The sequence below is a fragment of the Carettochelys insculpta genome, chromosome 2 (assembly GCF_033958435.1).
Source record: "Carettochelys insculpta isolate YL-2023 chromosome 2, ASM3395843v1, whole genome shotgun sequence".
NCBI classification, from domain to species: domain Eukaryota; kingdom Metazoa; phylum Chordata; order Testudines; family Carettochelyidae; genus Carettochelys; species Carettochelys insculpta.
Genome location: NC_134138.1, coordinates 119,792,412 through 120,080,769, shown reverse-complemented (window position 1 = coordinate 120,080,769; position 288,358 = coordinate 119,792,412). Strand labels below are relative to the sequence as shown.

Sequence of the window (288,358 nt, the reverse complement as noted above, 5' to 3'; positions counted from 1 at the left end):
GGGTACTCCAGATGTTATGTAGGAGCAACAGAAGTTCCTTACAGCCTTCCTTACTAATTTATACCACCTTACACCTGATGCACCCTATGTCATGAAAATCATATTTTATTACTTGGTGCTTCATCCAGTAAACTAAGATGCACAATTCACAAACTGGTCTCTGTACTTACCCATAAATAGCACGGCTAGCAAATATGAGAGACAGGAAGGGAGTTGTACATGATATAATAGTGAATGGGCAGTTGTGGGGGTCGTGCTTGCATAACACACCAAGAAACTTCTTCTCAGTGGTTTACATTTGTGTGAAACTCCCTTCCCTCCCACACATGCACCACTCAGTCAGGGGTCTTTCCCGCACTCAGCCACATCACATGGGTGGCCCCCAAACCAACTCAATAAAAGGATGTGCCTGCCATTTGATGCTGGCAATGCTGCCAGTTGCATGGGAAAGGAAGTCTGGACTTTGCTGCTGCCATGGGGAAGTCTCCCCTGGCAGTTAAGATACTGGGGGTTTGTTGCCACTGTGGGGAAATCTCCCCCAGCAGGTAAGATATAGGGGGTTTGTTGCCACCATGGGGACGTCTCTTCCAGTGGTTAAGATTCTGGGGGCTTTGCTGCTGCTGTGGAGAAGAAACAGATCAACTGGTCATCCACTGACCCCCTTGGCCCATACCTGGGTTTGCTGCTGCTGGGGAAAAGTCTCCCCTGGCGGCTAAGAGGCTACTGCTGATGCTGGGGGAAGACACTTCAACTGGTCATCCAGTGCCCGCCCCCCCACCTTGACCCATACTTGGGCTTGCTTCTGCTGCTGGGGAAAAGTCTGCCCCAGTGGCTAAGGGGCTTGCTGTCGCCAGGGGGACATCACTTCAACTAGTCATGCAGTGACCACCACTCCCCACCTTGGCCCATACCTGCGCTTGATGCTGCTGGGGGAAAACCAAATATTATGTTTTTCCTGCACAGTCCAGGACCCTGCCTTAAGACGCTCCCCAACAACAATATAGTGTACATGAAACCAAAAATCCTTCCTAAATTCTTCTCAAGGGAAGAAACATCCCCAGCATGCTATGGGGATGAGGGAACTGTGGGATAGCTTCCCACAATGCACTGCTGCAACAGTTGATGTTAGCCAATGTGTGTGTGGCAGCCATGACTCAACTTTGTGGGGAGCTCCATGTGAAGTGAGGATGGTCAAAATCGAACTTATAAATCCCAGAATTAGAAAATCGATACAAATAAATTTGAATTTATCTCAAAGTGCGGACATAGCCTAAGTGCTGGTGTGCACAGCACTATGACAGCAGGAGAGTTCTTCCTGCTGATTCAGCTCCTGCTGCTCCCTGCACTGCTGTGAGCTCTCTCGCGTTGCCTGGTTTCAGTGCATCTCACAATGCAGCAGAGCAGTTAAAAATAGCAGTGAAGATGGGGTGGCGGGATCCCAGTGTGGGCTGCACAAGCCAGCCTGGAACACTGGGTGGGTATGTGCTGTTGTCCCTGTTGTCTCTTCACTGCTATTTTTAGCCATGTTAATTGGATTAAAGTTAGCATGGTGGATAGGCCCATCTGAAACTGCAGTTATGGATCCCATTGCAGTGTAGACAAACCCTCATCAGCAGTCTGCGTCCTGGGGGGCTGAACTGTGACAGGCTCTTGCAAGAGTTACGCACTAAGATTGTGAATGAGTAGGATCCTGTAAGGACCCTTCCTAGAAGCTTCTTCTCCGCACCCTATCAGTCTGCCCTGGACAGGTTAAGTAACTTTGTTGCAGTCACATGGATAGTTGTGGACAGAGTGGGAATAGAACCCAGCTGTCCTGGCTTCTAGTTCCATGCTTTGGAAACCAGACCTAATTGATTTTTTTCACCTTAAATCAGCAAAGCACCATCTAAGGAGTGCTGAACAGAGTGGGTATGTTTTTAATGGTCACATCCATAAACTGCAAAAAATCCAGTCCATAAAACAATTATGCTATGTTTCGCCCCTATCCCCAAACACCTGAACAAAACCAGAACTCTGCTGAAAGCAATATAACAGAAAACAATAGGTTTATTACCCAAGAGAAAACGCAGATGCATGCAAAAATCCTTCGTCATATACATTGCATAATGCAATTTGGAACATGGAAATTGTATTTTATTTTTATTACAATTTTTGTGAATGATTGCATTCTAATGGAAAATATGATTATTTTGGATGTAAGTAAAAGTGGAAGATTTCCATTAATCCATACAATTCCCTTTTCTATTATTCATATAATAATGATAGAAGGAAAGGTTGTATGGTGTTCTAATATCCATGTTTTCAAATATATATAATGCTGGGATCATGCATTCACTAAATTATTTTCTGGTTACAGGCCATCTATATTCTCTGGTGGCCTTGTTCATTTGATAATTGATTAAGAAATCAGAAATTGGCACCAATTGTTTGGTGTTGCTATGAATTCTTGAGCTCCCATAGACAAGGGACCTGGAGCTGGAATACAGGCGTGTGTGTGTGATATCTCTGCTTTCACTTAGGTAATAAATTGATGTCTATGGAGTTATGCCAGCAGAGAATTGAGCTCTCTGGTTTTTGGATGTTGCGTAGGCCTCCCCCACTAGCCCCTTGCAACTGCTTTGATATAAATTACTAATATGGCATTATATTTTGCATTAAAATATAGCGTGTGGAGGGTGTGTGAGGGTGGGTGGGTTTTGTGGCATGGTATTTTTAGCTAGAAAACAACAAACCTCTTACTGCTGCAAACCCTTGCCTAGGTTTGGTAGTTGTGAATTAGGATGTGTGTTTGCACTTATAAATGATGGAACTAGTGCAGGTGATTTGAATGATCTGTTGCTCAGGCCTATTGTAATGCTGCCATGGGTGCACTCTGCCTATTAGGAGCATAAGGCTACAGATCCTCAGAGGGATTTTAGTGAAAACTGGGTATCTGAGTACCTTTGAGGATGTGGACCAACAGCAAAACCCTGTAGCTGCTTTCTGTGAGAGCCCTTCCCCCTTCACACGCTCTGTTGGAAAGATCTATAAGCACAGGAGCTAGTTATCAGCTACCAGACTTCTTGTGGACTTCTTGTTACTGGTAAACAATTTAGCTTGAGACCTCCAACATCACTAGTGCAGGCATATAACATTTGGTGTCCCAGGTAACTAGCATTTTAGATAGTAAGCTCTTTGACGCAGAGATGATCATTTGTCCTAAGTATGTACAAAGGCACACTGACTTGATTGAGACCTCTAGGTACCCCTGCAGTGTAAATGTTAATTAATAATATTCATCCTGCAATTAACCCAAGGCTTAGTGTAAAGCCCTGCCAATATTAGGGTTAGTAAGTGCCTCCAAAGCAAGTGGATGTCTAACAAGAACCACTATGTTTTGGAGAATCACAAAGCACCCATTTGGATTTCATTAAAAATGCTTAAGCTTTGTTAAAGAAAATGTTTTCAAGGAGTTATAGCAATAAAAACAGCAAACGATCTTGTTTCAGGAAACCGCTCTCTGTTGAGAAAATTAATTAAAGACAGGTGCAAGCTAGCTGCAACAGTGTGTACCATCTTCTCCCTCTTCCCAAGCGCTTCTAGCCAATAGGAACACAATAGATTCTCGGTGGTCTAATTAATCCATGTACAATAGACTCAGTGATAATTACTTTGGACTAAAAGCGTGCATCAGAAAAGAACTGCACAAACACAAGTATCAAGCCCCAAAACTTGCACTTTTGTTGTGTAAAACAAGAATGATTCTTCTTGGGAATGGCTGTTCTTCATTTATTCCCAAAATCTTTGTCGGAAACACAGAAAGGTACTTTGGCCAAGAGAACAAATTTCATTCCTTTAACAACCCTTACCCTAGTCTAAACTGCTGGGTGTTGGGGCGTGTTGTTTGTTCATTTTTGCAGGAAAGAGGAGGACTGTTTTGGAACATCTGAAATCACATTATAGAGGCATCAGATAAACTTTTGGAGTATGTATTCATTACTAGTACCAATAAAATATTATGTGAATTTGTAATTGCTAATTACATCAACATAAATTTAATTTATAGTGACACTCATGGTTCTCATGGTGTGCTGCCCCCAAACCTTACAACTGATGCTTTGAGACATCATGTAAACCCAGCCATTAGCAATCAAGTAAATGCTCCCATTAGGCATTACTGATACTGTCTATAGAACTTTTTAATTGACTTCTTTCAATTTATGACAGATAATGCAGGCTGTGATCTCAAATCCAGGGTTCTTTTCTATATTTCCTGTCTGCTAAGTATCTGGATGCAGTGGTGTTGTAGCCTCTCTTGGTCCCAGGATGATATTCTGTATAATTTTGAAAGCTTGTCTTGCTCACCAACAGCAGTTGGTCCTAGAAAAAATATGACCTCATCCCACATTATCTCTTACATACTTGGAAGCTAGTCATGTTATGTTGTATGCCATAACAAGAAGTGTTTGAAATTGATAAGATTGAAATGGTGCACTTCAGGATAAAGAACAGTTTATACAAATGTGTAAAATAATGATGTAGGGAAGGTAGAATGGCAGCTTCTCTTCTTCCTGTTTCACAATACAATGGTCAATGAAATTGAAAAGTGGCAAATTAAAAAGGGACAAAAGGAAAGAATTTTGTCAAGATGTGTAATTAGGCAGTGAAAATTATTGCTACAGGAGCTTGCTAAAAGTCAAGGATTTAGCAAGATTCAACAAGGGATTGGCTGTTTGTATGGATGAGAACAATACCCAGAATATTTATAGTTAATGTGAACAGATATTTTGGAAGGATATAAATCCTTATTCTAAAGCATTAAACTAATCTCCAAGTGTTCCAGTTGACCCTGTTGTGTGGGGACCTTGAACGTTTCTTTATTTGGTGCTGGCCATCGTCAGAGATAGGGTCCTGCAAAAGAGAGAGCAGGGGTTTGGTTCAGTAAGGTAGTTCTTAGGTATCTGTGCTTGAAATAAGACTGATGTTACTAATCTAAAAATGGATCTCTTTCCTATTATTTCAGTCATTGGATCACTGAATTAACGAAATTAAGAAATATATTGTGTGGGCTATATATTGCCCTTAGATATCAATAGGAGTTGCATGGGGAGGTCAGGAGTAAGATATGGCAGCATAGGAGTAGGCAAATTAAGATTACAATAAACGAAGGACTTGGGAAAAAAAATGGGAAATAGAGACAGTCCTGGGATAGGACTCTGTGGAACACTGATCTGCAAATGTGGAGACTGGAATAATTGTAGAAGTGAAGACAGTCAAGAGATATTGATCTTCGGCGCATGAGCTTTCTCCTGAGCCAAACCACTGTGATAGAGTTCTGGAAGGTTTGACTTTGTGAATTTGTGCATGCATTCACGTACACATACACCATAGCTCCTTGAGTTCCCTTCAGTTAATTTACCTGTTAAAATACAAATTGCCATATTCACTCTAGAACTTTAAAATGTTACCTAATATGTTTTCTTTTATAAATTTATCCTAGTTGAAGCATTACATATAGTTGCTTGTACGAATCTCTAACTTTGCCAACAGACTTAAGTTTGTGAAGGTTTTAGAAATTAGGTGGAATGTTTCTAAAATATTCTGTAAATGTGGTCTTACTGCACAAGACATTAAAGTTATTATCATGATGTGTCCATAGGGGAAGTATGTAAAGTCTGCATGTAAGTGAACAGAAATCAGATACTCTTTTCAGGGATGTTGTAAGGAGATGCTTATCAAAATAACATGTAAATACAGTAAACTCTTTCATATCCAGCGTGCTATCATCCACTGCTGGCATTTTAATGGTATGTAAATTTTAGTTACATTTTCCATAAACACTAGGGTGACCATCTGTCCCATTTTCAGCAGGACAGCCCCATATTTTGGGCACTGTTCTGGCATCCCGATTTATTTTGCAAAGGGAGATAATTGCCCCATATTTCGCAGTGTTTCACTGGCTTCATCCACCTGGGGGAGCTGGGAGCCAGACTGTGGGGTGGCTCAGCTGCTGCCTGGCTTCCCCCCAGTGGGGGCTGGAGCTGAGCCGGGGCTGTGGGGATGAGGGCTGGAGATGCAGGAGTCAGAGGCGGGGGGCGAACCCGGGCTTCAGTGGGGTAGGATCTGGGGCCTGGGCGGCAGGGATTGGAGCAGGGGCTGGGGCAGTGGGGCTTGGAGTGAGAGCCAGGCTTGGAGCCGGAGCTGTGGGGAGTTGAGCAGGGCCACAGAGGTAGGAGCAGGAGCTGGGTCTAGGGAGGGCTGGAGCCGGAGCTGCTGGAGGTTTGAGCCAGGGCAGGGTGAACCGTGGCTGCAGTGGAGTTGGAGCCAGAGCCACCCGGCTTCCCGCAGCAGGGCCAGCTGGGGCAGCTGGGCACTGGACCTGTGCAGCAGTGGCACAGGCTACCACCCATAGCTCGGGAAGCCAGGAGATTTTTGGTGGGGTGGCAGCCCTGTTCCCAGCGCCCCAGATAGGGTGACCGTGCATCCCATTTTGCCGGGATGGAGTTTATTCCCCATGTCCCATATTTGGCCAAGGGATATATGGTCACCCTCATAAGCACAGACTAGTGAAAGTAAATACAAATAAATGCGGTAAATACAATGTAAGTTTACACTGTACAATACTAGTGTTATTGGTAAATAACTCTACATCCATTTTTGCTGGTTTCTTAATAACTAATCTTGTTTTTATTTAGTGTTATGCATTACTAGGTATACCTCACTATTTTGTTTCAGGAAGAAGGGTTCTTTCGAGATACGGGTTATTTTCGGAAGAGCCCCGTCTACACTGCTTTTTTTCTTTTGAAAGAATCTCTTCCGAAAAAAGATTATGCAAATGAAACATAAGATATGTAAATCAGTGTCTCATTGCATTTTTGATTTCCCTCATTTGCACTCCTATTTTTAAAGAGGAATGCAAGTGTAGACACAGCCTATTATCCAGAATATTTGACTATCCAGCAACCTCCCAGTCCTGGGGCTGCCAGATACAAAAGAGTTTACTGTATGAAAGATTAGTGCTTAAGAAGCCCTCTACAGATTTTCATGTGTCGTGATTCATTGGTAAGATTTATTTAATTGACTAATAAGTAGTTACTCTGGTAGCAAGCTCTCCTGATCCATGTAGAATGGACTATTGTATGCAGATAAAGGCATCCACTTTTCACCAGGTTTCTTTTTCTTGAACGCAGAGTAGCCTTGTGTTCTGAATGCTGTGTAATTGTTATTAGAAATTACAATTTTTTTCAGAAAGGTTTCTCCGTTTTGCCTCCCTGATTAGCTTGCAGCTGAATCTGATAGAATTTAGCAGAGTAAAGGTTTGGGCAATGCGCCTGTGATTAAAAAGTGCAGTTCTGAAGTATTTCTGAGGTAACTTTCTATTAAGCTACACAGATTGTGCTCCTTCAGTTTATCACAATGAGGTGTGTTCTTCAAGCCTTCAAGCAGTCTCATCGAAAGACACCCCTCTCCAATTTATTGACATCTTTCTTGAATTGTGAACACCAGACTAGACAATGTGTTCCAGCAGTGGTTGCAACAGTAATCAAGTATAGAAGTAAAATACAGTAAACCGTTGATTTTACTGAACCCAATTTAGCATTATTCCCAAAGTCCACTGGGGCTCTGTAAAATTATTGCGCCCACCCCCACCCCAAAAAAGTTAAGACTTACCACTGGTGCAGCCTGGAGGAGCCACCACCAACTCCGCCGGAGCCACCATACATACGTGGTGGTGGGTCCTCCAGGGCCTGCAGTGGTCCCTCCAGCTGCGTGCGGTAAGGCAGCTCTAGTGCCTCCAGCCGTGTGTGGCAAGACAGCTTCAGCCACACAGATGGGCAGCTCTATCCAGGCACAGCAAGGCACCTCCAGCTTTGCGGTGAGGTCCAGCAGTTCCTCCCTCAGCCAATCGGTGGTGGCTCTGGTGAGTGGCAGGGTTTTATTTTGGGTGGGGACTGGGGCAGGGGCTGGAGCTGGGGGAGCCTGGCAGTGGTGAGTGGGCAGTAAACACTCACATGTAACGGATTTTCGGAAATAGCAGATAAACTTCCCCCCCAGTGGTCTGTTATAGCGAGGGTTTACTGTCGTCATTCTTCCAGGCCCTCTGAAAGATAGAGACCCAAGCCACTTCCAACTTTTGAGGCCCCTAGTCATAATAAAACTTAAAAAAATGACAACATATGAAAACAAAATGCACAGAAAAGTGAGACATAATTTGAATATTTTTATTTAGCAAATGTTTTTCTAGCCTTTTTCTGTGCAAATGTGTGAATTATTGAGGGATGTGCATAAAAACAAGCTGTGAAACTTGTCAAAAAACCATCAAGTGTCTAAATTTGAAGCCCCCTTTGAGTTTGAGGCCAAGGCCAAATGGCCCTCCTAGTTCTCTTCTCCCCGCCTCCCGCTCTTATTGGCTCTGCTCTTTTGTACTCAAAATTCCATTCTTTACATATTCCAAGATTGCAGTCTCAAACAGCTTAATAGGTAAGGAATGCATTGGTGTCACTGTTTTGTGTAATGCACTGCTTAAGTAAATAGAAAGGGTTCTGAGGAAGGAATACTTTGTCTCTATACACAATTTTTATCTCTATAGTTCATTCTGTTTCATAGAGTTTTAATAAAAATACTTAACATTTTATATTGTTTTCTAGCTTCATAGTTATTTCCAAATTGTAGAATCATAAAAATGTACATATGGAAGGGACCTTGAGAGAATAATCCAGTCCAGCCATCTACACTAATGCAGGACTCACATTTGCATAAACTGTCTCTGACAGTTGTTTAATGTGTTCTTAAAAACCTCCATTGATGGGTATTTCACAATCTCCCTTGGAAGCTTATTTTAGTCTTTATCTTTATAGGTAAAATTTTTCTAATATCTAAATCTCCCTTGTTGCAGATTAAGTCCATTACTCTTGTCCTACCTTCAGTGGACACAGAGAACCATCACCATCTTCCCTGCAGCATCCTTTATGATATTTGAAGACTGTTATCAGGTTCCCTCCTCAGTCTTTTTTTTTCCTCAGGACTCAACATGCCAAGTGCTTTTAACTATTCTTCATAGATCAGGTTTTCCTCAATCTTTATCATTTTTGTTGCTCTCATTTGGACTTTCTTCACTTTGTCCTCATCTTTCTAAAAGTTTTGAGCACAGAACTAAGTGTAGTACTGCAGGGCCTGGGACAACCCCCCATCAGTGCCTCAGGTGTTGGGCCCAGAGCAACCCCCTTCAGTGCCCCAGGTACTGTCCTTCCCCTGCTCCACCCCTGCTTCACCCCCCTTACTCCTCCCGTCCATAGGACAGCTGGGGTGGCGTGTGCGGGGCCCAGGGTGGCCGTCTCATCTCATCCTATGGACAGGATGGCTCTGCTGCTGCTGGGCCTCAACAATGCCAAGTAAAGTGGGACAATTTATAATTAATTAATCTTCATAACAATTGACTGTTTAGTCTATGTCCTAAGTACATTTAACATCAATATGGCTCTTTTCATTGAAAATCCCAGTAAAACAAGCACAGGTAGTGTTTAACCTGGATGTTCCTAAGCAAGGTTGACCTTAGACAACCTTGTTTGTTTTTGTTTTGCAGTGAAGATGTAGCTTTAGTTATCTAGGCTAGTACCTTAAAACCACTTGTCAGACAGACAGCTGGGGACGTAGAACTGAAATTGGTGCATTTGCACTTGGGGGAAAAAAGAGTTCTTTGCCGCGTTAGTTAACACATTGTAACTAACATGGAAAAATGTGCGTGTGGACAACACAGTTTGTAGCTTTCATGTGAGGTAGCAGGTTGAGATAAATACAAGGGAAAGCCTTCAATCTACATGTGAAAACTACAGCTTCCTTGTGAACAGTAATTTAACCATATTAGTGTGTTTGCTGACACATGATAAAGAGCTACCTTTCCTCCAGGGTTCACAAGTCCTCTGTGTCAGAGAGAGAACTAGAAATGCGTTTATGAGATCTTGGTTCTTTGCTGAAACTTCTGTAGACCCTGGGATGCTCTTCTAGGGAAGACAAAATCTCCAGTTTAACCACGGCCATTAACCTTTTTGCTTTGTTTTCTGTGAGGTATTGTTCACCTGGCTGATATAATTTTTTTTTTTTTAAGATTTGTATTTGTTTAAATGTTTATACTATTGGCTGCAAGTGTGCTTGTACCTATTTATTTTCCTACTTATGGTGAGAGCCTGACGTGCTGCAGGCACAGAATTTGCCACAAAATTCAACATTTGTAACAAAATTATGCTCTTGAAGCCAAGCTTTCATGGCAGAGAGGGAAGCTGTGCGGTGGGGGCAGTGAATGGAGGAGTTTTCTATTATATATTTCTAGCTCTTAAGATTGTAAATAAAATCCTTGAAAAGTCAAACTAAGTGTGAACAGGCAGTATTATGTTCCCAAGCCTTCAGACAGCCTGATACTATAGCTCTGAAAGGCATAAAGTGCTTCATTCACCTCAATGGATTGTTAAATCTAAAAACGTAGAAATAACATGTAAATGTCAATTGTGTTATCTATTCCATTTGCAGAATACTTCAGCTACTGTGTTTGTTCCATACTCCCAAATGGCTTCCCGTGTCATCCGGGGTGATAAAACCCCAACTACTGGTACTTGGTTGTCAAAATTCTCCATCTTTCCCCTGGCAGTTTCTAAAGCAGTAATGCACTGTCACTACCAATATCTGTAGCTTATTGATAATCTGTGGCATATTCTATGTAATATCAGAAAAATTAGCAGAGGCCACTGAAATGCTTTGTATTTAATTTAATCTATATTTGTTACAAGGAAGTTGTAGTATTCATATGTAGATTGAAGGCTTTCCCTTGTGTTCCTCTCAACCTGCTACGTCACATGAAAGCTACAAACTGCATTGTCCACACTCATGTTTTACCATGTTAGTTACAATGTGTTAACTAACATGGTACAGAACTCTTCTTTCCCCAAGTGCAGAAACACCATTTTCAGTTCTATGTCCCCAGCTGTCTGTCTGACTCAAGTGGTTTTAAGGTACCTAGCCTAGAGATAACCAAGGCTTTTAATACACCTTCAGCTACCATGGAATCATCTGTGTACCACAGAATCCACAGTATTTAGATTCATCTTAGCATGTGTATGTGGGCCCTGCTTATGTTTTCCTGGTCGGTACATCTTCCATGATCTGACTCCCCTGCATGGTTCCACTGAAAGCTTGTACTGTATAATTTATTGGATTGTTTTTTTTTTAAATGGGCCTCTACTTAAGGAATATATTTAAGGCTCAGTTTCTACTTGGGAATTGTTTGAGGTGGCCTTGTTAGGTTTGTTTTTAAACTCTTTGGTATCTTTATGTAAATATCCAGCCTAATTTAAATTCCCAGATAGTCACTTTCTTAACTGTCAACATTTTAAAATCAGTTGAGGTACTTGAAGTTACTGTGGTGACAGATTCCATTGCTAAGGAGACATTGATCTTGTGATAGCTTCAATGAGCGGGTTCCTCTCCAGAGAGGCTTAGAGGTTCCTGTAAGATGAGCACATCTTTCAATGTAATGTTTTTAATTTTTAATTTCTGATGTAAGACAGCTTTCCTTCTTGGGATATAGCTCAGTTATGTCAGTAAAGGAGAAGGGAAGGGAGGGAGGGGAGAGAAATCTTGATTCTGAAGCTCTTCGTTGTGATGGATGAGGAAGGCTTGACAAGTATGCTAATACCCACGGATCCTATTTCACTGTTGACCTTTTATCTGAACAGCTTCAGAATGACATTACCATCACTCACTTTAGCAGTGATAGAATATGAGCTTGAATCCTGGTTCATTCATGAGATAACAAGATATTTCTGAAAGTAAATCACAGATGAATATAGACTGCCCCATAACATCTGTTCTTGCAGTTGCACTAGATGACAGGACAGTGCAATTGAGCCATATTGGACCTGATTCTGCAAGTTGTCAAACACTTCCTGTGAAACAGAGTGTGATCGCCACTCGCACTCACGTCAGTGAACACTGAGAATATGCAAAGATCATTGTGTGAGGTGCTCAACATTTCGCAAAATCAGACCCATCGTGGATAATCTACTTTGAATACTGACTTGGAGATTCTGTATCATAGCAGAACTGCACTTTGATATGTTATCAGAGGAAAAACACTGGTGAGTCATTATTTACATCACTTCATTCTTGACTTCACTCTCTAAGGCAATTCCAGACAGATCTTTTGAACTCTGTCACATAGAACCTTCTAGAACTTAAAGGTATAATAGTCACACTCAGTGAACATCATTTTTAAAGCCCTATGTGACACTACAAGCAGAATTTTTGTGTCAGAAAAATTCTGCAGCATGTAAGAAGTTCTCACCTGTTCTTTTTTTCACATGGAGGAGCAATTTTCTTTCATTTTTATTTTTCCCCCCAGATTAAATGTACCTTTACAAACTTGAAATGAAGCCATGTTAGCAGTGATTGATTTGGAAGATGGCTTGGCCGTTGGTTTATGTGAACATCTTATTGCATTTTTAACAAAATCAGAAAAAGGACAAATTGTAAGTATGGGGAATTGCTTTACATAACTCAGTGACATTATCTGAAATCCATTAGCTGAAATCCAATAATGCTAAAATTATTCTCAGCACTTCCACACACAAGAAGTAGTCTCTGACATCAATGAGTTTACAGTCTAAGGCCTTGATTCACAAAATCCTTCTCAATGGATTTAAGTGCATGTTTCATTGTTTTCCTGAGATGGATTTATATGCATGTGTCAGAGTTTTCCTGAATTAAGGCCTATAGTGATAATATGCAAGTAAAACTAAGGAAGGGGATGCAACAGAAAGCACTGTCAATATGCAATGAGTTTGACCTCTTGTTTTGTTACCTGCATGAGTCTTTTCTGGATTTTTATGGTGTTGATGGAAAAACTAGACTTGCACGTGCCAAATGGCCTCTCTTACTGGGAAAGAAAACTGGTAAAGCGTCAGGAGAAGATATGAGACCATTGATTCCAGCAGAAACAGCTCTGGCATATCCACTGGAGCCAATTGCCCCTTAATAAAATAGAGAAAGATGGCTGAACTTCACCTTCAAAAGATCTTCCTCATCAACACCATCCTCTGAGCCTTATGGTGCTTTTTATTAGAAAAGAAAAAAATGTAAGTCTTAAGTCTCATGTTTTGGGGCCTTTCTTTGGACCCAACTCAATAGAAACAGGAAAAAGCCAACTGTAAGGTTGAAGGGAGGGTGGATGGTTTTGGTATTTTATCCTTTCCTTTCATAGGTCCACCCTAAATTCCTTATGGGTCAGCACAACAGTATAAAACCACTGAGAGCTGGTGGTCGATATGCTTCAGCTAAGAGTTACCTTTTTATTAAAAATAAAATTGAAAGAGAAATCAACATGAGTTTGCTCATTAGGAGTGTTAGTTTTTGCAACAGCTCTAACCCCCCAGAATATTTCAATAAAAGGAAGGTAACCCGAACCTCAGTACAGACACCATTAGCTGTTTCCTATTCTTGTGTACTGGTTGCAGATAAAAGATCCTCAGTCTTAAATGTGCACCTCATTTCTCAAAGGATCTGCACTTTGCCCTAGCTGTGTATTTCTTGCCCCATGTCATAGGTCACCTGGTGGGTGGAATCTTTAGCCTCTTGCTTCCTGATTTTTAGAAAAAGAAGGAAACCTGGATTCTTGTCTCAGTTGCTAACAATGTGTAGGCTGTACTTTAGGGTATGCCGATACTTAGGAATAAATTTGAATTTATTAAAGTCAGCTTTTAGCACTACATTTTATAAAATCAAAGTTGAGTGTCCAAAACTGCTCACAAAGTCAATTTAGTAACAGAGAGGAAGCCGTGCTAGTCTATACTCTATCAAAACAAAAAGCAATCAAGTAGCACTTTAAAGACTAGCAAAATAGTTTATTAGGTGAGCTTTCATGGGACAGACCCACTTCTTCAGACCATAGCCAGACCACTATAGGGGCTCGTCTGCATATTTGGCTTAATCTAATTCTTGACCTCCCCGCCCGACTCTCTGATTTGCTCACCTTGATTATCTTTTTCTGATTTGTCCTCCTTGCTTACTGTTTTTGGTTCTCTGTGCCTTAAATATTGAGTCTGTTCTTGTCTGGCTATTGTCTGAAGAAGTGGGTCTGTCCCACGAAAGCTCACCTAATAAACAATTTTGCTAGTCTTTAAAGTGCTGCTTGACTGCTTTTTGTTTTGAAAGTCAATTTAGTGTGTCCCCATTAGATTGCCTGAGTTTGACTGTGGCAGCAGTGCATTGTGGGTGCCTAACCCTCAGTTCCTGTAGACCTGTTGCATTTTGGGATTCTGTGCCAATGTGTTGTGGGGAAAAAAGTCACCGCAAATGGTTCTGGGTTTCTGATGCATCCCGGAATGCATTTCTCTGACTTCCCGCTTCCCACTGAAAAGCAATGGGACAAGGGAATTTTCACGTGCTGTTGTGTAGACTGATGGTTTATAAAATTGACATTAGACCCTTAAATTCTACTTAATGTCCCAGTGTAGACCAGCCTTAAGGTTCAGTTCCCAGAGAGGCTGTGTGCTTGGGTGCTGGGAAAATGTCTCATACTGCCACTCAGTCATCTTGTCTCAATGCTAAATGAACCCAGTTGTTTCTTTCCTCATAGATCATTTTCTAACTCTTCTGTTACTTTTATTGCTCTCCCCTGAACTCTCTGATTTGTCCACATTTTCCTAAAGTGTGACATCCAGAATTAGACAAACCACTCCAGATGAGGCCTCACCAGTGCTGTGTCAAGTGGGACAGTTAACCTCCTGTATTTTACCTGCAACCTTCCTGTTAACACAGCTCAGAACATCAGCCTTTTTTGTATAACTGCATCACACTGTTAACCACATTCAATCTGTTATCCACTATAACATTTCTGATCCTTGTCATCCATATTACCACCTAGCCTGTTCCCATTTTGTAGTACTTTGCAAGTATCATTATGGAATTTCTTCTTGATGGATTCAGCTGTTTATCCAATATCTCAAAGATGTTCAGAATGCTTACATCCACTCCCAGCTAAGTGTCATCCACAACTTTTATACACATTCCCTCCACTCCATTATCTAACTCATTAGTGAAACTATTGACTGGTACCAGACCCAGGACTGACCTCTGTGGGACCCCGGTAGATTTTTATCTCCCAGTTTGACATTTACTTTTCATTGGTAACTACTTTTTAGTATAATCTTTCAACCGGTTGTGCACTGACCTTATAATAATTTCATCTAGATCACATTTTTCTAGTTTGCTTATTTGAATTTCATGGGGCATTGTGTCAATAGTGCTATTAAAATCAAGATATATCCTGTCAACTGTTTCTCCCCACCCACTAGGCCAGTAACCCTGTCAAAGAAGAAAATGAGAATGGTTTACAGCATTTGTTGCTGAAAAAATCCATGCTAGCTCTCCTTGTAAGTCTCTTATTGTCTAAGTGCTTATTAAGTGATTATTTAATAATTTATTCTAATGTCTTTCCAAGTACTGATGTTAGGCTTACTGGTCTATAATTCCCAGGCTCAAAGTACCCAGCTGCTGAAGCCATGTGCATTTTTGCACTGCATGTCCCTTAGAGTGGCAGGGGAAGGGGTGGAGCAGCTCCATGCCCAGGCAGCTCTCATTGGGTAGTTTCCAGCCAATGGCAGCTACAAGATCATGCTGGGGGTGGAGAGCCTGCCAAAGTGTCCCCAGTGGGCCTTTTCTAAGTTGGTGGCCAGGAGGATTGTGGCTCGCTGGATTAGAAGCTTTGGCAGGTTGGATCTGGCTCACAGGCTATCTTTTGCCCACTCCTTTCTGATACCTCAGCTATCCTCTATGGATTCTTCCAAATAATTGTTATTGGCTCCATGACTGCTTTAACTAATTCATTAAGTTACATTGCGTAAATGTCATGAGGCCCTGATGATGTGAATGCATCTGACTTACCTAACTATTAATTAACCTAGACTTTTCCTGATTTTGCGTTGGCCCTCGTTAATCTTAAGCGTTTTGAATGTCTGGTCACCAGTAACCTTTTTAGTGAAGACTGATGTGTAGGCCTGGTACCTGATAGCCTCTCCCCATGTATTAAACCAGCCTGGAGTGAAATTCAGGGAGTTCACCTCTAAAACTGAAATAAACAAAAAGAATGTTTTGCTGCTGATAAAGCACCTCCACCTCAAGAATGTCCCTAACAAGAATTATAATCACTGAGGTTGCAAAGTAGAGACACCCAGGTTTTGAGAAATTTAAGGGAGAATACCGAGAGACTCAACAAATGGTTAGATAAGCTCTGACGAGTGAATTTATGCTGACCATCTACACAGAGGTAACAAATATGTTACAATGCGAGCATTAAAGATCAAATGTAAAAAGCTTGTGCAAGAAGGAGGACACATAGGCTCCTGTGTGTAATTGGTTAACATTTTTGTTATTGAGCGTGTGGGATAAAGTGATAGGTTCAGTAAATTTGAAAGTAGTAGTCTGTTCTACCTATACATCTCTGGACTGCAGTTCAACAGCAAGGTGTTAAAATTCATCTCCCTCTGATTTTATGCCTTGCTGATTATGTCCCTACATACTATTTATATTCTTTCGTATGCCTTAGGAATTTGTCCATGTTTCTACTTGGTGGAGGCTTTGTTTTTGATTTTGAGGTGATTAGAGTGCTCCTGATGTAGCCGTATTGGTTTCTTACTATTATTTCTGTCTTTCCTTTGCATCAGGATAGTTGGCACTTATGCCTGTAATATTGTCTTCTTGAGAATCTTCCAGCTCTCCTGAACTCCTTTATTTCTAAGATTTTTTATTCCCCATGGTACCTACCCAACAAGTTCTTGGAGTTTGCTGAAGTTTGCTTTTTATGTCTATTCTCCTTATTTTTCTGCTTTCAGTTCTTCCTCTTCTTTAGAATTATGAAATCCATCATTTTGTGTTCACATTAATTAATCCAAATTGCTTTCCACCATCAGATTTCCTACCAATTCCTCTCTGTTGGTCAGAATAAATTCTAAAGTGACTGCTCCCTGTTACTTCTTTCATTTTCTGAGACAAGCTGTCCCCCGTACATTCCAATAATTTATTGAAAATTTTGTATTTTGTTCTATTACCTTTCCAACAGGTGTCTGGGGAGTTAAAATCCCCTACTGCTACTAGGTCTCAAGTTTTAGGCATTTTTGTTCTTTGTACTAGAAATGCCTGATCCACATCCTCTTCAGATTTGGTGATTTATAATAAGCTTCTACCATGACTTTACCCTTATTTTGATCTATTTGTCTTTACCCACAGACTTTCAATTGATTTGCCTCTCACTTCATTCTGGACCTGAGAACAAAGTGTATAGTTTCTTGATGTATAACACACCACCTCCTTTTTTTTAAATCTTGCCTGCCCTTCCACAACAAACAATACCTCTGTTTACTAGTATTGCTGATGTGAGACTTGCCACACCGAATGTATGTGATGCCAATTAAATTATAATTTAGGAGAACAAACCTATTCCTCTGCTGTAGATTCTTCTTTTTCTGAATTTTTAAATAAGGCCATTTTACATAAAATAAAAGTATCAAACAAGAGGTTAAACAAGCTCTACTCAAGACACCTTCATCTGTTTCTTTTTCTTTTTTTCAGAATCTCTGCAACTACAACAGCTCTGACTATGGTCAAGAGGAGTTGTGGACAGGCTTGATTTAAACCCTTGTACTCTGAGTGGAGCACAGGTCATCTACTCCACTTCACTCTGTCTTGGGACAAAACTTCTAGCTGACTCCAGCAGTACCCCAGTTGTTGTCCTTCAGTCTTAGTATACCTTCTCCATGTTGTTCGAGGTCTCCCTCTTTTGCGTTTTCCTTGCGTGTTCCATGTGAGAGCTTGACGGACTATGCTCGATGATGGTTTTCTGAGAGTGTGCCCTAGCCAACCCCACTTTCTTCTCTTGATTTGAACATCCTCATTCCTTCCCATCACTCACTGCTTTTTCATCTCCACCCCCCCCCCCGCCCCCAGCAACTAGGGTCAGAGGAGAGTTACCTGCGGAGCTGGTGCTGGAAGCTGTAAATGCCCAACATGAGTCGCAGGTGGCCCCGGTTGAGTAGGAGCTGGAGCCTCCTTGCTTGAGTGACCAGACATTGAGTGTCCAGTCAGTAGATCTGACTGGAGATTGTCAGGTCTCCTTTTTGCACAGACTTTCCAGTCGAAAACCAGGCACGTGGCCATGCTTAACACCTCTGACCATCAGGCCCAGAGTCTCAAGTTGGTCACCCAGAACTAATGGCCATTGGATGATTTTGACTTTCCTGTAGTACTTTCAGCTGGTCTCCTAGAAAACCCCAAGATATGAGAAGATGATAGGCCACATTATATCCCTGGGTAGATGAATAGAGCCCTGCAAATCTGTGGGTATCCACTCTATGGATGTCCACCATTCATTTTTGTGGATAATAAAAGATTAGAGCACTCCTGGCAAGGAGTTGTGGCTGGTGCTCCCAGCCAAGTGCTCCTACCACTGGAGCTTGTCCCACTCTGCCACACTCTCCAGCATTTACTGGGAAGCAGGGCATTCCTGGTAAAGATCATGGCCAGGGCATGGGAGCTTGTCCCAGTCTGGCTCGCCAAGAGCACCTACCACAGAATTTGTCCTGCTTTGCCCTGCTCCCCATAGCTTACCAGAGAGCAGAGCAGGGATACGTCAGGCAAGGAGCATGGCTGGGGAGTGGGACAAGCACCCATGCCCTGGCCACACTCCTCACCAGGGGAGCCACGAACCTGCTCCCCCGTAGAAGGGAGGGAGAGGGTTGCAGATTGTATACATGTGGTTTCCAGCAGCTCTGGATTGGATGTGGTTCCACATTTTCATATTCATGCAGGGTTCTAAAGATGAACATAACGTTTAAATCCAGCCAATCCAAATGTTGCCCCTACTCATCTCGAGCAGGGCTGCACTTGTAAACGTTCACTATCTTCCGTTTAAAGATTAATCACTGGCATGGGTGAGTGGATAGAGCACTGCTCTGGCAGCCAGTGACCCGCATCACTGGTTTACTGGATGACCTTGGGCAAGTCAACACTGTCGCCACTGTTTCTTCTCCCACTCTTTCTGTCTTGTCTCTTTGGATTGTAAGTTCTTTCTGTCACTATGACTTTATAGAGTGCTTAGCACAGACAACCTTGTGGTATTGCTAATAACCGCAGTAACAGAAACGTGAGCGGAAGGGGCAAGAGGAAACAAGCGTTGACTCTCTAACCAGCACCTATTGCTATTTCCCTCTTCTTGTCATGAATAAAATCATAAGGGCTAACAAGTAATGCTGCAGAACATGTTTTTGTCAAGCACTTATTTTTCATTTCATTTATAACTTTTCCATATGAGGCAGTGCAGTCTGTCAGAAACCCAGTGAAACACAGAAAAGAGGAAGAAAAACATTTTGTTAGAGAACTTTTACCTGTCCAGCCCTGCCCGACCCACCCCCCCAGCTCACCCACACAAAACCAGCAGAGAGAGACCCTATTTATTTCATTATTTTTTGAAAGGAGGGGTTGCTAGAGTAAATTTGGGTTTCCCTAGAGAAGTAGTTAACTTTATTTCAGTCGCTGCGGGCAGTCTGTGAATAACAGAATATTGCAATTCTGGTACATTTCTAATTAGTAAGATCAACTGCCACTGCATTTTTTTTCAAACAAATTTAAATATGTCAAAGATGCAATTATCTTGAGAATGATCTAGCTTTATGCTATTCATCGTTCGTCCTGCTCACTGAGAACATAAAACTGTCATCTTAAATGCCCTTTGAAGTCTATTTTAAGTACTTGATTGAAAACTTGAAACAAAAATGCTGTGTTCTGCTGCTGTTAAAGTGGCGAGAGTTCCTGTTTTCCGGTTTTGTTTTATTTTGTTTCTCTCTCTCTCTCTGATTTGTGAAGGATAATGAATCCTGCATTTCAGTTTATTTCCAAATACAATCTAACATCACCAGGCTCTGCTGTGCTCTGTCTGCCATGCTCTGCCGCTGACTATGCTAGAGATTAGGGGCGAAATTCTACCACCACTAAAGTGAATATCAAAACCCCAGCTGACTACAGAAAGGTCAGGATTTTACCAGTGGAGTCCAATGCAGTGAGATGCTAAATACCCTCAACTCCCATTGACTTCCAGACTTCACACAATCAGGCCTTATTTTATTGCGAAGAGAGGCTTTAGGTTTATGGGAAATACGTATGAAGCTGATAAATACAAAACTGTTTATCGGATTTACTGGTTAGGTTTTATTCTGCAGCATCTGTGTGGTCTGGTCATTGAGAAGGTGTCAACACTTAATCCCAGCTCTCATTATTATAACAATTATTGCATATCAGAGCCTCACAAATTTACAGTACAGAACTCGCTGTAGTTTGGAAGTCTCCAAAAAGAGAAGGGAAGAGAAGAAAAAGCCCGCAGTTTGGACTTCCACTTGTTACATCAAGTTGGTCAAAATTTTCCAGGGCAGGTTTTACGGCTAGAATAGTTCCCTTGGGATGGTAGAACATGATTCCTGGCCTGGAGTACATGCACATGCTTTGTATGTGTGAAGTGACTGAGCTGGCCAGAATTGGTTAATGAATACAAGCAACACCACCCTTTTTTGGGGGGGAAGGAGATTACAAATATCCTGTTTTCAGAAGAAGAGCTGGTCCTACATATGAGATTAGCCATTTTATAGGTAAATTGAGATAAGCTGGTTTTTTTATTTCTTTCCCATTTTAAGATGTGCCTGTGCCAAAGTGCACATAAAACTTCCGTGAAACGTACATGCCCCCAAATTAGATTGGTATCCATAAGAACATGACTGAAGGGATAAGCATTAAGACATAGCAAAAAGCAGGGGTTTCTCTTATGCAAAGGCCATGGGTATAACCGGCCTCTGCTGACTTAGGCTAGAGCCTTCACGCATGTTCTGCCCAGAAGCCTTGCCTGCCCTCTCCCTCTGCCTGGAAGCTGGCAGGGGCTCATTTCAGGCCAGAGGCCTGGAGCTTGGGGCCCATCAGGCAGGTGGCTCAGGCCAGCCGGAACTTCAGCAGTCAGGCTGGCTGTTGCTCCTAGGATGGGCTGACTGGCAGTGTTCTGGACAGTTTGATCCGGGCTCTTCCAGCCACAGAAGAAGGGGGAGCTCTTGGATGAAAGGGGCGTGGCTAGGAAGGGTTAGCCTACCTGAAGGGGAGGAGTAAATGGGTACCCTGGGTTCCTACGCTGTGCTCAGCACACCACGCAACCTCAAGAGCCCTGCCTGAGGTAGCTTAAGGTTTACATTTTATTTCTCTGTTGACCAGTAAATCGTTTTCAGTAAAATAACATCTTTCCAGAAGCTGACAGATCCTGACTGGCGTGCAGCAAGCTCTCGGGAGAGGTGTTTTAGCTGCCTCAATTCATTATTTGAACCCTAGAAGTCTAGAGGTGTAAAATGAGTGGTGCATTCAAGCTGATGATAAATGTAGTCTGGCTGGGGTGGTAATATGGGAATTTCTAGCTTAGTCCTGTCTAGACCATGGTGTGTTATGGTGTAAAAATCACAAAGGAGGGACTATATAGTAATACACAGCATGTAAGTGCTGTCCTTGGGGAACTGCAGACACATTTAGAGTCCGAGCCTTGTGTCCGGCCCCTTACAAAAACTGTTGTAAATAATATCAGAGCTGTCTTTCATCAGGCTCTAGGAAGCATATAAACTGAACGCCATTTTTGTTGTTTGTAGCCATACACTAAGCTCAGAACTGTCAAATCTAATTATTCTCTTTCAGGCCTGAAAATTTTAAGGATTAATTAAGCAAAGAGCAAAAGCTTGTCTGCAAGAGGGAATGTGTTTCTCTTAGGGATTGCGTTGTCATGTTCTTGGAGTTTCCTTCAGTTTTATTTTACAGACTATCAAATTATGGAAATTATATGTACAATTAACGTATAATAGAATATATGCTACTAAAGTGTCTAGATAGATCTCAGAAGCATAAGTAGGAGTAGTGAGATAAATATACAGTGCTTTTTTTCTGGCAAAAAAGGGTGCCAGAATGCAAGTCTGATGATTCCTCATAGGGGTTAGGGTGTTCAGTTTTAATGCCTTGGTCCCCGTGCTGCTGCAGCACTGGTTGTGAAAATTTTCATGGTATTCTAATGGAAAAAAGGTGCCGTAACTCCATTCTCCATTTTCTGCAAAAAAAAAAAAAAAAAAAAGCCCTGTAAATATAATATACACACACTGTATGGCTGTGTCTACACTAAGACAAAACTTCAAAATGGCCGTATCGAAGAATACTAACGAAGCGCTGAATTGAATATTCAGGGCCTCATTAGCATTAGGACGCTTCTGGCTGCGGCGCTTCGAAAGTGCTGCTTTTGAACGTGCATGGCTTGGGGTGGCTACATGGGGGTCCTTTTCAAAAGGGCCCTGCACATTTCAAAATCTCCTTGTTCCCCTCAGCTGATCGGAATAAGGGGATTTCGAAATGTGTGGGGTCCTTTCGAAAAGGACCCCCGTGTAGCCGCCCCAAGTTGCACGTGTTCAAAAGCAGCACTTTTGAAGCGCCACAGCTAGAAGCGTCCTAATGCTAATGAGGCCCTGAATATTCAATTCAGCGTTTTGTTAGTATTCTTCGATATGGCCATTAGCATGGCCATTTTGAAGTTTGGTCTTAGTGTAGACACAACCCGTGTGTTACTCAAGCTAAATAGAAATGTGGATTTTTTACGTAAACTTTATATAGCAACAGTAGAATATAAGAGATTTAAAGGTCTAAGGTTCTGGCAGCATTTGTCTCCAGAAGTCTGGATTTGAACGCCCCCCACCCTTCATTGTCCTGTACTCATTTGTATTGATTTGAAATGTTGTCTGTTCACATTCCATATTTCAAAGAAACGCTGTATTAATATTGATATTTTGTCATAAGAATTATGCACGGAATGGATCTGCAGTTTTCAAAAATGTTTTACATAGACTGTGTCTACACTAGCTCCCCGCTTTGAAGGGAGCGTGGTAAGTAGGGTGTCGGGAGATTAAGTGGTGCGGTACATACGCAGCACTTCATTAAGCTAATTCTTCGTCACGGCAACTTCTAAGCAGCAGACTTTGAAGTGCCGGTGGGTTAGCCGCAGCTACACACACGCCAGCACTTCAAAGTTTGCTGCTTCAAAGTTGCCACAGGGGAGAATTACCGTAATGAAGTGCTATATATGCACCACGCCACTTAATCTCCCGACACCGTACTTACCATGCTCCCTTTGAAGCTGGGAGCTAGCTCAGACACAGCCGTAGAGTGATACAGATACAGTAAACTCTCATTTTGATGGACCTCAATTTAACGGACATTGGAAATAATGGATACTGTCTGCTAGTGCCCCCCGCCCCCACCCCCAAATAAATGCCGTTGACTCACCAGGGCCACCAGACCTGCTGCCAGTGGGGCTGGAAGAGCCGCTGCCACTGCTGGGGCTGGGGGAGCTGCTGAGGTCACCACGGCAGCGGGGGCTGACAGGCCAGAGAAGCAGAGTTGCAGGGGGGCAGGGGGCGTGGACAGGGGCAGTGGAGCAACATGGGGGCTCTCCTCCCCCAGCTCTGTGTGCTCAGAGCATGTTGACGCCCGGCTGCCACTGCCTGCAGTGGTGCTGAGCAGCAGCCACGGCATCAGAGGCTGCTGCCCGCTGGCAGGCTGGGGATGGTAGCCGTGAACTGCCTTTGTGTGGGCAGCCTGGAGCTGGGGGCCAGAGGAGCCACAGCATTGAGCACACTGAGAGCTGTGGGAGGTGGAAGGAGCCAGGCCAGCAAGTAGCTCCTCTCCCATTAACTGGGAGAGGGAGATGGAGTTGTGTTGGAGCGGGGGGAAGAAGGGAAGGCGGGGGCAGAAGACAGGAGCAACTGATGGGCTGGGAAGGTCAGTACATCATCATACAGTATAACCATGCGGCTATACACAGACTTTTGGCATTAACAGACCCCTTCCCCACATTAGTCCGGTAAATAGAGGGTTTTATGTATTAGGTGCAAGTTGATATGTAATACATTCAGACACATAAAGACTCTTCAGGAATAAGAATTGTTTTAAGTGGGACACGTTCATTATTTTCAAAGACTTGCTTCAATTTTTTTTTAGAAGAATCTGTCTTTCCTGCACTTTCACACTGTCTCATAACCGTGAGTCATAACCCTTGCACAGTGGTACGGGATCATGTTTCTTTACAGTTAAAGGTTTGCCGAGTGAAATGTGACCCTCTTTAGCTCTATTTTCTGTCTAATTAATTTCCAATTATAATAACATGGCTACTGCATCAACTTTCTACATCAGCACGCCTCTCAGTGAAGCAATGCTTTTAAGCCAAGATGTGAATCCAACAGAAAAAAAATATTGAAAACTTATCTTATAATTTTAATAATATACCTTAAAATCATGTAAAACTAGAAGAGAGACTAGATGGGTAATGTAATATCTTTTATTGGAGCAACCTCTGTTGGCGAAAGAGACAAGCTTTAAAATTCCACAGAGCTTTTGTTTAGGTCGGGGAAACATAACCAGAGTGTCACAGCTACATACAAGGTGGAACAGATTGGTAAGCATAAGTAGTTAACACATGCTGCAAGAAACCCAGGTGAAAAGGAGGGTTATTAACATCTCTGCAGTCACAGGACAAAGGAGAATGAGGGCTGGACTACGCTAGGAACTTATTCATCACTGGGCTGTCTCTTCAGCAGAGGGTAGAGCAGTGTAGAGCACCACGTGGGCCATTTTGTTGAAGTGGTCTACCGCAGTCAGATTTTATTATGGAGCTCCTAGAGTCCAATGGATGATCTTGACTGTGGTAGACCACTTCAACAAAATGGCCCACTTGGTGCTCTACACTGGTTAAATAGTGGCCTGGGACAATGTTTAGAGCAGGGATGGGGAACCTTTTTCTGGCTGGAGGCCACACAAGTGTGAAGCAAAAAAGAAAAAAAACAAAAACAAACAATAGCGCCCCCTCACTGGTCCTTGATTGTAGTGGGGGCAGGGCTCTGGCCAGGAGGGAAGGTGCAGTAGCAGGCTGGGGATGGGTGATTTGGGCAGGAGCAGAGTGCGGGTGGGGGGCCAGGAGGGAAAGGAGCATAGGAGAAGGGTGGTGGTCTGGGTGGGAGGGGGTGCAGGGGGGCTTGGGGTGCAGGGTCTGGAAGGGAGAGGTCAGGGTGGGGATGAGAGATCTGGGCTGGCAGGAGCAGAGTCAGGGTGGCAGGAAGGGTGCACTAAGTGGGTGGGATGGGTCGGGCTCAGGGGAGCGCAGGAGCAGTCAAGGGGCACTGGGTCTGGGTGGTGGGGGTGCACTTTCTTGCTTACCTCTATGCACATGGCTCTGCTCCCCTCCCCTGCCCGGCTCCCAGGCACTCTCCTCCGCTGCTCCGATTGGCTGGAATTAGTGGTATAAAGCCTCCAAGAAGTTCTGCTGAAGACACTGCTGCCCACCCTCTCCCTTCCCCCAGCTGGGGGAAAACCAGTGACCAGCAGCAGAACCTGGAACTGCTTCCTGCCCACCGGCAGACCCACAGTCTTGATCTGGCCCTGACTTGCCTGACCCACCCCATGAGGCTCAGGACTCCAAACCCTCCACCCTGCTACAGGCTGGATGCTATGGAGGGGAGCCCTGAGCCACAGGGTCCTGATCCAGACAAGTCACGATCTGGATCCAGATCCCGGGCTGGGAGTTTCCCACCCGTATACTAAGACAGCCCTTCAGATTCTTAAAGTTTGGGTCAAGTTCTGTAGCTATCTTTAGAAAGCTCACATTGGTACCTTCTTTGAACTTTGCTGTATCTGCAGGGAAAGTGTTTTTAAAACAACATATGTTGGGTCATCATTTAAGACTGCTATAACAATACAAATATCAGAGAATGTAGATAAAACACAAAGCAGGATATATAAAATTCTCCCTCAAGGAGGAAAAATGGTCACAAATTTGATTAACATACTTTTTTTTTTTTTAATGAGTATTATCAGCAAGGACGCCTGTCCTCTGGAATGACGGCCAAAACATGCCATGCGAATGCCTGCTCTCATTTTCAGGTGACATGGTAAATAAGAAGCAGGCAGCATTATCTCCTGTAAACGTAAGCAAATTTGTTGGGCTTAGCAATTGGCTGAATAAGAAGTAGGAGTGAGTGAGCTAGAAGGCTCTAAAGTTTCACATTGGTTTGTTTCCGGGTCCAGTTATGCACAAAAATGCACATTTATAAGTTGCATTTTCACACTTAAGAGAATGCACTATAGTACTTGTATGAGGGCAATTGAAAAATCATATTTATTTTGTGCATCATTTTTACAGTGCAAATATTTGTTATAAAAATAAGATAAAGCTAGCACTGTACACTTTTTTATTCCATGTTATGACTGAAGTCAGTACATTTGACAATGTAGGAAACCACAAAGAATATTTAATATATGCCAATTGGTATTCTATTGTTTAACAGTGTGATTAAAACTGCAGTTCATCATGATCAATTTTTAGAGTTAATTGCATTCCTAATTGATACTGGCAGCCCTATTCTGAATTATTTTTGAATTAATATTTGAAATTTACATGTATTTGAACATCCCATTCAGGTCTTTGCTCATTGAATACATTTGTTTGAAAGAGGAACACTGACATGTTTGTTCCGTAAACCAAAGCATGTACCAAGAATTCTACAGGCTGTGCTAACGTACCTTTTCACCTTAAGTTATATTGGGCCCTACTATGACTCAGTGTGAAGCCTCTGAACTGACATCTCATAAAGCTCAGCAGTCTGCCCTAGACACAAGAAATAGCTATAAGGAAGAGTTTCCAACTTTGGATATATTCCAGTACTTGTTCAAGGCCCAATCCTGCAAATATTCAGGCCCCAATTCAGCAAATCACTTGAGCCCATGCTTGAGTCCCATTGAAATAAATAGGATTTAAACATGTGCTTTGCTGAGCTGGGATGGACTTAAGCAGGTGCTAAGTTCCATAAGAGCGGACATATTGGTCAGACCAAAGTTCCAGTTACCCCAGTATCCTGTCTTCTCACAGTGGCCAATGCCAGGTGCTTCAGAGGTAATGAACAAAACAGGTAATTATCAAGTGATCCATCCATCTTTGCCCCATCCTGGCTAATAGCCACTGATGGCTCTATCCTCCATGAATGTATCTAGTACTTTACTGAGTCATTATGATATCCCCCCAGGAGCTCCAATCAGAGATCAGGATTTCATTGTTCTAGGCGCCATGCAAACACAGATAAACGGAAGATGGTCTCTGCCCCAACCTGTTTATAAACCAAAACAATACAGATGGCTATAGACAGACATAGAGGAGCGTACAAGGAAACTATGAGTCAATATTGGTCAGAATGACAGGCAATGATACCAATGCATTGGCATAGTTATAGATAGCAATAGAACACATGGAAGACACACTGGTACAAGGAAACAGGGCCCTTAAACACGTATGTAGGTTGTAAAATTAAATGTTTAGTTGTTTTAGTTTTGACCGATATTGGTGTTCTTATAAGCATTTTTTCACATTTTTCTGGTATTTGAATTTTCACTGCTCTGGAAAGTTAAGGAATTGAAGCATTTTCTTTTTTCTTTTCATCAGCTGAAATTTTCACAGATGTGGGCAATTATTACTTGGGTGTTCAGACAATAACTAACATCAGTAGGAGTTGAGATTCAAAAAGTGAAAGCTTTATAACCATTAACACACAAATTGTGAACATGACATGCCAAAACATACACAGTGAGTATCCTTAAATCAAACTAACGTCTCAAGCTGCATTTTTCTTACTTTGCTGAACTGTAGAGTAACCATATCTCCCTGTCCCAAATATGGGCCAGGGATATATGGCGGGGTGGGGAGAAGAGGCTCCTTCAAGCCCTGGGGAGCCAGGAAGCAGACAGCACCTGCTGGCACTCCTTGGGAGCCCTGGGGAAGCCGGCTGGAGATCCCAGGGAAGCGGCTGCCAGCGGCGCACCCCCGCCCCCGCCCGGAGCCCTGGGGAAGCTGCAGCTGCCCACACTCCCCCTGCTTCCCCAAGGCTGGGGGGGGTGAGGGGGGCAAATACAGGATAACGAGTCCCTTTTAAAAAGATAAGTTGGGATGCCTTTTTGGCATCCCAGATATGGGACCATCCTGCCCAATATGGGACGGATGGTCACCTTACTGATCTGTAAATTTGTCTTATTGTTGATGAAAATATTTTGTTGGTTTCTTTATAAAGCAAAAATGATGTTTACTGATAAATATCTAATCCTGTCAAGCCCACACAGAAGTAACTTTATTTTTATTAACATCAATAGCACTGTTCATATAAGTAAGGTTACACATGAGCTTGCAAGATCAGGCCCTCTGTTATAAACAATTCAATAAGTATCTGTGTTTTCCAGTGATCTGTTTCATGTTAACATGTTTCACTAGCACATATTAGCACATTATCTTTCTACATCAGAAATGCTAATTTTTTTCTCATCTTAATTTAAAAATTATGGAAAGAGACGTTACTATAAATAGACTGACTGTGCATACGATGGGTGTTATTCAGTCCAAATTACATTGACATTCATCAGCCACACAGGAGCCTGGTCTTACAGTTTGACACTACGGTTGAATTAATTTTTGTATTCCACTGGGAACTGTATGTTATTTATATTTGACCATTCGCTGCTCTAAAGCCTCCGAGGCAAATTCTATCATCAATTCCATCTGTGCAAGCCAATTGAAGTCAGTCTTCATATATTGCATAACCGAACCATCTTGTAAGTGATAGCAATGTTTCCAGCTCTTACCAGAGTTGATGGGACTAAAAGTTACTGCTTCTAGAGACAGACAGGTGTGTATGGGTGAATCTCAGCTTTGATTTTAAAACAGTAATTTTCTACCTCTTTTGGTTGCAGACAAGAGTTTGAAAAGATGACCCACCAGCACCTTAAGAAAAAGGAGGCAAAGGGAAAGAACCCAAAGTGTATTATTATTATTTTTTTTAATCTCATAGGAGACAGAGAAAATATTAAATAGATGGGTTCCAAAACTTTGCTTTGATGCACACACACACGTTGTACAAACTGTACCCTTTATCGCTTTTACTACAGTTTGAACTGACGGTGGAATGTGGGAAGATTTCTTGCTCTCTCTGCAGGGGTCACAGCAGCATAATATATATTGTCTTCTGCCTAATGTTATGTGGCCTGTAAAAGCCAAAGAGGCCCTCTCCCTATTGAAAAAGTACTTGGCATATTTGGAGCACATGCTGACACCAGTTGCTTTTCAAAAGCGCCGTAAATTCCAGTTCATTCTTCTCTCCTTATTTCCATTCAGAGACGCAGCAAGGGGCATCTAGCAGACCATGAAATAAAGCTACACGTGCTATAATCCTTTCAGGGTGAGGCTCCTGCTTGCTCTCTAGGTCTGGCTATACAAGTGTGACCAACTACAAGAGCACCTTCTTTGGATTAGATAAGGCTATGGAAAATACTTGGAAGATCTGGAGGGGTTTTTTGTTTTGTTTTTTTAATGAGCTGAATGTAAATAGTATTATTGACCATAACTGTTTTAGTGCCTGGAGTTCAGCTCCACTCTGTAATCTCTTTTGCTTCTCCCCCTTTCTCCCTTGTTAAACAAAGTTAACTCTTTCCAAGCTCAGAAAGGCTGGCAACTGTGCTAAGTGAAACACAAGGGAAGGATCGGAAATCTTCCTAAATCACCCTTAATATTTACATGAGTTAACAGCAGTTGTATGCTCTATGACTGAGGGCAGACTGTGGTTTGCATTTGGCACACCAGGGACTAGAAAGTGCTCATAGACCAATTTGATCTCTGTGTTTTGGCACTAAATGAGATTGCAAGACTGAATCATGCCAGTGGGACCTTTCTTACCCTGAATGTGGATATTTAAGATAGGGGAGAACAGGAATGGTAAGAGAGAAGACTAGTCCTGTGGTAATTATTTTGATTTGATGGGATTCTCTACGAAATAAAAAAGCCGGAGAAACACAATGCTTCTGGAGGTACAGAAGCACTGTTAACTAGATCAGCAGCCTTTCCAAGCCCAAGTGCCAAAATTTGACCTTCTGACCTCTTTGTGCAGTCTGAGTGCTGGTGATGCTTTCTAAAGTCACTAAAGCTAAGTCTCCATGGCACTGTAAACTCAAAATAAGATACACTATCTGAGTTTATTTCAAATAAGCTATGTTGAAATAATGCACTATGCACTATTTAAAAGCACCCCTTACTCCTCCTATATTGAAGAGTACAGGGATGCCAAAATAGCACACTTATTTTGAAAAATATTTAAATAATGGGTGAGTTTCAAAGACGCAACGTTGCTATTTTGGGATACTGAGGTATCCTAAAATAGCTCTGCCATGTAGATATAGCCTACTAGTCCTACTTACAACAGCTTCATTAACAAATAAATGAAGATGCAGCACATTACCATTTATGTATTACTTGGTAGCATTAGCTGGTCTTTTGTTAATCTACAAGCAGCATGGCTTTGAGCAAGCTTTTGGCTGCATGAGGGAGGTGAGATGGGGCTGAGCTCTTGCCTCATGTGCCCATGATAATCAGCTCACCTGCCACTCTTGGCATCCATGCTGGAGGGTTCGTGACCCCTGGCTGGATCCTTAGCTGGTTTAAATCAAAAGAGCTCCTCTGACTTCATTTTTTTACTTCAGCGTAGCTCTGTTGATTTTATGGGTCCCCGGTCATTTGGTGTTGGGAGAAGTGCACAGATTATTTTGTGCACAACCTTTGATTTTCCAGCTCCTCTTTCTGGAAAGCTTTCCCAGGCCAGTTGTTGCAATTGAACCATTTTGTCTTTCAGAACTCTCAAGTTATGGATAAACTCAGATCTGGATCCAAACATTCTGGATTGATCCCATCTCTACTATCTATCTTTGCAAATGTCTCCAATTTTAGCTTTCAGATGTGGTCAGGTATAAACTATAGCTCTTATTTCATGAAGTTATATCACTTGTAGTTATTCAGTGACTATCTAGGACTGGTTTCCATATGGGTTTTATACCTTCGTAACAGTGTCTGTTTAGAAATTTACCGGAATTGATTAATAAATACACATAGATGTATTGGAATAAGCTATATATCTATAAATCCCTTTATGTCAGCATATCTGCATCCACACTAGGGGCTGTACAGCTTTAACTAGTTTCTAAAGTGATATGGTTATCGAAATCCAAATCTTCATGTAGATGATCTGAAGACTGGGCTTTCTTATTGTTCCACTGGCTTGTGCAAATTTTATGCCCACTATTTTCCAAGTGAAAGAATACTTTATCTCAATATTTCAGAATTTCATGATAGAGGTGTAGTAAGACGTTCAAAGAGTCTTACTCTATGAAAACCAGCTCGTCAACCCTTATCATCCATCTACAAGATTTGCTGTTTGTTTTCCATTTTTGGGTTACAAATGTAACCCAAGTATGAAGCTATCTGGGGGCCTTATGAATCTGGGCAACAATCTCAGGGCAGACTGTTACAAACCAAGACACAACCCTGAAATCAGTGGTGAGTTTTGTATTTATATTTTGCCAACCAAATACCAACTCTTCAAGAACTGTAACAACTGTAATATGGAGTCACAGACGTTCCTGTCGAGCATTCTGTTGTGTACGTCTGTCCGGGCAAGTCTGTCTTTGTGATAAGTGGTCCTTTATACCAAAAATCACAGCACTATCCAGTTACTCTCAGTCAAAGGACTCCCAAGGAACCAGTCACCCCAGGACAATTGTACCTCAGATCTTAAACCAAAGACAACACTTGCAGCTAAACCTACAGAAAACTAACTAAAGATTTATTAACTAAGAAAACAAGATGTTTTTATACAAGGGTAATTCAAGTAAACACACACACACACACACACACACACACACACACACACACAAAGAGGATTTACACTCTTAGGCTTTGTCTCCACTATGTGACTTCTAGTTACGTGGCTGTATCAACATGGCTGCGTTGCTAAAACGCTGGAAGTATGAATGCTGTGGACTGGCACTTTTGCTGACAAAATACTTACTTCCCTTACCAGCTAGGTTCACATTTTCAACAGGAGAGCACTCTGTCAACAATGAGCCATTCACACGGCCACTTGCCCCTGCAAAATTTTGTCTATTGCTGGACTACGATTCTTCAGAACTCCAGTATATAGAGGGAGAAAAGCCAATTGAGCATCTTTGGGTTAAGCTTAGAAGCAGAAGCAACAGAGGTGCTGTTGTGGTTGGTGTCTGCTATGGACCTGCATATCAGTTAAATGAGGTAAACAAGGATTTCTTCAGACAACTAAGAGAAGCTTCGAAATCACAGGCCCTGGTTCTCATGGGAGACTTTAATCACCTGGACATTTGTTGGGAGACCAATACAGCAGCACACAGATAATCCAGGAAGTTTTGGAGAATGTTGGGGATAACTTCTTGGTACAAGTGCTGAAGGAACCGACCAGGGGCCATGTGTAGCTTGACCTATCAGGAGAACTATAGTAGGAGAAACAGAAGTGGGTGGCAACCTGGACTGTAGTGATCATGAGGTGGCTGATTTCAGGATGCTGAGAGAAGGAAGAAAGGTGATCAGTGAAATATAGACTCTTGATTTCAGAAAAGCAGACTTTGACTCCCTCAGAGAACTGATGGGCAGGATCACCTGGGAAGCTCACAGGAAGGAGAAAGGAGTTCAGGAGAACTGGCAGTATTTTAAAAGAAAAAAAAATCTTATGGAAGGCACAGGAACAAACCATTCCAATGTGCAGTAAGAAAAGCAAATATGGTAGAGAACCAGCTTGGCTTACCAGGGAAATCCTTGACAAGCTTAAACTCAAAAAGGTTGTGCATCAGAAGTGGAAAATTGGACAGATGACTGAGGAGGAGTATAAATATATGGCTGGAGAATGCAGGGGAGTGATTAGGAAAGTGAAAGCACAGTTGGAACTGCAGCTGGCAAGGAATGCGAAGGGTAACAAGAAGGGTTTCTACAGGCATGTTAACAACAAGAGGGTGATCAGGGAGGATGTGGGGCCATTACTGGATGAGGGAGGTAAACTGATGATAGATACCGTGGGAAAAGCTGAAGTACTCCCATGCTTTTTTTTGCTGCTGTCTTCACAGACAACGTCAGTTCCCAGACTACTGCACTAGGCAATGCAGTATGGGAAGCAGGTGGGCAGCCCTCAGTGGGGAAAGAATAGGTCAAGAGCTATTTAGAAAAGCTAGACATACACAAATCCATTGGGCCAGACTTAATGCATTAAAGGGTACTGAGGGAATTGGCAGATGACGTTGCTGAGCCTTTGGCCATTATCTTTGAAGACTCTTGGAGATCGGGAGAGATGTAGGCAGATGTAGTGCCCCTCTTTTAAAAAAGGAAAGAAGACAATCCGGGGAACTATAGATCAGTCAGCCATACCTCAGTTCCCAGAAAAATCATGGCAGGTATCCTCAAGGAATCCATTTTGAAGCACTTGGAAGAGGGGAAGATGATCAATAGTAGTCAATATGGGTTCACCAAAGGCAAGTCATGCCTTATTAGCTTCTATGGTGAAGTAACTAGCTCAGTGGGTGGGGGAAGGCAATGGATATGATACACCTTGACTTTAGCAAAGCTTTTGTTACAATCTCCCACGATATTCTTGCCCATAAGTTAAGGATTGGATAAATGGACTGTAAGGTGGATAGAAAGCTTGCTAGACAGTCAGACCCAATGATAGTGATCAATAGCTCATTGTCTGATTTGTAGTCAGTTTCAAGTGCAGTGCCCTAAAGTTTGGTTCTAGGGCCAGTGTTGTTCAACATCTTTATTAATGACCAGGATGAGGGGATGGATTGCACCCTTAGCAAATTTGCAGATGACGCTAAGCTAGGTGGAGAGGTAGATATGTTGGAGGGTAGGAATAGGATCCAGAGTGACCTAGATAAATTGGAGGATTGTGCCAAAAGTAATCAGGTAAGGCTCAACAAAGACAAGTGCAGAGTCATGAACTTGGGATGGAAGAATCCCAAGCATTGTTACAGGCTGTGGGCTGTCTGGCTAAGTGGCCGTGCAGCAGGAAAGGACCTGGGGATTACAATGGATGAGAGGCTGGATATGCCCTAATGGCATGTTGGAGTGCATTAGGAGGAGCATTTCCAGCAGATCTAGAGAAGTTATTATTCCCCTCAATATGGCATTAGTGAAGTCACATCTAGAGTAAAGCGTCCAGTTCTGTCCACCCCCGCCCAGTATAGAAAGGATGTGGATGCACTGGAGAGGGTCCAGCAAAGGGCAACAAAAATGATTAGGGGGCTGGAGCACATGACCTATGAGGAGAGGCTGACGGATTTGGGGTTATTTAGTTTGCAGCAGAGAAGACTGAGGGGTGACTTGACAGCAGCCTTCAACTTCCTGAAAGAGGGGGCGAGAGAGCTCTGTTCTCAGTAGTGACAGATGGTGAATCAAAGAGCAATGGTCTCAAGTTACAGAAAGAGAGGAGTACATTGCATATTAGCAATAAAAACTATTTCACCAGGAGAGTGGTGAAGCTCTGGAATGCATTGACCAGAGAGGTGGTATAATCTTCATCCCTGCAGGTTTTTAAGTGCCAGCTTGGCAAAGCCCTGGCTGCGATGATTTAGTTAGGGTTGATCCTGCTTTAGGCAGGGGGCTGGACTCAATGACCTCCTGAGGTCTCCTCCCACCCTAGGATTCTGTGATTCTATGAGAGAGGCTTTTTAAGCACCAGTGAATGACAAAAGTTTTGGAGTTCAATTGGAAGTATAGACAAAGCCTTAGATTACAAAAATAATAAATGCTGCTGTAATATACAAACACCATGGCCATGCCTACACTAGCCCAAACCTTCGAAATGGCCATGCAAATGGCCATTTCGAAGCTTACTAATGAAGCACTGAAATACATATTCAGCACCTCATTAGCATGTGGGCGGCCGTGGCACTTTGAAATTGCCGCGGCTCGCCACCATGTGGCTCGTCCAGACAGGGGTCCTTTTCGAAAAGACCCTGTCAACTTCCAAATCCCCTTATTCCTATCCGCTGATAGGAATAAGGGGATTTCGAAGTTGCCAGAGTCTTTTCGAAAAGGACCCCCATCTGGATGAGCTGCAGCAATTTCAAAGTGCCGTGGCTGCCCGCATGCTAATGAGGTGCTGAATATGTATTTCAGCGCTTCATTAGTAAACTTCAAAATGGCCATGGAAATGTAGACATGGCCAGTGTAGACATGGCCATGGTGTTTGTATATTACAGCAGCATTTATTATTTTTAAATTATTTATTATTTATTATTATTTATTATTTATTTTATATTTATTATTATTTCAGTGCTTCATTAGTAAGCTTCGAAATGGCCATTTGCATGGCCATTTCAAAGTTTTGGGCTAGTGTAGATGTAGCCTATATGTTTTTAGGGCTAACCCAAAGTAGGCAGCTTGGGGGATTCCCTTGCTTGTGGTTAGAACTCTAGCTGTCTCCAAAATGCAAGCAGAATAGCAATGGCAATTTCTTTTTTGGTAGGGATTTTGATTTCTGACTCTCAGGCCGTGTCTACACGTGCCCCAAACTTCGAAATGGCCATGCAAATGGCCATTTCGAAGTTTACTAATGAAGCGCTGAAATGCATATTCAGCGCTTCATTAGCATGCGGGCGGCAGCCGCGCTTCAAAATTGACGCTCCTTGCCGCCGCGCGTCGCGTCCAGATGGGGCTCCTTTTCGAAAGGATGCCGCCTATTTTGAAGTCCCCTTATTCGGGGACTTCGAAGTAGGTGGTGTCCTTTCGAAAAGGAGCCCCGTCTGGACGCGCCGCGCGGCGGCAAGGAGCGTCAATTTTGAAGCGCGGCTGCCGCCCGCATGCTAATGAAGCGCTGAATATGCATTTCAGCGCTTCATTAGTAAACTTCGAAATGGCCATTTGCATGGCCATTTCGAAGTTTGGGGCACGTGTAGACGTAGCCTCAGGCTATGTCTACACTTGCATTCCTCTTTCAAAAGAGGAATGCAAATGAGGGAAATCTTCCTATTTTGTTTCAGGAAGAAGGGTTCTTTTGAAGATGGGCCTTATTTTCAAAAGAGCCCAATTTACATGGCTTTCTTTCTTTAGAAAGAATCTCTTCTGAAAAGAGATTATGCAAATGAAGTGCAAGATATGTAAATCAGTGCCTCATTTGCATTTTTGATGTCCCTTATTTGCATTCCTCCTTCGAAAGAGGAATGTAAGTGTAGACATAGCCTCAGAGTTCGAAGTATGAGGAGACAAGCTTCTATGGATGTCTCATCTCATATGTGTGGGAAAAACAAGCAACCAAGATTTTTGTCCACTGTTATTTCCTAATGTCTCCTCTGGCATCTGTGGGTGTTATTTTCCTTCAGAGGATAGGATATCTCTTATGGTAAACTAGTATAGGTTGAACCACTCTAGTGTAGCACCCTCAGGCCCTGACTGGTGTCAGACAAGAGAATTTGCCAGAGCACAGGTGGTCAGTATTGTCTAGCAGCATTACCAACACTTCCACTCCTTACTGGGCTCTTAACAGTCATCTGGCTAACTAAAATCATGCTGAATTGCATATGTTGCTGGATGAGAGAGTGCCAGATTAGAGGGGTTCAACCTGTACGTTATTATTTTTTAAATAAGAACTCTAGCAATCATTGAAGGAAAGAATAGTGGGCATAAGAAATAGCTGTGGGTCCTTGGAAGATTTCCCCACTTCTGGTAGATTCTTCTTCACTTCCTACAAATTCTTTGCATTGAAAAGCTAGTCCTCATTGTATGGCTGTATCCACCACGAAAAATCATTTTGAGATTTTACCTTTGCAAACAATCCTATAATAGGATTTGGGATTTTTAAAGATATACTTTGACTTGAGAATTTTATTTTACATACAGTCAAGTTTATCTTATATATAGTTGTACTTAATATGAAGTTGTACTTATCTAGTCGTTTTATGAATAATGATAGTATTAATATCCATCAGAGTAATAAGTGCCCTGAACAGCACTTAATCCAAATTTATGGCTGAGACTGAGAGGATTTCAGATGCCAGGGTGTATTTTGTTCAAGCTTGCTCCAGACAGGCTGCTTTCTCAGAGATACCATCAAAAATAGGAGAGGTCAGTAGTGGGGCAGCTGTCAACTGCTATCCAGTATTGAGTCAGCACACCTGGACACCAGGCTTTCTGTCACTGATGGGAGTGTGGGGGGAGGGAGGGAAGGGGTAACCCACAAGGACACAGCATGGGCTAAAGAAGACAAAACTCAGAATGAAATGGATGAATTTATGAATTTTGCTTGAAACACTGCCCACTGCCACTTGAAAGATCCATGTACTTATCAGGCTAATCAGTGTTTCCAGCTGGGGAACCAAAGCGAGGCATCATGGTCCTGGGAGTGCAGTAACAAAGTACAACTACTAGATCTAAGAGGTAGGAATCTCTCACACTGATCTCTGCACTACATCTTCTGTCCTGTTAACTGGTCAGAAGCAGCATTGTGTGGCTCCAAAGATTCATGTGCTGTCTTACTTGGCCACAGGAGTATTCATCCCCATTATTAGGGTGTAGCAGAAGTACTGTTTGAACCTCTGTAGTCTGGCGCACTCTCGTCCATTAACATCCGTAGTCCAGCGTGATTTTAGTCAGCCAGGTGACAAATTATCATAGGCATGGCCAAGATTCCATAAAAGTTTGTTTACAGCCACCAGTTCTGGCTCTCAGTGTTTTGTGCTGTTATTTAGCTGTAATTCATCCTTAAATGTCTTCTATGATTCCAGTAAGCAGTAGAAGTATTGGTAATGTGCTAGACAATATTGACCTCGCATGGTCTGGCCAGTTTTCTCATTCAGCACCTATCAGGTCCCAAGGATGCTGGACTAGAAAGGTTCAACCTGTAGTACTGTATTATTTATTGTTTTAAGCCCTTTGAAGTTGTATCAGGTGCTTCACAGACAAATAAAACAAACCTGCTCCTTTTTTGTAAAAACTTTTGATCTAAATGTCTCTCTCTCTCAGTGGTCACTCGAAAACAAATAGAATGTCTTCATGTCACCCACCTATTTGTGAGTCTGTTCATGGCTGATCAGCCCAATTCTGCAGCTGCAAATTTTATCACAGAAGGGGCAGGTGTTGGTAGCTTTTGCAGGGGCATGGACCAGTTTTTGTCATTCTTTTCTTCTTCTCCTCTTCTCCTCATTTGCATCGCAGTGGGACCTCTCAAATTGTGGCACCCCCTCGTGGATTATGGCTCTCCACTGGGAATGGTCCTGGGCAAGGTTCTCCCAAGTGTTGACAGTGGTATTGCACTTTTTCATGTGAGCCTTCAGCACATCCCTATATCACTTCCTCTGGCCCCCAAAACTCCTCTGTCCTTCCTTCAACTTGGAGAACAGGCCCTGTTTTGGAAGGTGTTAATCAGACATCTGAACCACATGACCAGTCCAACAAAGTTGCTGGTGAATGATCATGGCTTCAATGCTGATCATGATCAACTCTTCCAGGACATTAGTGTTTGTGTGCTTATCCTCCCAAGAGATATTTAGGATTCTCCTGAGGCAGCAGTGATGATATTGTTCAAGTGACTTCAAATGCTGCTTGTATGTTGTCCAGGTTTCACCTACACATTGGTGTTTGAACCATTGCATGGTATACAAGGAGATTTGTCTTAGCACAGATGTCCCAGTTTTCAAAAACCCCTTGTTTCAGGAGGGCCAAAGGAGAGCTTATGCAGCTTAGACAATGCTGGATTTCTGTGTCAATGTCGCACATTTTCCAGCAGTTCCCCATTGACTTCAATAGATGGTACATGAGATTGTTCTGTCAGCGAGGTGGAGTTGTTCATGGAGCTCCGGCCTTGGTGGAGCATTTGACCTTGTTCAACGTGAGGCTGAGATTCTTGCATGCTTTGGTGAAAGCACTTAAGATGGTCTGAAAGGCTGAGGGACAAAGACCTGCAACCACGTGTTGGAGCTCCATGCTCAAGGTCATGGCGGTCTTGCTTTTATCCTTCAATCTCCTGAGATTAAAAGCTTGACATTCATTCTATAGACAATCTTCACACCATCTGGAGGTTTGCCATCAATGAGGTGAAGGGTCATGGCGATGAAAATACAGAACAGTGATGGGGCAATGACACATACTTGTTTGACTCCCATTTTGACCAAGGTTGGTGGCAGTCATGTTGTCATGAAGCAGCCTTGAGATGGTAATGTATTTTTTAAGGCAGCTGGGGTAGGGAGCAGGATGTTTGAGAGGATGTTTCCATAGGGTGCTACGATTGATTGAGCTGAACGCTTTGGTCAGGTTGATGAAACTCATGTCTGGCTTGGTTTTGTTTGCGACATTATTCTTGTGGTTGCCAAGTGGTAAAGATCACGTCCGCTGTTCTTGGCATGTTGAGAAGCCACACCAGGATTCTGGGGGAATTTTTACTGAGAGTGGCAGGAGTCAGTTTGCAAGGATTCAAGATAAGATTTTCCCTGCCATTGCTAGGAGGGAGATTCCACAATAGTTTCCACAGTCCAACTTGTTGCCCCTCTTGAAGAGATTAACGATGAGTGTGCCTCTGAACTCTCACAGCATCTGCTCCCTATCCCAGCTCTTGAGAATCAGGAGGTGGAGTTGTTCATGGAGCTCTGGCCTTCCTTCGTTAAAGACTTCAGCAGGGATTTCAGCTCATCTAGTTACTTTATTGTACTTCATCGCTTTGATGGCAGTTTGGACCTCATTCAAGGTAGGAGGTGTGGTGAGATTGTCCCTCGGCAGCTGCTGAGGGATTTGGTCAAAGGATTCTCGGACCACAGTGGAGGGGCAGCTCAAGAGCTCATTATAGTGCTCCCTCCAGTGGGGAGCAACGGCTCCGTGGTCTTTCGAGATCTGGGTACCATCCTTTGATCTCAGGGAATTGATTCCATGGTTTCTTGGTCCATAAACAGCTTTGGTGGCATTGAAGCAACCTCTTGTATCATTGATGTCTGCGAGATGCTGGTGTTCTAAATGTAAAACAGGAAACATCAGCTGACAGAAACTAATAATGAGGTAGACAAAGGGAAAGAAGTCGCAGCGGTTACAGTTACTTAGGTATGCCCTGTGCGTGTTTTGCAGTTACCATGGTATGAATTAAAGACAATAAATTGCAGCTCTTTAAGGCTGATAGCACCTCCTGAGGAGAAGAAAGTATTAAAATGTAAACTTTTGGAGCTTTCCTGTTAGTAGTGGCCTGTGGTGCAAAATGGAAGATGTAAGTTTGATGTGGAGTGTACTGCTCATGTTTCTAGGTGGGAATACAGCACCTTGTATAACTCAATAGCATCTCCTCTGGCCTATTAAGGAGGGTAGTTTTGTTTTCAGACAGAAATTTCTTTAGTTTCAGCAATATGATAATGTAACTGCAGTATTTGGGGTAATTGCTCTAGTAGTATTTTAAAATCAAGCTGTTACAGTATTGGGGTCTCTGAGGCTTGTTAATCTTAAAGGAAAAATTAAAATAAACTACATATTAATGCAAGTCAGTCTTAAAAATAAAGCCACTCCAGTATTTTGTAGTGGTGTGGGGCTCAAACCCTGCAGCTGTACCCTAGAGAATGTTATAAGGAACAAGTCTGAAGTCAGTGACTTCCAATACTCAAGCAACAAAGGATACGGCTACATACACTACAAAATAAATTCAAATTTAAGGCAGTTAGCTCATTAGCTCGATATTACAACATGAGAGTCTTCACTGGAAATGCCATTAAGCTCAATTTAGGACCACTAATATTGATATATCATCATTGGAACTGACTGGGTGTAGCGTCAAGTTCAAATTTAAAACTTTGAATGAGGCCAGTGTGGAAGCACCACGTCTTAAAACTGAAGTTATTAGCCTCCAGAGGTGTCCTGTATATAACCCACAATGTCCCTCAGTGCTCCGTTCTGGCTGCTCATCTCCAGGTGCACAGGAATTCGGTGACAGGAAGACTGTGAATTTCAGTTTGGGACCTGGAAGCCCATGGTAACATGGTAGTAGTAATATGCCCATAGGGTATCATGGTGTTCCTGTAAAATAGGCATTGTAAGAAATATTTAGAAAAGATCATCATCCTTTTCTCTCAGCGATTTATAAATTAGACTATGACACCACTATAAGATAACTTCAGCTTGTGCCAAGCATTCTAAAGCCTTTTCCACCCACGTGACTATGTTATCAACACATCTTTGGGAGGTGAAAACTCTTCACACAGTTTGTCTTTCTCCAGCTTACTGTTACTGTAGTCTTACTGGGGGAACTCTTTATACTGAAGTGACATTTAGAAAGATTTAAAAACTTATTAATAGCTATTTATAAACACATTGTAGACCTAAGTAGTGTTTGTTATAGATTATTAAAAAAGCACACCAATCAAAGACATCTTAGATGGCTGTAAGCCATGGTCATAAGCAATTTTTGGACCAATTGGACTGTAATTGATATAAAAATAATTGATGAATGAAAAACAAACTCTTTGTAAAGGGTGATCAATATTTGTGATGCTATATTAAACTGGTTTTACCAATGATACTCAGACCAGATTAGCCAGCTCAATAGGAAAGAAGCACATCGAAAGAGGAAAAATGCAACCTATTTCCTCAATTAATTCTCATTATGATGTTAGGATTATTCCGTCTTATAGTCATGCTTTTCATGGCTGGTAAAACAAGTTGTGAGACAGGCCATTTGCGTCTCAGACTGGTTAAAATTACACATCACCCTCATACAGAAGAGCAGGGCCCAAGCTCATGAAGTCATCTCCTTCTGTCAACAATTTATTGTCTTTTCACTGACCTTCATTTTTTGGGAAAGACCACTGAGAAGGCTGTGGCGAAGCAATTTAGACATCATCCTGACTCTTTAAATCCGACTCTTTGAAACTATTGAATATGGTTTTTTTCTAACTTGTCAGAGGACTCTGGCCTGGGTGGCCAGGATAATATCAGCCATCACAAGAATCGCAGAGTATGCTGATGAGTCATTTAAGCTCATTTATTATAAAGTATGTCCCATGAAAAGTACAGTTCAGCCTTTCTTCCTATTCAACATGTAGTACATGTGAGCCTTCTGGTGCCAGACTGAAATAAATTGTTTTATGGTACCATTTATATGCAAACACATAGAGCCCTGCGGGGATAGAAATGTCTAGATCAGGGATGTCCAATAGGATTTCAAAGACTGCCACACTTATGGTTCTCATCCTTCCATATTCACCACAGCCCCTCCCCCAAAAAATAAATGCCCTCAACCACCCCAGAGCCAGGCTCCCTCAGATCCCCCCATTCTAAATGAATGCTGGTGACTCACCAGAGCCACCAAGGCCAGGGCTGAAGCTGCCACTGGGGCCGTCTCGGAGCCACCGCTGCCGCCAGAGCCGCTGGGGCCACCACATGCTTCTCCCACCAAGCAGTGGGGCACGTAAGCAGAGCAGGCAGATGGTACTCCCTGCGTGTGGCTCTTGGAGGAGCTGCATTTGAGGGCTGCGTAAATCTCCAGAGCCAGAATCGCCAACTGCAGTGTCCTGTTTGCCACATGGCGAGTGGTGAATGTATTGAACACTGCAGGCCTAGATATTCAAGAACATACATTGGGATCTGAAGGGCTGTACTCCCAAGAGACCCTCTGGCCAATGGAGAGGAGTGTGGTCCTGTTGCACCTGCATGCCAGTGCTCTGTGCAAGCATCTCCACCCAGCAGCATGGGTGTATGGCCCACAACCGTCCTGCCAGCCAGCCTGTATGACCCCCGCTCCCCACCCCCCCGCCCCAAAATGCCATGGCTTGGCTTGGTGCTGCTGGGTTGGTACAGCTTCTCTGCTGGGAGGAGCTGCCAGTGGGGGGCAGTGACTCCATTGGCCACAGTGGCTCTTGGGAGTAGAGCTCTGTGGATCCTGATGTCTAGCCCCAGACAGCTGTATCCAGATATCTGCTCTCCTTTCTGTCCTAACTTCTATTGTATCACTTTCTCTAAGGTTTCTCTCCAGGCCCTGCATTCTTGCTTTTCAGCCTCTGAGGACTGCAGCATCTCTTGAAACATGCCCTTCTTGGTTCCTTCCTTGTGTGGCAGAGGCACTCCACTGGTGTATAGGAGGTTACCCTGAAGGCCACATCTGTGCAAAACAATAAAATGAAACATGATTGCTAGTGCATGCAAAGAATCAAATCATTATGTAAAATTCACCTTCTTAAAAATGTGAACCAGTTTCTCACTGTCCCTTGGCAAGGACACAGCTCCATAAGCCCCCTAAGTATGGCAAGTTTATCTCTGGCAGGAGATGGGGTGTGTGTGCTCAGGAGGGGAAAAAAAAGGTCTTGGTGGTGTTTAAAGGGAATCGCTATAGGTGAGTAGGGATAATATTGTAAATTCTGCCATCATTTTCCTCAGGGGTTGGGGTGTAATTGCTGCCAATATCTTACCCTTAAGGGAAAGCAAGGATGCCGTGCTGCTCACTTGTGTGCCACTTTGGCTCCTGCATAAGCAAATGCTGATCGGAGCAGGAACGTTTCCAACAATGGGGAAAGGAACAAAGGAGCTCAGCCAAGGAACCTTCTGCAGAAGATGGATGAGTTCCTCCAGGAAAGTTTCCAAGAGATCTCTCTTGAGGATTCCCATGAAAGCTGGAATTGCAAAGCAACTCTCATTGTGGTGCCAGCAGATCTGATAACTCGGGGGTTCTCTCAGCTGGGACCCATTTTTTGCAGGCAGCTGCCATGGTCATGTGGGAAGGTGTAATGTGAACTCTCCACACTGAGTAAACAGGAAGTGGAATTTCAAAAATTCCCAGGCCTTTAAAGGGGGTGATGGGAGAAGGAGCTGAATCCTGTGCATATGGGTACAGGGCAGGAGTCTGAACTGCTGACCAGAGCAGTCAGGATGCTCATTGTGGGACACATCCTGGAAGCCATTCACAGCGACACAACCTAGCACAGTATCTACACTGACACTTTGTCAGCATTGCTTTCCCACAAAAGTGCTGTACTTCTCGACAAGGTAGTTTTATTTTGTTGGCGAGGAAGGAAAATTTTGTCAGCAGAAGGAAGTGTACCCCTTCACTGTTTTGTCAGCGAATGCTGACTTATACTGACACAATTCCGTAGACAAGGCCTAAGTGATACCAGTACTGTTAATTACCAATTATATACAACTAGAAGCTGTGATGTGTATTTAAAAGCTGTTTCGACAAAAAAAAGGTAATCGATATTTTTATTTATATCAGAATACTTTGCACATATGTAGTGCCTTTCATTTATAAATCTCAGGGGCCGTGTCTACACTAGCCCCAAACTTCGAAATGGCCATGCAAATGGCCATTTCGAAGTTTACTAATGAAGCGCTGAAATACATATTCAGAGCCTCATTAGCATGTAGGCGTCCGCGGCACTTCAAAATTGATGCGGCTTGCCACAGCGCGGCTTGTCCAGACAGGGCTCCTTTTCAAAAGGACCCTACCTACTTCAAAGTCCCCTTATTCCCATCTGCTCATAGGAATAAGGGGACTTCGAAGTAGGTGGGGTCCTTTCGAAAAGGAGCCCCGTCTCAACGAGCTGCGCGGCGGCGAGCCACGTCAATTTCAAAGTGCCACAGCCTCCCACATGCTAACGAGGCGCTGAATATGTATTTCAGTGCTTCATTAGTAAACTTCGAAATGGCCATTTGCATGGCCATTTCGAAGTTTGGGGCTAGTGTAGACATAGCCAGCAGTTTGCAAAGGTATGTCATTATCCCTATTAAATAAAGGGGGAAATGGAGGCATTTCAATGGCTTGTCCAGGGTTATACTGTAGGTCAGTGGGTAGAGGTTGGAATATAATCCAGATGTTCTGACTGCTAGATCCATATCCTATCCACTTGACTGTACTTTCTCTCTAAATACTACTTCAACTGCTTGTGAGAAGCAGTGCATTTTATTTCCAACTCTACTAATGGCTTGTCCAAAAAATTTAAAACTTGGCTTTTCACAAAATAGCATTTACCTTACTGAAAATAGGGTAGTAGGCGCTTTTACTGTTTCCAAGCTGTAATAAAGAAGATTACAAGTTAAATGGAATGTTTAGAAATGCACCCACCAGCTATAATTGGTCAGTGGGCAGTGCTTAATTCACCAGAAATGGGAAAGCCAAACCACTCAAATCATGCATATGTAGCAAAGTGCAGCACATGGCCAGAGAAAAGGTATTCTCTCTCTCTTTCTCTTTCTCTCTCTCTCTCTCTCTCTCACTCTCTGAGGTATTCAGAAGAATTAGTGACTGTTTGGGGTTACCTGGAATCATCAACTCTCTCAGCTGGTCATTACTCCTTGGAAATGTCTTGGGCTTGATTTATTACAATATGAATACTTGATATAAGCTTTGCCACAAAGCATCTTTTACCCTTTTCCACATTTCCAAGCTGGAGTTTCAATACCTCTGGCAGTATTGAAAGCAGCATGAAATGGCTGCATTGTTGGCCTGGTTTACATCAGGGGTAGCCAATTATTTTTGTCAAAGTGCAGACTTCAGAACGTAAAACTAAAAAAGTAACAGTAATGATGAGTAAAGAAAAAGATTTCAGGGGTCATTCAAAAATGTCTGGTGGTCCAGATTTGGCTCGCAATCCACCTATTGACTACCCCAGGTTTACATCAGAGGTTATACATTAAGGTGCAGGGTTTATGTCCATGTGTGATGATGACATTTACGTGATTGGAAATGTTTCAGAGATGACGTGAGAGAGTTTGGGTTAGGCTTGGGGACTGTTGGTTTTGAGTGTCCTGTTTTGTTTTGTTTTTTGTAATCAACTTTATTATTATTTAAGACATTTTTCTCCACTTTCCAGGGAAGAACAACATACAACCAACTGGCCAGGCTACATGTCTTAAACATTACAAGCAGGTACAATTTGCTATGTAACACCATGACCCTTTCACATTTTTGCACGAAAAGAGACACAAATTTGTGTAGACCTGTGTGCAATGTATCTTAACTCTTGTCAATATTTTTATATGTACAACCAGCGTACAGGGTTGGAACTCAAGGTGGGGTGATGACACTTCTTTTTGCTTATGCCATATGTTGATAGTGAGCTGCTTTTGGAGGTACCTGAGGCATGAAAGGTTTGCTCTTATTTTGGGCACTGACAAGAAAAGAGTTAGAAATTTTATTAAAACTAATGTTAAATTAGCAGGTTAAGGAAGTAGGGTCTTTGCATCTAGGTATAATGCTTAAATGATCCAAAAGTGAAAATGATGTTTTAAAGTCATGCAATATATATAATACATAATTAGCAGTAACCCAAATTTAGATTAATAAATTTAACAATGCAGTCTGGATATTAGCATCCAAATATTTAGGTATGTCACTCATGAAAACTTAGGCAGGGAGTTGGTTGTAGAAAGCAACAAGTGTGGATTGTCCCTCAGTAATTGCACATGTAGGATTGATTGTCCCTCAGTAAGTACAGTTAATCAGAGAGGTATTTCAGTTACTATCCCAGTTTTGTGACTTGATTACTTGAGCTTGAGAGGCAATTCCCACCACCCAGTAAGCAGCCCAAAACAGAGTACTTCCAAAGGACACAAGTTCACTGTGTTAATTTAGAATGTTTCTAACATCAATTGACAGCATTATGAGGCAAAGTGCCTGCAGCCAGCAACTGCATATTTCAAATCCCTGTTTCATTATCTGACTTTCCTGTCTGGTTGCTTTAATCATCGACTCGTAACTTTGAGGGATCACCTTGTTACCATCAGCCACCCAGTCCTGCAGTGCACTGCTAACATCCAGCTTCTATGGGACCTGAATTTGGTAATGGCTCTGTTGTGTTTTAGCAAGCAGTAGACTGGCAGGACTGGCAGAGTGGCTAATAAATCCACATGGTTGTATGTAAGTAAGGAGTGAGTTTTCTCTCTCTCTTGGGTACTCATATGTCCCCAACTGCTGTATTATCAAAGACCTGAACTTACAAAAGGAATTGCGTATTGTTATAGGCTGTGTCTACACTATGAGATAAGTTCGAATTTAAGGCAGTTAGCTCAATATTACCACATAGCTTCATTTTAAATACCATTGGCTCTATTTTTGGGAGCACTAAGGTCGAGATTGTAGTATCATCAATACCTGATGGGTATAGCGTCAAGCTCAAATTCAAAAGTTCGATTAAAGGCCATTGTGGAAGCGCCACATCGTAAAATTAAATTTATTAGCTTCCAGAGGTGTCCTGTAGATAACCCACAGTGCCCCTCAGTGCTCTGCTCTAGCTGCTGCTCTCCAGGTGCATTGGAATTAGGTAACAGGAAGACCATGAATTTCAAAGCAGGAGCAGCGAGCCTGTGGCTGTGGGCTCATGTTTATATTAGAGCCTGAGAAATGTCTCTTTCTTTGCTATTAGGGCCATGAGCACATCTACCCATTACAAATAGCCCCTGCAGGGAGTTCGTGGTTCAGTCTCTACACTTGGTATTTTTTTCTGCACGGCCAGGTGCCAGCTGCTGCCCCGCTGCACCACGTGGCAGCAAGAGGCTGTTGTGGGGGGTTGTGCTTGCATAAGATGCCAAGAAATTTCTTCTCAGTGGTTTGCATTTGTGTGCAAACTCCGCTTCATTCCCCACAGAGGCCATGAAGTCGTCTTTGCTGAGCTCAGCCATATCATGTGGGTAACCCCGACCCAATAAAATGACATGCCTGCTGTTAGGTGCTGACCATGCTGCCAGGCAGCCCTGTGTCCTGGCTTGTGTGCAGTTAGGGCTCCAAGGGCAGAAAAGAATTTCAGGGGCTTGCAACCACCTGGGGAAAGTCTCCTCCGGCTGCTAAGATAGTTGTGGGGAGAACAATTCAACTGCCCTCCCGCACTGAACCCTGCCATGGCCTTACCCTGGGACCACTGGGGCTTGCTGATACTGAGGAGAAGTCTCCCTCAGAAGCTAAGGTAACTGGGGGCTTACAGCCACCTGGAGGCAGCCCCCCACTGAATACCCCCATGCCTCTAGCAACTAGCCCCCCACCAACAATATTTTCAGGGTCTTTGTGATACTGGGGTAAGTCTCCCCCAGCAGAAAACAATGTTGGGTGCTAGCTGCTGCCGGGGGGCGGGATGTGTGTGGAAATTGTCCCCATAGCTGTTAAGATACTTGGGGGCTTTCTGCCTCCCAGGGGGAAGCTCCCCTGTGAACCCTCACCACATCTCTACCACGTACTATCCCTCCACACAAAGAATCCCTGTGTTTGCAATGTCTGTGTAGCAAAGAGGGAAGCCAAAGATCTTTCCTACACTTTCTAGCCTCTTCTAACTTTGAGAATCTTTTCCCTGTGTTATTTGCAGGGATCGGATGCAATCATGGGAGGGGGACCAGTTGAGAACACAGCTGTTGCACAGAAGCCTTATAATGCACTGGAAAGCCAAAGACACTCCCCTCAGCAGATCTCTTATTTTGAAAAACTTATCTATCTTCTCTTGCTTCAAGCTTTTTGGGGTACCTGTATTATTTTCAGGGATCAGATGCAATCATGAGAGGGGGTACACTCAGTGGATGTCCGGCTGAGAATTCAGTTACAGAACAAAGAGATTTCTGTAAACTTTTTTTACCATCCCTGTGGACGCCCTACTTTTCCTTCTTTCTGATGGGAAAAATAGATGTTTGCTTAGCATGAGAGGGGAATGAAGAAAATGTGATGTGGGAAGGTGATGTGAAACACCAGCGAGCATACCCAGAATGCTATGGGGCTGAGGGAACTGTGGGATAGGTTCCCACAGTGCACTACTGCAATGGTCAATCTTTGCCAATCGAGTGTGGCAGCAATAAGTCAACTTTGTGAGGAGCGCGTGAGGATGTGAGGATGGTCAAAATGAAGCTTATAAATTCCAGAATTACAAAGTCAGTTTGAATTTGTCGCATAGTGTGTATGCAGCCATACTGAGTGTCATGGCACCTAACTTTTAGGCACCTAGAAAATTACTGTAATTCACCAAGGCTAAGTTTGGTACTTTGGCTCCCTATTCCATGAATTGGAGAAAGAGGTGCTTTTGACTCTGATTCACAAAAGCCAGGATATGACCCAGGGAGCCATCTTAACTGGGTACAGATCAGGCTACATCCCACAGCTCAGTAGTTAGAGCAACCTCTATTGAGAGATACAGTTTATTGCCAAAGGCTTAAAAAAATCATGAATCAGGTTCACTGAAAATCATGAGTTTGGCTTTCAAATCATGAAATTCTATAAAAACAATAGATTGGATGGTCTTTTGTCTTCTGCTTTTTGATCCTTTAGCATTCACTGGGGTCACATTTTGAAGCTTTCTCTGCAACCATGAGGGCTAGAAACCTACTTTTTCTGTGTGAATGAAGGCTGGAATTATCACATATCTACTTCACTCCAGAAGTGGTGGCTTTAAGGAAAACAATAATTATCATTGAGACTCATGACAAAATCATGAGAATTGGCAACATTGCTGAAATCCCTTCTTGCTCTCAGGTGGAGGGGCACTTGAACCTGGGGCCTTCCCCCTGGGATAAAAGTCACAAGAGAAAGCATCAGCATTTTCTTCTTTCCTACACTGGTGGTTTTGTGTGAGCTCCCTTAAGGGGCCCTGTGAAAGAGTCATTTCCCTGGAGCCAGCAGACTTGCCTGTCTGAGGAACCTGCCTGCTGCACCTCAGAAAGGTGGAACTTAGTTAGCTGATGCATTAAAAAAGAGGGCAGCCAGAAATGAAGAAGGAGGGAAAAGGGTTCCAACTCCTCCAAGAAGCTGAAGGCCTCAGGTTGTCCTGGTGGACTGTTACCAGTGGGAGAAACTGCTCTAGAAAACCAAATGGCCAAGATGGGAGACTGTTTGGATACCAGTTATAGCTCAGGCTCTGGGTTACAAGCCTGGAAATCTCAATACTGAAGTTCCTTTTGAAGAGAGAGAGAGAGAGATTTGGGTGAGGCACTTTGCACAGACTTCCAAGTAGGGATGCGTAAGACTTTGATAATGTTGTTTAATGACTCAGCTAAAAGGAAACACCACAGTTGAAAGTGACTTAGTCCAGGGAATTAGCTGACTCAACAGAATAGAACTTGGTCGGAGAAGAGCATTATAAAATTAAAATAGATATAATCCTTTATAGGCCAAATCCAGTATGTGTCCTCAGAGGCCACCTACTGGACTGAGCCTTTGTATGTGATTTAGGAAGCCAAACTTCTGTGCTCCCCCAATTTGTCAGTGGTTCTGGGGCTTGGATAAGCTCTGAGGGCCTTTCAATCACCACAGGAGAAGGAATCTCTTCCAGTGAACCCTAAGACATGTCTGTTGTTTCTCAGGTGTCTGCTGGTTGAGAGAAGCTGTGTCTTGTTTGTTCAAATGGGGATTTCACCTGTGTAACAACTCAACTTTACAGCTACATTGCAGAATAGCCAAGCTGAAATGCTGTACCCCAGAAGCCAAACACTAGCACCTGTGCCCCGTACAGAAGCGGTTAGAAATGAATAGGCCAAGACCACAGCAGTCACAAGAGCTTTTCCAACTCTGAACATGCTAAATTACACTCTGCTGACCACTGAAACATTTTCCCTTTTTCACCCAACTTACACAGTGATTTTGCAATATTAAAAAAATCTTCAGTAATAGCAGCAGAGGCCTAGAAAATGCTGCACAGTTTTGGAATGTCTGGGTTGTTGGCTAGCTCTGTGCAGCCTCAATTTTCTTTTTGTTATTAGAAATTCCCCCTTTTAGTTTTTCTTAGGCCATGTCTACATTACCCTGAAGATCAATCTGCTCAGGGTTGATTGTCCAGAGTTTGATCCTGTGTGCCTGGTAGGGATGCATGAAAGTGACCTATTGGGTTGGCAGTTGACCTCTCTACTACTCACTATCATGAGAAGTAAGGAAGGTTGACAGGAGAAACTCTCCTGTTGACCTTCCTCAGTGAGGACAGCCAGGTAGGCTGATTGCAGATAAGTTGATTCTAGCTATTCAATTGCTGTAGCTAGAATTGTATATTTGCAATCCACTTACCTGCCTAGTGTAGCCCAAACCTTAGTACTAGATCCACCATTTCATGTTTTGTAATCCTGGCTCCCTTTTTGAGTATTTGCTGCTTGTCAGAACACTCAGCAAATGAACAATGATCAGTTCTTATTTCAGATCCAGAATTTTAGTAACTAAGGTTTGTGATGAAATCATCTTTCATAATTTCACATTAATTGCCACAATAATGGGAAACATTAGTTGGAAGGGTGAAGAAAGGGAGTGCAAAGGGCAAGGTGGATAAAAATAGCAGCCCAATTGAAGTATGTGGACTCTGTTAGTGACTGATGGAAGATGATCTAAGGCTAAGACTTCACTGTGTTCCGAAACAGAAACTGTGCGGCCAAGCACTGCGCTCGAAATAGCAGTCATACAAGGGTTACTGGGAAGCTCGAAATAAGAACTTAGTTGAATTCTGGCGTGGTGTAGCCTGCACCAAGTTCGAAATAAGATGTCTCAAAATTAGCTAAGCAATTTACACCGTTGCTCTAGCCTTATGGGTTTTTTTTCTTTTTTGCACCAGAGCTAAACAGTGTGCAACAATATAAAGGAATAATAATTATCAGCTTTAGTTTCACTGTAGAAGTTTCATACAAGGAGAAAAATGAATTGGCAATTGCACATTACATCTTGCTTTTCTGGGTGGGAAAAGTCAGGGTTCCATCACAAGAATTAGAGCAGCTGGGTTGGCAAAACCCCATCACAGTAAAAAGCCTTTTTATTTGCAAGGGGTGAAACTCACTCCAACACAGAGGGGCCATTTTAAGGCCTTTGGGGCCACTCAAGTTCTAAAGTGAAGGGTCTGGTTCTGAATAGCTTGTCTGACAGTGGCCCCAGTGGGGTGGGCATCTCTGAGGTTACAGAAGCCAAAAAAAACAGTGCAGGGGTGCAGACAGGCTGTGATTTCTGTTCCACCCTGTAGGTTTCCATATAAAGCCCTTTTGTTCAGGCTTGGTGCACGGATGGGTGAATTGCACAGTGAAGAATGTCAGCTATGATTCATTTCACTTCACTATATCCACTACTCATTAAGTTTATATAGAAACGACAGTTTTAGATAAAGAGCAGTCTATCCAGTTTTCATACTCTGAATGTCAGCGTTTCTTTTGAACGACATGCATTACGCATTAAGGGCAAATCTGTTTTATAAATATAGACTACAGATAGAGATTACAGAAGTTTTCTTTACGGGCAGTGAGATTTCCACTGGAGGGCACTACTCTTCAGTAGTCCCAGCTTTGCTGTGGCCCATGTGCTAGTCACAGTCGGCAGGGTCCCATTATATTCTCTTCCAGCTCTAGAATTCAGCATTCCATTCAACATATTTGGTTTTATGTATACAGGTACAATGCTACTGTGGTTTCGGTTTTTGCTTTGTTTTACTAGAACGTGAAATGGACGCTTGCGTGATATCTGTTGAGCACATTTTGTAATTGCTGCGGGTCAGTGCCTTTTTTTTTTTTATAAAAAAAAGAAAGAGGTAGTACACAGCTGGTTTCTCATTCCTCGCCCCAGCCAATCACAGGGCTGAGGCTGCCAAGGTTTTGGTACTCAGTAGTGGCACAAAAAAAAGAGCCCTGCTGCAGGATATGACTGAGGGTAGTGCAAAAACTTGTACATTTCTGGTAAAAAGTAGCAGCGGGGGGGAAAAAATGGTCTGTACATCTATGTACCAGTTTATACAATTCCAAATTATTGTCTGTAGTCTTACTGGTAATTTTTCTTGCTGGACAAATTTTTCGAAGTGCTAAATTAATCAGATTTTAAGGAATCTATTTTGGTGTCTTTTGCCCAAGATTGTTTTTGCATTTTTTCATGAAACTAGCAAGGCACAGTTGGTTCTATAAAGCTTAGGACATAGGCAGCCATATTCTTTATCCTAAATCTGTGTCTACGTGAGAGGCCTTACAGCTGCACAGTTATAAAGTCCCCCCCGTAGCCACCCTGTGTCTATGTCTATACTACTGATAGATTGATGCTGCTGCTATTGATGCAGTAGGTCTAGTAAAGACCTACTAAATTGATAGCAGAGCACTCTCCGGTCAATTCCTGTACTCCATTGGAACAAGAAGACTAAGGTAGGTCTGTGCAAGAGCACTTCCCATTGACACAGTGCAGCATAGACCCTATACTTCGTAGACCCCAGCAAGATCAACTCCAGTTAGGTTGTTTTTGTAACTGGAGTATGTGTAACTTTGGTTGACTTACCACAGACTGGGCCCATGAGAGCTCTCCCATTGCCATAATTAAACCACCCCTGGCCAGCGGCGATAGCTACATCAGTGGGAGAGTTCATCTCCATGTGGCATGCAGTCCCTTGTGAGAGTGAAGCAAGGTAAACAAAGAACTGGTCCACACAACCACTTATGTCACTCAAGTATGTGACTAAGCCACCCCACTGAGTTACATAGGTTACAGTGACCTAAGCACTAGCGTGCTTCTCCCTTCAACACAGCTACCGCCTTACTGAGAGGTGATGTTATTAGGGTGATTGACTCTCTCCTATTGGCATAGAGTGTCTTCACCAGATGCACTATAGTGGTGCAGCTGTAGCACTTTTAGTGTAGACTAGTCATAAGTCAAAACAACCCCATGACTGTTCTAACCTATGCAATCTGGCTAGCACTGGGGAAGCCTAAAATGGCTCCTTGATGGGTCCCTTCCTACCATTGCACAGAGTCGATCTCAGCACAGGACTGATTCTGGGCCAAAATATACAGAACAAGATTATATATCTCAGTAGAGTCATTTCTTACCCAAATGGACCCTCTTGTCAAGAAGAATCTAAAAATAAAATAAAATAAAATAAAATCTTTTTATAGCTGACAAAATTTCTTTTGTTAAAAATCGTTATATTTTTTCAGAGGTAGCTGGCAAACTTTTTTTTTTTTTTTTAAATCATGTGTTATTTTTTTCAGAGTCAAGTTCATCCCTAGTAAAAGTTCTTGGCTATCTAACAGTAAATAAGAACATAAGAACATAAGAACATAAGAATGGCCATACTGGGTCAGACCAAAGGTCCATCGAGCCCAGCATCCCATCTCCCGACGGTGGCCAATGCCAGGTGCCCCAGAGAAGGAGAACAGAAGACAATGATCAAGTGATTTATCTCCTGCCATCCATCTCCTGCCCTTGTTATGAAGGCTGGGGCACCATACTTTATCCCTGGCTAATAGCCATTTATGAACCTAACCTGCAAAAATTTATCAAGCTCTTTTTTAAACCCTAATAGAGTCCTGGCCTTCACAGCCTCCTCGGGCAAGGAGTTCCACAGGTTGACTGTGCGCTGTGTGAAGAAAAATTTCCTTTTATTAGTTTTGAACCTACTACCCATCAATTTTATTTGGTGTCCCCTAGTTCTTGTATTATGGGAAAAGGTAAATAATTTTTCTATATTCACTTTCTCCACACCATTCATGATTTTATATACCTCTATCATATCGCCCCTCAATCGCCTTTTTTCCAAACTGAAAAGTCCCAGTCTCTCTAGCCTCTCCCCATATGGGACCCTTTCCAAGCCCCTAATCATCTTAGTCGCCCTTTTCTGAACCTTTTCTAATACCAATATATCTTTTTTGAGGTGAGGAGACCACATCTGCACGCAGTACTCGAGATGTGGGCGTACCATAGTTTTATATAGGGGAAGTATGATCTCTTTTGTCTTATTATCGATCCCTTTTTTAATAATTCCTAACATCCTATTTGCCTTACTAACTGCCGCTGCACACTGCATGGATATCTTCAGAGAACTATCCACTATAACTCCAAGATCCCTTTCCTGATCTGTCGTAGCTAAATTTGACCCCATCATGTAGTACGTGTAATTTGGGTTATTTTTTCCAACATGCATTACCTTACACTTACCCACATTAAATTTCATTTGCCATTTTGCTGCCCAATCACTCAGTTTGCTGAGATCTTTTTGTAGTTCTTCACAATCCCTTTTGCTTTTGACTGTCCTGAACAAATTGGTGTCATCTGCAAACTTTGCCACCTCACTGCTTACACCATTTTCTAGATCATTGATGAACAAGTTGAACAGGATCGGTCCCAGGACTGACCCCTGGGGAACACCACTAGTTACCCTCCTCCATTGTGAAAATTTACCATTTATTCCCACCCTTTGTTTTCTGTCTTTTAACCAATTCCCGATCCATGAAAGGACCTTTCCTCCTATCCCATGACCACCTAATTTACATAAAAGCCTTTGGTGTGGGACCGTGTCAAAGGCCTTCTGGAAATCTAGGTATATTATGTCCACTGGGTGCCCCTTGTCCGCATGTTTATTAACCCCTTCAAAGAATTCTAGTAGATTAGTTAGACACGACTTCCCTCTGCAGAAACCATGCTGACTTTTGCCCAACAATTCGTGCTCTTCTATGTGCCTTGCAATTTTACTCTTTACTAGTGTTTCTACTAATTTGCCTGGTACTGATGTTAAACTTATCGGTCTGTAATTGCCAGGATCTCCTCTAGAGCCTTTTTTAAATATTGGTGTTATATTGGCCGTCTTCCAGTCATTTGGTACCAAAGTGGATTTAAAGGATAGGTTACAAACCACTGTTAATAACTCCGCAATTTCACATTTGAGTTCTTTCAGAACCCTTGGGTGAATGCCGTCCGGTCCTGGAGACTTGTTACTATTTAGCTTATCAATTAATTCCAAAACCTCCTCTAATGTCACTTCAATCTGAGTGAGTTCCTCAGATTTGTCACCTAAAAAGGCTGGCTCAGATTTAGGAACCTCTGTAACATCCTCAGCCGTGAAGACTGAAGCAAAGAAATCATTTAATTGCTCCGCAATGGCACTGTCTTCCCTGATCGCTCCTTTTATATCTTTATCATCCAAGGGCCCCACTCCTTTTTTAGCAGGCTTCCTGCTTCTAATGTATTTAAAAAACATTTTACTATCATTTTTTGAATTTTTGGCTAGCTGTTCCTCAAACTGTTTTTTGGCTTTTCTCACTACATTATGACACTTAATTTGGGAGTGTTTATGTTCCTTCCTATTTTCCTCACTAGGATTTGACTTCCACTTTTTAAAAGCTGCCCTTTTCTCTCTCACTGCCTTTTTAACATGGCTGTTAAGCCATGGTGGTTCTTTGTTAGGTCTCTTACTGTGTTTTTTTATTTGGGGTATACATTTAAGTTGGGCCTCTAGTATGGTGTCTTTAAACAGTTTCCATGCAGCTTCCAGGGATTTTAGTTTAATTACTCTACCTTTTAGTTTCTGTTTAACTAGCTTCCTCATTTTAGTGTAATTCCCCTTTTTGAAATTAAATGCCAGAGTGTTTGACCGCTGCGGTGTTCTTCCCAACACAGGAATATTAAAAGTTATTATATTGTGGTCACTATTTCCAAGCGGTCCAGTAACAGTTACCTCTTGGACCAGATCCTGCGTTCCGGTCAAGACTAGATCGAGAATCGACTCTCCCCTTGTGGGTTCCTGTACTAGCTGCTCCAAGAAGCAGTCATTTAAGGCATCAAGAAATTTAATCTCTGAATCCCGTCCTGAGGTGACATGCACCCAATCAATATGGGGATAATTGAAATCTCCTATTATTACTGTGTTTTTTATTTTGATAGCCTCTCTAATCTCCCTTATCATTTCAGCATCACTATCACTGTCCTGGTTAGGTGGTCGGTAATATATTCCTAATGCCATATTCATATTAGAGGAATGAATTGTTATCCATAATGATTCTATGGAACATTTTGATTCCTTTAGGATTTTTACTTCATTTGATTCTATATTATCCTTCACATATAGTACCACTCCGCCACCCGCACGACCTGTTCTGTCTTTCCGATATAATTTATATCCCGGTATGATAGTGTCCCACTGATGGATTTTATATGTGACAAATTTCATGATCTGAAGGAGAGAAGAGAATTTATTAAGCAATCACTGAGCTGTGTTAATGTTAGACAATATTCCCTTGTCAGAGGGTCACATTTGCCTCAACCTATGAATTTGAGATGAAAAGTTTGATTAGAGTCTAGAAGTTATTTCCAGACACTTTTTTTAACATTGTAGGGTTTTTTCTTGATGTGGCCAGCATTAAAAACTACTATACCTGAATGCACAATCAGACAGAATAATTAAAGCCATATATTCAACAAGCTGACGAAATAAAAGATAAGGAGATGCATGTTAATACATATGCAGTGGTCTTGATATGAATTCTCTGAATTATCTACACCTAACATTTCAAAGTTCTTTCTTAAGGATGTCAAGAGTAATCATCAAACTTGTGGACGAGCTCTGAAACCCTCCAATTTGGAATTCACAGCTGTAGTTCAAATCCCAACACAACATTCTGGAACTCTGTTCTAAAATATTTTTGGAAGCTGAAATGGCATTCCAGTACTACTTGTACTATCTGTGACCAGGAAAGCATTCCAACGCTCCTCCTTTTTTAACTGGAGAGCAGTTGACAAAAAGAAGTATTCTTGATCTGAAAGAAACAGAATTTTTCTTCAGGAAAGAACTGTCATTCCACAGTTGTGAGGAACAGGCTGACGAAAGCAGTGAAAGGATGATTTTTAAAAATAGAGGAAGCATGTTATCATCGTCATCATTTTAACACACCCAGGCCCGAAGAAAGCAGTTAAACGCATACTTAAGTCCATTCCTGTTCTGGAAGGTATGTGTTGCTTAACTTTAAAGCACCATCTTTTAAATGTGCTCCTAAATAGGGATGATCTTCTGGACTGAGCTCCTACTTGTAAATCTTATTAAAAAGCTAATGTGAATTTTCCAAAGAATTAGAAATGTTTATATGAATTTTATATTTAACTGAGTATTACACAGATATTGGAAAGTGGTAGATATATGTACACCATCCCCCGTAGCACTGTTATTAGCACGACAGCCACAAGAGAATAATATGGGCAGTAAGAAACCTAACTGCAAAAGTAATGCAATGCAAAAGTAACCAAATATCAAAAATAGTGAAAAGTTAATAAGTTTTTTGTCTTTGTAATTTTTATTTAGTTGGCAAGTTCATTTTTGAAATGCTAAAAAAGGCAGGGCACAACAGGCCCTATAAAATATGTGTCCATTTTATCACTTAAATTCGATTCTATGTGTGCAAGTACAGTTAAAGATAAATCACCACCAATAAGGTTGGCAATTTAAAATTCAGCCCCTCTCTCTTGAATAATTCTTTGTTGCTAAACAATCTCTCTTACGTGTCACCTGGTTTGATTTTTAGCAGGGCATCCCTTCAGTTTCAGAAGAAAATATTCATCCAAATTGTGCGCAATACCTTTGACAGATGCAGGACCAATCATGCCTCTTTGTGTGAATCCATCTTTGATTGAGCAGTCTCTCTTGCTACATTGAGATTACTCAAGTGAATATAAGGTGCAGTATCTGCTTTATCTTGCATGGGGGAAATTGAAAAACTGACTATATATTAAGCTGTCTAGGTGGGGATTAGATCACATTCACAAATGATAGGGTTAAAATCATCTTTGTGATTAGGTTTGTGCCTTCAGCAGGGTTGAACCAGGGATAATTTTTACCCAGACTACATCTTTCTCCCCAGATTATCTTTTACATCTGTAACAGAAAAAAAATCAGACTTTCAGTCCACCTAAAATGAGGAAATTTTGCATGCCCCACTGACTCCCTCTATCCACTTGTTTATGAGAAAATACTCTATTAAATGATAAACTCCTTTGGACAGCGAGCATGTCATTTTAGGTGTACGTACAGCGCTCAGCACAATGTTCCTGACAGGAGTCTTTGGGTGTTATTGTAATACAAATACTAAATAATAATAATTAGATATAAAATGAGTTTGTGTATATCTATAATTTAAATAGTGTATGGCCTGATTCTCATTTCATGCTGGTGTGAATGAAGCATAAATCCTCTGTAGTAAACAGAATTACCCCAGTGTGAGAGGACAAAAGAGCTTGATACTTATACTTGTCCAGATGACGTTTAAGCATATATCTTATCAGGAACAATAGTTCAGAATCACATAGCTACAATTTTGTGTCCTTTACCTGAAGATATTTGTATAATTTAATGTGTATCTGTAACAGGATTCTATGCATCCTCTTACATCGTCACTTTAATATAGATAGTTTTGACCTCGGTTTGACTATTGTATAGAAGGATGCCTTTTTGTCCAAGAATATTCTTCGTTTCTTTCATTGTTTTCTGTCCAATAGACTGACATTTATTTAGTTCCCGGAGTAATTGCATAGGAGAAAATGATCTACCTATATGAAGTTTTATTTTATCTCAGCCAGACTTTCTCACTCTCCTTGGATAATGAGAATGAAAGAAATTCTACCATGTTGAAAATGGCACAAGAAAGAATGAACCTAGGAGTGTATTATCAAGTTGGAGGCAGAGAGGTCAAAGAACACAACCACCTGGCTTCACTGAAAATAAAAGAGAGGGAGAAATGTATGTATGATCACAGTGCCCTATTGTGCAGAGAATTTAATGATGTTTGGCTAGCTACATTTGTTGCTGTTTAACATGGTAATGTGTATCAAAACAGGCTTAGGGTGATCTTATGGATATAATGCATAGAACATTGGGCTAACAAGTCAGGAGACAAGTTTTCTGTTCCTGGTTCTACCATTCATCTGCTGTGTGACTTCAGATAAACTTTGTACCTCTGTTCCCCCTCCCAGCTTTGTATGTCATGACTAATTAGTTTGTAAGCAGTTCAATCTCTCAGTGTATGCCTAGCACAATGGGACTTTGAGATGTGGTTATGGCTTTTAGGCACTACTGTAACACGCATAAGTAATAACAATAAATAGAGAAAATCTGGTTGGGGATTCCAGCAAAGGTGGACAAACAGATTTAGAAAAATCAGAATTTCAGCATGTAAACTTATCCACAGTCCTGAACTTTCTTAATGTTCTGAAGTATGGGGTCCTGTCCTGTCACTTGCCTTTTAGAACCAAGTAGTGATTGCTTGAACAAGCCCCTGTGCTGTCCTGTCAATCTCCTTCCTTGTTACTTGTGGCAGATATTCCCAGGAAAAAAGATTCAGTAACTTGCAGTGATAGGGTCTTGTATGTGAATTATGCAGTCCATTTCTCCAATCCAGAGATGTAGTTGTCTGCCTTTTTCCATTGCCCTGGTGTAGAGAGAGCGATTAACTCCTTTATATGGTTTGTCTGAGCGTCTCCTAGAAAATTCATACAATCATCTTGATGTTACACCTCAAAAGTAATAGCTAATATCTCTAATCTCATGGAGTCCTCCAGGCACCCTGCCAGAACCTTTACTGTCAAGCAGCCCATGCCCACTCCCACATGAACTGCTTATCTCATTGGAATATGCAATGAAAAGCTAATTGTGTCAGTGTCAGTCCAGGGACAGAATATGGCAGAACAGGGAACAGTGTTGGATTAGGATTGTTGCAGGGTTTGATGACTGTTAGGGAAATTGTGGCATCTAGCAAGGTAGGTTATCTTGCCTCAAAATGGTCTGTTAAGTAGTTGTTTGCAGTAGTAGTCCAAACCTAACTGCAGTTCAAGTGCCACTAGTTAGTTGTCTCTCCCAGATTGCCTTTGTCATTATTTTTGACTATTGTGTCATGAAAACATATTTAAAAGTAAAATGATTAATTTCTCAGGGACGCTGACTCTCAGGGGCAGATTGTTAAGATGCTGCAGATGAAGTTGAGTACACAATGCTTGTTAATTAAGGCAGAGTGAGTGATTTACAGCAAATAATTTATTCAATGAATTTGGTCTCTCTTTTCAGAATTGTCCATGAGCAGTTTATGGTTTTCTTTAATTCATTTGTTGCTTGGTGAATAGAACATACTTTGATTCTTGGTCTACTGATTGTTCACAAGCAGTTTGAAATTTCACGTCTGGTTTTTTTTTAATTTGGTATTTTCTTCTTCCTTGGTTATACAACTGACGGTTAGAATTAAGTTTCCAGTACATATATTCCATTTTACAAGTCCTGTGTTCACTTTCCATGTATGTTCTCTACTGTTCACATAGAAGTATAGTAAACACTTTTATATCCTGCATTCTATTATCCAGAACTCTCAAAATGGCTCAAAACTGCCATTTTAACCATAAGTAAATAGAGGAAAGTTTAGTTACATTTTCTGTAAGTACAGTATAGTGAAAGTAAATACAAATAAATGCAGCAAATACAGTGGAAGTTTACAGTGTACAATACTACTGTTGTTTTAAATAAAGTACTCTGCATCCGTTTTTGTTTATTTCTCAATATCCAATCTTGTCTTTCTTTAGTGTTATGCATTGCTAGGTATACCTCTCTATTATCCAGAATATTTGGCTATCCAGCAGCCTTCTGGTCCTGGGCTGCTGGATATGAAAGACTTTACTGTAGCTGCTGCGAGTGAACCTGCTTGCTAGAATATTCACTGAAAGCTAGTACTATGCAGGCACAAATGCAAACAAAGGGAATTCCTATTCTTGGTCAAGGAAATGTTTGGGAATTTATATTTATTTTTATAAGTTATTTGTCCTATTCTATTGTTAATATTAACAATACTTAGTTATTATATAGCACTTTTAATTTGTAAATGTCAAAGAGCTTTAGGGCAATATTTTTATCTCCTTATTTTCAACAGATGGGTAATATGAAACCACAGGGAGGGAAGTGATTTACTTCATGCAGGTTGTGCTGCAAATTGATGGTTGAGACAGGTTTCCCATGTCCCAGTTCAGTGTTCTGTCCCCTAGACCACACTGTTTCTGGTTATTTGATTTACACTCTACAGGTGGCAACTTCATAATCATGTAGTTATATACCTTGTTTCAAATTCTCCAGTCTCACAGTTAGAGCCGAAACTAACTGTACTGAAGACAGAGAGATAGCCGTGTTAGTCTGTATTCTGTCAAAACAAAAAAGCAATCAAGTAGCACTATAAAGACTAACAAAATAATTTATTAGGTGATGAGCTTTTGTCGGACAGACTGTCCCACGAAAGCTCATCACCTAATAAATTATTTTGTTAGTCTTTAAAGTGCTACTTGACTGCTTTTTTGTCCTGAAGACAATGGAGTTACGCCAGGGAAAACTGGTGTAAGTAAAAGGAGAATTTGGCCCTATGTGTCCCTGAATGTCTGTGTACAGTGTATCCAGGAGGAAGTGGATGAAACCACATTGCGCCCCAAGACCAGTTAAAAACTGCTGGAATTTTGCTGGCATAAAACTAGAGTAATGCAGTAGTGAATCAGGTCCAGCATGTTCAGACTCTGTTAACATCTTCATAGGAATAATAACAGAGAGGTAGCCATGTTAGTCTGTACTCCAGCAAAACAAAGCAGCAGAAATGTAGAACTTTAAAGACCAACAAAATGATTTATTTGGTGTTGAGCTTTCGTGGGACAGAGCCACTTCATCAGATGAATTTCATTTCCAGTACAGACTGACATTTATAAGTGCAGAGGACCAAAAAAAAATTTTTTTGTAATAAAAACTGACAAATCAAATAGGATTGAAGGATGGGGGTGGAGGGTATTAATTGTCCTGCCATGTGTTAATGTGTTGAATCTGAATATGTACTCTAACTCACAAATCTCTTGCTCTAATCTGTTGTTAAATTCTCTGCGTTCCAGGACACAAATTCTCAGGTCTTTAACAGAATGGCCCACTCCATTGAAGTGTTCACTGACCAGCTTATGTGTATTGAGTTTCTTGATGTCTGCTCTGTGCCCATTTATTCTTTGGCAAAGGTTTCATCCAGTCTGTCCAATGTACATAGTGGCCGGGCATTCTTGGCACATAATCACATATATAATTTTGCTAAAAGTGCACAAGAATTCTGCTTTGCTTTCTTCATAGGAAGTCACTGATTGTCACACTACACTCAAAGTATTATACAGGAGGAAGCATATTTGCTTTATTGGGTTTGCTCGCTTCATTATCAAATTTCAGTTTAAAAAGGCCATGGCACTACACAAGCTAATGCACAGCAATACTCTCTTAGCAGGTGCATCACATTTCAGTAATAGCTTTGTGGAGTGTTTATTCACGTGCCAGATTTATTTATTAGGTGCTGGATTCAAAGGATTTCCCCACAGGATATCCAGAGATTAGTGTGCAATAGAAATATTCTTTGAACAATTGCATCCTCTAATCAGCATTAATTTCTGTAATTCTAGCATCACTGTGTCTCTGAAATGGGTCAGTTGATGTTTCCATTAGCCTTTTTTCAGGTCACATATCAATTGTTTTATATCCTAGTAGGATTAAGTTTGGCTATCTATCTGTCAGCTTGGGTACATGTGCTCTTTCCCTACCCTGGTGCATCTAATTAGAGCCGGTCACAAACTTTCAGATGGAATGATTTTTCATTGGAAAATGCCATTTCTTCAAAATCAAAATGTTTTGTGAGGATAATGTAGAATTGAACTACATTTCCAAAAAAAGTGTGGGGGGGAAGTACTTAAATGAAATGTGCCGTATCAAGTAAATGCAACTGAATGTTTTGATACTGTTAGTTTTGTAATGTGTACAAATGTAATCCAATTTCTGAAAGTCAAAATTGTTTTGAAATACCTTGTGTCCATCAAAATATTCCAATTAACCTAAAGTTAATACTTTGTTTGGGAATGTTTTATAGGAATATTCAGTGTTTTGCTGTTTTTGCTTTGTTTGTTATTTTCATTTGGAACCAAACCAAATTTTGAAATATTGCTCTTTGCCAAGGGAACAGACACTGAATTTTGAATGTCTGATCTGAATTGTATGATTTGAATGACATTAGAAATGAAGGTTTTCTTTTGGTTAGGCTGCTTCAGTGACTCAATCCTTTTGTTATTGGCCCTTTCTGATCTATAGAATTTGCTAGACTAAGTTTTCAAATGTGGCTAGTTATTTTAAGTAACTCCATTTTTTGGAAGCCCGATCCTTACATGTGTATAGGTTTTCAAAGTATAAAGTACCCAGTCTCTGAAAATCAGGCCCCATTTACAATTTCCCAAACTGGCCAAGACTCCGCTATGATGCCTCTATGAGCTCCATGCCAGTCCCAAGCCTTGATGAAGGAGGAGGGTTAGTGAGATGCGTGTCAATGTACTGACCATCAAACACCAATACAAATGAAATCTGATGCCAGTACAACTAAATGATAAGAGATGTCAGCTTGGACATTGCCTGGAGAAACAAGGTTCACGATACCAATCGAGCGATTGGGGTTGGATCAATAAGTTGACTACCAAAAGAAAATTACAACTAGCACATGCGCTATCCATTGGAACATAAAACGTCTGAGCACTGTGGGCAACTGGAAAATTAGAGCTGCTTCAGAAGGAGATGGAGAGATACCAAGGCGATATACTTAGACTGGCAGAGATGAGCTGGATAGGATCAGGAGAGATATGCAGTTGCGAAGTCATTTGGTCAGGAAACGGAACTAAGCATGAAGCAGGAGTTTGATTCCTTCTTAGCAAAACAGCAAGAAGAGCATTATTAGGATACAAACGGGTGAGTGCAAGAATGACGGTAGCGAGATTCAAAGAAAAACCGTTCAACATCTCAGTCATTCAGGTGTATGCACCCACATTGGACAGTACAAAGGAAGAGATTGGGCTATTCTATAAAGACTTGCAAAGACAGTGGAGGAGATACCGAAGAAAGATGTGTTGATTTTCAGAGGAGATTGGAATGTGAAGGTTGGAACAGATAACGAAGGTTGGGAGAGAGTCATGGGATGGTTTGAATATGGAGAAAGAAACAAATGAGGTGAGAAACTGCTAGAGTTTGCTACAGCGCATGAAGTAGTGATCTGCAACACAAGACTCCAACAAAAGGACTGTAGGAAGTGGACATGGCGATTGAATGATGGGAAGTCCAAGAACATGATAGATATGATTTTGATAAGAAGAAGATGGATAACATCAGTACAGCAGTGCTGAACTCTCCAAGGAGCAGATATAGACTAAGACCACAGTCTGTTGAGCATAAACATCAAGATAAAACTCAAAAGAAAATGTAAGACACAGTTTAAGAAAAGAAGAGACGTGGCGAGGCTATGTGAGGAAAGAACAGGGAATGCGTACAGAGCAGCGCTGGAAGAGAAGATTAAAAATATCGCCACGGAGAAAGACCTAGATAAGAGAGTCGCAGGGATAGCCATCGCTATAGAAGAGGCAATTGAGCAGACTGTTCCAGAAGAAGAAAAATCAATAAGAAGTGGATTACCCAGGAGACAATTAAGTTGTTTCAAGAGAAGAGAGCGTTGAGATCAGAAGAGATGTTTTTGAGATGGCAGAACAGCAATATAGGGTGAAATGCAATGAGGTAAGGAAACTAGCCAGAAAGGATAAGGAGGAATGTTAGAGGAGCAATGTAAAGATATAGAGAGGTATTATGGCGAATGTAAGCACAGGGAGATGTATAAAACAATTAGGAATATTAATAGGAAATGGCAACCAAAGCAGATGGTGATCAAAGATGAGAACGAAGAAGTGCTCATGAACAGGGAAAAGATTGTGCAATGATGGACGAGATATTGCACCGATCTATACAAAACACAGTTGGACCTGAGTGTCTCAGAGAGACTGATGGAAGAACTGAAAGAGATATCTCCCGCAAGCATCAAAATCAAGGCTGATATTTTGAAGGAGGAAGTAGAAAAACTAGTGGAACAACTAAAGAACAACAAGAGCCCTGGAAATGATAAGATCACAGGAGAGATGATCAAATATGGTGGAGAAAACATGATTCAGGAAATACACCGACTATGTAATATAGCATGGAAAGAAGGGAAGACATGTAAGGAATGGACAAGATCTGTGCTAGTGACAATACCCAAGAAAGGAAGTACATTGGAGTGCAAGAACTACAGAACGGTTGCCCTGATGAGTCATTTAGGCAAGGTGCTGATGATGATACTGACTAAGAGACTAAGATAGCAGATATAAGAACATACAGGTGACGAGCACGTGGGGTTCAGAAAAGATAGAAGTACCATACAGCAGATATTGGCACTAAGACTGATAGTGGAAAAAGCTCGATGAAAGAACAAGAACACGTACGCTTTCTTCATTGATTTTCAAAAGGCATTTGACAGCATAGATCAGAAAGTGACTTGGGTGGCGTTGGAGTCATACAGAGTGGGTAGCAGACTGATATGGATGTTGAAGGATATCAATGACAATGTGGAGGCAGCAGTGAGAACATGCGGGGAGTTGGGAAGGTGGTTTAAAATAAATAGAGGTATGAGACAAGGAGATCTAATATTGCCAAGTATCTTCATCGCACATCTGGAGAGAGCGATGGACAAGATCAAGGAAGAGGTAGAAGGCGTATCTGTGCACAGGAAAAGAATTAACAACTTGAGGTTCGCAGATTATATATTATCATTGAGGAAGATGAAGAGAAGGTAGCGAAAATGGTTTAGGTGTTAAATGAAGAAGGGAAGTGGTACGAACTGATTATGAACATTGTTAAAACAAAAACAGTGGTATATGGAGATAAGGAAATAGGAAGGAAGATCATTGTCAATGGTATTGAACTAGAAAATGAAAAGAAGTTCACATATCTGGGGAGCAATATAACATATGATCTAGACTGTAAGAAGGAAATAGCGACTAGAATAGCAAAAGCAAGAGCAAGTTTGAAGGTGGTGGATAAGATCTGGAAAAGCAAAAGCAATTATCTTAAGAATGAAGCTGAGTGTCTTGAAAACATGTATTCAGCAGCATGTTGTATGGATGTGAGTCATGGGTGATAATGAAAGATTCGAAAAAAAGAATATTGGCGTTGGAAAGGAGTTGTTATAGAAAGATTCTGAGAATAGGATGGATGCAGAAGGTCACCAGTGAGGAATTATATAGCAAGATACAGTCAAAAGAGAACCTGCTGCAGAAGGTTATAAAACAGAAGCTACAACTATTTGAGCATATTTGCAGAATGAATGACAAACAAAAAATCAAGACTCTGGTATTCGCCATAATGGATGGTTTGAATAGGAGAGGCAGACCCCACAGGGAATGGATAGATGATATAGTAGATTGGTGCGGAGCTAGTCTACAGAAACTAAGCCACTCCGCACTGGGCAGAGAAAGATGCCAAACACGGAGGCCAACAGCCACAATGGCCCTGTGGCAAGTTGCAGGGGGAGAGTCTGGCTCCATGCGCCCAGATGGGGTGGGGCAGAAGGAGTGGGGCCAAGGGCTGTCTGCCCTGAGCACTGCCCCTGTGATGCTGGGGTTCCCCCCAGCCCTCAGAGCAGTGCAAAGTGGCGCTGCAGCGGCAATTCAAAGGGGATGGGGCTCTGGCCACTGCTGCTCCCACAGTAGCGGGAGCCAGGAGTTCCAGGTCCCTTTGAAGTAATTGCCACCCTGTCAGCCCTGTTGCCAAACTGGCAGAAACTGGAAAAAAAACATTAACAACATTTCCTTGCTAGTAGAAGCTACTTCCCAGGCTCTCCTCACAGCAGAGTTTCTAACTGTGTTCATGTAATACTGAGCAGAACTGGAGAGACAGAGAGAGAGAGGATCATGTTTCAAAAGGGACCTCCTTTGTGACAGCAGGGGCTTCAGAGTGCAAGCTTGCCCGGGCTGATACCAGACAGCCACAGACCTGTGTGCCTGCTTAACAAAGAGCCCTTTCCAGCTCTGCCTGCCCACCCACAGCACTTGTTGCTAACTAAGCAAGCCGTTTGTAGCCATGTGGAGGTAAGCCATTTCTCCACTGCGTTCAGCTGTAACGCTGTTTGAAAACAGCTTTGAATGTGGTCATGGGGCCTAGGGTGAATAGGGTCAAAAGGCAATGAGTGAAAAGAGAGCGACAGATGAGACACTTGTTACATCCTCCCGGACTTGGCCAAATCATGTTTAAAAAATGTGCTTTGACCTCAGCTTCTACCCATGTTGGAAGCTGTTTTGGCCACAGTGAAATTTAAGCTGTGAGTCAGTATTGTTAAATTTAGTTCTTTTGCCATAGAGACAGAGCCTCGAGCAGCAACAACACAAACTTCAAAAGGGGCGATAGGCAACCAGAATCAGTCTGCCTACTGGAAAAGGCAGCCTGAATCTCTGATTGTTGTGCATTTCCTTTTGGTTGGCAGTATTGATATCCATTATAAATAGGCAGTGTATTGCATACCTTAATCGGATAGAAACCCCTCTCTGAGCTTTTTCCTTTGTGGCACGTTTTGAAAGTCACCCATTAAGTGCTTGGCTGGCTGAGATGTGGATGAGTTCCCAAAACTATTACCAAATAATGAACTGCCAACCTAAAAGATAATGAATTGAGTCACTTTTTTGTGTTAATGGTAATTTAAATACAGATGGCCTAAGCTGTAGAATTTTGATCCAGCTTTAAAGCCCTCCTGCTCCAGGTTCTGAAATGTGTGGACCAAGGATTATGATTTGGCCTGTTTTAGGGCTAGATGCCAGCTGTGTATTTTACATTTGAATTCACGTTTGAATTTCAAAGAGACTTTAAAAGTTCACGGATGTTCTGACATGTATACTTGATTCATGGCTTTTTCTAGAAAAGTATATTTGTAATGCTGTTGTGGCCATGTTGCCCCCAGGATAGTAGAGACAAGGTGGGTGAAGTAATATCTGTTTTGGACCAACTTTTGTTGGTGGAAAACAAGCTTCCAAGCTACAAAGAGCTCTTCTTCAGACAAGTACCAAAGGAGATTAGAATGTTGTTCGTTGTTGGCCTTTGGAATAAACAAACAGAACTACACTGCCATCTTGTGTCTTCCTGGAGTGCAGCTGCTTCAGAGCAGCGTGATTTTGTAGGGGTGAACCAAACCTGAATTATAATTAAAACAAATGTCTGATTTCCCTATGTTTGGGTCTATTCAAGTGCCTAGAAACTTGCAGACCAGTCACGACCGGCGCATTTCTTGACTCCGTCAGATCATGTGCTCTGAAAATGGGTCACGTGGGTTAGCAACAGGCAGCAGCCAGTTAGAAGAGATGCTGTCGGCGGCTCTCACAGAGCATGCTTCAGGACATTTTTCCAGAAGAGCTCTGGAGTGGAAACATCTCTGTGTAGGACCTCTTAACAGAAGAGACTAAAGAAAAGCCAGAAAGTACTGCTGCTTCCTTTCAGGAACTGTTTAAAAACAATTGGCTCTCTGACCAAAGAAGCCACTGTGAGGAAAGAGGCTTTTTTTAAAATGACAGAAACTTTTTAATCAAGTTGGACCGAACATGAAGGCTTGTGTGGGAGGAATCACAAGAGAGGGGAAACTGGGCAGGGAAAGAGAAGGTAGATGGCTGTTAAAGCATATGTCAGAACTGCATATGACTTTTGCCTAGGAGCAGAGTTGACCTGCACAAAATGTTTTAGCTCCTAGCCCGTAACAGCAGCATCATGCTGCTTCATCCTTTTTATGGCAGAATCCCAAAATGACAACTTTCACTTTGTTAGAGAGGAAGAGATGAAAAAAGAATAATAATTAATATTATTCGAATAGTAATTAGTATATTAATATTATAACATTAATGTCAAATATATAATACATATTATTAATATCATAATATTAATATAATTAATCATAAAGTTGTTGAGTCCAGATTGTTCAGTATTATTTTTCAGGGAAAAGTGATGGTGAAAGGGTAATGACTCAGCTGTGTGCTCCCTCTGAATTAACTGGGTTCTCCTTCAAAGCCTCAGAAAATGAAATCAACAGAGTTCTATAAACATTACTTTGAAAACTGTATAAATGAATAGATATTAGACATTTTCTATATGTTATTTGTGATATCCTATAGAATTCTTCACCGGAGATAAATTCTCTATTCAAACCTATAGAATGGTTGTAAGTTGTTACATCCTTTAGGACTTGTCCATGAGGGTAACCTATGATAAAGAAAAAGCAGTGGGGGGTGGAGGGAGAGACTCAAAGGGTGAGACCAAGAGCTTACTACCCTGAATATGGGGAGGCATGAAGTGGCACATTGCCAGTTTTTCAGGCATAAGGGGCTGGTGACAGAGGGGCTTTTTGTCAGCAGGGTTACAGCCACATGGCCTCTTTACTGTCGGCACCCACCTCTGCCAAGAGCTAGATCTCATGCTGCTATGCTAATGAGTGGTGGGACCAAGCTAATGAGCAGCCATTTGCAATTGTGAGGCTCCTCATTAGCATGGAGCTGCCAGGAGATCAGCTCTGTGTAGAGCCAGCCTTAGAGTATTTTTAGGTAAAAATGTCAAGTTTCTCTTCACAACCATAAGGACTAATTTAAATAAAAAGATGAACAAAAACAGACGAGATTCTCATGTATATATGTTTCTAACCATCTCAAGAGTCATGATAGTATCATGAGAGTTGGCAACCCTCTCATTCCAAGAGAGGGAGTTGCTATGGATTCAGAAGTAATGTAATAGTAGTAGTAAGCCCCGTCCACTCCTACATCTTGGAGCATAGGTCATTGAATGCCATTTACCAGTGTCCCCTGTCCTGGGCGACCTTTTCTAGTTCTGACCAGATATATCCTGTCTTTTTAGTGTCTGCTTTCAGGTCTCTATGCCAGGTGTTTTTTGTTTGCCCTCTTTTCCTTTTTCCTCTTGGATTCCAATTTAAGGCTTGCCTTGTGATGGTGGTTGTTGGTTTTCTAAGGGTATGTCCAATCCATTGCCATCTTCTGTGCCTGATTTCTTCTTTGGCAGGAAGCTGGTGAGTCAGTTGCCACAGATTTTGGTTATTGACGATGTATGGCCAGTGGATCTGAAGCATTTTAAGGAGGCAGTTAATCATAAACATCTGGATTTTCTGGACAGTCCTCTTGGTTGTTCTTCAAGTTTCTGCTCCATACAATAGGACTGATTTGACATTGGAATTGAATAACCTGATCTCAGTCTGAGTTCTGATCTGCTTAGAATTCCAGATGTTTTTCATGAGAAGAAAACCCATTTCTGTCCCAATCCTCACTCTCACATCAGCATCATTGGCCCCCCTCTTTATCAATGATGTGGCCCAGGTATGTGAAGACCTCAACTTTTTCCAGTGCCCTGCTGCCAAGTATGACTGGCTCTATGCTACTGATGTTAATTTACAAGATCTTAGTTTTTCCCTTGTGGTTGTTCAAACCAACTGTAGCTGAGATGTCAGCACTGTCTGACGTCTTCTTTTGCATCTGTCAGTAGCTGTGGGACAGAAGTGCCAGATCGTCAGCACAGTCCAGGTCATCCAGCTGGATTCAGGGTGTCCACTGGATTCCATTTCTTTTTGCTGCTGTTGTCATCTTTGTGACCCAGTCTGTCACCAGGAGAAAGAGGAATTGTGACAACAAGCAGCCTTATTGGACTCCAGACTTCAGTTTCAAGCTCCTTGTGAACTGCCCCCCATGGTAAATTTTGCAGGTCGTTCCTTCACAAGAGTTCTTAATGAGGCTTGTTAACTTGGTTGGTATGCTGTAATACCAGAGCAGCTGCCAGAGGGTTTCCTTGTGTACGCTGTTGAAGGCTGTCTCGACAAGGAGCAATCTGTAGAATGGAATTCACCTCTTTACATGAACTTCATTGACTACAGTGAAGCCTTCAGAGGTGATGGCCTGGGAGTAATAGTCATTTGGCCTGGGCTACACTAGAGATAAAAGCTGATCTCAGATATGCAGTTCTAGCCATGCCATTAGGGTAGCTAAAATTGATGTATCAGGATCATCTTTGTTTGCTGGTGTAGATCAGGGCTCTTCAGGCTTATGCCAATGTCCCTTGCTCCATGTGGCAGCATGGAGTACTAGGGTTGACAGCCAAGCCCAGGGAGATTGATTGATTTTCACGCCTTTGACACGAACTCCAGTGGATCGGTCTCAGCATGTTTAACCCGCAGTAAGTATAGGCATACCCTTATTTTATTTATTCAGAATTTTAACAGGAAAAGAAGAGTCTCTATCCAAAGCTCTACATGATTTTAATGTAATTTTAAAGCTACAGTAGCATGAAGTAAGCAGTTCACCTGAAAACAACCAACTGGTGGCACAAAATTAGCCTGGGTGAGTACATAATCATGTCTCAAATGATGTGGACATAACAGAGAATTCGATAAGACAGAAAAACTTCCAGGGAAATTTGCCTGACCCTGTAATTCTTAACTTTTTGGCAACAAGGCACTAGTTACAAAATTAGCCTGAGATAATCCATATGTTAAATCTAAATAAGAAGATTCAGTGTTTATAATTAAATATTGTTTGATATTGGAGCTATCCATGAATTGGATATTTCATGCTTTCATGATGACATGAAAGTGAGCCACTTACAATTAAATATTCTTATAATTAAATATTTGCTCCCATATAGTCAACTGTCAAGAAATATATGGAACCAACCACAGAATGCGTGGTTTTCAAGCTTATATCTGTAGTGAAAGTGGGTATCACTTAATGATATAATGAAGTGGAAATTTCAGAACATAAAATCTATATTGTAACATGGTCTATACAGTGACATATTCATATGCCCTTTTGAAATGCCTAATAACAGGCTAATATTGTGGGTAAAAAGTGGCAGAAACCTTCTTATATATCCTTTATTTCAGTGGGGTGGGGGCTTGAAGAGGAAGACAGTTATGTTTTGCTCACTGTGTATTTTGCCCTAGGAACATCAAAAATATGAACATGATCATACAGCCCTTTCCTAGATAAGTAGCTGTGCCTCACACAAATAGCTGCATTGACATCATCAGTTGTATGTGAGTAAGGACTGCATGACTGTGCTTTTTAAGCCCCAGATCAGGAAAAGGAGAGCATCTCATGTGTGCTGAAGTCCTGCAGAAGTAAAGAAGACTGAAACACACCTTTAAATTCTTTACTGAATCTTGGCCTTGATGTGGTTTTACTACCTTTGTTGTTCAAATGAGGATTTCAGCTATATGTAACCCGTATACATAGGGATATGGTTCACTGTCCCATGTAAAGGCGCACTTACAGAGGGAAAGAATAAGGGCTTGTCTACATTGTTTTCCTTTCCCTCTCTTTCAAGGTTGAAAAGGAATGTGTGTGAATAAAGCACAACTATTATTGGCTCAACTTCTTTTGCAGTGCTGTGGCTGTAAATGAGAACGCTCCCGTTCCCAATGCTGAGAGTGTGTGAATGTGATTTTTCTGACACTACTTATTTAGATGTTAGAACATCGAAATAGATAACATTGAAGAAAAACCTGCCGCTTAAACATAGCCTGAGTCTCCTCCACAACGGTGGCTGAGAGCCAGCTGGCTTTTAGCTTAAACTGTAGTGAGACATGCAGAGGTCCCAGATTGGAGTCCACCTGTGGGCAGTTACATACAGTCAAGCACCTTCTTTTATGATTATATGATCTTCTAAAGAGAAAACTAAAATTCCTGGTGTGGTGTCCTGCCTGCCCTCAGTTGATGCACAGAGCCTCTTCCCCTCAACCCTGTTCAATTGGTCACACAAATTACGTTACTATACATTTTATATGACTTGCTGAAGACTGTATGGATTTCATTCAGGAGTCTTTAGCCTTAGATTTATTCAGTCAAATCCAGACCTAGGGTGAAATCCTAGCCACATGGAGACAGCAGTGCTGACAGCCGCTGCGGGTCCAAGGGCAAGGTGGGGAGCAGGGGGCTGGCTCTGGGCTCCAGAAGGGGTGGGGCCAAGGGCAGTCTCACAGCCAGGAGGAGTCATTCCACTTCCCACTGCCACCAGTGAGTGCTGAGGCTGGGCTGACCCTTGCTGCCAGCACCAGACCCCTCGCTATTACCCCAGGCCACTTCACTCCAGGGAGGGGCGAAGCAGGGACAGAGCTCAGGGGATGGCATGGAGCATGGGTGGGATTGGGACATCACCACGTACGCAGTATACAGCTGCCTAGGGCACCACAGAAAGTGGGGTAATTTGGAGCCTCAAATTTTATGGTGCCCTAGGTGGCTGTGTAGTTTGCATATTGGCGGGGATGGCCTTGCTCCTCTCCTCCAGAGAATACGTTCCACATTTCTATTTTTTTCCAACAAGAAATCTTCCAAAAATCTGCACTCATTCTGGCTGTCCTAAGTTACACCCACCCCGGGCCAACAATTCCGTTTCCATTTGAAAAGGTGACTGAACACAGTGTGCCAAACAAAGTGGAGTGCCTTGTGCAATAATATTATCACTTCTTTTGATTTATATTCTATTTCCTGATTCACCCCAGCCTCCAATTTGCCTTTTGTGCTTGAGCCATTCACTGGCCTAATGATTTGAAAGGTTTTTACTAAAATAACCCCTAGAGTAAATTCCTTTTCTGGTCAGTTCATTCTGAATTACTGTTCCACTTAAAATGTGCTCTCTCTGTCTTGGTTCATTGCCTCGAGATTTATTATGTAACATTTGCCTTATTTAAATTACATTTTCTATTTACTGGCCCACTTACTTAAAATCAGCTGCATTGGTTGCTCATTATTCGGTCTCTCTCCAATTCTGGTACCATCAACTAATGCTAATAGTTTACATCTGATATTCTCATCAAAATCGCTGAAATGTGTCAGTAACAATTCAGTGCATTTAAAAGAGAGAGTTCAGATTTTAGAAATCTCACATGGTCACCAGAAATAAGGCCAAGGGGTCCTTTGTTTTTGCCTTTTTATGTGGAAAACAGTCTTTTGATGTTCATAAGGACACTTTTAATTAACAAATGTGAAAAGTGCTTTCAAAAAATATTGTAATCATGCATGTAAATTTTTATGATTGTCTCTATGGCTGCATCTACACGTGCACGCTACTTCGAAGTAGCGGCACCAACTTCGACGTTAGGCGGCGAGACGTCGAAGTCGCTAACCTCATGAGGAGATAGGAATAGCGCCCTACTTCGACGTTCAACGTCGAAGTAGGGACCGTGTAGACGATCCGCGTCCCGCAACGTCGAAATTGCCGGGTCCTCCGTGGCGGCCATCAGCTGGGAGGTTGAGAGATGCTCTCTCTCCAGCCCCTGCGGGGCTCTATGGTCACCGTGGGCAGCAGCCCTTAGCCCAGGGCTTCTGGCTGCTTCTGCGGCAGCTGGGGATCTATGCTGCAGGCACAGGGTCTGCAACCAGTTGTCAGCTCTGTGGATCTTGTGTTGTTTAGTGCAACTGTGTCTGGGAGGGGCCCTTTAAGGGAGCGGCTTGCTGTTGAGTCTGCCCTGTGACCCTGTCTGCAGCTGTGCCTGGCATCCCTATTTCGATGTGTGCTACTTTGACGTGTAGACGTTCCCTCGCTGCGCCTATTTCGATGTTGGGCTGAGCAACGTTGAAGTTGAACATCGACGTTGCCGGCCCTGGAGGACGTGTAGACGTTATTCATCGAAATAGACTATTTCGATGTTGGCTGCACGTGTAGACGTAGCCTATGTGTTTTAATGTGCTTATTATCCTTGATTCTTTTTGCCTAGAGGGTATCCAAATGAACAGAATGGCTTTAATGGATTATCCTTTGTGCATCTGTAAGTTATCTGCCTGTTCTAAAATCCCCTCCCCCCGAAAAAGGATTTTTTAAAATGTGAATAGACAACAGAATGTTTCCAAATCCAAATGACTCTGTCTCTCTGCTTCCCACAAGTGTGGCATGGAAATCTTGGGGAGCCTGGGACAAATTGTGAAACTGAGCTCCCCACACTTTGCCATGTCCCCCCACCCTCCTACCAGCCTTTCCTGAATGAAAACAAAACAAAAACAAAAATAATTGAAGATTCAAGACATTTAAGAAATAATAATAAAACTAGGCATGCAGAACAATGAGGGGAGGTGGCCACATTGTAATGCCATTAGGTTTGGGGGTCCCTGCAAATGAGATTCTGGGGCAAACAGCCGCCAGGTGGGCCTGCATCTCAGTGTCAGACCTGAATAAGTGCTAGTTCATGCTGTGCTTATAACAGACTGATAGTGCTCCTTAGACGTGACACTTTAAGTCAAGGGTGAGGAAACTTTTTGGGTCAGGGCCACTGACCTACAGAAAAATCAGTCAGTGGGCCACATAAAAGTGAGAAGCATAAATAAATAAATAAATAAATAAATAATGTGCCCCCCAACCCACAAAACCCTCACTGATGCGGCCCCTGACTAAGACAGCTCACTCCCCTCACGCTCCAGCACCAAGGGCAGGGGGTGAAAGAAGCGAGAACTGTGGTTCAGGGCTTTCCCAGGCCAAATTAACTATTCTGGGGACCCAGAGTGTGACCACAAATGGTAGGGTTTCAGGAATCAGTGGGGGGGGGGTCTGGGTGGGAGGGTGTGTGCAGGAGTGGGCTGGGGGCAGAGGTGAGGGGATCAGGGCAGGCAGGAGGGGGAGGGTCTGGGTGGGAGGGATGGTACAGGAGCTGTTGAGGGTGGGGGTCCAGGCAGGAGCAGGCTGGGTGGGGGGTTAGTATGATGGGGTTGCCACAGCTGCCCCATGCGGGGGGAAAGGCAGTGTGGAGAAACATCCCTCGCGAAGCCTCTCTTGGGCTCCGCCCTCCCTTAGCTCTGATTGGCCGGAATTCCAATCAGAGCAGTGGAGGGGCAGTGCCTGCAGGAGATAGAGAGAAAAGCCTCTCCAGGGAGCCATGAGGTGCTGTTCCCCCAGTGAGGGGAGGGGGAGCAGGAGTGATGGCAGCAGCGGCACAGGAAAGAGCAACACTGCAGCTGCTGCTTCCTGCTCCCGCCAGGCAGAGCCAGTGGTTTGGATCCAACCCTATCTTGCCTGATCATTTCTGCAAGGCTCGGGGCTCCCCACCCTCTGCCCCCCTGTGGGTCAGATGCTGGGGAGTGGAGCTCCGAGCCTCCAGGGCCAGATCCAGACAAGTCACAGTTCAGATCCAGACTGCAGGTTAGGGGCCTGAGGCTCCACCCTCAGCCACTGGCCATGGTTCCATTTTTGTCCTGGGGCCAAAGCTGTGGGGAAGGAGCAGGAGCGGAGTTGCAGCTGGCCATGGGCATGGCTGCTGTTCTTCCAATGCTGCCCTCACTCCCAGTCTCAGCTCCTGACAGTAGCCCTGCTCCGATCCCCAGACCCACCCTCAACTGAGACCCCGGCTTTGGCCCCTTTACCCTTCTTCATGTCTTCCCCACCTTCCCCTCAAGTCACTGCCCATCCCTGGCTCCAGGGGAAGCAGGGGGTGCAGGCAGGTATGGGTGGGGGTGGGCAATGATTCTCAAAAAATTGGAAATTGCTGCCTTAAACTGTCTATATAGCTCTGGCCTGTCTGATCTATGTGCTCCTCGATCAAAGCCCCATGTGTTGAAGTGGTGGAACACATTCTAGTTTAACCCTAAAATTCCCTAAAGATATTTTTTCAGAATCAGAAAACATTGTATTCCATGAGGTTCACTATTATGCAAGAATTTGCCTTGGATGCTGAGTCTGAGTAAAGGAGATACTTTAGTAATAGTTATAAATCTATTTTCTTACATCTGAGCAAACAGGCTGTATAGCAGGTGTCAGCAATCTTTCCAAGGCGAAGTGACAAAATTTGACCTTCTGATTTTTATGTACAGTTCGAGTGCCAGTGATCGTGTTTAAAGTCACTAATAGTCCTACTTGCAACAGCTTCATTAATTAAATAATAATTTATTTATAAATTAATGAAGTTGCAGAGCTTTACCATTTATGTGATGGTTGGTAGCATTAACTGGTCTTTTGTTAATCCACAGGTGGCAGCTTTGAGCAAGTTCCGAGCAGAATGGCAGAGGAGGTGTGGGACTGTGCTCCCACATTGCATGCTAATGAAAATTGGCTTGTGTGCCAGTCTTGGCACCCATGCCAGGAGTTGCTAACCCCTGCTCTAGAATCGGTAAACAAATAACAAGGAATTTGCAATAAGGAAAATGCCAAAGCAACTAGATGCCACACAGCAGTCAAATGCAGAAAAGCTCCTTTTCTGTTGTAGGTACTTATTTATATGGTGCACATCACCTTTTTACCTGAATGCCTCAGAAGTATTAATATATCGGTTCTTAAAACACACCCATGAAGTAGGGAAGCCGTATCTTTCTCATTTTGCACAAAGGGAGCTAAGCGCATATTAAGAATCAGGGGAATGAAGTGTAAATATCAAATATGTGGAGTGTGTATCCTTGCTCAATTCATGCAGACATAATAGTGATTCCAGTAAATGACAGAAAAATTTAATGGCAATTATTAATGTTATGATTTCTTGCAGACATACCTGTTATGATGATAGCCTGAGATAATCCAGGTATTAAATCTAAATAATAAGATCCTATATTAATAATTCAGTACAGTTTAATATTGGAGCTAGCCATGAATTGGACGATTATATTTTAATGATGGTATAAAAGAGAACTTATTTTAATTTAACACTATTTCCATATAACTGTCACTCAGAAATATGCTACCCTTCTTTTTAATCCATATTCACCATGTTTTATTCCTGATAAAGCTGGTCAGAAAAAATATGAACAAATCATATTCCTCAGGAATATGTGGTTCCCTGAAAATCAAAAAGACTTAAAGAAATGATGTTGACTTTACTGGAATTTTATTATGGAAGAAATGAGGGAGAAAAAACTCTGAAAATGTTGAAAAATATTATTTTGATTTTATTTCTTTGTTTTGAAACAATTGTTTCTAATTTTTTATTTCATGTTGTATATGACTTATAATACACATTTAAAAAAATCAGATTAACCATTTTGAATATGTCAAAACAATACTTCAGTGAACCTGAAGCTAAATCTTTTCAGAATTACCCATTCTGAAGACTTTCTACATTTTCAGTTTTCATTCTGGTTAGGAAAGAATCCAGATTTCAAAAACCCTTTGCAAAACAGAATTTCCAGCCTTCAAACACCACTAATTTCTCTCTTCATTGCTGAACTCTACTGTGACTTCAGGTTAGTCTTGCTACTGTTCTGTGCCTGTTTCCCCATCTGTAACATGAGGATTGTAATATTGACTCATCTTTGTAAAGATCAGTGAGATCTATCTATAAAGGCCCTGATTCTTACTGTATATATATTCTAATATTATGGTCATCATGGGCAGAGATAGTTATAAGCCAGGAGAGGTTAAACCTCTTCCAAAAGCCAGGTGTTGTCCCATCCATGCTCCAACCGAAGGCCCCCTCATGCCTTCCACTCTTCCCCTGTGACCTCCAGCCCAACGTGCTCTTGTTCCCTGAAATAGTGGTTTTCAAACAGTGTGCTGCGGCCCACTTGTGTGCCATGGGAACTGTCCAAGTGTGCCATGAAATGTCACCAATTTCCCCTGGCTGTGGATCTTTTCAGAGTCATCGCAGGTGAGGGGAAATTGATGACCCTGCACCAGCTGAGGCTCAAGCAGCAAGACTGCCTGAGTCCCAGCTGGCACGATGGTTCATCAATTCCCCCCTTCCCCCTGTGGTAGCTCTTTGGAGAGCCACTATGAAGAAAAATGCCAACTGCTCAGGACCCCGTTCGTGCTGGGAGGCAGCTGAAAAGCAAGTGCCCACCCCCGCCCACCATCTAGGACTCACCAACTCAAAGCGGAGTCAGATCCTTATAGCACAGAGGATACAAAACCTGGAGACAGATCACCACTGCTCCAATGCTCACCCCGCCACCACCCAAACACCTTTCAAATGTCATGGATCTTACGCATGTCTATTGCACTATATAGCGTACCTCATGCAGTGAGCTAAATACCCTGTCAACAGCTGCCTGAGTGAAACCAGACAATCGCTACACTATTGCATGAGCTAACAAAGGAAGATAATAAAAGCCTCACAAGCCACCTGTGAGCGAACACTTTCTGCAAAGCAGTTACTCAGTATCTGATTTCTCAGTCCTCATCTTCAAAGGGAACCTGCACAACACTTTCAAAAGACAAGCCTGGGAGCTTGAATTTATAACTTTACCAGAGAGATTCCAAAAGTCATGGACTCATTAGAGACACTGGATTTATGACTTGTTGCAACAATCTATAACCCATTAACAACTCCTGCCCCATCCCCCTCAGCTGCCTTTCCTGCTCCCTCCCTGACTTTCCTCCCTATCACTTCCCTCGAATCGTCCCTTGAAATAGGTACCTAGCTACCTGCTCTGTGCTGAGTTGTGACACCCTGGGTGTGGGCTTTTTGATCTGCCTCCCCAAGAGAGGGTAGCTGTGTCAATGGGAGAAGCACTTTGCGCACTGGCTATATGTGGGCTAAGTCAGAATAAATGTTTCTCTCAGGAGGATAGATTTTTCATGTAGATGTAGTTGTATCAATATATTGTAGACCTGCTCTGTCTTCACTACCATTAAAACCCCCTGGCAGGCCTGTGCCACCTAACTCATTGGCCGTGTCTACACTAGCCCCAAACTTTGAAATGGCCACGCAAATGGCCATTTCGAAGTTTACTAATGAAGCGCTGAAATGCATATTCAGCGCTTCATTAGCATGCGGGCGGCCGCGGCACTTCAAAATTGACGCGCCTCGCTGCCGTGCGGCTCATCCCGACAGGGCTCTTTTTCGAAAGGACCCCGCCTACTTCGAAGTCCCCTTATTCCCATGAGCTCATTAGCCATTAGCTCATTCCCCAGCCCGTTAGCCGCCTGCATGCTAATGAAGCGCTGAATATGCATTTCAGCGCTTCATTAGTAAACATTTGCATGGCCATTTCGAAGTTTGGGGCTAGTGTAGACGTCGCCATTGTGACACAGTCCATGTTTGGGCTCAGGCCAGAATGAGTCTGAAAGATCCTGCAAGGTGAATGGATCCCTGAACTCAGTCTGCAGCCCAAGCCCAAAAGTTTATATTTCTTTTAAACAGCCCTGCAGCCTGAGGCTATGTCCACACGAGAGAATTTTGTTGACAAAACCCATACAGCATCCACATTCCCAAGGAGTTCTGTCAATACTAAATCAACAGAATGCAGCACTTCTGTTGACAGTGCTCTGCCACTCCCTCATGGGGCAGAAGGTCTCTGTCAACAGAAAGCGAGTCTGGACGTTCTGGGGGCCCTCCGTCAACAGACGGGGCTGCCGGGTCACCGGACAGCCCTTTCTGCTCTGCTTCCACTTGGCCATTTTACCGGTAGGGTGGCAGAGCAGTCTGGTCTCTCGCTGTTGACCTAAGTGGCTTGCTCTTTCGATCTGCCCTGAGATCTGGCTGCAATCTGTCAACAGAAGTTTTGTTGGAAGATATCTTCTGCCAGTAACTTCTGTCGACAGATTGCTCTATTGTAGACATAGCCCAAGTCTAGCAAGTGTGACTCAGCTGGCACAGGTCAGATGCAGCTGTCTAATTGCAAAGTAGACATTCCCCCAGACTACATTTCCCAGTCCTGAAGAAGAGCTCTGTGTAAGCTCAAAAGCTGATCTCTCACCAGCAGAAGTTGGTCTAATAAAAGGTACTACCTCATCTGCCTTGTTTCTCCAATAAGAACTTATACATCCTCCTTGGCCTTTGGATGCCAGTATGCTAGAATGATGGTATTTTTTTAAAAGAAGAAAGTCTTTGCTATTTTCATGCAAATCTCATGCTGCTAAATAAATGGCCTAAAAGTTTCGCAGACTCATAATGCCAAAAACCAGCTGTATACGGATGTGAGCAGCATGTGTAAGAATGACTTGGATCTAGTTCTTATCTCATGTAATTCTCAGTGGCTTTTGTGTTCTTCACAAATAATTAAGAAAAGTTCTTAGCTAGAAACAGTAACAAATTTTTAAAATAAATTCTTTGTAATCACAGCTTCAGCCACCTGATTTAATTTTTTCATTGTAATTTTACACTGATATTTCTCTAAACTGTGAGGAATCTATGGTTTCTCACTCATCTGAACCATATAGATAAATTACCTTTACACTTCAGTTTCTGGAGATAGACCAGCTCACGTTCCCACTGAAATCAACAGCAATAATCTGTCTACACTTGGAAATTAGCTCAAATTCATTAAGGTCAATTTTCTAGCACCTGATTTTGTAAAGTTGAAGGTTCATGTCTACACTGGTAAAGAAAGTCAATGGAGTGTGTCCCTATTATCATTGCTAGGTTTAACGTCCTATCCCACAGTCCTGCTTCCCCATTGCATTGTGGGTTTCTGTTCCAGTGTGCGATGAGACAAAAATGTGCCATGGGTCATTCTGGGTGTTGGTTGTCAGCATCCCATAGGCACTTGTCTCCTCCTCGTCCCTTTGGAAAGCAATGTCAGAGGGGGTTTTTGCAGCCTTTGTCAGGTTTTTGCAGCCTTTTTTCATGCCGATGCAAATGCCATTGCAAAGCTGACATGGAACCTGTGCAGCTTTAAGTGTCCTCTTATGCAGCAGATACTACACAGAGATTTTAAGGGACCCGCATGACAGAGTTTGCTTCCAGACATAGCAAGGCACAGATTGGGGCATACTTCCAAGCCTGTGGTTGCAGGAGCAGTTTCTGCATTTGGGGGGTGGTGCCTAGGGGCTTTGTTAGTGTTTATCACCATGTGCTTCTCTTTCCCCTTTACTGGGGCATTGAGCCTTTCCCTTTCTCCAGGGGCATGGGAAAAGAAAAGGCAGTGGGGGTGGGGGGGTAGCACGGCAGCGCAGTTGTGCTGTCAGGGCTTTATGTCTCTTGCAGTCTTCTACTACACACTCTGCTGGACCATTGAAAATTTCCCTTCCTCTAGCAGCCTGGAGAAGGGAGGGTGATTGGAGCATGGTGTAGAAGCTTGTGCGGTCATTTCGTAGCTTCATGCTCCTTCTCCTGCTGCTTCTAGGTTGCAAAAAGAGCCATCAGTCTGCTTTGAATATGAAAAATTGATAAGGAATGGATGCTAACTCATTGTGGGCACCAGCCAGTTACTGCAAAACTGTTCAGTGGTGCCATGATGCCAGATTACTTACTGACAGCTTGGAATAGAAAGATGCCCAATTGAGGAGGTCGGAATAAGGCAGGCTTCCGCAAAAACTTTGTGAGAAGAATTACAGAGTACCCGTCTGAGAGCTTTATGGAGAGGTGCAAGGAGAATCACAGCTCCGTCCCCAGACACATTAACAAGCTGTTTAGGGGGCCCCAGAAAGTGTAGGCACAGCACCTGCCACAGGTCACAATCAATTGCCTTAACCCACTTGTACCATTATAAAAATTAGAACTCACCTCAAGTGCCTTTTCCTCCATCAGGGTCTAGCTATGAAAGGCCCTGGAGGAGGTGATGAGATCCAACATTACAAAAGCTGCTTGCTGTCAGCGAGATCAGCTGCTCCATTTGCCTTCTGGCTATTGTCCTCCTCCTCCTCTTCCTCATCCACCACATCCTCTTTGCTGTTGCCAGAGGCTTCCTGAGGAACCTCCTCAGAGGTGTCCACAGTCTGTTTGGGGACAGTGCTTGGGTCACAGCTGCTCCAAGAGGCATGTTTGTGGTGAGTACCTAGAATGTCAGTTTACTTCCTTTGTTTTATGGTACACCTGCCTGAGCTCTTTTATTTTCATGTGACACTGCTGAGTGTCCCGAGGATACCCATTTTCCTCCATGCCTTTTGAGATCTTTGTGTATATTCTGCGTTTCTTTTGCTGCATTGTAGTTTTCCCAACACAGATTCATCCCCCTACACACAGTGCCCACCACTCCCTTGAACAATGAGGTTGTGGATCTCCTGCATGCTCCATGCTGGAGCTTGTCTGCAACCCTGAGAATTCATACCAGATATACTGCTGTCTACTCTACTTGCCACATTGGCCAATCCGGAAATGCCATTCAAATTTTCCTAGGCTGCTGCTTCCACAGCTGGAGAGCAGTGGAGCTGAAAGTGATGGCCAGAGTGGTCACATTGGGGTACTGTGGGACACATTCTGGAGTCCACGAATGTCAAACTTCACAGTGCTCCATCTAGACTACCCTAAGGTCAACCATGAAAGATTGAATTTGGTGTTACTCCTCATGAAAAGTAGTACAAAAGTTGACCTTGATACCCCTTAAAGTCGACGGAATGGCTCCTGTAGTGTGGACTGATGCCTTACAAATTCGACCTAAGTCACCTAAATTCAAATTAATTTCCCAGTGTAGACCAAGATCAAGACTCTATAAATGGCGAGTGAAGCAGGGTTGGGCCCTCTATGGTATACTCAAATGTGTCCTGTGGGGGTGTTATTCCAATGGATCCAACTTCACATAAGAGATCAAGGATTTTTAAAAAGAATTTGGCAAAATACAATGGAAAGTTGGATTTTTTTTTAACCATATTCAGTCTCTAACTCAGGAAAATGTTCTTTGACACCCTTCCTATTTCATTAAAACACCTCAGGGAAGTTATTCACCTCCCTCTGAACAAATTGTAATGCATAAATTCACATCACATCTCCAGGGTCAGATTTAGTGATAATTTGACTCAAACTAATATATACATAAAGGGATTTTGCAAATTTATAATTTCCAAGGGGGGCACATCTGTTAATATTCTATTATAATTTCTTAACTCCATTTCTTTCATTAAGGAGCTAACTTTGTTCCCAAGTGGATCATTAGCTTTTACCTGTTTTGATTAATTTAAGTCATATTGCCAATAGCTACCTAAGGCTTTATGAACTGGATGGGAACTTTTAACTCTTGTTTTAACCCAGTCTTTCACCATGAGAAATCTTGTCAACTCTAATTGCATTTAGAGGAATTTAAATTCACATCTTCTGACATTATTTCTGAAGCTATAGTAAGTGAAGTGTGTATTACACTCCTCATCAGGAGCTTTTAACATCATCATAGGATTTGAGCTGGAGTTTGATCCAGTTTATTGGTCCTTCATAGTGGACCAAATCCCAAGAGACACTGAACACCCTCAGCTCTCTTTGGCTACGTCTACACGTGCAGCCAACATCGAAATAGCTTATTTCGATGTTGCGACATCGAAATAGTCTATTTCGATGAATAACGTCTACACGTCCTCCAGGGCCGGCAACGTCGATGTTCAACTTCGACGTTGCTCAGCCCAACATCGAAATAGGCGCAGCGAGGGAACGTCTACACGTCAAAGTAGCACACATCGAAATAGGGATGCCAGGCACAGCTGCAGACAGGGTCACAGGGCGGACTCAACAGCAAGCCGCTCCCTTAAAGGGCCCCTCCCAGACACAGTTGCACTAAACAACACAAGATCCACAGAGCTGACAACTGGTTGCAGACCCTGTGCCTGCAGCATAGATCCCCAGCTGCCGCAGAAGCAGCCAGAAGCCCTGGGCTAAGGGCTGCTGCCCACGGTGACCATAGAGCCCCGCAAGGGCTGGAGAGAGAGCATCTCTCAACCCCCCAGCTGATGGCCGCCATGGAGGACCTAGCAATTTCGACGTTGCGGGACGCGGATGGTCTACACGGTCCCTACTTCGACGTTGAACGTCGAAGTAGGGCGCTATTCCTATCTCCTCATGAGGTTAGCGACTTCGACGTCTCGCCGCCTAACATCAAAGTTAACTTCGAAATAGCGCCCGACGCGTGTAGACGTGACGGGCGCTATTTCGAAGTTGGTGCCGCTACTTCGAAGTAGCGTGCACGTGTAGACGCAGCCTTTGAGACCAAAAGGGGCATTGCAGATACCATCTCTTAGGCCAAGTCTACACTACAGAACAACAACTACCTCAATCAAGGGTGTGAAAAATCCAGATCCTTGAGAAATGCAGTAATATCAACCTAACTCTCAGCCTAGATAGTACTGTGTCAGCTAGAGGTTTTGTTCTACTCCATTTCATGGAGGTCAATTAATTACGCTGATGGGAAAATCTCACCCACTGGCATAGTAGCAATTCATATTTAGGCTGATTGTTTCGTTGAGACTAGATTCCTTTAAAACCTAGTTCCAAAATTTGTCTGCTTCAATATAGGTGTTCAAAGGAGGACAAAAAAACAAGAAAAACCCTTTTATTCCACTGAAGCATCCATTATTTGGTTGCCTATAATCCCTTGAAGGCAAGTGGTTGACTGACTACTTCTGCTGGTGGCATTGGTGAGACCAGAAAGAGCATGTCTGACCAAGGTGGAGGCTTGCCATTGGCATGTTGGAAAGTGCTGGGAGGCCCCCAGTGGGTGTGGGGAATGATCAAGGAAAGGGAGAAAACATCCTGCAAGCAGGGGAGGTTTGGAAAGAGCCCAGCACTCCATTGATTATGGCTGCTGGTAAAGTCCAAGTCTGTTGACACGCTCTGCTACCTCCCCATGATGTATATACCTCAGTATATTTCTGAGGTAGCAGAGCGTGTCAACAGACTTGGACTGCTGCAATTTCAGTCCATTGCCCCTTGTTCTATCCTCAGAGGCAAGGAAGAACAAGTTTGGCATAACGAGTTCCCTCCCTCTGCCTTTTGACACCCTTTTAAATACCTGAAAACTGCTATCATGTCCCCCTTCAATCTTCTCTTTTCCAAACTAAACAAGCCCAATGTCTGTGAAATGACCACGATATTGAACTCCATACCAACGTAGCAGTTTATCAGGCAGTTATCCTGAATATTCTGCGGTGTGGCTTGGAGTCATGGACAATCTATTGCCAACCATGTTTTGAAACTCTATCAGTTCCATATGCACTGTCTGAGAAAGATGGCCCACATGAATTGGTGGGACAAAATTGCTAACATGGAGGTTCTTCAGCTGTGTGGCGTCATGGGCATGGAACTAACACTTATGAACAGACAGCTTCTCTGGAATGGTCTTGTTATGAAGATGGATGGTGCATGGGTACCAAAGATGGTCTTCTTTGGCCAGCTTGCTCATAGAAAGTGCTCTATTGGTGCTCAGCATAAGTGCTACAAAGATATCTTAAAGGTGAACATGAAGTTATGCAGCATATCTCCCAGTGATAGAAACTCTAGTTCAGGACAGATTGTGCTGGTATCAAACCATTGTACATGGTTTTAATTGCTTTGCAGGTCAGCATATCCAGCCACTACAGGAAAAGTGTAGGACCTGAAAAGAACATGCAATACTTGGCAGCTGGCGAGTTTTCATGTGACATCTGTAATCAGCTCTGATGATCAAGAATTGGTTTAGTCACTTAACAACAGCGTCATAGAAGATGAGGTCTGTCGATTGATGGCTCAGTCCAAGAAGAAGAGCTTTACTCAATCTTGCAGGCTAAAAGTGGCTCCAGCAGAGACTTGATCCAGTCATCTGAGCTCAAAAGTAGTGGGTCAGGTGAGTTTAAGAATCCCACCTTCCTACACTGCTATTTTTAGCTAGCTCAGCTTGAGCTAGCATGAGTCTATCCATCCAGGCTGGTAGGCTCACTCCCAGCTGCAGGGTAGAGACACCCAGAAGGTCTAATTCTGAGCTTGCTGGCAGCCCTGTGTCTACAGGGCAATGATAATGTTCATATTAAACAATTTAACCTCCAAGCCTATAAATCTTTGTTGACCATCTCAGTACATGGCTCCATTACAACATTTTTATCTAATAATCTAAAATTTCCCTTTGTTTTCCAGCATAAGCCCCCTAGTGAATCATTAATTTGATGAGATAAAAATCTCTAGCTAAACAATTATTCATATAATAAAGTTCCCATGTTTCACTAGGATACCTCTCCAGGGTATCTATTAAACCAAAATGGCCCCACACAATCATTTACATCTAAAGAATTCGATTCATTTCTGACTCCCTCCAGGCACTCGTCTTATAGTGATCTAATAAAGAGCAGCTTTGGCTGTTGAACAATAGTGTTCTTGGGAACTTTGAACACCAACCATCAACATTGCCGGGGAAGCTGTACTGAAGCATCTCTCACACATCCCTTTTGAAAATAAAACCTTTCAAAGCATTCAGCAATGAATGTCAGATCCCATAAAAAAAAAAGTCTATATCAGTTTTCAAAATAAATGGCGGCTGTAGCTTATAAAAATATTTTGGAACCCATATGACATTAACCATCTTAATTATTCCTAATATTAAATATCATCCTGGTAATGTTCACAAGCCCACTCAACTTTAAGTGGTAAAAGACTCCTAAAACAATCTGCTCAGAATAATGCTAGTGCAGGAGTGTATATTCCTTTCTCTAGTGCTTTGACTTACCCAGATTTAAATTACTTGTGAAATTCCCATTGACACAAAACTCTCTTGTTATGATGTATGTGGATTTCCTAGCAAACACTACTGGGTTTTTTTCATAAACTTGCAACTAAGTAAGTAGGGATTAATAAAGTACTAGGTTTCTAGGTTGTATCAATTCCATGACTGCATCTCTACAGATAGCATCCTCTAAATTGCACTCATCAGAGATCAGAGGTCTTTTGTACACTGGGAAAATAAATTTAACACAATAGATCATGTTAGGAGTCTCACCTACTTTGATGGAATCCATCTCTGTATTCCTCCTCTACATGCTGTCGTGATAATTGCTGTACGAGATCTGACTTGTGAGGTGTCAAAACTCATAATTTGGTGATTGGAAATATCATGGTAAAATGTATGTAGCAGATTTTTTATTAAATTTCCCCTCAGATATTAAAAATGCATACTCCAGATTGTTGCAGCACCAAAGTAGTCAAACAGCTCCGTCATGAACAAGAGTGGGTGTTTACTGATTAAATGCAAATTAAGGCAAACAGTCATCAAGCGGGAAGGGGTAAGAGAGGAGACAAATGGAAACTTGTACATGAGCATACACAGGTGAAAAAAACGCAGAAGAGAACATCCTGCAACACAAACCCTTTGTGATTCTCTGCCGGAAAGGTTTTTTAAAGAGGGGGACTGGAGCTATAAAAAGGAGGGGCAAACACCCCAGATACTGCTCCACATTCCCTGACCATCTTTGCACCAGAGAAGATAAAAGAAGCAGATGCTGGACTCGGGAGGAGGGGTCTTGACTTAGAAGTTTGTCAGTAATGCTGTTAGAAGCATGGGATGAGAAATATTGCTTCAAATCTAATATTGTTTATGTTAGGCACATGTTAGTTAACAGAAAGCATTTTATCTTTGTTTTTCTTGTATCTCTTTCTCACTCCTCTGCTTCATTGCTCATACTCCCTTAAAAATCTAGCTCTTTGTAGCTAATAAACTTGTTGTTTTTGTTTTATCTAATCCAACGTGTTTGAGTTAAAGTGTCCGGGTAACCCTAAATACGCAGTGACAAAGAGCTCTGTGTGTATTGAAAGCTGGTCTCTCTCATCAGCAGAAAGTGGTCCAATAAAAGATATTGTCTCTGGGACATTTAATGTCGTGAGTTGGTGTATATTTATTACCTTAAAGGAATAATGGATTTAATATATTTGAACTGATCAAGAGAGGGGTGCGTAGTACAAGACATACATTTTTGAGGGGGAGGGAGCATAATCCAGGCCTGGACGTATGTTGTAGTCACCCAGCAGATGTAACCCGGAAAGGTAAAAGCCAGACTGTGACCCAAGTGTGGCTGTCAGATTGCAGTTACGCGTCGGCACTCCAGGTGTGACTTGCATGCTGGAAGTCTGGGAGTGGGCCAGGCAGAAGCTACTGCAGCAAAGCATTTTGAGGCACCCATGGTTGCAGAGTGGGGTGACACAGCTTCTTATTAATCTTGATTGCATCCCAGGATGTCACAGTTACTTGATGTTAAATGATGGTCAGTATAGAGAGGGACAAGTCAGGTCTTAAAATACATTAGCTTATTTTAATTATGTTTAGGATCTCATCCTCTTGTCCTTAGGCTTAATCATGGCCAGCTAATTCATTTTTAAACATAACTGTCCCTTGTGCATGCTGAGTAAATTCATATTAATTTCATGTTAGTTGATACATTTTCTAATACGATGCATTTTCACAGGGGAGAAAAGGCCAACGTGAAAGTATGAAGACCTCCTCCAAAGTCTAAGGTAAGCTTTGATGTAAGCTAAAGAGGATCTCCTCTGGTGCCCTTGGGACCCCAGACATCCCCATCTTCAACGGTAGAAAAAAGAAAGTCAGGGAGAGTCCCTGAAACCTGTGGGAGAGATGAAGCTAAGAGGTGTGCATTGAAATTGAGTTTTGGGAGAGTAGAAAGCTTTACAGCTATATGGGACCGGGAGGCTCAGAGAGATGACAGTTCTGGCACAGAGCTGAGGGTTTAAAGGATGGCTGAGTTGTCCCCAAGCAGATAATTTTTTCTATCTTAGATCATGTATCTTTAAGGTTAGCTGCTGTTGCTGGGACTATATTTCAAGCTAGACACAGACCTTATAAGATATTTAAATAAATCAATATATGAGGTTTGTCTAAGGTTACATGTTTGTTAAAGTTTTATTGATTATACTATTGGCTGTAAATTATGTAACTTAATAAAGCTGTGGACTCTTTCCAATAAATGACAAGGAGGTTATTCAGTTAACTGGAGTCTTAATACAAACAAATCCAATGATATGGCACATTATGAGACCACAGTCCAGGGTCTGACAAATCCAATTCATCATGGAAATGACCACAATTTCACAAACACAAGGTTATGTCATCACAGAATGAATTAGGCAGGAGGGGGCCATTTAAAAAAGGGAAAACCTCTACTTGTCCATGAATAACTTGGTCGTAAAATGAGCAATAAAAGTGAACCTGAATAATGGGACTCTCAGAATAATTCAATAGGTTAGTAGTATGTTTTTGCATGTAATTGTCATGTCTGTGTTTTACAGTGCAGATATGTTCTACCCTGGTTTATTATTTACACATTTGTCAAGCACTAAGAGCTCCCTTAAGATGAAAAAGTGCTTATATATAAATCAGTAGTATTAAAAAGGAATTAAGAACATATGGAAAATGTAGGTGGCAATTTTTTCTTTGTGTAGGCTACGGAAGAAGCTAGTGTTCAAGACAAAGAAGGGGTGTGTGAGTTCTTGGCTCTCTGGCTTGCACTCAGAACTGTTAGTTCACATTTCTCTGAGGGATTTGTTTTTCTCTCAAGACCAATTATTTGCTGATTTATTTTCTTAAAACACTTAGAACTGATTTAGAAAGAGATTAAATTATGACTTTTCAAGTGACTAAGGATTAACTCTCCACAAAGCAATGCTTGAAAAGGGTGAGGGTATATGTGTTTGTTTCTAATTTCACTTCTCATAGTACAGAGGAATGATATTACTGGAAGAATATCAGAATCATCTTACTGTTACACCAATAGCCCATCTAGTTCTATATATCCACCCTTCTGACAGCGACTGGTGTCAGATGCTTCAGCGGGAACGAACAGAACAAGACAATTATCAAGTGGTCCATTCCCTGTGAATTTACCGTGAACTTACCTAGTTCTTTTTTGAAGCCAATTATACATTGGCCTTCACAACATCCCCAGGCAATGAGGTCCACAGGCTGACTCTGTATTGTGTGAAGAAGTACTTCCTTCTGTTTGTTTTAAAACTACAGCTTATTAATTTTGTTGGGTAACCCTGAGGTCTTGTGTTATTTGAAAGGATAAATCTCCTCAAGGCATATGCTGTATCAAGTAAGGGTTTCAGGCCCAATGTACAATTGTTTTGTCCTGAGCGTTGGCTCTAATACGTGGGCCCTCTTCACGACGAAGCAAAGAGTAAGTGTTGTATAACAAAGGCTCACAAGACATTCTCTGTGACAGTTGTAAGAAAATGTGCTTCACTTTTATTTAACACAGAGCAGAAAGAAAGGAAAAGCCAACTACTTTCTGCTGAGCACTATGACAGTCTAACCCTGCGGTGTCCAATACATTCGCCACTCGCCACGTGGTGAACAGAGCACCACGGTGTGGTGATTTCAGCTGTTGGAGCCTTTAAATGCAGCTCTGCCTAGAGCTGTGTCCGCCCACGTGCCCCGCCGCTTGGTGGGAGAAGTGCGTGGCAGCGGCGGGGGCGGCCACCCCAGCTGCTCCGGTGGTGCTTCCGGCTGCTCCAGCGGCAGCAGCTCCGGCAAGTTGCTGGCATTGATTTAGAATGAGGGGGGACTGGGGGTGCCTGGCCCTGGGGCAGAGGGAGGGCATTTGGGGGCAGGGGCTGGGAGTGCCTGTTTCTGAGGGAACCTGGCTCTGGGAGGGGCAGGGCATTTATTTGGAGTGGCGGGGGCAAGGGGAGCCTGGCTTTGGGAGAGGCGGGTATTTATTTGGGGCGGGGGGTGGTGAATATTGAAAGATGACAAGCACAAGTGTGGCAATCTCTGAATTCCTATTGGACACCACTGATCTAACCAGTTTAGAAGCCAGCATACATTCCAGTCAGCACTGTTCTGATCGAGACAAACTAATTAAGCATGGATGTTGACTAGTTTATTAGTATCCTCTCTTAGCTGTTCCCAAGAACTCACAGCCAATAAGAACACAGCAGGCAGCTTGAGTGCTAGTTCACTCGTGTAATACACATAGGCATTCTGAAGTGTGTAATTCTGCTCTGAAAATGTCTCTCTCTATAGAGGGCATCTTCTAACTTGTCTGTATGTATTGAGAGTCCTAGCTGTTGATGTTTCTGACTGAAATAGGTGTTTACTGCTTTTCACTCCTGTTCACCCCGCAGAGCCAAGACAGGCATTAGAAAAGATTGAATCTATATCGGTTCACATACAATCAACAGAATTGTTAAATAATAGTGTAGTGAGAAATAGTTTGCCTTTCTTCCTACTCCCAACTTTCAGTATCAAGGGGATGCCCCATGGCAATTACCCATCCTACAAGCTATTGGGCTGCTGTCCCTTGCAAGACTGTTTCTCCCTTCCTAGTATCCCAGAGACAGCACTCCTCAGGGCTGGATGCCTGCAGCTGGATGGAGAATGGATGGGGAGAAGGAGCTAATACTGCTTGCAGAGTAAGGAGGAATATGCATCCTCTCTTAAAACTGAAAAGCTAATCTGCAGTCACTGAGATGCTATGAACGTGGCACCTCTGCTGTGTTATATTACTGAGCATTCTTCATTGTACAGCTGCACTTTAAGTCCCAGATTTTCAAAAATGACTAATTATTTTGGGTGCCTACATTTTTGTGTAGTTGTACGTGGTGCCTAGTGTAAAGGGGCCCCATCCCTTCAGTGCTTCTAAGTACTAGTACACTATAACCTAGACAGTTAGGGATCTATTTTTTCTGAAAATTCTGACTATCGGCCTTCTAAACCTCAGATGCTCTGAAGATGTCTGAAGCTAGGCAACAAAAATAGAGGCAGCTCAGATCATTACCCTGGTTTGCAGTTCCGGCCTAAATCTTTTAGTTATCAAAACACAAAAGTGGCAGATGTGTTTGCTTAATTCAATTTTTGTCCAGTCTGATATTGACGGTTGCAACTAGTCCTGTAAAAATTCAAAAGTGAGTGCGTGATGCTGCTCACAGTTACACTTGTGGGAAGTCAGAATAGTTACTCGGATTTACACCCGTATAACAAAGCAAAAACTCACTCTGTGTGCTTAAAAAGGGCTCTAGAGGAGACCCTGGCGATTACAGACCGGTAAGTCTAACGTCAGTGCCGGCAAATTAATAGAAACAATAGTAAAGAATAAAATTGTCAGACACGTAGAAGAACATGATTTGTTGGGCAAAAGTCAGCATGGTTTCTATAGAGGGTAGTCATGTCTTACTAATCTATTAGAGTTCTTTGAAGGGGTTAACAAACATGCAGACGGGGGGACCCAGTGAACATAATATACTTAGATTTCCAGAAAGCCTTTGACAAAGTCCCTCACCAAAGGCTCTTATGTAAATTAGGTGCTCATGGGATAGGAGGAAAGATCCTTTCATGGATTGGAAACTGGTTAAAAGACAGGAAACAAAGGGTTGGAATAAATGGTAAATTTTCACAATGGAGGGGGGTAACTAGTGGTGTTCCCCAAGGGTCAGTCCCAGGACCAATCCTATTCAACTTGTTCATCAATGATCTAGAGAAAGGGGTAAGCAGTGAGGTGGCAAAGTTTGCAGATGATACCAAGCTGTTCAGGATAGTCAAAACCAAAGTAGATTGTGAAGAACTTCAAAAAGATCTCAGCAAACTGAGTGATTGGGCAGAAAAATGGCAAATGAAATTTAATGTGGGTAAGTGTAAGGTAATGCACATTGGGAAAAATAACCCCAATTACACACACAATGTGATGGGGGCAAATTTAGATACAACAGATCAGGAAACGGATCTTGGAATTATAGTGGATAGTTCTCTGAAAACATCCACGCAGTGTGCAGCAGCACTGAGTAAAGCAAATAGGATGTTAGGAATTATTAAAAAAGGGATAGAAAATAAGACTAAGAATATCATACTTCCCCTATATAAAACTATGGTACGCCCACATCTTGAGTACTGTGTACAGATGTGGTCTCCTCACCTCAAAAAAGATATTCTGGCGTTAGAAAAAGTTCAGAAAAGGGCAGCTAAAATGATTAAGGGTTTGGAAAGGGTCCCATATGAGGAGAGGCTAGAGAGACTGGGACTTTTCAGTCTAGAAAAGAGGAGATGATATGATATGATAGAGGTATATAAAATCATGAATGGTGTGGAGAAAGTGAATATTGAAAAGTTATTTTCTTGTTCCCATAATATAAGAACTAGAGGGCACCAAATGAAATTAATGGGTAGTAGGTTCAAAACTAATAAAAGAAAATTTTTCTTCACACAGCGCACAGTCAACCTGTGGAACTCCTTGCCAGAGGAGGCTGTGAAGGCCAGCACTCTAACAGAGTTTAAAATAGAGCTTGATACATTTTTGGAGGTTAGGTCCATAAATGGCTATTAGCCAAGGGTAAAGTGTGGTGCCCCTAGCCTTTAGTCAAAGGCTGGAGACAGATGGCAGGAGACAAATCGCTTGATCATTGTCTTCGGTTCACCTCCTCTAGGGCACCTGGCACTGGCCACTGTCGGCAGACAGGATACTGGGTTGGATGGACCTTTGGTCTGACCCAGTATGGCCGTTCTTATGTTCTTATGTGAGTTAGTTCAGGGAAAAGACACATTGATGCCAGTGTAAAGCTAGTGATAGTTTTGCCTGCAAGACTGGCCCCAGACTCTGCGTGCACATACAACATACGCTAATGAAGATCCATTATGTGTACGTATCAGCCATAGTTCAAAACATTTCCCTACTGGATAATCTCATATGCTTCCCTCTATCCATTAATGTCTCCCTTCTCACCCTTTCCCAGAAAAATCCTGTTAGCTAAACTGTGCAAAACAAACTGTAACTTAACAACCTCAGATTCTGAGAGACCAACCCTCTATGAAAGCTCCGAAATCAGGCCTCTCATTAAAAACGCTCTCTAAATAGATCCATAATGTAGAACTAGATTGGCTCCACAATAATGTAGGACTGATCTCATAATACATTGTAAAGGTGACCTATCTTCTAAAAGTTAGCTTGAGTGCAGCAGTGATTATTTAAAGTTTCTTTCTCAAGAAATAGCATTTGATGGAGTGTTAAACTGGCAGTCCAGTGGGGTGCACGAAATGCCTTCAAATGATCTGACCAACATGACATCTAGTTATCTTGACCTGACCATTAGCCCTGGGATGTGAGCAAGGAAAGATGATGAGAGTTGTTATATGTAAAAAAGCTTAAGGCCTGAACCAGCTCGCATTAAAGCAAATGGCAAAATGCCTTATTGACTTTGACGGGAGAAGGCTCCAATCCTTCATTTGTTCTGTTTTGGAGCAGAAGTTGATAGTGAACATTAATAATGATGTGACAGTAATATAAAGGTCACGAGTTTAACACTCTGAGTTACAGCTGTACAAAGGGGTGTTTTTCTTTGCAGTTATTTCTCTTGTATTGTCTTTACCATTTATTGTTCTATCTCTGTTGCCAATTTACCCATGCCCCTGGCCTTCACTTGCCTCCTCTTTGTCTCATTTAACTTCACCAGGGAAACGGGGGAGGAGAGAGAAGGAAGATAGAGGGGAAGGGAAAGGAAATAAGAGCAGGGGAAATCAGAATGCAGACTGAGTATGTAATAACATAAAGAAAACAACACCATCTTATTTCATACCCTAATTCTTCATAGTCCATCCCTTCCCCCACCCACCAACACACCCTTTTTGCCCTACAATTTGTAGTGTTTATGTCTGAGGTTATGGTGTGGTCCTGCAGATATTTAGGCTCCATCTACACTTAGAGAAAACTTTGAAATAGACATGCTGGTGGCCATTTCCAAGAATACTAATGAGGCACTGAAATGCATGTTCAGCACCTCATTAGCATTCCGCTGGTCACGGCACTTCAAAATGGCCGCTTTTTGCTCCCTCGCAGCTAATCCAGACTGGGGTCCTTTTCAAAAGGACCCCGCCAACTTCAAAATCCCCTTGTTCCTATCAGCAGATAGGAAATTCTGAGGAGTAAAGGGACTTTGAGGTACCCCAGGCACTTTGAAGTACTGGTGGGTGAGCCGTGGCTAGATGCGAGCCAGCACTTCGAAGTTTAACACTTCGAAATTGCCGCTGGGGGGAATTTGCTTAATGAGGTGCTGCATATGCGGCGCAGCACTTCATTAATAAACTCCCAACACCCTATTACCATGCTCCATTCAAAGTAGGGAGCTAGTGTAGACAAGCTCAAAATGTTCCATATTATGCAATAAAAATAAAAAAAAATTGAAAAAAGTAAGAATTGAAATTTCTTGGGGTATTTAGCACATTGAAATTCCCCTCAAGAAGATACTGCTGTAGAATATATGCAGTATTGGTCACATAGAGCATTTTTAAAAATCAGATTATTTAACACACTTTCAGCAACACAAAACCAATTTTCCTTCCTTAATACATTTTTAAACGTGGATGAAGAACAGAACATCAGAATCGGGAAAGCAGCTACTATTTTTGGAAGACTTATGAAATGAGCATAGAAGAATCCTACACTAACTGTGAAAACAAACATACTAATCTACCAGGCATGTGTATTAGGTATCCTGCTATATGGTTCTGAGGCACGGACCACCTATTCGAACCAAGAGAAAAAACTGAACAGCTTCCATTTTCGCTGCCTCCACAGAATTACGAGTATCAGCTGGCAAGATAAAGTCTCAAATGCAGATGTCCTGTCAAGGTCTGGCATACCCAGCTTCATAGTGATTCTCAACAGCAGAAGACTACGACGGCTTGGTCATGTGAGAAGAATGGGTGACGAACATCTTCCCAAAGAAATCGTCTTTGGTGAACTGTCATGTTGGTTGAGAATAAGGGGAAGACCAAAGCTAAAATTCATGCAAAAACGCCATGAAAAATTCATCAATCCAAAAATCATAGGAATCTACATCATCAAATTGAAATACCTGGTGACAATTGGTACAACAGGGCACATCGTCCTTCGATGGCATATGTGCAAACCACACAAAAGAACTTGGTCTTAGAAGAAAAAGTTCTCAGACTCAAGAATTCGGAAATAGACTGACATGAGGTTATTGCAATCGGCTGTGCAAATCCAAGGATAAGCCATGAGAGAAGCTGCAGACTCAAACGCTTCCCATAGATCCTCACAGCTGCTGCTAACCACTGTCTCTGAAGACAAAAAGGGGCCACTAGTGCTTACTAACCTGACATTGAGTCACTCTCTTTCACGGAGCTTGTTATTTGTTGATTTGCGTTATGGTAATATGCAGGTACAGTGATTAAGTGCTAGGTGCTTTACAGACATGTAACAAAGATGTAGGCTGTACCCCAGAATGCTGACAATCTGCATGTCATGGTGCAAAAGTTGGCAGGTAGAGATAAATGGGATTTGGGAGGGGAAAATAGACCTTACAAGTGGTGTTCTCTAAAGGGCAAGAGTAAAATATGTGTTCTCATCCTGCAGCCATGATTTTTGGATCTGCTGCACAGAGATGTTTCTGGTACCTAACCCCACAGGATCCAGAAATTGCTCTTATGGGTGCGGGGCTTAGATGTTAATGCACATCAGGGGATTTATTTGTTTTTTTGGGTTTTGTTTTGTTTTTTTGGCTAGCTCTTAAACACGTCTCAGTTTTGTTCACATAGTATTTCATCAGAATATAGTTATGTTTTAAACCAAAACTAGGCAACATTTATCTCTAGCAAAGGCCATTGTATTCTGTGTTACAGAACTTTGATCTCACAGACCAGTCTCTTTATATTAAGTAACAAGGCATCATTTGATTTACATTTCATCCATTCTTTATCACGTTTATATTCAGGTAATTGCCTCCATATGTTCCTTTGTAAAAGAAAAATCCAGCTGCAGTACAGGCACATTTACCTTTACGGATGAAGCTATTATGTTGCGTGTTGATGCACTTTTTGTCTTCAATGAGACTGATCTTAAAAGACTGCTTTCCTAGGGGATCTTTATGGTACTTTTTTTTTTAAAAAATGGATCCAACAGAAAACAAGTTTAAATGTGCTAATTTAATATATACATAAATTTAACACTTGCAGTGCCACTAGATATACTGAAAAGTATACTTTGTGTGAGGCACCTTGTGTGTTCAGTGGTGTTATTGTAGAATATTGAATAAGTTTCAGTGACGTTGGACATACTTCCAGGTAAGACAGCTTGTCCGTGTTTGCATGTATGTTAGTATCTCCGCTAATGGGTACTACAAGTTTCTGTGTAGCGTACAGGCTGACTCTGTGGGCGTTCTGGGGCGGGAGCACCCACAGAAAAAAAACAGTCTCCAACATCAGTCCCCCTCAACTCCCTCACAGTGCCTCCCACTGCCATGGATCAGCAGGGGAGGAAGGGGCAGAATGAGGCGTGGTGGGGTGGAGTGGGGTCTTGGGGTAGGGGAGAGCTCTGGGACAGAGCAGGCGTTAAGCACCTCACAGCAATTCATAAAGATTGCAGCTGTGCAGTATTGTACAGCAGCAAACCAAGCTACATTGACTTACTCAGGGGTTTGTAGGAAGGGAAACAGTTCACTGACTCCAACACAAATTGGGAAGACTGAAAGGCTAGTGATGTGCACATATTAATGTCGGAATAGAACTATTTGTGCACTAAGCCGATTGGTTAGAGAAGTAGCTGTTAAGAGCAGAGGAGAGGTGTTTTGGAAATGCCAGTACAGTGCACATAGAAAGGGTAGTGCTGACTTTGGTTCTGTATGCTGTATAAAGATTAGGTTCTTTGTGTGCCAACAATTGTTGGTGGTGCCATTGACATAATGTTTGTTAATGTTAATGGGAATGTGCTAGCACAATTTACCAAAACCATTGACAACTGTTAAGATGCAGTAAAATTGAAAGAAATGGTGAGAAGACAAACCCAGGAGGTTTGATACCTATGTAGGTGACAAGATATACATTTTTAAAGGTGCCGTTGCTTGTTCCGGGCTTGTTAAGGGATTCACCAAATGATTTTGTTTAGAAAGTACAGTGAACATTGCAGGAATATTTTAAAGAAGATGTTTTTTAACTGCTCCCTTTTTCTTCTGGAGCTATAGCTGAGATCCAGTCTTAGGCTGGATAGGACAGTGTGTTGGCTTTGAGCCTGGCACAATGCCCCCCACCCTGCCCAACTTAGATTGCCTGCAGATGCAACTCCAAGATTAGTGCTTATAAATAATATAGTATGCAAAGCTTTCAGTTCTGCCATGACACTGAGCTGCCTCCATCTGTCATGCCTTATGTATTGATACTCCCAACACCCTTGTGGGGTAGGAAAGTGCTATTACACTCATTTTAAGGTTGGACATTAAGAAAAACTTCCTAACTCTCAGGCCATGAATATCTGACACTTTTTTTTTTTATATCATACATTGATGGCATATATTTTCTGTTATTAATACCAGATACAATGTTACGGCTTCATTGCTATGATTAAATTACTTCATTTTGGTTTTGCTGTGTACGTTGCTGTTTTGTTTTGTTTTGGTCAGACAACAGTTTTTTAAAGAACATTTTCATAGGTGTTCCACGTAAAGATATTATTGTTTGATGTTCTGTGATCTCAAAAAGTTTCAGAAACGCTGGTCTGGAAATATTTAGTGCTCCCATGAGTGCAAGGGACTGGAATAGATGACCTTTTGAGGTTCTTTCCAGTCCTTTACTCTTACGATTCTATGCCCTTCCAGTTCCTATCCTTCTGAGGTTTTGGTGGCAAACCAGAATCAGGGAAAAAATTCTGGCCCTTCCTTCTCTTTGGCTTGCAGGTTGCAGTATGTGCATCCTGCTATGTGCTGCCAGTGTTTGGCCTCAAATATTCTAGGATAAACTCTGCAGCTATCACAGAATTGCATGTGATTACATAGGATTTATTTCTGTTAAACGTCTTAGCTGTCAAATACATTTGTCATATAATGCTATTGAAATAGTTGAGTAATAATGACTTCTCTAACGTCAAATAAAGCTTTGTATTTATGCAATCACTCACACTGTTTTTGGGTAAAGGCACCAAAATTCCTTTTAAACCAAATTACAGCGTACTAGAATTTGATTTTATGCTGTTGCTTCCATACTAAAACTATCTCAAATTATTGTGTATTGTCATGTGCCTGAGGCCCAAACCATAGGTTCTATAATAAATTTAGGTTTTATTGATGACTCTAAATATGAACACAGACGTGTTATAAAATGTACATAGAAATTAACTGAAAAATAGTTATGATTTTAAGGAATTATGAAACATTCATTTGCACTGCTGGAAAAGCAAACACTATAACATTTTGCTAGCACTTCAGAACCAGGAAGTAAAATTGACGAGCCTAATTTCACTATCTACGCCTTGGGAAATTCACAAGTAATATAATTCTTTAAAACTATGACAAGTAAATTATATTGCAAATTCCATCGTAATTTTGGTGGTGTTATTAATGATTATATATATTTTAATTTAAATCTGAGGGTTTTTAAATGTAAATCTATGGTATCCCTTTAAATACCGATGGTGCAGTGACAATGTAGGCCCCTAATAGGAAACATGTAACATATGATAACAACCACAGACCTTGGGAGGCAGGTCTGTCCTTACCTACGGACAGCCTGCAAACCTTAAACAAATCCTCACCAGCCACTACAGATCACAGACCAGTGGCTCTAGGCCTGGAACCAGCCCCTGCAACGGCCCTCACTGCCAACTCTGCTCACATATCTACACCAGTGACATCATCACAGGACCTAACATCAACCATGTCATCAGGGGCTCCTTCAACTGCCCATCTACTAATATAATATATGCCATCATGTACCAGTAATGCCCCACTGCAATTTACATTAGCCAAACTGGACAGTCTCTATGTTAAAGAATAAATGGACATAAATCAGACATCAGGAGCGGTAATGTACAGAAGCCCTTAGGGGAACGCTTCATTCTCCCTGGACACTCAGTAGCAGATTTAAGGGTGACAGTTCTCAAACAAAGAAATTTGAGAAATCTCTGAGCTGCAATTTATTTGCAAATTTGACTCCGTTAACCAACGATTAAACAGAGACTGGGAGTGGCTCACATCTTACAAAGGCAGCTTCTCTGCCCTGGGTGTTAAGAGCTCCCCATTAGACTCTGACAATGGCTCATATCTCCCTGTCTGATCTGACTTGTTTTTATTTCTTTTGATAAGTACTGTTGATACTGGGCCATTTCCACCTTGCTGAATAGACCCTGTCAGCTCTGGCCCTCCCTTTTTCTGGGACCCCACTCTTTAAATACCCCTCTGAAGCCACCCCCCTTGCCCACTCATGCATCTGATGAAGCGGGTCTTTGCCCACAAAAGCTTATGCTCCAAAATATCTGTTAGTCTATAAGGTGCCACAAGACTTTTTGTTGTTCTCGAAGCTACAGACTAACGTAGCTACCTCTCTGATACTGATAATAATAACCACTGACTTGAACCATCATGCAGCCTGTGTTAGGTTTTGGAAATCAATGGAAGAGGAGCCAGTAGTTAGCAACTTATGAAGTATAGTAGGTGATACTTTGTTTCCATTTTAAATCATGTGGACTAGCTGCAAGGAAGCTGCATAAGTACAGCTCCTATATAATGGGTGGGAATCAGAAGATCACAGGCCGGGAGGAATATGTGTGGAGAGGCAAGAAGTGACTAAGCCTGAGGATAGAAGAAGAACCTGAGGTGATATTGAGTTAAATTGAATTGGAAGCGCCTAGTGAGAGGCACTCTTGTAGAATTTAATAATAGAAGAGGTCCTTTCTGCAGAGTTTTCCAATCATCCTAGAGAATATAACAGCAAACTATATTCTTGCTATGCCTTGTATGAGATGCGTACAAAATGTATAGAAAAGTTTTGCTCTGATGGAATTCTGTAGGATGATTAAATGAAGTTCTGTAGAACCTTGTTAAGTGTCTCTATTTATATCATCCCTGTTCAATATATCAGGTTTCTGCATACAGGGAGGGAAACAGAGTGAGGATAGGAGGAAGCAAATCACATATGGCTAGATTCATAAAAGGACTCAGGCACATAATTGCACCGTTAGGCTCCTAAATCCAAGAGTCTGGCCTCACTAGGAGTCACAGAATGCCAGCTCAGATGTCTCCAAATCTGTAAGCATCTAAACTTTTTCAGCACCTACAGTTATTCAGTGAAAGTTCGCTAGGTGCCTATGTTTCTATCTCTGTGAATGCAAACTGCACTCCACATTGGGTGTCTAGCTGCCCAAGCCCCAGAGCGATGCCTGAACCAGGGGAAAACAGGTGTTCCCTTTCCTGGGCCTGCTGATGCTTTCATTAGACATAATGGAATAGCTTCAATAGAAGAGACTGGCAGCACTACTTCAGAATATCCCATAGTTCAGTAGTCAAATGTCTTCTCCTCAGGCAGAGGGAGTCCTTGATCCAGAGATCACCCACATCCCAGGTGAGTACACTAGCCTCTGGGCTAGCATTATGAGGGCACTCCAGCATTGCTCTCCACACCTTCTTGCTACAATGGCACATCATAGCTATGGATGGAAGGAGCTACATACATGGAAAACAGTACCTTCACTGAACTGTGCTCAAAGTATTTCTGAAACATGAAAACAAGTGTGTTCCATTCTATGGACTTCCACAACTGCAAGACGCTCGTGGCAGCTAACAGACATACTAAATATCATGAAAAGCTAGAAGAGGGAGTTGTGATATTGTCACTGGTGTCTTAATCATCTGGTTAAGAGGTCAGTCCAATAGTCAGGGAGCAGTAAAGTTTGCTGTGAATGAGATTGTGTTGGTTAATGATTGTCTCTTAGCGATGGACAAAGGTATAGTGTCCATGTTAATTTCATTAGAGCTGTCCTCTGTCACTGATGCCATAAGATGTTGTTGAGACCTATTTCTTTATTACTGGTTGCAGGCAGATGACTCCTGAGTGGCTGTATTCATTGTTAGGTAGGAAGTCTCAAAAGGCAATTGTTCTTGCACTTTGAAGTCAGTTATGCCACCAGAAAAGCTGCCAGGACTGGTGACATACAGATTCATAAAATTCAGTAGAAGGAATATGAATAACATGGTGTTAGGATGAAATTGGAGAATATGAACATGGACTGGCAGAGTCATAATTAGGGAAGACCAAAGTAGTGAAGGGGAATGGGCAGAAGCCACCAGAAGAATTGACAAAGGTGATTCTGCATTTATGTCTGGCTGGAAGGGTACAATCGTTTATCTCCTGTGTGGACCTTTCTAGTGTCATCCATACATTTATCTCATAGAAGCGAGGCTGCAGTGGTGTGCTCCAGACTGGGCAGTGATGCTGCCATGGCAGCTTGGAAAGTGAAACTAATCCAGCTGATTCTCTGGTGTTACTGTGGAAAACCTGAAACAATTGCCAAGAGAATGGGTGTGATGGGTTGCACGGGTCCACAGTAACACCAGAGAGTCAGTGGCATACTACACATGGCTTTATATGCAAGTAATACAACTGTAGTCTGCAAGACAAGAGAAGCATGAACTCAACTTGGCAGCTAAGTAAAGAAATCATCCAATACTTTGTTTTACAATTGATTTGTTTGTAGCTCTTTAAACCAGCACATATCCTCTGCTACTGATGGGGATCTTGTACAGCTTTTTTGTATTTACTTGAAAAAGAAAAAAATGTACTTCAGAGCATATTGAAATACGTAGCAGCTCTCAGCATCTGTCACATCATATAAAGGTGTTGTCCTCATGTCCAGAGGTAAGACAAATCAATTTCAACTCCTGAAGGATAGACTTAGCTGGTGCAGAAGGTCACTAAATGTTAGCAGTTGTGCAATGGGCTTGGAAGAAGATGCTGTCTCTGCTCTCCTTTAAGAGGGGATCTAGGAGAACTCATGTACACGTGCAACCAGCATTTGAATGGCATTTCTCACAGGCTGTGGCCACACTACCCCCTTCTTTTGGAGGGGACATGCTGAGCCACATCAACCTATGCTAATGAGGTACTCTTATGAATATGCAGCACCTCATTAGCATAATCGCGGCCCCGCACACTTTGTAAGTGCCAGTTTTGAAACACACCCCGCCCGTGTAGCTGGGTGCCTTTTGAAATGACTCCCTGATTTCAAAAGCCCCTTCTTCCCAAAAGCAAATGGTTATGCCTACACTACAGAGATCTTTTGAAAGAAACTGTTCCGGAAGATCTCTTCTGAAAGAACTTCTCTCGAAAGAATGCAGTCACACGCAAAAAAGCGGATCAAAAGAGCGATCTGCTCTTTCCAAAGAGAGTGTCCACACAGCTCCCGCTCTTTCGAAAGAATGGGCCAGGGATCAAAAATGAAGACTGTTCTTTTGAAAGAAGGGCCCAACACGGTTTTTCCAGAAAGAAGCTTTTGAAAGGGGGTGCACTTCCTGAAATGGGAAAAGAAGAGTGATTTCGAAAGGAGCACCACATTCTTTTGATGTATTTTCAAAATAATGCTTTTTTGTGTGTAGACACTCCATGGGCTCTTTTGAAAGAGCCCCCTTCTTTCAAAAAATCTTTCAAAAGAACTTGCTCGTGTAGACGCAGCCAAATGGGAAGAAGAGGCTTTTGAAATTGGGGTCCCTTCAAAAGGCTCCTGGCTACGTGGGCGGTGTGCGTTTCGAAACCTGCACTGTTGATGTGCGCGCTGCCATCATTACGCTAATGAGGCACTGCATAGTCATGGAAGTGCCTCATTAGCACCTGTCGAAGTGGCTCATTAGCATGCCCCCTTGGAAAGGAGGGGGTAGTGTAGCCACAGCTGCTCCATCCATAGTTCTCATATATGGTAAAGGATAGGAGATAAAAGAAGGAAAACAGTCCATGTTACATGCAGCAAGCCACGTTCTTCCCCACTATCATCCCTACTTGTACCAGAGATAAACTGGGTTCACAATGTTGACCGCTAGCATGTTTGTGGCTATGACTCAGGAGAGATTGGTCAAGAATAGTTTAGCCTTTACTGAAAATATTAATGTTGCATTAGTGCCAAGGGTCTTTGTCAGCCTGTGTTATCTGCTGCATAAATGCTGGTTACCCAAGTCAGGCTTGGCTAAGGGCTATCATTTGTACACTCAGCATTCCACAGATTATTTTGCTGCTTGCCATTTTGCATATTCATTTAGTTTCTGTGAGTGTATAACTATTGTAATCTCTTGCTGGAGCTGCTTCTGAGTGGGGGCACCGTGTTTTCTTGTACTCTGGTTTTGGTTAAAGATGAATAAGCTCCATGCCATATATACTTGTATGATAAATGGGGAAAAGTAAAACTGCATTCAGTTCACCCTCAGACAGCCCACTGGAAAAATAAAGACCACCATTTATCAAAAAAAAATCAACAGGGATGTGCTCATGATAAAGTCATTACTCTCACATGTAGTATTGGCTTGCTTCCTGGTTCTGACACAGATTACATAAGTAGCCATGGGCAAGTTACTTAATGTGCCTCAGTTTCCTATTTCTAGAGTGGGGATTATATTATTTCCCTCTTTCACATGGGTGTTAAGATTAAATGTGCTAATGTTTGCAAAACACTTGGAAATCTGGTGCAAGGCATAATAAGTGCAATGTAGCTATATGCATGCAGTACTATACTCTCAGTGTTGCCTCACAGGACTAAAATGATCCATACCAGGAAGCCTGGCAGGCAAGGAAGAAAAAAATATGCCCAACCAAATAATTATTCCCACAAAACCTGTACAGGTTTGAGATTATGCAGTTCACAAACACACTGCTTTCAAGACTACAAATGTTAAATTCCCCTAACACATACAGAACCAGGGGACTGTTTGATTTAGTTATCTTGTCACTGGTTTGAAATAACTGGCCTCTTTCAAGCCATATATGCAAATTGCAGCAGAGTGATCTCAGGTCTTTAACCTTCTGAAATTCATACACCAAGTACTGTATAGCTTACTATAGCTACGTCTACACGTGAACGCTACATCGAAGTAGCTTATTTTGATGTAGAGCCATCGAAATAGGCTATTTCGATGAATAACGTCTACACGTCCACCAGGGCTGGCAACGTCGACATTCAACATTGACGTTGCGCAGCACCACATCAAAATAGGCGCTGCGAGGGAACGTCTACACGCCAAAGTAGCACACATCGAAATAAGGGTGCCAGGAACAGCTACAGACAGGGTCACAGGGCGGACTAGCGCTTCCGGGGCAACAGCTAGCCGCTCTCTTAAAGGGCCCCTCCCAGACACACGCAGCCTGCACAGCACGCGGTCTGCAGAGCCATAGGCACACACACCTCGAGTGATGCAGTCATGGACCCCCAGCAGCAGCAGCAGCAGCCAGAGGTCCACACAGTCACCCCTGTAGGAGTAGTGCTCACCCTGCTCGATGCCATGCAGGAGGCAGCTGAGCACCTCCTTGCCACAGAGGAGGAGCTGCCCGCAGGGGAGGAGGACTCAACCCCCAACCCTGCAGCCCCCCTCCCCCCCCCCACCCCGCCGCACACGCTGCCGGCTGTGGAGCTACCCCACCAGCACCGACTGGTGGGAGCGGCTGGTGCTCAGAGAGTGGGATGATGACCGCTGGCTCCAGAACTTTTGGATGAGCTGGCAGACATTTCTGGAGCTATGCCAGTGGGTCACCCCCGCACTCAGGCACCAGGACACCGCCATGTGGCATGCCCTCAGTGTGGAGAAATGGGTCGGCATCGCTGTCTGGAAGCTGGCCACTCCAGACAGCTACCGATCTGTGGGCCAGCAGTTTGGCATCGGCAAGGCCACCGTCGGGGCTGTCCTCATGGAGGTAAGAGGACCCACGGGGGGAGGGGGAGGCAGCCCTGGCAGGGGAGGGGAGGGGAGGGGAGGGCCACACACACCCTGCACACCCCTCATTGGTGCTTTCCCATGTGCTTCCCCTGCCGGTCGTCCGCACCATTAATGCCCTGCTCCTCCACAGGCTCGTGAGGCTGGGGGACCCGGATGCCGCCATCGCGGGCTTTACCAGCCTAGGCTTCCCCAATTGCTTCGGTGCTCTGGATGGGACCCACATCCCCATCCACCCCCCGGAACACAGTGGAGGACGCTACAGAAATAGGAAGGGCTACCACTCAGTGGTCCTTCAGGCCTTGGTTGACAGCCGGGGCAGTTTCCTGGACATTTATGTGGGCTGGCCTGGCAGCACCCACGACGCCTGGGTATTCCGGAACTCAGGCCTGTGCCGCCGGCTGGAGGCAGAGACCTACATCCCCCAGCGGGAGATCCCCATGGGGGACACCACCATGCCCCTCTGCGTCATCGCAGACGCAGCATACCCCCTCCAGCCCTGGCTCATGCACCCGTACACAGGCCATCTGTCATCCAGCCAGGAGCGCTTCAACCAGCACCTGAACCACGCGCGCCAGGTGGTGGAGCGCTCATTTGGCTGCCTCAAAGGGCGCTGGAGGTATCTCCTCACCCGCGTTGATGCGGGCCCCACCAACATCCCCCAGATTGTGGGTGCGTGCAGCGCCTACACAACCTGGTGGAGAGCAAGGGGGAGGCCTTCTTTCAGGGCTGGGCTGTGGAGGCCGGCAGGGCCGATGTGCAGCCACCCGCTGCCCCCAGTCGCCAGGTGGACCCTGAAGGGACCCGGGTCCGGGAGGCCCTGTGGGCCCAGTTCGATGAGGCCGCGGGCTGAACGCTGGCAGGCCCCCCACTGCACCCCCCCATCCTCCACAACACTCCCTGCCCCTACGCCCACACCACAGAGCACCCAAGAGCACCCCCTCCACACTTTTCTTGTAAAAATAAAAGCTGACAGTTGTTTGTCAAATCAAACATCTTTTGAACTCTTATTATTACTATCTCAACGACTAACAATGTACAGGGAAATTCTAACTTATATATGTATATATTATAAAAACAGGGATAACATGAAAGGGGAAGACAAGGAAGGGGAGAGCTGTTTACATGGGGTGGGGTAAGGATCAGCATTGTAAAACAGGGATCACAAATACAAACTATTTACAGCAAAAAACTAACTTAAAACTGGGGGAATATATACGGGGGGGGGCACGTCCTGGGCCCCACGCCCCTACAGTCCAGCGCTGGGGGGTGGGTGGCCAGGATCCCCGCCTCGGCCGCAGCCCTGGCCGGGGCTGGCTGGGGGCCAGGCGGACCGGGAGATACGGCCGGCGAGTGTCAGCTGGCCCCATGTCCCCCTCGGCGGAATGGCCCTCGGTGGCAGGTGGCGATTCGACGGCGGACGGCGCAGCGGCTGGAGCAGCGGCTGGAGCAGGCAGGGCGGGCGCTGCAGTGGCCAGCGTGGCCTGGGGGGCCAGGGAGTCCGCGATGCGGTTGAGGGTCCGCATGTAGGCCCTCCATGCCTCCTGGCGCCAGGCCAGCGCTCGCTCCTGCAGCTGGAGGCGGCGTTCCTCCACCCGCAGCCGCTACTCGGTGACCTCCAGCTGCTGACGGTGCAGTGCCAGCGGCTGGTGGTGCTGCGTCCGCCGTCTTCCCCGCCGTGGGGCTGGTCGTTGCTCCGCCGAGGGGCTGGCTTGGAGTGATGGCCCCGGAGAGCTTTCCGGGACCACTGACGCCTCGCCGGCGCTCTCCGGTCCTTCCGATGGTGCAGCTGCAGAACACAGGAGGGGGGGAAGAAGAGTGGAGATAGCCGTTAGTGTGGGCCCCGAGCCATGGCCCTTGTCCCCCAACCCCTCTGCTGCAGGTTCCCCATCCCCGTCCCTGGGAGATGCTGCTGTGATGGGGTTCAGGGGTCCCCCTGCACTGCAACCCGTCTGCTGGCAGGAGTGACTCTCACTCACTCAGCAGGTACGACAGGAGGTTTATTAGGCAACAAATGCCCAGTTTCTCCCAGAAGCGACAGTACAGCAGTCAGAGATGGTCCTTCCAACCCGTCCTGGGGAGAAGACCCCGAGGGGTGCCCCTCTGGGGTGTAGCTTTCCCCCTCCTCAGGCTGGCTGCCTTCCAGCTCTCCCTTCCCCTAGCCTCTAACTGCGGCCCCCGATTGAAACCCAGCTCGGCTCCTCCCTCCTCTTTGTTCAGGGCAGAGGTGTAACCTGCCAGTTGTAGCCCCAGGATCATCCTTAGCCACTGGGAGCTATTCAGCTTGTTTCTTATATCTAGCCTGAGTCTCGCATTTGCACTCCCCCCACTCCATCACATGCTGCTGCTGCTGCTGCTGCTGCTGGGTGTCCCACCCCCTTCCCCACGGGGGACCCTAGAGGTTCCGCTTCCCCCAGCCCCGGGGATGGGGCATGGCACTGTTGTGCTGGGGGGCAGGGGCTGATGCACTCCTGTGAGGGACATGCCACTGCTGTCCTTGGGGCCACGGTCATCTGGGCATGTGGAGGGCCCTGGCCATATTTATTACCCCCCACCCCTCAACCCTGGGGGTGTTCACCAAGGGGGGGTACATACCTGATGGTCCACTCCCACGGTCGGAGGACACCCGGGGGGGCGGACGCCCGGCTGGAGCTCCAGGACGGCATCATTATCTGGAGGCCGGTGTCGCTGGCGGAGTCGTCCCTCTCCTCCTCCTCCTCCTCTGGTGCCCTAGGGGTGGGCTCCTGGGGGGGCCCCCAGGGTGCAGGACTTGCCTCCGGGGCCTGCTGGGGCTCCTCGGCCGAGGTATCAAGAGTGGCCAGAGGGGAAGAGGTGTGCCAGGGGCCCAGGATGGCGCTGAGTTCCCTGTAAAAGGGGCAAGTGACGGGGGCGGCCCCAGATCGGCCGGCCACATCCCGGGCCTGGGCGTAACCCTGCTGCAGCTCCTTCACTTTACTGCGTACATGATCCGGACTGCGGCCAGGGTGACCTCGGCCAGACGAGCGAACGCATCTGCGTTCCGCCTCTTGCTCCCCATTACCTGGAGCACCTCCTCCTCCCTCCAGAGCCCCAGCAGGTCCCGCAGCTCAGCCTCCGTCCAGGAGGGTCCCCGCTGCCACTTCCCCACCTGGCTGCTGGGCTGTGAGCCCTGGCTCCCCTTGGGGGGGGGTCCCCTGGGGGTGCTGGGGGGGCTGCCGCGTGGCCATCGCGTCGGGTGGGAGTGTGGGTGGCTGCGGAGGAGCGTGCAGGCTAGCCACGTGTTACTGCTGCTGCCTGCACGCGCTCTCAGCTTCCTGCACAGGACGGGAGGGGGCGGGGACCTTTAAGGGGCCGCTCCACATGGCCACCATTGAGCTCAGGGGCTGGAGAGAGCGTCTCTCAACCCCTCAGCTGATGGCCACCATGGAGGACCCCACAATTTCGATGTTGCGGGACGCGCAACGACTACACGGTCCCTACTTCGACATTGAACGTCAAAGTAGGGCGCTATTCCCATCCCCTCATGGGGTTAGCGGCTTCGACGTCTTGCCGCCTAACGTCGATGTTAACTTCGAAATAGCGCCCGCCATGTGTAGCCGTGACGGGCGCTATTTCGAAGTTGGTGCCGCTACTTCGAAGTAGCATGCACGTGTAGATGCAGCTTATGAGAGGGACTTTCAGATCAGGCTAAAACTCTCTTTGCTGTCTGAGTCTTATCACCATATTTGGTCATATGTTTCACTGTGAGGGTGTCTGGCTCTCAGTTTTAGTAGCTCTGTGAATTTTAGGTTCCTAAACTGTGATCCCCTCCTTTTTATTATTGTAGTCTTTCATATACATATGTCCACATATGAACATCTCAAGTCATAGGTATATTCATTCAATTTCAAATTGTTGCCGATGCATTACGAGCTTTGTGGGTCCATCAGACAATCAAATATCTTAGCATAAGGGTTTCTCACTCCCTGGCCTTTTTACTGTGCAAAAACATGAATATGCTTTTGGAAAATGATGTCTTCTAAACTATAGCAGGGCCTGAACCAGAACTCCAGAATCAACCACACTTAAACTTGAATTTGAAATCTGACTCACATCTAATACTTTTCTATTCTCCAAATATAAAGAAAATTGGTTGTGAGGGTGTAGGAGCCCCAGTCATGGGGCAGGAATCCATTATACTTGGCACTGTACAAACACAGAACATAAAGACAGTCCCTGCCCCAATCTAAGTATATGACAAAAGGCAACAAGGAAACAACTAGAGAGCATGCTGGGCAGTCAGCCTCGGTGCACCAGCAGCTTAACTGCTGTAAAGCTTTTTGTAGGTGTTATTAGACAGAAGAGTTCGGAGGAGGGATTTCAGGGTGGTTTATGAATTACCTCTGCAAATGTTGCTGGGGCATACCTCCCAAGTGTCAGGAGAAGCCTGAGAAAAAAAATCAGATTCCTGTTTGAAAATGTACCATGTGGGTGATGCAGGCTTTCATCATGTGCTGATTGGTGGCAGGAGATAACAGTGAAAAGGAGATGAATATTGGATGGGGTGTGACTGTGAAGGACCTTTGATGTGAGCACAAGTGGCTTAATTTGATACAGTGGAGGGATTCAAAGAGACAGGCGATGTGGGCAAAGCAAAGGGCTCAGAAAATGTGCTTTGCAATAGCATTCTGAATGGATAGGAGCAGGGCAAGACCGCGTTTATCAAAACAAGGGAGAAAAATGTGGCAGTATAGAGATGTGAGATGTTCGGAGCCAGAGACGTTTACCTCGTGGATGGCTAGGAATGGCTGTTTCTTAGTGACGTTATGTAGAAAGAATCAGCATGATTAGCCTGGATGGGAGGATCTGACAAGTCTGATGCCCAAGTTGCAAACTGAGTGGCAAACCGTGGTGGCATTGTAGACAGGGATCAAGAGAGAAAGTAGCAGCGAAGGCTGGGGGAGTGGAGAGATTAAGAGCTCTGTGGTAGGCATATTTAGCTTGAGCAGATGGCTAAACATCCACGAGGAGATGTCAGAGAGTCAAGCTGAGATTTTAGCAGCAGAGACAGAGCTGTGAGCCACCAGCACTGAGATGGTGTGCGTTATCAGTGCCTATGTTACTGCTGAATTTGTAGGTGATATTACCTACACATAAAGTGAAGTGGGAGAAAAGGCGACCAAGCAAAGGGCTTTTTTGAACTGCTACAAAATGTTGGAGGGTTAAAGAGAAAGATCCTCTAAAGGACATGCTGAAGGTCACAAAAGTAGGAACAGAACAGAGTCATGGAAGCCAAAGTTGGACAACATTTTAAGATGAAGAGGGATGGTGATCAGTTGTCCATACTGACTCTTTTGGACTTACCATGTGCTTTTGATATGTGGAGTTTTGTTTACATGTATGCTGATCCTTGCAAGGAGAGATGGCATAACTCTTCCTTTCTTTTTCAGACGTACAGTGGCCCACCCAAAGAGTATCTCATTGGGTCTCTTCTTGTCACTATTCTTGTTCAATGGGTATAGACCCAGAAAAGGGTCAGTAAAGAGGCCTGGTGCTATTTGACATCATGGTATGGATGCAACTAAACCTAACTGTTTCTTTTATTTGTATGTATTCATGTTAACTCCAGTCTATCACCTGCTAAATATTCACATTTCTCTATTGGGTGTTCTGAGTTTCAAAGAGGGCATGGATGGAGTAAAATTATGCAACAGAACAGGTTTGATTTACCTAAAATTGAATTTAGAGGAAATAATCTGTTACACGCACACAAACTAGGTCAAGCATATGTATCTGATATCTGTTCAGATGTAAAATAAGCCACAATTGCTATGGAGCATTTCTAGTTTTATTTACAGTCCATGACACACAGAAACATATGTATGTAGGTTACCTCTGAATGTAATTTCACTTGCACTCAGTACATGCATTTACTGCATATGTAAAATTGATTACAGAAAAGCAAATCTTTGGTAGTCATCTAGCATGCACCAAGTAAATAAAATACTCGGTCCTGCACACACCCCCACTTCTTTCTGGCCAGCATCTGGACAGAATTCCTTTGAAACCTCAGTGCAGAACTTTAATTTGTCAAAAGGGGCACTGCTGAGTGATTCAGGGTGTTTTCCTCCCATCAAACCTCCAATGCAGTCAAAGGAAAGTCTTAACACAGTTTAAAATTACATCTCCTTTTTAAAATGAGACTTCATCAGTTAGCTTTTGGATTATTTTATCCAATGCTTACACAATTATTTGAATGGTATAGCTAACTGATTGCAAACCTACCCTGATATTCTCCTCGCCCTCTTAACTGTCTTCTTACTTTGAACTGGCATGCAGGCAAGGGAGATGCCCTCACCGGTCTAGAATGTCCCTTGCTCCGTTTGGTTTCCTTTCCCTAGAGATACCTGAATTGAGCTGTGCTTGCAGCTTCATTTTATATACTCAGTGTATACCATGAGCAGCCAAAAGTAGGTATCTCTTGACCTTTCTCATATCTGTTGGCTTCCTCAGTATATCCCAAGGGCAGGTTAAAAAAACCCACAAATGACTGATTCTACAAGCCACAGGCCTCATTTGCCTAAGTTTAACTCCACTGATTTAAACCAGACATAAATTTGGTCCCATGTGTTTTATAAAACCATAGAAGAATCCATCTGTTTAAAAGTCTTTTGAATAGCACATGCTTCTTCACTGATGTGGTATGCTTAAAAAGCATAATAATTTTGTAGCAGTACATATATATAAATGTTCCTTGAAGTAAAGGTACTCTTGGGGAATCACTGATGGGCCTCTTATTCATCTTCACTCTTCCTTCTCTGGCAGTAATGGGAGGGTCTGCACACTAGGGAAAGATTGCCAGGATGTTGTCTAGCTCTCTTACATCTCTGTCCATCAATCATACTGAGATTACACAAACTAAAAAAACAAAAAACAAAACAAAACAAAAAACCACTAGCTGGGTTTAGTGAATCTCCAGCAAATCTGGTGATTTAGTGAATCTCCATTGTGTGAAGCTAGGATGGTACATAGCCATTCTTCTCAACCATGGTAGAGAATGCCATCAAAAATGAGAGTTCCCAGTCCAAAGGAGGGTAAGACCCATATGCTTAGCTTTTGGAAAAACTGTACTGCAGCAGTAGCACATGACTCTTCAAAGAGCTGAGATATTAGTTCAGTTAAGTAACTTAATCCCCTAAATTAACACTGTCAAATCTTCTCTGTAGCATAGTATTCAGATGGTGGAAATAGTTAGCTTCTCTCAGAACTAGCCGGGTATAAGGGATTGAAATGGAGGACATGCCAACAGTATAGTAGCCGTGTAACAAAACTGCAGTGGCACTGGCATTTGTTAGTCACCTTAAATCCAAGAATTATTGTAGTGTCTGAAGATGATCTTTGAAGACTTGTCCAGCACAAGCAAGTATTTGACAGATTACCCAAGCTATCAAACTACCCTGAAGACGCAGGTTGTTAGCTTGTATTTCCTCTCTGTTCTGTCCAACCATCTATCTTCATGACATGTTTATTAATGAGCTCACAGTTTCTTAAACTACATCAGCTTGGCCAAAACTCAGATTAGGTCCATTTTTGCAAGCGCTGTTGCTTCCTAAATACTGGAAAATCTTCTTTTCTTGGACACTAACAAGTGTGTGCTTTTGTTCTCTTCTGTGTTTATGGTAACCTGAATGCATGTTCTCATTGTTTAGGCATGTCTATAAAAGCAAAGAGAAAGATCAGTTGATTAGTAACAGAGAGATAGCTGTGCTAGTCTATGTACTATCAAAATAAAACAGCAGTAAAGTAGCACTTTAAAGACTAACAAAATAATTTATTAGATGAGCTTTCGTGGGATAGACCCACTTCTTCAGACCCTAGCCAGACCAGAACAGACTATGCCTTAACTGTTGAGGCAGTAAAAGGAAAGTTTGCAACTGTCTTGCTTATGCACTCATCTGAAGTATCTCATATTCCTTCTACTGAACCTTATAAATGTATATGTCACCAGCCTGGTGGCTTTACATATGTATTGAATCTAAGAGTGGCATAAATGACTCCTGGTGGCATAACTGACTTCATGGTGGAAGAACAATTGCCTTTTGAGACCTCCTACCTAACAATGCATACAGCCACTCAGAGCCATCTGCCTGCAACCAGTAATAAACAAATATGTCTCAACAACATCTTATGGCATCAATGACAGAGGGCAGCTCTAATGAAATTAACATGGACACTATAACTTTGTCCATCGCTAATGAGACCTAGATGCTGCAGGGATACTGAGAACTTTATTTTAAATATACCAGCATTGATTAAAATGGGCCTCAGGTTGATGGTCTTTTTGAAAAGTGACAGTCCAGTGTTGGATCACAATTGTTTTCACCTGACTTGTACACCAGTTAAAATCTGAAATATCTTCATCAAACTGTCAGCTATAAAGCTTATTAAAGGCCCTGTCCCTGCATTTGTCCACACTCAGCCTTGCCATTGAGGTCAGTGGCTGTTATGCACACAGGAATAATGAGGTTTATAAGAATTTAACAGACATATTAAATAGTAAAGTTATTTGCTGAGATTAAGGCAACATTAAACATTGATGAAAACTGATTTAATGCCTCTGAAAGTGTGCTCCCGTAGTAGTGGAGTCTTGCATGTAATTTTTCATCAGGATGGTCACTGCCAGCATAAGGTTCATTTTTTAAAATCACAAAACTTCAACTGCAAATAGAATTTATAGTTGTTATATGTGGAAGGGAAAGTTCCTTCCTACCAGCAGGAACCACATTTGAGACATTAAACAAAATGGGGGCATCTTTTGCATGGGCGGTATATTTGTTTTGTACTTTGGTCTGAGCAAATTCTACAAGATTTGTCTGTCAAACTTTATTCTGAATGGCACAAATTACTGGCAGAGGTGGCCATTCTAAAACCAGACTTGAGCTTAATTGTTCCCTGAAGATATATGAAAAGCTACTTTTTGCTGCATCTAATTCTCCAATCAGGTAGCACACACGTTTTGTGTCATCGAACATAAAAATTTAGCTAAGACCATTTTAAAAGCGACTGGTGGAGGGTTTAGGGTTTTTAGTAAAACACACCAAACCTCTCTTGTAAGAGTCCCAAAGGCGAGGGGAGAATAGAACCATTACTGAAAAATCTAGGTAGCACTTGAAATCTGAGGCACTTGCCATCTCAAAGTGATGAACTATGGACTTTCTGTTTTTTCTGCCATAAGGAGAAACTTCCCAGATACCATAAATAAGATTTCATCCCATTCCTATTTAGCAGGTTCTTCTATGCCTACTCTCTCACATCCCACATAACCATCTCAAAGTTAAGTGTGCAGAGAAAAAAATATATTTCACTCTCCCTCTTGCCTCCTGATAATAAGGACCAACATCTACGCTGCATACTATTTTTGGTGTTTTCAGGTTTGGGGGTTTTTGGTGTGAGTGAGTTGTTTTTGTTTTTCTGGAAGCAGGATTACATGTGGTGGCATTGTGTGCAGCCTAGTCAAAGAAGTGGATTTGTATTTTGCTTTCAAAGCACTGTAATTCACGATCAATTGCAATCCACTGAATTCATTATGTTTGGTATATAATATTACTTTCTATGTTTATTTTGCTTCAAATCCAGTGATTTTAAAATGCTTTGTAGGCCTATAATGGCAGATACTAAAACTCACAGCATCCCTTTGAAATAGCCATCTCTATTTTACAGACAAGAAAACAGCAGCAGAAATCTCAAGGATTTCCGTAAGGAAGTATCAGGATCCCATTGTGCAGATTGGAACATCATAAATGGAGCAGATATCCTGTAGGTCTGTGCCTCATGCTTGGATAAATTTTATTTTCAGTTGCCACATTGCATTTCCTGAGAAGATCCATTGACTGTAACAACCTTCCTCTGAGTATAGACTTCATGTAACTGGGAACAGAAATAAAAGTTCTGGTGCTCCATAAGGACAGTATCTGGGCTGCGTCTAGACTAACCCCCAACTTCAAAGAGTGCACGGTAATTAGGGTATTGAGAGATTACTAGTGAAGTGCTGTGGTGCATATGCAGCCCTTCATTAGGCTAAATCTCCCCCACAGCAACTTTGAAGCATGAAACTTCGAAGTGCCGGCTTGTATGTAGCTGTGGCTCAGGCATAAAGGGAGGAGTAAAGGGATTTTGAAGGAACGTGGGCACTTTGAGGTACCCGTGGCTTACCCACAGCTACAAGCAAGCTGGCACTTCAAAGTTTCACACTTCGAAGTTGCCATGTGGGAGATTTAGCCTAATGAAGTGCTGCATATGCAGCGCAGCACTTCATTAGTAATCTCCCAACACCCTACTTTCCATGCCCCCTTCAAAGTTCAGGGCTAGTTTAGACACAGTGTGAGCCAAACAACAATATGGAGTGAATAAATACTTTTATCTACTGGGGACTCTATCCTGCATTCCTTGCACACCCAAATCTCTCAGTGACTTTGACAGAAGATTTTGTTGTGAAAGGAATTCAGAATTTGGCCATAAATTAGAAATGGAAACCAGATTCTATTATTAAATGAATTATTTTGTGGAGGAAAAGATGAACATGTAGAAAATGTTACTTACACAAGTGAAAAAGATGAGCAGCAAGTAAAAAATCCCGAGACAGGACAGCAATAAAAGTTCTGTTCTGTATTTTTTAAATTTTTCATCTAATTGTTCAGTACAACCTGAAATATAAAACAAATGAAGTGTTTTAAATATGTACTGATACCTTGAAGTAAAACACATCTTGAATGGCCTTTAATCAGTAAATTACAATAGGAAACAGGAAAAAAAATCAAATGACCCTACTATACCTGTTACTTTTAATATGATTGTGCCACTTTGGTTGTGTTTTCCAGATGGTGCCCACAAGGTGCAGGTGTATGTCCCACTGTTTTGGCTAGTAGTGTTTGTGATCCTCAAGGAATATGAAGTGTCACTGGAGAGCTGCAAGGATCCATTAAAATCTTTATGATAGAAATATTCCACCCCATTCTCAGGATTCTTCCGTGCCACCTCTACGAGTTCGTCGTCACTTCCAACAATCTGGAAAAAGAATATATTTTATTCATAGGGCTATAGTGAGCAGAGTCTGCTGGCTCTCCTCATTTATACGGGAATGATATTTTATGCATATGCAAGCTTTGCTCATAAAAGAAAATGCACAATATATTTGAAGGAAAACATTTCAGGAAGATGAGGTAATTTTTTTTTCTGCCTGCAAATGAAATGATCCTGCCCATCCTGAGTTTTAGCTGGATTTCCAGAGGGTTAAGAATGTGTGTACATACATACACACAACTATTCAACATGGTTTCTTAGTCTACCTAATCTGGATGTATATCTAGTGGAATTACAGTAGGAGAGAAGGCTGAGAGCTAAATTCACCCCCTATCAAGCTAACAGAGACTTTAGTAGAGGTCCATCATAGAGTAGGAGAAGCTGTGGCACCCAGACTTCCTTGTGTTCGGGCATTTATAAGAGCTCCCTAACGAGAGGCATGGTGCTGACCAGGAAAAAGTCATGGCTTTGTTTTTCTTTGATGCTCACTTTCTGGCACTGGAGGCAGGTTGTGCTTAATGAAGAACCCTGACAAGGAAAGTCAGTTACCTTGGGCTCCATCAGAGCCAGAGTTTGTTAGCCCTCAGAGCTCAGTTCAAAGCCCAGATTTTCATAGCCATGGTGTTTCTTACTGTCACTTTCTGGGTTATGCATTTAAAGTCATTTTTATATCTAATGCTGCTGGACCAGGATTAAACTCTGGGTTATTACAGTTAAATTAGTAGGATGATGCTGGGGCTACAGGGGTCCAGTCTTCCTTTGATATGCTTGAAGATGGGAGTTATCCATGCACACAGAGAAGACTATGTGTTTGATTCTCCCTTACACCACAGAACCCACCATAATACACTGGCAATGTAGACCAGCTTAATTGGTCTGAAAGCTTGTGGGCAGTTTCACCATCCAGGAAATGTAAATAAAACTCCAAACCTCAGTCCTTTTAAGCCCCTTCTTCAGGGCTTTTTAGCCACAAAAGAAAGAGCAAATCAACTGAAAAACACCCTTCAAAAATTCCCAAGGTTCTTCCCCATTTGAATTAGCAGAAGGGAAGGTGGCAACCCCTTCCCCTCCACTTGCCTTCGACTCATCTTTCTCTTCCTGTTAAACCTCCACTCAAGCAGCTCTGTGACAAGGAGGACCTGTTAAGCTTTTACAAGCTGCAGATTCTTGAGCTAGTCACATCGGCACAAATATTTAAGGCCTTTTATTACAGCCAGAGTGGCATATATGGGAATCGGGGTCTATACGTCTACTACAGGAATAACTCCAGATCTGGTGGGACTGGGTCATCTTCAGTAAAATGAATGGAACAGACAAGCTTCCATCACATCTGCATTTGGTCCTTGCTCTCTAATGAGATGCAAAATTGCCCATAATGCAATACAGAAAGCCAATCTGTCTGCCAGTCTCTTTGCCCTAAATACAGATTCTGCTCCTCTAGGCTACGGTTACACTACGGTGATCTGTTGACAGAAGTCAGTGTCAGAAGAGACTTCCTGACAAAGCTTCTGTTGATAGAGTCCGACCACACACAAAAGCCAAACAGAAGAGTGCACCGCTCTGTTGACAGAGCAGCTGGACTGCCCAGCTGCCCTCTCGACAAAACAGGCACCCAGAAGCACAGCAGACAGGACTGCCCCTTGTTGTGGATGCCCTGTCTGTCAAGAGAAAGCCCCACCAGAGCAGCCATGCAGCCTTTTTGTCAGCAGATTCTGTCGACAGCAGCATTCTGCTGCAAACCTTTGAGGCAGAATGCTTCCAGAAAAGGTGCTGTGTTTTATCCAGATACTGTTGACAAATCCTATTTTGTGTGTGCATGTTCCATGAGTTTTATCAACAAAACCAGGGTTTTGCCAGCAAAACTCGCTAGTGCAGCCATAACCATAGAATCTCAGTTACCCCCTCAGAAGAGTCCTTTGAAAATTTTACATGTTAAGTTTCAGATAATTATCTAGGTTCTTGTATGTGATGCTGTATAATTCTTCATTTCCCTGGCAACCAATAGTGACTAGAAAGGCCTTGTGATTAAGGCATAGGGCTGAGACTCAGGAGATAGGATGCTTTATTCTTTTCTCCTGCTGGCATAAAATAGACATGCTGCCACTGAAGTCAGTGAAATGATGCTAACCAAAACCTGGTGCAAATGAGAACTAAACAAGGTCCATGACTTCTCATCTTCGCCTGACGAAAACCTTTTGTATAATCTTAGGCAAATGACTTTGTCTTTCCCTGTCTCATTTCCCTCCACTTTAAAATGAAGATAATCTCAAGGCAAGGTAGGAGTCACTTTAGACTTCAAAGTTCTTTGAGATGGTCAGGTGTAAGGCATGGCTGTAGACTACAAAACAACAGAATTATCACTTGAGAGAGGCAGATGATTTCCATTTCCATTCACCAAAGCACAATGATTATGTCTATACTGCACCCTATGTCTGGGCCCTGACTTAGATTTGAATCCAAATCTTTCTTCCAGACACGCAGAAATCAGTCTGACATGGTCCAGGAAGCATTCAGCAGGAGGACTTCAGCAGGACCCATGGCCTAGGGAGGTGTGTCAGAACCCAAGTCCTACTGAGACCTGGCTCCAAGCTTTGTTATGTTGCAGTGTGGATGCAGGTCAAGTTGCAGACCTTTGTAAAGCAATCTGCATAAGGTGGTATGGTTGCATTATCATAGCCGTGACATGAAACCTGGTCCGGCAACTGTGAGCTCATGATTACAGTGCAATGTGGATGCTTAAGCGCAGGCTTGGAGAACACCAAGTCAACAAACCCCGTCTCAATGATACAGGTTTAGTGTGCAGGGTAGATCTATATGCTATGTATGGTCTGCACAGACATCATACACTGCTTTTTAAAAAGCAGGTAGCATCATCACATACAGTTTCTTCCTCATTTATGGAAATTCTGATAATGGTATGGTACCAGGTCTTGTTTTATCCCAACTTTTATATTTTTGATGAAAAGAATATTCTTGTAAATGTTTCAAGGTTTGGCCCATCTTGGTACGATAATTATTATTTTTGTATCTCCTTTATTTCCATGTGGTCTCCTTGTCAACAGAGGAAAACACAGTTCTCAGGGTCGCTCACTCTTGATGGTACAGCATAGCAGCATGACTACGTGTTTTAGGCTGCAGGGACATCTGGTGGTAGCATAAGGGCCTTTGCATAGAAAGGCTACATTCATCTACGGATTTCATCCACAAGTTTTGTCTTCCTTCGATGTGTTAACTTAATAATTTCTCCTTGCAATCTGTGTGTGTGTGTGTGTGTGTGTGTGTGTGTGTGTGTGCTCACACAAATCCCATTTTGTGTATGCACACTCCATGAGTTTTGTCAACAAAACCAGGGCTCTGCCAGCAAAACTCACTAGTGTAACCATAACCATAGAATCTCAGTTACCCCCTCAGAACAAGCCTTTAAAAACTTTACATGTGTTTCGGATAATTATCTAGGTTCTTGTATGTGATGCTGTATAATTTTTCATATCCCTGACAACCAATAATGAGTGAATGACAGATTTTACCTAACCATGGGAGGTCAGTATTGGCTAGCAGTATTTCCACTTCTGTTGCTTGCTGGGCTCTTAGGGGTAAATTAGAGGTAAATAATAGCACAGAACCAGAGAACCAGGACTGGTAGCTGGAAACAAACTTCATGGAAACATGGGAGATTTGGCCAAATGTGTGATAAGTGGATATCTAGCTAACTAAAATCATGCTGGACTGCAGAAGTTGCCAGATGAGAGAGTGCCAGGTTAGCAAGATTCAACCTCTCTCTCTCTCTCTCTCTCTCTGTGTGTGTGTGTGTGTGTGTGTGTGTGTGTGTGTGTGTGTGTACGTACAATGTATATATATAAAAATATATTATTTATATATATTATATTTGAGGTTTTAAGACCTCAAAATGTGATCTTCGCACAGCCCCAACTCTTTCAAATAAAGACTTTAAAATAAAGTCAGCAAATGTTCAGAGTCAAGGTAGTAGTCATGGTGTGTCTTAAACGCATCTATGATGCCACTAACTTATTTTTCCTAAACCTAATTAAAGTCATCAGACTGCCACCTGATCAATTGCCTCCTCCCAGGACACTTAGCAGATTTTTGCCAGACAGAACATTTAACAGATCAGGTTCCCAGGGTAATCCAATGCTAATGCATGCCAAATACCCTGCAGGTGATGCCACAACTGCACAGCATAAGGTGGATGCCAGGGGGTTTATCTAATTAATTCTACACAAGGTCAGTGGATGTTGATTTGGCTGCAGTCCACATGCTTACAAACCATCCTGTTCTTTCTTTTTTCATCAGCCTCAAAATGTTTTTTGAATAGATTTATTTTTCAATTCAACACCATGTTGTAGACATAGGTCTGTTGCTAGTGCTACATACATAGCATTGACTGTTCTTGTAAGTTCTTAGGGTCATGAGAGGGAGTTAGGCTTTACCTATACATCTTTTTCATTTAATTCCTTCACTGGGTTTCAAAAGGCACTTCATGAATTATGCTGGAACTTGTAGAAATGTATAATGGTGAACTTATTTACATAAAAATTGACTAATTTGCATGCCGGCTGCTGAGAATTACTGAGGCAAGAATTTTGCTGGGAAACAGGGACCTGCAGGTAGTTTTTGTTCTATATGAAACAACCCCATTTAAAAATTAAACAACAAAAGAATTTTGAGTTTGTTTTTATTGTCATAGTTCCTTTGGCCTGTGGGCAATGTTTCTGACAGGTTCCCAACTTTTTGGAGCCATCTGGCCAGCTTGCTCTATTTGTTTTTCATCACCCCGATGGCAATGAGGAAAAACACACTAAGTGCAAGGGTAAGAGGCACTCAGCACGTGGGGTTTCTCCTAAGATGCTGTGTGCATATTTTTCCAATTTCTAGTCCAAACCAAATCTGATAAAGTGACTGCTTTCTTTTTTACATGGGACGTAAGGCAAAAACTGCTGAATCAATCCAATTACAACTTGAGTAGGTGCATAAATACAAATCAGTGGCTCATGAAAAGGGGCTCTCCTTTCCCTAAAGCACATCTCCAACTTGACTGACGTTAGTTTTGCTTTGTCAGATCATCTAGGAATGAGATCATCGGTACTGCACATACACTGGGTTTGGGCCCCTCTCGGCACTGCGTCTCTTAGGCCGCACCTACGCAACAGCCCTTTTTCAAAATATCTTATTGTGGAATAACACAGCCACACAAAATGTATTTTGAAATAGAATACAGCTACTTTGAAATAGCATTTCCAGGTCCATAGCACTATTTTGAAATAGTGCCATTGGAGCCCTTAATTATGGCCTATTTTGAAATAGGCATCATTCCTTAGGAAATGAAGCTTACCGGAATCAAAATAACACACTCGCTGTTTTGAATTTGTTTTGAATTTATTTAGAAATAGCATGTTTATCATTTAAACACTGCCAAAGTTATTTCAAAATAACTGATGTTATTTCGAGATAACTTGGCCACGTAGATACAGGCTCTGTCTACTGTTATGTTTCAACTCTCTTAAAACCACCTTGAAATGTTCTAAACTAGATGTTTTTCTTTTCAATCCTTTTTTTTTTCACGTAGCTTGGCACCCTTCATATAATGTTTAGTCACTCTCCAATAGGAGCTGTATTTTAAAAACGTTCTTAAACATGACTGGAAAGCTGAGATATGGCCTAAGTGCTGCAAGACTTCCTGCCTCTTTAAAACAATTCTCTAGCAAAGTTTGTACTCTCCATATACTGGTGTATGCCCTTACTAATTCCATTATTTTTGGGAAAATATCCAGGAGTTACACCAGTTTTACTGACAGCAAAATTTGAAGCATTTTGTCTTATCTGGAGATAGGCAAGAAATGAAACCACAATGTAAAGTGTACGTTGCTCCAAAAATTAGTCTATTACAGTAATTTGTAGTTAACAGATCTGGGTAAGTAATTTGTAATGAATAATTTACTAAATAAATGTCTTTTCCTCCTCTGTGAATTATCCATACAGACTGCCAAATTCCCAAATGAATATGCTATTCAAATAAGTTGTACAATAGCTCTTGATCTGTAGCATGTTTGCAAGGTGGGTTTTTTTGTGAATATTTGATAGCCAAAATTTGTCAGTCTTGTTTGAACATATAGGTTACATAATGAGTTTCTGTTCTCTGTCTTGATGAGTGTAATTCTAAAAACCAGGGAGAATAATTGTGATTCTAAATTTTAAATTCACTGTCAACAAATATTTTCTAATAGACTTTCAGCAAATCAGACTCGTTCAGTATGGGACAAGAATTGTCTTCTAGATCACAGCTAGAAAATAGGGGATTTTTTGGCTGTTCTTTAGAAAAGAAGTTATAATGTCATCGAACTAAGCTGATATTAACCATGAGTGAAATCCACCTAGGCTGCATCTACACTACAAAAATAATTTCAAAGTTGCTTACTTCAAAGTAAGCAACTTCAAAGTAGAGTATCTACACACACCGTACTTCGAAGTTTAACTTCCAAGTATGGCACTACTCCATTCCTGGAAATGGAGTAAGGCCTTCAAAGTCCCTTCGAAGTAAGGGAAAGTGCGTGTAGACTCTCTGCTGGCTACTTCGATGTAGTGCTAACTTTGAAGTTAATTTCAAAGTTATTTCCTAGTGTAGACGCACCCTGCCAGTGTAGAAGGCCTATACACAACTGCCTACACTCTGGTAAAAATAATCAACTCAACTTAATTTTATCAATTATGTTTGAAAGAAAATGGCTAGTCAAGAAACATACACCTTCCAGTCTCATCAAATGTCTTTCTTTCATAATACTCTCCTTAAGTAAGATGATATGTTGGCTCCTCCTACATTAATTTGACAATATAATCCCCCTTCCTCATAAAAGAGCTTTTCATTACATGCAAAATGGTGTAGCTTCCAGGATGATGTCCTAATGAAGGTGGGTGTGTTACAGACACACAACCTGGTGGACCAGATCCAGCTCATGGGACAGTATTTGCCCACTCCTGTTCTAAAATATCTGCTTTAAAGCTGCTTATAGAACATATCTAAAATTGAACCAACAATTGTTAGGAAAAGGCAATAATGTCCTTCAGGGTGTGTTATTTAATCATTATGTCTGCACAAACTGCAGAGGCACATCATTATCATCATCATCGTCCTCATCATCATCAAGCAGGGAAGCCAAAGATTAATTGCTCCCGTGAACAGCACAGTTCAAAGTGATCTCATACAAAAGATTTAGCTTAATATCAGTTTGAACTCTGCAGTCTGAAATTTTCATAGTGTTTGTTGGAATTACTTTTTAATTATCCCTTTGGGGGCTGTATATGTTGTTCATTGATTAATCCTTCGGTAGCTGTTTTTTTAAATAACTGATTAATTCTACATGTGGTCGCCTCACTGCACTTGTCTTTTTTGGTTTTTTTGGTCTCCATAAGGTGGTATGGCTGGTGAGAGTCACACTCGGTTAACCAAAGAAAAGCCATACTCATCAAGGGCCAGATCCTCTTTGTTCCATCAAACAGGTGTAAGAGCCACAGGAACACAAAGAATCAGTCCGACTGAATTCCATCAGAATTCTTCTCTCAAAATGATGGTGTTCAGCTCTGTCCTGCTGTCTAGCCCCACAAACACCTGCTCTGGAAAGCATGGTTCCTGCTAGAACTGCGCTTCCAGGTTGTCCACTGACTACAATGGATTCCCTGATTCTCACCCTGTCTAGGAGGGTTCCTGCCCATGTGGGAAGCAACACAAGTTAGTAGAGCCTCAGGCTCTTTTAACTTCTACTGCTTTTCTTATGCAGATCTGGAAGCCAGTTTCCCCAGTCGTTCTCTTCCAGCCTTACGTGCCTGTTTCCATTGTCTTCAGGTCCACAGACCTGAATAAGGTCAAGCCCTGCTGAGACGCTTCCCCAGGGTCGGAATCAAAGGAAACATGCCACTTAGTTGGGGGTTCCCTCATTTTGCAGGCTCCCAGTGCAGTGAGACAGGTGGAAATTTGGGCTATTCAGTGATTAGTAATATTTATAAGTAGCATATGTACTTATTCAGTCTTTAAAAGCAGATAGCAAAAAGGATCTATGCACACACTGAAACTCTTTAAACCCTCCCTTCTAAGCTTTCATTTCCCGTCAACCCAGCCACTCTGGAAAAACGTGACAGTAGAAGGGCTTTAGGCTAGTGGTTCCCAACCTTTTCACTAGTGTGGACCCTCAATCACCCCCCAAGACCATTCACAGACCCCTATCAAAGCCTAATCTAACCACTATGTACACTTCATTCAAAAAAAAAGGAAAGCACAACACAGATTTTTGGGCAACACTTCATAACGTTATTGGAAGATAGTTAATTTAAAAATAATAATTGATTGTAACGTTGCAATTTACAGTAAGGTCTCAGAGTACATGCGGGTATCAGTCCACGTGCCCTCGCATAAACCTGGATTTCGCGTCATTGGAGGTGCTGCTTTTTCCCTGACAGAACACCCGTTCTGCAGCCAGGGAAGCAGCAGAAAGGTAAGTCCTGGGGTGCGGGGCAGTTGGGGAGGGTTAAGTCTGGCAGTGGGTTGGGGGCCATGGGAGGTGGTTGGGGGAGGGCTAAGCCTAGGGTGGGTTAGGGCTGCAGGGGGGTGAAGTTGGGCTGGAGCTGTGCATGGGGGTGGGGAGCTGGAGCCCTGCTCAGCTGGTGAGTCGGGCCACAGGGTGGGGGCAAGGGGTTGAGCCGGAACCAGAGCCAGGCGCGGGTGGCGAGCTAGCAGTGGGGTTGAACTGGGGGGGTGGGGTGTTGAACTGGAGCCACGCGGGGCAGGGGCAGGTGGCTTGAACCAGAGCCATGTGCATGAGGCTTAAACCAGGGAGGGAGGATGGAACCAGAGCCGCGTGTGAGGGGTCTGAACCAGCGCGGGCCATTTAAACCGGGGCGGGAGTGTGGGGGTGAGCTGGAGCTGTGCATGAGAGGTGGTAAGCCAGAGCCAGGCATGGGCATGCGTGGTGAGCCGGAGCTGAATGCGGGCAGTGAGCCAGCAGGGTGTTGAACCAGGACAAGGGAGGGTGAGTCAGAGTCACGCCTGAGGGGTGGTGAGCTAGAGCCAGAGGCAGGGGTGGGGGGGCAAGCAGGAGCTATGTGTGGGTGGTGAGTGGAGCTGGGGGCTGAGCCGGGGCCATGCAGAGCCAGTGGGGTTGAGCCAGGGCAGGGGGAGCGAGTTAAGCACAACTGGAAATCACACTACAGGGTTTATAATAGGAATCGGGGTCAGACGCGTAAGAGCGGGGTCAAGTACTCTGAGCTCGCGTACTCTGAGACGTTACTGTATTTAAAACTTATTTTCTATGATCATTTCCATTTATCTTTCAGTTTTTTCACAGACACCCCCCCCACACACAATACCCTTGTGGACTCCAGGTTGGGGACCACTGCTTTAGACTCATTGATGGAGAAGCACAGAAATTTTGAACAACTCGGGTATCTCTTCATTATGTACGCAGATGAGGATTGCGGTAGAGGCAGAACAGGTACAGTGAACCGAATACAGTAATAGCACTTACATAATAACATAATATATAGTCCTACATTTTTCATGAGAGGATCATCACCAAAAGCTTAGCAGACCTGAGAAGTTGGTAGTATTCCCTGTTTAACTGCAGGCCCACTGACGAGGGGTGGGGCCAAAAGAGGCAATTGCCCTCAGGCCCCTTGGATGTGCCATGGCAGTGATGCTCAACTGCTGCGCACGACTCTGTTGGGGCAGCAACGCCGCAGTCGGAGCAATGCTAGGGGCTGACCTACTTAGGCCCTGGCCCTTCTGCCCTTGGCCCCCATCTCTTCTGGAGGCATGGAGCCAGTCCCAGCCACCACCCACACCTTGCTCCAGAACCTGTGGTGGCTTTTGGCCCCACTGCTTAACTGATAAGGGCTGTTTCTACACTTGCCAGTTTCCTCCAAAAGTGGCATGCTAATTAACTGCCCGAAATATGCTAATGAGGTGTGGATGCAAATTACTGATGCCTCATTAGCATAAGGTCACATGATTTGGAGTCTGGAAGACATTCTTCCGGACTCCAAAACAACATGTAGAAGCATGGCCTGCGAGGGTCTTCCGGAAAGAGGACTTCCTTCCGGAAGACCCCCTGGGGGCTGCACTTCTACACATTGTTTTGGAGTCCAGAAGAATGTCTTCCAGGCTCCAAATCACGTGACCTTATGCTAATGAGGTACCGGTAATTTGCATCCACACCTCATTAGCATATTTCAGCCAATTCATTAGCATGCCAGTTTCAGAGGAAAGTGGCATGTGTAGAAACAGCCAAGGAGATTAGGGCCAAAGAAATGTCACACAGCTGCGTGAGAGCCCCCTGCACAATGTTGCCTCCCTTTCTGCAACAATTTCAAAGTGCTACACATACTTTAGCCAATCATCCTCATAGCATATATGAAAGTAGTTTGATAAGCAGTCATCCACCTATTTTACAGCTGGAAATATGGAATCAGGGAAGCTAACATTTGCCTTTTACAATATTACAGGGGAAGAACTTTGATCACTCCAGCTCCATGATCTCTACGCTGTTGTATGCTCTTCTTAGAAAGAACATTTGGGCTACGTCTACACGAGACGCCTCTATCGACAGCAGTCACTGTCAGAAGAGATTTCCCACCAAAACTTCTGCCGACAGAGTGCATCTACACATAAAAGCAGATTGAAAGAGTAATCTGCTCTGTTGATTGAGAGCAGCCGCACTTCTGGGCCCTCTCTCAACAAAACGGCTGACTGGAAGCTCTGCAAATAGGGCTTATCGGTGCACTGGAAGCCCTCTTTGTCGACAGAGGGGCCCCAGAGCATCCAAAAAGCAGTTTTGTTGATAGAACACAGTCAAGAGAAGCGTTATACCTGGACAGGGAAAGGTATAAGGCTGCCGGATGTGCCAGGTTTTGCTGACAATCTGTTGTCTAAGCCCATTTTGCACGTAGACGCTCTGTAGTTTTTCCTGACAGAAGCCCAGGTTTGCTGGGAAAAGCCTCTGTGCAGGTGTAGCCCTATAGGCCAGCAATAACTAATTTAGACTTTTAAGAAAAAAAAATCAGACCCTTTTTTGGAATCAACTGCCAAGTAACATCACCACATTCAAAAGCCGCAACCTCACATTTCATCCTACAAATGAGTATGGCAAATGGAGCAATGGGGGGGGCTCCACATTCCTTACATGCCCCAGACTCCAAAATGCCCCTTCATCTTCACATGTACCCAAATAGCCCACCACCAGCTCCTCCCAACTGCCCTGAAATACCTCCTGCTCAGCACCACTGGCCATGGCCCCCCCAACCCAGATCGTCACTGCATGGCTCCCCAGCACTACCCACTCACCCCATAAACCACTGACAACTTTTCTCCATCCCCTAACTCACTGGCCCCAAGATTCCATGCTAGCCAGTCACCAGTGACACCCAACCACTGTTCTGCCCCCATCCCAGGGAAGTGTGATCCCTCTCAGTCATGGCCCCCCAAGGCTGCTCACACCCATTGCCCACCTCACACTCATATGTCTCTGCAGCCCTCAGGCATGGCGCAGCCGTTCCCCTGTCATGGAAGAAGCAGCTAGGCCTAAAGTGAATAAGTGGTGGTGTGAGCTGGTGCTCAGGGTTGCAACAGTATTCAGTTTCGGGTTTGTTTTCGTCCAGTGTTTGGGGGGGCGAGGGGAGCACTGAGATGGCGGTGGCCTATGCAACTGCACGGTGCATGCATTGCTTCGACCAAGGATGGAGCAACATTAGAGGTGCAGCCTTGCGAAGGAGAGAATGTCTAGAGTCACGCGCCACCGCGTGGGCATCCTCAGAACTCTGGCCAGTGCAGGCTGGTGACGCCTGAAAGGAGGCAAGGGACACCTAACGGGTCATTCTCATAGAACATTGTGTAAATGCCCAAAGGCATGTGACTCAAGTCACAGCAGGCAGTGTGGATGCAACATCCATGCCCTCACTGCTCCGACAGAAAGACGCTCCTCCATAAAACAACCAAGCACTTCCTACCAGGACAGTTAGGAGCAGGTGGGGAAGCCAAACGACAAGCACAGTCTGCAAAACACATAGTAACATTTCCTTACTTTATACCAGGACACTGCCTCATAGGTGACCTCTGGATCCCAAGGAGCTTCACACGGCAGCAGCGCTTCTTCTGTACATGTCACTGCAACCTCTGGAATGGCCACAGAAGTCCCACGGACGACACACCATACTGCAAGGCACAGGTACGCACAAAGCATTAGAGTCTAAGCCTGCCTGTCCTCAGAAGAACTACAGCCAAAACACACCCCACAGAAATCATTCAGAAGTCAAATGAAGAATGAAAGTGTTACGTTTACCATTGCTCAGGATGACAAGCTGGGTGTAGTAGGTGGAAAGCATGGTTTGCCGCCGCCTTGAACTGCAGAGGAGTTGTAATTTGTCCTTTGCTGGAGGAACCGTGTGAACAGGTGAAACAGCTGCTGTTTTCAGCTCTAAGGCAGCTGCTCTCGAGCTAGTCAGCAGGGGTGTGCTCCAGCCAAACAGTCTGAGCTAGTTTGAGTATGAGTCCCTAGGCACAGGGAAAATCCCTGAGTCGGAGTGTGAAGGCTCCTCCTCTAAACTGCTAGGGTTCCCCCACTTCCCCTTACTGTCTTTCCAGTGACGTCTGCTCTCGTGCTCCTCTCCTTCACTGGACTGAATGGAACAGTAAAATTACACACTGATGACAGCAAGTGGTGCTGAATCTGGTAAAACTGCAAGTGCAGCCAAGGGCAAGCCATGTTTACTGCCTCTTCTGAAACCACTGTTAAACTCTCAGGTTTACAACTCCCAGGTTAAACAACAGGGAGGCTCCCGAGCTCAGTCTTTAGGGCATGTCTACATGGGGAAATGTACTAACATAACAAGCCTGGTATAATTTTGTTGCTGTGGTTACACTGGTAAAATTCCCCATATAGATACTAATCCAGTTTTTCTGGTTTAGTTGTTGTTGCCTCAGGAACAACAAAAACCAACAAATGGCACTTCTATTCCAGAAACACACTGGGAGTTACACTAGTACTACAGCAAGGTTATTATACCAGTAATTTTTCCCTGTAAATTTGTCCACATAGACAAGCTAAGATGGTTTCTGTCATAGCCCAGTTCTGACACTTTCTGGCCAAGATTTTTCCATACAAATTGTATAACCCCTTCTCTGGGCAGATTTTGGGGAAGTTATGATTTATGAATCATAATGCTTTGAAAAGCTGCTGATGTTTTGCTTTCTGAAAATGCTTCAGATTCTTTTTTCCCCACACAGAACTCAAGAGCTTTACTCAGAAAACTTCAAAATTGTTTTATGAGCTGAGGCTGAGAATTTCAAAAGCAGCTAATGATTTTGCATGTTTAACACTGCTAGAAATCCAAGCCCTGTTTCCCCATGGAAGCTAGCCCTGCTAGGACTATTTTACCATGGTTTTACTTAGTTGAATATGATGTATATAATATTTAAATATCTGTATGTTATTGCCTCTGTGAGATTTCTGGTAAATATTACAAGCTTTACTGTACTTAATCTGAGCTTTTATATTTAAATTAATAATGAGGTAATGATGCTTACTCACCTTTGCATTGTACTTGAAGATGCCTGGATGAAAAGCAATAGTCGTTGTTTATTTTAAATTACAATTTCTATTAACCAGGTTTAACAGAGAAATATGTTCAAATCCTTTTTCTTAGCAAAGTCAATTTTTATTTGGGAATGTATTTGTACCCTTTCTTTGAGATATGTTTGTAAGCAATCAGATAACATCTTTGCTGAAAAGATGGAGTTAGGTAGGAGAGCCTTCCTTGTTGCTACTGCTGGGGGAAAAATGTTTCCCACTTAGCTCTTATCTACATGAGAGAGAGCATTGAGTTTTAAAACATGTTTTAAATCATGCATTTTAACTAATATGATGATAAGCAAGACTTTTGCTTTAATATAGTCAGAAACTGCCATTTAAGAAAGACCATCAGCTAAAACGTTTTAAAACATGACTTGGTCCTGTCTATATTTGGTTGTTAATTTGTGTTACTTAACGCATTTCAAATGATGATTTTTTCCCCAAGGAGAGTTATCGCCTCAGACAAAAATAAGCCTCTTGGTTTCCTCCACAAATATTTGTAAAGTCATAATTCTTATAACAAAAACATACAAACAACATGCAGGGACTGTGGTAGCAGCCAAGCAAAATATGGAAAAAGAAAGTGAAATTTTGACTGCAGAAGACTTCATTGTTCTGCTTCTAAAATTTCCCTTGCTGGGATTTTCCCTTGGGGGAACTTTGAATCTGTCTGTACTTTCCAATACTGAGCACGCTCTTTTATGTGCATGCTTAGTGATCCCCTAGTGCAAACCTACCCCTTATCTTAAGCGTTCTGATGACCTTTGAGTTTCACTTCCACTTCTGATTGTTGGAAGCAATTAAAGATTAGTAAGACTAGTTTGGGAGGGAGACTACTGAAAATTATATTGCTTTTCTCAGTTTGTGAGAGGAATACATCCACATCTTTGAAGGGCTGTCACTAACTGCAGGAGCTGTATGGTCATATGCAAGGGTGGAAGTTGAACATTAAAACAGAAACTAATGTGAAAATCCAGCATGTCCCAGAGAAGTCTTCGGGACTGTGCCTTTCTCAGTGTCTGCACAATCCTGGGAACTCTGCCAGTGTTCAACAAACATTAATATCAGTCCTTTCCCTCCAAAAAAGGCACTAGCTTGCTAAGATGTGTATGCCTGATAGTGTGATATGCAAATTAGATTTCACTCCCATGTCTGCCTGATAGTGACATCTCAAATTTCCCTCCATCTCCATATGTTTCCCTGCAAGGCAGTGCTCATCAGGAAGCACAAGTTAGAGAATCTTGACTTTCATCATGTCGAAGAAACAGTGTACACCCAGATGAAACAAGGGCTCCATCAGAAGGGTCGTACAGCAAAGGTTATGTGAGTAGCTGGCTAAATTAAGATTGTCATGTGGTGCTGCCCAGTCTGTCTACAGTTTTCCTGTCTACATAGCTTTCCTTCCTACATAGTATCTGGATTTATTTTTTTATTTTTAGGACCCCCTGAAGAAGCTCCAATTTCTATCCTTAGGAAATACACCTTGGCAACAGGATTTAGACTTTGTGCTGCTGATAGAGGGCTCAGGTTTACTTTTTGCTGGGATTAGAAATGAGGCAGTTTAGATGATAGTTTTGTCCGCAGTCTCTTTGTCTGCCATATGAAAGTCTGGATAATTATAAAAGCCTTGAACCGGAAAGAGAAACTGTCTCTAAAGGAACAGCCCCATGATATACCCCTTCCTTTGATAAAAGCAGGACAGTTTTGGTTATATTGCAAGGTATTATGTTAAGTGATAGAGCACATAGGCAGTTTCCAGACTGTTAGTCAAATGAAAGTTCCTAAGAAGCTACAGAAATCCACAACAGCTAAACAGAACAGTTTTGCTGCATTTTCTGGGGATTTCCAGGGTTAGAGGCACTGGGCTTCCATTTAACCACAGAAGACCCTTGAGGCTATCTATACCAACACTTACAAATTGTGAAGGTTGCTGAGCAATAACTAATGCCGTACATATAGATTACTCATAATTAATCTTGAAAGGATTAAATGTTTATGGGTAAATATCAGTAAATGTTGGGGGGGGGTTCTCCATTCAGACTCAAACTGGTAAGTACACCCATTGATTATCATCAAAATGTACACATAGGGAAAGTAAGAAAAATGCCTTACATCTGCTTGTAGGATAGCTACTTTGTGCACTTTGACATGTCATGCTGAAAAGGTCTCTTGTAGTGGTTATAAAGCTTTAACTTTTTGAATCTCTTCTATTGTCATTAAGTAATTGTCTGGTCCCCTTTGTCGGACACAGCCGAAAATTTAAACGGATAAAATTTGGGGAAAAATTCTAAAACCCATAATTTAGAACAACAGCAAACATATATATTTTTTTTTTTTTACAAAATGCTTAAAAATAAATGTTAACACTATTCACTGAAACTGCAGATTGGACCTCCCTGCTCCAGCAGCCTTGGGATGTAACCTGTCCTGAATGAGGGAATTTGCTGGACCAAGGGAGGTCCCCTGCTTCTGTCCCCAGAGACACCATTCCAGCCCTGACCAGGATGATAGAGGCCAGCCCTAGGGGTGCAGACACTGGTTCAGCCCTGTCCCTGGCTCCGTACTTAGCTAGGGTTGCTGGACAGTGGCTCTGGCCCTGGCTCCCTGGCCAAGGTACCAGATGCTGGCCCCACCAGGCTCCCAGTTCAGCAGTTTTCCCAGCAGGACTCTCAGTCCTTCTGCTACTAGGCTCCTGGCCCTGGGATTCCCTAGTCCTGGAATATCCATGGTCCTGCCACAGAGTCCCACATCTGGGAGATGCAACTGGCAGAAAAGAATGAGAATTGAAATCTCCCAAGCACAGTAATAACCTGTGTCAATTCAAGTTTAAGAGCAAGCTTCTCTTTATGCCTGTATGGCAGATGCTAATTTATATTCTGCTTTTTCCACATACATGGACAGCCTATGAAATCAGGCACCTGTGCATGTTGAAAGAGTAGAACATTGAAATTAAAATCTGACATATGTCTTGGAGAGAATTTTGCCAAAAGAATCTGCATCTCTTATCAAAGAAGTTAATTCTATCAAAGGTTTCTATTTTTAATGACTGCTAATTTGTAATGGCTACATTTTTGGGTGCCCATCCTGCCGCATGTTGGGCCTGATTTTCCAAAGTGTTAATTGACTTCAGCTATACTTGTACAGTCTCTCTGAAAATTTGACTCCAAGGTGTCATTTAAAAACTGAAACACCTAAAATTGAAGGCCGCATTTGAAAATGTTATCCTAGGAGTTTAGCCACCAACTTCAACAGGAGCAAGAGCACAAGCAAGCCTGGCTATATCCATATCACCCAGCTTAGCTACACAGCTTAGCTACACAGATCTATGTTGTTGGCCCTTTGCCACTTTCATCACAGTCCTACTTTGTCTTTCTTTTCCCATCCCTGTTTAGAGGCTTGCTCAGATTCAGAGAGGAAAACACATCCTGAGTAATGCTAATTGAAACTATAATCTGGAGCCCACATTCTGCAAGAAAGAGAAAATGTTGGTTCTTTTTCATGTTTATTTTGGATTATTCTTATCAGGGCAGAATAATTATCTCATCCAAAGTTGCCTTTTTAGTACTCTAGATACCCGTCACTTCCATTTAAGAACTGAACAATCTCATTTCAAAGGACTCTTGAGGGTTTTTTTTTTTTTGGTTACTTTTTATATTTATTGTACTGATAACTTTCCACTCTTCCCCCTGCCTCTCAAACCATGTGAGATATAAAGCCATACAGTCACGTCCGCAGATGAGGAATGTAACAAGGTTCAAGCTATCATGAGGAGACAATGGCAACACAGAGAACAATGAGGACTCCCAAAGGTCACCTGACCCCCTCAGTGATCTTCCCCAGACCACATGACTGTAACCCCCACTTCCCCGTAGGTGCTAAACTTCCCTGTGCAGCCAGCAGTAGCTTGAGTATCCAAAGACAGAAGGAAAAAGCATCCAGCTTCTCTAATGACTCAAGACATTCTGGCAAGGCTATGGGGCTAAGGGTGCCATAGCAGACATTCCCAGATGACATGAATGGAAGCATCTTACCACCCCCAAGATAAGGCCCTAATTTCAATGAGAAGGCAAAACCATAAGGAGAAACTAGAGACGTAAACAGAGGATCTTGCTGGGCCCACTGACGGCCTGGAATAGGACCCAAAGACTAAGGGGCTTGACCCCCCATGCAGCCTCCCTCCCTGCCTTGGGCCACAGAATGAGAGTGTTCACGCTGTGGTAGCATCAGACAAATTCTGTGATGCAAATGTCAGCTGGAAAGGGGAAGCACAGATTTTTGAGTGGGAGGTGAAGGAAACAGGTGGTGGGCGGCTCAGCAGTGAAAAATGGAGAAATGAGAACTGGAAATCTCTGGCTGAGGTTACTGACAGACACAGTTAATCTAGGCGTAATGTTTCTAGACTGGATCATAGTAGAGGCTACAGTATTGGGGAAAAAAAAAAAAAAGGGAGCGAAAGGAACTCTGGTAGTAAATGAGTAATGAAACCAACTTGCCAGGCCTGGTATCACCCAGGCTACTTTGCTTGGATGTTGGACCTTTTTTCCTCTGCTTTTTTGGCCCCTTTAAATTATAAGCATTTATCATTATAAACTGCCACCTTTTGATTGTGTTGACCTAAGGTCCTGCTTGTCCCTGAAGATGAAAAAAGTTATAGCATTTTTGAGCCATGGCTCCAATGACATGGATAGGGTGTAATCATGCTCATGTCATGTTTTAGTGAAAGGGAGGGAAAAAAGTAACCATGTTGTGGATCAAAAGTGATCACATACCTGCTGTTTGTGACGAATTACAGAGTAAACTCTTTTCCAGCTGTCAGGGGAGTGGCAAGACTTAGCTCAAGCAAATATTGGCCCAGTTCATCATCGCCAACTTGGCTGCATCCTCAGGTAACCTTCAAATAAGTTAACACAAACTCACCCTCAGGATTAGGGTGACCCTACCTCCCCAGGCCAAGTAAGGGACAGGGGATGATGCTAGATGTCCCAGACAAAATGGAATGGATGGTCACCTAGGAGTCAGGTGGTGGCTGCCCTGTGGGAGTTGCCACCCTGCTGAGGGTGAGGGTGCTCCCTGGCTGTGGTGGTGGTGGGACAGCTGTGGCTCTTAGATTCCTCAAGCTATGGGGAGGTGGGAACAGGGCAACAGCCGCACTGGTCTGGCTTCTGGCTCCCCTGAGCTTCAGGGAGCTGGAGCCAGGCAGCAGTCGCACCAGTGCAGCTCCTGGTTTCCCTGAACTTCAGGGAGCCAGGAACTGGGCTCCTCCCGGCTCCCCTGAGCTGTGGGAAGCCAGGATCAGGGCCAGCCACACTGGTACAGCTCCCAGCTCCCCATGGTTGGGGAGCTAGGAGCCAGGCGCCAGCTGCAAATGCAGGGCAATTAGCCCTTTTTAAATATAAATTGGGATGCCTGCCTGGTACCTGAAAGAAAGGACTGTCCTGGCTGATATGGGATGGATGGTCACCTTACTCAGGAGCCATTCAATAAGCATGAGATTCAGGCTGGTGCCTATGGCAGAAACACTTGTTTGCTTTATGCTCCTCTCACAGATATTCCAGCAGGTATTGAGTCAAATTTCTAAAAATAAAAGACTCTTTACATTTGTAGTGATAGGTCAGAGATGGGGAGATGAAGCAACTTTAAAAAACTCACCCTGGCTGATAACTTTCAAGTGGGGTCAGCTACAATGATGACGGGGCAGCAGGCAGGGAGATAAAAGTTACGTGGCTGGAGATGTTAAGTGCAGATTATATTGCTGATACCCACAGATCTCTCCTGGTTGGGTCTGGTTACCAAGTGGCTCAATAGCCAGAGAAGTCAGGTAAAGAAGTGGCCAGTGCTTGGGAAAGTATTAGTTCTCGCTCCTTGATATTTTTTTCTGGGAGTGGGGCGCCAGCAAGGGTGGAGAGACAATTGAATGAATCATGTACGTAGTAACTTAGGCATATAGGATGAAGTTGGTGGGTCTTATACCGAATCTCTCAAAATGGTGGCTAGCCCCGCCTTCTGAAGAGTAAGACCCACTAACCCTGTCGCATTCCAGTCTCAGACGTCAGTCCTTCCTGCCTACTGTTGTTTCTTACATGGTTACTGTGAGATTGGAAAGGGCTGGGGTTTCTGTGAGCTTGTGCTTTGTTACTTATTCTAGGCTGTTGATTGTCTATATTGTTTTTCCTTGGTTTTATTTATTCTGGCATGTTAGGCTCCCTCGTAAATATTGAACTTTATGTGATATGTAATACAGTAGGATCTAGACATTCATGAGGGTTCCATGTTGAGAACCCTCGCAAGTGTTGAATTTTGCGAATGCCGCTCCTGCCTGGAGCCCAGGTGCCGGTGCTCCTACCCAAGGCCCCTGGGAAGTGGCGGCTGCCAAAGATCCTACCCGGGACCCCGGGGGAGCGAATGTTGAGATGCTATTGTATATCCAGCATTACTCCATCTTCACTTAGTCCTGTTTATAATGCGAGAGGATCTACATTTGATGATGAATTTATTTTGATTTGTTTGGCTCTGCAGGGGGGAAAAACAGATGTTTCTTGCACATTTTATATGGCATTGGTTAAATATACTGTGGAGAGCATCTTGATCCAAAGATCATCCTTCTTGGTCAGACCAACCAATTATAAATTTTTATCATTCCTCTGTCTCTTCTAACATTGTAATGAACGTCAAAGCGCTTGGGATTGCTAGGCAACTGTTTTTGATTTTGTTTAAACTTTTACAAAACATTTAAATGGCTCTTCTGGAATGTTTGCTTCCACAGAATGAAGAAGATAACATTGGGATTCCTACTTACAGTGATCTTTAAAATTTACTTTGGAAAATAGACAAGTCTTTCCAATAAATTTTTCAGCAACCTTCGCCACATAAGTATCAGAGGGGTAGCCAAGTTAGTCTGCATCTTCAAAAACAACAAGAAGTCCTGTGGCACCTTACGGACTAACCGATATTTTGGAGCATAAGCTTTCGTGGACAAAGACCCACTTTGTCATATGCATGAGTGGGGGTTCCAGAAGGGGGTCTAAATATACAGGCTCGTGAAAAGGAGGGAGTCCCAGTCAAGAGGCGGGCCAGAGTTGACAAGGTGAATGACTGAATTGCCCTTGTCAGCTCTGGCCCTCCTCTTGACTGGGACTCTCTCCTTTTCATAAGCCTGTAAATTTGGACCCTCCTCTGCCTCCCCAGCTCATGCATATGACAAAGCAGGTCTTCACCACACAGTTAATATTTGAGTGGTCCCCAATACTAATAATAGGATCATTGACTTTTCTGTTAATTGCATTTCTTGTGTGATTTTAAACTTCTATATTAAATTCTGAAATCTGTGAACCTATATCCATTTCCCGTCTTTACATTCCAGAGTACATTACTTCACATGTGGTTGTCCCATTGATGGAAGAATGATGGCATTTATGCCCAGATACTGGTCCAAGCTCTCCTGTTTCTCCAGTAGCAGCCTGGGGCTATGGCTGTACGACAGCCCTATTCTGACATAAGCTATTTCAAAATTGCTATTTTGAAGTATCTTATTTTGCAACAATGCAACGAAACACAAAATGAATTTCAAAATAGCCTTTTTAGGTCCACAGTGCTACTTTGAAATAGTGCCATTGGAATCCATTGTGGCCTGTTTCAAAATAGGCATTATTCCTCAGGGAATGAGGTTTACCAGAATCAAAATAACACACCTGCTATTTCAGATGTATTTAAAAATAGCCTGTGTATCATTTAGACACTGCCAAAATTATCTCATTATTTCAGAATAACTCAGCTGTGTAGACATAGCTTGGGTGACCTCAAACACATATCATATCTCAACTTAGTTAAATTTGGTGAATAGCCCAAAACATCTTCTCCTGAATTTTCCTCAATACCCTCAATCTGGCAGAGTGGCACAATCATGGTGGGCAAGAAAAAACTGTGACCTTTCCTTCCCACTTGTGGCTAGTAAGCAAAACTGTAGGATTCTCAGTGATTTTTGTTGGATGAGAAATCCCCTGTAGAAATCTCCCTGAATATTTTATTATGAGCTGTGTCATTAGCCCACATGTAGCTAAAGCAGAAGAGAAACTAGAATCATATGAATATGAGAGCAAAACTGCTAAAATGTCAAAGCTGCCCAAAAGAGACAGAACATGACATTTGTTTCTTGAGCTTTGTTTCAGAATGATGCTTTCAGGTCCAAGGATTATTCCAGGGCTTTTCAGGGAGTTAGTTATGCCTCAGACTCTAAATCTGTTTTTTGCTCCTCCTGGGGAAAGGACCAAGCTATTATTCAAAGATGCAGGGAGAAAGGTACAATGTTCTTCAGGGAACACCAGGTTCATCACTCTGTTGTTTTCCATAAGCTTTGTTGTGAATTACTTATTTTAGGTGAAAGGAAACAACAAATCCAGGGGAAATCAAGGTCAAATCTCCATGACAGAGTATAATATATATCTTCCTGCTGTAACATGCTGCACCAATACTGCCTAACAAAATGATACTTGCTTGTACAGGCACCGCTGAGTCCTAGACATTTAAAACTGCAGAACATAAAAAACAAAATCATAACCATTGTAGCACAGAGTTACATATGCCTCACATACTTACTTTTAGATTTTGCAGGAGCAACAAAAGCTCTGAGATTTTAATTGCTGACTGTTAATACAGAATGCTTTAATACGGAGGTTGATATACCTCCTATAAATGATGCTACATTATTTTGAATGATAAGGCAGCAGATGTCAAGAAGCAGTGGTATGGTAGGAAATGCTTTCTTGCAAAATCCTGAATCTAATATGGAAGGTATAATTAGCTACAGGAAATTCACAGCATCATGAGTTGCCTTTCCATACAAAAACTTGTATTTTTGGTAGGGGTTTGAATTTATATTATAGCTCTCCTGCTATCTTGTATTGCACTACATTTTATAAATGCTGATTTAACTTTCTTCCACACACTAAGAAGATCTTACTTTCTCCTCATATGACTTTCTCTTCTGTCCAGCGGGCATAGAAGCTAAGTAAGAGCAAGCTAAGAAAGTTGAAGGGTTAGTATAGTCATTTTCACTTTAAAAATCTGTTTTGACAAACCAACTGTAGATGGCAACAATACACTACCTGACCATGATCTGGGTAGAACACAGGAAAAAGTTCTGTTCATGTTGCATGTACATTAAAAAAAAAAGCAATAGCTTTTTGAGTAACGGTCCAAGCAAGTTTTCCAGGTGATCTAACCAGCAACAAGCCACCAAAAGCATTCAATTCCAGACTCACTACCAGATTGTTAGTGTCCTCTGACACCCTACATTCATAAAAATGCATAAAAGGCCTGGTTGTGTGTTTCATTTGCTTGCACAACACTAGACATAGTGTGTGCAAAAAACAGCTTAAATACTTCATTGGTGATTTGCACACATGGTTACCTAAGTTGTGTGTGCGATCATAGTAACTGCATAAATAACAATAATTGTACAATCAAATTATGCCTGTGAATGTGTGCAGTTCCATGCTGCAACGTTTCTGAGTCTTTCTCCCAATGTTTAAGCCACTGCATAACCTAGCCAACCAAAAATTCTGAAGGAACAAAAAATATGAAATTGTAAAACTATAGACTGTGGTATGTGACTTATCCTTTCAGTTTGCTTCTGTACCAGATGACTGGAGAATAACTCATGTGACACAGTTTAAAAAAACAATAAAAGCTCCAGAGTCAATACTGGCAATTACAAGATGATAAGCCTAATTTCAGTTCCAAGCAGGTTCGTTGAAAAGCTTGTAAAGAACAGAATTACATATATTTGAACATGGTAAATAGTTTCAAGGTGTATGCTGGGGAAAAGGCAATACTGCTTTTGTAAAGGGAAATCATGCCTCACTTATCCATTAGAATTCTTTGAGAGGGTCAGCAAACAGGGATATAGGTGACCCAGTGGATGTAGTTTACCTGGACTTTCAGAAAGCCTTTGATAAAGTCCCTTGCCAAAGGATCTTAAGCAAAGTAAGCAGTGCTGGAGCCACAAGAGATATATGGTTATGTTATTGGAAATAGAAAACAAAACGTTGGGAAGAAATGGTAATCTGGTGATTTGGTTTTCAATTTGCAATGAGCTTTCTAAGGTGATATCATGTTCTCTTTCTAATGCATTCTTTTTTATCCAGCACATTAGGGTTGGAAGTAGGCAAAGGCATATAAAGCCATTTTATGTGGGAATTGTATAATTTTTTTCATTAATCAGTTGAACTGACTTTTAATAAAATATTTGAATCTTCATTGATGTGTTCAAAACAAAGCCCTGGAAGGAAAAATATGTCAATTTGCTAACTTTTCATTGAAGTAAAGAACCCCTCATACTGCAATTATGGGATATAATTTTTTTTTGCGAGTCAGATGATAGCATATATTTATAGTACATTGTCATGATGCTTCCTCCTGGCTGTTCGTAGAATTAGCTCCACCAGTCTTGCACTCACTCCCACATCTGCAGACCCATGCTTCATGACTTGACTCTCCAGCCAAGTCAAAAAGGTCCTCCCCTTCTGCTGAATTGTACATCCTTCCAGACTTTTTGTCTGTCTGGCATCTCCAACAGCCTTGCTACTTCCTGTGGTTGGTAGGGAAACCAGGCCCATCCTCTACACTGTATTCCACCCTTTGCATTTCATAAAAAAGCAGGGCCAAGACTGGTGTCCCTGGCTCATGTATTTGCTGCCATCTAGATTGTTGAAGTAGACCAGTTGCTACTTTTTCCATCAGTTGGCTCTTTTTGGGGCCATGTAGATTATTTTCTATGTAAATTTTGTTGTAATAGTCAAGCTTGGAAGTCATGAATATGTGGCTCAGTGGCCAGATGTATGTTGAAGAGACCAGAGTTCTGCGCTTGTCATCTGAGACTGGTTATGATTTTGGAAAATCCAACAGTGTTCTTGAATAATACCTCACAGTTACACTTATAGAGCAGATAATGTTTTAAGGCCAGGTACCAGAATCCAATAACCTGTAAGATTCCAAAAGGGCCAAAATATAAGCTAATATGTTTAAAGTTAATTCTGATGCTTCCCCTCTATTGGTGCCACCCATCCTACTCCTTCCAAGGGTTTTAGACTCTCTCTTCTCTCCCACGTCTACAGTTCCCTATTCCCATACATCCTTTCTCACCACAATTCTTGTTTCCTTTCTTTTAATTCAGAATATTAATATTTTAAATTCAATTGGGACATTGTCAGAACTCTTGTTGTGCTGAAATGTGTTAGTTTTTAATATTAACCAGGTCTGTGATCTAAGGAGAACTATGAATATAGTTCAAACTACTGACTCTGTTAACGCGATGCTAGGGGCTGTTTATGGGGCACTGCAGTAGTGGGATGGGAGGCAAGGTGTCATGACCCCATCACTTTTTACCAGCCATAGGGCCAGTTAGAGGAGACGGGGCATGAATGAGTGAGTGGGAGGTGGGAGTTTGGACGGGAAGAGGCAATGTGGGAATGGAGCCTTGGGAGAAGAGGTGAGGCAAGGCTGGACAGTCAGGGAGAAGGGACAGCATGAGGGCAGGGCCTAAGGGAGAAGGGGTGCCCCAAGAGAATATGTTGCTGGGGGCAGGGCCATGGTTCAAGCACCAGTTGCCCCAGCCAATATTAGGGTCCTCCTCCTGCTCCTGGCCTCTTGCATTCCTCATTTCCCCCCCTAGTTTTCATCAAAATTGATAAACCTCTATCCACTGTTCTCTAGAACATGCTCTGAATTTTTGGAATTGACCAGATACATCATTCAGAAGTCACCATGTTACAGCCAACAGAGAAATACATTTAACTTGGCCAGTTATTGAAACATAAAAGTCATGGACCCCATGAACTCACAAAAGCAAAGTTCCAGTTGTCTCTCTATCCCATGATGCCAGCTGTGTTCCTGGCCCTTTCTAGGGGGTGACAGGGCAGTTGCCCCACACTGTTACAGAAAGTGTTACAACCACCTTGAGAGAGGACTGTCCGGTGGATTAATCCAGAGAGGATGTGAGGCAGCTGATCAGGGCCTGGTTAGGCCCTATAAAAGGGGCTGCAAAAGCAAAAAGAGGGTGCAGTCTCACTCCCACTTTGAAAGGAGATGGACCTGCCTGTCTGCTAGCAGGGGTAACTTGGACAGAGCAGTGCCAGGGAAAGGCAGGGTAAGCTCAGGCCTGACTAAATCCCAGGTTGGGGCCCAGGAACAGGGGCCCAGGAAGGTACCAGGGCAGCAGAGTTATGGCATTACCACTTCAAAATGCAGGTGACCCCTGAGGGAAGAAGCTAGGTGATGAATGGTAATGGGTCACTCAGGCAAGTAGTGGCTTAGGGGTAAAGGGTTTCTCTGGGAGGGGAGGAACTGAGAGTGTGGGCACTGCTGTAGGGCAGTACCCAGAGATGCGGGCACCCATGGTCTGGGAGGGACATGGAGCCTGACGTGACATGGTGCAGGGATGGAAAAACAACAGGAAATAGAACAAGAAGTCCTGTGGCACCCTATAGACTAAGAGATATTTTGGAGCATAAGCTTTTGTGGGCAAAGACCCACTAACACGGCTACCTCTCTGATAACAGGTATTAGAGGTCCTCTGGACCTGGAAGAGCTGGTTCCCAGACTGACCAGCAGGAAGCACTATGGAGGTGAGCAAGCCTGTCTCATATGGGTACGGATCACTTCCTATGTTTGTCTAAAGTAAGTTAGTTCTCCATCAGTTTCTTTGAGTGAGACCTGGTAAACACTTAAAAGTCAGGTCAACATAGCCCTGGATTTCAGAATATAGACGTAGGTAGGTTGATGGAAGTATTTTTCCGTCAGCCTAGCTATTGTCTCTTAGGGACATGTTTTGCTGTTGCTGTGAGAACACCAAATGGTGTTGCTGTCGTCTGTGTCTATGCTATAGGTTTACAGTAGCACAGGGAGGCCAACAGACTTGCTGGGTACCTGGGAAAGATGTGAGAGTGGGGGTAGCTCCTGAAAGGGGCAGGGCCTTGGGCAGAAGGGGTGGGGCTGGGAGCAGGCAGTCCTTGGCCACCTGGAGCATGGCCATGTGGTCCTCCAGTGGTGATTCAGGGCATCCAGGACTCCACCAATCTCTGCAGCTGCTGTAGCAACTGCAGCATCTGGGAATCCCAGGCCTTTTGAATCACTGGACCCCAGGGCACTTGCCCCTAATATCTCCCCATATCATGAGACCTGCACCCGCATAGCGAAGGTGCTACAGCTCATGCCATGGTAGCATCCGTAGTGTAACTATAGACTAGAAAGAGCTCAATTGATTTTTAAGTAATCTCTGAGTTCTTTAAAAACTCTGCCTTCTACTAACTGCAACTGAATGAGCTGTGTATTCCTCAGCGGGGAGAACAAAGAAAGCAAATCCATTGGTCATTCAATAGCCAAAGTCTTTGTTATTTGAAAATGACAGTTAGTTTACAAAATATCTGTGACACATCCATCAGCCATTACTGACAAATAACTTGTATAGCAAACCCTTTTATTTGGTACGTAAGAATCCCCAGGAGTTCTGGCAAAATTCTTCATCTTCTGAGAAACAAAAACTGAGACTGAGATGACACATAAGTTGTCAGTTTGATTAAGAGTCAGAATTGGGTTTAGGATAGTTAAAGATGTGCTGTTAAGTAAAAATCCCCATTGTCTAGTCCAGCAGTTCTCAAACTGTGAGTCAGTCCCCCAAAGTGGGTCACAACCAGTGTTCCCTCTAATATTCTTCATCCATGTGCAGAATAAATTTTGTTGTGTGCCTGAGGCATGTATGGATGAGCACCACCAACAGAAACACATGTTGCTGGGTGTGGGTTCTGTAGGTGTTCTGCTAATCAGCTGGGCAGCATCTGAATCTATTCTGGGCAGCTGCCCAAGTGCCCAGCTTACAGGGAGCACTGGTCACAGCAGCAGATTACTGACCCCTGATCATCGTCAATTTATATTTGTCACGGTTAAATTTTTAAATACATATTCAGTCACCCACATGATCCATGCTCCCTGAGAGTGAGAGCGGGCATTTACGGTGGTATATAACACGCAATTGCACCACTGACTGACTTTGTGCACAGTGCTGAGTAGTGACATCATCGTCCCCACGCTCTGGCTAAGCTGGCGTTACACGGGGACACTGGGACAAACACAAATGAAATTTGTTTTTAACAAAGTTCACAAATGCTTAAATATTAATTATTATTTTTAATGCTAATATGTTATTGGATTGGAATTTTCTCACAGAACCCTTATTTTCACTTTGCGGAACCCCGGGGTTCCATAGAACACCATTTGGGAAACACTGGTCTATCTATACACTACCAATTAGCTGCAGGAAGAGGAGGAAACACCCACCTGAAACTTTTAACATCGTCTTATTAGTCACGTGGAAAGGTATGACTTTATGATCTGCGCTTATCTGGAAAATCATCATTTACTTAATACAAAAAATAAAGGTCAAAATTAAATCTAAAATACACAGATGTCAGCCTCATCTAAAACCCACCTTCGGAATAGCCTTTTAATTTTTTCTGATCCATCAGTGACACTCTTTCTTCCCTCCCCCAATTTGCCCTCAAACCATTGACTCATTTCCTCTCTTTAAATCTTGCCTTAATCCCCTTCCTTTGCACTTTAGCTCTCTGACACACTTATACTGTAAGGCATTCTGGAATATTTTGTATGATGACCCCCATATAAAAATTCAGCATATTATATCACAATCCTATTCTTAGAACTATAATTGTTAACTACCGGAGTCAGAGAGTGCCATCATTTAGATAGGGAAATTACTGACTAGCGTATACTGATCATTCCAAAGTAGGGACATTTGCTCTGCCTTGTTCTGTTTACAAAAGCTGTATACAATCAGCTAATGCCTCGTGTACCTAAGCCGTGAATAAAAAAGGAACATAAGAGGAAGCCAAACAATAATAGAGAGAATCTCTGTTTAAAAGAAAAAATAGAATTACTAAGGAAGAAAGAAAGAAAGAGTGATCAGGCCGTCTATGACCACTACCGTTTCTTGTTATTCATTAACAGTGAGTAATTAATATTACCCTAGCAACCCTTTTGCATCACATGATATACATATCCCACTGTGATCCAGAATACTTAAAGAAAAGCAATGCACTGAAGTATATGAATTCTGCCAATTTTGACATCACTGATAAATATAAAGACAGATCCTGAGAGATGCTGAACTGCTATTAGAGCTAGATATATCTTCATAATTTTCCCTGTTTTAAAATGAGGCACAGCCATTTTCACTGAAATCATTCTGAGTTTTTGTTTTTCAAGTAAAAACTGACCCAAACATTATGCCACGTGGTAGCCAGTGGGTGACAGTAAGGGACACCAGGATCCCAGAGTGAGTTTGTTACACTTTTCCTTTGTCGTTACTGTTGTTGCTGTGCCATCATCTTATTTTTGCTGTGCAAGGGGAACACAAAACAGTGACTGCTAGCATTGAATTACTGAACAAAACCCAGCTGTGAGTCAGTAATTGGTTTTTATAGCTGTAAAGAAAAGATGAGCACATTTCTGTCTCTCAAAGGGCAGGACAGATTAGTTCAATCTGCTCAAAAATCTCAGTTTTTTTTAAAGTACAAATAACCTGAAAAAATGGTATTCTCTAGGCACTGCATGGAGATAACAGCACCAGAACTAATGTGGATCATGTAGCTTGTAGTATGTCGTGAAAGTGGCGTATACGATACTTTAAAGTGAAACTATTGGTTTTTGACATTAAATTTAAAATATAATACATGTTTATATATAGTAATGACTGTGGGAGGGTAATTCTTCTACTGTCTGAATATCTTCAGATATGTGTTGTCTGACTATATTATCATCTTTTACCTAAGATGTACAGCACTCCTGCTGTCTTGTGCAACCTGCTGTCACTATCTTCTTGTGCTGAATTTGATCCTAAGAAAAATGTATAAATAGAATGGGCCAAATCTTAATTATTATTCAAAACACCCGCTGGCTGTTCAGTGAGGGTTTTGCCTGAGGAAGGATTACAGAATTTTGAGGTGAAATTTCAATGGGAGTTAGGCACCTAAATACCATTGAGGGTCTGGACCCTCGGCCCAGATCTGCACTAACAAGTTACGTCCACTTAGCTGTGTCACTCGGGAGCTGCAAAAAGTCCATATCCCTGCATGACATAGTTCAACTGTCCTCACCCCCACAGTGGAGACAGCACTAGTTATCACTCTAGGGGCTTATCTACACTTGCCCCCAACTTCAAAGGGAGCATGTTAATCAGGGTGACAGGAGATTACTAATGAAAACACAGCACTTCATTAGGCTAATTCTCCCCCATGGCAACTTTGAAGCATCAAACTTCGAAGTGCTGGTATCCGTGTAGCCGTGGCCACTTCAAAGTGCCCACACCAATTCGAAGTCCCTTTACTCGTGAATCGAAGTTGCCACGGGGGAGAATTAGCCTAATAAAGTGCTGCATATTCACCACAGCACTTTATTAGTAATCTCCCATCTCCCTGATTAACATGCCCCCTTCGAAGTTGGGGGCAAGTGTAGACCCAGCCTAGGAGAGGCAGAGTGATGCCAGAGACAAGAGAACCCCTCCCATTGCTAAAGTGAGTGGCTATGGAGAAGAGCTGCAGTTGTGCCACTGGGGTGTGTAGGTGTAAATATGGCTTAAGTGACTTAGGCGCTTTAGGTTCCTTAGGCACTTCTGAATATTCAATTCTTGGTCAAATATTTTTGGTTTTGTTTTTTTATTTAAATAAAATTTAAGTCTAATCGTTGGGATCCAGGGTTTTAAAGAATGTATGTCTATTCTACTTTCAACTTCAACTTCTTGTGTTATGAAAAATGCTGACTAGGAACACAGGATTTATTTTCTCAATGCCACTAATTACTTATAAACTTTTGTCACACCCCTTCTTAGTCTTCTGTACGCAGCCCTAATCTTTTTTCAGTCTTTATGCAAAAAGACTCCCTCTAATCATTCTATAACCTTTCTTTTTTGAGGTGGCATTGCCAGAACTGAATAAAGTATTCCAGATGAAGGCAGATAGTTGATTTATAAAATTATATTTTCAGCATGATTTTTCTATCCCATTCCTTGGACATCCTATCATTTTGTCGGCTTTTTGACAGCTGCTGTATGTTGAGTGTCCACAGTGAATGGCCCGATCTTCTTCCTGGGTGGTCACATTTAAGTTAGAGCCCAGTAAACTGTACAAACAGTTTAATTTATTCCTTGCAGTGTTTATTATCTTTCATTTTTAAAAGACATATTTCACTGACCAATGTGTTCTCCATTCACCACACTTGGTGGAGATATTCCAAAGCTGCCTAGATCTTTATAGCATTTGTATACTAAACAATATTATGTCATCTCACATTTTGCCAGCTTATTTCCCTTCCTTTTCTCATTAATAAATATATATCAATATTAATATGGATTCTTGTGATGCCCCGCTGTTAGCCTTTTTTCATGTTGAAAATTGGCAGTTTATTCCTACTCTTTGCTTTCCTCTTAGCCTGTTTTTAATCCATACCATCACTTATCCTCTTTCCCCCAAATTATTTAATTTCCTTAATAGACTTTTATGAGTGACTTTGTTAAAGGTCTTATTGAAAGACCCAATAAATTATATCTAGCTGATATTCTGTATGCAGTATTGTGTGAATATACTGAAATAATTGAAGCAGAAAGGGAAGCCATGTGTTTCCTTTAGAGCAACTGTATTTGTTTGTCCCTGTTCTATCATGAAGATGCTTTCTTTCTTTACTTATCATTTTCAGCCAACATTCCCGATATGGAAATATGTCGGAATAGTCTCTAATTTTCAGGGTTATTGCAATCATCTTTTTCAAAAATAGGTACAAGATAGTGGTAGGCAAATGTTCTAGTTCTGTCCCCCCAAAACTGGCAAAACCCAATCCCCCTGAGAAAAGATATTATCCATTTGTTATTATGTATTATTTATGTTGTGGTGGCACCTGAAGGCCACACTGGGATACACACTGTAGGAGTGTATAGCAAATGACAGTCTCCACATTAAAAAGTTGTTTATTTAACATAAGCTCTTTGGGAAGAGTACTGTTCTGGTGTGCAAGTGCACTGCAAAGCACAGTTAGGATAGAGCATCAAGGTATATGGCAAACCAAATCGTGATCATGATAATGAATAATTTTATCAGGGCAGCACCAGTTTTTCATATGCCTGAAAATGTCCGAGTTTTTCATTTACTCAGTCAAAATGTTTTATTTCGTTCTTTTTTTTTTAAATAATTACAAAATGTTGAAAATGCATTGCTGTACTGAGATTTGTTCTGTATTTACCAGGAATAAACAATCCAGCTGAATAAGTGTTTGGTGTGATTAATAGTATTTGGAGTGAGGACAAAAGTCGAAGAATGTGAACGCTTTGAGAGCTGTTCTTTGGCTCGAACTGAAAGCTAACAACACTTGTTCAGTGTTTGATAATGAAGTCACTGAGAACACTGAGTTACTGGGAAAAAATCCTTTTCACCAAGAAATAAACGCATGTTGCTGCTGAGTGAGAAGCTTGCAATGGTAAACCCAGCACACTTTTTTAAAAAATACTTTTCATTTTTATTGTCTGACTATTTTGTGGCACTAAATAATGCTGCCATAACTGAGACAGCGTTTGGTTTTAAAAGAATATTCCCCTTGCCCCTGGAAAGGTTTCTGCAGAGGCAGGAGAAAGGAAAACTGTTGCAGAGCAAAAGTATAAGATGACTGGGGCCTTAAAATAGTGCCAATATTGAAAATATGTAAGTCCTTAAAGTCAAAAATACATATGTGCATAAGCAGCACTTCAACTGTGGCTATTTCAAACAGTGTGCCTCAACTTGGCACGTTTGGGTTTAAAGTGAATTACCTCCTAACGCTATTATAGATTATAGAATTCAATTCTTAATGACTCTTAGGCTACGTCTACACGTGCACCCAACTTCGAAATAGCTTATTTCGATGTTGCGACATCGAAATAGGCTATTTCGATGAATAACGTCTACACGTCCTCCAGGGCTGGCAACGTCGATGTTCAACTTCGACGTTGCTCAGCCCAACATCGAAATAGGCACAGCGAGGGAACGTCTACACGCCAAAGTAGCACACATCGAAATAAGGGAGCCAGGCACAGCTGCAGACAGGGTCACGGGGCGGACTCAACAGCAAGTCGCTCCCTTAAAGGGCCCCTCCCAGACACACTTTCATTAAACAGTGCAAGATACACAGAGCCAACAACTAGTTGCAGACCCTGTATATGCAGCACGGACCCCCAGCTGCAGCAGCAGCAGCCAGAAGCCCTGGGCTAAGGGCTGCTGCCCACGGTGACCACAGAGCCCCGCAAGGGCTGGAGAGAGAGTATCTCTCAACCCCCCAGCTGATGGCCGCCATGGAGGACCCCGCTATTTCGATGTTGCGGGACGCGGATCGTCTACACGTCCCTACTTCGATGTTGAACGTCGAAGTAGGGCGCTATTCCCATCCGCTCATGGGGTTAGCGACTTCGACGTCTCGCCGCCTAACGTCGATTTCAACTTCGAAATAGCGCCCAACACGTGTAGACGTGACGGGCGCTATTTCGAAGTTGGTGCCGCTACTTCGAAGTAGCGTGCACGTGTAGACGCAGCCCAAGTTAGCTGAAATTAAATAAATTTAACATAAAAGCTTAAAAAATGGAAAATGTTCTATAGGAACCAGAAGAGCCAAGGGCTATGGCTGAAATCTAGATGACGCATATCCACATGGGCTGAACCCCATTTCTGGTAAAACAACATCCCGATTTTGAAAGAAAGGCTCAAAGTACTAGGAATAAGCAGCATTTGAGTTTTAATCCTGATTCTGATGACTCCTGTGCTTATTGACAAGTGCTGTGCATTAGTTCCCCTGTATGAAAACTTACTTACCTCAGTAGTGACAACAAATTAAATCATTAACATTTAAAACATAAGAATGGCTTCCCTGGGTGTGACAGTGCCTATATTCTGTAAAAGTGATGGCCATAATGACATAGACTGTCATGCTGGGTCACAACAATGATCCATCTAGCCAGCTTCCTGTTGTCCACCTGTGACCAGTGCCAGATGCTTCAGAAGGGAAGAACAGAAGAGGACAATCACCAACTGAGCCATCTCCTGTCATCCATTCCTAGCATCTGGCAATCAAAGGCTTTTACAGCAGGCCTATGCTATGAGGAAAAGTCAATCTAAGATATGCAATTTGAGTTACATCAGGAGCATAACAGCATTCAGCAAAGCAAAGATCTACTTACTGCAGGGTCCATACCCTGCTGAGTCAAACTCCCCTGCCAACTCCATTATTCTTCTCATTCCGGTGGAGCACTGGAGTCAATGGGAAAGCAATCCAACCTCGATTTAGCAAATCATCACTAATCTGCTAAATCAACCCCTTGTGGATCAGCCACTGCCCGTTGACTCTACCAGTAGTGGAGACAAGCCCCTAGGAACTCCCAGAGCATGCAGTTGCATCCCTGACATCTTGGCTGATAGGTCCATCAATGGCTATCTTCCATGACCCTATCTAATTCTTTTTTAAATCTAGTTATTGATTTGGCCTTCCCCTGACAATGAGTTTCACCAGTTGACTGTGCACTGTATGAGGTACTTCCTTTTTGTGTGTGTTTGTTTTAAGCTCGCTGCCTATTAATTTAATTGGGTGTTCCTGGTTCTTGTATTATGTGAAGAGGTCAATCGTATTTCCTTATTCACTGTTTCCATGCCATTCATAATTTTTTAGCTCTCTGTTATAGCCCCCCACCCCCAGTCATCTCTTTTACAAGCTTATTAGTACCAGTCTTTTTTAAAGTAAATGTCAGTAAAGATTGAAGAAGCTACTTTTGAATTCAGTTTTATCAGTACCCAGGTACTCTATTCAAGAGTGTCCTCTCTTCTATCATTTCTTCTCGCCCTTCCTGTGCGTTTGTAAAGGAGGAAAATATGGCAATGGTTGGCAAATTCTATCTCCTGTGGGCATATGGAGAAAACCGTATGGGTTAAAATCATTGGTTAGAATCACATTCTCAGGAGATAGTTTGGCAAGTGCTTTTATAACTGAAATGAACAGGAATTGTATCACCATGAAGTCCTGTGGCACCTTAGACTAACGGATTTATTGGAGCATAAGCTTTCATTTTCAGAGCATTGATGATGCATCTGATGAAGTAGGTCTTTGCCCATGAAAGCTTATGCTCCAATAAATCCGTTAGTCTATAAGGTGCCGCAGGACTTCTCATTGATTCTGCAGGTACAGACTAACACAGCTAACCCTCTGACAGGAATCACGTCATTGACATTATGTTCCTTCCTTTAGAGTAACTGGCCTGTTTATTACAAACTAATTCTTAAAATTTTACCTTGTTAATTTGAAAGGCATCTTTATTTTAAAATTGAAAATGAATAACATTTGAGCATTCTAATTTAAAAACAAATATTGATAGTAAATTCCGCATGATCAAAGTATATGTAAAGATACACCTGCAAATAGGGAATAAATAATCCAAGATATTACCTGTGCCAGGAGGGTCAACATCCCCTACTCTCTAACCTCACATTTTAAATGACAGTTTAGCTTCATTTTTTAATGTAAAAAAGCAATTCCATTCAGCTTCTGATCAGATGAATTTGTTTCACTTAGGTTTGATATTCAGCAAGCATCTTAGGTAGGTAGGTAGATGGTGATCCAATTCTTCATAGCAATTTTGCCCCACACTCCCTCAGTTCTCCTGCTGTTAATTGTTTTATAGTCTGTCAAAAGTTTTGCTTTATCCCATGATTTGTGAGGAAGTCATGGAGGGGAGAGGAAGGGCTTGCTTGTCTTTGCCTTTAGGAGCATGGTCTGAATGTGTCGGCAGCTCTTGGCACAGATTCATCAATTCACAGTGACTTGCAAGGCAGATACTTAACAGTCATCGCCAGTAGTTCAGCAGTGGCAGCAGCTATGATTGATACTATAGCTTGAGAGTTGTATCTTGGGTATTGGGTTTCTTACATTTGGCAAATTTAGGACAGCAGTTAATATCAACTAAGGAAAGACAAAAGAAAGAAGAAGTTCATCTTTCATTCAAGAAGGATGATTATCAACTTTCCTTTGCTTCGGAGAGGAGGGAGACAAGAAAAAATGTTTTTAAAGGGGAAAATAAAATGTGAGAGTTTGATGCATAAATTGGAGTCAGGGTTGGATTGAACGACCTGGTGAGGAAGAGGAGGAGGATGCACAGGAGGAAGAGTAGTAATTGCCTTTGACTTCCCTTTGGCGCTGTTGCATTGCTCTTTGGTAGTGATGAGTGACACCACACATGGACAGTAGGATCCCATGGAAAAGTATCCAGAAGTGTGAAGGGAAGACCTTCATTTTGGACACAGTAGGGCCCAGGTAAAGCATCCCCCACATTGTGGCCTGCTGGGGAGAGCAGATAGCAATCAGCCAGAGACTCTGGCTGAGAAGAAACTGCTAAAGTGGGAAGCAGTGGTAAATGGGGCTCAACTGGGATCAGGCCTTCCTGGATCACATCTCTAGATCCAGGGCTGTACAGGGGAAACTCCATCTATTTTGAAGGTACTAGGCAGAGGTGATGCTTCCCCTCCACACACCACCCCATGCATACCTCCCAATAGTCCTAGGTGATGTGGGAGTGTCCTGATGTGGCTCCCCAAGCACCTTGGCCTAGTTGAAGCAGATCATTCCCACATACCGTGACCCCCATAGCTATACACACCTCATAGGCAGTGTGTCATATTAGCCGGGGCACAGGTACGGAGGGCAGTCATTTCAAAAGCCCCTGGGAATACTCAGATCCCCTAGGTAGCTCAGCCCAGGGATGGAGAGTGATACTGCCTGACTGGAAGGCAGGGGCTGGGCAAGGCACAGATCCAGCAGGCCAGCCACTGCATCCCTGTTGTTTCTGTGGGGAACATCAGGGAGGCCAGGGATTGCCCCAGCTCTCCAGCACTGCACTCAGTGGGCAGAGTGCTTAGGAATTATTCTGCTGGCAGTGGGAAACTCCACTGCAGACGCTTGTAATGGTGAGAAGGACATCCCTGTGGCCTAGAGGGCAAAACTGCAAGGAGAAACCAGCCAAGGACTCCAGCGAACAGTGGAAACTGCTTAAGCAGCCCTAGCAGGGACCGTTGAATATTCAGTGAATGTTCTAGTTTTGACTGGACTTTCTCTGTTGGTTCTGATTTGCTGCGTGTTCCAAACCTCCTTCTCAAAAGGCTCTTCACCTCAGCTTCACACCACCCCGCCCCTTTACCCGCACCTCCCAGTTCTATCCTGTCTGCCTCACCTCCTTTCCATATCATCACCTAGCTAACCCCCTTCTCCAACAAATAAAAATAGTGGAGCTAAGACGGCATTGGCTGCTCTCACGTAGTTCACTCTGCAGGTGGTCTATCATTTCCCTACTCTGTCTGCCTGAGCTCTTTGTAAGCACTCTGAGCCGGGGAGCTTCTATTAGTCTGTGTTTGTTCAGCACCCAGCACAATGGGCCCAGTTCTTGATTGGTCCTTAGCCATTATCCTAATAAATATGGTTATTGTTCACAATAACAAATGAGAGATATGTTCCACTGGGCCCCCCCTTAGAGAATAAAGAGTTTCTCACACCCCACCCACAAAAAATTCCCCACAGTGTGTGACAAACCCCATGTACTCTGTGTGTGTGTGTCTGTCTCTATCTGCTCACATTTGCCTCTAGGAGGGGTGACGGGCCGGGCGACTGATTCATTAGGTCATTCATTAAAACAAAAACATACCCACTGCTATTTAATGCTGCTGGAAATCAGAGTGGGTGTTTGGCATAAGAAGACTAAATGATGGCTGAGGGCCCTGGGCAACTCCCCTATTAGATTTGGATTCTGTTATGCAGGAGGGGCCCAAAATATTCCTGCTTAGGGCCCTTAATGGGCTAGCACAGCCTCTGCTAAAAATCTTTATATTGTGGCTCTGAAAAATCTCCATAACCAATGGCTAGGAGAGCATCTTGTTCAGCCTGAATAGTATGAGGCGGTGAAGGTTTAAAATGCGTAGCTGGATTGTAAGGGCCTTTCTCCCTTGGGAAGTGTTAGTAAATAACCACCATTTGGTGCAATCTGGCCCTTCTACAACTCAAATAGTTCCTTTTTTGTGAGCCCCCAGGACAAGCTGTCTCTGGCAGCAGACAGAAACGAGTGAGTTCATCTGTAGCACAAAGAGCATCCCAACTTTCCCTTCAGTTTTATGGCAGAAGTGAGCAAGGGGATCTCTCTTCAAACTGTGCCCTCCAGCACTTTATACTGGAGGAAGGAGCTATGGGAGGCGAGTAACGTGCTGCAGTCGACTGCCCGCTAGAAAATGAGGGCAAATGGGGAGAAATAGCCTCAGGTTGGGCCCCCTGGAGGCAGCGTGTAACAGGGACGAGGGGGTGGTCAGACCCTTTCCCTCCCTGGGGTTGGCTGCCATTGGAAGAGGCAAGGATATTGGTGAATGAACAGCTCAGGCCCCCTGCCACTTGTCAGTGTCACTTCAGGCTGCAGCCAGTTTCTATAGCGACAGCACTGATCCAGGGCTCCAGAGTAGTAACAAAGCCACTTCCCTGGTCTCAGACACTCGCTGCTGCTGAGGCGGAGGGAGGAGGAGGGCTCCGTCTCCTGAAGAAACCCTGCCTGCAGCACTCAAAACAGGTACAGAGAGGCACCCAGTTCTGTCTGCAGTCACCTCACCCTTCACTGCATTCCTCACCCCCTTCCCCATCCCCTGCACAGGGGCTGACTGTGTCTCTGGGTGGCATTGTGGGACTGGGGCTCACAAAGCATCAGTGGGATTTATTGACTTGCTGACAGTTTATTACTGCACCAGTTTCTCTCCTTGAAGGAGCAAGCGGCAGCCCCGTTCAAGGCAGCTCATTCACCAAAGAGCCTGGCGCTAAGCCCCCTGCACACTCTGGCCCCCGCTCAGGATTATCTGGGGAGGGGGGACTAGACAATGGGTGTGATGAAGGGGGTCAGGGAGCTAAACTCTGCCATTGTGAAGCAAAGCACAATAAAGAATAAAAGGAAGAGGAAACCGGGAAGATTAACCCCCCCCCCCACACACACACATTGATGTAGTGAGAGAAAAGGAGTAGCAGCTATGTGGCTATTGTGATAAAAGGCAAAAGAAGGAAAGTTGAGATTTTTGTCAAATCTCTTATTTTTATATTTGTGCGGTGGTTTTTTTTTTTCAGTTTTTGGGGGTGGGTTTTCTTTTTTTGAAGTGCACTAGAAACTGAGTGGCAGTGCTGAAGACTCACCTGAAAGGAAAAGAGACAAAAGACTTAGCAAGAAACAGACAGTTTTATGACTTTGCCTCAAGTGTGGGAGGAATAAAAATGATTCAGTTTAATTGTGCAGCTCCTAGGTTGATGGTTCTTGTTGAGGTCACTTTCTTCTGTTAGTCTGACAGGTTGACTTACTGTCCTGGCAACAACTTGAAGGATAAGCTTACAGAAAAATGATACTTTCAGGTTTCATTCCATTTTAGTTCCCTGATTGGCAGTTGGTGAGCCTGGCATTTCATTTCCAGTGGGGATATTTACATATATAAAATAACATGCATGCTCATCAATGAAGTTCACAGTTTGTTGCAAAAGAAAAATTTTCCCTTGGGAAGTCTCTTACATATCATTATATTCTGATTCTTTTTTTAATGAAAAGACTGGGTATGACGATTTTGAAATGTGTTGCTTGAGAAAAACAAAAAATGTTAGAAGATTGGGTTTAGGATTCATGAATCAAAAAATTGTTGTGCACTCTTGGGAGTAAATTAGGGCTTGGCTTTATGCAAAATGAGTTTGCTGCTTTCAAATGCAACCTTCACCTGTTAACCTCTGTCAGAAATCTGGTTAACTGTGCCAACTAGGAGTAGTCCGGACGGAGCACCTAGGAGAATTGGAATAGTAGGAAGGTGAGTTAGCTCTTAGTGCCAAAGAGGATCAATAGGAGGGTCATTGACAAGGCAGGCTCTAGAAGTTTGCAATACTTTTAAATGCCTTTATTGTATTTTTACTGGGCTCATAAATAGCATTATTTTTTTTCAGCACTATTATCTATTTGCTTGGTAAGTCAATGTATTTTTATAGACATTGGAAGACCTCGCTGAATGAAAACAACTCCCAGTGATGACAAATAGACTGACCTTGTAGGATCAGGTCTGAAGTAATTAGCTAACAGTGCCCTATTATGGAGTGACTTTATAGCAATCGTGTACCTGTGTGCAGACTGGCAGGTACTCATAACGTGTGATCTTAGATGTGGGCAGGAAGAGATGGCAGACTGTATGTGAAAGAACCATGTATGGAGGAAGATGTGGCAGTATTGCTGCTGACTGGCACCTCAGGATTGGAACTTGAAGTGGTACAGGTCATTCTGAGTACAGTCACAGTATTAAGATTTAAGATCCAGGAAATAATGTACTATTCATCTTCCAGAATTTCAATACTCCCATTAGCTAATTGTAGCCTACATACTGATGAGGTGAATACAGACATTTTTATTTTTAAATGAAATAATTAACCCACCAATTTCATTTCGCTAAGAGATACATAAGAATATTGTGCTAGGACATATAAGGAAGAAATGGTGACATCAAGGTACAACTTTCTTTAGCAGCTGTGAGGAAGAGCAGCAGAGGCTTTGTATAAAGCTGCAATTGTTGTCTTTTGTAAGTAACAAATTACCTGATAATTTGCTAAGTATTAATTTTAAATATCTTAAATAATTCTAAGACATAGATAACTGTAGGACCCCTCTTTTAAACCTTGCAGTTGTATCTACACTTGCAGCCTCTTTCAAAAGAGGCATGTAAATGAGGGAAATTGAAAATTCAAATGAGTTGTAAATTTACTTATCTGGCACCTCATTTGCATATTATCTTTTCAAAAGAGCTTCTTTTGGGAAAAAAAGAAAGCAGTGTAGACAGCTCTTTTGAAAGTAAACCCCATCTCGAAAGGACCCTTCTTATTCAGGAAGAAGTGTTCTTTTGAAGATGGGGTTTAGTTTCAAAAGCCCCGTTCACACTGCTTTTCGTCTTTCTAAAGAAGCTCTTTGGAAAGGAGAATACGCAAATGAGGTGCCAGATATGTAATTCTGCACCTCATTTGCATTTTTGATTTCTCTCACTTGCATGCTGCTTTTGAAAGAGGAATGCAAGTGTAGACACAACCAGCCTGTTTGAAAAGACTTCAGAAGTACCAAGTAAAAGTCCCCCAAAGTCTCAGGAGATTAGTTTGCATAGTCTGTGTCCAAAGGCTTACTCAATGCAGTACTAAAAAACAAAAAGTGTTTGCCTTTCTTGCCAAAGCGCCCTTGCATTTGATTTGTTGAAAAAGTCACATTGTTCTGAATACCCTCTGTTTTTATGTAACATCAAAGAGCAAATCTAAATTTATTAAATGCATTGGAATAGCAACCTGAGGTTCGGTAGCACAAAGGGAAATGGCATTTCTCGACCTTCCTCCAGCGTACGGGAAATTGAATGCACCTCTCAGGGGTTAAAAGGTCAGTTGTGTACATTAAAGATGAGGAGACTTCTGCTCCCTTTGCTTGCATGGCACAGGGTGAGAAAAACATTGGAATTTAACACAAACCTTGCATTAAAAGCCCAAGTTTATGGGTGATGCTGCCTATAAAGTCACATTACAGCAATGATTCTGTGTTGAATATCTACACAAGATCTGCAGAAGTCCAAAAATGGGAGCGGTGTTAGATGAAATGTGAAAGAGGACAGAAGAGAAAAGCTGAAGTACTATAATCTTCCCTGAAAGAGCCAGGTAAATCATCACAGAGAATATGACCGTATCATAACCTGCTATGTAAATAGGTGCAGAAGTAGAAGTTTTACCACATCAGGACTTTGTAGAATGTGCCATTGCATACCTTCCTGAGATCTCTCTTTCCACATACTATTTGAGGGAGGAGGGGAAAGGGCCCAAGAAGTCATGTATGAAGCCATTACAAGGAATGGCTAGTAGTGAGACAGGGTCACCATCAGCAGTGGTTACATACCAGCAGAAGTTTCAGACATACAGAGAGGTACATAGCACTTGCACCCTAGAGAATATGATTTCAGGCCTCTCAGCATTGTTGCTATGGAGTGCTGTGGGACCTAATTGTATACAAAGTTCTGGAAATTCTCATGTGGCTTTTGCACACTTTCTGAAGCGTTGCCATATTTTCCCACTGTAAATTAATGTTGCAGCAGTAACGTGCGATGGCAGACATCTTCAACTAAGTGTGGCATAATATTCGGTAAACATGACAGTGGATTTCCAAGTGTAAAAAAAAGTACCTTGCAAGTGGTAGATATGTGTAGCTACATAAGAGATTGCAAAGAAGTCAGAAATGGTCCATGTGCCTTGGACTTCAGCTCCATTTGCAGGTGCATATAAAGGTTTTAGTGCTATGCATCTTGTCCAGTGCATGATCTGTGACTTTTAAACCACTACATTGGATTTTCAAAGCCACATCCTATATGACCTTTATAACTTGTTTTACTTGATTTGATGGCATGATACACATCAATTTAGGCACAGTAAAAATGTGATAATTATGCAGATTTACCCTTTCCACTGTTTCTGCTGGCTGAAAAAAATAAAGAACATATAGTGCTTATTTATTACTGTATAGGGAAATGAAGATGGTTTTCTGCTGTCTATTAATTCATAGACAAAAACTATGCTAAAATGGAGTTGAAGTTTAAGAGTACCTATCTGTAGTTTAGAGTAATTTTGCTTTAGTTCCTAGAGTTAAGGTTGCTCAACATTTTCCATTATAAGATCCTGTTTTCGGTTGCTCATATCTTTGCTTAATTTTAACAGTTTTGGCTGCAAATGTCCATGCAAGGTGTGTGCCTCAAGCTGACTTTTTTGGAAATATCAACAAAAACAATCTAGCCATTTTTCAGAACAAGACTGGGGTGGGGGAGCGGTGCGGGGGGAATAGATTGGTTATTCCCAATGCTTTCAGCCATTTTGTTGAGATGCTCTGATGTTTCCATGCTTCTGGACATGAACTTGAAATTTAAGGTGTTCACCTTTGTCTAGCTTGTGAAATTCCGCCCAAATTTGGACCGTTTATGGACCGTTCTGAAAATCTCAGTTCATTTACTCTCAGGCACAGTAGAGGTTTGTTTTGTGGCTAAATTCTCTGAAGATTCCATCTCTGCTGAGCATTCTCCATCCCATGATTACCCTGCAATTTCTCTTCCTGGCAGCCAGGGGTAGCGGTGGTGCCAGGGACAGGGAACCAAGAGCAAGAGACTATCTCTCCATTTTTCCCTTATGGCCCACTGATGCCCAGGCAATGAGGAGAAGGAGGATACAGAGGAGCTAAATGCAGAGAGGTGAGTAGTTGGTCCTTGAAGACAGAGAGGCAGAAGACTGGGACCAGGTGGGAGGAGAAGAGCCTGGAGAGGAGCAGCTACGGAGGGAAGGGGCTGGAGGAACCAGGGACAGAGGGATCCGTGGACACTAGAATATATTCCCCTGAGAATCTAAACTCGGTACCTGCGTTTCAACACTTATGTGTCTTCATTCCACAAATATCTGTGACACCCATATGGAAAATCTGTGCTTTGGCCCGCATCACTGGTTATCCAACATTACCTACTCTGTTCGTTCAAGTGGCAAAAGTCTTTGCTGTGGATATCATTAAATGTACCAGTCCTCTGGCTGAATCAGCATGGTCCCACATGATGGGAGATCTGGGTATTTTGTTTTCCTCCTCAGTTTGCGCATTTAAAAACCTAAAAGAAATTGCCTACAAAAATTGCATTAAAATATATAGGTTGAAAAGTCAAGCACTCAGAAGATACGAATTGCCAAAACTAAGATTGGCTATGCAATGTGGGGATTATGACACGGCTACCCTGCTGAGACTTGGCTTGATAGTGCACTTTGATATCTAATAATGTAAAACGCTATATAAGAATTAGGTAGTGTTATCTTTATTCTTTCCAATCAATATTTCTATCTTGGAGGTGGTATGACTTCAATAAGATCAAATAATCCATCTTGATGCCCAAGATTTTCCTCAGAGTAAAACATAATCTGCTCTAATCACTAGTATAAATTGTCTTCAAAGCAACAAGACAAAGAAGGGAGAGAGAGCAAAGCAACAATGAATCACCTGTTTATTTTTGTATCGGTCACTCAGATGCTATTGGGATGGATGGATGGATAGACAGAGTCCAACACTGTATGGCAGTTTGGCAACTGGCAGATAGTGGTCCAAAACTCAGGATTCAGTCATAGTCCCTGGAAATTCTCATGAATGCGTTTCCAAGCATCACATCTGTGTTTTATGGACTAAACATAATCCGAATAGGTACTGGTATATAAAATATCTTATTTAAGACAACATGAGTATAGGAAAGTGTATGGTTAATTTCAGGGGACTTAAACCTGTGCTTAAAGTTTAGAATATGCTCATCCGTGATCTGGAAGGTGATGATGGAAACAAATCACTCCAGATTGCAAGGGGAAGACATAAATGAGATTCATCGGCATATGGATGACACAGTAGCCTAGTGGCTTTACAAAACGTACACATGCAAAAAGAGAGCGGACAATATTAAACGCTGAGACTCCATAAGTAAGAATTTCTCAGATAAGAAGAAGAATTGCCTGTTGCAATCTGCTGAAATCTCGCTAAAAGGAATGAGTGACCCCATCTTAAAATGACTGTGCATGCTTCTTAGGTCTTGCTGGAAAATTAAAGCATGTTATGAGCTATGGTAAGGAAGTTCACCAAGCTCAGTGGTGTCATGAACATGTAGATTGCAAATGGAATTTATCCCTCTGGTTTTTGCTGTGATTAAGGTTCTTACCGCATTTTCAGTGTAACATCTCTTTTTTTTAGGAGATTTACAGTAATACAACGAGGCTCATCTGTTCCAAGGTGAAATGTGTGTTTGGGAACTCAGGGCAATTTGTCAGAATTAAAATTGCAGTTTCCATTAACATGTATTAATATTGTACTCCTTTAAAATTAAAATTCTGTTCAACTTTTCTTTGCCTTGCAGTAGTGCACATCGACAGACTGGCTGATTTGTTTTTTGCATTCCTGTTATAAAGCTGGTGCATGTTTTTGAGGAGAGTCTTTAAATCTTCAGATCATGTTACAAATTAGATCTTTTTTGTACATTACTAATTTCAGTTGCAATACATTTAGGTTATTCATAACAGGAATTGACAATGGTACATGTCTTATAATCTTGTAAATATAAATAATTATATTAATGTAATTACGCTGTAAATCATTTCAGTTCTATATATTGTACAGTAAACCCTCAAGATACGCGCAACCAAGTTGTGTGTGTCTCGGGTTAACGCGACTGCTGCTCCTGACAGGAATGGGAAATCGGTCCTGTCAGGGGCAGCAGCCTGACTCTTGCCATCCAGACAGGAGAGGTTTCCCAGTCCCCAGAGTGGTGGAGAGCTGGAAACCAGGCAGCAGCCTTGCTCCCAGCCCCCCTCCACTTTCAAAGCCAGGAAACTGAGCAGGGCAGTAGCCCTGGTTAGTTTCCTGGCTCCAAGGAGTAGAAAGAAGCTGGGAGCCAGGCTGTCCCTGGTTCCTGGCTCGCCTCCACTGGCTGGAGCCAGCAACGTGACCAAGGCTGTTGCCCAGATCAGTTTCCCCTCTCTGCAAGTGGAGGGGAGCCAGGAGCCAGGCTGACACATGGCTCCTAGCTCCCCGCCATTATGGGACCTGGGAAACTGACTAGCTGGTCAGTTTCCTGGGTCCCACAAGCAGTGGGAAGATGGGAACTAGGCTGCTGACCGGCTCCCTGACACTCTGGAAGCCAGGAAACTGAGCAGCCCTGGTAGGCTGGACAGTTTCCCAGCTCCTGCAAGCCCCCTCAACTTGCACGAAAATTTGAGTCACGCAGAGGTTGCCGAAACACAACCCCTGCATAACTCAAGGTTTGCTATGTAGGGAGATATTTTTATCTTGCAGAACGTCTACAAGACTTTATCAAGACTGCTAGGGTATTTTAAATCAAAACATACCTATTTACAGGACTGACTGGTTTACCATCTGAAATCTGTACATATACCTGCTAACTCATGTCACCCTTTTCACCTTTTAAATGCCTATAATTACTCAAGGCTGAGAGGTAACTTCAGATAATAGGACAGTTACATGGGTTTATTTAGATCATTGGTTCGCAGTCTGCTGCCCCATCAGCACACAGCTGCGGCCCATGCGACATCCTCACAGCCATACAGGTAGTATCTATCACTGCATATGTGGCCCACAATGGTAAACAGGTTGAGCACCACTGATTTAGATACAGGAATCTAAAAGAAAAATATTTCCACCACCCAACCATGAAATTATAAACAATATATGTGCCTACCTCTCTTTACCTGTATTATCTCTTCTGCAGCTATATCCTGCAGCCCCGTGCTGATTCTCTCTTGCCCCCTTCCCCTGGTCCCTGTTCTCTTGATGTCTCCTTCCACTTGTGATCTATTCCATATGAATGAAGGACAGTGAAACTAACTAGAATACTGATTTTTAAAGGGTACTTGAGTAATCAGAATTCTAGCAAGTTTTACTTTGTAGTTCGTAAATTAGCAATTTTAATCAGAGTGGTGATTAAGAACAAAGGGAAAACATGATATAATGCTAAAAGAGATATTGCGCCTAGGCAATATACTATTGTTCAGAACAGTATGTCCTCTCTAGGGCAATTTTGGTCTACAGATTGTCTAGATATTTGCATGTTTGTATTTAGTTGGTAGAGCAATCTTATTGTTTATTATTTACATGCCAGACATAGGTTTGGTGCTGTAAAAGAGACAATGCAAAATGGCAGGCCATTCATTGTAGAGAGTAGTGTATAATAGGGTGGCTTTGAACTACCTGTACTATTTCTGCAGCAACTGTAGCGGTAAGCACTGTCACAGCCCCACCGCTGTCTAGACCTCATCAGCTATCAAATCATTCATCCACACTGATATGCTAGGCCATGTGGACAAGCCATATATATTAAGCATTTTCCTTACAACACTCCTGGCACACATCTCCACCAATATGAATATAAGTAGTTAGAAATATGTATGGCTGTACACCCTTATGTAAAAGGAACCTGGACAAGCCATGCAGGAAGCAGTAACCATCAGACCGTCATTGCCTTGCAATACAGGAGTGATTTCTATAGTAACTGAATTTGTAAGGAAATAAGCAATGATCAGGGACCTATTCCAGTATACCCTGCATAGGTCCTTGGATTCCTTTCCAGATACCTGTTTTTGCCACCCCTGCTTTCATATAAGCAACGGGTTTTGAACCCCATTGGCATGGCTGCTTTGTGCAGTGAAAGAATCCTCGGGTGATATAGAACCACTGCTACAGCTCCGATGCCGCCCCATTACAGGAGAGTTTCCAGGAGGGAAAAGGTGTTGCTGGAATATTCTGATGCTTGGCTGCTGGAGCAGATTAGGACCAGACCCATTCCCAACTGACTCAAAGATTAGGCAACCAATCCCCTCTTCACCCCCTCTTGCCCAGAGTGTGAGCAGCCACCCACAGCTGATTTGCAGAGTTTAAGCTCTGGGAGAAAGGTGAAGAAGCAGGGACAGTGCGTGATTCAGCAGACTCAAGGCACTCCAAGTGCTGGGAGGGAGGAGGAGGAGGAGTAGGAAGTGTGGGGCTCCATTGCCTCAGTGTGCCAGAGACGTGGAGGAAGGGAGCAGAAAGGGGGTGCACAGGTTGCAGCTGGAATCCCACTGGCTGCAGACTGCCCATCACTGCCACTTACGCGGCCTACTCACTAGTCTTGCTTGCCCATCGCTGATTGAAAGCCACCAAGCACAACATTGCCAAATGGTCAGAGATCTAGTACTGTGCCGTCATTGTTTATTGTTGTGACAGGCTGAGAAGATGACATCATATTAAATGTGAGACTTTTTTCTGCCTTTTAGCATCCTGCATCCTACTTTTAACACTTAAACATAGTTTCTCTTTTATTTGAATAAATCCATGGGAATTCTTCCCTTCACTCTTTTTTTTTTTTAAAGTCTAAATCAATATGTATGTGAGAACATTCAGTCTCCTCCGAATGCAACGTTTTTTTGTTGAAGGGGACAAGGGTGTCTCTGTCCTTTGGGATATTGACTGTGAAATAGATATGAAAGAATGGTTCCCAAAATACCACATGAAATTCAATAACCAGTAGTATTGTAGGCACACTCCACTCATAGAGCAAACCTAGCTAAACTCATCAGAGGAATTCATCATATTCCCCACCAGCTTCTCTCGTATTCTTTCAGAAGAGCAGCATCAAATATATTATACAGTCCATCTTGGTCCTTCATTATCATCATCAACCACCTCCAAGGACTCAGCACTCATTGGTGTCCAATGCCTCTCTCACTATTTCCTTCCATCTTTCCCTACCCATTGTGGAGTGTCTTAGTTTCTGTAGACTACCTCCGCACCAATCTACTTTATTATCTACCCATTCTCTGTGGTTTCTGCCTCTCCTATTTGAACGGTCCATTATGGTAAATACCAGGGTCTTGATTTTTCATTCATCATTCATTTTGCAGATATGCGCAGAAAACTGTAACTTCCATTGTATAACCTTTTGCAGTAGGTTCTCTTTCGACTATATCATCCTATATAATTCCTCACTGGTGACCTTCTGCATCCATCCTGTTTTCAGGATCTTTATAAAACAACTCCTCTCGAATGCCGATATCCTTTTCTTCAAGTCTTTCATTATCACCCATGTCTCACATCTGTACAACATGCTGCTGAATCCACATCCATCTTGGCTGGACAACAGTAACTGATGTCAAGATTTTTTTCCCCTTTCCTTTATGGGAATTTACTTAACAAGGGAAATTCATCTTGTCCGGTGCCCTCTTTCAATGTAAAGACAATAATCTCAGCTGCTACTATGAAGTATCAGATTTATGCGTATGAGCCAGGATCCACAATTGTATTCCAAGATGTGCAAGTGTGTTTAGCTAGGAAATAAATGTGACCGGTATCCATTGACGATATTGGGAGTTGAGTCTCTCTCCTCAGATACATTTGTTGTAATGTTCTTGCAGGGATACATGTGGAAATAAAAGACTATGGCTGAGGGTGGGCATATATCAATAGTTCTCAATCTATTTATCATGGTGGTCTTCAGACTGAGAACCACAGCACTCTGCAAAACATCCATAGACCCCTCTGCCCAGTGCCTCCTGTCCAGAGACCCCTCCACAGAGCAGGGCCAGGAATGAAGCCCCTCATAGCCAAGAAGACCCTGCAGTACATAGTGACATGCACGTTAGCACACATCTGGGCTGCAGCTGTGTGCTAACAGTGCCACATAGAGCCCACAGAACAGGAACAACCGGCAAATACAAATACAACACAGTGGCTTGTTTAAAAAATGTATGGCGCAATTTTGTCATGAAGAACACTCCCACGTTGGAGACAGTGCAGAGTTGTGCCATTACTGAGGGAGCACCAGAATCACAGCCTCGTAGAACACTAGAAATGGAAGGGACCTCGAGAGGTCATCTAGTCCAGTCCACTGCCCTCATGGCCGGACCAAGCACCAGAAGATATTTTGCCTCAGAAAAGACGGGGCATCCTGGTTTCTGGGCCGCGACCAGTCTCTGGTCTACATCAGAGCAGTGTTGCTTTCTGTTAAGCCAACAGTCTGTGGCTGCAAGGAACTTCTGGTAGTGAGGGATTATTCGCATTGTAGGTTGCTAAGGTTACCTTGCTCCACCACAGCTACACAAAGCGGCCTTAGCTGAGCACAGGGTGTGGTCCAAAATGCCTCCTGGGGTTCTCAGGCATGCAGAAGCTATGTCCCCATGATGAGCTGCAACTTACAACCCTTGTGCAGCTGTCCAAGGGCCAGCTGTGCTCCATCTCACCACCATTCTTCCTGCCGCCTGTTAGGAAGTAGCTCCTGTGTTGCCAGGGTCACTCAGGGAGAATGGGGAAACCTTCTTGCACCCTCCCCAAATTCTGACCCTCTGAAAGGCCCAGACAGGATCTGACTTGGAATAGGAATCACTGGGTGACATTCCATGGCCTGTCTTACCTAAGAGGTCAGACTAGCTATTCACAATGGTTCCTTCCAGCCTCAAATACATGTCTTCAGTGAGAAGTAAGGGTGTGAAGTTTGAATTTAAAAAGTTTATTGATTTTGAGTTATCCAAGTACAAGGAAGAACCTGCTGTATTTGTTAAAGCATGAAAAGACTTAAAATCCCATTTAGCAATTTTTGATTTACTAAACTTTCTACCCAAATAATCTTATGGCTGAAAAGAAGCATGAGAAATTTCAGCCCAAGGGTACACTTTATTCAGGTTATAAGTACTGGATATCTAGTGCTTAGAGTATAACTGCCTTCCCCAGCCATATCCAGAGCACTGCTAACACAGTCATAAAAGGTAAAGGACAAATGTGTCATTGACTTTTAAAAAATGTTGACAGAACCATACGGCATTAGCCTGGTTTCACCAGCTTCTCTTTTGGGACACCCCACTGTATTAAACTAACCCTTCAGGGTTGGAGCCACAAACAATGTATTTCATCCAAGGTTGTAATAATCCAGTTGTACATAGAATCAAATGGCTCTGAATCATGCATGACTGTCAATTCCCGTACAAACCCCATGAGTTTTGTTTGAGGAAATACGATTTCCTCACAAATGTTAAAATCAACGCCATAAATCACATGCATGGATATCCATTTTTTATTTACATCATCAGTGAGTACAGTATTTAACATGATTTAAAACTTACACAGCATACGTATATAATATCTTTTGTATGGCAAAAAGATAAACAAAAAAAAGCCCGGTGGAAGCTCAACCCCCTACATTGTACATTAAGCTATATGGGGAAATTGGATTCCCTTAAAATCGTTTCACTTGAGGTAGCATTTTCCATAAACATAACTACAGGTTGAAACTCTCTCTTCTGGCAACATCCCTTGTCCAGCAGGACCACAGATGTTGCTCCTGGACAAGAGAGCTCCAGCTGCTGGGGGCAGGGACCCACTGGCAGACAGCTCTGGGGAGCCCCAGGGGCAGCCCCCAGACAGAGAGCCAGGTAGGGGAGCCCCTCTGCGGGGAGCTCGGCTGGGATTGGAAAGCCCCACTATGAGGAGCCCAGCCCTGGGTGGGGAGCTCTGTCAGCAGCTGGGGACAGGGAGCTGCAGTGGCCAGGAGGCGAGCCCAGAGAGCAGGCTAGCACCCTTCCCCCTGACCCACAGGACCGCCAGGAGGCCTGACCTCCCCTCATCCAACAAAACCGCTCATTTGGGACCACTCAGGTCTCGAGGGTGCCTCATGAGGGAGGTACACCCTGTAGAAAGTTAAGTGAGGAATTACTGTATCTTCTCCCATATCACTCCCTGGGCACGTGTATAACCCCACGCCATCCACCAAAGTCTCATCCTTTGTCTCACGCCTTCAAACTCAGCAATGTGAGAGCACCTTCAATAAGTGAATGAGTTCATTTCAGAAAAATCTAATTACGCCTTAAATAATCCCAAAATGTGCACTTGTGCAGACTGAGTCACCACATTGTCACCTTTGTCCTTCTTCCCCCCACATCTTCTACTCTTTTCATCACATCAGCTCTAATATCATTCAGAGTCACATAATGTTCCATTATGAGGTTTCTTGGCCTCCAAGACTTTGTTGCAGGGGTCTGCCCTTTAAGATATTTCTGTAAATCCTTATGTATATATTTTGGGCACTATACAGAACTGTGTATAAATATAGAATCTGTGGCCATGCTGCTATTGTTTGCCAAGCCTGTTGACATATTCTGATCCAAACTGAGAGTAGAGTTATCAGTATTTTTATATTGACCTAAAGCCAGCATGAGAAATACAAAAACATGCTAAAATAATACTAGACTAATACTAGAGTGCAAACTAAAGCTGACAAACACCAATAAACATACATTAAAGGCTTATACATCAGTCTGAGATGCCACTATTAGCTCAGACGTTATAGGAAATTTTACAAAAAGTTTTCAGTTACGTGCATATGGCTCATTAACTCAACGAGGTTCAGTTCAACTGGCTTTGACTGGGTGCCACTGAGGGCAACATTTGGCAGAGGATATTGAGAATGGATGGAAAACCTTTACTTTGAATTTCCTTGGTTTTTTTTTAGAAAAACTAAACTTCCTGTTTGATGTTGTTTTAATCATATATTGTATTGTTTCATTTTCTAAATAGCTGAATTAAAAGATGATTAATTATGTTTAAAACCTGCTATTGCCAATGAGTTGTACTTAGGTCTCTGTCAGATCAGACAAAGCAATTTTATTACTGTGGATTTCACATGGTACATTGATAGGATATATAAGACACTTCTACCGATACCATAATGGCTCTTTTGGACAGGATACAAATGTTAATATGAGGGTATCAAATGCTTCATTCACATATTGGATCAGTAAGTCCTTTAGACTTGATACTCTGCCAATAGAGCTGCCACAATTTATGCATTCATAAACGCTTTCACAGCGATCCTGCCTGCCCCTTTTGCACGCCTTCTGGTGTTAAAACAAGTGTGTCATTTTGGGCATGCACGGACTTGATACTGGTGTAATGACTGAGATGCCATTTCTTAATGATGGTGTTCACAGAGTAGATATAGATACAAGAACACCCGCTGCCAAGCTTTAATAACTGGATCATTTAAAAATGGCTTTCCGTAACAAAGCATCATTCCCCACAGATTGCAAAAAATGCTGGGTATTAAAAGTAGTTTGTTTTTTTTCTTGTTGCCTCCTATCCATTTCAATGTGATTTTTGCCTGAGCGAAGCCAACAGGGTTGGCTTCTGCAGCTTTGAATACAGGAGATAAAGCGTTTTAAACTCCAAAAATATACCTTTTCTCCTGGAAAACCAAAAGGAAAACATTTTTTTCTTAGGGTTTCAACCTGCAAGCTTTGCAAGCACTGATTCCCTCTCACCCAGGAAGAAACTGTGGAGTTTTGCTTCCATATGGTCTGCAGAGAGGGCCCTTGGGAAAAACACACTTGCATAGACGTGAATTCTTATACCACATTCCAAGTGAATGTAAATAAAACTATCTAAGTTATGGCTGCCTAAAAATAAGATTTGTTAACATGCCTTTAGAAATATATAATGAGACAATGAAAGCAACAGAATGAAGCAACAGACCTTGTTTAAAGGCAAACTATCTATGAGCCTGGCAACGAAAACCTACTGATATGATACTCCAACAATGGTGCAACATTTATTTACTTCGACAGTACTATTGGAGTTCTGTTTTTTTAGAGATAAAAATAGGCATGATGTTTACCAAAGTTGCATTGGTTTCAACTTAATGACACTGAATTTACATTGGTCTACCTGAGGACAGGGTCTGGCTAGCAATATCTAGCAGTTCTGTTGCCATAACATTATGCCCCAGTTCCATTTTTGTAATCTGAGTTCTCTGGACCACTTCACCCTTTTATTCAGTGACCAAGAATGATGTTCAAATATGTTATACCATAAATTGCATCACTAAAAGTGGTAATCAGTACTGTTTTTATTTTGTGCTGTTTGGCAGGGATAATTGGGTGCTAAAGGTTTGGTCACATTATATCCTCTGGCTAAAACATAATCACTTCTTGTTTTAGAAAAGGAATGTTTCATTACATGGGTGAGCCTTCCATTTGAGCAGACTTAAAGAAGTCCAAAAATTCAAGCTGTATCATAGTGGAGAAGGAATTTTATCAGGTGGGGTGATCTCATGGACCTTTCTCAGACCACTTCCTACTCAATCCAGTGGGACTTTTGCCCAAGTGAGGATTACAGGAGGAGCCACTGCACATCTGCATGCATGAGCTAAGTTTCTATTTGGTGCATATGTGTCAGTAGGACAGGTTTTGCATTAAGATAGCACTATTTGCATTTGCAACAAGTCTTTTCTCCAGAAAAATCTGTTTTGTTTACCCCTTACCCTGGAAACCTTTTAAAAAGATAAGCTTATTGGAGAAACCAGTTCATAGGCATTCATTAAAGTGAGCTGTTTGGGCACAGGTATTTTGGTTTAGTTAGTGCATGGAAACTGTGGCCACTGGCATCTGAATGCCTCTCTGGAGGGGGCAATGGCTGGTAGATCTACATAACCTAAGATCTACTAGTGCTGCACCAGTTTCCTCATTCCCCGGCTCACCTGTGTCCCAACCTCCTCCCATTTATGCAAGATATCCTGTCGAATTAGGCTGTGTGTTAGAAACTCATGGAAGTTAATATTACTGAATGTTTCCTTGTGCAGACTTTGTTATCTTGGTTAGAGGGTTTGTTGAAGATGAACATAGTGTTGCACAGCTGGACGCATGGGTTGAAGAGAATTATAAAAATACCTGGGCAAAGATGTGCAGTTTGTTGTGTTATGAAGCCATACACAGTTGCATAGTGTCACTTCCTCGCCTTTCTAAGGGAAGGATGTGGCTGAACAGCACAATTCATAAATCCACATGAAGGGAGAGGAAATATATGGACCCTGGAGATGACAGTTTTATGTGTTTGCTTTTTTTCTGAATCATCCAGGTCAATTTGAGACAAGTCTGGGTTTGGAAACTTGTAGAGTGAAAGATAAGACTTCTACTGTCTAAGTTATATTCTATCACCTTTCAAAGGGCATTCTTTTGTAGTTCTGCATGGCTCGTGTAACACCATAGACTGCCTACAGATCTGGTGCTAAACAGGCCAGATAGAAGTGCAACTCATTGGCAGTGGCTACAGGAAAACTTCAACTTGTTAGCAAGTGATGATCAGCTGGAAAACGTTGAATAACTTTTGCAGATCTCTCTCTGTGGCAAGTAACCCGTAAATCCACCCAAATAGCAGAAAGCTGGGAGTGGCTGTATTGAGAGAGGGAATGTAGTGTTGGGAGGGGGTTGCTGAGAAGCCCTGCATTGGCCTTAGTGTAAGCTGTCAAGTTGAGAGAGAGAGAGTTTGGGTTGGGTTTATTTTGTTTCACCGTGAGCTCCCTTTGTCAGTAAAATGAAACCCCAGGAAAAGGACATATTTCAATACATTATAACTTGCATGCACAGTGTTTGCAGATACATGGTGAAACCCCGGATTCACAATGCATGAAACACTGCCGCACCCCTGTGCAGTAACCCCTGGCACTCTGCAGAGAGGTAATTTTTACCTTATAAATATAGCAAATTGTAAGCATTCAACACGTTGAACGAGAGAGCATTAACAGAGTGATAAATCATCCTGGAATATTCATTCGGTCAAGTCACTTAGCTGGGAGATCATTGGCACATCACTTTTAGGAAATGATATCTTACAGAGTGGAGTGATAGGCAGAGTATTCCATCTAAGGGCTCAGAGCAGTGAGAGTAGAGGTCGTTTTGCTCAATTATTTTAAAAGAAATATTAATTATACTTTTAAATGTAATCTTAATCTTAATGGTTCTTTCCCCGTCAAACTGTCGTCTCATTCTTAATTTGGACAAGGCAAGGATTATCCTTCATTAATCTGTTTCATTCTTCTCAGCAAACTTCTTTCATGGCACACTATAAGGAACGGTGCCATTGCTGGGACTTCTTGGTAAGAAAATAATACATTGCTCAGGAGATGTATGTCCATATTCGACTGAAATCTAGAATTTTTGAAGGTACTGATTCATATTCTTCTTGATTTGTTCAGTATCTACCCATGAATGCAATTAACCAGGCACTTAACTAAAACCCAGTGTATTATATGTGACAAATAATATATCGGCTCTCAAACAACAGTTGGTAGAAAAGATAACTAAGCAAGTGTAAGACCTCTTATATGGGCCTACTGTCTAAACTTTTGTATTACTTTTTATGTTCCTTGCATCTAAGCTTTCTACTTAGACTGCTGGGGAAGCCATAGAGAGAAACTTCTGAGACAGGGATATGTCTCAGTGACTTTTTTTAAAATAAGTTTAAATGGTAAATCGCACTTTAAATATTTGGAATTGGTTTATCATTTCAGGTATAACAGTCTGCAAATGGCAGAAAAGGGCCATGGCTGTGAAAGCAAAAAAAGCTTTCAGATCTATTCCGGAGTTCACTAGTGGAACTATTCTGGTTAGAGAGTAGTCTAGGGAACCCAGGATATCTTTGCCCAAAACTGCACCACGTGATTCCCCCTTCAAACCACTTTCTGTCTGCTTTGTGGACAAGGATGTGCTCTGTCCCCTCACATCCAGGTGTTGCTGGATTGACTACCTCTGTGGCCACAAATCCTTTTGTGGGTGAGGGGGAGGAAAATACCTCCTTTTAGGTTCAGTATTCTGAGGGATATATCTTCAGATGCAATGGAGCACTTGCCACCTTTCCACTCCTCTCACCTGATCCTCCGAGCATATTCAGGCCTGAATTTGCTCCCAAAATTACCAAAGCCTTGCCTATGGCACAAGGACTATAGCAGCATAGCTGGGCTGGCGTAATGCTATAGTGTGAATGCAGACACAACCTACAGTGATAGCAGTGGGTTTTCTATCGTGGTAGGCGCAGCACCCCATAAGCACATTTAGCTACCTCAATGGAAGCATTCTGTTGACCTAATTGCATCTACATCAGGGTTTAGGTAGTGCTAGCTACAGCACTCAGGGCCCAGGGTGCCAATTTTTCATACTTCTGAGCACCACAGCTATATCGGCCTTTGGTTTAAGTGTGGACCGGCCTAAGTGTAGCCTCAGGGCTGCTCCAAGTTGTTCCAATTAGAAAAAAGTTCCCTACAGGCCATTATGCTCTCAAAGACTGTTAGCGCACAGCATGTCCCCAACCACACACATCTGCGCATCCCCGACATAATCCTTACACTAGGGGAGCTTTGGAATGACACAGAGCTAGCATAGCTGGCCTCCTAAGCTTCCCACAAAGAGCAGCAAAAGGCTAAAACTTCAGGGAAGCCTGAAATGCAAAGAAGTGGTTGTCTGCCAAAACGGGTGCGTACAAGGCTAAACTAATTGGAACACTGTCAGACCAAATTAAAACAGTGCTGATGAGCTGTTGGAAACATCTTTAAAGTATGGTGAGGGCTGTATCTGTACCTGTTATCAAAGGGGTATGCATGCCCTGTCAAAAAACCTCACAGTTTGCGTTTGCTTTTGGATCCCTAATTTTTAACGCATTCTCATAAAGTATCAATGGTTAAAAGTACCCCCTTTCATCTGCATTGGCTAAATAATTTCAACCACTTCTCTGTATTTCAACCATCTCCACAGTTATTCAGGCATTTTTGACCTTCATATTCTTTGGTTGCAATATGCACTTCTGGAGATACCTTTTGAAGACCTGTTGGAAGCTACAGCTGGTACAGAGTATAGTGGCTTCCTGCTTGCTCAGTGATTTCAATGCAATTTATTGGAAATATATTGCACCTGATTTCTGAAATCTAGGTATCAATTCACTTTGGAGAGCCACAAAAGTGTGGATTTTGCTTTATCTGTGGGGGTGGGAGGGTGTGTGGCACTTTCGTTAACAGGACCTTTGGTAATAGCTTTACATGTTTGCAGGCTGGTGTCAGAGCATTTCCAATGGTAGGCATTTGCCTCTGGAATTCACTTCCTCTTGTACTCTGGTTGTCCATCAGAACACCAAGGAAGACTCATTTTTTTCCTGAGGGGTAAGAGTGAACAGTGTAATTAGCTGTTTTCAAGGAGTGGTATTGGCAACCAGGCCATAGGAGGATGTTTGAGAACATCCACAGAGCTGTAGATATAGTCAGAGGTGCCTTGCCACCACCATATTAGTCATGACTTCATTAGGAATTACTCTGGCAGAGGTGGTGTCTCCCGAAGCCAAGAGTAGAGTTTCATTGGCTGACAAAAGGTGAGACAATAAAGTGGTCTCCTTCCTTCCCGCTTTCCACTGGAGTCAGCTGATACTCTGAAACACCTGCTCTCCCATTTACGATTGGAATCAGCAGAGTGGAGAGCGGCACAGTCTGCTTTCAAGAACCCAATCCCTTCCCCTCCACGAGCATTCTGGGGACACAATCTGAGGTCACACCATCTAGTGAGTGTTGCCCTGCCTCTTCCATAGTAAACTGCAACAGCCTCCACAGTGCATTGGAATTGCTCAGATCTCTAGGATCTATCTAGGTGAATAGGGGATTGCAGGATGCAGCCATAGTCTGACCGGTGCTCGGTAGGCTCTGGAATGAAACACCCCAAGAGGACTATCACATCATCAGTCCTAATCTAAACAACATCAGCAGCACCAAAGTGTTGGTTCCAGTTGGAATAAACTGCAGTGGGACTGCACATGTGTCTGCTCTGGCATGGCATGATAGCTTCTTAGCCCAACATGTGTGGTCTATGTATTACTACCATACAGTTTCAATCTGTGAAGATTCTGCCCTTCACTTGCATTAGAGATCATTGTATCCAGTAGCAATAACTCTCCCGCTTAAGTTAAAGGATTGCCTCCAGTTGCTGTCAATACAATATTCACTTTCATTGACAACCTGCTCCTGGGACAAGACCAGGCATATTTCACTATTAAGTGCCATTAATTGCAAGTAATGCAACTGTAGTCGTCTTGAAGACTGAGATGTCCTGTTCTGGCATTTATTAGATTTAAGCAAGCCATAGTAACACTCCAGCAGTACTGGGACTGGTGATGTACCACTTCATAAACTTTGACAGCTTCATGCTAATATGTAGCCCTTACAAAGAAGTCCCAAAACTGCTTTTCTAACCCTTACATTCCTATTGTTTAAAAGGAACCAGCATTTAGTTCCCAGTTGCATTACAGCATAAAAGTCCCATTACAATAGATTATTTTGCATACTTGTGGAAAGTACAGATTGCAGCTGGGAAAATCTTTTGTATCAAGTAATTTATTCAACCAGTTTCACTTCTTTTTCTGTTCAAAATTTCTGCAAACAGATTGCAGTTTTGTCTCTTTTATCTGTTACTCAAAATTATTCGTAGAATTTCTGCAAATATTATTTCTTCTGTAGCTTGTTTCCAAGTGGTTTATTTGTATCTGAAATTCAAGTGATTTGGACTGAAAACATAGAGCATATGATATGTTTCCGTTCCAGGACTGCATTAGCCTAACTCTTAGAATCAGGTTTCTGTTATGAATGTTGTTGTTCCCCTTTCTTAAAATACTCTGCAATGTTCACCTTGAATTTGCCATTTCTGTAATCCGTCGTGCCAATAGCAGAGCATTCACATAAAACAAATAAAGAGGAATGAACTCCACTCAAGTAAATTCATTGAAACATTTATATTTCTATAATGCACAGCAATAGAAATTGGAAAAGGTCCCTACAAGAGGTGAATGGAGGATGGGAGTGAATTCCGGAAGTTTTACCAGTAGAAAAGCTAGCATACAGATTGAGACGTGATCACAAAGCTGTTCATGCAGGTGCAATTCTTAGCTAGCTACAGTGGTATTTCTGTTTGTTACTGGAATTGCAGTAAGACCTAGAAGGCCAAGTTAAGGACCAGGACCCCTTTGTGCTAGGTACATTACAAACATGGAGCAAGATGTCCCCTCGCTGTTCTTCCTGTGGGCCTGGTGGAGAGCCACTGGAGAGGACTGATCATAAGAAAATTCTCAAAGAAACCTTTCATAGACATTATCCCCCATTGTCCTGCTGCAGGAAAGTGAGTTGATTTGGAAGAGTTATACCTATCCGTGTGAAAGTCCTGTATCCATGTAGTGACTCCTGTTCCTAATAGACAGTGCTCCCAGCCCAGCTTCACTGGAACTGCACTGACAGGGACTCTCTCTGGCCCTAGCCACCTCCGCGCTCCCTATTGGAGACTATAGAAATATGAACGCAGCCTAGACCTTTATTAATGTTGCCATGTTAGTTCCATAGAGCTGCATGAGCATACTATCCCAAGCCCTTTATTTCCCCAGCTTGCCCCCTTTTCTTGTGTGGATCCCAGACTGTGCAGCATGTGACCTGAAAGGTCTGGGAAAATATTGGGAGAAGGGAGTGTAGGAAAAAGTGTTTCTGAAGGACCATAGCACTTCCTCCGTGCAGAGAAAGAAAAAGGCGAAGGACCCTCTATGGGCAAATACTGGTGGAAACAATCTGGAACTCTTGAATATAAAACTGAAATACTGGTAGCTAGAGAAGGAACAGCTACGGTACACCTTGTCCTCTATTTTCAGTCATGAAAGGCTCAAACAAATAAACCATTCAAATGAATGTTCAGAGTTACTTTTCTGCAATATTCACCTAGTTCAAGGAAGGACACACGTTCCCATGAGCTCATCCTTTATGTAAAATAAAGCCAGACTGTTTCCATTTCATTACTTGTGAAAACTATCAAGGCAAAGGAAATATGCCTTTGAAAATCAGATGAAAATGACACTTGCTGATGCTCTGATAAATCCAGTGACCATCAAAAAAAAATGTGAAGCGTAAAGCAAACATACTGGATTGTTGGTGTATTTGTTTCTTCCTCCCTTGCGCACAAAGCACGTCAAAGGGATCGTTCCCATATTGATACAAACTTCTGCATGATGGCTATGAATACAGACATCTGCACGATGGCTATCACAGTCATGAGCCAACAGCTCTTCTTCACTGTTTTTACATCTGGTGTTTCAGTGATCACACAAGAAGGCCTCCATGGAGGCACACAGTTTAGCTTTATCCCAGGATCAGCAAGTAGCAGAATTTCATGATGGATTTTATTAGAGGGCAGGGTTAGTTTATTTATGAGGATGATAAAGCAAACCTTCCTGTCAGTTCTATCAATGTAATCCCATTTGCATGTGAGCTGGGGAAATAAAAGATCCTGGGGTAGGATGTTCATGCAGCTCTATGGATCTCACACTTATTTTTGGATAGCCAAATAAAATGAAGTTGAGTCTCATGTGTTAATATACCCAGTGGGTTTGATGATGCATTCTTCAAGTAATTCTGGATGCTATTGAGGCTGCATAGTAGTTTGATCAGGACTGAGTTAGGTTCAGATTTGTGACGTTACTGGATTTTTAAAGTGAATATGAAAGCCATCTATGTTACCATTGTATGTAATTGGCACCAAACTTTGTGCCAGGTGGCCCAGGTGAGGTGTCTAATAAAGCTGGTAATGCCCTGAATCTGTTTATGCTACTTTTATGCCTGTGCCATATTTGTATGTCAAGTTGTAGATATTGGCTATAGCTGTATTAGAACTATTTCAGTACTGAGATTCCCAGGCAGGTGATATGGGCTAAACAAAGGGAGAGATGCCTACCCATCCAATACACATCTCAGGAATGTCTGATATGCTGGCAAAACCAGTGACCAATGGCAATATGCAACAGCAGTCCACCTGCTCAGGTAATAACCCATGACCTATAGGAGAAGAAAGGAATTTTCCCTCCTCATAGAAAACTATAAGATAGGCCCTGGCAGTGAACAGGAGGGTTCCAGTAATCCTGTCTCCAGTCTCTGTGAACTAAGCCTGTGTCTCCTGAGATGCCACCCCCACTTGGGGTGTGATTTCAGAGACATTCAACAAATCAGGATATAACACCGCTGGCCTGCATCAATAGCTGTAATTGATGTATGCTGTATACCACTTTAACAATTTTTTCTCTCACACCCTGTTCTTTCTTTCTTTCTGTCTTTCTTTCTTAATAAGCTTTTAGAGTTTGGATTCTAAAGGATTGGCACAGCATGCTGTTTTGGGTAAGATCCAAGTATATATTCACCTCGGACTGTGTCTGGATCCTGTGGGGCCCAGAAGAATCTGTATGGATTTGGTGAAATAGGTTTTAATAATCTCTCACTTGAGCAAAAGGGACTGTTGTTCTGGGCATTTTGAAGCAGCTGGAGAATCTGTGGATTTGCTTGTGTAGCTTCTGGCTGGCCGGTGGGGCTGGCAGAGGTACTTTTGTGGCTGGTTTGATTTGCCTTAGTGAGAAGGAAATCGCAGCCCGAGCTGTAAACGTAAGCCCGGTTTTAAGCAAAATAACCTTGATTGGTTTTTCTCAGCTGTGCCCAGAACCCCTGTTATATTATAAGATTTTCTCCAGAAGGGCTTATTGATGGGAGGTTAAGGACTGATGAAGCTCCTTCATGTGTGAAAGTTCATACGTGAAGTGGGTTGTTCTGCCACTTAATGAATTCTAAGAAATCTATAATTAAGGTACATACAGTTGCCTTCACGTTTTCTTTTCCATTTGGCAAAGAAAAATAATATCAGTTCCAAATAAAGCACAAAAACCTACATAGAAAAATATACATAAACTTCAATATGAACACTACATCAGCTATAATTCCTTTGCTTTTCTTTTTATATTGTGGCTGTGCCAATTCGCTCAAATAAAATAAGATTATGAGAAAACTGTTACGCAGATCTTTGCTTCCAATTTGCACAATTAGAATTGAAGCTCTTTCTGAAATCAGAAAAACCATAAAAATAATGAGAAGTCCTGTGGCACCTTATAGACGAACAGATATTTTTGAGCAAAGCTTTCATCTGACCAAGTGGTTCTCTGCCCATGAAAGCTTATGCTCCAAAATATCTGTTCATCTATAAGGTGCCATAGGACTTCTCATTGTTTTTGCAGCTACAAACTCACACGGCTATCCCTCTGGACACTTGTCACCAGAAAAGCCATAGTTCATTGTTTTTGTTTTTGATTTTCATGTGGCTCTGGACTTCCTAGTTTCACCCAGAACACAGGCTGTTTTTATAAATTTTCCAGCCTGGCTACCAGGGAGTCCTGGAAGTTTTACAAGAAGATTAAAAGGCTCCTGGGTGACATCCTGGCTCAATTGTAGTCAGTGGCAGAATTCTCATTACCTTTAATGGCATCAGGATTTCACGTCATGTGCACAGACTGAACTGCAATTCAGAGAGCTAGAGATAAACAACCAAGTATCCAAATTTTCTGATTTGCGCCACCACTAATTTACATATGAGAGGCAGGCATCGTCTAGAGAGTTTAAATGTAGAACCAGGTCTGAACTTCCTGAAATTGCAGGGCTTTCGGATGGTGCAGTTGGTCTTTCACATGTCTTTTTTCCAAATATAGAAGTTCACTGGCTAATTAGCAAGATACACCAAGTAAAACATTGCAGTGTTAGGGGAGCTATGTTGTAATAGCAGTAGTAAAAGGAAGAATTACAACTTCCCTTGCACTCCATGCTGAAATTATTTATAGCTCCAGATCAAAAGACCTGCACAAGGCCAATGAAAGGCTTAATTTCTTTTCAAACTCTATTTTGAACTTTTAAGTGGGATTTATAATATCTGCACCTGGGGTGTCCCATACGTTTGCCACTTGCCACGTGTGTTGAACAGGACACAGCAGTGTGGCAATTCTGGGCTCTATGTAGCTCTTGGAGCTGCGCTCATGGAGTGCCGTCTGCCTGCTCCGCACATGTGCTCCACCACTTGCTGGGACAAGGGGGCCATGGCTCAGGCCCCTTGGCTGCAGTGAAGGCTGTGGTTCAGGCCCCTGTGTGGCTTGCAGAGCTCCTGCAGCGGTGAGGTGCTGGCCTTTGGTTTGCGTAGGGGGTGGCCAGGGCTGGGGGTGTCTGTCTCTGGAGGAGGGGGAGGGTACTGGTAGAATGGAGGGTGTCTGGCTGTGGGGGGAGGGGAAGGGCATTATTAGAGCAGGAGGGGCTGGGGGTACCGGTCTCTGGGGGAGAGAGAGGCATTTGTTTAGAGCGGGGGGAGAGGGGGGTCCTCTGCCAAATACAGAAGGATGACAACCACAGGTGTGGTGAGCCTTGAATTACTATTGGGCACCACTGATCTAGGCCTTTTATGTTTCCTTGCTACGGATGCTAATTTCACCTGACTGAAGAAATCATGCCTGAGGAACTGTGATTTGTTCTCAGCTAGTCCCACACTCAAGGTCCCTCTCAGATTATAGAAAGTACATTATGGCTACGTCTACACGTGCAGCCAACATCGAAATAGACGTCTATTTCGATGAATAACGTCTACACGTCCTCCAGGGCCAACAACGTCGATGTTCAACTTCGACGTTGCTCAGCCCAACATCGAAATAGGCGCAGCGAGGGAACGTCTACACGTCAAAGTAGCACACATCGAAATAGGGATGCCAGGCACAGCTGCAGACAGGGTCACAGGGCGGACTCAACAGCAAGCCGCTCCCTTAAAGGGCCCCTCCCAGACACAGTTGCACTATACAACACAAGATCCACAGAGCTGACAACTGGTTGCAGACCCTGTGCCTGCAGCATAGATCCCCAGCTCCTGCAGAAGCAGCCAGAAGCCCTGGGCTAAGGGCTGCTGCCCACGGTGACCATAGAGCCCCGCAGAGGCTGGAGAGAGAGCATCTCTCAACCCCCCAGCTGATGGCCGCCATGGAGGACCCAGCAATTTCGACGTTGCGGGACGCGGATCGTCTACACGGTCCCTACTTCGACGTTGAACGTCGAAGTAGGGCGCTATTCCTATCTCCTCATGAGGTTAGCGACTTCGACGTCTCACCGCCTAACGTCGAAGTTAACTTCGAAATAGCTCCCGACGCGTGTAGACGCGACGGGCGCTATTTCGAAGTTGGTGCCGCTACTTCGAAGTAGCGTGCACGTGTAGACGCAGCTAATATGTCCTAAGTGAAACAATTATATAGTATTTTAGTGATGTATAGTTTTGTATGTATTAACTCTTTCCAGCACAACAATAAATCCTAAAACAGAAAAATTAAAACTAAATCCAAAAAGCTACTGTGACCATGTTTCTTAACTTACTTTAATGTGTTACATTCAAATGTGCTGTACCAAGAAAACTAACTGGCAAACTTCTACAATGTTACCATCTTCAATTGGCAGACATTCTGAAACCCAATATAATGACATGCTGGCTTTTTATTAATGCCAGGCATAAAGGTATATAATTTACATATCTGAAGATTGCATAATTCATGAACATAATAAAATGTGGGAAAGCTTATTTATTTATAATTATAGATCTTTTCAATTAATCCTCTAGAATTGATATCGTACAGAAACTACAATAAATCGCAAAGCTTCTGAAGGGCAAAGAAAAACTAAGGAGAAGGAAAACAGAGCCCCAGGTTACCTACCTAACTCAGCAAGTCAATACCACCCCCCCCGCAAAAAAAAAAGCCAGGGGAAAAGTGGTAAAGCTTTGCTGCGCTTGCTCTGTAAAGTAATCGTTTCATATCTTTGTATAGCATAATGGCTGCATATTTAAGGATATGATTTCAATTTGCAGTATGTATTCATAGTATAATATACCACTTCTCTTGATTTCAGAGCCATAAAAGGAAAGCCATCTGCAGTGAAAAAGTGTTGCTGAAAAAAAAAACCAAACAGTTTGTCCAATGCAGAAAAAAATAGAAGCCCAAGTAAACAGTAAATTAATTACTTAAATGTCTTTTTTAAAAAGAAAATAATTGTTATATTCTTTTTTACTAAATTAATTTTATTACCATTTCAAATACAAATTTGGAGTCAGATCCTTAAATTGTGTACATTAACATTAATCCACTAAAGTCAATATTCACTCTCTGAGGGATCTGGGGCCATTTGTCTTTTGAGGGGACTATTCTAACCACAATATAAAATGCAAATTAATTTTGCATAAAAATATTCCACTATCATACTGCTGTGTAAATGAGTTAATGGTCATATATTAGAAATAAAATCATTCCCTGGAAAAGCTGGTTTCTGATGTGCCTTATGGAGCAGTTTGTCATGGTCAGTTCAAAATTTGTGTCTGCACTACCTAAGCGTCTGTGTGTGGAGCTAAAGAGAAGTTATGCAGGGTATTGTGTTTCCAATAAACATCCTTAGATATTCCTGTCCCTTTCTCCTGATGTCCAGCACATAGTTTTATTATTAGAATAATTAAGAAGTAATGCAAATTACGTCAGGTTGCATGTAATGTAGCCTGATGAGCTCCGTGCATGTTTGGGCAAAAATGAGATTGAAAATACCTGCCAAACCAATGTGCAGTAATAGGCAAAATCGCTCTGTATTAGATACAAAACAAGGTAAGTAATGCTTGCCCTGCTTGTACCAGGAAACCTTTACAAACTGAATTAGAAAACAATGGTGTTACCCATTCATTTTATAGTTATCCCTTCAACTGCACAATACCCTGAAGCTTTTGTTGCTGCATAGTACAAAATTTGAAAGGCCAAGATACTCACTCGCTCATTTCCATAAATAAATATACTTTGCTATGTGTGCATTAGTAAGGAGAAGAAGATCCTAAAAATCTCACTTGTATTATTGGTACAACAAGAAAGAATCACACATGGTTTGTGACAGTTCAACACATGCATTTATACTCTTTGTAGCAATAACACAAATGTATATATTGTTTACTTACTTTGTGCGCATGTTACCTGAATGTCAGTTTTCTATAATCTGTATTCTAGTATTTTTATTTGTAACACAGCAGTACTTAAAGGCCCGAATCAGGGAGTATTTCCTCACTGTGCTAAGTGCTCTGCTGACGTGGTAAAAAGACAGTCCCTGACTCAGAATTATTGAATGTGTTATTAAATACTTATAAAATAAGTAGTAAAATAATTAAACCTTTAACCTGCACATTTTGCAAATTTTCTCTTCCATGCACAATATTTCTTGTGTTTTCTTGAAAGTCTTATTAAAAAAAAAACACGCTTCCCTCCCTTGCCTGGTAAGCATCATTTTATCATGCAAAGAATGCACGGAGGCACTTTTCAGTGTGGTTACACAGCTGACTGTGAACCAAGAACAGATCGATATGTCACATCCTGTAACTAATTCAAAATGACACATTGATTAGAGCTGGCAGCCAAATGCTCGTTGTTAAAAACTGTCCAATGTTAGCAAAAATGTGGCATGAAACAGGTTGAACACACCACAGCTGCCAGAGCTTTGAGTGTAGCATATACAAATGTGAGGATTAGTAAAGCAGTTTCTTTTTTATTTTAGCAAACTGCATAGCGCAAGCTGGAAAAATCCAGTGCTATGAGCACTTGCTGCTGAGACAGTGTATAGTTGGAACTGGTTGAATGCATTGTTCTACCGGAGATATGGTTTTTCAATCAGTACTGAAGAAGAGGTTGCATGCAGTTTGTTGGGCAAGCTAGACATGACCGAAGAGCTTCTATGAGATCGCTGAAGGAAAGTATTTTGATATCTTTAAAGTTTTCCTTTGAAGGGCACTGGGCCTCTAGCTGTTTCATCTCTGTAATTTTTGGGCTGGATTGTTATTTGTAAAGAGCTTTGGTTGGAAGATTTGGTTGATTTATAATATTGGTGTGGCTGGTATGTAGTTAAATCAGCTACAGATCTTTAAAGACAAAGTATGACCTCGCTAGGGAAGGCTAAATATTTCTTGAAAATAGGATTCCTCTAATATGGATGCACTGCTTTGGACCGTAGATATGACATCAAGATATTTCCATCTAACCCAGTGAGATGATGCCATTTCCATTTCTTTTTTTTTTCTTTTAAACTGAAAGCTGCTTCTGCTGACATATTTGCTGAAACACTTTGCCTTGGCACCATGGAAGGGAGAAGGTGGGCTTTTGTAAGGTATTCTTTTGCCAAGGAATTAAGTTTATTATTATTTGCCCTGTACATTTTCCACCTGCTCCCTCCAGTTTGACTTCCAGTTGAAAGAGAGAAGCTCTTGAAGGAAGCACTTTGGGCCAGGCTGGGCCTCTTCTCAAGTAGCAATAGATCCTTAATCTTATCAGCACTTGCTGAGGAGCTGCAGCCCCAGCAGGAATATGAAAGGGGTTCTGCACACACTTTGAAGCTCAAACAAATGATTTGTTCCATCTGCAGTGGAGTGCAGCAGAACTAGTGGCCTATCCCCAAGCACCACAGGTTTCTTTAGTGATTACCACAGGGAAACATCAGGACACTAGCAACTTGGCCACCTCTCACTCTGCTGCATAACAGCTTGGAGATGCAAAAAGCCATTCTTCCAGTTAGTTTAAGCACCTGGCATCACCCAGTTTCTCCTTCAGGCGCACCATCATGCCTTCTTTACAAGCCAGCCGCAAAACCTCCCTCCAAGCAAATGGGTGCAGCAGCAGAGAAGCTTTCCAATTAACACTGGCAGTCTGTCATCCTCTACAAATAAGTTCGAGTAAGGGGAGTAAATTCCTTTAAATGGCCTCTCCTCCCCCGCCACACAGCTAGTGTCTATTTCTCCTGCGCCTGGGCCAGTTACCCTCTCACATTGTACTTTTTTCATAATTATCAAGATTTGAACAGCTTCCAATTAATGACTGCGCTAAAGTGAATATTTGCATTTAATGTGCCTACACCCATAAGCTTCTGCACACAAACAAATGCATGTGAATTTAATGCTACTGAAAAGGACTGGCTGGAGAGCCCTAAAGAATGGAAACTTGTGTTTATGTACACAGCAGCAGCAGGGCAAGCTTCCTTCACACACGGCCCTGTTACCAAGCCTGAACTGAGGTACAGATGGAACTTCTTGTAAAACTGATTTCTGACCTCTCCTCACCTCTGCTTGTGTGTGAACTATTCCTAAAAACACAGGAATCCTGCTGTTGCACCTACCTATCCTCCAGCTGCCTCTCCATCTTTGTCTTTTTTTGAATGCAGTGGTGTAGCAGTGTGGGTCCCAGGATATTAGAGAAAAAAAGGTGGGTGAGGTAATACTTGTTATTGGACCACCTTCTGTCAGTGGGAGAGAGAAATTTCTGAGCTACACAGAGCTCTTCTGGCAAAGGTTGTGCCAGCATCACAGCTATATACAAGGTCAAACTGATAGCTTAGCATAAGTGATTAGCACATATGCGAAGGGACCAATCAAGATGAGGTGGCCTGAGGACAAAAGGGGGGCTGAGCGTGTTACGAATTGTTGAAACAAACCATATATCTAGTATCTCTGTTTAAGACCATGATTTGTTTTTTTTTCTTTTTGGCTCTGTGCACCCTAGAGAGTTTTGCCCACAAAAGAAACGAACGAACTGGTGTTTTGTTGACCAAACCTGAGGAGTGTCCACATTCCCAAGGTGTTCCGTCGATGGTAAAGCAACAGAATGCGGCAATGTTGACAGAAAGCTGTGTGGATGCTCTGGGAGGGGACCTCTGTCAACAGACAGGGCTTCCGGGACACCAGGCAATCCTGTCTGCTGTGCTTCTGTTTGACCGTTTTGTCAAAAGAGTGGCCAGGTCATCCAGTCACTCTCTGTTGACAAAGCAGATTGCTCCTTTGATCCGGTTTTCTGTCTGGCCACGCTCTGTCAACAGAATTTCTGTTGGAAGATGTCTGTCAACAGAAATTTCTGTCAACAGATTACTCTAGTGTAGAATAGACTTAGTGTCTTCCAAAGTTATACATTTAAGCCCCAAGAGCCATCTTTTGAATGTCTTATGCAGGTTTCTGTTGAGAAGGAAAACAAAGAGGTCAGATACAGAGTGATTGTTTTGTGAACAGTGTTCACCCACAGGTGATACAGTGTCTTTGTCCTTTTATCATTTTGCTGTGTGGATTCATTCACGAGCATATTGGTTGACTGGTTTCACCCACGTAGTTGTTGTTGGGGTATTTGTGCACTGGATGAGGTACACCGTTTTTTGTGATAGGCAGTTGTGGACCCACAAATCTTGAAAGGTGTGTGCTGTAGCAGTGGAGATATGTCTACAGGGTTTTTGTTTGTTGTTCCGGCAGGCTGTGGTGCCTCTTTAAGTTGGTGTGTCCTAGTCTGTGGGGAGCTTGCTTCTGATGATGAGGTTGGATGATGAGGTTCCATGGAACTTAATTTCTTATAGTAGTGCTTGAATCTGGCCAAATAAAGGGAATAGAATTGAACAAATGCCTTTTTATTACACAGAATTTTTTAGGTTACCATACATATTTATGATATTCAAGCAAATATGATAAAGTTATGAGAAGGGTTATTTGGGAAAGGGATTTCTTTTCTGCTGAAATTTTTTAGTTTTCATTGAAAACCCCAATATTTCTGATTCAAATCTAAAAATTTTAGGTTTGGGCGTTATCAACAAAAAGTTGAAATTTTCCATGGAAAGCAGCTTTTTGTGGGGAAAAAAATATCTCAAATCCAAATTTTCTGTTAAAAACAGTTTTGGCAGAATTTCTGACCAACTCTAATTGTGAATTTATGAATTCACTACCCTATTTCACACCCAGCACAAAAAAACTGGATAACACTCTGCATTTATAAATCTGAGGCCCAGGATTTTGTTGAGGTTTTAAGCCTTCTCTGTGGGACCTGATCGCAGAAGGCTAGTGTTTCACCTTTCTATACTCATTCTGTGTGTTTCCCAAATTCCTGGTGGATTAATGTCTCATGACATTTATGTATGACTAAAGGTCATCTAGAGATGATATTAAAAGTAAAATAAAAAAAAACCTAGTGTGAATGAATAAAGAACTGCAAAAAGTAATCAGGGGTAAACAATAGGTCATGTGACATCTAAAATATACCACCTGTTTCTCTTTATAGTGGTAGATTATAAGATCTGTGCCACAGGGACAAGCTGTTCGTATTATGTGTTTAAGTGCCTATCCAGTTGCTAACACAATACAAATAATAACTAGCTTATTGATAAGATGTGGACATGGAGGATATTTGGGATGGTTAGAGAATAAAGTAAGATGATTGAAAAATAAGTTAAGACAATCAGTGAAGCAGTCTGTATGTTACAGGTGTATATTACATTTGTTTGTACTGTACTGTTGTCATTATTTTCCATTGCTGTACCATTCAAAGTGTTATGTCTTGTGCAAACATTTTGAAAATCAGTTTTAAAAACCTAAAAGGAGAGAACAGAATCCAAACTGCACGCCAAGTGCAGACAAATGATACAAAATACAAGTCCATTAAGGGACAAAGAGATCCATGAATGGAAGACAGGAGTAATTAATTGACAGAAGAAGCTAAAAAGAGAGAATTTTCTTCTCAGTGAAAGATGAACACATACATTTCCTGAGAGGCAAAAAATCAGGATCTTGTCAAAACTAATGGTCAAGAAATTAAAGTTTGAAGACAGATATGACGATAGATGGACAACTACAGGGACTTAGGCTATGGTGAAGATAGTGGAAACATTAATAGGGACAGATAGCAAGCAGCAGGGCTGAAAGCCACCGTGGGCTGGAGGGCAAGGTACAGGGCTGTGCACAGAGAGGCAGCACAGCGCAATTGTGGCATATCAAAGAAGCCAGGAACTCCAGTCACCGCCACTGCTACCCCAGGGCAACTGTCCCCGCCACACACCCTACATCAGCAGGTCTGATAGCAAGTGAATGTAGAGAGCTAAGTTTTGAATAGGCTAAACAGAAGGAGTTCAATAACAAGAAAAACAGAATAGATTTTATTGAAGAAGTTATGAAGAGTGTTGGTGCAGCCATGTGTATTATCTACTATCCTACTGGAAAGCCTCTGTTTTATTAAAGCTAAAATGACTTCTCTGTAGAGTCAGTAGGTACAGCATTCTGTAACTTGGATAACAAAGTCAGAAGGAACTCATGACTGCAATTAGTTTTGGATGAAGAAAGGTGATTTGCCAAGTGCTGCAAAACAGCGTAAGTAACAAGGGAAAGAAATCTGCTGATGATAGAAAAGGCAAAAGCAATACAATATAAACTCCTTGGGACTGGAGTTCGGAGCCAGGTCCCTTGATCCCACTAATACTCATCATCTGTGCTGCCCAAGTAATTCAAAAGGGTTGTAAAGTCAACATGACCAAGGATTCATGGGGTAATGGCTCTTTTCCACCATATTTTTCCCTTCCACCCACTCAGTATGGGAGTACGGCTAGGGAAAAAGGAGCATCGCCAGAGCATTTTGTGCTCTGGCAATTCTCACCTGCCAGAACAGCCCCTTGGGTCTGGATATTGCCACACCGTGGTTGGAAACGTGTCTCCCAGCCGGAGTAGCCAGACATGCACTTGCTCTGCTTGAGCTCGTGTGCAAGAAACAGCGGTGCTGGTACTGTGGCTCAGGCAGCGGCCCAGGCTGACCACCCAAGTACAAGCCTGCCCATTCCCCAGAGCCTCAGCTGGGAGCCATAAGCAGCTGGACGCAGTTTCTGGAGTCTCTAAGTTGCACGAAGGGACAAAATGACCACTGTCCAGCCCGGAAGCGAGGAGCCGTAAAATTGATACAAAGCCATTTTGTTCACTTCCCACTTCTCGCTGTCATTTGCCAACTACTGCTCAGCTGGCGCTGAGTACTGGGACCAGGTGTTCCCAATGGTAAGTAGCTGCTGTGAGCAAGCTGCTGCTGGTACTCTGCCACAGCATGCATTTAATGGTCCTCAAAACACATTCTGAAGCATAGCTGTTGGGGGCCAAGGACATGAATGAATTTGGAGTAATATTATGGAAAGTTTTTTTGTCTTCTGGCACATTGCACAGTTTTCTAGAGGTTGACAAGTTTTATTATCCAGCATAAGCCGCATCGGTTGATGTTTTGTTTTTAATATCTGTAACATGCTTGGAAGCCATAATACACCCAAAATCTGTTATATACAAGTACTTACTCCTTTAGGCTAGCCCAACTCAAGCTGCAGGTTCTGATAGCAGAAACTCCACCCAGTATGGCAGGTGCTGCAGTGCAAGCTTCTTACAACACTCTCCCTAGTTAGGGGTCTAGAACCAGCCATTGCAGCACAGAAAGTCCGAAGCTCCAGGAAAAAAGGACAGGGCACTTGTGAGATGTATTGGTTGGGCTCAACATATAGTTTTATGTGGGACTGACTGGATAGTAAAAACCCACGCCTCATTGTCCTGTGTGTTTGGCTTTGAGGCATAATGAAAAAGAGGTGATCTGACAGCTCTGTAAAGGGAGAGAGAAATAAAAGCATCCTAGATAATTAGTGCTCTACCAAATTCCTCATCCATCTTTGTCAGATTTCATGGTCATAGAATTTTAAAAACCGTAAATTTCATTAGTTCAGCTATTTAAATCTCATGTTTTATGTTGGTGTCGTGTCGGCATCATGGTCCAAAAAGGAGTTGTTGCGGGGTGGTGGGCATGTCCACAAGGCTATTGTGTGGGGTGTTGCAATGCTGCTACTCTTACCTTTTTGCTGCTTCAGAATTGGACATGTGGAGAGCAGCAGCTGTTGGCCAGGAGCTCATCTGTGAAGGGAGAGCTGCCATCAACACCAGCGCAAAAGGAAGGATGGAATGGTATGGTACTTCTGCCCTTACTTCTGCACTGCTGCTGACGGGGCACTGCCGTCAGAGCTGGACAACTGGTCAACAGCTGCCATTCTCCTTTCATCCAGTTCTGAAGGCAACATCGCCTCCTGCAGTAGCACAGAAATAAGGGTGGCAATGCCACTTTGCCCTCAAATAATAATGAGGCCACCCTGCAGCTCCTTTTGTGGGTCAAAACCACCAATCTGAGAAATGCTTGTCTTTCACATGAATCTGTATGGCATAAATACACACACATCTCATAGAACTAGAAGGGACCTCAAGAGGTCATTGAGTCCAGTACCCTGCCCTCCAGGCAGGACCAAACACTATCCCCATTTTTTTTTCTCAAATCTATTTGCCCCAGGCTGTGTCTACACTAGCTCCCAACTTCGAAGGGGGCATGGTAAGTGGAGTGTCAGGAGATTACTAATGAAGTGCTGCAGTGCATATGCAGCACTTCATTAAGCTAATTCTCTGCTGTGGCAACTTCGAAGGGCAAACTTTGAAGTGCCGGCTTGCATATAGCCGCAGTTAACCCACAGTATTTCGAAGTGCCTGGGCTACTCAAAATTTTGAGGAGTAAAGCGATTTTGAAGTAGTCCGAGCACTTGGAAGTACCGGTGGGTTAGCCGTGGTTACATGCAAGCCAGCACTTCAAAGTTCGCTGCTTCGAAGCTGCTGCGGGGGGGAGAATTAGCTTAATGAAGTGCTACATACACACCCCAGCACTTCATTAGTAATCTCCCAACACACCACTTACCATGCTCCTTTCGAAGTTGGGAGCTAGTGTAGACACAGCCCCAGATCCCTAAATAGCCCTTTCAAGAATTGGGCTCACAACCTTGCATTTAGCAGGCCAATGCTCAAACCACTGACCTATAGAGTAAAAGCACCCACAGGACCAGATTTCACAGGGAGAAACCAGAGTTCATGGTCTGTGATACCTTTTCATGGCCATGAATTTTGTAGGGCCCTATAGATCTGTGAGCAAATCTTATAAAACTAGGATCCAATGGCTTTAGAAAGATAATGGTCCTACATGTGAGACTAAGGATACATAAATGTCTGGAGTGTATAGAATTATATAATCGACAAGGTTGCTATATATATGCCCTGTCTGACAGAAGATCTAGTCTAAGCATTGTTTTAGAGAACTTTATAATGTTATTGGGTAGATGAAGCTGTAAAATACTTTTTGTCAATTCAGTGCTAACAATGCTAGACTCTCTTTTTCCTATACAGAAACTCCAAATTGTCTCTTTGCATGGATACATAGCACAGAGTGAAGGACATGAAGTACAGTCATTGACAGAAACTGAAGATGAATGAAGATCGCTGGTACTTGTGACATCTTCCACTCTTGTTTCCTGATTGATATGGATGATGTGATAATCTGAGAGGAGCCTTAACTGTATACTTACTGAAACATCTGCTTTTAATTCCCATCATCACAAGTCTACAAACCATTAGAAGAAATGACCAGTCAACTACCAGAGGATACTGCAGAGCCCCAGGGCTCAGATGAGCTTGAGTGCAAGATTTGTTACAACCGCTATAACCTGAAACAGAGAAAACCAAAAGTGCTGGAGTGTTGTCACAGAGTATGTGCCAAATGCCTTTGCAAGATCATAGATTTTGGGGACTCTCCTCAGGGAGTCATAGTGTGCCCATTCTGTAGGTTTGAGACATGCCTGCCTGACGATGAGGTTAACAGTCTTCCTGATGACAACAACATCCTTCTGAATTTGGCTTGTGGGGGAAAGGGGAAGAAGTGCCTCCCAGATAACCCTACAGAACTGCTGCTAACTCCCAAAAGGTTGGCGTCTCTTGTTAGCCCTTCTCATGCTTCCTCCAATTGCCTGGTGATAACCATCATGGAAGTGCAGAGAGAGAGCCCCCAGATTCTGAACTCCACCCCGGTGGTGGAATTCTACAGACCCACAAGTTTTGACTCTGTTGCAACTGTATCCCACAACTGGACGGTATGGAACTGTACATCCTTGCTCTTCCAGACCTCTATTCGAGTGCTTGTTTGGTTGCTAGGTTTGCTATACTTTAGTTCCTTGCCTTTAGGGATCTACTTACTGGTATCTAAGAAAGTCACCCTTGGGGTCGTCTTTGTCAGCCTTGTTCCTTCGAGCCTTGTTATTCTCATGGTTTATGGCTTTTGCCAGTGTGTATGCCATGAGTTTCTGGACTGCATGTCTTCTTCATAACAAATACAGTGAAATAAGAAATAAGACATTGCCATGTCTGTAGCATAATTTATCCTTTCTATTATATTTTTATTTATTATTATTATTATTATTATTATTCACCACACTAAACAGAAGCAGTGGCCATAGTTTTATCGTCCACTTATTTAGTTTTTAAATTTTGCTTTGAGATTCATTATGCTTTGTTCTACTTCTTCATTATAGTAACCAGTAGAAATAAATTTACATGTCAATTTTTAAAGGTTAAGCTATAGGCGGGTGAAAAGCAAAATTGCCTGCCCTGCTGCCCTTATTCAGAGAAGTAGCACTTGTCTTCAGCTGGATTAGTCACATGAGTCAGAGCAGCAGCGGGATCAGGCTTTTGGAAGACACTGAAACATTAGGCATACTTCCAGGCAAAGCCCAAGTTATGTTCTGTTCTGTCATATGTGTTATGTCTGATTGTGAATTGTCTTTTCGTTGTTTATCACAAGAACAAGACAAGATCCCGCAGGTTCCACCAGCATCTGCTGAAGCAGAAATCTTTGCGGGAAATAAGTTGTTCTCTTTTTCTACTTAAAAGACAGTGGCACTCTAGGGTAAGGAGAGTCTTCTTGTTTTAGTAAAAAATTTCTTCTGTATGTCCCCCACCCCATACATCTACCATGCATGCACATAACCTTATGCTTGCCACTCCCCTGGAAACTCCAGCCCAAGACACAACCACTCGTGCTCACTCTCTTAGGAGCAGCATATTTTCATGCGTACTCCTTACTGAGATGTGCAACCCCATTGGACCGATTCAAAGTTGTCCTGTGAATTGCTCTGACTCTCTTCCATTAAACCTTCCCCCACCATGTGCCACCACCCACCATGTATATAAAATACATTAAACCCATGGATAATCCCATAAGACACCTGACCCCCCTGACTTATGGAGTCTTATCTTTCAGTAGATCCCCAAGAGAACCTCCCTTCGTTCCTTTAGCTGCAAGACAGCCCCTCTAATTTATAAATAGTGCAAATACAAGAAAAAATGAGTTATACGTGTACCTGCTTTCTGGTTCCCAAATCCACAATGTGAATACTGTCAGAAAATACTGTGGGCCTGATAAATGATTTCATTTAGAACTCAATCCTGCAAGATGTTGAGCTTTCATTGACTTCACATACAGTTGATGAGAATCCGCAACTCAAAGTCTCAGGCTCCTCCTATGGGTGGAAGTCCATTGACTTTAGTAGTTATTAATAATTTACCAGCATAACTTCAAACCGAATCAGGCCATGTAACATTGGTTTGGTTTTAAGTCAGTTTTTTTTCTGCTTGTGGAAGATCACAAAAATAAAAAAGGAGTGGTTAACATTCAAGTGTATGAATAATGGTAGTTGAGAACATAACTAAGGCTCTGTTCTTCTACGTACAGCAGAGCCAAAAAATGAAGAGGATATGTATCAGTACAAGCACAGTTTTGGGACTTCAAGTGAAGTTAGTGCAAAATAAATGGGAAGGGTGAGTAATGCAAAGCCCGAACGCACTGCCTAATAAGGGTCTTAAAGCAAATACGGGTAATGCAAGATGGAAATAGGACAAAGAAAAGCATAAAGTGGATTTGTTGCCACCATAGGTGATTTGAAGTCAGATTAGCCCGGTTTGTGGAGAAGTTGCAAATCACTTCTACAGTTTCATTCTTATTAAAGACAGAAAAAAAGGTGACAAAGTTTACCACTTTAGCTCATACTAAGGAAGTGTATAATTATACCTATGTATGAGAAGATAAGATGTAGCAGAGTATAGTTTTCAAGTATATGAGATTACCGAGCTGCGTACTCAGTGGTTAAAGGAAATGTTTTAGTCTTTTCAATAATCTATTGCTAATAATTCACATTAAACTATTTTCATATTTCTTAAAAAGGTTATTACTAAGTTACCATTTTTAATACTTGTGGTAAAGCCCATGTAGTCACATGAGCTGGCATCTCCAGCATGGATAATTCATATGGTATAACTAATCCATAAATGTCAGTATCCAAACAGAGGCAAATGTAAGAAACGTGCAACCCCGGATTCCCCCCAAAATATGTTTTTTAGAGTATACGTACTGTTTGGAAAATGTGTGTCTATGTCAGGGATTAACATATTTGTAGGATTTTCTGTTCAATTTGTCTGAATGTAATATATCTAATAAATAGGTGGCTGACACAGGATGAAATTTCTGCAAATGTGTGCCATGTATGTATTACAACTGTACAATGGTTGTGCAGTGCTATCTTGTGTCTTTCCCTCTTTTATTTTTAAATGTTTTCCTTGAATTATATCTTCATTCCAGCACCATATTTTATTATTTAGGTTTAAAACATAACCTAATATCAAATGGATGATAACAACACCTTTTGCCTCCTGCTCTACAAGTAGCAAAAAGTACACCGACTGTAATACTATAAATTGTGCCAAAGAGTATGATCTGGCCATTAAATTGTATTTCTGAAGAATCTACAAGTTTGATTTCTCTGACATCCAGTTTAAGGTACACTGTTACACTTGAGATCACTTTTTAATATTGGGTCACTCAAAAAGTGTCAACATGCAGAAATTAATTAAAGAAGTCGTCCTGCCAGCCCAGTGGAACACGTTGTACCTGAGGTTTCACAAGGCTTATGGTGTACCAGATCAGAATTGTCAGGAAGTTCTAATGCTAAGTTATTTATGAAGAAGATTAGAGAAGTTACTTGCTCTGTGATCAAAGTTAAAAGAACAATGCCATTGGTTTTTTTTGGTTTTTTTTGTGAAAGTACACACCGGTATGATGTATCGTCACCTTTTTTTTTCAGAGTGGGCCCAGGAGTCGGAGCCCCCACCCCTCCTCTGGAAGCCCAAGCCCACACACCTCAGGCACAGGAGGGGTGAGAAGACGGGGGGGACAAGGTGCTATACCAGTTCCTCCTTTTTTTTAATATATATATTTTTACAGAAAAAGCACTGAACAATACCATCTGTTAACTTACTTTCCTTCTCCGTTGTTTAAAATATTATCTTCATGCCTGAGAACTATAAACACTGAAAACATTATAGACTTATTTTCTGTGATGCTGAGCTCATTTACACTAGAGTAAATCAAAAGTAAACTTATTGAACTCAATGGTGTTACGCTGGTATGAAATCTATGTAAATGAGAACCGAATCAAGCTCTCCTTTCTTACCCACAATTTTATCTCACTTCACCAATGTTCAGCTCCCCATAAATTATCATTTCTGCTGGAGCTGAAGTTAACATGGTCCTTTTTGTTTATCTACTTGTTTGTGTGCTTGTCTGTACAGTTCTGTTATTAAATATACTTTATTGTCAAAGCACATCCAACAACCCAGTTTACCATATTGCTCTTTTAACACCACCCAAATATCATGGACTTTATTCTCTGCTGATTTGCATCTTATATAGTTTTTGTGCCTACGCAAAGAGATTATAAAACGCTAGCAGAAGATGTGTAGAGTAATCTAATTTGATAGTTCTTTACACCCACTTTCCACTGGTGTAAATAACTATGTGAAAGCTCAAGTCAGTAAAGGATTAGACCTTGTCACTACTATATTGTATTTTTATTTCCTCCATGATAAAGCAGTTGATCATAGAAGAAAAAGAAACATTGAGGCTCTGGCTGATTTCACATCGGTTTTTAATCACTTAAAGGCATACACTCATGGCCTCAGTTGCGTGATAGAGACCTTTTCAGAGGACTGACCAAATGAAAACTGATTTATTTGACGTAAGAGCAATTATTTATACGATTACTGTAAAAGAGAGATGAGGGGTAAAATCTTGAGCCTGTTGAGGACAATGAGAGTTTTGACATTGAATTCAATGAAGATTTCACAGTGTCTCCACCGAAGAGTGGAGTCCTTGTGCTAAGAGATTACCATAATCCAAAGGCACAAATGAGTCCAAAACCATCTAAAACATAGCAGACAAGCGTCATACAGACAGCCACAGGATGATGCGCAACTCTTAGCAGGAGGTCTAAGCAAAGAAGATTATCTGAGAAGGGACATGAGAAAGGAAAGCCAATGGTCTCTTAGGAAGGGGTCTCTGTCTGACTTGCTTTTAGGGCACCAAGCCATTGCTTAGAGTGGTTCCAAAGACACTGAATAGTCACATTCTTCAGGTGAAAAAGAACCTTTGCCAACTGCCCAAAGGCATTCAAAGCAGGTAAGTCGTTCTCTAGTTTCTCTGAGTGATATTTGTGCATGGGGAGGTGGGAGGGTGCTCACAACACAAACCCCTTCCTACACTACTACGGTAAGATCTAAATCAGTTAGAAGCTATGTGTCAGTTCTGTTCTTATACCATTTCTTGATTTCTATTATAGACATTGGGAGGTGAAGGTTTAATCGTTCTATTTGGATGGCGTTGGTACAGGTAAATGACAGGTGCACACTATCATTTAACATATATTTAAATTATCTATTCAGACTTCATCACATATACTTAGGTCCCCTCTGTGTCATTTCAAATGTGGTGGAAGGGAGAATGTAGCCTTCACTGGAGAAATGGTAAGGGGGAATTGGACATTTCGGAATTCTATTGTTAAAGTGGATGAAGCAGCCTGTTGTATTTTTGCCTTCATTTCCACTTTCAGATGAGCAAATTAGATGTTGCCTTTCAAGCAGTACTAATAAGTATTCACTATGGGAGATTCTGTTCTGTCTAGCAATAAGGCAAACCCTATCTATTCCTTTTCTTCTCCACCTGACTCCATTTTCCCTGGGGTTTTGCATCAGCTTTCTGTTAAAAAGTTGGAGCCTCACATTTTAAGAAACACTGGCACAGAGCATAGACCAGCCAGGGTTTCAACCCGTCAAATGTCAGACAATACATGAACGTACAGCTGTTTAGTTTTGTGACTAAGCTGCTGGGTTTTTCTAGTGGTGATTTTTTTATATTTCAACAGCAATTGCACAATGATTTTACTCATTAATCAATCTCAGCGGTCATTTCTGTATTGATGTATACTGTATTACAAAGCATTACTTAAAGAAAGAGGAATCATGTCACAGTCAGAACTGCTAGCACAACTTTAATTTGGTATCAAATTCAAATGATGGCATATTGTGTTTTGCAACATTACAGCTGGAATACTCTTATTGTATTAAACATCTTCCATAAATGATACAAATTGGTTTGTATAAAAAAATCCATTGAATCAGGAACATTTGATAGGGAAAAAGCCTGTCTGGCTCTTTTTGTCCCTTTTGTGTCCCACTGCAGCATTCTTCGTTCCGGTATGCAGAGGAGTGCATTATCTAGTCTAGTTTTACATAACTCAAGCAATGTGGCCTCTATCCCTCCACTGGTTCTGCTGCTTACTAGGCATCACTGTTAGGAGAGGTATTCCTGATACCCAGCCTTTATTTTCCTCTGCTCATATAATCTGTTACACTCTGTTTATATCCCTTAGAATACCCTTCTAACGTATATAAAATCTGTGTTTATGTGTCATATTTATTTTTTCATACTGTGATGGAATAGATAATATATTTGTGTTATTCTAAGAGTATAATAAAGAAGCAACCAGTTAGTACAAGGCTAATATTTCATGGAGAATTTATGCTATGTATCAATGCATACATAGCATAACATTTCTTGGCAAGTCATTGCTGACACCTGATTAAAGAGTGAAAAATGTCAGGTGACACTGAAAGGAATATGTATCAGTGAGGGAGCCATGTTAGTCTGTATCTTCGAGAACAACAAGAAGTCTTGTGGCACCTTGTAGAATAACATATGTTTTGGAGCATAAGCTTTCATGGGCAAAGATCCCCCACTCATGCATCTGACGAAGCGGGTCTTTGCCCACGAAAGCTTATGCTCCAAAATATCTGTTAGTCTATAAGGTGCCACAGGACTTCTTGTTGTTCTAAAAGGAATATGCCATCCCAAGGGCCTATGTGGCAAGAGCCCTCAGGAGATAATGAGTGCACTGCCTAGATGGCATTTAAAAATGAGTCACTGTAATAGAAAACACGTCATAAAAATCAAATCCTTTTGGTAAGTGAAGGTGTATACATATACATGGATAATAACACTTGGCAAACCTCTTGCCTCTACAAGAAATGAAAATGAAATTAATTACCTTTCATTGTAGAATGGTTTATGTTGGCATTATAACCTAGAGGTGAAATCTGGTTCAGTTTTAAAGAAGCCAATTTCAAAAGATGTCTTTGTAGCGGTAATCTGTGACACCTGATCTAGGTGTAAAAACTCTGATTCAGTGGACATATTGCATTGTCAATGTACTTATAATTTACTAGGCAATCCTTTGTGTATCTCAAATTACAAGATCCAGGAAAGTGACTGAGGAAAATTCAGACTGTACAGGTATTTGATATAACTGAGCTGATCTCCACTTGTTAGCTAGCTATTGTTAAAGTGTAATAACATATATTGTATCAGCAATAACTAAAGTAGCCATTGTGCACACTTTTGAAGTCACTGAAAGCATTTTGCCTGAGTTGTCTGATTATCCAGCCTAAGTATATTTCTTGTTATGGGCTACTATTTGCTTAATAGAGTACATGGTGCAAGGAAATGCAGTACAGGCTGCAAGATATGCAACTTGATAACATTACTAATTCACTTATACAGTATGAATTTTCTGTGTGCCTGTCTGAATAGGCCTCTTCTAATAGCTGTGCCTATCAAAGGGAGAGCAGATTCCCTGGGACTATTTAATAACAATACAGAGGATATGGAAGTTAGGACCAGAAAATCTGTGGCTGATGGTTTCACAACACAGTTTCACGCAAAAACAAAACATTACTGGAGTGAGAGGCTGTGCATTTTGAGACTAAAATCAGCTTCTGCATCCCCACCAATGCTCCTTGGGGTCTGCAACCTTTCCAACCCAGGCCTACGTACTTAAATTAACGTTAAGTCAGTTCTAGTGCTGCACACTCACCCCACCCCATCCTTTTATAGCTGTGGAGTTTGACAAGATTTGGGCCAGAAAATGAACCTCGGAGGATTGGCCAATGAGAGGGGGAGGGCAGTGGCCAAACAATCCTTCATTTCTCATTGTCACGTTCCAACCCCTCCCACTTACCCCCATCATCCCATGTTAGAGCTCCAGATGAAGGGAAGAATCTTCCTTGACTGCAAGCTTCGCCGTGCTCAAGCCCCATTTCCCCAGGGCTTTTTTTACTCTTTTATTTATTCAAGCCTCATGGCCCTTGTTTTCCTTAGCAGGCACAGGTATGGAGCAGTTAGCACTGTTTAGGTTGTAACCACTTTTAAATGCTTCCCATCTTGACTGCCATTTAATTAAACTGAAGGAAAACTAGCCCTCTACCATTCAGGTGCCTCAATTTCAGAGCAGTTGAGCTCCTGCAGCTCCCACTGAAGTTAGGAGTAGACTGGGTCTAGCTACGCATAGGGCATTTCTTACTAAGTTCAGTGGAATTTCCTGGTGTCCTTTGAGGAGTTTAGCTGTCATAGGTGGTAGGGAGCGCGGTAAGGACACAAGCTTTGTTGCTGAAGAAAGGTTCCTCCTTGAAAAAAAGAGGTGACCACAGAAAGCCTATTTCAGCGTTCCATGGCAACGCCAGCAGGCCCTTTCTTCACAGACCAACAAGTAAACTCTGTGGCTCTTGCCCAGTAGACCAATGAACTTTTCTAAGGGCCAGCAACAAATTTCGGACCAGCAACAAATTTCTGACCAGCAAGTCCTGGCAGCTGGTAAATAAAATAAAGGTCAAATGTCAGCTTCGCTTTATAAAACAGACAGGCAGTCTTTTGCATGACAGGGTCTCAAAGTTAGAAGGAAGCTAAAAGAAAAGGAGGTCATGGTAACTGAGGCAACATGTAACAAAGTCAGGTAGATGTAATGTAGCTTGACAGTAGGTGAGGTTTTAAGAAAAATTGCATGGAAGGCCTGGTAAAAGGTTAAAAAATAAATGAGCAAGCTGTGATCAGTGAAATAAAAGCAAGCTAATGCCACTGTATTTAATTCTGGAATAAAGTGAAGAAATTGAAAATGTAGAGGACCTGACGGTACACAGCATTTCAATCCTTCAAAGTCATGTTCTTTTTATCTTTCCTAGGCAAGTATCAACTCTTTGTTTTTTAACTTAATAAGTACAATTGATTTGAAATATCACCTTTAAGTTAATCAAATTGACTACAAAACAGGTGCCTGCTTGTAAGAGCATAATCCCCAGAAGCTTGCTTGATGTGTCTTTTCCTAGTTAGTGTTATGAAAAATTTCACTTTGGGCTTATCTTTGTTTTTATTTCTCATGTGAATCAATGACCTATTAATTAGTCTTTCAGCCACATAAACTAAAGAATAGCAGCAAATGATAGAATAATGGTTTTTCTATTAGAAATAATCTCACATTTTTGTAAAAATAATTATTCATTCAATAAGCATTTAATTTTCCAGCAAAGATTCATAACAGATAAATATGACCTAAACAGATTAGTCTGTTATTTACTGTATCAAATTAGAGAACAGATCAGCTGCAATACATTTTGGCATTGCTGTAGCATCTTAGCCCCAAAAGCCACAAAACAGCTGCTCTTAGTACATAAGAATGTACAGTGTGTTGTATGCATTTATATGGACACAAAACTGAAGTAGCAGCAGCAGCAGCAATGAGGGGTCCTGTGGCACTTTATAGACTAACAGAAATGTGTGAGCATAAGCTTTCGTGGGCAAAGACCCACTTCATCAGATGCAGGTGAAGCGTGTACAAACCTCCTCTTCTGTGAGTTGCACAGCCTCGCATTTTAAACATATGAAAAGCAAAATACGGGGCATAGCATAAGAGAGTCTTTCAAGATACTCAATATGTGCATAAGAACGACATATCGGAGCAGGCCTATTGATGTGCATTTTGTGTGCCGCAATGCATTTCCTGGATTTAACCTTTTATGGCAGTGTTTAAAAACATAGGACTAAGTACACGCTAGTGGTGACATATATTCTTGCCAGAAGAACCTTCTGTACAGGCAGCAGCAGCAGCACATGGTGAAAGTGATATCACTGTTTCTTACCTCTTTTAGAAAGTTGCAGAAAACAGTTTGCAGTGTAATTGTGGGTCCTCTGGGACTGATAGCGGTGACAGTGTAATGTCACAGGGGGAATGGACATGATTCACACACCCGTGTGCACATAAGCAAATGTGTCTCTTTGGTAATGGGGGAGATTACAAGGCTTTTCCAGCATTAGCCAGAATTTAACTACTGATATAATATCAGAGAGGTAGCCATGTTAGTCGGTATCAGCAAAAACAACGAGAAGTCCTGTGGCACCTTATAGACTAACAGATATATTGGAGCATAAGCTTTTATGAGCAAAGTGCTGCTTTATCAGATGCACCTGACGAAGTGGGCCTTTGCTCACAAAAGCTTATGCTCCCATGTATCTGTTAGTCTATAAGGTGCCACAGGACTTCATTGTTGTTGCTACTGATATAGTTTCCCTCTTAAAACAGAAAATGCTATGCTTCATATAACAAAATGTATGTACATAATTTGCATAGTGCTGTCCTTTTAAAAGCAAAAAATCACCAGTCCTATTTTTTTCTAATTCACAGCAAGATCCCATATTCCTTCTAAGGTTGGGGTGTTTGACCCAGGGTTTTGGTTCAGGCCCTTCTCTATTTAAAAGCGACCTTCACGTGAAAAGGGGCTGGCCTGGATTTGTGCCCTCTTTGCTTCTTTCTGGTGTTTAAGCAAAACCTGAAAGACTCTCTGGACCCATGGAGAAAGATCGGATTATGATATCAAAGATACCGTACATTATAGAAATGTAGGGCTGAGAGGGATCTTGAGAAGGCATTGTCTATGTCTACACAGCAGCGTTATTTTAAATAATTCATTCCAGAATAGCTATTCCAAAACAGCTTATTTTGAAATAACACAACTAGGCTATGTCACAAGGAATGACTGAAATAACACAAGGCCTATGTCTGCTCTGACCCCTCCCTTTTGAAAGGAGAATGCAGAAACAGCCAATCAAAAATGCAAACGAGGCATTAATTTGAATATTTAGTGCCTCGTTTGCATAATAACAGCCACTCATCATTCCAGAAATGCTATTTTCGAAGCCAAAATAGCAATGTAGATTGGGTTCCTTCAAAAGGAAGCCCTGCTTTTGAAAGTACCCTTCTTCCTGAAAAAAATTAGGTGCCTCATTTGTGTTTTTAATTGAACATTTTTGCATGCCCCTTTAGAAAGGGAGGGGACAGTGTAGACAGAGCCAATAATGCATTTTGAAATAGTACCCAGACACATAGTGCCTATTTTGAAATAGTGCCATTGGAAACCATTATGGCTTATTTTGAAATAGTGCTATTCTGTGTTTCAGCAGCACCTATTTTGAAATAGGTGCTATTCCTCCTGCAATGGGGTGTACAAAATTCAGAATAACATGCCCATGATTTCAAATTTATTGTGAAGTACCATGTGCATAGTGTAGATGCTCGCAAGGTTATTGTGAAATAATGGCTATTATTTTGAAATAACATTGCTGTGTAGACGTAGCCATCAAGTCCAGCCCCTGCACTGAGGCAGGACTAAGTCAGTCTAAATCAAACCTCTTAAAAACTCCAGTGATAGAAATTCCACTACCTCCCTGGGAAGCCTATTCCAGACCTTAACTACCCTTATGCTTGGAAAGTTTTTCTCTTATATCTGACCTAAATCTCAGTTGCTGCAGCTGAAGCACATTACATCTTGTTCTACCTTCAACGGACTTACAGAACAGTTGCTCACTGTCCTCTTTATAACAGGTCTTAACATATCAGACCCCCCACTTGGTCTTCTTTCTTTGAGATTAAATATGCACATTATTGATTTATATTCAAGGTGTGGTTCCCTGTAACCACCAGATCCTTTTCAAAATGGCTATCACCTAGCCCACAGGTCAGCAGCCCCAAGCACGGGTGCCAAGAGCAGCATGTGAGCCAATTTTTATCAACATGCCATGCAGTCGGGAGCTTGCTCAAAGCCATGTCGCCTCTGTGTTAACAAAAGACCAGCTAATGCTACCACCCACCACCTACACTATAAAGCTCCACATCTCAATTTACTTTTTAATGAAGCTGTTGTAAGCAAGACAATTAGTGACTTTAAAATGTATCACCGGCCCTTGGACTGTACATAGAGGACAGAAGGTCAAATTTCAGCACTCGGCCTCAGAAAAGTTGCCGATCCATGACCTAGCTAGTTATTTCCCAATTCGTAGTTGTGCATTTAGTTTTCTTCCTTCCTAAGTGCAGTACTTTGCACTTGTATTTATTGTATTTCAGCTTGTGGATTTCAGACCAGCTCTCTAGTTTGTCGAGGTTGTTTTGAACTCTAATCATGTTCTCCAAAATGCCTGTGCCTCCTCCCAGTTTGATGTCATTCTATAAGCATACGCTCCATTGTATTACCAACTCAATAATGAAAATATTGCATAGTACTAGGCCCAGGACTGACCCATTTGGGACCCAAATAAACTCACCCTCCCAAGTCTGATCCCCCACCCCCACCCCCAGCAAGCACTGAGAACAATTTTTAGTACGGGCTTCCAAACAATTGTGCACCCACATTATAATAATTTCATCAAGACTATACTCATTGTGTGCGACTCTGTCAAAAGCTGACTAAGCTCAAGATACATCTCAGCCATTACTGCCAAAGAAGGATCATGCAAATGAACCTGATAATTAATTGAGAGGTTATTTAAACTCAAGACTGTTCAAAGTTGTTTGCTTATTTGTTAACATCTACTTAATGACAACGCGATATAAAACGTGGAGAAAAAAACAGCTTTGCGAAATTCAGGACACTGGCCCTTCAATTTAGGGTTCACAGTCCATATATCTAAGACCTTAATTAAGTCCTCTCATAAAATTTGGAAAGACCAGGCTTGACTTTCTTGCTATTTCTGTGGAAGCAAAGTCAGGGTCAGGGAAAACAACAAAACCAAAAATCAGAACTTATTTAGAAATGAACGAGGGATGTAAATTATTCCTTTTTGCCATTAACCTTAATGCAAATTACATAGTGGTTTAGTTGTACTGCAGACTGGGATTTTGACTTTAGCAACCTATTATGTGAGGAGGAAAACATAACCCATAGGGATCTTTGCCTCAAGGGTTTATAAACCTCTGTAGCAACAAAATAGGAAGGCCTGGGATAGCTGGGTCTCCCAGGTGATTGAATAATGATGACATTTTAGAAATACTTTGAGAGAGGTGCTACCTGGCAGCCGTGATGCTAATGAATTTTTTGCCTATGTCCTGCTCTTTGCTACTATCCTTTAACTTCTTTGCTTCTCTATTGTCAATCATTTCCCATACCCTGCACAAGAAAAAGGCCAAAAAGCCTATGAAAATTGCTAGACTGAATATTAAAATTAGATCTGAATCACAATTAGCCTTGTATTTTTAACCAATATAATTCTGAATATTTTCCTCAATTGCTTTGTCACAAATATGTAAACTTTGAGTTGTACTGATGGCTGTAATTAGTGAAATAAAGACTGTGGTGCTGTTCATGCTCCTTGACTGGCTGAACATGTGCACTGTTGACATAAATAACCACATGTGCAAATGGAAAATTTTGTTTCTGAAAATGATTGGTGAGTGAAGCCATCTTGAACAAATTCTGTACTCTATTAGAGCAAGGTTTTCAATTTTATTTGCTTGTAAGCCTTCGTGCCATTATTCCTTTGACTTTGCATCTCTTAACCCAAAGGTGAGCAAAGTATTTTTACACTTGGGCTCCAGTTTTCATCCCTGCAATTAGCAGGACACTCCCCTCAACCAGTCTAATATAATCCAAACCTACAGAAATTTCAGTAACATTCACATATATAAATCTTTCAGCATGTATAAGAAAATAAGTCTGTAGAATGTAAAAACTTCATTAAGCGGTATATAAATATGAATACACATACATAAAAACAACAACATATTTGAACATTTTTAATAAGATTGAGCCTGAGCCTGACACCCAGGAGCTGATTGTGCCCCTCTTACGGAATGTCATGCCCCCGCCAAGGAGGCCTGCTCTCCAATTTATGCACCCCTGACTTAACCTATGTCTCACTGTTTATAAACATATTTTATTTTTACTATAAAGCAGCTCAATGCGATGTTTGAAGCACAAGTTATATTTATCCAAATTAAGTTAATAATTTATAATAATATACTTTTGTGCCTTTAAAGGAACAAACAAACCTTAGTATTTCTCTGAAGTGGCCCAGGAGAAGGCTGGACACATCAGGGCACATGGTTATGGGGAAATTCAGATGTAGGGGTCACAATACAAGTAGTAACTAAGGCTAGTGGATGCAAGGCTGAGACTGTTATGCTATAGGCTGGGTACAGAAGTCAGAGTTGCTGATCCAGAGAGGCACAGCACACAGACTCTCAGGGTGTGGCCTGCATGCTTGTCTGCTGGCTGCTAGTGCCCAAGCTATGAGTCACAGAGGCAGAACATATAAGGAATTCAATTACAGGACACGCAGTGACACAACCCTTCACTGGTCTGGACTGCACCCCAGAACATGACACATTTTAGAATCTTTACAGTTGTGGCGTCTGTATGTAATGCAGTCGTTGCCTCATTGCCTTTTGATATTGTTTGTAATGGGGAACGGTTCATTAAAGTTTCGCTTAATCTAGTCCCTTAAACTGAATGTTTTTATTTTACTAACCTCACCAATGTTGCGTAAGCTTTTCATACGTGTTAGTTGGTGTTGACATCAAAATCAGCAAACATATTTAGCACAATACACTAATGTGCACACTGTAAGCTTCTTAATGAGTCTTCAGGGAATTTTCTTAGATCATCTTCTTTTCTTCTCATCTTTTCTTTTCTTTTTTCAAACTACATCAGAATACAAAGAACAGCTACCATCCACAAGTGTTAAATATTGTCACGCCTCAGACTTTTGCTGTGTGACTATAACAGAGCACTATAATCCTCCCAGATCAATAAATAAATGGATAAAATAAGCTCATATAGTGTTCCAATAAAACAAGTCCATCTGTTTAGGCTGTTGTTCATTTATCTTTTTCTTTTCGTGATCAAATCTTATGTGGAATTTGTAACAACAAAAAGCTTTTGACAAGAGCTGGAGGCAAGCTCACAGTCCATTAATATATAGATGATGATGAAGGGACAAAGTGTAATTCACTGATATGCCAGTGCTGAAACTAAAGATCTCTGAAGATAGATATAGGCAGTTCTAAATCACTTAGCATTGTCTAATTCAGCTCAAATAGATTTCAATGACATCAATTGCTCTGTTTCTTATGCACATGTATTGAAAATAATGGAACACAAGGATCAGAACACAAGATGGCTCCCTGGCTTCTCCTCAGTCCAGAAAGATGGATGGATTATAGATTGGTTGTTATTATATGGCTTAAAGAATAAGAGATCTTTTTGATCTAAACTTTTAAAAATCTTTTTTCTTATTTGTGGAGATGAAAAATTACAGATCATTAAGAAAGGAAAAGCAAGGGGAAAAGTGTACATAAAAGAACATGGAAATGATAAAAGGTGATTTAGCTGACAAATGTTCCCCCATTTTGTTTGTTTCCTTTTTTTCATATGATTTTTTAAATGTTTCTTGAATCATTCTATTTTCTATGTCTCAACCACTCTAAGTGGAGTTTACTTAAAAAAAACAAAAACCTTTTTTGGCCTGGCCACAGTATAGGATTCATTGGTTATTTGTATAAGACCAGTCTGACGTTGATCCTGCATCACTGAAGCTAACAAGAGCAGAGCTGAGCTCTGAATGGTCTGCAGCTTCCCTTTTGAACTCTCAGTGAATTAATTTTTTTACTTATGGAAAGATTCTTCAGAATATAAAAGTAACTCCCTTTTTACTGCACACATTAAAAAAATGAGTGTAGCAACTCAGAAAGGGAAAGCTTGATGTCAAAGTCTTCTCTCTTTCCATTAAATATAGTCACAACACATCTAGAATTCCTCCCAGCATATACAAATCCAGCCATTTCTCTATGACAGTTGTGGCAAACTTGAAAATATCTATTTTTATAAATATACATCCCTCCGCGTATTTGAAATGCAATCAGGGCTTTTTTTCCAGTGGGGCAGCTCCAAGCCGCACATGGCTCTTTAAGGAGCCATTTGCGACTCCCTGCCTGCCACCCATCTCTGCCTGCAGCCCCACCAGGACACCGCTGCCAGCCCCAGCCTCGCTCAGGCTCATGGTCAGGCTGGGACTGATGTGGGTGCAGGACTGGTGCAGGCCCGGAGCTGGGGGGAGGTGAGAAGTGGACGGAGGTTAAGGCCCCACACAGGGCAAATAAGCCACTGGGGCAGCTTGGCCCCCATGTGTGGGGACAGCTTGGAAACCACATGGGGGGCAATTAAGCCATTCTGGGGCAGGTCAGGCTCCACAGGAGGGTGGTGTAGGCCCCTTGCAGGATGTCTTAGGCCCCACTAGGGGGCAGGTAACCTGAATGGGGGATGGCTCAGGCCCTGCATGGGGGTGACTTGGGCCCCACTCAGGCCCTGCACAGGGCAGCTAAGCCACCAGGGAGTGGTTTGGGTCCCACCAGTGGGCAGGTAAGCCATTGGTGGAAACTTCGGCCTCATGCGGGGTGGCTAAGCCACCTGGGGGTGGTTTGGACCCCCACATGTTGAAAGGTTGGGCATTGGGGTGGGGAGGGTGATTTGGGGCTTGAGTTCTGCCATTAAAAGAAAAAACCACTGCAACACACCGTGGATAGCTATCCCAATACGTCCAGTGCTGCTGTCTGGCACAATGCTTCATGGGACTTTTTCCCCATTTTCCCACTGTTTGTGGCATACCACCAATTCACCCTGGGATTTCTGGGAATTAGGAGTCAAATTACCAAAATTCTGCTTTCTCCTCGCCATAATGTTTCCTTCATCCTATCATTCTCATGCTGTTGTGTAAATTGCCAAGTCCTGTGCATTGTTTTTCAGTCTCCAGCAATAATCTGGAAGAAACATGGACCCTGCCTTGCTCAGTGTAATTCTCATGATGTTTCCAAATTCAGAATTGTAGATTCTTCTTTATCTGTGGCACATCACAGATTGCTATAACCTGGCAGTAGGCACATGAAGGTAAGATGCATAAGGACAATGGTAGAGAACTGAGACCACAAATAAAAATGTCAGGTTGTAGCTGGCATCCATAGTGCTATTCCAGGTGCGTAGGACCTTCTGGGGCTGAGCAATTCACAATGATTGATGGCATCTCTTTGTAATGCAGGCTAAGGATGATGAGCAGTGGCTGCAGAACATTCGGCTGCAGGTCTCTGAACCTGTGTGCCAAGCTCACCTCAGGCCTTGAGTGCACGGACATCAGAATGAGAGCACCATTGACAGTGCTTGTGATGCTGGATTTCTAGTAGTCATTGGGCAATCAGTTTGGATTTGGAAGATTCACAGTGGGGCTATTGTGAGGCAACTGTGCAAAGCCAGTAAGCATATCCTTCTGAACAGGACAGTGCCTCCGGTCAATGTGCAGGAAATAGTAGATGGATTTGAAGCAATGGGATTCCGGAACTCTTCTTGGGAGAAAGGTGAGACACATATTTGGGTACCAGCCTGTCTTGCCAGTGAGTACATAAATCAAAAGGGGTATTTTCTCATGTTAAGTCAAGCACTGGTGGATCACTGGGGATGCTTCAGTGATATTAATGTGGGCTATTTGGGAAAGCTGTATGATTCTCATATCTTTAAGAATGCAGGATTTTTCCAAAGCTGCAAGTAGAGCCATTCATTCCCAACTGGTTGCATTTCCACTGGTGATGTTGAAATGGCAGTTGTGGTTCTGGGCGACTCCACCTACCACTTTGTCCCCAAGCTCATGAAGCTGAATACTGTCCATCTTGACAGCACAACTGAAATATTTGACTACTGGCTCAATTGGTGCAGAGTGAGACTCTTTAATTGACACGATACATTAAAGCATTTCTGCCACAATTCAAGCACAAGATTGGATCTCAATGATACGAACTCTGCCATGGGTATAGTTGCATGTTGTTTACAACACAGTATTTGTCAGGCAAAAGGGGAAAAGCTATTGCCAGGGCAGTGGGACAGAATGGACCAGTTTTTTTCCACATTTGAACAGCCGGATAGAAAAGCTATTCAAGAGCTATATGAATAGCCATAGTTGGGATCTGGTAGGAATTTTTCTCAAGACCAGACTGACAGAGACCCTGTGGGTTTTTTGCCTTCCTCTGCAACATGAGGCAGGGGGTCACTTGCTGGTTTAAACTAGTGTTAATGGTGAATTCCACGTAACTTGAAATCTTAAAAATGATTTGAGGACTACAGTAACTCAGTCAGACCTTATGGGTTTTTATAGGCGTGAAAGGGTGAGATTTTGTTGCCTGCAATGTGCAGGAGATCAGATCAAATGAACATGATGTTCCCTCCTGACCTTATAGTATATGAGTCTATGAAAAGAACCACCCATAGAGCTGTGTGGATAAGGAAGGCCTCAAAAGGCCATGGTAATAGACACTCTATTGTAGTCTGGGGCTTTTATGAGATACTGACTGTGCGTGAATTATTGCCTCCATTTATGAGTTCTGTATTGGTTGGTGTAAATCAATAAAGATATTTTGAGTTTCCAAAAATAGACCTTTAGGGTCTGCAAAAAAAGGCAACAAAAATAAAGAGCAAAAAACACACAAGCAAAAACAGTTTAGAAACACCATAGCACAGTCAGTGAACGTGAACTTAATACAGCGGAGTCAGTTGTATCTGATCTGTGTGGCTTTCACAGAATGGTGTATGTGCAGCTATGGTTTTCCTCCAACAAGGAGAGACAGACAGTGGGGGTGCGCACCATGTTGCTGTGTGTTATGTAGGGGGATTGTAGGGAGCAGTGATCATGGAGTTTTCCATGGAATGGAAAGGCTGCTGTGCTTAGACTCTTTGGGCAGTTCTTCACAAAGTTACACAGTTTCTAGCAGTGTGTCTAGTGTTATGTATTATAAGAAAAGTGACTGTTCTCCCTTCTAAGCATAAAGGCAGCCCAGTAGCACTTTAACAAAATAATTTATTAGGTGGTGCACTTTTGTGGAGAAAATTGTTATCAAGGTAGGCAAATCAGGAAAAGTGTAATCAAGGTGGGCACATCAGAGCTACGTCTACATGTGCACACTACATCGAAATAGCTTATAACTTATAACTTTCGCATGAGCCGGCAGACATTTCTGGAGCTATGCCAGTGGCTCACCCCCCGCACTCAGGCACCAGGACACCTTCATGCGGCGTGCCCTCAGCGTCGAGAAATGGGTCGGCATCGCTGTCTGGAAGCTGGCCACTCCAGACAGCTACCGATCCGTGGACCAGCAGTTTGGTGTCGGCAAGGCCACCGTCGGGGCTGTCCTCATGGAGGTAAGAGGACCCACGGGGGGAGGGGGAGGCAGCCCTGGCAGGGGAGGGAGGGGAGGCAGCCCTGGCAGGGGAGGGCCACACACACCCTGCACACCCCTCATTGGTGCTCTCCCATGTGCTTCCCCTGCAGGTTGTCCGCGCCATCAACGCCCTGCTCCTCCACAGCCTCGTGAGGCTTGGGGACCCGGATGCCGCCGTCGCGGGCTTTGCCACCCTGGGCTTCCCCAATTGCTTCGGGGCTCTGGATGGGACCCACATCCCCATCTGTGCCCCGGAACACAGTGGAGGACGCTACTTAAACAGGAAGGGCTACCATTCAGTGGTCCTCCAGGCCTTGGAGGACAGCCGAGGCCGTTTCCTGGACATTTATGTGGGCTGGCCTGGCAGCACCCACGACGCCCGGGTATTCCGGAACTCAGGCCTGTGCCGCCGGCTGGAGGCAGAGACCTACATCCCCCAGCGGGAGATCCCTGTGGGGGACACCACCATGCCCCTCTGCGTCATCGCAGATGCGGCATACCCCCTCCGGCCCTGGCTCATGCACCCGTACACGGGCCATCTGTCTGCCAGCCAGGAGCGCTTCAACCAGCGCCTGAACCATGCGCGCCAGGTGGTGGTGCGCACATCTGGCCACCTCAAAGGGCGCTGGAGGTGTCTCCTCACCCACCTTGATGTGGGCCCCACCAACATCCCCCAGATTGTGGGTGCGTGCAGCGCCCTTCACAACCTGGTGGAGAGCAAGGGGGAGGCCTTCTTTCAGGGCTGGGCTGTGGAGGCCGGCAGGGCCGATGTGCAGCCACCCACTGCCCCCAGTCGCCAGGTGGACCCTGAAGAGACCCGGGTCCGGGAGGCCCTGCGGGCCCATTTCAACGAGGCCGTGGAGTGAACGCTGGCAGGGCTCCCACTGCCCGCCCCATCCTCCACAACACTCCCTGCCCCTACGCCCACACCACAGAGCACCCAAGAGCACACCCCCGCCACTTTTCTTGTAAATAAAAGCAGACAGTTGTTCGTCAACTCAAATATCTGTAGAACTCTTATTATTATTATCAACAAGACTAACTATTTACAGGCAAAATGTAACTTATATATATATGTATTATAAATAGGGATAAGATGAAAGGGGAAGACAAGGAAGGGGAGAACTATTTACATGGGGGGGTAAGGATCAGCATAGTAACAGGGGTCAAATATACAAACTATTTACAAACTAACATCAAACTGGGGGGAATATATACAAAGAGGGGGGGCACGTCCTGGGCCCCACACCCCCTAACGTCCAGCGCTGGGGGTGGGCGGCCAGGATCCCCGCCTCGGCCTCAGCCCTGGCCGGGGCTGGCTGGGGGCTGGGCGGACCGGGAGATACGGCCGGCGGGTGTCAGCTGGCCCCACGTCCCCCTCGGCGGAAGGGCCCTCGGTGGTGGGTGGTGGAGCGACGGCAGACGACGCAGCGGGTGGAGCAGTGGGTGGAGCAGCAGGTGGAGCAGGCAGGGTGGGCGCAGCGGCGGCCAGCGCGGCATGGGAGGCCAGGTAGTCCGCGATACGGTTGAAGGTCCACATGTAGGCCCCCCATGCCTCCTGGCGCCAGGCCAGCGCCCGCTCCTGCAGCTGGAGGCGGCGCTCCTCCACCCACAGCCACTGCTCAGTGACCTCCAGCTGCCAATGGTGGAGGGCCAGCAGCTGGGGGTCCGTCGCCGTCGGCTGGTGGTGCTGGGTCTGCCATCTTCCCCGCCGTGGGGCTGGTCGGTCCTCCGCTGAGGGGCTGGCCTGGAGTGATGGCCCCGGAGGGCTGTCCGGGACCACTGACGACTCGCCGGCACTCTCTGGTCCTTCCGATGGTGCAGCTGCGGAACACAGGAGGGAGGGAAGAAGAGTGGAGACAGCCGTTAGTGTGGGCCCCGAGCCATGGCCTTTGTCCCCCCACCCCTCTGCTGCAGGTTCCCCATCCCCGTCCCCGGGAGATGCTGCTGTGATGGGGTTCAGGGGTCCCCCTGCACTGCACCCCGTCCGCTGGCAGGAGTGACTCTCACTCAGCAGGTACAACAGGTTTATTAGACAACAGATGCCCAGTTTCTCACAGAAGCAACAGTACAGCAGTCAGAGACGGTCCTTCCAACCCATCCGGGGGAGAAGACCCCGAGGGTGCCCCTCTGGGGTGTAGCTTTCCCCCCTCCTCAGGCTGGCTGCCTTCTAGCTCTCTTTTCCCCTAGCCTCTAACTGCCGCTCCCAATTCAAATCCAGCTCGGCTCCTCCCTCCTCTTTGTTCAGGGCACAGGTGTAACCTGCCAGTTGTAGCCCCAGGATCATCCTTAGCCACTGGGAGCTATTCTGCTTGTTTCTCATATGTAGCCTGAGTCTCGCATTTGCACTCCCCCGACTCCAGCACATGCTGCTGCTGCTGCTGCTGCTGCTGCTGGGTGTCCCACCCCCTCGCCCCAGGGGACCCTAGAGGCTCCGCTTCCCCCAGCCTCCGGGATGGGGCATGGCACTGTCGTGCTGGGGGGGGGCAGGGGCTGATGCACTCTTCTGAGGGACATGCCACTGCTGTCCTGGGGCCATGGTCATCTGGGCATGTGGAGGGCCCTGGTCATATCTATCACCCCCGCCCCTCAACCCCAGGGGTGTGCACTGGGGAGGGTACATACCTGACAGTCCACTCCCACGGTCGGGGGACACCCGGGGGGCAGACGCCCGGCTGGAGCTCCTGGATGGCAGGACGATCCTCAGGCCAGCGTCGCTGGAGGAGGACTCCTCCTCCTCCTCCTCCTCCGGTGCCCCGGGGGTGGGTTCCTGGGGGGGCCCCCGGGGTGCGGGGCTTGCCTCTGGGGTGGACTCCACCTCCGGGGCCTGGTGGGGCTCCTTGGCCGAGGTATCAAGCGTGGCCGGAGGGGAGGAGGTGTGCCGGGGGCCCAGGATGTCCCTGAGCTCCCTGTAAAAGGGGCAAGTGATGGGGGCAGCCCCAGATTGGCCGGCCGCATCCCGGGCCCGGGCGTAACCCTGCCGCAGCTTCTTCACTTTACTGCATACATGATCCGGAGTGCGGGCAGGGTGACCCCGGGCGGCCAGGCCCTCGGCCAGCCGAGCGAACGCATCTGCGTTCCGCCTCTTGCTCCCCATTACCTGGAGCACCTCCTCCTCACTCCAGAGCCCCAGCAGGTCCCAAAGCTCGGCCTCCATCCAGGAGGGGCCCCGCTGCCGCTTCCCCGCCTGGCTGCTGGGCTGGGAGCCCTGGCTCCCCTTGGGGGTGGTCCCCTGGGGGTGCTTGGGGGGCTGGCAGGCAGCCATTGCGTCGGGTGTGGGTGTCTGTGGCTGCGGAGGGGCATGCAGGCTAGCCGTGTGGCAATGCTGCTGCCTGCACGCTCTCTCAGCTTCCTGCACAGGAAGGCAGGGGGCGGGGAACTTTAAGGGGCCGCTCCATGCGGCCACCATCGAGCTCAGGGGCTGGAGGGAGCGTCTCTCAACCCTCAGCTGATGGCCGCCATGGAGGACCGCGCAATTTCAATGTTGCAGGACGCGCAACGACTACACGTTCCCTACTTCGACGTTGGACGTCGAAGTAGGGCGCTATTCCCATCCCCTCATGGGGTTAGCGACTTCAACGTCTCGCCGCCTAATGTTGATGTTAACTTCGAAATAGCGCCCAACACGTGTAGCCGTGACAGGCGCTATTTCGAAGTTGGCGCCACTACTTCGAAGTAGGCGGCACGTGTAGACGCGGCTCAGAAGAGCAGAGGAGCGGTAGGAGGCTGGGAGGTCAAAAAAACCAACAACAGAACACCAGTGGTCATTACCTACAGCCCCCAACTCAAACCACTGCAACGCATCATTAAAGACCTACAACTTATCCTTAATCAGGATGCCACACTCCAGAAGGCCCTAGGTGACAGGCCTGTTCTCTCCTACAGACAACCCCCCCAACCTTACGAGGATTGTCACCAGCAACCCCAAGCTATACTGCAATAATACTGGAACTTTTCCTTGCAATAAGCCCCGTTGCCAACTTTGTCCACATATCTATTCTGGAGATACCATCACTGGACCTAACCAGGTTACTCACAGAATCACGGGCACATTGTCATGTTCCTCAACTAACATCATATGTGCCATCATGTGCCAACAATGCCCACATATTATGTACATAGGCAAACGGTAAACACGCTTTGACAAAGAATAAATGGACACAAAACAGACATCAGAAAAGTCTTACTTCACAAGCCTGTCAGCCAGCACTTTAATGGAGTGGGCCACTCTATTAATGACCTGAAAGTCTGTGTTTTACTGAAAAGGAAATTTAACGACTGCCTACAGAGAGAAAGTGAGGAACTTTCTTTTCTATTCAAATTTGACATATTAACACGTGGTTTCAACCGGGACAGCAATTATTTGGCCCATTATAAGGACTCTTTTACATACTTTGCTTTATCTGATTCTTGACTTCCACCCCCTACTCCTACCACCCATCTACTCTTCTGATTTGCCCACCTTGATTACACTTTTTCTGGTTTGTCTAGCTTGATAACAATTTTTGGTTCTCTCTGCCTTAAATAGTGAGTCTGTTCTGGTATGGCTACGGTCTGAAGATGTGGGTCAGTCCCACAAAAGCTCACCACCTAATAAATTATTTTGTTAGTCTTTAAAGTGCTACTGGACTGCTTTTTTGTTTTGGCTCTCTCTCTTACCCTTCTAACCATGTGCAAGTAAACTCTTTTTCTTTCTATATAAAGATTCAGAAGCAGTGATCATGGATGAATAAAAATTTAAAAATAATAGGGCTAGTAATGCAAAGGAGAGTAATAAAAAGATTTTTTAAGTATATCAGGAACAAAAGAAATATGACCAATTTTATAGGTCCATTACTAGAAGGAGTAAGTAAAACTGTTAATAGTGATACAGAAAAGGCAGAAGTATTCGGTAAATAGTTTATTCTGCATTTGAAAAGAGACAATATGGTGAAGTTCTTTCAGTCCATTAGTAACCAAGGGCAGGCCTACCCTAGGCAGGTAAGCGGACTGTAGATACGCAATTGTAGCTACCGCAATTGTGTAGCTAGAATCAGCTTATCTGCAGTTGACTTACCCAGACATCCTCACAAAGGGAGGTCAACAGGAGAAACTCATGATATTGAGGAGTGCAGGGGTTGATTGCTGACCTGCAGATATGTCGATTTCATGAGTCTCGCCCAGGCTTGCAAAATCAAACCCCGGAAGATCTACCCTGACCAACTCAATTTTCCACATAGTATAGACAAGCCCTAAGAAGGCTGTTAAAAAGCATCAGCTAGAAAGGAATGTTTTTAAATCAGCAGGTCCAGAGGATTTTCACCCAAAATTTATGCTGACATTAACTTTTAATAAACCTCTGACTAAATCAGTGAAATTACAGGAGACTGGAACATTGCTAATGCTGTGCCAATATGCTAAAAGAAGTACGATAAGGTAGGTAACTATAGGTGTGTTAGCCTGAATCAGTGCTGGACAAAATAATGGAAAAGCTGATAATGGATTCAATTAATAACAGATTAAAGAGTGAAGATAATTAAGGCCAGACAACAGGATTTTTACGTAGAATAAATCTTGTCAAATGAACCTGATTTCATTCTTTGAGATTACATACTTGTTTGAGAAAGGTAACTGCATAGATGTAATATGCTTATATTTTTCAAAGATGTTTGTTTTAGCACAACACAACATTTTGATCCTAAAATTATCGTTATATATTAATAAAGCATTACCTAACTGACAGATTTTACAAAATAGTTGTCAACTGGGAATCATCATCAAATTGGGGATTCTCTAGTAGAGTTCCACAGGGACTGGTTATGGGCCTGATTATATTCAAAAATGTTATCAGTCAAATGAAAATAAATGAAAAAAAAACTGCTGATAAAATTTGTGGTTGGCATAACGATTGACAAATTGGTAAATAATGAGGAAAGACCAGTCATAGAGTCTGGTCTGTATTTCTTTAAGTTCCACAACCAAATAAAAGAAACAACAAAATAAAAGAAACAGAAGTCATAAAAAATCATAGTTTAAAAAGTGGAAGTTAAATCCTAGTTAGGAAAATAGAAAGGAGCATAAACTCTGGCACATGAAGGATAAAAATATAATTAGGAAGGCCAAAAAAGAATTTAAAGAACAACTAGCCAAAAAACTCAAAAAATACAAATTTTTAAGTACATCAGGGCTACGTCTACACGTGCACGCTACATCGAAGTAGCTAATTTCGAAGTAGCGACATCGAAATAGCCTATTTCTATGAATAGCGTCTACACGTCCTCCAGGGCCGGCAACGTCGATGTTCAACTTCGACGTTGCTCAGCCCAACATCGAAATAGGCACAGCGAGGGAACGTCTACACGCCCAAGTAGCACACATCGAAATAGGGATGCCAGGCACAGCTGCAGACAGGGTCACCGGGCAGACTAGCGCTTCCGGGGCAACAGCTAGCCGCTCCCTTAAAGGGCCCCTCCCAGACACACTCAGCCTGCACAGCACGCGGTCTGAGGAGCCATAGGCACACAGACCCCGGGCGCCGCAGTCATGGACCCCCAGCAGCAGCAGCCAGAGGTCCACCCAGCCCTCCCGGCAGGAGCAGGGCTTGCCCTGCTCCGTGCCATGCGGGAGGCAGCTGAGCACCTCCTTGCCCCAGAGGAGGAGATGCCCCCAGGGCAGCAGGGCTCAAACCCTACCACTGCAGCACCCCGGCCCCCGCCCGCCTCACACGCCGGCGGCTGTGGAGCTACCCCACCAGCACCGACTGGTGGGAGCGGCTGGTGCTTGGGGAGTGGGACGACGACCGCTGGCTCAGGAACTTCAGGATGAGCCGGCAGACATTTCTGGAGCTGTGCCAGTGGCTCACCCCCGCACTCAGGCACCAGGACACTGCCATGCGGCGTGCCCTCACAGTGCAGAAACGGGTCGGCATCGCTGTCTGGAAGCTGGCCACTCCAGACAGCTACCAATCCGTGGGCCAGCAGTTTGGTGTCGGCAAGGCCACCGTCGGGGCTGTCTTCATGGAGGTAAGCGAACCCACGGGGGGAGGGCAGGGCAGGGCAGGCGGGCCAGAGCAGGGGAGGGCAGGGCAGGGCAGGGGGGCCAGAGCAGGGGAGGGCAGGGCAGGGCAGGGGGGCCAGGGCAGGGCAGGGCAGGGGGGCCAGGGCAGGGTAGGGCAGGGCAGGGCCACGCACCCCCTGCTCACCCCTCATTGGTGCTGTCCCATGTGCTTTCTCTGCAGGTTGTGCGTGCCATCAACGCCATGCTCCTGCACAGGCTCGTGAGGCTGGGTGACCCAGATGCCACCATCGCCGCCTTTGCCACCCTGGGCTTCCCCAACTGCTTCGGGGCTCTGGATGGGACTCACATCCCCATCCGCACCCTGCATCACAGTGGAGGACGATACCTGAATCGAAAGGGCTACCATTCTGTCATCCTCCAGGCCTTGGTGGACAGCCGGGGCCGTTTCCAGGACATTTATGTGGGCTGGCCTGGCAGCACCCACGACGCCCGGGTTTTCCGGAACTCGGGCCTGTGCCGCCGGCTGGAGGCGGGGACCTACATCCCCCAGCGGGAGATCCCTCTGGGGCACACCACCATGCCCTTCTGCATCATCGCAGATGCGGCCTACCCCCTCCGGCCGTGGCTCATGCACCCCTACACGGGCCATCTTTCCGCTAGCCAGGAGCGCTTCAACCAGTGCCTGAACCATGCGCGCCAGGTGGTGGAGCGCTCATTTGGCCGCCTGAAGGGACGCTGGAGATGTCTCCTGACCCGCCTGGATGCAGGCCCCAACAACATCCCCCAGATTGTGGGTGCCTGCTGCGCCCTGCACAATTTGGTCGAGAGCAAGGGGGAGATCTTTCTGCAGGGCTGGGCTGCGGAGGCTGGCAGGGCCGACATCCAGCCACCTGCTGCCCCCAGTCGGCAGGTGGACCCCGAAGGGACCCGGGTCCGGGAGGCCCTGTGGGCCCACTTTGATGAACAGGCTGCGGGGTGAACTCTGCCCAGGCCCCCTACTGCCCGCCCCTTCCTCCACCACACTCCTGCCCCAACGCCTACACCATGGAGCACCCCACTGCACCCCCCTCCCACTTTTCCTGGACAAATGCCAGCACGCACTTGTGGCTGAACTTAAACTTTTTTTTTTCTTTCCGAACCTGTTTTTTGTAACTGTAAATAAATTTTTGAACCAAAACCCAAAAACTATGTACAAACGTTGAACAAAAGCAATATGTACAAAAATAAAACAATACAAAGAAACAACAGTCCTCAATAATCAAAAGAAAACCAGGGAGGATAAAGGGGACAACTATTTACATGGGGGGGACGGGGCAAACTGGGGGCAGAAAAGAACAGGGTCCAACTATATACAAGGGGGGGGGCACGTCCCGGGCCCCTCTCCCCTATAGCCCGGCACTGGGTGTTGGCGGCCGGGAGCCCCACCGCGGTCGCAGCCTGATCCGTGGCTGGGTGGGGGTGGGCCGGACCGGAAGGTACGGTGGCCAGCGAATGTCAGGTGTCTCCAGGGGTCCCTCGGCGCTCCGGCCCTCGCCGGTGGGTGGCGGGGCGATGGCGGACGGGACAGCGACGGGCGGAGCAGCTGGTGGTGGGGCTGCAGGAGCAGGCAGGGCGGGCGATGTGGCGGCCGGCGCGGCCTGGGGTGCCAGGTAGTTCACCAAGTGGTTAAATGTCTCCATGTAGGCCCCCCATGCCTCCTGGCACCATGCCAGCGCCCGCTCCTGCAGCTGGAGGTGCTGCTCCATGACCTCCAGCTGCCGACGGTGGATGGCCAGCAGCTGGGGGTCCGTTGCCGTCGGCTGGGTGGCGCGGGGTCCACCGTCTAGCCCGCCGTGGGGCCGGTCGGTCCTCGGCCGAGGGGCTGGCCTGGAGCGATGGTCCCAGAGGGCTCTCCGGGACGACTGACGCCTCGCCGGTGCTCTCTTCCGGTCCTTCTGATGGTGCAGGTGCAGGACACAGGAGAGGAGGGAGGGAAGAAGAATGGAGACAGGCGTTAGTGTGGGCCCCGAGCCGTGGCCTTTGTCCCCCCAGCCCTGTGCTGCAGGTTCCCCATCCCCGTCCCCGGGAGATGCTGCTGTGATGGATGGGGTTCAGGGGTCCCCCTGCCCTGCAGCCCGTCCCCTGGTGGGAGCGACTCTCACTTCACCCCCCAGGGTCTGACAGCAGGAGAGGTGTCTTAGGCCACAGATGGCCAGTTTCTTCCAGGAGTGACAGCACCAGCTGTCGGAAGAGACAGTCCTTCCAACTCATCCTGGGGAGAAGACCCCAAGGGGTGCCCCTCTGGGATGCAGCTTTCCCCCTCCTCAGGCTGGCTGCCTTCCAGCTCTCCCTTCCCCTAGCCTCTACCTGTGGGCCCCGCCCTCGCCCCCCAAGTCCAAGCCAGCTCGGCTCCTCCCTCCTGTTTGTTCAGGGCAGAGGTGTCACCTGCCAGCTGTAGCCCCAGGATCCTCCTTTGCCCCTGGGAGCTATTTGGCTCTTGTTGCTCATATGTAGCCTGAGTCTCCCTTTGGCACTCCCCCGACTCCATCACATGCTGCTGCTGTGGGGTGTCCCACCCCCTCCTCCCGGGGGCCCCTCGAGGTTCCGCTCCCCCCTGGCCCAGGGATGGGGCATGGCACTGTCATGCGGGGTGGCGGGGGGGCAGGCACTGATGGATGCAATGCTGATGGGGGCCCTGGTGTCCTTGGGGCAATGGCCATGTGAGCGTGTGGGGGGCCCTGGACACATATCTCTTACCCCCGCCCCTCAAGCCCAAGGGTGTCCACCAGAGGGGGGTACCTACCTGTCGCTCCACTCCCACGGTCCAGAGATCCCCGGGGGGCGGAGGCCCTGCTGCTGCTCCGGGATGGCAGGAGGAGGATCTGCAGCCCGGATTCTGCGGAGGAGGAGCCCCCCTCCTCCTCCTCCTCCTGCCGCGATGTCCCGGGGGTGGCCTCCGGGGCGGACGCCGTCTGCAGGGCCTGCTGGGGCTTGTTGGCCGAGGTGTCAAGGGTGGCCAGAGGGGAGGAGGTGTGCCGGGGGCCCAGGATGTCCCTGAGCTCCCTGTAAAAGGGGCAAGTGACGGGGGCGGCCCCAGATCGGCTGGCCGCATCCCGGGCCCGGGAGTAACCCTGCCGCAACTCCTTGACCTTACTCCTGACATGGTCAGGAGTGCGGGCAGGGTGACCCCGGGCAGTCAGGCCGTCGGCCAGCCGAGCGAACGCATCCACGTTCCGCCTCTTGCTCCCCATTACCTGGAGCACCTCCTCCTCGCTCCAGAGCCCCAGCAGGTCCCGCAGCTCGGCCTCCGTCCAGGAGGGGCCCCGCTGCCGCTTGCCAGCCTGGCTGCCCTGGCTTCCCTTGGGGGGGTCCCCTGGGGGTGCTGCTGGCCAGCCATCGCAGCTGTGGGGGGGGCTGAGGGTGGTGCAGGCTGGCCGCGTGTGCAGGCTGCAGCCTGCATGTTCCCTCAGCTTCCTGCACAGGAAGGGAGGGGGAGGGGACCTTTAAGGGGCCGCTCCACGTGGCCACCAGTGAGCTGAGGGGCTGGAGAGAGCGTCTCTCAACCCCCCCGCTGATGGCCGCCATGGAGGACCCGGCAATTTCGACGTTGCGGGACGCGGATTGTCTACACGTGCCCTACTTCGACGTTGAACGTCGAAGTAGGGCGCTATTCTGATCCCCTCATGAGGTTAGCGACTTTGACGTCTCGCCGCCTAACATCGAAGTTAACTTCGAAATAGCGCCCAACGCGTGTAGCCGCGACGGGCGCTATTTCGAAGTTAGTGCCGCTACTTCGAAGTAGCGTGCATGTGTAGACGCGGCTCAGAAGTGGGAAGCCTGATAAAAACAGTGGGGCCACTGGATGATCAAGATGACAAAGGAGCACTCAAGGACAGTAAGGTTATCACAGAGAAACTAAATGAATTCTTTGCATGTTTCCATGGCTGAGGATGTGAGGGATTTTCCCATATCTGAACCATTCTTTTTTAGGTGACAAATCAGAGGGACTGTCTCAGATTGAGCTGTCAATACAGAAGGTTTTGGAACAAACTGATAAACAGTAGTACGTCACCAGAACCAGATGACATTCACCCAAATGTCCTGAACAAACTCAAATGTGAAATTGCAGAACTATTAACTGTGGTTTGTATCCTATCCTTTAAATCTGTTTCTGTACCAAATGATAGGAGGCTAGCTAATATGATGCCAATTTTTTAAAAGTGCTCTAGAGGTGATCCTGGCAATTACTGGCAGGTGAGTTTAACTTCAGTACTGTGAAAATTTGTTAAACTATAGTAAAGAGGAGAACTGTCAGGCACATAGATGAGCATAATTTGTTAGGGAAGAGTCAATATGGTTTTTCTAAGGGAAATCATCTGCCTCAGCAATCTACTAGTATTTTTATGGAGAGGGTGTCTGCCAACATGTGGATAAGGGGAATCCAATAGATAGCATGTACTTAAATTTCCAGAAAACCTATGACAAAGTCCCTCACCAAAGGCTCTTAAGCAAATTAACCTGTCATGGGATAAGAGGGAAGGCCCTCTAATGGCTTTATGACTGGTTAAAAAATAGGAAACAAAGGGTAGGAATTCATGGTAAGCTTTGGGGATGGTGAGAGTTAACTAGTGGTGTTCCCCAAGGGTACATACTGGGCCCGATCCTATTCAACATATTCATAAATGATCTGGAGAAAGGGGTAAACAGTGAGGTGGCAAAATTTGCAGATGATACAAAACTGCTCAAGACAGTTAAGCCCAAGGCAGATTGTGATGAGATTCAAAAGGATTTCACAAAAGTAGGTGACTGGGCAACAAAATAGCAGGTGAAATTTAAGGTTGATAAATGCAAAGTAATGCATATTGGAAAATACAATCCCAACTATACGTATAAAATGATCGGGACGAAATTAACTGTTGCCACTAGAGAGAGATCTTGGAGTCATTGTTGATAGTTGTCTGAACACGTCTATTCAATGTGCAGCAGCAGCAATCAAAAAAGGAAACTGAGTGTTGAGAATCATTAATAAAGGGATAGAGAATAGGACAGAGAATATCTTATTGCCTCTGTGTAACTCCATGGTATGCTCACATCTTGAATACTGCATGCAGATGGGATTGGCTCATTCCGAAGCATATGTCTTGGCATGGGAAAGGGATTTAAAAGGGGCCACAAAAAGGATTAGGGTTTTGAAAAGGCTGTCATATGAGGAGAGATTAATATGACTGGGACTTTTAAACTTGGAAAAGAGATGGCTAAGCAGAGGTATGCTAGAGGTATATACAATCATGACTGGTATGGAGAAGGTGAATAAATGAAGAATTATTTACTCTTTCCCATAATACAAGAATTAGGGTTACCAAAGGAAATTAATAGGTAGCAGGTTTAAATACAAACAAAAGGAAGCACTTCACACAATGCACAGTCAATCTTTGGAACTCCTTCTAGAGGATGTGGTGAAGGCCAAAACTATAAATGGGCTCAAAAAAGAACTCGATAAGTTCAAGGAGAATAGGGCCTTCAATGGCTATTAACCAGGATGGTCAGGGATGGTGCCTTTACCCTCTGTTTGTCAGATGCTGGGAATGAGTGGCAGGTGATGACTAGTTCTGTTCATTACCTCCAGAACACCTGGCATTGGCCACTATCAGAAGACAAGATACTGGGCTAGATGGACCTTTGGTCTGATCCAGCATGGACATTCTGATTCCTATTCAAACAAGGTGTCTCAATACAGTCAAATGCAAGGTCATGTATCTAGAAGCAATGCATGTAGACCAGACTTAAAGGATAAGGGTAAGCACCTAAGTAAGTGACTCTGAAAAGGATTTAGAAGCTACAGTGAATGAGCACCTCATTAAGAGCTCCCAGTGCTGTAGCAAAAAGGACTAGTGCTTGGATCTTTAGGTGTCTAAACAAGGAAGCAGCAAATAAGCATAGGCAGGTGATTACCTCTATAGACAGCATTAGTGAGAGCAATATCGGAATAATGTGTGCATATGTTAAAGGATTTTGTGAAATTGAAGATGATGCATAAAATTGCCACAAAAACTATTTAAGTGCTAAGACAAATATCATGTAATGAGAAACTCAAAGAGCTCAGTCTGTTCTGCTTATCAAAAAGAGGAACAATAAGTAACTTGTTATGCACCAGGGAGAAAAGACCAGGTACTAAGAGGCTGTCTAATCTAGAAAGGAAAGGCTTAAGAGTCAACAGCTGGAAGCTGAAGCCAAACAAATTCAAATTAGAAATATGTAACAAATTGTGAACAGTGAGAGTGATTGTTCCAGTGGTTAAACTAGCAAGGGAAGGAGTGACTTCGGATCAAGACTCAATGCCTTCCTGAAATACTTGCTTCAGTCAAATGCAAGCTACTGGGCTCAATACAGGGACAACTGGATACAACTGTGATGTACAGGAGGTCATACTGGGAAGATCTCACGGTGCCCTCTGGCCTTAAAATCATTAGTGCGCCCATAGTAGCAGAACACAGTTACTGTATATTTTACATGTATACGAACCACAGTCTTGTGAAATTGTTTTTATGGGTAGCACTCAGTCATTGGCAAGCAATGGTTACACCAGCTTTGCCAATGGAGAGCGGGCAAAGGAAGCAATCGCCCTTGGGCTCTTTAAACTGCCACCAGAGCCCCACAAGGAGCACTCTGGGCAGCTGCAAGGGCTGCCTGAGGGACGTGGGAGGGGCAGCTCTGTACACTCCAGGTGGCACTGAGAGCTGGCTGTCCCTGCCCCACCCCTTTTGCCTGAAGTCTGGGAGCATACAGCAGTCCCCCACACCTTGTTTAGGGGCCGGGCAAGTCCATTGGCACACCTGGTCATTAGCATGTGGATCCAGATATATTCCAGCTGGCCACAGAAATGAGATAGGTAGGTTCCATCAGTCACTAGGCTGTGGAACGTAGTCAGCGCAGAAGCAAGGTTTAGCTACATTTTACTATAAGACACTTGTATCTCCCGTAAAAATCCCAGGCATTTTCTGGCTGGGCAAAGATGTCCCCAGTGCATTCTTCTGTGATGTCACATATACCAGGCCCAGAACCCTTCTGTTATTGTTATTGTTCTATCATGATGCTTTCTGGGTGTTTGGCTGCAAACCTGAAAGTGTCAGGGAATTTGACAAAAGAGAGAATATTAGCAAAGCTTAGCTGGGTCCTATTTTTGTGCTGAGTGCCCCCACAGCCTGCTCAGTGGGAGTTTCCAGCACACTGATCTGAGAATTAGTCACTTTTTATTTTGGCTTTGTAGTTACACTTCAATGATTGAAGTTGTGGCAGAGCAGATAACACAAGGGCACTGATCACATATTGGCTTTTGATCTTATTTTGAAAAACATCAAGAGTTTGCAAAGGTGAAGGTTCATCCATTGAAGAATGAACTTGTAGGTGTGTGATGAGGTGTATAAACCCCCTGTTGGTACAGACAGGGTTATGGAGCAGTTTTGGGGTCAGGTGACCTGCCCCATTGCACCTGTAGAGCCTGCACCATCCAGAGGAGGCACTTAAATGAGAGTCAGGCTGTTCAAAAAAGGGGCAAAGAAGATGTTGCGGGGCGGGGAGGGTCAGGACTGAGCAGAAGTCCTTACTTCAAGGAAGGGGCCTGCAAGCAGCAGTTGTAGCTGGACCCTACAAGAAGGCCCAGAGGGGGGACTCAGGTGAGATGCAATTAGGAACTTTTTCTCTTGGGATGAGAAAAAGACTGGGAGTCTGAGTTCTGATCTGGAAGTCTGATTGGAGGTGGGGTCTGATTAAGGGCTGCAGCCTTCCTTGAACCCTGGAAAGAGAGTTTAAAACCCTCCTGGTTGGTGGGGTGGCGGAGGAGTTGAGCAGTGCAGGAACTTGCCCCACTGAGAAACTGTGGCAACAGCTAGCCCTAGGCCAAATGGTGCCCTAGGTAAGAAGCATCTTTGGCATCCCTCCTCCATTTGTTTAACTTTTGAAATCCTTTTTTTATTGCAATTATAGCCCATTTCATGACTTTGATGCCTGATTTACATGCCTGATATATCGCTGTCATAAAATAAATTTGAACAATAAGCTCTCTAAATCTTTATTTATATCCTGCTGACTGACTGGCAACACCCTGCCCCTTACATACATACAGTGGCACAGCTGACAGCAGTCTAGAAGGCTCAAGGAAAACATAGTTTTCAGACAGTCTGGAAGGTTCCACAGGATTCTACAAAGGCCCAGAACATTCTAAGAGATTAGTGAAAACAAAGCCTTGTATGGAACACTTGAAACATTACTCCAAACATTCTAGCTACATCTACACTACAGTGCTCGTTTCCCCTGCCTTACGAGGGTAATTTGTTCCTGAAAAACCCCTCTTAGGGCGAATTCTCCTAAGTCGAAAACGTAATTACCATTAATTTCAATGTGAAAAAATTTTACGCATTCCTGAGCCCCAAAATTTACACCCATTTATGCTAAAACAACACCAAATCCCCTTAAAATGAACACAATTACTTCAATGGTTAACATTAGTTATCATAACACAACCTAACAAGGCATTTTCCCTTCATTAATTACTCTATAATATGGCTGTTTACCTGCTTTCAGGGGGCTATCCCAGGTGCAGAGACAGGGCTGCGAGGGGAACAGAAATCGAAGAGTGCCGAGGGTGGGGGCAGGGGCACAAAGCCGGGTAGCTGCCTACGGCTGCAGAAATGGGGCCAGTGCAAGGGGGTGGGCAGGACAGACCAGGGCACGGGGAGGCAGCCCGGCCTGAGTACTGCTTAGGTTAAGCAGGGAGGGGGCAGTGCCAGGGGCTGGCCACACAGGGAGCTAGGCAGGCACAGGGGACCCCCGGCTGGCAAGGGGCAATGCCTCGCTCATACAGGGCTCTGCAGCAGAGAGGCCCTGCCAGTGGCAGCCGAGGCGGCAGCAGCAGCTGGCAAGACAGGCGCTAAATGGGACGGAACTCTGCAGGGGGCGAGCGGTGCCCAAGGCACAGCTGCTCAGGGCGGGCGGCGGTGGTCCCCAAGCCCTCTGGGGGGGAAGTGGCAGCAGAGGGGCCAGGATGGGCTGTGCACCCAGCAACGACGTCTTGCAGAGTGGCGTGATCTACTGCTGGGACTTGGACGAGTCTACCTCCCCGCATCGTGCTGCTGCCACCCTGCACGGCCTCTTTGTCAAGACCGACGCAGCCAACTCCATCCCCTTGGTGCTCACCTACCAGAGCCGCCAGCCTCCGCCCAGCCCCGGCCCGTGCCACCGGGAGTGCAGGGAGCCTGTGTCCGCCGGCTGGGCTGGGGCGCGCCGCTGCTGCAGCACCAAGGCGGAGACCCAGACCAGCCACAGCAGTGTCAAGGTAAAGGTGGGGGTGGGCCAAGGTGCCTGGGGCAGCGGCTCCAAGGATGGGCACTGTCCCCTCCTCTCCCAGCTCCAGTGGTAAGAATAACAGAATGTCCAACTATTTACAGTGGGGGCTAACTATGTACGGGGGGGTAACTATGTACAAGAGGAGGGGGACTTAGATGGCCAGCCCTGTGGGCCATCGCTCCAGGACAGGGGTGGAGGGCCACGACCTGTGCTGGCCCTGGGACGCACACCCCGCCTCATCCAGGATTGCCGGCAGGGCTGGGAGGGGGTGGGGAGTATGGGAAGGTAGGGCCAGGGATCAGCCTTGGCTCTTCTGGGGAGCTGGTGGGTGGAGCTGCAGCAGGAGGGGCAGTGGGGAGGCAGCCAGGTGGGCAAGAGTGGGGGGACAGCAGGAGGGGGCAGCCAGGCCAGCAGCTCCTGGTACATGTCTGCCACATCCCGGAAAGTGGTGAGGAGCTCCTCCCAAGCCTGGCGGCCTCCCCCTCCTCAAACCAGAGCCACTGCTCTGCCAGCTCCACCTGCTGCCAGATGGAGGTGGTGGGGGGGGCCTCTGCCAACCACCTTTGGCTCTGCCACGACTGGGACCATCCTGCTGCTGGGGCTGGTTCTGGCTGGTCGCTGTCCCTCGCCTCCGGGGGCGCTGGCTGGGACCACCGGTCAAGGCTCTCCCGGTCCTCAGAGGGTGCGGCAGCAGAAACAGGAGGGAAGGGAGGAACAGGCCGTGAGTACTGACCCCTGCCCCATGGCCCATGCCCCCTGTCCTTCTGTGGGCGGTGGGTCCCCGTCCCCTGCCCCGTGTCTGTGGGTGCGGTGGCCCCGTGGGTGGCCCCCTTGTGCAGACCACCCCCCCAGTCTTCCCGCTCGGGGCAGGGTGCAGTGCTGTCTGCAGGAATGGGTGCTGATGGGCACTGGTGGCCATGCCGTCGGCCCAACAGCCATGGTCCAGTGGGGCCCTGGCAGGCCGGGGTCTGCCACGGGTGTGGGGGGCCCCTGGTTCATGTATGGTGCCCCTGCCCCATGATCCAGCACATGAGCCCTGTCAGGTATGTACCTGAGGGTCCACCGCTGAGGTCGGGGGAGGCCATCTGGCTGATGCCTGGCTGGAGGTGTGGGAGGGAAGGGGAGGTCTATGACCAGGTCCCCCTCCTCGCTAGACCACCCCAGCTGTGGCCGGCTCCGTCTCTGGCCCTGGTGGTACGGGGCTAGCTAATGGTCCCAGCTTCTGCTCCTCTCCCGGCTGGCGCTCCTCAGCCGAGGTGAACAGGACGGCAGGTGGGGAGGAGGTGTTCCAGGGGCCCAGGATGGTCCTGAGCTCCTGGTTGTAGGGGCATGAAGCGGGGGCATGACTTGGTCAGGAGTGCAGGCAGGGTGACCCTGGGAGCTCAGGTCTTCGGCCAGCTGAGCAAAAGTGGCCACATTCCACCGCTTCATGCCCATGACCCCGAGTACCTCCTCTTCTTGCCAGAGCCCCAGCAGATCCCGGAGCTCACGCTCCATCGAGGAGAGGGGATGCTTTTTCCTGCCCTGGATGGACCCCTGCGAGCCCTGGCCATGGATGAAGCGGGGGCCCTGGGGCTCCTGAACTGCCTGGGTGCTGGCCATTGCTGTCTGGCAGCTGCTTGGGTGTCACTGAGGCGTGCAGGGGCAGCACATGCGAGGGCTCCTGCCTGCACGCTCTCAGCTTCCTGCAATGAAGTTTCCGGGTCCATGCAGCTTTAAGGGCTGCTGCTTGCACAGACCATCCTGCAGGGGCTGGGCAGCACGTCTCCACCTAATGGCTGATCGCACCAGGGCGGGCCCCACTCTTTCGAAAAAGCAGACGCGGAGCATCCACATGCGTCCTTTTTCGAAAAAAGGTGTTGAAAGGGTGGCCTCTTCCTATTGGGAAGAGGGGTTTCGATTCCTGTGGCAGCTGCCATCCATTTCACGTTCGAAGGAGCACGGAGAGTGTGTAGACGTGCCACGCGCTACTTCGAACTGGGGCCTGCTCTTTCGAAATATTTGCCTAGGATAGACGCGGCTTCTGTTTTTCATTTTGATGTGAACGGCACCCTAATCCAATGCCCTTCAAGCCTGGTGACCCACCTCTAAATCCAGCCCTGTGTGAGGCTAACATGCAAGGAAGCTGTTCCAATAATCTGAAGAGGTGGCTCTTACCCGCAAAACAATACGACCTAATGAATGTGTTAGTCTTTAAAGTGCTGCAGACCTGCTTGTTCTTTGTGAAGCTACAGACTATTGTGGCTACCCCTGTGAGACTGCAAGGAAAGTGTCTATCATCTGAGCCCAGCTGCACTGAACATTCAGTTGTTTTAGGTGGCTTCTGTTGGACTTCAAGTGAAGGACTTTGAGGCCTGGTGGGAAGCAAGAAGTAGGGTGTGACCCTGGGAAGCTGCCCCAAGGCACACCAGGGTGCTTGTTATCATGGTCTCTTGTAGGATCCTGGGCTGAAGCTCCGTGTAGAGGAAGGACCCAGCTCTCTTTCCAACCACTCTCCTTGTAAAAGGGAAATAAACACCTCTTTCCCCAGCCTGCTTCTTGAAGAGGTGAGGAGAGAGGCACTCTAAGCTCTGGAATCAAGGGCTTGCCAATTCCGGGAGCCCAAACAGCCCGGAGGGAAAGGGGTGTTGAAATCCCTTTCTTTTCGGGGGATGTTGAACTGTGTATGTGTTGTTTCCCCCATCACCCAAGAATCTAATTGGTGACTTGGTGAGAGAGGCACAGGTGGTGGAGGCCTGGGCTGCTGTCTACCCAGAGGTAGTCTGTCAGAATGTTGGAGTGATTAGATTACTGATAAAGGATGCCAAAAACTGGGGAGAGCTGGGACTCAGAGCACTAACCACTAAGTGGCACCGCCGGCAAGGCCAGCATTCATCACAAGGGGCAACGGGATGCTTGTGTTTTTATATTGAGCTTACGGATGTCAGGAAGGGGCTACAATTGCAAAGAGACATTCATATGGCACAAATCTACCTCAGCTCCAAAAGCCCCTGCACATAGTGACACTATAGTTTGGAGAAGACATGCAAACCTGAGTAGGGGACTGTATTTCCTTGCTTAGCACACAGCTGAGCTCAGAGAGTCTCTCTTTGCCCTGCACCTGGTGGGTTGTGGAGTATGTGGTAGGGCCAGTGATTACATGATCACATGGGCCCCCTAGCCAAATGCTTCCCCCTCAGTGAGGGTCACAGCAACCTCAAAGACTACTGAAGTCCTGAAACTGCAATAGCAGATACATAGCTGCTGTACTGTCCTGTACTGCATAATATTATCCCCTTACTCCATCAGTGTGCTACCATCCACCCACTACTAAGACTCTACGTCTTCATTATTAATCAGCAGCAGTTTACAACAACAGATGTCCACGTATGCTTGCCCCTCACTCCCGAGAGGGGAATGACAGGAAAAGCAAGCAGCATCCTGGTATGTACGGCGCAGCTCCCCGATCACTCCTCACCTACCCACCCTTTCAAAATGGTGGCCTTGCAGTTAGCTCTGCCTCACTTTACCGGCAGCCAAAGCCAGGCCAGGAGGGTAAAGAAAATGAAGGAGCCTGGCTCAGTTTGGGCCTGACTCGTGAGGAGTCAGAAGCTTGGTTTGACAGCCTGAGGGCCTGAACTGGAGCCTGCCAACCCAGCAGCCATGGGAGCAAGTAAGCCCTCCCTCTCCTGGCAAAAGAAGAGAGCAACCTACAGGAAAACCCCAATTAAGGGAATCTGGACTGCTGGGACCATGCCGCAGACTTTAGGATGTCGGGTAAGGAGTGGTCTGGAGCTTTTAGGCAAAGAACAAAGGAAGAAAAGGGAGCCAGTCTTCCCCACTTCCACCTCCCCATGCCAAAAATGTAGCCACAATCTCCCATAGAGTGTACCTATCTCTTGTTCTGTGTCTATTTAAATACCATCTCAGAGGTCATATGACACCATAATAGACTAGGATTTTGGTGTCAATAAAACACTTCAGTCATGTTCCATCCATGACTCTGTACGTGACTAGAAGTGCAGCATGCGCAATTTTTGCTATAAATCCTCCCTGTGCCTCCTGTATTTGACCGTAGAGTCTACTCTCCAGCTGAGATGGAAATAATGTCCCTCCCCTCTAGGGCGACCATCCAGCCTGTTTTGGGGGGGACAGCCCTGTATTTCAGGCACCATTCTGTTGTTCGCTTTATTTTACAAAAGGGGCTAATTACCCTCTATTTCAGAGTTCACTGGCTTCCCCCAGCTGCAGGAGCCGGGAGCTGGGAGCCAGACCCCGCAGTGGCTCAGCTGCTGCTGGGCTTGCCCCAGCAGGGGCTGGAGCTGAGCTGAGGCCGCTGGAGTTGGGGCGGGAGACGGGGCCATGGGGTACTGAGCAGGGCTGCTGGAGCTGGAGCCAGGCGGGATAGAGCCTGGCTGTGGAGGTAGGAGCAGGAGCCTGGGCTGAAGGGGAGGTTGGAGTGGGGCTGCTGGGGCTGGGGCTGGAGCCGGAGCCACGGGCTGAGGTTGAGCTGGGCTGCGGAGGTTGAAGCGGGAGCCAGGGCTGCGGTGGGGGAAGGAGGGTTGAGTGGGGCTGCTGGAGCCAGAGCCAGAGCCAGAGCCGGGACTGGGGCTGGGGGTGCTAGAGCAAGAGTCGCAGCTGCGGGGAGGGCGGGATTGAGCTGGTGGGGGGGAGGGTGAACTGTGGCTGCAGTGGGATTGGAGCCGGAGCCACCCAGCCGGGAGCTGGACCTGTGCAGCAGCACGGGCTGCCACCCACAGCTCGGGGAAGCCAGGAGCTTCACTGGCAGGGTGGCAGCCCTCTTCCTGGCACCCCACAGAGTGTGACCATCCGTCCTGTTCTGGCCCATATTTGTCTGCGGGGGAAGATATGGTCCCCCTACTCCCTTCCTTGTTGCATCCTGAAATGTGTCATAGGTTATAGATGTCAATAGCGTGTGGAACTGGTGCAGCTGAAAGATTATTCTCAGGATAACGTCCTAGTCATGAACACAACACTTTACTTTGAAAAGATCTACTGATTCAATTATGCAGGCCCCGTGCTGACTAGTTTTGTCAGGCATTACAATAGGAATAATCTATGGGGTGGTGTTTTAACTAGAGTGACCTTTCTAGCTGTGTTTTAAAAGCAACACGAGTCGTATTGTTTCATGATGTGTTCTCATCAGCGCTCTAATGTTAAACGAGGAGGGGGCCAATCCGTATTTGGAGGAGGAACCCAAAAGGTAAACCCAACTGCGCGGCTGGCAATGTTCTGGGTGCCCTTCAACTCTCTAAAGTAAGATCCTGACAGGAAGGGGCCGACTATGCCTTCAGTTCCCATGGACAGAACAACAGGTAAAGCAAGGCAGGGAAGTACAGTAAACCTTCGATTTGATGGACCCCCGATTTAATGGACTTTGCAAATAACAGACGCTGTCTGCCAGCCCCACCACTCCCCTCTAAATAAATGCCATCGACTCACCAGAGCCACCACCACTGGAGTCACCAGGGCTGGAAGAGTAGCCGCCCTGGCTGGGGCTGAAGGAGCTACCAAGTCCACTGTACCAGCTGGGGCTGCTGGGCCCGGAGAAGCAGCATGCAGGGGGGATTGGGAACTGTGGCAGGACGCAGGAGCTCTCCTCCTCCAGCCCTGTGTGTGTGGAGCGTGTCGGCACCCGGCCGCTGCTGCCTGCAGTGGTGCTGAGCAGCAGCCACGGCATCAGAGGCTGCCGTCTGCTGGCAGGCTAGGGGCGGCTGCCGCGCTCTGCCATCGTGCGGGCAGCTCAGAGCTGGGGGCTGGAGGAGCCGCAGTGCTGAGCATGTCGAGAGCTGCGAGAGGTGGAAGGAGCCAGGTCGGCGTGCAGCTCCTGTCCTGGTAATTGAGAGAAGGAGATGGAGTAGTGAGGGGAAGAACGGGGCAGGAGGGGAGGAGGGGCAGAGGACAGGATCAGGTGATGGGCTAGGAAGGTCAGTGTATCGTCATATAACCATTGAGATTTAACAGACTTTCAGCATTAATGAACACCCCTTTCCCCCATTAGTCCATACAATCAAGGGTTTACTGTAGTTCATAATCACTCCCTGAAAGAGGCGGGGGCGGGGGTCTGTTTAGGCATATGGAAGGTAGTTTACAGTCACTCTCCCCTGGGGGAGGAAGGCATTTGGGTTGTGAAACCCAGGCGAGAGGGGAGCCAGAAAGGTAGGACAGGCTCCTGGGTGTCGGGGGAACAACACAGCAAGGTACAGAACAGCGTAGGCCTTATCTACTGAGCCGACAGTCTGGGAACTGGAACCCAGTGTAAAGGGTAGTTCTGGGTTCCTCTAAATACCCCTAAGGCAGTGACATTGGCGGGGCTGTGAATTGCAAGAGTGCATGGATCACTGTGGGAGTGATACAGACCAGTCTTTGAAAGACTTATACTGTACACTGAAAGTGGGGGATGCTGAGTGACCTAGCTGGAGGATCAAGTCAGAAAGAGGATGGTGGTGGGGTTCCTGGAGCAAGAGAGAGGCTGCAGAGCGGAGAGAGACAGAGGTGGAGTGAGGACGTGCCACTGGGAGAGGGGAACACAGCACTTGCATAGCACTAATCTGCAGAGCAACCTGAAGGAGGCATCATTGGGGTGAGTGGAGGCCCCTGTCATGCCTGACTCTAGTAATTCAAGCAGCAACCGGGAGATAAGTGATCATTTCTTTCTGACTTTTGTAAGATACTGAGTTTTTGAAACAACTAAAGAAAACTACCAAGTGTCAGCTGTCAGCTAACTCCTGTCTCCCTTAAGGAGCCTGCACTGGCTTTACAAAATGTCATAATTTTTAGGCCAATCGATATTGAGATATTCCGTCCTCCCTTCCCCACTTCATTACGTTTTGCTCCAGTATTTGCTCAGCCCTGTATCATAAATTTAGTTAATTTTAAGGTGAGTCAGATACCACTGAAAAAGAATTTGAACATAGTTTTCTTTTATTAATATGTGTTAACGTAAGTGTCATTGCTCCATTTATTCCCTCAGGTCTTAATTTTGGTGTATATGCCTACATCAGTTTTCCACCTTTTTCACAAACATAATCTATTCCTCTAAGTAACAGTGGCAATTATTTGTATAGAATGGAGAGAAAGCCTTTGTATTTCATGGATGTAGTGAGTAGGTTTGTTTTGGAGTTTCCCCCCAAATCTTGTCTTCTTACTTGAAAAATGTCTCCTCTGTCAGTACTGATATCCTGGTCTTTTACAAGTTGTTGCATTTCATCAAGTAATCTAAATGTATGGTCTGTCTCAAAATAGATGGTAAAATTGAGATACCTGTGTAAGTTCCCAAATGTCAAAATTTGCCAGCTTTTTAATGATTTGCTGTGGGCAACAGAGGTGATGAGAAAAGGCTTAGCTTTCTAAATAAATTACCCCAGCTTTTTAGTGTTGCTTTCAAAAAGGGTGGCTTATACAGTAGGAGCTTGATTATATGGCCTCCCTGGGGGTCCAGAGGTTGCCAGATAATTAAATTTTCTGGTTAGTTGAGTGGCCCCACTCAGCCAGCCCCAGGAGTTCCTCCTCCAGCTCCCCCTTTGGCAGTGTTTCTACTCAGGAACTTCTTGGTCAAACAGCTCTAAATTTGCATCACTGACTATGCCCTAAGGAGGCAAACAAAAATTCAAGCCAACCTGATTAGACTGTAGGGCACTTAGAACAGTGGTGCTTTAAACAGAAACTGATTATTTTGTTTTGTTTTTCCATTTTACCTTACAGCTGAGTTATGGCTCTGCTGTAATATCGTAGCCCATACGCAGTGCCACCAGCCCTGCTGTAATATCATAGCCCATACGCAGCACCCCCAGCCCTGCTTCCTTCCCTCTGATGGGACCTTAAAGGAACTGAAAACTCCTTCCCTGACTGGCAGTTCCATTTTGGAAATGGCAGCTGCAATGCATAGAAGAGTGCTCACCGGAAAGGATCTAAGGTCATTATAGCAATGAAAGGCTAAATTTCGCAGGCTACAACTAGAGATGTCTTAAGTAGACATACGCTAGCTCTTATGTGAGCCAGCACACTACACGTAGCATAGCTGCCTTAGCATGGGCAGGAGGGAATGCTGCTAGGTGCTCCCAACACAATCTGCTTGTACCCTGTGGATGTAAACTAGGGGCAGCATGAAAGCCTATGAAAGTTTAGATGTTCTCCAGACACCTAAAGGTAAGGAAGGGGGAGAGAAGAAGGGCATTCACACATGTAAGCCCTTCTGTTTCCTCATACTCACTCCACTGCAGTGGTAGGCAACCTGTGAGCTGTATGTGGCCCATCGGTGTTCTAGGTGTGGCCCACGAGACATTTTGTTGACCATTACCCATGTACGGAGTTGCCAGATTCTACTGGTTTCTGTCTACGTTGTTGTTGGGATTTTTTCCCCCTACTGGTATCACTACAGTGACAGGCGCGTGAAGTGAGGTGTGGGCTGACTGCCCAGAAGATTGACTGTGAGAGCTGTGAGCTCACTCTGCTTCCAATCAAAGTCCTGCTTTGGTTCAGTCAGTCCACCCAACAAATTTGAGGTATGCGAACACAGTTAGCAAAACCACCCTGTTCCAGGAGACCGTCTCGGTTACACCAATCTTGTGGCCCACCCAGATGAAGGAGGGCCCCTCGTGCAGCCCACTCACGAGCTAAGGTTGCCCATCTGTGTTCTGTGGCCACATCTACACTTAGAGCTAGGGTTGTGCTAGCTGAAATAGTAGCGTAGCCACCTCAGCACAGAGCAACAGTGACATAGGCTAGCTGCCCCTAGTTTATATCCACAGGGTCCAAGCAGATTGTATTGGGAGCAGCTAGTAGCATTCCCTCCTGCCCATGCTAAGGCACTTATGCTACGTGTCGTGTGCTAGTTCAGATAAGAGGTAGCATATGTCTACTAAAGACTTCTCTAGCTGTAGCCTATGAAAGGTATTGCTGCCATGGGTACACTGTAGAATTCATACTACTCCTTGCTGCTTTACAGCTTATATAGTCACTACTGAGTAGACAAAATGCTACCAGTTCCAAGCTCTCCTCTCATCTACACTGACATTAGCATTTTACACCTTGTTGTACCCAGTTCGCATAAGTTATGTGAGTCCACCATGTAAAGGCGATGGTGAATCTGGCTAATGTGCAGGGCCCTGGGAAAGTGAAGCTTATCAGAAGACTTGAGGGGAAGGCAAGACGGCTTTCTGCTCCCAGGATCAAGGGAATGCAAAAGGAGAGAACGGCAAATCTTCCCCTTCTTCTAGCTGTATCCCTGCTGCACCCTCTCCAGGCAGCGTTGTGGAGAAAATTCAGTTGAATAAGGCAGCATTAGAATGGTACAAATGAGCAGAGCAGAGCCAAAGGTTTCTCTGTGCTTTTATGCTGCAAATTAGGTATCTCCTCCAGGCAGTGTGCCTTTGCTCTCTGGGCAGGGCTGGTGGACATGAGAGCTCCCTTCCATTCAAGTTAAAGGAGGGAGCAATTAAATGCCCCCTTCCTTAATAACTGCTGAAGCAATAAAATCCACTGTGCACATCAGACCACCATAGCAAGACTTGTAGGGACTGAGCTATGTGATCTGAGACCATGTCCACACTAGGATTGCTTTCCCAGTATAGAAATGCCAATATACCATACTGGTATGGTCCTTCTAGAGGGCATACAGTTATACCAGCAAAGCTGCACTTTCTACCAGTACAGTAAAACCTCCACATCTAAAACTTGCTTTTCTGATTTAGCTGTGTGTGCACTACACACTGACAGACTTCTGTCAGCATAACTGTGTTCATTGGGAATCACACCTCTTCACATCCTAACCAACACAGCAATGCTGGCAGAAGCCTGTAGTTTAGACGTGACCTGAGAGGTTTTTTTACCCCAGGGGTCTGAATGCAGAAAAGAGCATGGGCTTTATTTACTGGAACTATGTGCATCTTTGAGTCAGAAACAGTCAGAAGGCAGCAGGAAAGCCAGGAGACCAGAAGTGACAGAACTTGTAACATAGTCTTCAGAGAAAGGTGAGAGAAGGCAGAGGGGTGCTGGATAGACATTTGAAATTGAGAGTAAAAACAAAAAACCCTGCCTTCTGTTTTTGGTTCCCATTGTGTTCAGGAAAATAGGACTCTATAGATTCTTTGGAAATAGGATTGCACCAAAGGAATACCTAACTTGTATCATTAATTTCTTCTACACATGGAAACAATCCACATGGCCCCACTAACGGCTCAGGCTAAGAGGGGTTAACAATCCTGCATACTCAGAAATGGTAGAAATTTGCAGAGATTTCTCATTGCCTTATAATTTCACAATCCATTTACCCCTTTACTCTTTGTGTAGTGCCCTTTCTGAACAGTAGGGTGATGATTTTCTTTTATTCTTTCTTTCTACCTTAGCTTCATGGGGAGGGGAAGAGCATGTGGACAAATTAATCTCTGTTGTAACTCCATTGATATCAATACATTTACATTGAGAATGACTTTTTTCCCATTCATTGTACGCGTAAAAAATTCCAGTCACCAATCAGAACCTAATAAAAACTCATATTCTCCTTTAACTACCATTGCTTAGTAATCTAGCTGCAGCTCTAGAATGAACATTACACATTATAATTTGAAAACACACATGGAGCTGGAAAATAACAATGGCAATGCTTGAATGAACCAGCATACGCTGACTCAGTCTACTGTGTTTAGCATTATTCTCCCACCCCCAACCCCCTCATGGACTGGCTCCTGAAATATGCTGAGCAACTTGGCCTATACTGGGTGCCCAGTAGAGGGCTTTTAGCCTCTGGAAGGATCAGGATTATTGTTTTGAAAGCCTTATGGCCTATTGGGACTGTTTTCAAACTGACATGACGTAAGTAGTGAGCACTATTAGCAGTTACTGCCATCTATGGGTAGAATTACATAAAACTACATATAGTAGAGTTGTACCCTTGTCAGCCCCAGGATATTTAAAGAGACAAGATAGCACAATGAGCTCATCTTCAGGTCTGGGAAAGGTACTCTGATTATCAAAGCAAATTCAAGAGGGAACATATTGCTAATTTCTGTGATAGCCACATTTTCTAAGGGGCCACACTACCTTGAATCGTCTTATCAGTACTCATCCTCAAAAGAAACCTACACAATACTTTCAAAGGATGAACCTGGGAGCTTAAATTCATTCCTGTGCTAGACACTGAAGTATGGACTGAACAGTGACCCTGTATTTATGGGTTGCAACAATCTGTAACCCGCTAACCCCCTCTTTATCATATGATTGTACAGGTATTACTAGGCTAGGCTACCTGGACTGATCCCTTTCACATATACTCATATTTATGCTTCTCTGGGCTGATCTTGCAAGGTGCTAAACACTCCAGCCCTAACATAGCAATGTATTTATGCACGTGCACAACTTAGAGCCTTTGGCCTTGTCTGCTGAGCATTGTATAGGCTACATGGAGCAACATGCGATAGTGAAAAGCAGGGTGCATCTACATGCAGGTGTATAGCTACATGCAGCAGTAAAAGGTTCAAGAAGCAAGAAGCAGAGCCTTCTCCTGCTGCTAGAGCCTTTCATTGCAGCAGGAAAAGGCTCCAAGCAAGGGGCCACTGCATCTAAAACTAGCACTGTAAACATAGGAAGCACCGGTGGGGTGTAGAGTTGACTATGTAGGGTGCATACACTAAGATTCTGGTGTGTTTACTCACCTAAGCTGCGTGTCACTGTCTACACTGCTATTTGCAGGGAGTACCCAGTGTCTGTACTCTACATACAGCTGTAAGTGAAGACATAGCCTAACAGTAATTCTACAGGCTATAATGACACTGCTCATAAGCTTGAAGTCATGGTTTATGCCTCTTGAAAGTTGTAACCTACCTTGTAGTATGCAAATATACATTGGTTTAATACATAGTACTGTGTATTTTTCTGTTATGAAAAATTTAGAAGTTACATCAAGTTAATAAAGCATTTTAAAATAAGAATATAATGCATGTATCTTTTCTAACAGCTGATATGAAAATCGCACATCTGCCCAGGGAAAAAGTCTTTAAATTCTGAATGCTACTTCACGTGAAATGGCAGGCTACTTTAGACCACCCATCCTCCAATAAATCAATAAAATGCAGCTTTTTTACTAACTGTACATTTAATGTTATGAAAACTAGCAATTGTGGTAGAAAGCAGTGCATTCTCTGAAGGGCTCTTTTTAGTTAGGAAGACATCTTGCAGTACTCACTGAAGATTTACAAGCTCCCAATGTTTGGCCTCTGTTAGAACTATGGACTCCATCCCAAGTTCAGTCAAAACATGAAGTTTACAGTGCAAAGGTTTCTTTTTAAAATAAGGCTATTGATTATGTTTATATGCAAACGGGGATGTCTGTCGTGGATCCCTTTTTTTAAACAAATATCCAAGACATTTCTTGTATGAAGGGTTTGGGGATTGTCTGTGTATAGCTGACTGGATAGATGAGATAGCAGCAATGGAACAAATTTCATTGTGTCTATCAAAGTTAGGGCCTGATTCTGAGGAGTGTGGTGCATTTAGAGACGCATTCACTTCAGCAGGGGCTGGCAGGGGACAGCAATTTGCAGGAAGTGCTTGTAGGTACTGTTAGTAAGTAGTAAGTGACAATCCTGTGGCAAAAATGTACTGAACCTGGAGCCTTAATTCTCTAAATGGTTATGAGGTTCCCTTTCCCCAAGTTCAAAAACACAATCTGGGCTCCTTGTAGTAACCAGGGAGCTGATTCCATCACTAGGTTGTGCAGTATCTTATTCTATTATTAGTCCATCACTCAGTGCAAGAAAGGATGGCAGAACCAACCCCAGAGTTAAAATTCTGTAATTGATTTGGCTTACTACTACACTTTTAAAATGTCTTTCATGCAAGAAATAGCGTGCCTTGTTCAGTCTTTGTGATTCAGTGGGGCTCCATGCAGGTGCAGATACCTGCCTGCATGGTACTAAGTGCAGGATTAGAGTTTTAATTAACTCTTGGATCCACCATGGTGTGGGAAAGTTACGGGGATCTGCCAATAGGAAAATCTCTGGTTCATCCATTTGCCAGATCCAAGCAGGTACATCCATAGCACCCTCCCCATCTTTTGGGGGCAATCTGCAGACTGGAACAAAATGGAGTCTGGAAACAGATTCTTGCTATCATAGCATTTTCACTATGGCTACGTCTACACTAGAAGCATCTGTCAAGAGATTCCATCTACACACAACTTGCTCTGGTGACAGAGAACTGCCAGACTGCACTGCCCTCTGGTGCCAGAAAGCAGAAGGTCAGCTCTGCAAAGAGGGCTGCCGAGCAACTGGAAGCCCTCTCTGTTGACAGAAGTTTCTACACTGCACGTTTGTCGACAGTACTCTGTCCAGAGATTGTTACACCTCAAATTTTTGAGGGCTAACACTGCCGAGGAAAATGTAGAGTTCTGTCGAGATTTTATCGCCAGAATGCTTTAAGTGTGTAGACGCTACCTGAGTTATGCCAACAGAAGACCCCTTCTATCGACAAAACTCTCAAGTGTAGACCCAGCCCCTGAGGCCTGTTAGATACTAAGTGACCATCTGTCCTGTTTTTCCCAGGACAGTCCCTTATTTAAGCTGTTTCACAGGCATCCCAACTATATCAAGAAAATGGGCAAATTGTCACGTATTTTGCAGGGCTCCTGTTCCCTAGCACCTGGTGCCTTGAGGCAGCAGGCCCTGCTGCCAGGGAGCTCATCCGCTGGGTGTTTGCCCCATTCCCTAACATCCCACGCTGCTGGTGAGCTTTGCCATGGGGCGGCTGCCTCATTCCCTGCTGGGAGGTTGTGGAGCCCCCATCCTCCACTCCCCCTCATCAGGAGGCTGTGGAGCCCCCATCCCTGGTGCCTCACAGTTAAGCAGCAGCCCCCATCACTGAGGAGCCCTGACATGGGATGGCACCCTCACCCCCAGAGGCTGGTGTCCTGTATTTGCCATAGGGCAATGTGGTCACCCTAGTTAGATACTAGACTTCCTTTTTCCTTTCCACATGGATTAGTCTCCCACCACCTCAGGAAGGGACAATGTGGCCAAGGTTAGCCATGGTTATATCATCCGAGGTACTGGTGAAACTATTCACCTGTTATCATGGTTGGTGATGTACAAGAGAAGAATCACTTTGGCTGGGTCTACATGTGCCCCTTCCTTTCGAAAGGGGCATGTTAATGAGTGGGTTCGAAAGATGCTAAACGGGTGCTGCAATGAATATGCAGCGCCTCAATAGTATAATGGCGGCTGCAGCGATTCGAAAGTGTGGCTTTTCGAATCGCACGCCGCCCATGGAGATGGGACCTTCCAAAAGGACCCCCCCAGTTTTCGAAAGCCCTTCTTCCGATCACCAGATAGGAAGAAGGGCTTTCAAAAGCTGGGGAGGGGTCCTTTCGGAAGGTCCCATCTCCACGGGAGGCGTGCGATTCGAAAAGCCACACTTTTGAATTGCTGCAGCTGCTATTATGCCAATGAGGTGCTGGATATTCATTGCAGCACCTCATTAGCATCTTTCGAACCCACTCATTAATATGCCCCTTTCGAAAGGAAGGGGCAGGTGTAGACACAGGGTTTTACAAATTAAGTGTGATGTATGATAAGTCCCAGCTGTTAGCCTAGGTAGCAGCCATCAAGTAGACTGTATTCTGGCTAGCTGCTCTTATGTCTTTTTTGAGGGGGCTGATTCTGGTCCCATAGCCAACTCCTACATGCCACCTATGAGCTTGAAGAAGTTGAGAAGAATTCTTCCAGTGCAGGAGGAGCAGCGGGGCCAACAGCCACCAAGGACCCCAGGGCACGGTGGGAAAAGGGGCCAGGCTCCACACCCCAGAAGGGGTGGGGGCCAAGGACAGAAGGGCGGGGCCTAGAACATTCAGCCCTCAGTGCCACTTGGACTCTGGTACTGACCTTCCTCCACAGCTGCACGCAATGGTGCAGAAGTGCTGCTGCGACATTTCAAAGCGGCCCAGCACTCCAGTCACTGCTACTTTTGCAGCAGCAGTGGCTGGAGCTCCAGGCTTGTTTGAAACACCAAGCCCAGGAGCAACTGCCCCCCTGCCATTAGCAAGCCTGGAGTGGAGTGTATGGTGGACATTAGTGAAGGGGATGAGACCACAGCAACAAGAACCACAGGTTGAACCTCTCTAATCCAGAACCCTCTCAGATGGCAAACTCTGTAATCCGGCATCATTTTAGTTCGCTGGACAACCACTTATCAGGGGTGTGGCCAAGTTTCCTGTGGTCCCATAAAGTTTGTTTACAGCCAGCAGTCCTGGTTCTCAGTGTTCTGTGCTGTTATTTAGCTGTAATTTACCCCTAAATGTCTTGTAAGAGACCAGAAAGCAGTGGAAGTGTTGGTAATGCTGCTAGAAAATATTGACCTCCCATCATCTGGCAAACTCTCATCTGACACCAGTCAGGTCCCAAGAGTGCCAGACAAGAGAAGTTTAACCTACCCAGGAATTCTGGGCTAATTTATAGTCAAACAACTGCTGCAGTACGTTAAGCAGCCAGGGCTGCTTTAACTTACGATGGAAGCCATTTCAGCCTTACTGGCACCCAAAATCTAGAGGGCACAATAGTATCATAAAACTATCTTTATCCCCTTCCTCCATCTACACATCTTGAGCTATTTCCTGAGGTAATCCAACAAAAAAGATAGCCCTTAGTCTCTGGTTTGTGGACGAGACAAGTGAGGTCTGAAACCTTTGGATATGCACACAGAATTTCTGAAATCACTTTCAGAGATCTGAATGTCTAAAATGCAGGTTATCTATGTTGAAGATTGTTTCATCATATGATGTAAAAAGTTTATATGGAAGAGTAAAGTGGGAAAGAAGTGATAAGATGATCTCTGAAACGGAGCATAAAGTCAGCACTCTCTGATAATCTGCAAAGGCCAGAAATAATGTCTGTTGAGGCTGTAAACAATGCAGCATTGTCAAAGACATTGCTTGCCCTAGAATAGAGCAAAAACGGACACTGCCGAGTCAACTGTAAATTCTTATGTATTCGCAGCCACAACCCAGCCCACTCAGAATCAATTTCCATCCGTGTAATGGTTCTTGCGCGTATATTCTGCTAACAAATACAAGTTCTGAAACCCATTCCAAGCAGGCAGATGACATGAAAGGCGATGCTTCAGTAATTGTACATTTGCTTTTTAATCACTATAAGTAAGAGTTTTGAAAGAGATCTTTGAAGAATAAATATCAAAGAAAATATCTTGCTGCAGTACTGAACATTTCAGGATGAAAAGACAACTGTCTTCAGACTCATAAATATCAAAAGTTATTACCATTACTAATAGTGTGACATTCATACAATTACTTTGAAATTCAAATGAGTTATATATGCAATTAGCTGAATTCTCACCTCACTTATAGCCCTGCAAATACGTTTGTCTGTGTAAGCCTACTGATGTCACTAAGCTTATGTAGATGCACAAGAAGCCAAAATGAAACCCTGTGCCTGAAGGGAGTCCTTCATCCAGCACAGAAATGTAGCTACCTCTGGGATATTTTTAAGGTCAAGAAAGGAAATGTATTCTGAAAGGTATTCTTGAGATGGATAATGACTATGGTCCTTTAAAATAAATATCTTATATGGTTGCTTTAAGTGATGGGCAAGCTCTTTTTAATTAATAGTTCCTTTTTTAAAAATTTGCACAGACAAGTGTAATGTCATGCAGTCAATGAAGCAGGTGTCTTAATCCTGTTTGCATCTTTTTAAAATAAAAACATGTATTGACATAATCATTTGTTGTCTTCAGTTAACAGCATTTTTCTGTGGACTGTTTTATGTTGTAAAAGTAGCAGTTTACTTTGTAATCAATTATTTATATTGTGACTGCTCATGCAGCATTGTTTTAGCAAAATGGCAATACAAATGTATGTAAACATAGATTGCTCCCGTTTTCTTTAGATTTGCTAGATATTCAGCAGATGGAGTGGTGTTTTGCTCATTGTAATCAATGGAGTTGGTGTTGGGTCACAGGTTGTTAGTCTGAATGCAGGGGTAGTGAAATATGGTTCCCAATATGTAATCACTCTGGGAACACAGAAAAGCAGGACTGAGCATAATCGCTTACAAAGGAAGGGGCTCATGCTTAGCAGAAACAACCTTGTTAAGCAGGTGCTTGACTGTCAGAGATCATGATGGCAAAAAAGTTAGGACCAAATATTCTGCTCAGGAGATTGTATGCTGTCTCCATAGGTCCTCACGAGATGGGTTTGACCTGCTTGTTCTCTCCTCCCTTCTGGAATAGAACTAAATAGGCTTCATTAGGAACATATTTGTTATTTAAATTGCAACTTGATCAGATCTGAAACCAGCCATGGTAGAGATGTGTTTCTGCCTGGCCTGGTTAGAATTACAATCCCTAAGAGCTGAAATCATTTGAGACCAGGTAGTGTTTCCATTCAGCCTACAAAAGGTCTTAAAATTACTAAGAAACTGACTTATAGAGGTCACAGCCAAGAGGTGGGTTGCTGCAGATGGTGACTAACAAGCCAGCAGAGCTCTGGCAGAGAGGCATGATAAGCGGCCAGCAGTGGAGATGTGTGACAAGTGGATGGGGAGGCAACGGTGGATGGTGCAATAAGCAGCCAGCAGAGCAGTGGCAGAGAGGCAACTGTGAATGGGGGCAGAGAATGGTTGAGTACTTGAAGGTGACCTTTGGGTTTCTGGACTTGAGAACCTGCAGGGAACAGGACTTTGTCCAAACTTCTTGGCGTAGGCCTCTTACTCATGGTTTACATTTATAAACCCTGCTTGCAGTGTTTTTTTTTTTCAAAATTAATGTCATTACTTATCTTCTTTTATTAGAAGTTTCTTTTCTACACTCAGACTGTGCTTGTGAGTATGGAAGTACTGTCTCTCAGAGGCCCCTGGGGTGGCATATAAATTTTCCAGGTGACTGAGTGGGCATGTGAGCCAGTTTTGTGTTGGAATAATGGAAAAAAAACCCTTGGATACTGAACCCAGGCCTGGCTGCCGCTGTCTTCACCTGACAGAAGGGTTACACATACATTCCTGCAGAACAAAAAAGCAGTAAAGTAGCACTTTAAAGACTAACAAAATAATTTATTAGGTGAGCTTTCGTGGGACAGACCCACTTCACAAAAGCTCATCACCTAATAAATTATTTTGTTAGTCTTTAAAGTGCTACTTTACTGCTTTTTTGTTTTGATAGTATATAGACTAGCATGGCTTTCTCTCTGTTATTATTCCTGCAGAAAAAAGACATAAGAAATAAAAGGCGCCAATTTCTAACGGATTGCTAACTGTTTTCAGCAGAGAGGCAAGTTACTTTTACATGAAAGCTGTCCCCATTTTTGTGTTTGTTTATTCACTGTTGTAGTCTCAAAACTCCCTTTAATAAATGTTAATAAAAACTGAAAGTTTTAAGAGGATGCTGCATGCTTTTTTCTGTGTAAATATGCATAAGTGCAAAGACATAAAACACATAATGCTAGCAGAAATGAAATGTCACTGGAATTAGCAGCTTCCTTCAGATTGTAATTCTCACACTTGCTGGATATTTAACTGCACTTATGTTTAAAACTGAACATTTAAAAATAGAAGGAGATATATATTCCCAATCCAAGTTTGCAAGCGAAATACTGCTTACCAGATTAGAATATTATTATTGCTCTCTGTCTTCTTGAGCAACTAAAGCTGCAACAGTCTTGTTGTGGAACAGTGAGTTCTGCTGCTCTATAACATAAATTTTCCTTTTAGAAGGTTATCTTCACTCAACAGTGGAACAATGAAGATATTCTGGAAATGATACTTGTACTCAAAGGGAAACTGGTAGACTAAACCTTTTAAAAATATTTGGTCATTCTTATCTCATTGACTGAGTTATACAGGGGATGAATTTGGCCCATTAATTACATATTCTATGGAAGTGTATCAGAGAGGTAGCTGTCTTAGTCTTTATCTTCGAGAACAACAAGATCCCCCTGCTCATGCATCTGATGAAGCGGGTCTTTGCCCACGAAAGCTTTTGCTCCAAAATATCTGTTAGTCTATAAGGTGCCACGGGACTTCTTGTTGTTATGGAAATGTAGGCAATGTCGGGGGGAAACTGTTCAGCATAAGAATAATAACACATGTCCTCTCTTTGAAAGGGGAGCCCAATAATTTTTTCTCTAAGAATTTAGCACTCTTCTGTGATCTTAACAAAGGAGGTGCAGGGTCTGGGATGGAGGTGGGATGCAGAAGGGAGCTCAGGATATCAGATGGGGTGCAGGAGACAGTGTGGAGCCTGGGAGGGAGTTTGGGTGAAGGAGGGGGTTCTGATCTGGGGCAGGGGGTTGGGGTGGAGGAGGTTGGGCAGTGTTCAGGAAGGGATTTGCGTGCAAAAAAGGATTCTGACTGAGGAAAGCACATAGGAGGGGATGCCAGGTCTGGGAGGGAGTCGTGGCCAGAGGCAGGAATGCAGGGGGGATGCAGAAGGTTTGGGTGCAGGAGAGGGTTGTGACTTGGGGTAGGAAGTTGAGGTGCAGAAGAGGGTGGGTTGCCAGGTGCAGGTTCTGATTGGGAGATGCTTATCTCAGGTGGCTCCCAGCCAGCCAACCTGCAGGACCCTCAGGCAGGCTCGCTCCCTGTCTACCACAGCTGCATTTCATTCAAAATGGCCTGCTCCTGGGGTCACGTGCGTCTCTGAGCCTCATGTCCCCTGAGGGACGGGGGCTTGCGCCTGCAAGCATGACCCAGGCAGCTCCCTTTGGCTGGAAACTGCAAGGGTTTTGCTGTGGGCACAGGCAATGTGCAGGGCACCCGTCAACCTCCTCCCACCAAGGGGCACATGGTGTACAGATACACGTGGCCCCAGCAGCTGGCCACTTAGAATGGCATGTGGCTGTGGCAGGCAAGTAGCCTGCTGGAGGGCTTTGGCGACCCATGGTAGGTTTCCCCACTCCTCACTGCTCCTGACAGGAGCAGTGAGTCAGGCTGCTGCCACTGACAGGAGTGGGGAAACTGATCAGGCTTGTGCCCCTCCACTGGCTGGAGCCAGAAAATTGACCAGGGTAGCAGCTGAGAGCCTGACTTTTGGCTGCTGCCACTGACAGGAGTGGGGAAACCGCTCCTGTCAAGGGCAGCAGTCTCCCCACTCCTGTCAGGAGTGGCAGAGTCAGGCTGCTGCCCCTGACAGAAGCAGGAACTGCTTGTCAGGGGCAGCAGCCAAGAGTCAGACTGCTGCTCCTGAGAGGAGAGGGCAAACCTGACTCTCAGCTACTGCCCATGGGAGGAGCAGGGCAGCAGAGCCAAAAGGCAGGTTGCTGCCCCTGAGAGGAGCAGCAAATCTGTCCTGTGAGCAGCGGGCAGGCCAGAACCAAGCTACTCATAGGAGACAGGAAAACTGAGTGGCACTGACCAGCTAGGAAACTGACCAGCTGTCTGCTTTATCATCTAAGTCTGCTAGTCAGTTTCCTGGCTCCCCCAAGTTACACAAATTTTGAGTTGCGCAAGAATGCAACTCCACATAAGTCAGGGGTCTACCGTACAGTGAAAAGTACTTTTTGGCCTATAGTTACTTTTTGTACCTGTCTCAGCTTCAACAGTGAAATGGACAGACAAGTCAGTTAGACTGTGGCTAAGCTGCCTCTCCCTTTTGGAAGGGGCATGTAAATACAGCCAATTGGAAATGCAAATGGGGCAGGGATTTAAATATCTTATATCATTTGCTTACTCACACAGGATCTCGATTCCGGAAGAGATGATTTGGAAAGCCAAAACAGCCATGTAGATGGTGTTCATTCGAAAGGAAACCCCACTTTTGAAAGCACCTTTTCATATTTCTTTCCAACAAACCCTGTGTACACACCTGTTTTGGCTTTCCAAATCATCTCTTCCGGAATCGAGATCCCACGCGAGTATACAAATGAGATGTGAGATATTTAAATTCATACCTCATTTGCATTTCTGATCAGCCGTATTTGCATGCCCCTTCCAAAAGGGGGGGCAGCGTAGCAACATTAGAGTTTTGCAACAGATGGTAACTTTCAAGTTCTTATGTATTCACACAATGTTCATCTCTAATGCTTATGTTGAAAACTGCAGAGAAATGTTTAAAATAAAAATTCTTTTGAATCCATATTATAAATGGCCACCCTTATACTTATCTCAGGTTTTGTTGAATCCTATTTTTATAAAACTTCTGGAAAGAATCAGTATGGGAACAGCTATACTGTAGTTAGATACACGCAGCTGGCCTACACCAGCTGACTCACCCTCATGGAGGTTTAATCACAGTGTAATTACAGTGTAGATGTTTGGGGACCCTCCCACTTCACAGGTCCTAGAGCCCAGGTTCCAGCCCTAACTAAAATGTCTACATCACAGTTAAACAGTCCCTTAACTCAAGGACTCTGAGCACAAGTCAAGTGGCACAGGACAACCAGTTTTTTTAATTGCAGCATGGATATACTGTATGAGACCAAACTCTCTTCCCACCACACTCAGCCAGTAAGTGAGGGGTGGTCTACACTAAAATATTAGGTTGGTTTAAATCAACATCTGCACATCCAGATCAATGTGTATCTACATTTAAATTTGTTTCACACCACTGTAAGCCCCTCCTTAGGGTGATGTAATAGCACCACTTTCTCAGACAACATGGACCTACTTTGGATAATGCAGTGAGCATAAACACTGCCATAGATAGTAGGAGAATTCCCGCTTCAGAGCAGCCACCCTCCTGGCCCAGCCCTTCTGCTCAAGGCACTAGCACCCCACACCAGAACCCTGAAAACTCCTCCTACCCTAACAGGAGGAGCCCTAAGGGCTGGGGGCTAACCGCCCCAGAACTGGGGTGAACCTCCCGCACAAATACTGGCCAAGCCAAGCTTCTAGCCCACTGCCCCAAAGCCCTCCAACCCCTGACCAAGCCAGGTTAACTCTAATGCACGCATGAACTGAGGTGCAGGCCTAACCGGCCAACCCGTTGCTCCTTCCCCAAGCCACTGAGCTACCCAGCACCTAGCCAGATTTCAGAGGGGAGGTTGAAACTACAGCATGATGGGAACCAGCAGCAGTACTGCATGAAAGAAAAGGAACTTCTCCAGTCCCCTCCCAGTGAGCTCCATGGCTGTGTGCTCAGGGGACAAGGTATCATAGGGGAGACAGGGCAGAGCAATGAGAAGAGAGGTGGCTTAGCGCTGGTAACAACTGACAGGCCTTCTCCCAATCCCCAGCCAGATTAGGCAGCCACTTCAACTGAGCCTGACTCATAGGCCAGGAATCTGAGACCCTGCTTTACAGCGTGGGTCAATGGCTCAGCTTCCCTGTGAACTGAGCCCTTGGGCACCTGCCCAGGAGATTCAGCTGCTGCCCAGCTGGCTAGCAGAGCGCCCACAGGGGGCAGCCGGTGTTTCCATTGGCGGTGCACATCTGCGCACGCAACGAAACGTATTCCGCCCACAGACAGAAGAAATGAGCAAGACGCTGCTCAGCACCTTCCCCGGAGCCTGCTACTGCGTAACCGAACCACCTTTGCCCGGCTGCGCCCACCTACACCCTATCTACCGGGCAGGCTTTCGGCCCACGTGCGGAGCCCCAGCCGCACAGGGACAGCACCTCAGCGGCCCGCCCCAGGAACAGCGCTCGGGGGACAAAACTCCCCCGCCATTGGCTTCTTCCGCGAGCCCCGCAGTGGGGCCCAGCCAATCCGACGGGGCGAGAGACCGCTTCCGGGCCCGCCCCCACCCCGCCTGGAGCCTTCCCCATTGGCTCCCCGCCAGGCACCGCCCAGGAGTCCGCCGCGCCTACGCTCAAAGTTCGTTGCATCACCAGACGTCATCGGAAACCGCCTCCGGCGGGGGTGGAGCCGGAACTAAGGACACGGGGCGGAGGAGTTTAGGGCGGAGATATGCCCTTGGGTCCCGCCTACGCGGAGCGTGAGGCGGCTGCAACCCTGAGTCAGATTTGCGTCCCAGCCGCGTCGCCGCCTCACGTGATAGCCTTGCCCCGTTGCCTTGGAGACGGAAAGCGGCAGCCCTTCCTCGTATTCCTGTCTCCCGCGCGCCCGCCGGTGGGGGATGCGGCGCCCGGCGCCATGCTCTGGAGTAAAGGCCTCAGCGGACTCGGCGCCGCCGCGGGGACCGGGCGCCTGCGCCATCGCCGCCTGCGTGGGGAGCGGGGTGAGAGCTGGGGCGGGCGTGGCAGCCCGAGTGGGGGCGAGGCAGTGGGGCGTCTTCGGACTGGGCCGCGCCGCCTGCTGCGCTGTGACCCTGCGCCTGGGGGGAACGCGCTGCGCGGGCAGCTGGGAGGCCGCCCGCCTGGCCAGGCCCGCCGATCTCTGCGAACCGCCCTCCCGGCCTGCTAAGAGCCGTGTGCCGCGGCTGTGACACTGCCCGCCCGTGCGCTCGCAAAAGAGGCCTGTGGCGGGAGCTCGGGGCCTCCTTTCCCACCGCAGGGCAGCTGGATAGGTGCCCTCAGTTGTGCTGTGACAAGCCGGCTCTCCTAACAGTTATGAACACCAAGAGTTAGTAACAGTGGATTTTAAAAAAAAAAAGAGGCGCCCGTACTCAGCCGCCGGCTCTTCCCCCCCCGCCGCCCTTCCGGCGGATGGGGCTGCAGAAAAGCGGCACGAAAAAGCATTGGTGATGATGCGCTGAGCAGGCTGAGGGTGGGAGGGGGTTGGGCAGGAGCAGAGTCAGGGAGAGAGAGTCTGCTGGTCAAGAGGGGATGTAGGGGCAGAGTGGGGTGCTTTGGGCAGGAGGAGGGGGCAGGAGCAGTCTGGGTGAGGGGGAGATGGTTATCACTCTGCAGCACTGCCCTCCCCCACCCCCACAAGGGGAACATTGGGACCATGACTCCAGAAAGTGTTTCCAGGACACTCTTCTCCCCCCAGACACTGCCCACCCCCACTCTTCTGATTGGCAGGAGTTCCGGACAATCAGAACAGCAAGTGAAGCCTCTCTCCAGACAATCTCTGTGGCTTGGGCTCCCTCATTCAGTGATGTCTGTGGTCCTGCTGAACCATAGACATTGCCAGACCAGAGAATATGGGATAGGAAAGGTTCAATCTGTACTGAAAATTCTGGGCATTTTTAGATATATAAAAAATCTGGATGGATGGATTTTTAAAGACCACGACAGTAAAGCTCTACATTTTAATTGATCAAAATCTGCCTTCCTGAAATCCATTGTGTCTATTCTGCGGTTTTCCCTTCTACCATTCTTTAGAATCATGAACTCTGTGATTTCATGGTGGCCTTCTCACAAGTTGCCTTCCATTCTCAGGTTCTCAAGCAGTTCCTCCCTATTTGTTAAAATTAAATCTAGAGCAGTAGCTTTTACAGTCGTCTGAAATAAAAAAAAAAAAATCTTCAGTCCAAGAGCTTTCTGGATAGTCTGTGCCTCACTGTGTTAGTTTACTGATGTATGCCTGGATAGTTGAAGTCCCCCATCACCACCAAGTCCTGCTCTTAATCTCTGTTTATGAATCAAATTGGTTAAATTATTGTGGTGTAAAATAGAAAACCAACAAAAGCTCTTCAGCGGACTGGTTTTTGGCACAATATGAAGTATAAAATGTCTGTCCAAGGCTAAAGCAGTGAGGAGTGTCTGCACCTACATGCTTCAGCAGTGGGTCCACTGGAATTAGGTAGACTGAAGGCAGTTAGTGTGTCTGACCAAAGCACAAACACAGGAACTGAGTTGATAATCCCAGCTCATGTGTTAATGTAAATACATCTGTGGGAATTCTGCAGCATCACAGTTTACAAAGGGTTTTAAAAATAGCGTTTCCACTATTGCCCGTGTCATAACCATCTTGTCAGTGGTTCCCCAGAAGACTTCTTATTAAACTGGAAGCACTTATGTCAGAGTGAAGTGACTACTTAGTTTGGAAAAATTAATGTGGTCACAGTTGCCTAGGATGGCAACTGCTGGGTGAAAGTGGGTGGGGGGTGCATGGTTCGGTGGAAGGGAGGGAGGCCTTTGGGTTACATCAGGGGGCTAGGGGTACCTGGCTCTGGAGGAGGGAAGGGGGATTGGGTTAAAGCATGGGGCTGGAGGTAACAGGCTCTGGGGAGGGGAGGAGGATTGGATTGGGGGGTCAGTTAGGGGACCGGGGGGAGGGGAAGGGCATGGTCCCTCATAAGCATTCTGAAAATCTGGCAGCCCAACTCAGGCCCCATTCATTGGGGGCTGCTTGGGCCCCACACGGGGGCAGTTAAGCTTCCGTGGGCAGTTTCGACCCCAGTGTGGGGGTGCGGGTTGGGCCTCAGGGCAGGTGGGAGTGCAGATTGGAGCCTGAATTCTGCCACTTTTTTTTTTCCCTAGAAAAAAAGCACTGGTCGATAGCATTTACTTAGGGGGGAGTCGGGGCTTGGCAGACAGCATTCATTATTTCTGAAGAATGTTAAATCAGGGTCCATAAAATTGGGGGCTTACTGTAGTAAAACTGACCTGTAGCATCACAGCTTTTGCTCATGAGAATCCTGCAGAGAAAAGCCACTGCCTTGAGTAGTGCTGAGGGCATTATTTAAGTCCTAATCCAGCAAACATCTGTGTGAGATCTCAGCTAACCTAAAATTTAGGTTGACCTAGCTATGTCACTTAGAAATGTGAAAACATCAAACTCCAGGAGAAATGCAGTTAAGCCAGCAATGGGAATACTAGGTTAATGAGTGGGCCGCAGAGTAGCCTTCCTTCATCTCAGTGAGGTATCAGATTGTCATATCTAAGATGGTCTCCAGGGATAAAGTAGTTTTGTAAACTGCACTTGTGAACCTAGAATTTGCAGGGTGTACTGAATGGCGATTGAACCATAGCAGCACTTTGATTGGTTGCAAAGGGAGCTCATGGCTCTCGCAGTCCATGTTGTGTGCAATCAGCCCACACCTCGCTTGATGTGCATGTCACTTTATTAATGCGGGAAGGAAAAAATTCCTACACAGACAGAAACCACTGGAATCTCGCAATGCTGAGCATGGGTAATGGTCAACAAAATGTCTTGCAGGCCACACACTGATGGGAGTCGAGCAGTGTGCAGGCCACACATTGCCCACTACTAGTTAAGCCTACCTAAATCCTAGTGTACAACCGTTATCTTAATGAAACAATTCTTCCATCAGCCCCTGCATCTTGAAAGGGTATGCTCTTTGTTGCTGTTGTAAAGTCTACGCTATAATGGCGTAGATGTGACAGCAGTTATGCGCTATAGTGCTTGTAGTGTAGGTTTATGCATGAGTAGTCCCACTGAGTTCAGTGAGACTACTCACAGGGGTAATGCGCTACTAGAGTAGAGCTAGTGCTCAGATACTGTGGTGGTCATGCTCTATGAGAAGCTCAACACAAAGGAGTGCAAAGCACCTCACAGCCAGCTAACTCCAAATTATGAGCATGTCGCAATAATTTATGTGAGGAGAGATTACAGAATACTATAGCAGATTGAAGTAATTCTGTTTGCTATTGGAAGCTTATAGTGGACTTCTTACAGGAATAAAAATATCTTAGTAAATGTATATATTGACACAATTTCATATTGACTCAGTGCTTTGTATTTGTTTTTGTAGAGTTAAGCATCTCTACATCATCAGCCTTACAAACTCCCAGCGTCAAGGGGAAGTTTTCCTTATCGGGGAGTAGAAGACTGTTCTTTGATACCCATGCTCTCGTACGCCTTTTGGAAGAAAAAGGTAATCTTTTATATTTCAGAGTAGTAAATTTGTGCAGTTATTTCTCCTTGATTTAAAAGTGCCATTCTAAGTGAAAGCTCTTCTATAAAGATTGCTTAAAAATCTACAGTAAAAGCCGTGTTATCTGGCATTCAGATAACTGACAGGCTCAGCTAACTGGCACCTGATCTACCATTGGCTGCTGCACTGGGGCCAGCAGAGCCACCTTCCATTGGGCCAGCTGCTCAGGTTGCTGGATAATCAGGTTCCTACTGCACTGAGATATTTATTCTTCTTTAAAGGGACATTATTAAGTTCAAATATTGATCTTTTTTATGTTTTATTTATATTTTGTATTTTAAAGTCTTTTCAACAATACAGTAGATCCCCAAGATATGCGCACTCAAGTTGCACAAATCTTGGGTTAATGCAACACTGAGTGGTGGGGAATTAGCACCTGGCTCCAGGCTGCCTACCAGTCAGGGGACCCAGGAAAGTGACCAGTGCAGCAGCACTGGTCAGTTTCTCAACTCCTGTGAGTGGTGGCCAGCTGGGAAAGAAGCACCAGCTCCCTGCTCCTGTCAATGGTGCAGCCAGAGCTTGACTCTCAGCTGCCCCCACTGATAGGAGGGGGGAGGTTTTTGCTGTCAGGGCCGGCAGCCTCCTTGCGCCTGTCGGGGCGGTGAGAGTCAGACTGCACCGCAACAAAAGGAGTTACACAGCCCTGGGCAGCAGCCTGATTCTTGGCTATCACCACAGACGAGCTGGGAAACTGACCAGCGCAGCCGTGCGGATCAGTTTCCTGACTCCTGTGAGGGGGAGAGAGATGGGAGCCAGATTCCAGCTCCCCAGGGCTCACAGGAGCAGGGAAACTGAGCAGCACAGCAACGCTGATCAGTTTCCTGTCTCCTGTGAGCAGCAAGAACAGTTTCCTGTCTCCCCCAAGTAACGCAAATTTTGACTTACATGGGGTTGAGCAGGAACACAACTTCCTCTACTTTCCATCTTTATTGTGAACCTGCAAAAGATGAAAGTATGTTGCGAGGGTTATTGTTTTGCAAATTATCTTAGAAGAATGTTGTAACTGTTATAATAATCAGCAGTATTGTTAAATCATAATACATTTCACTCTACATAATGTTATATTTTACAGACTCTTAAAGGCCAGTAGATCTAAAATAGACCAGATAGCTTTGTTCTGATTTATTGGATTGTTCATATATTTTATATATTTCTGAACAAGCAGGGTACTAAAATCAGGTTCCTGCTCTTGTAGAACAAGGTTGTGATTTCCATTAACCTTGTTATTCACAAAAACTAAGCAGACTAAGCAAATATAACATTCCCTTCCATGTGTACCTATATCTGTTTTAATAAATGAATTAAATTCTAGCATATTTTATTGTTGCAGGTTAGTTCTAAATAGTAGAAGTTGCCATTTAGCTATACTGCTGTTGTCTTGTTATGGTTGAGGGAACTTGGGTGTTCATGTCTTTTTAAATGTCATTAATTGAACAGTAACGTTGTGTTCTTTTATTTGTTCTGATTGGAGGGAAGGAGTATGTTTGAAGCCTTTGCCAGGGCTCTAACTTAGTAAAAATCTTTGTGAATAGAAGTCAGAGACAGCTCTGAAAAAGTATTCGTGTAATTTTGCTAGGTTTTGCTGTGTTTTGTTTGCTCAGGTTTCACTACTCAGCAATCAGAGATCATTGTATCTGCATTAGTGAAAATTATGAGCACCAACATGGATGTGATTTACAAGGACATGGTCACCAAAGTGCAACAGGTTAGATAAAAGTGTTGGACTTTTAAAGAAACCCAAAATGTAATGTTTCTGCTAGTAAAACGTATAACTTGACGTTTTAGGAATGATTTCACTTCAAATTGTACCTTAAATTTTCAACAGCAAAGGAATTCAGGGTTAAAAGTACAATGCAAACATCTGTCTGTATCTTCCGTGTGCTTGCAAACTCAATACTTGATTTATATTTAGTTTTAAGGCCTGATTTCTTTCCCTATTCTCAAATGCACAGACAAGTGTTATTATGAATTTTTAATTTCAACTATTGTGATCTAGTGCACAGGCCAGATGCGGATATTTTAAATTCAGGTGCAATACATTCCCTCGTTTTTGAGTTGAAATAGTAATTGACTAGAGAATTTTTAGATAAGAGACTGCGATAAATGAGGTATGTGACACACAAACAGATTGACTGGCATGTCGGATGTAGTGAATAATGCAAGTCTGCCCAAGAAGGACAAACCTATTTGCTATCAAAAGGGAATAAGGGATTCCTCGGTTCTTCAAGTAATTGCACTTTTCTGTTCCACTATAGGTGTTCATGCACTTCAGTGCACAGCAGTCGGAGAGATTTTTCCCGTAGTGTAGTACCCTTTGGGGCATCACAGATTCCATTATCTTCCTCTTATGTTATGCACAGGCATAAAGGGTCGAGTTGCTGTGACACCCAGCCCCCACTCAGTTCCTTCCTTAATCCATGATGGTTATTGGCACTCCATGTCCTTTATTTTTCAAGTTTTAGTCAACGCCTGTAGATATAGTACATCTTTGCTATGATCCAAGCCATTTGTTCATAGTAGCAACAAGTGTCAATGGGGGTGAGGGGTGGTTGATAGCTCCTGCAGCTGCAGCACATCTGGAGGTGGGATCCAGGGACCAGATTCATTATTATGAAAGGCATTATGGTGAAGGTATCTTGTAGTACACGTTGCGTAGGCATTGTAGTATAGTAGGGAGCAAATCATAAGTTTGAAAAACAATTGTTGTTTTGTGTGGTTCTGATGCCCGCTTTTGGTACCTGCCTTGGTGCCAGAGATACACCGTGTTCTTTTGAGTTTCAAGCCCTGCCACTCTTATAACGCAATGCCTTAAAAGCGACTCTTATCTCAGCAGCCTTAAATGTGTAGGGGAGGCTCACATGAGCAACAAGTGAGCAATTTGTACAGGCTTAAAGTCCCATTCTAAAAAAGAAAGGGCATCCAGACTAAAACATTTGCTGCTCAATGGCATTAAATCCTCTATCTGAGCTGTCGACTTCAACACAAGGATTGGGCATATCCATGCTGGTCAGTATCATGCCCCTTCCAGCATAATTGATATCAAGAGGCAGATTGGTGTTGCCAGTACTGAGGAAGAGGCATTGTAAATCAGACCCTGTGCCAAAATCATTGAAAAATGTTGAAGAGGTCAAGCCCTTCTAAAGACACAGGAGTATGTGCTTCGAAACAGGGGAGTTCTCTAACTCCAGACACTAGTATGGGTCTGCTGAGACCAGCTCTCAGAGCATCTTCATGTGCATCATATTTCACCATGGGATCTCAGAGGGCTGCCTCAGTGCCATCTACTCCTGAGGCATTTGGGGTTGCAGTAGAATTGCTACATCTTTCAGTGCAGTCATCCCCAGACATTAAAGAGAGTTGCCTTGCTCTTGTGCCCACTGTGCCACTGTCAGTACCTTAACTTGTTTACCAGGCAATTCCATTGGGTTCAACCATCTGTGGCTTTTCCTTCCATAGTACCATTGAAGTGGCACTATTATCTGACGATCTTCCCTGCTCTCCTTTTTTTCAGAGTTTGAATCTTACTCACTGGTACTCATGGGTATGGCATTGCCCTGGTCACAAAAAGAGGCATCTCCTTCATTAGACTCTGAAGAGGGATCCTATGTGTCCAGCCTAGCCAGTCCCACTTTCAGAAGTGTGTCACCTGCCCACTGTGGGTTCAGCCTTAGTTCCAGGAGGGAGCTTATAGAAAGGACTCTTGGGCTGCGCACAGTTTGCAGCCGGAGCCATAATAGTGGCCCTTCTGAAGCCTGTGGGGCTATTGCCCTCAATTAAGAGTATTTATACAGCCACCACAAGCTCTGTCTACTGTTTGTCAGGCACATCAGTATCAGAAGCACTCCGTTGTCAATACTAAGCCTTGCTCTGAACAGGTTCACAATCCCTCTCATGAATGGCTGCAAGAGGAACAAGAAATGGACCAACCCCCAATACCACTGGCATCTTCTTCATCTCTTGATGAGGCAGTTGCAGTGGAGCCTATTTGTCTGCATACTGATTATCTTAAGACCCATCAGGAATTGTTGAGTAGGATGGCTGTGGTCCTACGCATTCAACCAAAGGAGGTGTAGGAAAAAACATGCAATGTAATGGGCATTTTAACATCTGCATCTCCAACCAGAATAGCCTCACTGATAAGGAGAGCTGTCTTAGAGAAGACCCCAACTTCCCTGACTCCAGTTCCAAAAAGAACACAGAGGAGGTGTTATGTTCCCTCTCAGGAGTTCAAGTGTCTGCATAATCATACAACTCTATATTCTCTTATTGTGGCAGCATCCAGTGAGAGGGAGAAATGGGACATCAGGCAACAATCCCAAAAACTGAAGACAAGAAGCTTGTCTTATGTGGGTGGAAGTTTTATTCCACAGGCAGAGTAGAGTTTCGTATTGTCAAACCGCAAGCTTTGCTGAAGTTCTATAATTTCATACTTTGGGACATAGTTTTAGAGTTTCAAAGACAGGCTCCTAGACAAGGTGAAACAGGAGTTGCAGTATTTGACAGAACAAGGCAAGCTGATTGCCAGAATGGTTCTGCAGGCATGTCTGTATGCCACTGATACTGCAACTTACAGTGTGACCTCTGCTATCACAATGAGGCACTCATCTTAGTTACATTCTTCTGGCCTCCCTCCAGAGGCACAGCAGATATCCAGGAATTACCTTTTGAAGGGTCATAGCACTTCTCACTGAAGATGGTCAAGATTCTGCATACCCTCAAAGACTAGAGCAATCCCTGGCCATTTATACCCTAGCAGTGAAGCAGCAGCCCTTTTGTCCTCATCAGCTTTAGAATTTTTGAGAACTTGCCCCTCAAACTCAAAATCTGTCAAGGAGAAGGAGCAGGGCTTACAAAAGATGCTCACCATTGGTCTGTCGTCATTGGGCCCATCTCACAACAGATGGATGGGTTCTAAGCTTGGTGGAAGTGTCATATAGATTCTAATTTATTTCTTCCCTTCCATCCCCCTTTCCAGTCCCTCTTCAGGGACCCCTTTCACAAAGCAGCATCATTAAGAGACATACAATCACTCTTCTGTAAAGAACCTCTTCGGCTGGGTCCCTCCATTGTTCAGGGGAAAGGGATTTTACCTGCAGTACTTCCTGATCCCAAAGGCAAAAGGGAGTTGAGATGTAAGAGCTTGTCTCCACTACATAGTGGATCAACACTGCAGTGATCGATACATTGGCATTCGATTATAGGCTATGCTTAAGCACAATAAATAGACCTCCAAGCACTCTCCCATTCACTCTGGTAATCCACCAGGAGAAGAATAGGTGGAGTCAGCAGGAGAGCATCAGCTGCCAACCTCACTGGCAGGGAAGACCCTGTAGTAAGTTGGTCTAAAGATGTTGATTTCAGCTTGCTATTGGCATATCTTAGAGTGCATATCTTAGAGTGCATATCTTAGGTTGGGATTGGGGCATAGTACAAGACAGTTAAACAAGTTCTTACAAAAATTGCAATTCCAAATCATCATGCTAGTTCCATAATCCCTCCACTGGAGCTGCGGAACTGATATTCTGCTCTTGACTTGGTGATTCATCAGCACCGCAAAAAAATTCTGCGATTCGTTGTCAGTGGTTACCTTCATTAGTTTACAATGGTTGCCTTTGGTTTCTCAGCTGCCCCACTTGTTTTTCAAAATGCATGGCAGTAGTAGAAGCTATCCTCTGAAGCTTGGGGTTCACATACAGTCTGTTACGTGGACAGTTGGCTGAGAAGAAGTCAGTCCAGGTTGCAGGTGGTGTCCATCATAAGCATAATCTGATCCACTTTCAGTGCAGTTGGCCTGCTGATCAACTCAGAGGAATCAGTTTTCTCTGTGGTAAAAAATACAGAATTAATTGGAGTGGTTGTGAACAAGATTTGAGGCAATGCAAAACCATGATTTTGGATTTATGGCCTTACTGCTCACCATGGGACAGAAGTTGCATGGCAAAGTGCATTTACTCTAGTGCTGAAGTACTCCAATACTTAGGCTGTCTCTCACATTCCAAAAGGCTGATTGGCAGAGGTGTATTCTCTAAAAAATCACCATTTAGATATGTTAGTGCACGTACCAAGTCACATCTTATCTTCCCTAGAATGGTGGATACACTTCATGAATACTTGTGAGAGAGTTCTCTTTACACCACTTCAGTAGTCTCTTGCCTCAGAAATGGGTTGGGGGTTAGGGGGATTGATGTGAGACCAGGGTGCAATGTCTCTGGTCTTTCCAAAATCTAAGCCTACGTGTAAACATCAGGGTGTTATGCTTACGTTGTATGGCATTCCTTCCTCTCATTAGGGAAAGGGAATATTGGTGCTAACAAACAATATAGCTGCCATGTTTTATGTAAACAAATGGGAGAAAGCCTATTCCAACTACTTTGTTGGAAAGCAGTGCTCCTCTGGGATTTATGCATTGATGCATCTATACTTATAAAGCAATCTACATCCTGGGGATCCCAGATATGTTAGTAGATCACCTGAGTGGTTTTTTAACAACCACCATGAGTATTCCCTTTGCCCAGATATAGCAAGGTCCATTTTTCGGTTCTGGGGACCTCCCCAAGTGGATCCCCCTTTGCAACAAGGGAAAACACAAAACTTCACCACTTCTGTTTCAGAGCAGACCACATGGATTAATTGGCAGATGGTTTTCTACTGCAGTGGTCTGAAGGCCTGCTGTACGCTTTTCTCCCTATTCTTCTTGTGCCAAATTTCTGTGCAAGGCCAACCATTACAGAGATTGCCTTGGCGTGGCTCCATTAACACTAGTTTTTAAATCTCTTGGACTTATTCAGTCCCTCATTGTCACTCTCACTTCACACAGACCTGATTGCTCAGAAGGATGGCTACCTCCTCCATCCCAATATTCAACCTTTCACTTGACAGCCTGGGAACTTTGTGGTCAACTTTGATGGCAGAATCCTAGTCTAGAGCAGTTCAAGACAGACTGATGCATAGTAATAAAAAACCATCAACTAGGACAACTTTTCATGCTAAATGGAAGTTTTCCATCTGATTGAAGCCGAAGAGGGTTTCCCCTGTTCTTGCTTCTGTTTAATGTAGGCTGGGCTATCTTTTGTGTCTGAAACATCAAGAATTGGCACTTATCTCAATCACATAACACCTGGTAGCTGTATCATTCTATTCTCAAATGGATAGCCACTCCCTGTTTTCCAACCTGATGACTATAAGATTTTTTTAAAGGGTAGGGACATATTATTTCTGCATGTACAGAACTCATTCCGCCCTGAAGCTTGATTCTAATCTTAACAACACTGATTGCATCTCCCACCTCCCCTGCCTTTGAGCTGTTAGTGACCTGCTCTCTATTTCACCTTTAGTGAAAGTAGTGTTTTTAGCAGCCATTACATCAGCTAGGCAAGTTGAGAGTACTAGAATTAGATTTTCATACGTGGTTTCTTGTGCAGATAAAGTCTACCTTTGTCACCAGCTAAGATTGTGTACAAAAGCAGTATTGTTTTTTTTAAACAAAAAGCAGTCAAGTAGCACTTTAAAGACTAGCAAAATAGTTTATTAGGTGAGCTTTTGTGGGACAGACCCACTTTTTCAGAAGAAGTGGGTCTGTCCCACGAAAGCTCACCTAATAAACTATTTTGCTAGTCTTTAAAGTGCTACTTGACTGCTTTTTGTTTTGATAGTGTATAGACTAGCACGGCTTCCTCTTTGTTACTGGGTTTTTTTTGTTTGTTTTGTTTTTTCATATCAGCCAAGCCATTTTTTACTGATCGTCTTCCCAAAGCCTCACTGTAATAAGGGGGAGGAGAAAGTGCACACTTTAGACCTCAGAATAGCTGCAGAATTTTATTTATAATACACTAAAGTTGTCCATTCTTTGTTTAAATTGTGCATTGCCTTTGCATTCAGAGAGAAGGAAAGTTCTGTTTCCATGCCAAAGGTGTTTGTCATGGATATCCAGCTGTATTCATCCAAGTTATGAGTTGGCTAGCCCCAGACTGAGTACTGGAAGATTAGCTAGATTCCAAGCAACCTCTGTGGCATTTCTGCTAACATACACATTTGCAATGTGGCAGCCTGGTCATTATGTCATCCTTTTGCCTCTCATTGAGCAGTCTCTCTACAGTCTAGAGAGGATGTTAAATTTGGGCAGGCGGTCCTTCAGCACCTGTTCAAATAGACTTCAGATCAGAGAACTAAGGAGTGATGAGGGTGTGGTAGTACCCCCTATCTTGAAGTCGTTCCCATCATATATAGGAAATGATTATTTATCATTATAATTATTTCCTGAAACTCACAGATTAGTCTTGATATTCTCTACAGCTACATAAGGCAGTTCTTTGTACAGTACCTCTTGAATTTTTTTGCAGGGGGGTTCTGCGTACACCCCAGAAATATTTGCAGCTGGAAGTAGATCAGTAGAGTCAAGGGCTGCCCAAAGCACCCTCCCAACCCTCGGCAAACAGCTTACAGCAAGCTTATCTGTATCATTTGGTCAGAAGGGGCATCACAGTAGCATAAGAAGGTCTGTGCTTGTAAATTGTATGAATTTCTGAGAGAACAAGTAATTTTTGGGTTCTAATTACGACTCTGATGCTGGCTGTCTCTGTGGCTTTGATCTTTTCATACAGCCAAGAATATCATCCTCATCAGTAGCATGGGAATAAATGTTTACCTTCTGTTGCTACTTAGGTGGTGTAAAGACTAATGTTAGTGTTATAGAAAAATGCCTATAATTAGAGAGAGAATTGGAGAGGATGAAAGACAGCGTAAAACAGGTGGAAACAGGTCTCCTTTCTCCACTTTTTATGTTCTCTATCCTCTTTTCTGTCCTCTATTAAATTGAAAATACAGTACAGTATAAGGTGATACTGCTTATTTAAAATGAAGACAGGGAAGACATCAGAAAGAAGCAATATTTCATATTTTGCTTAGATTAAATTTTGAAGTAATACTGCTATTGGCATGTTTTCATAACCAAATCCAGTAGACGGTCATCATTGGCTGTAACAATAAAAAGCAAAGAAAAACACAAGTTAATATTTTTTTTTGTATTGGTGTGACTAATAGACCTGTTGAGCACTTCTGAATGGTTATGGCACTTATGTTTCATTTTTGGAGTGTTTAAATAAGCATCCCTGTATCTAATATCTTGATATTTGCCTGAGCTAGGAAAGAACATTTTACTGAAGTTCTGTCTTTATATGCTGTTCTGTGCAGCTTTTTTATTTTTTGACGTACTATTATGTTGTCAGAGGAAAAGTACAGTTTGTTCTGAGTTCTTATTTGTATTCTAGGTTAAGTTTACAGCTGCAATAAAGTGTTCTCTCTTATTTGACTTGTGTGTACTATTACGTGTATATGCTAGTCTATTGACATTACAGCTATCAGGTGCAATATGACTGATATTGTCTGAATATACCAGCGACTTAATGTTACTGCACTACGCATATGATTGCTGCAGGAAGAGGAAAAAAAGATGAAAATCTAGAGAGAGGAACTACTACTGATATCACAATTCCACCAACCTATAGATTTTTTCGGGAATATCTGCTGTTTCGCTAGCTTCAGCTCAGTAAAATTTATCTAGCCTTCTGAGCTAATGTAGACCTTTTATGTTACCACAGTCATTTCAAAATATTTATGTTCCATATCCAGGATGAAAATTGATCAGCCTGAGATGTCTGGATTTCAAGTCTTAGTTAAGTGATACGGATACTCAGATAATAGCATTTCAAGAACTTTTTTTGTGCAAAAGTGATAAATTTTTAGGATGTCGCAATTTTTATTGTGTGAGCTGAAATTTTCTCTCTTCTTTCAAAGGAAATCACTATTCAGCAAATTATGTCTCATATTGGTGGTGTGAAAAAGGATATGATTATTTTAGAAAAGAGTGAATTTTCAGCACTCCGAGCTGAAAATGAGGTAAAAAACACATGCAAACTACTCTAGCACTTTTTTTTAATGCAGTATAGAAAAATGATTTTCAATGTTTTCTGTACCTTGACATCATGTTACAACAACAAATAAAAGCTTTGAGCTATCCCTCCCAACTAGCCATAAAGTAAGGGAAGGTGGTCATGAGCCTGAGGTTGAGAACACGTAGCTTTGAGGAAATCCATGCATCAAGCTTCATTATTTTGTTTTAAAACTTCTCGATGTTGGGAGGAGATCAGGGCAAACCAAGAGCAGGGGAATCATATTATTGCTTACAGAACTCCCAGCAACCTGAAGAGGTAGTAATGTAATAAAATTAATCATTTCTGTCAATGAACAGTATGATGCAGAAGTAGTCATATAATCCATAGCTGAATCCATTTCTTGCAAGATTTTAGGTTCCTTTGGGGACAGAATTAAAACACTGTGGGCAAACGTCAGATATGCATTGCTCTCTTCCTCAAAGCTGAGCATATCCTTTTGCTGTATAGCAACCCCTCTCAGTCAGCCCAAAAAGAATGAAATTAGTCTGCTGAAGGGAAGGAAATTTTGCCATCTGGGTGGCAGATGCAGTTTAACTAATTTTGCAGCAAGCAAAAAGATGTTGAAAGAAACCTCGCAGAAGATGGTAGGTTGTTAACAAAAATCTGCCAAAGATTACAATTAAAGGGAAAAAAATAGAAGGCACTCTGTTTGCTATTGAGAACGGATGCTCTGTTTGGTATTTGATTTCATATTTCTGTAGGTGAATCAACAAAGAAAAAACAATAGGTCTGTTAGTTCAAGATGCTTTTGAACTGTGTTTACCATACATAAATTGGAAATGGAATTTGTTAAAATGGAACCTTTTAGAAATTCTGGAATATGTTAATGGCAGAAAGAAGCTGAGTAGATTCACATGATTCTAAAAAATGTTTCTGCAGAAATAACTAATTGTCAGTGTAGCCTGTCTCTATTTTGTTACTATTTTAAAACATTATGGCCGTGTCTACACGTGCCCCAAACTTCGAAATGGCCACACAAATGGCCATTTTGAAGTTTACTAATGAAGCGCTGAAATGCATATTCAGCGCTTCATTAGCATGTGAGCGTCAGCGGCGCTTCGAAATTGACGCTCCTTTCCGCCGCGCGTCTCGTCCAGACGGGGCTCCTTTTCAAAAGGACCCCGCCTACTTCGAAGTCCCCTTATTCCCATGAGCTGATGGGAATAAGGGGACTTCGAAGTAGGCGGGGTCCTTTCAAAAAGGAGCCCCGTCTGGACGAGACGCGCGGCGGCAAGGAGCGTCAATTTCAAAGCGCCGCTGCTGCCCACATGCTAATGAAGCGCTGAATATGCATTTCAGCGCTTCATTAGTAAACTTCAAAATGGCCATTTGTGTGGCCATTTCGAAGTTTGGGGCACGTGTAGACACGGCTTATGCCACTCAGGACTAGAAAGTCTGTAAAAAGAAAAGGAAATTAGACATATGCAGAGTTTATAAACCATTTTTAAGGTTCTAATTGCTGTTATGCAGAGTCACCAGTACTCTTAGCACATTTACTTATACATATTTCTACTTTTTCTAAAGAAACTAAAACTTGAACTCCAGCTGCTAAAGAAGCAAGTAATGGTAAGATGTATTATTTATATTACAACTTAGATGCAATATGACAATAATGAACATGCAAAATTTACAGAGCCATTTTAAATATCTATTGTGTTTACTTTTCAAAGATTTTTACTTTGTCATATGGCATGGGGGACTAACATCTCAACATTCATGTAGGTATTCTTAGGCCACATCTACACTAGAAACAAAGTCAAATTTATTAAAGTTGACTAGATTTGTAAAATCCAAGTTGTGTCCACAGCTGCTCACAAACTCAACTTAGTGCATCCCCACTAAATTGCCAAAGTTGAACTGTTGCAACAGTGCATTGTGGGTGCCTATTCCACAGTTCCTTCTCCCGGATTGCATTCTGAGTTTTTTTGCCAATACGTTATGGGAAGAAAATGCACTGCAAGTAGTTGTGGGTATGCAATGTCATCTTCACAGACTCTATTGCCCTCATTCCCCTCCTTTCCTCCCCCACCCTCCCACTTGAAAACAGCCATTTTTCAAGTCTCTTTCCTTGACGAGAGAAATTGTTTGAGTTATCCGCATTACAGAAAGAGGTACCTTTTACAAAAGAGATTTTTCACGAGACTTCAGATTTACACTAAATACAATTGAAGAGAGAGAGAGGCTTAAGGAGCCAGGTTTGAACTAGTGAGAGAAAAAGAGAGAGAGAAAGAGAGAGAAATTTGTGAACTGTCACCACACAGAAGTGAAGAACGGCTATTTTTCAGAAGTCTCTCCCATCAGTGAAAATACACCAAACAGGTAGACTTCAGAAGCTGAAGCCCTTGATACCCAAGTGGAACAAAGTGGGTCTATGCAACCAGTCAGATCCTTCCAAAAGGAAAAGTATGGAATCCCGGAGGGCATCAATGTCTAGTGGTTAGCATTACTCAAAAGAAGAAAAGAAAAGACAGGGGGTCTTGGTTTCTAGTGGTTAGTGTCTCTTTCCCCTGCTGAAAATACACCAAACAGGATCCGTGTGACTAGGGAAAGACTTCATTTTAATCGCAAGGAAAGAAGATGCACTATCACTTTTTCATTGTATCTGGCTGAAGGAGCCATGTTTGAAGTAGAGAGAGACAGATTGAGAGAAAAACCTGTGAGTCGTCACCACACAGAAGTGAAGAACGCTCTAGGGGGAGGCCATTGAACCGACATCTCCAACATGAGGTGATGAGACTGTTAGAAGTATTGGCTCCAAACTCATTATGGATGCCCAAGACTAAATAGAAGAGAAGGAGAGAATCCCAGAGGGCGTTGGTGTCTTGTGGTTGCTGGAAGGAGCCATTACCCCCTCAGAAGTAGTAGTGGCTCCAGAAGAGAAGGAGAAGTTAAGGAAGCATTAGAAGATAGAAAAGTTGAGAAAAGAATGAAGGGATTCCCTTGCCTGTTCTAGTAAAGAAGCCCTGGGCCTAGCAACTGCCTGTGTGCGCGAGGGAAGTGGGAGAGAAAGCCCACAAGTTCCATTCTGTCATAGGAAATCCTCCCCCAAGCCAAATGATTTGGGAAGGGAGAGTACTTTGTATGTCCCCCTGTCACATTCTACTTCCCTCCCAATGAGGGTAAGCCCTCTCAAGCAGTGAAACCCTGTGCAGGACAGGACATGGCATTCTCTGGAAGCATGGTCTGCACTCCTCATGGGAGTAAGGGCACTTCGAAGTTGCATGGGTACTTACAAAGTGCCTGCAGCTGAAAACTGCAACTTCAAAGGTCCCACGGTGAGAATTAGCCTGATAAGGTGCTCCATCTGCAGTGCAGCACGTCTCCACTTGGGCTCTTTTACATGCCCCCTTCGAAGGAGGGGGCTAATGTAGACAAGCCCTAAATGTCAGTATATCCTTACACTAGCAGTTGGAGATATTTCCTAGCAGTGCTCTGCTCCATGGTGCATGCACAGGAGATACTTATGGTGCCATGGGTGCCCATTGAGTGCGTGTGCCACGCGGGTCCTTCTCTACCATCCCCAGTAGCAGATGGCGCTGCTTCCAGTTGCACTTCCTTCTGCCAAAAAAAAAACAGTATAAACTTTAGAGTCTTTAAAATGTTTATTCTTTCCTAACATTCTCTTAATTCCTACTTCAGCTGTTTGGGGGGCGGGGTGTGTCCCTTCCCCATCTTTGTAGCCTAAATTGCTTCAATGCCAAAACGCATCTCCTTACTCACTTCAGTCACCAATCACCATGCCTGGCTGACCCAGGTTAAAGAATGTGTTACTTGTAGGGATGCAATGCCTGTTTCTCATTGGCACTCCTTCTGTGTCCAGTGTCTTGTAGAGAGGCATATGTTGCAGAAGTGCTCTCACTGTAATAACTTGACAGCCAGAGTGAGACAAGACAGAGAGTTGTGCCTCAGAATGATTCTGCTGGAGAAGTCCCTTCAGCATGCAGAAGAGGACTCCTATCACAAAACACCAGAACTAAAGACAGAGCTAAAATCTCCTCTGGGGCAAGGTAATGAGCTTCTTTTGCTCCAGACTGGGAGTCTCACCAATAGAGAGTTTCCCCAACTAAATCACTGTCCACAATGCTGCCTTCCAGAATCAGCTCCTGCGACAAACAGGGCACCTCTGGTACTGCTTTGGCACAGGCACTGACACTGCATAAATTATCAGAATCAGAGACAAAGTGTAAGAGCTCTGCTACGGTACCAACAACACTGATGCAGGAATCCACACCGGTGCCAAGACAGATTGCAACATTGAAATGCAAAGCATAAACGGCACTGAGCACTGCCAAGATGGCACCTAACCATACAATACTGAAACAGTCCTTGGCACCAATTCAGTTTCTCCAGCACAAGAACATAGAAGTCCACTTGCTGCAGTCACCAATCCTCAGCACCAACCACTTGCCATCGAGAGGATTGGACCAACCACCCTTATCTTTCACACAGTCTTTCTCACATAGTGAACCAGCTATTCGAGGACAGGGTAGCAGGTTCTCCTCCTAACATTTCTGGTCTTCTCACCGATGTCTTTGCTGGGAGAAAGGACACGTGTAAGCACAGCACTGGACCCATTCAGGAATGGTACGGACAGCCATGGGCATACCCTGCATATCTGATGCACTGGCCACCATGGGACCCATAGGCACCACACAGCACCATCTGCTTCAGTGAGGAGAGCCATCCAGTCCCTCCACCACCAACAACCCCATGCACAGGATCTGAAATGGGGGAGAAGGAGGAACTCCCGCGAGAGAAGGACCCAGAACACACAGAAACATATGATGGGTCCTCACAATAGAATTCATCCAGCTTGTCAAAGAAATGACAGTGTTCCGGCTAACTGAGAGACACGGAGACTTCTCTGGGGTAGAATTACAAGGTGTTTATTATGCGCATAAGGTACCTCTCCAGGGAGAGGGACCCCGTATAGCAAAGTAATGGAACATTTATAGTCTTAACTTGCATACAGTTGATTGGTCAAACACAGTAACTAGGATGCATTTGATACATTTGATGGAATATAGGCTACAGTAACAGGTGAACAAAAAGATAATTTTTCAACATCCTATCTTGACAGGACACAGTACTCCTAGTTCAGTTAGATCCAGTTCCTTCCAGCGTCTTGCAGTTCGTGCTGTTCATTCCTGAGTGGGGTCGTACCATGGTCAGCTTATCTGCCAACAAGCGGAGTCAGCAAGCGGAGCCAATCACGTGGGCACTTAGCCTTACAGAAGCCATGTTAGTTATGCTAACTTTATACAGTTCGCCGCAACCTCACCGGATGAAGTGGTTATGCCAAGCACACTGACTCCAGCAGATGACCTGAAGCAGTTTCAGGACTCCTTAAAAAGTGTTGTCACTGTCAGGAAATCAACCTCCAGGAAGTGCAAGAGAAACAATATAAGTTTCTGAAAATACTACAACTGTTGACGAATACAAAAATAGCATTGCTAGCAGTGGTTCCCAAACTTTTTGGCATCACAACCCTCTTTTGATTTTTGAGAAACCCTCAGGTCCCCCCACCTCTTCTCTACCATCATCCAACCCCTTTTTAACAAAAAATTCAATTCATAACTTAAGATGAACACAAAAACTTGATATAAATGTTATTTAAAATTAAAAATAAGCTCACATAGTTTTTCGTGGCCCCTTGTGGGTGCCTGGTGCAGGCCCAGCTGGCCAGCTGCCTGTGCCAGCCACCAGAGATGCCCACGCCAGCTACCCAGCCACCTGAGTCCTGTGCTGCCAGAGCCACCCTTCCAAGCTGACCGAGCCCCACACTGCTGGAGCCAGCCAGCCACCCGCCCGCCAGCCTGAGCCACCCAAGCTCCATGAGCACTGCAAGCCGGCCGTCTGAGCCCCGTGAGCCCCCCTGCCCAAGCCCCTCCCTTCCCACAAGCCAGGTACCCCCAGTCCCCATCTAACCTCATTTTCCTCCTCCCACCCCCTGCCAACCCACACTCACTTCCCTTTACAAGAGGCAACTAGCTCCATGTGGCTGTTCACCGGCTGCCTGCTTTTTATAGCAGCTGTGCCGGGTTGCCCACGTGCAATGGCAGGGACTGAGAGCTGGAAATAAAGGGTGGCTTTTCCTTTGGCGGGGGGGAATGATGGGGCAGGGGCTGGGTCACCTCATGCCCCCCCCCCCCGAAATTTCTTCATGCCTGCCTGGGGGGCACATCCACCAGTTTTGGAAACCATGCTATACAAGCTATGTTGGAGTCAGAGGAGACAGTATGGCAAACATTGATGACAGCTCCCCCTACAAGCAAACATGCAGGCAGGAAGTTCTTTGTATCTCCAAAGTATATGTATTTCCTATTCTCCTGTCCACAACCAAACTCCATTGTCATTGATGCCATGCACCATTGCTCAAAGAAACCTCAGTTCTGATCTACGCCATATGACAAGTACCATAAACACCTTGGCCTATTTTGGTGAAAAAGGTATTCCTCGGCTATTTAAAAGCTACAAGTAGCCAATTATTCTGCCCTGTTTGTGAATTATGACCATGCATATATACGTATATAAAACTACAAGAGCTCCTGGAACACCTACGAGAACACAAACAACCACAGCTCAAGGCCGTTATTCAGACAGGTCAGACAATATCTTTCATAGCCCTCCAAGCCACAATGTATGTGGCAGATACAGCAGCCCTTACCACCACAACTGCAATGGTAATGTGTAGAGCCTCAGCTTTAGGCGTCAGGTTTCCCAAAGGACCTCCAAATGAGAGTTGAAGACAGACCTTCTGTTCAACAAGGTGTCCACTTTTGTTACAAAAATTGATGCAGTCCTACACACAATGAAGGACTCCTGAGCCACCCTCAGAACATTTGGCATACACACTCTATCAAACAATCAGAAGTATCATACCCGATAACAAAAGCCCAGGGACAACTGTAGTCGACAACAATACAGGTCTTTTAATCAAAGATGAAAGCAGTAGCTTCGCCAACGTAGGCCTCAGCAATTGCAAACCTCAGCGAACCAGCCTTCTACATCAAAATAACAGTTTTGAGACACTGGTTGAGGATCTGACACATCTGTCCCCATCACTAGGGAGGTGACCATCATCCAATAATCTATTTGGTCACTGTCTGTGTCCTTTCTTCCAACAATGGGTCAGTATCACAACAGAACAGTGGCTCTTAGAGGTCATCCAATCAGAATATTTGATCCCCTTTACATCCATCTCTCCTACCCATTCCCTCTGCAGGTCCCTCTTCAGGGACATCTCTCACAAGCACGTTCTGCACACAGAGGTTCAACATCTTGTGCAAATAGGAGCAGTGGAACCAGTTCCACAGCCATATCAAGGGAAGGGTTTCTACACTAAATACTTTCTCACCAAGACAAAAAATACAGGGGATGGAGACCAATACTCAGTCTCAACAGACCCAACAAGTTCATTCACAGTCAAGTTATTCTTGCCACAGTCATCCCAATACTGGACAAAGGAGACTGGTTCTCAACTCTCAACCCTGAAGGTGCTTACTTCCATATAATAATTCATCCAGCATTCAGATGCTTCCTACACTTCACAATTGGACCTGAGCACTGGTATCAAGTGCTCCTGTTCAGCCCATACACTGCTCCAAGGATCTTCTCCAAGACATGGGCAGAGCCTTCCAGAGGCTTTCAAAAGTAGATTCCAGAACCTCCTCAAGAATGAGAATTCATAGGGACATACCTATGCACTATACAAGCCAGAGCAACAGTTCCCCAACTCTGATCACTAGGGTTCAATTCAGTCCCTTTTACGACTACAAAGTGTGCCTTTAAATGCTTGCATGTCTCCAATATGTAGTAGAATTGCCTGGCATATTTATCAGTAATCTATGCACTAGTTTAGTTAGGAACTTGCTCTGTGACCTACAATCAGATGTCTGGAATTCCTCTTGGAAATTACAGAACAATATTAGCTGTCACTGAGAAGCAGCAGAACCATTTACTGCTATTGTGCAAGCAGAACACTGACAAGTATTTCTGTAATGCTTTAAAACTATACTAAATCTATTATACAACTTCCAGTAAATATTTCTTGAATTCATTTAAGTTTTCCGTTGTTTTCTTTTAAGCCAAACAGTTACTAGAGAGATGACCATTACTAGTGTCCCCTTTTCAAACATATTTTTATATGCTGCCTTGAAAGGCTAAGAGCAGTAGTATGTCGCCGAGACATCAAAATTTTACATGCACTCAGACCTTGCCTCCAAATATCAAACTTAGTAATACCTGGCACATAAGAAATGTTCTCTGCTTCCATTGGTGGACATGTTACATTGTTCTGGATCTCCTGTGTCGGTGTTTTAGCCTCAAAAGTGGCTGCTAATTGTCACAGCTTTCAGGAATCCTATTGACCCCGGAGGTCATGAATATCTTCCATTGATTGAAGGGGCAAAATAGGTCCCTACATGCTGTGAAACTGATGCAGCCTATCAGGCAAAAAATCCTTTTCCTGAGGTTTGTAGTAGGAAGGCACACTATACGTGTTGCATTACTTTGCTCATTAATTAAACAATGGAACTTTTTAAAAATTTCTTCATGTATTTTGCGTAATTTTTCTCTAGGATGAAGTTACCAAAGTTCGTGCAGATAACAAATTAAACTTCAATCTGGAGAAGAGCAGAGTAAAGGAACTGGTATGTCTTATGTCTTTCTTCTAGAAGTATGTAAAATGTGAATATCATTTGAAAATGTTTAGCCAAGAATGTAAGTATGATTCACACCAGAGGATGTTGTGAACCACAGTGATTCATCTTAGTGATGCTGTAGTGTGATGTGACACCATTTATTTTTAATATTTTAGCATATGTTGATTTTGTTTTGAATATCAAGATTAATGAGGAACAGTTGAGTGAAATAATGTTGTTTTCAAATTATCTAGTCAAATTAAATTTAAATACTTTGTTAAATTAACTACATTGACAGCTTATCCTTGTCCCAACAGGGGACTAATCATATAGTAGCCAGTATGTCCTGCACCAGTTAATGTGAATATCACTTTAATCAATCTTGTCCTAACTAGTATTAATCTGGTTACTTCAGACTTTCAAATGTCTGGTAGAACTGAAAATCTTTATGATCTTAAGATGGAGTAATCAAGTAAATTGTAGTAAATTGGCAGAGTTTTTCTCTCTGTAAGAATATTATTTGTAACTCTTTTAAGGTCCTGTAAATGCTGTTATGAAAATGTATTTCAGCCAGTAGAAGAGAATTGTATTGCCTGGTTTCAGTAGTCTTTTGTGAACATTTTTCTACAGACTTTATTCTCCTGAGTTACTTATCATTTTTCATACATATATTTCATGGCTGCATAGTGAGGGAATAATATTAACCATTACTCTGTGCAGTAAGCTTTATTTTCTTTACATTAGGGGTTCCCAACCTGTGGGTCACCAGTAGGTTTTCGCAGGGTTGCCAGCTGGGCAGCTTTGGGCTGCATGTGGCTCTTTAGGGATCCATTTGCAGCTTCCGCCGCTGCCGCCTTCACTCCTCTCACTCCCAGCCCCTGCCCTACTGTGCTGAAGTGGAACTCTATTTAATTGGTTTAATGGCCAGCAGGAGGGATCCAGCTGTTAAACCAATTAAACTGAGCTCCATTTCAGTGCAGCAGGGCAGGGAACTGCCTGTTCTACAGGTGCGGGGAAGAAAGTAGAAGGGCTGGAGGGAGCCACATGGAGGAGGCAGCGGTGGTCTGCAGAAGGAGAAGCAGCAGCGGTGTGAGGAGCTCATGTGAGGTAGGTGGGAGGGGCAGTTTGAGGCTGAGGGGGGTTTAAGTCTGGGGTGTGGGGAAGGTGCATTTTTTCCAGGGGAGAACCTCCCCGCCCCCCATCGTTTTGAATTGTCTTGGGTCACAAAGTCTTCCTGAATTGTTAAAAAGGGTCCCCGTCTCAAAAAGGTTTGGAAGCCCTGTTTTAAATAACATTGATCTTTATTCTTTCCAGAGTGGTGGATGTGCACTTGAAAGGGATTGCTCATAAAGAAAGCTAAGATTTAGTCACAGATATTTTGAGTAAAAGTCATAGACAGGTCACAGGCAGTAAACGAAAATTCATGGTCCATGCATGACCTGTTCATGACTTCTACTATATACTCCTGACTAAAACTTGGGGATGGCAGGGTTTGGTGGAGGTGGCCTTAGGGACACAGTGGGAGTGTTCACAGGGCTGAGACAAGCTCCCTGCCCCGCTCCTGGGAAGTGGCAACCTCAGCTCCTAGCTCCATGTGCTGCATCCACTGTACCCTAAGTCCCAGTTCTGCAGCTCCTTGGGGCGGTGCCTGCAGGCAGAGGCAGCTCATGAAGCTAAGTGCTAAGCCCTGCCACAAGTAATCACCATGCCCCATCCCAGCCCTGAGCCACCCCCAGACTTTTGCTGCTGGGTGGGCGGTGACAGACACTGCCAAGTAATGCTAGTACACCTGGGCACTGCAGAATCTGTGACCTCCATGACTAGGGGTCTGCAACTGAAATAGCAAAAAGAGACATTTTTGAAAATTCAGTTACAAAATCAATACTTCAAGAGCTTAATGCATGTGAATATGAGACAGTCATTAATAAACAACATCAAACCGTACTTTTGTCACCCCATTTTAAAACAGCATGCACACAATGATTGGTATCAGTTAGAAAGTTAAGTAACCCCCATCTCTAGTCTTTAGTTGCCTCAACCCGCAAACCTGCCCCCCATCCCCAAGACTTACCCCACATCCCCAGGTTTAACCCCTCTCAGGCCCAAAGCACCATCCCATCCCCAGGTTTAATGCCTCTCAGGCCCAAAGCACCCCCCAACCCAGGTTTAACCCCTTCAGCCCCAAACCCACCCTTTACCCGGTCTTAAGTCCTCTGAGCATCAAACCCACCTTCATCCCCAGGTGTAACCCCTCTCAGCCCCAAAATGCCTCTCAGCCCCAAACGGCCTTCCCAACACCAGATTTAACCCCTGCAGCCCCAAACCCACCCCTGTATCCCCAGGATTTGCCTGCATTAGCTGGCAAGCTCCACACACTACTCCTGCTCCTCCATGGCTCCCACCTTTCCCTGCCACCTCCTTCTCTGTGCAGCTGTGCAGTTCCAGCAGGGCAGGCTTGGCTGTCCCTTCCCATCAGCTCTCCTGAAGTCTGACTTCCCCCATGCAGAGCCCTGTCAGCTTCCACTTCCAGGGCTCCCTGCCCTGCTGGCTTCCCCCTGCTGCACCTTACTGCTCAGCCTCCAGAGCTGCACATGGAGTCAGTGACAGCAGCACTCCGAGCCGCAAGTGGCTCCTTAAAGAGCTGCATGTGCCTCCAGAGCCACAGGTTGCTGACTCCTGTCCATGACAGATATGAATTCTTATTCATAATGATTGTCAAATATCTGTCCTGTGTTGGGCTAGTGACTTAGTATTGTGGGTAGCCTTCTCTGTTGTACCATCAGAAAATAGGGCTGAAGAGCAAAGTGAGGCCCTCAAACAGATTTTTCAGATGTTGTGAAAATAATGCTTTACACTAACTTAGCATTTTTCCTCTGAAACACTTTCAACTGCTTAAATAGACACCTGGCGGTATGTCTGGGTAGGTAAGCATTATTGTATGCTTTTACAGATCAGCTAACTTAGTCACAAAGAGTTTGTGATGTGTCCAAGATGACACGGCTGGAGCTCAAGAATCTGATTTCTCTATCCTGCTCAAGCTACAAGAATATATTACTATTTTTTAGAGGAAACCCCAACATTTTATGTGAAGAAGTAGACAACTGTAGACTACAGTCATGTAGCCCATTGCAGTCTGTTGTATAGGTATTGGACCTTTCAAGCACATTGCTCGCTTGCTACTTGCTGTCAGTGAACATTATGGGCAAAGAGGCAGGTGAACTGAGAACATGATGCAACATATATAATAAGGTTATTATATATTATATATTATATATATAATAATAATAATAATAATAATTTCTACGTAATAGGGAAGAAGGGAACCCAAAATAAAAGTCTGGGTGAAAGTTCAATGACCTTCCTCTTCAACGTGTCCTTTTGTTGTTTCTGCATTAGTGAAAGCATTATCAGCATATGCACTTGGACATAGGGGAGACATGTACTTGAATGCCCAGAGTCTGATGAAAGCTGTAGGGAAAAATAAAGCATGCTTACCTAGGAAGGTGCCTGAGGTAACCTAGATTACTAAAGGCTTTACTCCTAAAATATTTCCAAAGATAGGTGAGCTAATAGTCTATCAGTGTATTGTTTAAAAACATAAATATACACAAACTACATGTATTGCAGTTATTTTCTCAGTTCTTTTTTTAAAGACAAGGAAGGAAAGTTTCTGTAGAAATAGGACAGGAAACAGAAAGGGGTTATTTAGATAATGACGATTCAATAGCTAATCAAAATGTTTCTCCTTGCTGCATCCAAGAATCAAGTTTGGGAAGAGGAGAGGTTGACTGGAATGTGGGGCAAAAGCTCTTACCAAAGGTGGGAGATGGGGGACAGTCACAAATGTAATTAGATGCACTCAGCGTTGGAAAGGCAAACTAAGGCTGCCAAGTAATGAGAGAAAGGGGAGCTTTTCACTGCTCTGAAATGAGGACTAAGGCAAAGGTTCCCAAATGTTTTGCTGGCATTAACTGCATTTTAATGAACCATTTCCTGCCAGGACCTCAGAAGCATGGGGATGCCATTTTGGAGAGCAAAATGCATCCTCTGCACAGCCTGGCCTCAAAGCACAGCACATGCAAAATCCCATTAACAAAATCACATTAACAACCCCATTTTTCTCTGCACAATAGCATCCTCCACACAGCATGACTTTATATGTTTGGTGCATGCAAGGTCATGCTGTGCAGAGCAAAATGACATCCCCTGCTCAGTAAGGATCACCAGAATTTCACTTGCTGATCATGTGCCCCATTTGGGGCTGCAATGCACAGTTTGGGAACTGATAGTATGAAGGCATCTGCCAGGAACGTTCTGGCAGATTGATTGGAAATGCTGTATGTAGTTCTGTACTGCAAGGATTGAGCAGTACTTTCTTTGCAATTATTGCTCCAAGCTATCGTTGCACCAGGTAGGAGAAGCAAGAGCAGGAACACTGTCTCCCCTTTGTTCTCAGTTGTACCTCCTGCTGGCATCCAAGCACTGAAGAGGAGGAACAGCCTGATTTAGGCTGCAGAGGACTAAAGACTGGGAAAGAGAAAAGCAAAAGGGTTTGCAGGAGTGTGGGGGTGAAGAGAAGCAGAAGGCTAAGAGGACAGTAGCCCTGGAGGAAAGAGTGAAGGATAGGAGCCAGGAGTCAGAGTTGTATAGAAGCAGAGGAAGTGTTGGGTAGGATTGTGGGTACTGAGGCAGACATGGGTCTGGGAGCATATGCTGGGAGATGTGGAGGAGAGGAAACAGCAGAGGGTGAATTGGATAGGATGGGCAGGGGGGGACGTTTTGGAGCAGAGATGGAGGATGGGTAGAAGATGGAGGTGGGGAGAGACAATAAGAAAAGGGTGAGAAGAAGCAGAGGGGTATAAAAGCAGAGAGTGAGAGGGTCGTAAATCGAAAGAATGAGAGGCAGCAGGTGGGGACATTAAGAAGAGCTTGCAAGGAACAAGGGCTGGAGGATAGACATAGGTTTGAAGGGGACCGGGTAGAACCACTGCAGCAGACTACCTTATGGAACCTAGAAGTGAATCCAAGAATTCTCTTGTCAACAAATATCTGTAAAACCGCTGGATGAAGTTTGTGTGCTACCTGCCTCTAGTGCCTGATCGACATAGTAGTAGGGTGCTGTCTTCTGCTTCTAGTAACTCCATTAGTCCAGCTCTTGCTATTTAGTAAATTAGTCAAAATTAAGGGTTTTTTCTATTGCCATTTTATAATTCTAGAAAATGCTATTATAAAGTTGAGTGTTATTGTTATTGGGCTTTTAGGTTTTATGTGTTGTTACTGAACCAGTGAAAACATTTATCAAACTTAAGAGTCATCTCCCTGCCAGCTTTTACTTTTTTGTCCCCCATCTACTTCGGTACTTGAGTTGTTACCAGTATGCCTTGACGTCTTCATTGGTGAAAGCTTGCGTTTCACTTTCTTCTTTTATTCTTTTAAAAATTATCTCAATAAGTTCAAACAAGAGGCCAGATCTGGAAAATTCCATACAAATATTTTAAGTATAAACTACTAAAAAGGGGCCATTAAATATAGCAAATACAGGTGGAATCTCTAATCCAGAACTCTCTTATCTGGCAAACTCCATAATCAGATATGATTTTTCTCATGGTCCCATAAAGTTTGTTTACAGTCACCAGTCCTGCCTGTCAGTGTTCAGTACTGTTATTTCGCTGTAATTTTCCCCTAACTGGCTTCTAAGAGCCCAGTAAGTAGTGGAAGTGTTGGTAACATGCTAGAAAATCTTGACCTCCTGTCATCCAGCAAATTCTCTCATCCAGCACTGGTTAGGTCCCAAGGATGCCAGATGAGAGAGGTTCAACCTGTATTACTAAAATTTGCATTGTGCATAATTTCACATTTAAATGAATCAAATCATTTAAAATGTGATTGTTCTTTTCAGCATGGCACCAGATAGTGCTGATCTGCTGTTACTCCTATAATGTTTAATTTCCTGTCATGATGGCTTGTAACTTTGACTGAAAGCCATTATACTTTTAAGTTAGGTTCTGGTGTAGGTGCTTTGTCTTTTTATCACTTCCTTAAAAAGAAATATTGAGTGAAAATGTCTGTGGTGTTTTTGTCCCTCTCTCCCTTCGCCAGAGTCTCACTTAACTTGAATAATGCTGATGTATTTCCATTATTGCAAGCCTGCAGTACTACTTTTCTTTGCAATATATGATTTACCCTCTCCCATTTTACAAGATCTCCTAGTTTAATGAAAGACCCACATAGAACTCAAGAACATTATGTAGACTTGTGACACAGTCTTCTGGTTTCACAAACCAGATTATCGCAAGACATACACAAAGTATATTTGACAAACTTTTTATTAGTGCTCATTTCAAATTAAAATAAGGCAGATCCCTCTTTTCTATGACTGTAACTCCAAAGTTTCAAGTGGGGAACAAATCTAATCCTGATTAAACAACTATATATGACAATTGAATCTACTTCTATCTTTTAAAACTTCATTGGGGTGGGGGGGCAGGTGAGCAAAGTGGCTAAAGGCTAACTTTGTCCTCTTTACATCACGCATAAGTGAAAAAAGCAGAATATCTAAATCTAGCCTCCGTTACAGCTCAAGTGTTATTTGAAATCTCTATGTGTTTTTAAATGAAGATGTGCAATCCTTTGCCATTCTCAGCCAACATATTTCAGTGATTAAAGGGAAGGTTATGGTAAAAGATGTGCTGCCCTTACAACTCTAAGTTTTGCTCAAATGTTTCGCTTTAAACTCTCTTCTCTTCCAAAGAACATCATCTGTTCTTCAATGGTAATGCTAAATATTGTTGGCAAATACAAAAGACTGCTTAATTCCAGTTTAGGAACTATAGCAGTGATGTTGGAAATTAAGAAAAAGTTCTTATGGGAAGATATTCAGATGAGATGGTAATACTTTTTTTTTTCTTCCCCCCTTCAGTATTCAGTTAATGAAAGAAAACTGCTGGAAGTAAGGACAGGAATAGTGGCAATGGTAAGAATTTAGAATTTAAGAGCAGATTGTTGAATGATGCATTAAAGCTTATTGTATTTGCATACTGTTAACAGACACAAACAACTTTGACATGAGTAGTATTTAAATGTCGACATCTCAGGTCATCTAAATGTACTATACTGGGGGCAGGGTTAACCAGTTTTTAATAGTTTGTTGTGTACAGATATATAGTACTATGACGTTACTATGCAGGTTACCGAAATATAGTTCTGCATATGCATGATTATGCCTCAGGAAATTTTGTGCCAAATAATTAAAAATTCTGTGTGTAACATTTTAAAATTATGTAAAATTCTGCATATTTTGTCAACACAATACTGCATAATAATGCCAGTTTCAATTATTTTGTATATTTATTTCAAAATATCTATCAGCAACTATGTCTTTAACACTACAGACATAAAGATGATTTCTCCAGGAGTTGAGAGAATTAAGGAAAACCCTATGACAGCCCAGTTCCTGTTTCTCTGTCCCGCTCAAAGATCCCAGCTGCAGCCACCTCCCTGCCACCTTTAGCCCAAACCCTTGCTAAGCACCTCTGAACCCGTCAGGTATCCAGAGGGAGAAACAGCCCAATGCTAGGCTCGTACGGTGTTCCCTGCCCACCACTTTCTTCTTTCAGTGCACCCTGAGAACTGGAGCTGCTTGGAACTCTCTAGCTCCCTTCCCTTCCTCCAACCAGTGTTCTGTATTTGTGAGTTGGGCTCTCCTGTGTCCAGCATCCCCTCTTGGTGGTCAGCATCTCTGCTCCCACTTCTGTGGGAGGAAAAAGAAAGTCTGTGCATAACATTTATTAATGTGCACGTTCTGCATCACACAGTGGTGCAGAATTCTCCCAGGAATATGATACACATGAAAGCAAAGGTCACATGGAGTATCATGTTTTCAAAACCCTGAATGTGTATAAATGTTCAGTTCAGTTGTCATAGTTTATGTTTGAATTGTTTTGAGAACTTTTGTATGTGACATGTCTATCATGGAAAATCCACTGATCCATCAGGCTTGAAACTGCTGTGTGTTTCTACCCTTTTTAAATCGGAGGCCATCGAATAGATCCTTTCTATCACCTTTTTTTCCCTCACCTCTATGCGGTTTGTCTGGCATTCTCTACAGGTGCAAGTAGTCAGCTGCAGTAATGTGACTCCCCAGTCTTCAGCTTCTGTACTCAGAGGCAAAAAATTTTGAGTTAGCTATCTGAGAATTTGTTTCATAGGAGTTTTTGCTATCTTCTCCCAGTGTGGTTTGTGTCGGCAGAGAGACAGTCATTGGGAGAGCACCTTGAGGAAGGTGGGGGACTCCAAGTCTAACAGATCTTCAATTGCTTCAGCTGTATAGTAGTACCCAGCAGCTATTATCAAATAGTTGTTGTCGAGATGTTCAGCTCTTTGCAATGTGCCAGCCTTCTTTAGCCAAAAAAAAAAAAAAACTGAACTTGCCAATCTTCAACCTGTCTTTACGGAAAACTCATTTTGGGATGGAAATTTAAAGATTTGCAGACTTCTGAATTAAAAAGTACTTTCCAAGATTTCTTATGCTTCATAGATCTCAAGAATAATCACATTCCAATACCATCATGTCACTGGTTGGTTCCTATATTTTACATTCAGGAATACCAGTTTTGCAGTACACTCTTTCATAGCCAGCAGTCCCACAACCAGGAAGTTGCCAGATGGCCAAATATTCTGTATAATAAGAGAGATATACCTAGCAATGCATAACACAAAAGAAAAACAATGTTAAGAAACAAACAAAAATGGATGCAGAGTACTTTATTTACCAACAACAGTAGTGTTGTACACCGTATTTGCTGTATTTATTTGTATTTGTTTTCACTGTACTGTACTTATGAAAAACGTAACTAAAATTTGCTTATGATTAAAATGCTGATTATTTGAGAGTTCTGGATAACAGAATGCCAGATATGAAAGAGTTTACTGTATCCTAGTCAAGCAGCGCACTTTTGTCTTTTCCCAGCCCTCAGCTGTTCACAAAGTTAATGAGTAGTCTGAGATAAGAGGGCATCCAGCTCTATCATTTTCTGGGTGACCTGCCATTAAAGGTCATATGAGCTTGCCATACTCACCAAATTGTCCAGTTTCTGGAACCTAATAGATTCATAGGGAAGAACTCTACGAGACAGATTCACCTGAAGAACTCTCTTACACCACCTTAGGAATTCCAAACCCACCTGGGTCTTGTACTGTCATAGGAGAAATTTGATTAATACAGGTTGTGGTTCCTCAGCACATCAGTGCATTAAGCTGATCCATATGACTAAAAGTGTGTGAGGAAGAGAAAAGTGCTTTGAATACTGCAATTTTCATCTCCTTCAGAACTTCTCAATAGGCTACTTGATTCAGAATATGGACCGTGTGTTGATTGTCCCTTTAAAAGTCTAATGTCTTCAGTGGGGATCACAGGGGCACAGCTTTGGCAGATGGTGCATCTCCCCAGAAATCCCAGCTCAGCAACAACCTCCTGAAGGCATGGGAATCAGGAAATGCAATAATCAGCTTCTTCCCAAAGGTGGTTTTGGGAACTGCAAACTATTCACTTGGAAGGTGACAGCAGAACTATGAGGCTCATATCAATTGCCAAGATGTGACAGAAAGTGAAGCATAAAAAGAAAGGCCAGGAAATTCTTCCAGAATTGGAATATCTTAGTCTGTCCATCGGCATCACATACATCTGTGGCAAGCCCAATTGTCATGGTGATTTGCTCGTTTGTCTTAAGTGAATGGTAGAACACTGGGAACTACCCAAACAAAAACTTAATCAGATTGTGTCAAGGTGGTTTTCTTTCCATGAAGGGTATGTTTGCAAACCAATCCAATGGGAATAATGGAATTTTGCTCCTCACATAAACTCCCATAAGGTTGGAGAGTGGACACCATCTCGTTTCCCCAGCTAAACTTCCACAAGCATCTCTTTTCTCCTCATAAACAGGGAGATCAGATAGGATCAAGCCTCAGTAAAGTCAGTTCATCCCTTACTAGCCCTGGCACCTTTGTTTTCTCAGGCTGATTCAGTATGTCCACCATTAATTTATATTGCCAGTTTCTCAGCACCTTATTTATCTGAACCTCTTTGAATTGTGATACAGATCACCAATAACAAAGAAGGGAATGTTGATAGTGCATTCTTATCTATAATCTAGTGTAGATCTGAAGAAGTGGAAAAAAGGGTGAGATAAAAGTGAGGCCAGATCCTATATTACTTCTGGCAACATTCCCATTTTATTTTGTTGGAAATTTGCTCGAGTAAGGATTGCAAGATCAGGCACAAAGCTGTAGATCAACTATACAGTAATCCCCCGAGATACGTGCATTTGAAATGCGCATATCTCACATTTACTCAAGGGGGGGCAGTGCCATGGGGGCAGGGAGACCCCACAGCTGGAAGCTGGCTGGGCAGCACCCAGCCGACAGAGCCGGCCATGGGGTCCCCAGATGGAAGGCAGGTATTTCCCACTGCCTCACAGCTCAGAGTGGCTGGGCTCCCAGCCCAGCCCTTAGTGGCAGCCCCAGATAAGGCTGCTGCTTGGTTTCCCTCTCCTCGCTGTTTGCGGGACCCGGGAAACTGACCGGCTCATGACTGGTCAGCTTCCCACATCCCACCAGCAGAGAGGAGCCGGGACCCAGGCTGCCAGTTGGTTCCCCTCTCCCCACTGCTTCCCGCTGCTGGTTCCCATCTCATGGCTGGTCAGCTTCCTGTGTCCCACAAGTGGTGGGGAGCTGGGGACCAAGCAGCAGCCTGGTTCCTGGCTCCCCTGTGCTGGCAGGACTCGGGAAACTGGCCAGTGATAATCTGGTCAGTTTCCGGGCTCCCACAAGGGGCAGGGAGACAGGAACAGGCTGCCCCCTGGTTCCCAGCTTCCCTCCATTCTGGAAGCCAGGAAACTGACTAGCCCTGGTGGTCAGCATTATAATAAATGGTAGTCAATATATGCATTTTTATAAGCATTTTTAAAACACTACCCAGGAGCCTTAAGTTTCATGCTTGTGTTCTCCTAAATGTGGCAATATGAATTTTCAGCCCTGTAAGGGAAACTTCTGACTTCTTAAGAAGTATAGCATTACTTGATGGTACAGAAACCTCCAGAAAAAGGCTTATTCTTCGTTTTTAATACATTGCTAAAGTACCTAATCTACAAAAGTGAAAAGAGAACCAAAACAGAACAGATTTAATTTTCACAGTTCAATTTTAAGGTTAAATTATATTCCTGTAACTTAACACTCTGCTTTGTTTCTAGCATGCAAAACAAGACCAAGCTCTAACACAAACAGATAGGAAGATAGACACAGAAGTTGCAGGACTGAAAACAATGTTGGAATCACACAAACTTGATAATATTAAATACTTAGCAGGTAAGGAATGACAGTAATATATGCGTTCATGGTAGGGACATGTGCAACGCTCTTGCTAAAGGCCCTGATTTAGCAGATACTTAAGCACACTGAGTAGACTCATTAACTTTAGCGGGATTACACTCATACCTCATTAAATTACTACTTTATTTATGAGTACTCGCTTAAACAAGGGACTCATATACTTACCTTAGTTCACTTGATGAGTGAACTCTGCCCTCCTGCTTGTACGAGCCTTACCCCCTCTCTGCAGCTCCAACCTCCCATAGTCTGACCCCAAACCCCCATCCTCTGCAGCTTGACCCCCTGCTGGCCCTGTACACCCCAAACCACCACAGCCTGACACCCCTCCCCTGCCCCACAGACTCCACCCCGCCCCACTAGACTTTAACCCTCCCTCCTGCTCACAGCTGCAGATTGCCCCCAGTCTTTAACCCTCTCCAGCCACCTCAGCCCAAGGTTCACTAACCTTTCAAAAGCGGCGCCACCTGCTGCCACTCCATCACTGAGTTAGGAGCACTAGGAAGCAATCAGAGACTTTTACAGGTATTTTAATGGTAATTTAGTGTCCCTCTTACGCGTTTTCACCTATGAGCAGGAAGTTGGGAACCAATTGTGCTCATATAGCGGGGGATGAGTGTGTTTGTGTGCTTAAACATAAGTGCATGCGTATTTATTGAATCATGCTTAAATTCAGTTACATTGAAAGAGAAATGATCTGATTACCTTCCAAGAGTTGTTAGCAATATCATGGAGCTCTAGCCATAAGTTGGAATATACAGCTTGTACAATTACTGTCCTCTCTCTGTGTGTGTGTGTGTAAAATATGCTTGTGCTGAAATACTATCTTTCAGCTTTCAGGCATTTTTATGTAAAGCATACTTTAATAGAAATGTCAGTCTGGAAGTGATCTTGAGAGGTCATCAAATCCAGCCCACAACACTGAGACAGGACGGAATAAACATAAACTATCCCTGAAGATACTTGTTCTTGAAAATTTCTGGTGTTGGGGATTCCACAGCCTCCCTTGGAAGCCTATTCCTGACCTTATCTTCCCTTATAGTTAACAAAATTTTCCTAATAGCTAACTTAAATCTTCCTTGCTGCAGACAAAGCCCGTGACTTGCTATTCTGTCTTGAATGGACATAGAGAGCAATTGATCACTGTCCTTTTTACAGCAATCCTTAACATGGGGTGACCATATTTCCCTATGCTGATGCTGAGACACCTGCTAAAATTATTCATATTCAAGCAAGTGTTACTGCTTAAGTAAGTCAGTCAGTCAGACTTTGCAATACAAATGTTGACATTAACATCAATTTGACTGAGCTTCTGTTAAGAAACCAACTGTGCAGTATTTATTTTTTTTATTTACCTTCTTTAAGAATTTAGGGTTCAGACAGGTAGAATCATACACACATATTCCCATACACCTCTCTCACACAGTGTGTGTGACTAACCAGCACTTTTTGCCCTTCATGTATGTCTGGGCCTGCCTCTCCTGGTGTCTGGTGCTGCATCTTCATGAGGCAACATGTAGAGGAGGGAGGGGAGCAAGATTATATGCCCCCTTGCCCACATTTCTGCCAGGGGTCATACCTCCTCACCACTTCTAAGCTTATCTGAGGGGCAGAGAGACTTCCTTGTGTCAGCACTGTGCAGAAATTTGAACACACAGGGCTTGGGTTCTTCTGGCTCGTGCACCAAACCAGAGAGTCTTGAGCTTTTCTGGAGCACTGGCCCAAACAGAAGTGTGGAGAGAAGGAAGCAGCATGCCAGCCAGGCTGTTGGTGAGCTCAGCAGTCAGTCTGGTGAGGAGCTGGTTCTCTGCCCTGCACTGGGAGTGGACCATACCCCACCAAGGGGAATATAGAGAAAGTAGGAGGGCAAAAGGGCACAGCAGAGAGGGGACAGCAAGAAAGGGAGCATGTTAAGTGCCTATGGGTGGGCAGCAGAGGCAACATGTAAGCCAGCTGTAGCTGATGCCTATCTGCGCTCACCAGCCACTGCAGAGCAGAGCCCAGAAGCAGGACAGGGGTTTAGCCCTGCTGGCCAAGAGTCAGCTTGGCAGGGAATGGGCAGATGGACCAGCAGGGGTAGCAGCTATCCCCATACTCTGCCGTTTTTTCCCATCACCAGCTTTGCATACACTCCTCCATCATCAGCCACCTCACCCTCCCACTAACCAATTGTGGATGGGTGCCTGGTGAGCAGGAATCTGGCTAGCAGCAAAGCCACTGGTACAGATGGGGGAAGACAGAAAATATGAGGGTGACTTTGAGAAGGAGGATGAAGGCTCACAAAAATAAAATTGCAAACCTGTTAGAGGATATACTTTTCAACAAATTGATCATATCTACTCTTATTGGCAGAGGTTTAAAAATATAGGGTTTGCAAGATATTGGACTCTGCCGCTAATACATTGTCATTATTTTCTCGCATCGTAACCATAACTTTCCATGTTCATCTTACTCACTCGGATTGGTCAGCAATGATAGGATTTTTTCAGTACTACTGGTAGCTTTCAGCCCACTTTTCCTTCCCTCCCTCTCTCCTTCCTGTCTTCTCTTTTGTTGTTTTGTCGTTACTTTCCCTTTGAACTTGTGTTTGTACTTTGGAAATGAATAGGTTGTTTTCTTAAATATGAAATAAAGAATATAACCATAATTTTTAACAATTCATTGTATTTGCAATTAAGTGTTGGAATACTGCTTCCTGAGGGAGTGATACAAGAACTAACAATGTATTCTTGTCATACCTCATTCTCATGCTAACTCTTGTTTTTTCTTTTAGGATCAGTATTTACATGTCTTACTGTAGCACTTGGATTTTATCGGCTGTGGATATAATAAAGCATCTATTTAAAGGGAATTTTGCTCTCTTGCCTTATGAAAATGCAGGATGTTTTCTCCTAGCTTCAAGAATTCAGTCTTCACTTTCAAGCGAGTCAATACTATTTTATTAATTTCTTTTTCAAAAATAATCTATATTGAGAATGTAACCAAATTGTGCCTGGGAATAAATTACTCATCTACCTCAACAGAGGGAGGAGATTACCTCTAGCACAAACCAGGTAATCTACACAGGTCTGGCAAGTCCCTTCAGTCCTGACATGCAACATTCCTTTCCTACTGTATCAAAACAAAAAGCAGTCAAGTAGCACTTTAATGACTAGCAAAATAGTTTATTAGGTGAGCTTTCGTGGGACAGACCCACTTCTTCAGACCATAGCCAGACCAGAACAGACTCAATATTTAAGACACAGAGGACCAAAAACAGTAAGCAAGGAGGACAAATCAGAAAAAGATAATCAAGGTGAGCAAATCAGAGAGTGGAGGGCTGCGGGGGAAGATCAAGAATTAGATTGAGCCAAGTATGCAGATGAGCCACTATAGTGACTCAAAAAGTTCCCATCACGATTTATACCATGTGTTAATGTGCCGAATTTGAATATAAAAATCAGCTCGTCCACTTCTCTCTCAAAACGGTGCGATAATGTCTCTTCAGTAACACACATACCTTGAGGTCATTGACAGAATGCCCCATTCCATTAAAATGTTGACTAACTGATTTGTGGATCTGGAGTGTTTTGATGTCTGTTTTGTGCCCGTTGACCCTTTGTCTAAGGGAGTTAGAAGTCTGTCCAATATACAAAGCATCTGGGCATTGTTGGCACATGATGGCATATATGATGTTAGTAGAGGAGCATGAGAAAGTGCCCGTGATTCTGAGAGTAACCTGGTTAGGTCCAGTGATGGTATTTCCAGAGAAGATATGTGGACAAAGCTGGCAGCGGGCTTTGTTGCAGGGAAAAGTTCCAGGACTGGTGTTCCTGGGGTATAGGCTGTGGCTGTTAGTAAGGATCCTCATGAGGTTGGGAGGTTGTCTGTAGGAGAGAACAGGCATGTCATCCAGGGCCTTCCGGAGTGTAGCATCCTGATTAAGAATAGGTTGTAGGTCTTTAATAATTCGTTCCAGTGGTCTGAGTTAGGGGCTGTAGGTGATGACCAGTGGTGTTCTGTTCTTGGCTTTTTTGGGCCGATCTTGGAGTAGCTGGTCTCTGGGTATGCGTCTGGCCCTGTCAATTTGTTTTTTTTACTTTTCCTGGTGGGTAATTCAGGTTTATGAATATTTGGTAAAGTTCTTATAGTTTTTGGTCTCTGTAGCTGCGTCTACACGTGCACGCTACTTCGAAGTAGCGGCAGTAACTTCGAAATAGCGCCCGTCACGTCTACACGTGTTGGGCGCTA

General features: G+C 43.8%; 3 protein-coding genes across 20 annotated transcripts; 2 read left to right on the top strand and 1 right to left on the bottom strand.

Annotated features, from left to right (window-relative positions):
- Positions 1 to 57,350: 57,350 nt before the first annotated feature.
- Positions 57,351 to 195,211, top strand: RNF182 (ring finger protein 182). Of its 18 annotated transcripts, XM_074987628.1 has the most exons (15): positions 57,351 to 57,583; positions 58,154 to 58,305; positions 83,064 to 83,151; positions 86,639 to 86,903; positions 89,506 to 89,554; positions 116,414 to 116,513; positions 117,571 to 117,912; positions 120,246 to 120,321; positions 122,510 to 122,600; positions 126,147 to 126,273; positions 127,112 to 127,269; positions 129,863 to 129,996; positions 132,608 to 132,723; positions 136,210 to 136,286; positions 191,776 to 195,211. In XM_074987628.1, exon 15 carries the CDS (start codon positions 192,009 to 192,011, stop codon positions 192,747 to 192,749), a length of 741 nt encoding a protein of 246 aa, XP_074843729.1. In that variant the 5' UTR covers positions 57,351 to 57,583; positions 58,154 to 58,305; positions 83,064 to 83,151; positions 86,639 to 86,903; positions 89,506 to 89,554; positions 116,414 to 116,513; positions 117,571 to 117,912; positions 120,246 to 120,321; positions 122,510 to 122,600; positions 126,147 to 126,273; positions 127,112 to 127,269; positions 129,863 to 129,996; positions 132,608 to 132,723; positions 136,210 to 136,286; positions 191,776 to 192,008; the 3' UTR covers positions 192,750 to 195,211. The 18 variants fall into 18 exon arrangements, with proteins under 18 accessions (XP_074843729.1, XP_074843730.1, XP_074843726.1 ...); XM_074987629.1 differs by lacking the exon at positions 122,510 to 122,600; XM_074987625.1 differs by having other exon boundaries at positions 120,246 to 122,600.
- Positions 114,241 to 130,249, bottom strand: CD83 (CD83 molecule). The gene is made up of 5 exons (XM_074985457.1): positions 130,111 to 130,249; positions 129,853 to 129,983; positions 117,526 to 117,757; positions 117,293 to 117,396; positions 114,241 to 114,408 (listed from the first exon to the last, which is right to left on the bottom strand). The coding sequence occupies exons 1-5, from the start codon at positions 130,151 to 130,153 to the stop codon at positions 114,241 to 114,243; spliced, it is 678 nt and encodes a 225-aa protein (XP_074841558.1). The 5' UTR covers positions 130,154 to 130,249.
- Positions 195,212 to 250,279: 55,068 nt separating the features above from the next.
- Positions 250,280 to 287,232, top strand: MCUR1 (mitochondrial calcium uniporter regulator 1). Its single transcript, XM_074985901.1, has 9 exons — positions 250,280 to 250,587; positions 253,972 to 254,094; positions 255,756 to 255,859; positions 263,947 to 264,048; positions 265,629 to 265,670; positions 272,684 to 272,755; positions 279,666 to 279,719; positions 283,993 to 284,107; positions 286,902 to 287,232. The coding sequence occupies exons 1-9, from the start codon at positions 250,317 to 250,319 to the stop codon at positions 286,955 to 286,957; spliced, it is 939 nt and encodes a 312-aa protein (XP_074842002.1). The 5' UTR covers positions 250,280 to 250,316; the 3' UTR covers positions 286,958 to 287,232.
- Positions 287,233 to 288,358: the final 1,126 nt, after the last annotated feature.

What these genes read in the sequence shown, in the direction of transcription:
- CD83 (XM_074985457.1), bottom strand. Translation starts at nt 130,153, where the DNA reads ATGCTTTCCACCTACTACACCCAGCTTGTCATCCTGAGCAATG. An exon ending in GCTTGTCATCCTGAGCAATG is followed by an intron (nt 129,984 to 130,110) that starts GTAAACGTAACA and finishes TGTGCCTTGCAG; the next exon opens with TATGGTGTGTCGTCCGTGGG. An exon ending in AATCATATTAAAAGTAACAG is followed by an intron (nt 117,397 to 117,525) that starts GTATAGTAGGGT and finishes TTTATATTTCAG; the next exon opens with GTTGTACTGAACAATTAGAT.
- MCUR1 (XM_074985901.1), top strand. Translation starts at nt 250,317, where the DNA reads ATGCCCTTGGGTCCCGCCTACGCGGAGCGTGAGGCGGCTGCAACCCTG. An exon ending in CCGCCTGCGTGGGGAGCGGG is followed by an intron (nt 250,588 to 253,971) that starts GTGAGAGCTGGG and finishes TTGTTTTTGTAG; the next exon opens with AGTTAAGCATCTCTACATCA. An exon ending in TGCTAAAGAAGCAAGTAATG is followed by an intron (nt 265,671 to 272,683) that starts GTAAGATGTATT and finishes ATTTTTCTCTAG; the next exon opens with GATGAAGTTACCAAAGTTCG.
- RNF182 (XM_074987627.1), top strand. Translation starts at nt 192,009, where the DNA reads ATGACCAGTCAACTACCAGAGGATACTGCAGAGCCCCAGGGCTCAGAT.